This window comes from Carcharodon carcharias, chromosome 2, assembly GCF_017639515.1.
Source record: "Carcharodon carcharias isolate sCarCar2 chromosome 2, sCarCar2.pri, whole genome shotgun sequence".
In the NCBI taxonomy this organism is placed as follows: Eukaryota; Metazoa; Chordata; class Chondrichthyes; order Lamniformes; family Lamnidae; genus Carcharodon; species Carcharodon carcharias.
In genome coordinates, this window is record NC_054468.1 from 236,295,066 (window position 1) to 236,558,176 (window position 263,111).

General features: G+C 41.5%; 2 protein-coding genes across 2 annotated transcripts in view; one reads left to right on the forward strand and one right to left on the reverse strand.

The window, feature by feature from the left end:
- ptk2ba (protein tyrosine kinase 2 beta, a) overlaps window positions 1–29,043 on the reverse strand; it is a 225,795-nt gene extending 196,752 nt beyond the window's left edge. Inside the window, exon 1 of the mRNA XM_041174678.1 lies at window positions 28,942–29,043. The gene's annotated coding sequence lies outside the window, so the exon portion shown is untranslated. The remainder of the gene's footprint in view (window positions 1–28,941) is intronic.
- A 61,225-nt stretch (window positions 29,044–90,268) lies between these two features.
- Window positions 90,269–242,419, forward strand: LOC121289337 (zinc-binding protein A33-like). Its single transcript, XM_041208696.1, has 6 exons — window positions 90,269–90,705; window positions 225,562–225,657; window positions 231,233–231,466; window positions 234,925–234,947; window positions 237,930–238,045; window positions 240,573–242,419. The coding sequence occupies exons 1-6, from the start codon at window positions 90,280–90,282 to the stop codon at window positions 241,118–241,120; spliced, it is 1,443 nt and encodes a 480-aa protein (XP_041064630.1). The 5' UTR covers window positions 90,269–90,279; the 3' UTR covers window positions 241,121–242,419.
- The last annotated feature ends 20,692 nt before the right edge of the window (window positions 242,420–263,111 follow it).

A 263,111-nucleotide genomic window follows, 5' to 3' on the forward strand; every position in this document is an offset into this window, starting at 1 on the left:
GTTACAGATCACCAGGCCCGACACTGTAGCATTAGTTCACTGCTATAACAGAGCGTGACATCTAGTAACAGATGTTCGGATGAAAGGTCACCAAATGGGCATTAGCTCTGTTTCCCAGTCCACAGACACTGCCGGGCATGTTGAGGATTTCCAGCACTTTCAGATTTCCAGCATCTGCAGTATTTTATTTTGATATTAATGATGTCAGCAGTAATAAGGGATTTCTAGCTATATCGGTAATACAGTAGAGATATTTCGATATAGCTACATTACAAAATACACCAAAGATATTTCATGTGTCTGCTTTTTCCCCCAACTTCCTGTTCTTCATTTCTGTTCTCAGCAATTCCAGTGAGCGGCCCACAGTCAGTCTTGTGTTTACAAACACTGCTTCACACACACACACACACACACACACACACACACTCTCTTAAAGTCGTCACCTTTGTAAAATAAATATTTTGCAAACATTTTTTTCATTTAATGTGTTTGTTCCAGAGTGTGGTTGACACTGATTAGGCCTCATTAAGTTCCCATGCCTGGCGTTCCTGCTGACTTGGTTCAAAGTGGAGAGACCCTTTGGACTGGACGAAGGCATTTCCCTCTCAGGGTGAGGATATTTCAGAAGACAAGTCATTCCTGGGCTCAGTCACAAGGCTGGAACTACCCATTCCAGAGGCTGAATGTTAGCGGCTCTCACACTGCCCGCCAGTGGCTGGAGCAGAAGTGGTGGGACAAGGACCAGTAAGATAGGGGAGAGCTACCTTGGGATGGCTCACTGAGACAGTTTCACTGCTGGAGGGGCTTCCGCAGAGGTGGGCAGCCAATTGGAACTCTTTATGCCCCAAATTGGGGTCATTAAGTGAGGCAGCAGTCATTTTCCTGAGGGCAGAGCATCTCACCCACACGTGAGGAGGATGCCAACTTCGAGGAGGCAGCCTCCTTCTAGCAGCCCTTGAGAGCCATTGGCATGGAGGGTAAGAGGGGCATAGGGTTGGGTGGGGAGGCATGAGTTGGCATGGAGGTGATATGAGAAGGTGGGTGGGAGAAGTGAAGGGATGTGATTGCTTAGAGCTCAAGATCTTCCAAAACAGCTGGGACGAAGTCCCAGGATACCAGCATGCCTTGGCACTCGCTCACCTACCATCTGCTTCCGGACTGGGTGGACCTGACACTATCGCTCTCCCACCTCGCCAGAGCAAACATGGAGTCTAATGACGCCCTATAAACTGAGGCAGGTTGGTTGAGTCAGGAAATTTCCAGCCCAGGGAAGCTTCAAAGAGATATGGACAGGTTAAGTGTCCACAGGCAGATGGAGTATAAGGTGGGGAAGTGTGAAGTGATTCACTTTGGCCGTAAGAATAGAAAACAGAATATTTGTTAAAAAGGCGTGAAGCGTAAATGTTGATGTTCAGAGAGACTTAGATGTGGTTGTACAAGGAACACAGAAAGTTAGCATGTAGGTGCAACAAGCAATTAGGGAGGCAGATGGTATGTTGGCCTTTATTACAAGGGGATGGGGGTACAAGAATAAAGAAGTCTTGCTATGATTGTACAGGATTTTGGTGAGACAACATCTGGAATACTGTGTGCAGTTCTAGTCTCCACGTTTAAGAAAGGATATTGGGGGCGGTACAGTGAAGGTTCACTAGATTGGTCCCATGGATGAGGGGGTTGTCCTATGATGAGAGGCTGAGTAAATTGAGATTATATTCTCTGGAGTTCAGAAGAGTGAGAGGCGATCTTGTTGAAACATGCAAGATTCTGAAGGGGCTTGATAGGGCAAACGAGGTTATTTCTCCTGGTCGGGGAATCTAAAACACAGGGGGCACAGTCTCAGGATAAGGGGCCGATCATTTAGGACTGAGATGAGGAGAAATTGCTTCACTCAAAGGGTTGTGAATCTTTGGAATTCTCTACCCCAGATGCTCCATCGTTGACTATATTTAAGGCTGGGATAGACAGGTTTTTGATCTTTCAGGAAATTAAGGGCTGTGGGGAGTGGAGAGGGGTCAGGGGGTGGGGGGATGGTGTGTATGAGGATCAGCCTTGATCACATTGAATTGTGGAGAGGGTTGAGGGATCACATGGTCTCCTCCTTCTCCTATTTTTGATGTTCCTACATTGTTCAGAACAATGGAATCTTCCATGACATCACAGAATGCCACAACTTGGAACCAGCTCACCAAGTCTGACCTCATCACTTTCTCCACACAAGACCCCTAAGTTAATCCCATTCTCCTGCTCACTCCTCGTAGCATTTAATGATCCAGAATATAGAGTATCAACGAAGCACACAATAATATGCAAATTGATCACAACTTGCAGCAAGGACGAGGTTCCCTATGAAACACAGGTTTATCCACAAGCTGCTGAAAATATTTGCTGTTCTGCCAATAGCTTTGAAAAAGCAACATCACACATTTAACATCCTTGTGATTCTCAGGAACTCGCAATATTTGCACATTAATTGGCCATTGAACGCCCATGGGAATTTAGATCAGCACAAGTAACCTTTCAACATGCTCATCACGAATGACAGAAAAATCAACCTCTTTTGCCCAAAGCGTAAATAATTCTAAAGGTGAAGACAAGATCATAAGACCATAAAACATAGGAGCAGAAATTAGGCCATTCGGCCCATCGAGTCTGCTCCGCCATTCAATCACGGCTGATAAGTTTCTCAACCCCATTCTCCCGCCTTCTCCCCGTAACCTTTGATCCTCTTACCAATCAAGAACCTAACTAAAATAAAAACAAAAAACTGCGGATGCTGGAAATCCAAAACAAAAACAAAAATACCTGGAAAAACTCAGCAGGTCTGGCAGCATCTACGGAGAGGAACACAGTTAACGTTTCGGGTCCATATGACTCTTCAACAGAACTAAGTAAAAATAGAAGAGAGGTGAAATATAAGCTGGTTTAAGGGGAGGGTGGGACAAGTAGAGTTGGTTAGAGGGCCAGTGATAGGTGGAGATAACCAAAAGATGTCACAGACAAAAGGACAAAGAGGTGTTGAAGGTGGTGATATTATCTAAGGAATGTGCTAATTAAGGGTAGAAAGCAGGACAAGCAAGGTGCAGATAGCCCTAGTGGGGGTGGGGTGGGGTGAAGGAATCTAAAAAGGCTAAAAGGTAGAGATAAAACAATGGATGGAAATACATTAAAAAATAATGGAAATAGGTGGGAAAAGAAAAATCTATATAAATTATTGGAAAAAAAGGGGGGATCGGAAAGGGGGTGGGGATGGAGGAGAGACATCATGATCTAAAATTGTTGAACTCAATATTCAGTCCGGAAGGCTGTAAAGTGCCTAGTTGGAAGATGAGGTGCGGTTCCTCCAGTTTGCGTTGAGCTTCACTGGAACAATGCAGCAGGCCAAGGATGGACATGTGGGCAAGAGAGCAGGGTGGTGTGTTAAAATGGCAAGCGACAGGGAGGTTTGGGTCATTCTTGCGGACAGACCGAAGATGTTCTACAAAGCGGCCACCCAGTCTGCGTTTGTTCTCTCCAATGTAGAGGAAACCGCATTGGGAGCAACGAATGCAGTAGACTAAATTGAGGGAAGTGCAAGTGAAATGCTGCTTCACTTGAAAGGAATGTTTGGGCCCTTGAATGGTGAGGAGGGGGGAAGTAAAAGGGCAGGTGTTACACCTTCTGCAGTTGCATGGGAAGGTGCCGTGGGAGGGTTTGAGGTGTAGGGGGTGATGGAGGAATGGACCAGGGTGTCCAGGAGGGAACGATCCCTGTGGAATTCTGCCAGGGGGAGTGAAAGGAAGATTGTTTGGTGGTGGCATCATGCTGGAGTTGGTGGAAATGGCGGAGGATGATCCTTTGAATGCGGAGGCTGGTGGGGTGATAAGTGAGGACAAGGGGGACCCTATCATGTTTCTGGGAAGGAGAGGAAGGTGTGAAGGTGGATGCGCGGGAGATGGGCTGGATACGGTTGAGGGCCCTGTCAACGATCTTTTAGCCTTTTTCGATTCCTTCACCCCACCCCACCCCCACTAGGGCAATCTGTACCTTGCTTGTCCTGCTTTCTACCCTTAATTAGCACATTCCTTAGATAATATCACCACCTTCAACACCTCTTTGTCCTTTTGTCTGTGACATCTTTTGGTTATCTCCACCTATCACTGGCCCTCTATCCAGCTGTACCTGTCCCACCCCACCGCCCCACAACCCCACTCCTTAAACCAGATTATATTTCACCCCTCTTCTATTCTATTAATTCTGTAGAAGGGTCATTCGGACTCGAAACGTTAACTGTGTTCCTCTCTGCAGATGCTGCCAGACCTGCTGAGTTTTTGCAAGAACCTATCTATCTTGGTCTTAAATACACTCAATGACCTGGCCTCCATAGCCTTCTGTGGCAATGAATTCCATAGATTCACCACTCTCTGGCTAAAGAAGTTTCTCCTCATCTCTGTTCTGTGCCCTCGGGTCCTAGCCTCTCCTACTAATGGAAACATCTTCCCCACGTCCACTCTATCCAGGCCTTTCAATATTCTGTAAGTTTCAATCAGATCCCCCCCTCATCCTTCTAAACTCCATCGAGTATAGACCCAGAGTCCTCAAATGTTCCTCAAATGTTAAGCCTTTCATTCCTGGGATTGTTCTTGTGAACCTCCTCTGGACCCTCTCCAGGGCCAGAACATACTTCCTGAGATACGGGGCCCAAAATTGCTCACAATATTCTAAATGTGGTCTGACCAGAGCCTTATAAAGCCTCAGCAGCACATCCCTGCTTTTATATTCTAGTCCTCTCGAAATAAATGCCGACATTGCATTTGCCTTCCTAACTACCGACTCAACCTGCAAGTTAACCTTAAGAGAATCCTGGACTAGGACTCCCAAGACCATTTGCACTCCAGATTTCTGAATTCTCTCCCCATTTAGAAAATAGTCTATACCTCTATTCTTCCTACCAAAGTGCATGACCTCACACTTCTCCACATTGTATTGCATCTGCCACTCCTTTGCCCATTCTCCTAACCTGTCTAAATCCATCTGCAGCTTCCCCGCCTCCTCAATACTACCTGTCCCTCCACCTATCTTTGTATCATCTGCAAACTTAGCCAGGATGCCCTCAGTTCCTTCATCTAGATCATTAATGTATAAAGTGAAAAGTTGTGGTCCCAACACTGACCCCTGCGGAACTCCACTAGTCACCGGCCGCCATCCTGAGAAGGACCCCCTTATCCCCACTCTCTGCCTCCTGCCAGACAGCCAATCTTCTATCCATGCTAGTACCTTGCCTCTAACACCATGGGCTCTTATCTCACTGAGCAGCCTCCTGTGCGGCACCTTGTCAAAGGCCTTCTGGAAGTCCAAGTAGATAACATCCATTGGCTCTCCTTTGTCTAACCTACTCATTACCTCCTCAAAGAATTCTAACAGATTTGTCAGGCATGACCTCCCCTTGATGAAACCATGCTGACTTTGCCCTATTTTACCATTCACTTCCAAGTATTCTGAAATCCCATCCTTAATAATGGACTCTAAAATCTTACCAACGACCGAGGTCAGGCTAATCGGCCTATAATTTCCTGTCTTTTGCCTCACTCCCTTCTTAAACAGGGGGGTTACATTAGCGATTTTCCAGTCCTCTGGGACCCTCCCTGACTCCAGTGATTCCTGAAAGATCACCACTAACGCATCCACTATCTCTTCAGCTATCTCCTTCAGAACTCTGGGTGTAATCCATCTGGTCCAGGTGATTTATCCACCTTCAGACCTTTCAGTTTTCCTAGCACCTTCTCCTTGGTAATGGCCACCATACTCACCTCTGCCCCCGACTCTCTTGAACTTTGGGGATGTTACTCGTGTCTTCCACTGTGAAGATTGACGCAAAGTATCTATTCAGTTCCTCCGCCATTTCTTTGTTCCCCACTACTCCTTCTCCAGCGTCATTTTCCAGTGGCCCAATGTCCACTTTTGCCTCTCTCTTACCCTTTATATAACTAAAAAAAAAACTCTTGCAATCTTCTTTTATATTACTGGCTAGTTTACCCTCATATTTAATCTTCTCCCTCCTTCTTTCTTTTTTAATTGTCCTCTGTTGGTCTTTGTAGGCTTCCCAATCCGTTGGTTTCCCACTGCTCTTCGCCACATTGTATGCTTTCTCTTTAGCTTTTATGCTGTTCCTAACTTCCCTTGTCAGCCATGGTTGCCTCGTCCTCCCTTTAGTATGCTTCTTCTTCCTAGGGATGAATTTTTGCTGTGTCTCCCAAATTACTCCCAGAAACTCCTGCCATTGCTGTTCCACTGTCTTTCCTGCTAGGCTCATCTCCCTGTCAATTCTGGCCAGCTCCTCCCTCATGCCTCTGTAGTTATCTTTATTCAACTGTAATACCATTACATCTGGTTCCAGCTTTTTCCTCTCAAATTGCAGGGTAAATTCTATCATATTATGGTCACTTCCTCCTAAGGGTTCCTTCACCTTAAGCTCCCTTATCAAATCTGCCTCATTACACATCACTAAATCTAGAATTGCCTGTTCCCTAGTGGCTCCACCACAAGCTGCTCCAAAAAGCCATCTCGTAGACATTCCACAAATTCCTTTTCTTGGGATCCACTACCAACCTGATCTTCCCAGTCTACCTGCATACTGAAATCCCCCACGATCACTGTAACCTTGTCTTTCTTACACGCTTTTTCTATCTCCTGGTGTCTCTCGTGCCCCACATCCTGACCACTGTTCGGAGGCCTGTACATAACTCCCATTATGGTTTTTTTACCTTTGCGGTTCCTCAACTCTACCCACACAAATTCTACATCATCTGACTCTACGTTGTTTCTTGCTATCAATTTAATTTCATTTCTTACTAACAAAGCAACCCCACCCCCTCTGCCAACCTGCCTATCTTTTCGATAGGATGTATATCCTTGGATCTTTAGCTCCCAGTTCTGATCCCCTTGCAGCCATGTCTCTGTGATGCCCACCACATCATACCTGCCAATTTCAGTCTGCGCCACAAACTCATTTACCTTATTTTGTAAACTGCGTGCATTCAGATACAACAGTCCTGTATTTCCCATCCCCTTTCTCATTGTTGTCCCTTTATCTGATGCGTAAGTCTCATTCCTTCAGGTTGTGAATTGTTTTTGGAGATTAAAGTCAATTTTACATTGTCTACATTTTCTTCTGTCTCTCTTTTTTTCTCTCTCTCTTTAATCCAATGCTGCTTTCACTTTATTTCTCCTTCTGTACCTGATTTAACATTGAATTCACCCATTCAAATTCACCCTCCTTCTCACTCCTCATTTATTTCCCAATCCTTTAATCTCATTGGTTAAGGAAGTATACTGTTTGTTTGGTTATTCATGGAGGTCCCAGATGTCCTGCTGCCCTTGTTGCACTGTGATCCACTCACACTTCCAGACACTGTAAGCAAGGAATTTAAAAACCTAAACATGCAGTAAGTCTAACAGGGCACACGACCAGATGCCTTGTTCTAGAAAAACCCCATCCTTATTTTTCATAAGGATGAAAAATAATCCTCATTTATTTTTCACTTCACAGAATTATAGAATTGTTGCAATGCTGTAGGAAGCCATTGGGCCCATCATTCCTGTCCCGGTTCTCCGAATGAACAATTCACCGAGTGCTATTCCCTCACTTTCTTCCCATAACTTGGTACATCTCTCCTTTTCAGATAATAATAATATTCGCAAACTTAACAAATTCCCTTTGAAAAGATTTTGTAAATTCTGTCAGTTTGCATCAGACAATTCCCCACACAAACTGTGATAAAGATGTTTAACATTCATTTGCCATTGATCCATTTAATTTAATCACAGTTGTTGGGTTCCTCTAACACCAAAACGAAACCCAACGCTGTACATATTTAAAAATGTTATTCTTATTGCTTTTTTTTAAATTTATAAACTAGACTTCCTCTCCAGAACAAATGAGTTCTTTTCTCAGTTTCTGGAATGTCACATCTCATTATGTCCAGGGAGCTACAGAGAGAGCAATTTCAAAGGGAGCTACAGGGAGGCCATTTTCTTTAGATAAGCCAATCTTGTTAGCGAAGTCAGTAGATTGACTGAGACAATGTCTTCCCAAACGCCAGACCATCAACATAAATGGCACCCCTTTCAACCCATAATGACTGTGACATTAGCAGTCCTGAAAACAAAGCTGATCCCAGACGCTAGATAGACATCCTTTGTAGAAGTTGTTGTTGAGAAGGAAGGTCACATGACCCAAGACTCTGGCCCTTTAAACAGAATACTCTTACTGGACTGCACACCCAGTTTGCTTTTTCCCATCCAACTGGCAAGTCACAAAGAAGCTGGCTCTGTCTAGACAAGACAACTGGCCCATGTAACCAGACGGTGGTGGAAGGTTTCATACCTTCGTCAACAGAACTGACGCAATCTCTACGCACCTACTTTATCTTGCAACATTGACACTGCCTGAAAAGTGAATCTTACAACACCAGTCTCTAGCCAGCCAAACTCAAAACTCCTGTGTGAAAGAATTCCTCACTGGACTCTGACTCTGGGACTCTGGAACTCTTGTGAATCAATAATCAGTTTCTCTGTGGCCCTTGTACTGCAAACCTCCTTTTCTCTATCCCTCCCTTCACTGTGTGAATGCAGGGCGGGACCCTACAGCTACCAGCTTGCGGATTTTGAACGTGAGATAAACTAACCTTCTGAGTTAATCCTAACTTGAGTTTTTTGTGGATTATTAGTGATTGGATCATGCAAAAACTGAGGGTTTGGGGAAAACTCGCCACCGCTTATTCTTTAAAAGAATCTAATTGAAAACAGTAAGATAAAAGCAAAAAACTGCAGATGCCGGAAATCCAAAACAAAAACAGAATTACCTGGAAAAACTCAGCAGGTCTGGCAGCATCTGCGGAGAGGAACACAGTTAATGTTTCGAGTCCGAGTGACCCTTCAACAGAGTCATACGGACTCGAAATGTTGACTGTGCTCCCTTCCGAAGATGCTGCCAGACCTGCTGAGTTTTTCCAGGTATTCTTGTTTTAATTGAAAACAACTTCTGTTTACAGACAGGGAATAAAAGGAAAACAGCGCTGTTTGAACTGTCCCCCTCCCGTCTGTAACACAGTATATAAGGGGTTAATACCAGCTGCATTGACAGGAATCAATGCTGCAAGGGATTGTCAGCTGTCGCTGAAGAGGTTACTGGATGAAAGCTACATAATTAAAACACAATTGGACTGTGTGATCGACTGAAATCTGTGTAAGACCAACTGATTAACAAATTGAGCAGATAGTTATCTAAATTCTGCCGTGTGCTGCTATTGTTTAATTAGCTTGCACCTTTTCAAAGTCTTTTAGGAAACATATTAACAAGAGGGGCCATTCAGCCCTTCGGGGTTAATCCACCATTCAGCGAGATCATGGCTGAGCTGCAGCCAAACTTTGATCCATCCCATGACACCCTGACCTATGAAAATCTTATTGATTCTCGCCTGGAAAAATTTCCCTGTCAAAGGAAATCGCTTCCCTGTAACTGCAAATAACAGATGGAGTACTTCAGAGAGAAGCTGAGCAATATTTGAATCGATCTACACGGCCTGTCTCAGGTTCTCCGAGTCTGAAACTCCCAAAGTGCTGGTTGGCCACATTTCCCCCTGTAGCTGCTTAGAAGATGGAAACAGCAACTCAGGGTTAATTAAATAGTTTAATATCGCACTGACAATTTATTCTTTTTGTACAGGAGGAGTTAGCAGGGTCTGGTATGGTTGATAAGTTGTAACTAGTAGAGTGCCGGAGGGAGCTCAAGTATTTACGATGTATGTTAATGACTTGGGTGAAGGGACAGACTGTATTGTAGCCAAATTTGCTGACGTTACAAAGTTAGGTAGATCATCAGGTTGTGAGGAGGATACAAAGAGTCTGCAAAGGGACATACGTTAAGAGAAAGGGCAAAAATTTATCAGATGAAGTATAAAGTGGGAAAATGTGAACTTGTTCACTTTGGCAGGACGAATAGAAAAGCAGCAAATTATTTAAATGGGGAGAGATTGTAGAACTCTTGAGGTACAGAGGGATCTGGGTGTCCTGGTACATGAATCACAAACAGTTGGTATGCAGGTGCAGCAAGTGATTAGGAAGGCAAATGGAATGTTAGTCTTTATTGCAAAACAAATGCAGTATAAAAATAGGGAAGTTTTACTACAACTGCACAGAGCATTGGTGAGACCACATCTGTGTACAGTTTGGACGTCTTACTTAAGAAAAGGTGCACTTGCATTGGAAGCAGTTCAGAGAAGGTTCACTTGGCTGATTCTTGGAATGAAGGGGCTATCTCATGAGGGAAGGTTGAACATGCATGGGCCTAATGGAGTTTAGGAGAATGAGAGGTGATTTCTTTTTCATTCATTCGTGGGATGTGGGTGTCGTGGGCTGGGCCAGCATTTATTGCCCATCCCTAGTTGCCCTTGGGAAGGTGGTGGCGAGCTGCATTCTTGAACCGCTGCAGTCCATGTGGTGTAGGTACACCCACCGTGCTGTTAGGGAGGGAGTTCTGTGATTCTGAGTTCCAGGATTTTGACCCGGCGACAGTGAAGGAACGGCGATATATATTTCCAAGCCAGTATGATGAGTGCCTTGGAGGGGAACTTATGAACATACGAACATATAACAAGGCGCAGGGGTAGGCCATTCAGCCCCTCGATCCTGCTCCGCCATTTAATAAGTTCATGGCTGATCTGACAGGAACCTGGGCCACAATTTTCCTGTCAGTGAATTGGGGGCGGGGCCCACTTGCCGACGGGAAAATGGTGCGGGATGAGGTCGGGAGGAACCTCCAACGTCATCCCGGTCTATTTAAATTTTTAGGGAGGTGGGTGGACAGCGAAATCAGCTGTTTGCCCGCCGACCTGTCAATGGCCAATTGAGGCCACTGACACGATCATTAAAAGTTCATTGAAAGACCTGCCTGTCCAACCTTAAGGCTGGTGGGTAGGTCAGGAGCCCCAGCGAGTAGTCAAGGAGCCCCAGTGGGTAGTCAAGGAGCCCCAGTGGGTAGGCCAGGAGCCCCAGTGTGTAGGCCAGGAGCCCCAGCGAGTAGGTCAGGAGCCCCAGTGGGTAGGCCAGGAGCTCCAGTGGGTAGGCCAGGAGCCCCAGTGAGTAGGCCAGGAGCCCCAGTGTGTAGGCCAGGAGCCCCAGCGAGTAGTCAAGGAGCCCCAGTGGGTAGGCCAGGAGCCCCAGTGGGTAGGCCAGGAGCCCCAGTGTGTAGGCCAGGAGCCCCAGTGTGTAGGTCAGGAGCCCCAGTGGGTAGGCCAGGAGCTCCAGTGGGTAGGCCAGGAGCCCCAGTGGGTAGGCCAGGAGCTCCAGTGGGTAGGCCAGGAGCTCCAGTGGGTAGGCCAGGAGCCCCAGTGGGTAGGCCAGGAGCCCCAGTGAGTAGGCCAGGAGCCCCAGTGGGTAGGCCAGGAGCCCCAGTGTGTAGGCCAGGAGCCCCAGTGTGTAGGTCAGGAGCCCCAGTGGGTAGGCCAGGAGCTCCAGTGGGTAGGCCAGGAGCCCCAGTGGGTAGGCCAGGAGCTCCAGTGGGTAGGCCAGGAGCCCCAGTGAGTAGGCCAGGAGCTCCAGTGGGTAGGCCAGGAGCCCCAGTGGGTAGGCCAGGAGCCCCAGCAGGTAGGCCAGGAGCCCCAGTGGGCAGGTCAGGAGCTCCAGCAGGTAGGCCAGGAGCCCCAGTGGGTAGGCCAGGAGCTCCAGCAGGTAGGCCAGGAGCCCCAGCAGGTAGGCCAGGAGCCCCAGTGTGTAGGCCAGGAGCCCCAGTGGGTAGGCCAGGAGCTCCAGCGAGTAGGCCAGGAGCTCCAGTGGGTAGGCCAGGAGCCCCAGTGGGTAGGCCAGGAGCCCCAGTAGGTAGGCCAGAAGCCCCAGTGAGTAAGCCAGGAGCCCCAGTGGGTAGGCCAGGAGCCCCAGTAGGTAGGCCAGAAGCCCCAGTGAGTAGGCCAGGAGCCCCAGTGGGTAGGCCAGGAGCCCCAGTGGGTAGGCCAGGAGCCCCAGTGGGTAGGCCAGGAGCTCCAGTGGGTAGGCCAGGAGCCCCAGTGGGTAGGCCAGGAGCCCCAGCAGGTAGGCCAGGAGCCCCAGCAGGTAGGCCAGGAGCCCCAGTGGGCAGGTCAGGAGCTCCAGCAGGTAGGCCAGGAGCCCCAGTGGGTAGGCCAGGAGCTCCAGCAGGTAGGCCAGGAGCCCCAGCAGGTAGGCCAGGAGCCCCAGTGTGTAGGCCAGGAGCCCCAGTGGGTAGGCCAGGAACTCCAGTGTGTAGGCCAGGAGCCCCAGTGGGTAGGCCAGGAGCCCCAGTGGGTAGGCCAGGAGCCCCAGTGAGTAGGCCAGGAGCTCCAGTGTGTAGGCCAGGAGCCCCAGTGGGTAGGCCAGGAGCCCCAGTGGGTAGGCCAGGAGCTCCAGTGGGTAGGCCAGGAGCTCCAGTGGGTAGGCCAGGAGCCCCAGTGAGTAGGCCAGGAGCTCCAGTGTGTAGGCCAGGAGCCCCAGTGGGTAGGCCAGGAGCCCCAGTGGGTAGGCCAGGAGCTCCAGTGGGTAGGCCAGGAGCTCCAGTGGGTAGGCCAGGAGCCCCAGCATGTGGGCCAGGAGCTCCAGCAGGTAGGCCAGGAGCCCCAGTATGTAGGCCAGGAGCCCCAGCATGTGGGCCAGGAGCTCCAGCAGGTAGGCCAGGAGCCCCAGTATGTAGGCCAGGAGCCCCAGCATGTGGGCCAGGAGCTCCAGCAGGTAGGCCAGGAGCCCCAGTATGTAGGCCAGGAGCCCCAGTGGGTAGGCCAGGAGCTCCAGTATGTAGGCCAGGAGCCCCAGTGGGTAGGCCAGGAGCTCCAGCGAGTAGGCCAGGAGCCCCAGCATGTGGGCCAGGAGCTCCAGCAGGTAGGCCAGGAGCCCCAGTATGTAGGCCAGGAGCCCCAGTGGGTAGGCCAGGAGCTCCAGCGAGTAGGCCAGGAGCCCCAGTGGGTAGGCCAGGAGCCCCAGTGGGTAGGCCAGGAGCTCCAGTGGGTAGGCCAGGAGCCCCAGTGGGTAGGCCAGGAGCCCCAGTAGGTAGGCCAGAAGCCCCAGTGAGTAAGCCAGGAGCCCCAGTGGGTAGGCCAGGAGCCCCAGTAGGTAGGCCAGAAGCCCCAGTGAGTAGGCCAGGAGCCCCAGTGGGTAGGCCAGGAGCCCCAGTGGGTAGGCCAGGAGCCCCAGTGGGTAGGCCAGGAGCTCCAGTGGGTAGGCCAGGAGCTCCAGTGGGTAGGCCAGGAGCCCCAGTGGGTATGCCAGGAGCCCCAGTGGGTAGGCCAGGAGCCCCAGTGGGCAGGTCAGGAGCTCCAGCGAGTAGGCCAGGAGCTCCAGTGGGTAGGCCAGGAGCTCCAGTGAGTAGGCCAGGAGCCCCAGCATGTGGGCCAGGAGCTCCAGCGAGTAGGCCAGGAGCCCCAGTGAGTAGGCCAGGAGCCCCAGCATGTGGGCCAGGAGCTCCAGCAGGTAGGCCAGGAGCCCCAGTGTGTAGGCCAGGAGCCCCAGTGGGTAGGCCAGGAGCTCCAGCGAGTAGGCCAGGAGCCCCAGTGGGTAGGCCAGGAGCCCCAGTAGGTAGGCCAGAAGCCCCAGTGAGTAAGCCAGGAGCCCCAGTGGGTAGGCCAGGAGCCCCAGTAGGTAGGCCAGAAGCCCCAGTGAGTAAGCCAGGAGCCCCAGTGGGTAGGCCAGGAGCCCCAGTGGGTAGGCCAGGAGCCCCAGTGAGTAGGCCAGGAGCCCCAGTGGGTAGGCCAGGAGCTCCAGTGGGTAGGCCAGGAGCTCCAGTGGGTAGGCCAGGAGCCCCAGTGAGTAGGCCAGGAGCCCCAGTGGGTATGCCAGGAGCCCCAGTGGGTATGCCAGGAGCCCCAGTGGGTAGGCCAGGAGCCCCAGTGGGTAGGCCAGGAGCCCCAGTCGGTAGGCCAGGAGCTCCAGCGAGTAGGCCAGGAGCTCCAGCGAGTAGGCCAGGAGCCCCAGTGGGCAGGCCAGGAGCCCCAGTGAGTAGGCCAGGAGCCCCAGTGAGTAAGCCAGGAGCTCCAGTGAGTAGGCCAGGAGCCCCAGTGGGCAGGCCAGGAGCCCCAGTGAGTAGGCCAGGAGCCCCAGTGGGTAGGCCAGGAGCTCCAGTGAGTAGGCCAGGAGCCCCAGTGAGTAGGCCAGGAGCCCCAGTGGGTAGGCCAGGAGCTCCAGCGAGTAGGCCAGGAGCTCCAGTGGGTAGGCCAGGAGCTCCAGTGGGTAGGCCAGGAGCCCCAGTGGGCAGGCCAGGAGCCCCAGTGGGTAGGCCAGGAGCCCCAGTGGGTAGGCCAGGAGCCCCAGTGAGTAGGCCAGGAGCTCCAGTGGGTAGGCCAGGAGCTCCAGTGGGTAGGCCAGGAGCCCCAGTGTGTAGGCCAGGAGCCCCAGTGGGTAGGCCAGGAGCCCCAGTGGGTAGGCCAGGAGCCCCAGTGAGTAGGCCAGGAGCTCCAGTGGGTAGGCCAGGAGCTCCAGTGGGTAGGCCAGGAGCCCCAGTGTGTAGGCCAGGAGCCCCAGTGGGTAGGCCAGGAGCCCCAGTGGGTAGGCCAGGAGCCCCAGTGTGTAGGCCAGGAGCCCCAGTGGGTAGGCCAGGAGCCCCAGTGGGTAGGCCAGGAGCCCCAGTGAGTAGGCCAGGAGCTCCAGTGGGTAGGCCAGGAGCTCCAGTGGGTAGGCCAGGAGCCCCAGTGTGTAGGCCAGGAGCCCCAGTGGGTAGGCCAGGAGCCCCAGTGGGTAGGCCAGGAGCCCCAGTGGGTAGGCCAGGAGCCCCAGTGGGCTTCTGATAATACAAGAAACCTCATCCACTGGCGGGATGAGGTTTCATCTCAGTTTTTAAAAAGTTTATTAAAGCTTCACTCATATTTATTGACATGTCCCATCTCGTGTGACAGTGTCACATGACGGGGAACGTGTTAATAATGTTTCTCTTTCTCTATTTTTAAAGTTTTTTAAACGGTGAGTGCTCTACCTGAGACAGCACTTAGTCCCAGGGAGCAGTGCGCACTTTGACAGATGGGGAATCTCTCCCACCAGCCCACACCCCACCCCCCCATCCCGCACAGGGAGCACAAAACGTTTCCCATTGGGCAGCCTGCTGGGGGGGGCCTTCATTGGCCCACCCACTCAAAATGGCAGCCGGCCCCGTTTCGGTGGTGGAGTTCAGTTGCCTGCCCATCGAGGTCAAAATTCTGGCCCTGAAATCTGCGTCCCACCTACTGCCGATAACCTTTCACCCCCTTACTTACCAAGAATCTATCCACCTTTGTCTTAAAAATATTCAAAGACTCTGCTTCCACCGCCTTTTCAAGAAGAGAGTTCCAAAGACTCACGACCCTCAGAGAAAAAATTTTGCCTCATTTCTGTTTCAAATGGGTGACCTCTTATTTTTAAATAGTGACCCCCAGTTCTAGATTCTCCCACAAGAGGAAACATCCTCTCCACATTCATCCTGTCAAGACCCCTCAGGATCTTATATGTTTTAATCAAGTCGCCTCTTACTCTTCTAAACTCCAGAGGATACAGGCCTAGTCTGTCCAACCTTTCCTCATAATCCAACCCACCCATTCCTGGTTTTAGTCTGGTAAACCTTCTCTGAACTTCTTCCAATGAATTTACTTCCTTCGTTAAATAAGATGACAAATACTGTGCACAATACTCCAGATGTGGTCTCAGTAGCACCCTGTACAACTGAAGCATAACCTCCCTACTTTTGTATTCAATTCCCCTCACAATAAATGATAACATTCCAATAACTTTCTTAATTACTTACTGTACCTGCATACCAGCCTTTTATGATTCATGCATTAAGACACTCAGATCCCTCTGCATCTCAGAGCTCTGTAATCTCTCACCATTTAGATAATATGCTCCTCTTTTATTCTTCCTGCCAAAATGGACAATTTCACATTTTCCCACATTATACTCCATTTGCCAGATCTTTGCCCACTCATTTACACTATCTATATCTGTTTATAGCCTCCTCATGTCCTCTTCACAACTTAGCTTCCTACCTATTCTGTGTGTCATCAGCAAATTTGGCAACCATCCCATCCAACCCTTCATCCAAGTCATTTGTATAAATTGTAAACGGTTGAGGTCCCAGCACTGACCCCTGTGGCACACCATTTGTCACATCCTGCCAACCTGAAGACGACCCATTTATGCCAACTCTCTGCTTCCTGTTAGCTAGCCAATCCTCTATCTATGCCAATATGTTACCCCCTATGCCATGAGCTTTTATTTTATGCAAGAACCTTTGATGTGGCACCTTATCAAATGCCTTCTGGAAATCTAAGTACAGAACATTCACTGATTCCCCTTTATCCAGTAACACACGTCACTTCCTCTAAGAACTCCAATAAGTTGGTTAAACACGATTTCCCTTCCACAAAACCAAGATGACTCTGCCTGATGACAGTGAGTTTATCCAAGTTCCCTGCTCTAACTTATTTAATAACATCTTCTAACATTTTCCCCACGACATATGTTAAGCTAACTGGTCTGTAGTTTCCTTCGTTCTGTTTCTCTCCCTTTTTAAATAAAGGAGTTACATTTGCTATCTTCCAATCTAATGGGACCTTCCCCAAATCTAGAGAGTTTGGCAAAATTAAAACCAATGCATCAACTATCTCACTAGACACTTATTTTAAGACTCTAGGAATGAAATCCATCAGGACCCAGGCACTTGTCAGCCCACCATTCCAACAATTTACCCAGTACCTCTTCTCTGATTACTGTAATTTTTCTGACTTCCTTCCCCACTTCCATTTTCTGGTTTATGGCTGCTTCTGGAATGTTGCTTGTATCTTCTGTAGTGAAAACTGATGCAAAATACCTGTTCAATTCACCTGCCATCTCCAAGTTTTCCATTATCAATTCTCCAGAATTACTTTCTATAGGACCAATGTTCACTTTGTTAACTCTCTTCTTTTTCAAACATTTACAAGAACTCTTATTATCTGTTTTTATTAGTCTTTTAGTCATTCTTTGCTGTTTCTTATATGTTTTCCAACTTTCTAGCCTCCTATCTATCTTAACACAATTATATGCTTTTTCTTTGAGTTTTATACTATCTTTAATCTTTCTAGCTAACCGTGGATGGTGTGTCTGTCCCTTGGACTTTTTCTTACTCATTGGACTGTATCTATTCTGTGTATTCTGAAATATCCCCTTAAATATTAGTCACTGCATCTCTATTGATTATCCCTTCACCTAATTTGTGAATTCACTTTAGCCAGCTTAGCTTTCATACCCTCATAATTGCCCTTATTTAAGTTTTAAAACATAGTCTTGGACCCACTCCTCTCTCCCTCAAACTGAATGTAAAATTCAATCATATTATGATCACTGCTACCTAGGGGCATCTTCACTATGAGATCATTAATTACTCCCATCCCATGGCACAATACTGGGTCTAGTATAGCCTGCTCTTTGGTTGGTTCCAGAATATGCTGTTCTAAGAAACTATCCCAAAAACATTCTATGTACTCCTCAGCTGTCTTTGCCCATCTGACTTTTCCAGTCTATATGAAAAGTAAAATGTCCCATGATTATCACCGTGCCTTTCTGACAAGCCCCAATTATTTTTTCCTTTGTTTTCCACCCGACCATGTGGTTACTGTTAGGGGGTCTGTACACAACTCCCACAGGTGACTTCTTGCCTTTACCATTTCTCATCTCTACCCAAACCATTTCCACTTCCTGTTTTTCTGAACTTAGATCACCCCTCTCTATTCTGCTAATACCATCATTAACTAACAGAGCCATCCCTCTAGTTTTTCCTTGCTTCCTGTCCTTCCTGAATATCCTGTACCCTTCAATATTCAGGTCCCAATCCATGTCCTCCTGCAGCCCTGTCTCCGTAATGGCTGTCAAATCGTAATTATTTATTTCCATGTGCACTCTCAGTTCAACTGATTTGTTTTGAACGCTACGTGTATTCAGATACAGATCTTTTAGTTTTATCCTTTTATAACCTCTAGTTTCATCTATTGATTTACTGTTAGATTTGTACTCTCTATCCCTTCCTGTCGCGGTCTGTTTTTCATTTCCCATAATACCTTTCTCTTTTGTCTTGTCTCTGCTGTTTGATTTATCACATCTTCCCAAATTTGATCCCATGCCCCTACTATTTAGTTTAAAACCATCTTCCAGGTGGTGGTGTTCCCATTTATCTGCTGCCCTTGTCCTTCTAGATGGTAGTGGTCGTGGGTTTGGAAGGTGCTGCCTAAGGAGACTTGGTGAGTTCCTGCAGTGCATCTTGTAGCTGGTGGACATTTTTTATTGAAACATAGGGGGCTTCTCAGGGTAGATGCTGTGAGGGCGTCTCCTGTTGTGGGGGAATCTAGAACTTGGGGGCACAGTTTCAAAATAATGTGTCTCCCAATTAAGATGGAGATGAGGAGGAATTTCTTCTCTGAGAGGGTCATTAGTGTTTGGAATTCTCTTCCCCAGAATGCAGTGGAGGCTGGGTCATTGAATATATTCACAGTTGAGTTAGACAGATTTTTGATCGACAAGGGAGTCAAGGGTTATGGGGGAGGGGGGCAGGAATAAAAGTGGAGTAAAGACCACCATCGGATCATGAAGTTTTCGAATGGCAGAGCAGGCTCAATGGGCTGAATGGCCTATTTCCATTTTTATGATCTACTGTGAGCACAGTACACCAATTATTTGTTTATTCGTCTACTGTTCAACAAATTAATTTTTCAGCAAAGCCTAAATCCAGGATGAGTGTAATGTTATCCCTTCAACCCTCAAAGATCTTAAGAAGATAGGAGATTGAACCAGTAGCTAAAAGGTTTTGTTTATTATCCTGGATATTTCAGCCGGTGAATGAGGTTATGAAAGTCAGACTATTGAGTGCTCATTGAGGACAGCCAGGCCTAAAATATCGCCAAAATAACAAGACCAAAAAATGTAAACCTAATCACTCTCTTTGTGAACCTTTCTCCGAACCTCTCAACAGCTCTCCCTTGTTTGATTTTTCTAGATTGATGTCATCTCACTGGCCATTAAAAACAACCTATCTGTTGATTTTAACACTTTCCCTTCTACTGCCACCCCAACAGAAACATTTACAATCTGCCTAGTTAGCTACACTAGTTACCTGTCATTAACAACTTGAAGACGTCAGCGCTGGTGAAAATGATCTCCGATATTCTGAAGGCTCCTTTCACGCCTAACCCAGCATTACCAGTAACAAGCCGCTGAATCAACATCGCATCTTGTCCATTCTTTACCTTCGCACAATGGGCTGTGTACAGGACTTGTGACAATGCTCTAACTGTGGCCTAACTGGAGGCTCGTACAAATTCAGCATCCCCTCCTTCCTTTGTTGTTTAAGTGATTATTCCAATGGCCTCCTGGCCAGACTCCCACCTCGCAGCCTTCTTAAACTACAGCTCATCCAAAATCCTGCTGCCCACATTTTAGCTTGTACCACATCCCATTCACTTATCACCCCCTGTACTCTCTAACCTACACCAGTTCCCCACGGTCCACCACTGCTCCAGTTTTAAAATGTACATCCTTGTTTTCAAATCCCTCTATAGCCTTGTTGTTCCATATCTCTGTAACCATCTCCAGTCCTACAATCCTAGGAGGTCTCTGCACTCCTCTAAGCCTGATCTCTTGTGCCTCCCCGAGTTTATTCACTCCACCATTGGCGGCTGTGCCTTCAGCTGCCTGGGCCCTAAGCTCTGGAATTCTCCCACCCCCCAAACCTCTCCACCTCTCCCCTCCTTTAAGATGTTCCTTAAAGTCTAACTCTTTGACCAGGTTTTAGTCACCTGCCCTAATATCAGCTTCTTTTGTTCAGCGTCAATTTTGGTCAGATTTACTCCCCTGTGAAATCTCTTGGGGTGTTTATTATATTAGAAGTTGCTATGTAAATGAAAGTTGTTGTTGCAGTCTAAGCCTCTGTATACAAAACCTTTTTGTGGTTTTATCTTCGTGCCCTGACGTTTTTAATTATCTGCTTATTTGTGCAACAAGTTCCTATTCTTCTCAAATCCATTTTAAATCTTATCATTTGTAGGACATGATTTTCTCCATGGCAACACCTCGGCCAATCAAGGTTGACTTCCCAACCAATCAGCACCCTTTTCTCCTGTAGTATTAATTGTTATGATCGTTTTGAAATTTGGCATTCTTGTGTTTGTCCTGATGAGTACAAGGTGAAAAGCTTCAGCAACATGTCTCTCTTTTCAGTAACATCCAAGGAACATTTGAATGTGAAGGACACCTGTGCATGGCTCAGCGTGAGGTGTGTTGAGTCGTGGGCCAAGGCTGGAATGAAAAATTCACAGCTATCTGGGTGAGGAGTGGAAATGAGTTGGAGCATTAGTCAACTCAGACTCCTCATCTACCGGATGCAGGGTTCCAGGGAGATGGAGTATCAACCCAGCCTCTGATTCATTGCTTGCTTGGTGTAGCTCAAGTGTCAGCTGATATGACTGCTTCATCTCATCAAAAACCACAACTGGATAATTTTTTTTTAAAATCGTTGAAATGTGGACATCTCTGACAAGACTGACATATCAGTGACAATTCAATGGCTGGTTCGGCCACTTCAGAGTCAACCTTGTTGGTGTGGGACTAGAGTGCCATATAGGCCCAGATTGGCTAAGGACAGCAGATTTCCTTCCCTACAGGATGTTAGTGAACCAGGTGCACTTTTTACAACAAAATAACTTCACAGTCATTTTTACAAGGGACAGCATTTTAAAACTGAATTCAGATTCTCAAACTGCCCTTCTTGGGATTTGTACTCATGGTATGTGGATCACTAGCCCAGACCCCTGGATTACGACTCCAGTACCAAAGCTAATACACTTCCCCTTGCTTGTCAGAATAGGGTAATCAATCAGAACTAGAATTCAGATTTGAAGCCAACATATCAATTTACACAGCAGCTTGGATCGGAAACATGAAATTGCAAAATTGAGGAACTTTAATTGAAATTACCAACAGAAAGAGCACAAGGCTTTCTTTTCTTACCACAAGTCTGCAATACAGTCACTTCCCACCCTGTAGCTGTGATACATTCTGGACTCGGAGACTTGACTGTGTATGATTCTTTGGCAGCAATAAGCCCAAGCTTGCTAAAGGAGCTAACAGCAAGCCATGTACTGGCATGTCTGCCAGTCCCTCGCTCTCACACTCAAGGAGTTTTTTCTTTCAACTGTTGTTATTGCTGAGAATTGCACTGTGTTTAAATGGAACTAGCTTCATCTATTATACAACAGTGATTAGCATAACCTCAACAAAAATATCCAATTTTCATGAACTAAGCACTGCTATTTAAAGAGGAGCTTCCATTTTTATAACATCATTCACAACTACAGGATACTGCAAAACTTTTCATAGGCAATTAATCAACTTCTTCATGGGCAGTCACGTAGGAATGCACAACAGCCAACTTGTGCACAGCAAGATTCCACAAACAAGTGTGAGATAAATAGTCATAGAATCTATTATAGTGATGTTGGTAAGGGGATAGGCATTGGTCAGGGCACTTGGGAGAACTCCCTTACTCTTCTTGTAAAAGTGTCACTAGAGAATTTACATTTAGAGGGCAGATAAGGCCTTTGTTTAATCTCACAACCATTTCACCTTATTGTTGGAAGGGAGTGGGATTGAAGCTCACCTACCATCAGACTCAGAGACAAGAGAGCTACCCACTGAATCAATCTTGGGATTCAATCCAAGAATTCCAATTCTTTTCTATAGCATCTCAATAAAACAGAAACAGGACAAATCAGGCCATCAAAACCTCTTCCCTTCACAATCCCTGAAAATCTGCTTCAAGATGGATTCTGAGGGAAAATCCTGTACAAATATCCAACAGACAAAACTCATCAAGCACAATTTCACAATAACTCCTGATATTTGTATGTCCTTGGTCAAAGTCACAGGTTTGGAAGGTGCTGTCAAAGGAGCCTTGGTGAATTTCTGCAGTGCATCTTGTAGATGGTTCACACAGTGCGTTGGTGGTGGAGGGAGTGCATGTTGAAGGTGGTAGATGTAGTGCCAATCAAGCGGGTTGCTTTATCAGATTACTTTTTAGTCTTTTTTAAATTATTCATTCATTCACTGGATGTGGACATCGCTGGCTGGGCCAGCATTTATTGCCCATCCCTAATTGCCCTTGAGAAGGTGGTGGTGAGCTGCCTTCTTGAACCGCTGCAGTCCATGTGGTGTAGGTACACTCACAGTGCTGATAGGGAGGGAGTTCCAGGATTTTGACTCAGCGACAGTGAAGGAACGGCGATATATTTCCAAGTCAGGATGGTGAGTGACTTGGAGGGGAACTTCCAGGTGGTGGTGTTCCCACGTATCTGCTGCCTTCTAGATGGTAGTGGTCGTGGGTTTGGAAGGTGCTGTCTATGGAGCCTTGGTGAGTTGCTGCAGTGCATCTTATAGATGGTACACACTGCTGCTACTGTGTGTCGGTGGTGGAGGGAGTGAATGTTTGTGGATGTGGTGCCAGTCAAGCGGGCTGCTTTGTCCTGGATGGTGTTGAGCTTCTCAAGCATTGTTGGAGCTGCATTCATTCAGTTCTGAGAAAGGGTCCATACCCGAAATGCTAATCCATCCATTCTCTCCACAGATACACACTGACCTGCTGTACCTCTCTGTTTTAGTTTTGTACAGGAACATTACTCCTATTATTCACACTTTTGATGGAAGTTTCCATATAAACACTCTGAACAACAGAAGTAAACCTAGGGAAACTCCATATTAAGATCCATCTTCACACTTTGGTATTTAACACTGACCAGATTCCCTCCACAGGCACACCTCTGGCTTTGCCAGGAGCTCACTGTCTGCCCTTAGTATCTGAAACCTGGAATTTCCTCTTCTATAAACTCAATTTCCAACCAGATTATTTTTATCCTTCTCATTTTGCAGTGGGTTCATCAATGCAGCAGTGTTGTTTTTTGCTGGGAGTCTCTTCCTTGTCCCTGACGTTGTCACATTTCTCGTTTCAGGTGGAAACCAAAGTTTCCTTCCATTTCATAGATTTGCATGCTGCTCAAAAGCCACATCCTACCTCACATTCAGCACGCAGCACTATTGAAGCGAACCATTTACCAGCTGCATTCTATTCTAGTCAAAATATCTAAACCATTACTTTCAAACCCAGTTCTTTTTCCAGATGAGATGTTAAACCAAGGCTCAGTCTGGCTCTCAGGTCAATGTGAACGACCCCAATTCAAAGAATGGCAGAGAAGCTCTCCCAGTGCGCTCAACAATATTTATTCCTCAAGCAACACCACTAAAACAGATATAACATATTTTATTTTTCATTTTTGTTTTGGATTTGCAGCATCCGCAGTTTTTTGCTTTTATCCACTGAAACAGATCATTAGGTTATTTATCATGTTGCTGTTTGTGGGAGCTTGCTGGGCACAGATCGGCTGCTACAAAGTTGAGAGAAGGTAACGTGAGGTGTGATTAGAGAAAGGCAACAGTGTGAAAAAGTGACATTTGCATTACAGAGAATTAGAGCGAGTTTCATCAGTGGCTCAGTGAGTGGATGGACATTGTGTGATGCTCAGGCATATACCCCAGCATCAACCACTAGCCTCTCGGTGTTAATCTGCTCTCCACTGGGGTCCACAGAAACAAGGAGGATCCTACAATTGGCCAGGTTTTCTCACCTCAAAGAACAAAAGAACAAAGAAAAGTACAGCACAGGAACAGGCCCTTCAGTCCTCCAAGCCTGCGCCGGTCATATTGCCTGTCAAACTAAAACATTTTGCACTTGTGACTAGAAGGTCTATGTTTGCGATTAGTGGAGTTGACAGATCATAGACCAGGCTCACTGCTCCTCAGCATTCACTCACACACACTGGTATAACCTTTCCACACTCGATCTAGGCTGTTAAGCTTAACATAACCACATGGCCTAGCTATCAAAGGGCAGTTATCAGCCATGAGGTGAATCCCAGCATCAGTCATTACCCCTAAGAGAGGGAGAGAGAAGATAGGGAGGAAGGGATTAAATACAGCTCCTAACTGCTCATACACTGTAGCACAATCACAGTCCTTAAATTTGAGGACATAAGATAGCTGATGTTTCTATGCAGTACAGAGGGAGTGCTGCACTGTTGGAGGTCCCATCTTTTGGATGAAACATTCTGCTGAGGTCTCGTCTATGTTGCTGTGGACAGAAGAGATGCCATGGCACTTGAAGAAGAGGAGCTAGGAACACTCAATATGTTCTGGCCAACATTTATCACTTAACAAGCATCACCACAATAGAATTTCTGGTCCTTTACATCATTCCTGCTTGTGGGACAGTGCGATGTATAAATTAGCAACTCTGCTTCCTGCATTAAACCATGACTACACTTCAAATGGGAATTCATTTGGTTATGAATCACGTTAAAACTTCCTGAGGATGTAAAAGGTGCTAAAGAAATGCAGTTTCTCTCCTTAGGGATGATTGTGATGATTGTGATCCCATCAAGCATCATTTTCTACATCCAGGACATCATCGGAACTTTGAGATAACGGATCGGGATCTTATTATACAGGAAATCGCAGAGGTGGCTGCACTAAAATACATTCAATGATCTACTTCAGCTACCCAGATTTTTCCTTCCTCAAAATTAATACTTTGTAGGAAATTAATTATCACTTAAGATCGGGAGGAGGTCATTCAGTCCTTTGAGTCTGTTCTGCCATTTTATTATGTCATGGAATGCCTATATCTCATAGAAACATAGAAACTAGGAGCAGGAGTAGGCCATTCGGCCCTTCGAGCCTGCTCCGCCATTCATTATGATCATGGCTGATCATCCAACTCAATAACCTGCTCCCGCTTTCTCCCCATACCCTTTGACCCCTTTCGCCCCAAGAGCTATATCTAACTCCTTCTTCAAAACATACAATGTTTTGGCCTCAACTACTTTCTGTGGTAGTGAATTCCACAGACTCACCACTCTCTGGGTGAAGAAATTTCTCCTCATCTCAGTCCTAAATGGTCTACCCCATATCCTCAGACTGTGACCCCTGGTTCTGGACTCCCCCACCATCGGGAACATCCTTCCTGCATCTACCCTGTCCAGTCCTGTTAGAATTTTATAGATTTCTATGAGATCCCCCCTCATTCTTCTGAACTCCAGCGAATATAATCCTAACCGACTCAATCTCTCCTCATATGTCAGTCCCGCCAACCCAGGAATCAGTCTGGTAAACCTTCGCTGCCCTCCCTCTATAGCAAGTACATCCTTCCTCAGATAAGGAGACCAAAACTGCACACAATATTCCAGGTGTGGTCTCACCAAGACCCTGTATAATTGCAGCAAGACATCCCTGTTCCTGTACTCGAATCCTCTCGCTATGAAGGCTAACATACCATTTGCCTTCTTTACCGCCTGCTGCACCTGCATGCTTACCTTCAGCGACTGATGTACAAGGACACCCAGGTCTCGTTGCACATTCCCCTCTCAATTTATAGCCATTCAGATAATAATCTGCCTTCCTGCATCCTTCATAGAACTCCCCTCCTGACTCTCCAAAGCCTGTCCACCATCTACAAGACACAAGTCAGGAGTGTGATGGAATACTCCCCATTTGTCTGGATGAGGAACAACACTCAAGAAGCTCGACACCAACCAGGACAAAGCAGCCCCGTTAGATTGGCATCACATCCACAAACATTCACTCCCTCCACCACCGACACACAGTAGCAGCAGTGTGTACCATCTCCAAGATGCACTGTAGGAATTCACCAAGGCTCCGTAGGCAGCACCTTCCAAACCCACGACCACTACCATCTAGAAGGACAAGGGCAGCAGACACATGGGAACACCACCACCTGGAAGTTCCCCTCCAAGTCACTCACCATCCTGACTTGGAAATATATCGCCGTTCCTTCACTGTCACCGGGTCAAAATCCTGGAACTATCTTCCTAACAGCACTCTGAGTGTACCTACACCACGTGGACTGCAGCGGCTCAAGAAGGCAGCTCACCCCCACCTTCTCAAGGGCAATTAGGGATGGGCAATAAATGTTGGCCCAGCCAGCGTAGCCCACATCCTGTGAAATGAAGAAAAAAAAACTGATCCCTTGAATTTCGAAATTTAGGGTGAATACAAACCTGGTTATTCCTAAGTTACACCCAGAAGTAAGTATAGTTACTATATGGACAATATTTTATAGCGAAATGCAGCATTCAGCCAGTGAGACACCTTAGCTGTAGTGACTGTCGACATGCATAGGCAAACAAATCACATACCCTCACCATTACATTTAATCTTTCCCTTCCAGAACTGACAATCGAGGTCACCAGCCTTAGTCAGAATCAATTACTTTGCAACACATTGACAACTACTTATATTAAAGAGAACTTTTAACATAGTTAAACCTCCCAAGATGCTTCATAGGAGCATAATCAAACAAAATTTGACACCATATTTGGAGATATCGGAGACAGGTGACAAAAAGCTCAGTCAAAGGGATAGGTTTTAAGAAGCATCGTAAAAGGTGGGGAGTAGGATGGAGAGGTTTAGGGGGGTGAGAATTCCAGGGCTTAGGGCCCAAGAGGCTGAAGGCATGGCCACCAAGGTGGAGCAACAGAAACTGAGGATGCTCAAGAGGCCTGGATTAGAGGGACACAGAGATCTAAGAGGGTTATGGGGACTAATGGAAGTTACAGAGATAGGGAGGGTTGTGAGGCCGGAGAAAATTATAGAGATAGGGAAGAGGGTTGGATAGAGAGCATTGTAGGTCTGGAGGAGATTACAGAGATGGGGGTATTGTTTGGCTGGAGGCGGTTACAGGATAGAGAGGGGCAATTTAATTTGTGATCAACAGTTACATCACTTGAAAAATGTCTTCTTAATAAATGTGCAACTTACTCCTATTCATCACAATCTCTCCATCGATACAAATTAAGCACCTTGGCATTTTCAATAGATTTTCGTGTACATTTTTGATCAGTTTCTCCGATTCCTTAACACTGTTTCTAAACTGGGATTGGTTTACAAACTGCCAAAGTGCAAAAACAACACAGTCTTGGGGTTGGGGGGGGAGGTGGGGGTGGGGAGTGGGGGGATGGCTGACAGGAACAGATAGCAACCTTCTGTCTGGAACGACAGTGTGACTGAGCGTGACACACTAACAGTAACATCTACCCAAACTACGCTGGGTCATCAGGAATCTTTCAAAAAATTCCAATTTCTTTTCAACAGACTACAGCTCATAGATGCCAACTCTCAAAAGTAACAATGCTGTCAAGCTGCACATACCAAACACAGCCTTTGGTTAAAAAAAAGCCACAAGTTTTCTTTTTGTAAACAAGCCCGATCTCTAACAAAGCTTTGAGCATTAAAATGGATCTCTCTTTTTTTCTTTGCAGTGTTTGACCGAGAGCCTAACTTAGGATAAGTGCCTGCTCATTTCATTTATACCTTCCTAAACCTGGAGATAACACATGCAGGGCCTATCGGTCGCTCGCACGCAGGGCCAGTACATCCAACACACACAGGGCCAGTGCAGCATACCCAACACACACAGGGCCAGTATACTCAACACACACAGGGCCAGTGCAGCATACCCAACACACACAGGGCCAGTATACTCAACACACACAGGGCCAGTGCAATATTCCCAACACACACAGGGCCAGTGTACCCAACACACACAGGGCCAGTGCAGTATACCCAACACACACAGGGCCAGTATACTCAACACAAACAGGGCCAGTGCAATATTCCCAACACACACAGGGCCAGTATACTGAACACACACAGAGCCAGTGCAATATTCCCAACACACACAGGGCCAATGAAGTATACCCCACACACACAGGGCCAATACATCCAACACACAGAGGGCCAGTGTACCCAACACACACAGGGCCAGTGCAGTATACCCAACACACACAGGGCCAATACATCCAACACACAGAGGGCCAGTGTACCCCAACACACACAGGGCCAGTGCAGTATACCCAACACACACAGGGCCAGTATACTGAACACACACAGAGCCAGTGCAATATTCCCAACACACACAGGGCCAGTGAAGTATACCCAACACACACAGGGCCAATACGTCCAACACACAGAGGGCCAGTGTACCCAACACACAGGGCCAGTGTAGTATACCCAACACACACAGGGCCAGTATACTGAACACACACAGAGCCAGTGCAGTATTCCCAACACACACAGGGCCAGTGAAGTATACCCAACACACACAGGGCCAATACGTCCAACACACAGAGGGCCAGTGTACCCAACACACACAGGGCCAGTGTAGTATACCCAACACACACAGGGCCAGCATACTGAACACACACAGAGCCAGTGCAGTATTCCCAACACACACAGGGCCAGTGAAGTATTCCCCACACACACAGGGCCAATACATCCAACACACAGAGGGCCAGTGTACCCAACACACACAGGACCAGTGCAGGATACCCAACACACACAGAGCCAGTATACTCAACACACACAGAGCCAATATACTCAACACACACAGGGCCAGTGCAGAATACCCAACACACACAGGGCCAGTGCAGTATACCCAACACACACAGGGCCAGTATACTCAACACACACACAGCCAATATACTCAACACACACAGAGCCAATATACTCAACACACACAGGGCCAGTGAAGTATACCCAACACACACAGTGCCAATACATCCAACACACAGAGGGCCAGTGCAGTAAATCCAACACACACACAGCCAGTATACTCAACACACACAGAGCCAATATACTCAACACACACAGGGCCAGTGCAGTATACCCAACACACACAGAGCCAGTATACTCAACACACACCTACTTCCTGATTCAGAGGCTGGGTTGGTTATTCGGGTATTGGGCAGCTGTTGAGGGAGTGAGCTCCTTTCTTTAGCATTCGAATATTAATACCATTTCACCACAAACTGTGGCCCTCCTAGTTTACCATTGTGCTAGAATTTTACTCACCGAGAGTCAAGATGCTCCCTTGTCATAAACTCAAAGTCGCAGGTGAAGACTGTCACTGAGGAACTCTTCACAGAATTAACAAAAAAATGCTGTCTATCACAGAAAGCCACGCCTTCAAGAATTTGCAGTTATTTCCTGGTGCTTTGAGACTCACTTACCTTAAAGTTCAGAAAAGAAGCACAGTTTCTGAAGGCATGTATCCCAGCCAGGACCTCCTGCGTATACGGTGTGCAGCACAATCAGAACTTGGAGCCTTCATTTTCAGGGTGAACAACGCCCTAAAGTCATTGTGCAGTTAACGTGGGTGAATAAGTATTCTGAGATTTTGTGGAATTCACTGCCCAGGGATATGTCTTTTAAGTTTACGCTGATAAGAAAGTCATGTTGAAACTTTAACCTGAAGCCAATAGTTTGGAGGAAGTGGCAGCAGAATGGTACAGAAATCATTCAGGACAGTTTGTAACAACACAGGATCAGAGAGCGAGCAAAACTTACAGTGGGAACTGTTAAATCCTGCTCCTGAGTGGTGTGTCAGTTCTTTATATCAGGGGAATTTGGTCCATACAACATTCTTGGTGAATCTTGATAACTTTCCTATAGAGCAGAAATGTGAACGTGCATTTTCTCTGGTTTTTATTATTCATTCTTGGAGTGTCTGACATTTCTTGCCCTTCTACACTTACCTTAAAAAGGTAACAGCTTGCCATTTTCAGAGGAAATTTAGAGTTAACCACATTGTTACTGGCCTGGAGTGACACACAAGCCAATGGTTATGGATATCGGATTCGGACCATCCGATAGTTTCATGGTCACTTTCCCCAATGACAGATTTTAATTTGTAGATTTTTAAAATTGAATTCAAATGCTCAATCTGTCATTGCTGAAACTTAAGGCTGAATTTAATATGCTTCCCTGAGGTGAATCTGGAGTTGGGTGGGTGGTGGGGGGGGTGGTGGGGCAGTGGGGGTGGGTGGGGGTGATATTTAATCAGGCAGGATGGTGCCAGGTGAGGACCCTGCCTCTACCTTCCCACCTCAGCCCCTATTAAATGTGGGGGGGGGGGTGGAAAAGCTCGCGGATGGCCTTTTAGTCCCCCCCCCACCCAACCCTGCCAATTGAGGCCCTGAAGTGGAGGACAATTAATGACCTGCGTTCACCTTGTCAGGTAAGAGTCAAGTCAATGCCATGTTGGAGGTTGGCTATAGACCCCCTTGCAGCAGGTATCAGAGCTCTGGAGTAACCTCCCTGCTGAGCCGGCAAATGGGTGCCCCAGGGCCTGTATACATAGTTGGTAACATAATGGACAGCAAAGACAATTCAGTTCTGGTGCCAATTGTAATGTATTCTTCAATACTGCACCTAAGAAGCTTCAAAATCATTCATTTTAAGTTGACTTGTCAAATGGCACTGCACTCCACAACTTGCAGCCAGATGTCCTGTTATTAGCCGAACTGTTTTTGAAGTACTTCTGGAAGATATTCCTATTGTACTGACATGACATTTTATAGTTACCTTGCCCATAATGAAGGTGAGAGTGCTGTAGGGGAGGGACTTCCAGGATTTTGACCCAGCGACAGTGAAGGAACAGTGATATGTCTCCAAGTCAGGATGGTGAGTTACTTGGAGTGGAACTACTAGGTGGTGGTGTTCCCATCTACCTGCTGTCCTTGTCCTTCTAGATAGTAGTGGCTGCAGGTTTGGGAAATGTTGCTGAAGCATATACCTCCCCTCCCTTTGCCTCACCAGGGGCACCCATTCAGGCCCGAAACTCTGGAATTCTCTCTCTAAATGTTTCCACCTCCTTCTCTCCTTTTTTAAGACTCTCCTTAAACTTGCCCCTGAATAAAATGTTAGTAACTCCGCTTTACAGAATCACAGAATCACAGTGCAGAAGAGGCCCTTCGGCCCATCGAGTCTGCACCGACATGTGAGAAACACCTGACCTACCTACCTAATCCCATTTACCAGCACTTGGCCCATAGCCTTGAATGTTATGAAGTGCCAAGGGCTCATCCAGGTACTTTTTAAAGGATGTGAGGCAACCCGTCTCCACCACCCTCCCAGGCAATGCATTCCAGAACGTCACCACCCTCTGGGTAAAAACGTTTTTCCTCACATCCCCCTAAACCTCCTGCCCCTCACCTTGAACTTATGTCCCCTTGTGACTGACCCTTCAACTAACGGGAACAGCTGCTCCCTATCCACCCTGTCCATGCCCCTCAAACTTGTACACCTCGATCAGGTCACCCCTCAGTCTTCTCTGCTCCATCGAAAACAACCCAAGTCTATCCAAACCTCTCTTCATAACTTAAATGTTTCACCCCAGGCAACATCCTGGTGAATCTCCTCTGCACCCCCTCCAGTGCAATCACATCCTTCCTATAATGTGGCGACCAGAACTGCACACAGTACTCCAGCTGTGGCCTCACCAAGGTTCTATACAACTCCAACATGACCTCCCTACTTTTGTAATCTATGCCTAAATTGATAAAGGCAAGTGTTCCATATGCCTTTTTCACCACCCCACTAACATGCCCCTCCGCCTTCAGAGATCTATGGACACACACGCCAAGGTCCATTTGTTCCTCAGAACTTCCTAGTGCCATGACATTCATTGAATACTTCCTTGTCAAATTATTCCTTCCAAAGTGTATCACCTCACACTTTTCAGGGTTAAATTCCATCTGCCACTTATCTGCCTATTTGACCATCCCGTCTATATCTTCCTGTAGCCCAAGACACTCAACCTCACTGTTAACCACCCGACTAATCTTTGTGCCATCCGCAAACTTACTAATCCTACCCCCCACATAGTCATCTATGTCGTTTATATAAATGACGAATTATAGGGCACCCAGCACAGATCCCTGTGGTACATCACTGGACACTGGCTTCCAGTCACTAAAGCATCCTTCTGTCATCACTCTCTGTCTCCTACAACTAAGCCAAATTTGAATCCACCTTATCAAATTACCCTTTATCCCATGTGCCTTTGCCTTCTTTATAAGTCTCCCATGTGGGATCTTGTCAAAGGCTTTGCTGAAATCCATATAAACTACATCAACTGCACTACCCTCATCTACACACCTGGTCACCCCCTCAAAACATTCAGTCAAATTTGTTAGGCATGACCTCCCTCTGACAAAGCCATGCTGACTATTCCTGATCAAACCTCTCCTTCAGAATTTTCTCCAATAGTTTCCCTACCACTGACGTGAGACTCACTGGCCTGTAGTTCCCTGGCTTATCTCTACAACCCTTCTTAAATAGCAGAACCACATTAGCTGTTCTCCAGTCCTCTGGCACCTTCCCCGTGGCCAGAGAGGAATTAAAAATTTGGGTCAGAGCCCCTGCGATCTCCTCCCTTGCCTCCCTCAGCAGTCTGGGACACAAAGCATCTGGACCTGGTGATTTGTCTACTTTTAAGCCTGCCAACACCTCCAATACCTTGTCACTCCCTATATCAATTTGCTTAAGAACCTCGCAGTCTCTCTACCCAAGTTCAATACCTTCATCCTCATTCTCTTAGCTGAAGATAGATTCAATACTCTAGCGATGTCCTCTGGCTCCACCCATAGATTGCTCCCTTGGTCCCTTATGGGCCCTACTCTTTCCTTGGTTATCCTCTTCCCATTGATATACTTATAGAATATCTTGGGATATTCCCTACTTTTACCAGCCAGCGCTTTCTCATATCCCCTCTTTGCTCTCCTAATTGCTTTGTTAAGCTCCACCCTGCACTGTCTGTACTCCACTAATGCCTCTGCTGATTTGCTTCACTTGTACCTGCTAAAAGCCTGTCTTTTCCTTCTCATCGTAACCTGAATATCTCTGGTCACCCATGGTTCCCTGGGCTTGTTACTCCTTCCTATCACCCCAGAGGGAACATGTTGAGCCTGTACCCTCCCCATTTCCTTTTTGAATGCCCCCCACTGCTCCTCTGTAGATTTCCCCACAAGTAACTGTTCCCAGTCTACCTTGGCCAGATCCTGCCTTATTTTACTAAAATCCACTCTCCCCCAATCCAAAACTTTTTTTGCAACTTGTCTATTTCTTTGTCCATAACAAACTTAAACTGTACCATGTTGTGGTTGCTATCACTTAAATGCTCCCCCACCACCACCTCAGCCACCTGTCTGGCTTCATTCCCCAGAATTAGGTCCAGCATTGCACCGTCCCTTGTTGGACCCTCTACATATTGACCTAAAAAGTTCTCCTGTACACATTTCAAAAAATCCACTCCATCCAAGCCCTTAACACTATGTTTATCCCAATTAATGTTGGGAAAGTTGAAATCACCTAATATAATTACCCTATTGTTATTGTTTTTACACACCTCCCTGAATTGTGCACATATTTGCTCCTTAATTTCCCGCTGACTATCTGGGGGTCTATAATAAACACCTAACAATGTGGCTGCCCCTTTTTTATTCCTAAGCTCTACCCACAAAGCTTCATTCGATGCCCCCTCCAAGATATCTCTCCTTCCTGCAGTAACTGACTCCTTAACTAATAATGCAGTACCTCCTCCTCTCTTAACCCCTCTCCTGTCTCGCCTGAAGATCCTATTTCCTGGAATGTTGAGCTGCCAAACCTGCCCCTCCCTCAACCACGTCTCAGTGATGACTACTATATCACAATTCCACGTGTCAATCCTCATCCTTAACTCATCCGTTTTACCTGTAATACTTCTGGTACTAAAGTAGAGGCCATCCAGCCTTGCCTTACTCCCTTGAAACTTAATGCAGCTGTACTCCCTCTGACTTGATTGTTTCTCTATCTTATGATGTGTTCCTATTCTGTTAACATTCTGTGTCCCCTCCCCCTGCCGAATTAGTTTAAACTCCTCCCAACAGCACTAGCAAACCTGCCCACAAGGATGTTAGTCCCTCTCTGGTTCAGATGTCGACTGTCCCGCTTGTACAGGCCCCACCTTCCCCAGAAACGGTCCCAGTGATCCAGGAATCTAAAACTCTCCCTCCTGCACCAACTCTTAAGCCACGTATTCATCTGCGCTATTCTCCTATTTCTATGCTCGCTAGCACATAGCACTGGGAGTAATCCGGAGATTACAACCTGAGAGGTCCTGCTTTTTAGTCTACTGCCTAACTCCCTGAATTCTTGATGCAAGACCTCATCCCTCTTTCTACCTAAATCATTGGTACCAACATGTACCATGACCTCTGCCTTATCACCTCCCCCTTCAGGATGCCCTGCAGCTGTTCAGTGATATCCCAGACCCTGGCACCAGGGAGTCAACATACCATCCTGGAGTCACATTGATGGCCACAGTAACGCCTATCTGTTCCTCTGACTATGGAATCCCCTATTACACTTGCTCTTCCTCCCCTCCTGTCCAGACAGGCTGCTTGTGGTGCCAGAAGCTTGGCTCTGTCTGCGCTCCCTGGAGGAACCAGCACCCTCATCAGCCTCCAAAATGGAATACTGATTTGCAAGCGGGACCCCAGGGGACTCCTAAACTACCTGCCTGTTTGTCTTGGACTGCCTGGTGGTCACCCATTCCCTCCCTTCCTCAAGTCCCTTCAGCTGCAGTGTGACCACCTCTCTAAACGTGCTATCCACGATGCTCTCAGACTGGCGGATGCTCCACAGTGTCCCCAGCCGCCGTTCCAGCTCTGAAACCCGAGCTTCCAGGAGCTGCAGCTGGACACACTTCCTGCACACATGCTGGTCCCAGGCACTGGAAACATTCCTGGCTTCCCACATGGAGCACGAGGAGCACACCACGGCTTTGAGCTCTCCTGCCATGACTTATCCCTTTAAATTAAACCTTTTAAATCAATTACTCTGGGGCCCTTCTTTCCTGATCCTCGTTACCACAGAATATACAAACTATTAACCACAAAAAGACCTTAAACTATAAACGATTAAAGTAGTAAATACTTACCCGACCTGACCCACTACTTACCAGTCATTCCTTTCCCTTGTGGCCTTCATGCCTCTTGACTTGGTATTGTGACAGTGTCTGGTTAGGATCTTTCCCTTTGTTAAAGATGCTGTATACAGTTATCACTGGTTCACTAGAAGACCTTGGTGAATGCCATTTTGAACACTGTGTCTGATTTTGGTTCCCTCGCATAGAAAATGATGTAAAGACTTTGAAAGAGGACCACAAATTTGATCCCCAGCTTAAAAGGCTGATAGGATTTGAAGTATCATCATCAATGGACTCAGGGTGTGTTTAACCAAGACTACAAGGCCTCCAGTAACTTCCAAACATTTATTAATTATATAAAACTATGTACAGGGATAGATAAGCATGAGGCTCCTTCCAGAATCATCTCTTTATCCCTCTCTAAGTCCAGTGACATGTGATCTGACATCACTGATAATGTATATTATCAATTAGCATAATAGCTATTAACCCTTTATACTATAGGATTAACACATTGTTTCTATTTAATCTGTAGATTCTAGGGAATCTAGGAATTAATGAAGAGATGGGACAGAGTTTGTACTGACAGATTATCACAATGAGATACATTAGGGAGGACTTGGGATCATAGATGGAAATTACACAAAGGCAGAACCAGGTGAGATGTTGAGTGTTTCCTTGTTTCCCCCCACCTCCTCTAGAACAAGTTGCTTCCTTATGATCAACGTTTGATTCACTACATTCCTTCAATGGAGAACTGGGCCATTAGCTAACTAGGGTGGTGACTGTTTTACCCTAAAGGTAGGTGGAATACAACCCTCTTCAATGTGGCTCATGGTTTTAATCACTTAAGGAGGATGGAATTATCCAGATAGCTTCCCCCCGAAATTGGCCTATTTTTTTAATGGGTTTATATTTAGCCTCTCCCAGGAGATTATGTGGCTGATGGAGGGTGGGGTTGTTGTGAATCATGATGCTTGTTGGAGATGGTCATTGCCTGGCACTTGTGTGGTGCAAATTCTATTTGACACATATTGATCCAAATCTCCTGGGTGTCATTGTCTCCATCATTTTTGTTTTTCTATAAAAATTCTTTGTACATATACTGCTTAAAAAAGAAAAGGAAAAGAAAGGTCTCTGTCCCTTGACCTACTTGTGATTGAATCTTTCCTTTCCCATCAACTGAAAAAATATAGGCTGGGATCAGGAAAACCAGGATTTGATGTGAAGATTCTATGACACCTCATTAACACTGATGACATATTTAAGAACCCACACACTCTGTGCCCAGTATTCCAGCCTCTAATCTCTAACTGACCAAATAACATTCCCCACAGCACACCTCATCCTAACCCTTTTATTGAAATCTCCTCATCCCTGTCATCTCCTACAATGTCCCACAAAGATTCCTCCAGCTTTGACCCTTTACGTATCCCGCCCTCCCACTGTGGGCTGTGCTTCAAGCTGCCTGTGCCCAAAGCTCTGGAATGGCTTTGCTGTGAACCTCTCCCATTCCTACTTGCCCTTACATTGATCCTTAAAAACGACCTCTTAAGTCAAACTTCTCTTCACCGTTCGGATTGCAGTTTCTTTGGCTCAGTACCAATTACACTCATTGGAAGTGTCTTGACAGATATTTCCATGTTGATGGTGCTATATAAATGCAATTTGTTCTTGTTTTTAGTGTTCTCACAATGTTTGAGAGAGTGCAGTCATTGCCAGGTGGAGCTACACAGCAGTACCTGCATCACTGTGGCTGCGTATGTGTGTGGATTTTGTTCATACAAATGGGCTGGGACCTCAGTATAAATCCCAGATTATTGTGGGACGGGCTCTATATACATATGGGGTAGAGTCAGTTTTGAATGTTGGAGTCCAGTTTTGGGTTGATGTCCACACCAGATTATTGTAAAACCACTTCAGCCTCTTCTTGAGCTCCCCACAGTTACAGACTTCAGCCAATTCAATTCACTCTACATGATACCAAAGAACGGCTGAAGGCACTGGATACTGCAAAGGCTATGGGCCCTGACAATATTCCGGCAATAGTCCTGAAGACTTGTGCTCCAGAACTTGCCGCGCCCCTAGCCAAGCTGTTCCAGTACAGCTACAACACTGGTATCTACCCAGCTATGTGGAAAATTGCCCAGGTATGTCCTGTACACAAAAAGCAGGACAAATCCAACCCAGCCCAATTACCCTCCCCCAGATTTCTGGCGTATTTGAAGACTGGTGGGGGATGGGGGGGTGGGGGGGGGTGGGCAGTGTGGGTGTGGGGTGCTTGTAAAATAAAGCAGGCAGCCTTTCCTGCTCCATCTCCCCACCTCCAAAACCCCCACCCGACCTCACTCCCATATTACAGTGGACAGGGAAGGCATCCGGCAGCCACCTGCCCTTAGACCTATTGCGGCCCATAAGTGACCAATTAACGGTCACTTAAAAGTCTCATTTCACCTCCACCAGAATCTTACATGTGACGGGGGGAGGTGGAGCAAGCAAGGAGCCAAAAGCTTTCACTGGGTGGGCTCTGTGGGCAGGAAGGTGGGTGGGGTACCTCTTTGGGGGATTCCCTTTGCTCATCAGAGGCACTACACACCCACCCACCCACCCCACACAGGATCAAACACCCCCTTTAACCCTTCCCCTGCCCCCACAGCCTTTCTAACATAGCCCCCCCTATCCCACACACCACTCTGAAACAATTAATCTGCTCCCAGTATAACATCACTGTGGGACAGCTGGATTTCGGGTGGACAGGCTGACAATGGACTTTTCAGTTGGTTGGTGAAGAGAAATACAGCCCCCGTAAAATGCAGCCCCATCAGTCTACTCTTGATCATCAGCAAAGTGATGAAAGGTGTTGTTGACAGTGCTATCAAGCCGCATTTCCTTAGCAGTAACCTGCTCACTGATGCCCAGTTTGGGTCCCCCAGGGCCACTCAGCTCCTGACCTCATTACAGCCTTGGTTCGAACATGGACTAAAGAGCTGAGCTCCCGAGGTGAGGGGAGAGTGACTGCTCTTGACATCAAGGCAGCATTTGACCGAGTGTGGCATCAAGGAGCCCTAGCAAAACTGGGGTCAAAGGGAATCAGGGGGAAAACTCTTCACTGCTTGGAGTCATTCGTAGCACAAAGGAAGATGATTGTGGTTGTTGGAGGTCAGATATCTCAGTTCCAGGATATCACTGCAGGAGTTCCTCAGGGTAGTGTCCTCGGCCCAACCATCTTCAGCTGCTTCATCAATGACCTTCCTTCCATCATAAGGTCAGAAGTGGGGATGTTCGCTGATGGTTGCACAATGTTCAGAACCATTCATGACTCCTCAGATACTGAAGCAGTCCATGTCCAAATGCAGCAAGACCTGGACAATATGCAGGCTTGGGCTGACAAGTGGCAACTAGCATTCGCACCACACAAGTGCCAGGCAACGACCATCTCCAAGAAGAGAGAATCCAGCCATCTCCCCTTGATGTTCAATGGCATTACCATCGCTGAATCCCCCATGATCAACATCCTGGGGGGTTATCATTGACCAGAAATATTGACAAGGCATAAGTCAGGAGTGTGATGGAATACTCTCCACTTGCCTGGATGAGTGCAGCTCCAACAACACCCAAGAAGCTTGTAACCATCCTGACTTGGAAATGTATGGAGGGATTTGAAGGAATGGCGATATAGTTCCAAGCCAGGGTGGTGAGTGACTTGGATGGGAGCCTGCAGGTAGTGGTGTCCCCATGCATCTGCTGCCCTGGTCTTCAAGGTAATGGACGTCATGGGTTTGGAAATTGTTGTTGAAGGAGCCTTGGTGAGTGCCTGCAGTGCATCTTATAGATGGTACACACACTGCTGCTACTCTGCGATGGTGGTGGAGGGAGTGAATGTTCATGGATGAGGTGCCAATCAAGCGAGGCTGTTTAATCCTAGGCAGTGCTGAGCAGCGAGACCTATATGTGCACAAATCTTTGAAGGAATCAGGACCATAAGACTGTTAAAAAGATAAACAGAATTCTGGCCTTTATAAATTGGAGACCTGCCCCACATCGGGGGCGAGATTTCCCACCTCAGCTGAAGCTGGGAGCATCCGGTCCCAGTGAAATTCAATGGACTTCTGGCTGGGCCACCAAATCTGCCAAGGTGGGGGTCCTGGAAAATCCCAGCCCCGGAGCAACTCTTCCTGTTTCAGTATCATGGCCAAAGCGAAATGTAGAAGTTTGTATCAAGATGGCACCAAAATGAGCTGTTTGGGTGCAGCTGGTACAGAATTAGGGAAGTAAAATGTCCTTAGATTTAGGACACCCACAGCCCTCTGGGCTAGAGAATTCCAAAGATTCACAACCCTCTGAGTGAAGAAATGTTCCGTTTTTTAGTCCTAAATAGCCTTCTCTGAGAGGAATGTATCTCAGGCGGTGATGATACAAAGCTAGGCGGGAGTGTACACTGTGAGTAGGACACAACAAGACTGCAAAGAGATATAGACAGTGTTACAGATCAGAGAGAGATCATCAAACTGCACTGATTTCCTCTTACCACCTCTCTGCAGGCAGGATGTGTTTTGAAGTTGATTTTTCAAAAGGATAGGTGCTGGCCACTTGGTTTCTCCAGCCGCTTGGTTTTTGTGACCCAACCTTCCTAATAATCCACAACAAACACCAGTTAGGATTAACTCAGAAGGTTTGTTCATTTTACACATTCAAAACCCGGAGAAAGGAATGTTTGCCACTTCCCACTCCACACACACACACACACACAGACACACACACACACACACACAGTAAAGCAGTGCGGTGGGGATGGAAAAGGGAGTTTTTCAATACAAGGACCACAGAAAAATGAATTGATTGATGTGAGTTCCAGCTCCAGAGTCAGAATCCAATGAGGAAGCTTTTTGCGTAGACGTTCGAGTTCAGCTGGTGGCTTGTAGGAGTCACTTTGTAGTTGCTGGTGATCCTACCAGATGAAGTAGGTAGGCAGAGATTGAATCAGTTCTGCAGGCGATGATTTGGAATCTTCCAGCAGAGCCAGGCTAGATGGGTAAGTTGTTGTTGAGACTGATTCTCAGCTCACCAGTCCAATGTTCAAACAGCAGACTGAATGTGAGGCCCCATGCTGCAATGTTAAAACTGTCCAAAAGGCCAGAGGCTTGGGTCATGTGACATGGCCTATTAATGGTTAATTGCAATTTAACAATCAGTTTCTGTGCTTCTGGCCAGAATTCTATTGTTCCCCATTAAGAGAGAGATGAGGTGGTTAATAGCATTTCTTCCATTATAATGAGTTTTGATCTCCCTCGTTGTGCAGGATCCCAGAATCACAGTGCAGAAGAGGCCCTTCGGCCCATCGAGTCTGTACCAACACGTGAGAAACACCTGACCTACCTACCCAATCCCATTTACCAGCACTTGGCCCATAGCCTTGAATGTTATGATGTGCCAAGTGCTCATCCAGGTACTTTTTAAAGGATGTGAGGCAACCCACCTCCACCACTCTCCCAGGGAGCGCATTCCAGACCCTCACCACCCTCTGGGTAAAAAGGTTTTTCCTCACATCCCCCCTAAACCTCCTGCCCCTCACCTTGAACTTATGTCCCCTTGTGACTGACCCTTCAACTAAGGGGAACAGCTGCTCCCTATCCACCCTGTCCATGCCCCTCATAATCTTGTACACCTCGATCAGGTCACCCCTCAGTCTTCTCTGCTCCAACTAAAAGAACCCAAGTCTATCCAACTTTTCTTCATAACTTAAATGTTTCATCCCAGGCAACATCCTGGTGAATCTCCTCTGCACCCCCTCCAGTGCAATCACATCCTTCCTATAATGTGGCGACCAGAACTGCACACAGTACTCCAGCTGTGACCTCACCAAGGTTCTATACAACTCCAACATGACCTCCCTGCTTTTATAATCCCTTTGTTCCTCAGAACTTCCTAGTGCCATGCCGTTCATTGAATACTTCCTTGTCAAATTATTCCTTCCAAAGTGTATCACCTCACACTTTTCAGGGTTAAATTCCATCTGCCACTTATCTGCCCATTTGACCATCCCGTCTATATCTTCCTGTAGCCCAAGACACTCAACCTCACTGTTAACCACCTGGCCAATCTTTGTGTCATCCGCAAACTTACTAATCCTACCCCCCACATAGTCATCTATGTCGTTTATATAAATGACAAATAATAGGGGACTGAGCACAGATCCCTGTGGTACGCCACTGGACACTGGATTCCAGTCACTAAAGCATCCTTCTGTCATCACCCTCTGTCTCCTACAGCTAAGCCAATTTTGAATCCACCTTATCAAATTACCCTGTATCCCACGTGCCTATCAGATTGGCCAGCAGCTCCATCAGTCCTGGCAGAGCCAAGAGCCTGTTAGTGGCCACTGCTGGGACTGCAGCATGGAGGAAGAAGGCCCACAGAGTCAGTAAGCATGGGGTCTTGGGCAGGGAGGGTCTCGGCTGGTCAGGGATGGCTGTGTGAGGGATGCTGGAGGTCGGGTTTAAGGCTGTGCCGGGAGGGGTGTGTGGGGGGGAGGGTAAGGAAGAGGGGGTTCAATCTTTGGGGGCTGCCCAGATCTGCAAAGGGCAGTCCCGAAGATTGAAATCGCCCTATCCCTTCCCGCCCTTTGAAGGTTGCATCTAATAAAATCGGGCTGTCTGCTCCCACCCGGCTGCCAACGCCAAACGTTTTATGGCGAGGGCAGTGTATTGCCAGGGTCAATTGGCTTGAGAAGAAGTCTAATTGACCCTTGATTGCCTATTTGAATGTGGCAGGCAGGCTGCCAATTTCAGCACCTGCCCACCTTGTATTAAGACGGTGAGCTTAGGTGTGGGTGGGAAATTGGTGGGGTGTCTTGGTATGTAAAATGTAGCCATCTATGTAAACACTCACTGATCTCATGATCACTCTAAGGGTCTTCTGTGACACTGTGAACAATGTTACAATTATGAGATTTATAAGATTATATTGAGGGACTACCTTTAATTTAAGGTAAAACAAAGGTGGTCAAGTGACCTGGTCTAAGGTCTGCCTGACAGGAAGTCTGGTGGTTTGACTGTTAAAGATGAAAGGGGACCCAGATTGTTTTACTGGGAAAAAGGTGCAGGGTGTTTACACTTGGAGACAATGACAGCAATCTGTGTGCTAACACTGGATAGACTGTGTGGCACCAAAGTTCTAGAAAAGTTTGAGAATGCTGGGTTGTAAACAGCTGTGCTTTAAATTGTCCATTTATTTCCAAGATAAAAGAGAGTTGGTGTGTCAAGGATGGCATTTCTACCTGGATACAAGGCCCCTGTGATTTATGCTGCCATGGAGTTGGGCTTTGCGAGGGGAAGGGCCTAAGATACCCATGAAAACTCACAAACAAGATTAGTCTGCCAGGGTACAAGAGAGGAAGAAGAGTTCTAGGAAGCAACACCCGATGATTCACCACAGGGGGGAGCTCACTCTTGGATTGAAAAGGCTGAATTCATGAGGAGTTAAAATGAAGCTGGAAGATTCACCTGGTTTGCGTGAGAGCGTGAATCTCCAGGGGGATTCCTCACTGAGAAAGATGGCTCTGAGATTAAAAGTTCCCATTCTCTCTCCTCTGATGAGTTCGCTGTGACATTTGTGAAGACTCTTCTCATGTTCTTCTTGTTGGACAGTTTGAAAGGAGAGTTTTCATCCTGCAAATGAAATTCCTCCAGGGCAGTTATAGATTCTGCAATTCCAATCACTGGGTGATGGGATGTGAGCTCCTTTAGATCCTCCTATTCCCTCTCACTCTCCACATAGTGAAGGAATACCAACACCTCACTTACACTCAGGGGCTGACTGAATTTGATTGGAGACACATGTGGAGAGTTTACAGGTCTAGTCTGAGCCTTCACATTAAACAATGGACACTGGTTTCTCACTGTCACAGAGTTGACTGCACACGCATTGGTAATACCAATCTTTTTTTCTTTTAAGTTTCTCCTGACATCTTAAATTGGAAAGGGAACACACCTTTAGGGCAGTGACATCGATAGGACAATGACATCTATAGGGCAGTGACATCTATAGGACAATGACATCTATATGGCAGTAATACCTATAGGGCAGTGACATCTATAGGACAATGACCTCCTCTAGAGGATCCCAGCATCACCGATGCCAGTTTTCAGCCAATTCGATTCACTCCACATGATATCAAGAAATGGCTGAAGGCACTGGATACTGCAAAGGCTATGGGCCCTGACAATATTCCGGCAACTGTACTGAAGACTTGTGCTCCAGAACTTGCCACACCCCTAGCCAAGCTGTTCCAGTACAACTACAACACTAGCATCTACCTGGCTATGTGGAAAATTGCCCAGGTATGTCCTGTGCACAAAAAGCAGGACAAGTGCTACCTCACCAATAACAGCCCCATCAGTCTACTCTCAATCATCAGTAAAGTGATGGAAGGGGACATCATCTGTACTATCAAGTGACACTTGCTTAATTACGACCTGCTCACTGATGCTCAGTTTGGGTTTCGCCAGGGCCTGTCAGCTCCTGACCTTATTACAGCCTTCATTCAAACGTGGACAAAAGAGCTGAACTCCCAAGGTGAGGTGAGAGTGACTATCCTCGACATCAAGGCAACATTTGACCGAGTGTGGCATCAAGGAGCCCTAGCAAAAAAGAGGGTCAGTGGGAATCAGGGGGAAAACTCTTCACTGCTTGGAGTCATACCTATCAGAAAGAAAGATGGTTGTGGTTGTTGGAGGTCAGTCACCTCAGCTCCAGGACATCACTGCAGGAGTTCCTCAGGGTAGTGTCCTCGGCTCAACCATCTTCAGCTGCTTCATCAATGACCTTCCTTACATCATAAGGAAAGAAGTAGTGATGTTCGCTGATGATTGCACAATGTTCAGCACCATTCGCGACTCCTCAGATACTGAAGCAGTCCATGTCCTAATGCAGCAAGACCTGGACAATATCCAGTCTTGGGCTGACAAGTGGCAAGTAACATTTGCACCAAACAAGTGTCAGGCAACGACCATCTCCAACAAGAGATTGAGTTTCAGTGGTTGAATCCTCCATTATCAACATCCTGGGGGTTACCATTAACCAGAAACTGAACTGGACTAACCATATAAATACAGTGATTACAAGAGTAGATCAGGGGATAGGAATCCTGCAATGTGTAACTCACCTCCTGACTCCCCAAAGCCTATCCATCATCTACAAGGCACGAGTCAGGAGTGTGATGGAATACTCTCCACTTGCCTGGATGAGTGCAGCTACAACAGCACTCAAGAAGCTAGACACCATCCAGGACAAAGCAGCCCGCTTGATTGGTACCCCATCCACAAACATTCATTCCCTCCACCACCAACACACAGTAGCAGCAGTGTGTACCATCTACAAGAAGCACTGCAGGAACTCATCAAGGCTCCTTCGACAGCACCTTCCAAACCCACGACCACTACCATCTAGAAGGACAAGGACAGCAGATAGATGGGAACACCACCAGCTGGAAGTTCCCCTCCAAGTCACTCACCATCCTGACTTGGAAATATATCGCCGTTCCTTCACTGTTGCTGGGTCAAAATCTTGGAACTCCCTCCCTAACAGCACTGTGGGTGTACCTACACCACATGGACTGCAGCGGTTCAAGAAGGCAGCTCACCACCACCTTCTCAAGGGCAACAAGGGATGAGCAATAAATGCTGGCCCAGCCAGCGACATCCACATACTATGAATGAATCACAGAATCAGCATCACAGAGTCACAGTGCAGAAGAGGCCTTTTAGCCCATTGAGTCTGCACCAACATGTGAGAAACACCTGACCTACCTACCTAATCCCATTTACCAGCACTTGGCCCATAGCCTTGAATGTTATGATGTGCCAAGTGCTCATCCAGGTACTTTTTAAAGGATGTGAGGCAACCCACCTTCACCACCCTCCCAAGCAGCACATTCCAGACCCTCACCACCCTCTGGGTAAAAAGGTTTTTCCTCACATCCCCTCCTAAACCTCCTGCCCCTCACCTTGAACTTATGTCCCCTTGTGACTGACCCTTCAACTAAGGGGTACAGCTGCTCCCTATCCACAATGTCCATGCCCCTCATAATCTTGTACACCTCCATCAGGTCGGCCCTCAGTCTTCTATGCTCCAACGAAAACAACCCAAGTCTATCCAACCTCTCTTCATAACTTAAATGTTTCATCCCAGGCAACATCCTGGTGAATCTCCTCTGCACCCCCTCCAGTGCAATCACATCCTTCCTATAATGTGGCGACCAGAACTGCACACAGTACTCCAGCTGTGACCTCACCAAGGTTCTATACAACTCCAACATGACCTCCCTACTTTTGTAATCTATGCCTCGATTGATAAAGGCAAGTGTCCCATATGCCTTTTACACCACTCCACTAACATGCCCCTCTGCCTTCAGAGATCTATGGACACACAGGCCAAGGTCCCTTAGTTCCTCAGAACTTCCTAGTGTCATGCCGTTCATTGAATACTTCCTTGTCAAATTACTCCTTCCAAAGTGTATCAACTCACACTTTTCAGCGTTAAATTCCATCTGCCACTTACCTGCCCATGAGTGGAAAAAAAATCTGTAGGGCAGTGATACCTATCAGGCAATGACCCTGTGAGACAATAACACCTCCAGGACACCTACAATAACACCTCTAGGACAATGAAGCAAGATACCTACAGGACAATGGCACCTAAAGGACAGTGCACCAATAGGGCAATGACCCCTGTGGGAAAATGAAAACCTATCGGACTGCACATCTATAGGACAATGACACCTATAGGGCAATGACAATTATATAATAATGACACCTATAGGAACAACAAAACCTTTAGGGCAATGACCCTTATAGAATAATGACACCTATAGTGCAATGACATATACAGGCAATGACTCCTGTAGGACAATGACACCTATAGGTAAATGACACCAAAGGACAATGACACCTATAGGACAGTGCACATACAGGACAATGACGCCGAAAGGACAATTACACCTATAGGACAATGGCATCTATAGGCCAATGACCTGCAGGACAAAGGCTTCTATAGGACAATGACACCCATAGGACAATGACACCTATAGGAAAAAAACATCTATCGGACAGTGACACCTATAGGACAATGACACCTATAGGACAAAGGCATCTATAGGACAATGACACCTATAGGACAATGGCATCTATAGGACAATGACACCTATAGGACAATGACACCTATAAGACAATGACACCTATAGGACAATTATATCTATAGGACAATGACACCTATAGGACAATGATGCCTATAGGACAATGGCAGTTACAGGACAATGATACCTTTCACTGGAAAGACACAGAAATTGTATTTGCAAGGATCAGGTTACTATCAAAGGAGTAATTGGCAGAAGTCTAACATTCAGGAGAATTAAGATGTTACCAAGGAGACAGATAAATGTGGATTGATCTGTGTAGCATGTACAAACAAGAAGTCAGTGATTAATTCACACTAACAACATGCAGCAAGAAACCCACATGCAGTCAAGATAAATGCAGCACTGTAATTCAGCTAGACAAGACACAGGAAGATCAGAAAAGCCTATTCTTTGAGTTAATCAATGTTTGTCTTAAGGACTTCCTAATCTTAACCAGAAATTCAGCATTTCTCAGTTTAAACCTGGCCTACACTCTCCATAAACCCTATCATAATTTAATGTAAGGCTGTTTATTTTTTATATTTATTCATTCTCAGGATGTGGGCTTCGCTGGCTAGGCCAGCATTTATTGCCCATCCCTAATTGCCCCTTGAGAAGGTGGTGCTGAGCTGCCTTCTTGAACCGCTGCAGTCCATGTGGTGTAGGTACACCCACAGTGCTGTTAGGGAGGGAGTTCCAGGATTTTGACCCAGCGACAGTGAAGGAACGGTGACATATTTCCAAGTCAGGATGGTGAGTGACTTGGAGGGGAACTTCCAGGTGGTGGTGTTGCCATGTGTCTGCTGCCCTTGTCCTTCTAGATGTTCTGGGGTTCAGCACCCCCCATACCATTCACTGGTGTCATTTTTGGCTGACTAGGCAGCGCTCAAACCTCCGAGTCAGAATGCTGAGGGGTCAGGTCCAACGACTTGAGCAATATTTTTTTTTATTCATTGGGATGTGGGCACCTCGGGCAACGCCAGCATTTATTGCCCATCTCTAACTGCCCTTTCTCAGAGGGTATTTAAGAGTCAACCACATTGCTGTGGGTCTGGAGTCACATGTAGGCCAGACCAGGTAAAGATGGCAGATTTCCTTCCCTAAAGGGCACTAGTGAACCAGGTGGGTTTCTACGACAATTGACAATGGTCAGGTGGCCACCATCAGATTTTTAATTCCAGCTTTTTTATTTAAAGCTGACTGTGCACTCCAACTGAGGGATGTGTCCTTGTGGCAAGCTGTTAAAGGAAGGCCCTTTCAGGGGCTTACGAAAGATCCCTTGCCACCATTTTGAAGAAGCACAGGGCAGTCCTCCCCAGTGCCCAGGGGCCAATATTTACCCCTCAGCCAACGCACTGAAGCAGATCAAATGCTCCCGTTGCTGTGCGTGAGAGCTTGCATGTGCACAACTTGGCTGCTGCAATTCCTACAAAAGCGACTGCACTTCAAAAGTACTTAAATAGGTTCCAAAATACTTTGGATCGAAGTTCAAGAATTTGATCAGTTTTGGTTGTTAATTCTGCATTGAGCTAACTGTTCTGGTTCATCAGTAATTCCTTTTCTTGTTCCAGGCATTTCTCATGATATTTATTAAATGCTTCTGAACCTGAAGTTCACCAAGTTCTAACTTTTCATTAGCAATGTGAAAGCTGGTTCTCTACGTTGAACAGATTTCCTTAGCAGAGCCCAAATCCCCTGTGCTATCCTTCAAACTCACCTCTTTTTTAATTTTACTTCTGCTCGTTGTTTCTGAGACACTTCATGCTTGTTTGTGAGACTGTTGGATCCTGTACCCTGGTTTGATGGGACTGAAGTATCCGGGTTTGCACACTTGTTTTGGGGTGGCTGAGTTGGTAAAATAGACAGAGAAGGTCAGGAGATCATTCTTAGAAGAAACACATTTTGTTTATTTACAAAAATAACTCAGCAGTTACACTTGTGTGCTTACAATTCAAAACTCTATCTTTACACTTCAGACTCTAACCTAAGACTACTGACGACAGAGATAGCCTGCGCTACTCTGCTATTAGGTACCAAGATCATCTGATTTTACATTACAGCATTCATCTTAAAGGTATATTACACATCAGATTACTACATCCCTTCCCCTTTACTCAGAAATACATTTTACAATTTTTCTCAAAATATCAAACTTTTCACACAGATAAGTAATTTATAAAGTCAGTCTTTCTGGGGGTTTCTCTGTGCGTGTAGAATGTCTCAGCTCTACAGCTTCTGATATTTTATCCGGAACCTCCTTCACTGGAGTTGTCTGAGAATCAGGCTCTTCGTCAGGTACATGTAAATCTGTTTCCTCAACTCTTCCAGGTACAGCCAGTCCCTTTGGCCCCTCAACTTTACTCAGTTGAGTTCTTTCAACAGGAGACGAACGCTGGTAGAATCATTTCTGGGTATTTGTTTCTCCTCCTATATGATCCACATGTCTCCATATCTCTCTATCTTACACTTTCAAGTGATAGGAAAGAGGTCCAGTTACTGCACTTATTTCACCAAACAGCCATGTTGATACTTCTCTAAGATTCTTCGCATATATCTTCTCTCTAACATCAAACATCCTGTCATGACTATGCCAGTCATGTCCAGTTTTCTGACTTCCCTGATTCCTTTACACCTTCCCCCCCAACCCCCCCATGTTTGGCATAATTAGTCTCAGTCTCGATTGGAGACAGCGTATCCGCAACAATTCTGCAGGTGTGACACCTGTTGTCGTATGAGGGGTGGTTCTATAATGGAAAAGAAAACATGCTAATTCAGTCATTATAGAATCTCCAGACAATTTCTTCATACCAGATTTGAATGTCTGAACTGCTCTCTTGACCAGTCCATTTGAAGAAGGTGTCGTGAAGTTTTCAAATGAGTAATACCGTTGGGGCTGATAAATCAGTGAAATTCAGCGCTTGTGAACACTAGTCCATTGTCTGATATGACCACTTCTGGTGGTCCGCTGATTGCGAAACTTTGATGTAGCTTGTCAGTTGTAGCAGAAGATGTCGGCGACCTCACTTCATATATATCCATCCATTTCGAGCATTGATGATAAGTTGAAACATTGTTCCCATAAAAGGTCCCACACAGTCGATGTGCACTCGCACCCATGGCCCTCCTGGCCACTCCCAGGGGTGTAACAGAGCTGTTGAAGGTAATATTTGCATTTGATGACACTGTATACAACTTCTCACTGAGTTCCCTATTTCTTCATCCATCTCAGGCCACCTGCTACCACCTTCATTCGGGACATTCCGGGATGTGCTCTGTGAAGTTCCTGTGAAGGTAACAAAGGCTTTAATCCTTTTGGAAGAACAATCACTCCTGCTCCCCACAATAAGATACCTTCCTGACTGGTTATTTCGTATCTTCTGTGGAAATATGGTTTCACTGTCGGATTCTTGTTCTTGTGACCAACCGTGAAGAACTTGTTCACACACTTTGGATAAGACCAGGTCTCAACTTGCCCAATCTTTAATCTGTCCAGCACATATCGGTGATGAATCCAAGAAGTTCAATAATAAAATGAATTCATGAGGAATTGGAACATCCTCATCTTTTACTTGCATGGACAAATGACTGAGTGCATCAGCGTTTGCAATTTGACTTCTGGGTCTATAAATGAAAGATCAATGCCCACCTTTGTATTCTCGCTGAGGTGGTGGGCGGTATTGCCTTGTCCTCGCTGAACAAGCCCAGCAATGGCTTGTGGTCCGATATGTTTAGTAATACGATGGCCGTGTATATGCTGGTGAAATTTCTTAACATCAAAGATGATTGACAGTCCCTCTTCTCCTATCGGTGAGTAGCCCTTTTCCGTTGTATTGAGTGGTCTTGGATCATATCCTACAGACTGTTCTGACCCATTGTCCATTCAATGGGTAAGTACTGCTCCCACTCCACAGGGAGATGTGTCACATGTCAACACCAACTCTTTCTTGGGTCAAAGTGTACTAGAAGGGTAGATGATTGCAACAACTGTTTCACTTTTGTAAAAGCTTCTTCCTTTGGTGTCTGCCAAGACCATTGTTGGTTTTTCTTGAGCTTTTATTTTTTCACAGGATGTAGGCTCCACTGGCTGGGCCAGCATTGGACATTTTAAAATTTATTCCAAGTGTGTACCATCTACAGGATGCACTGCAGCAACTCACCAAAAATCCTTCGACAGCACCTTCCAAACCCACGACCACTACCAACTAGAAGGACAAGGGCAGCAGACAGATGGGAACACCACCACCTAGAACTTCCCCTCCAAGTCACTCACCATCCTGACTTGGAAATATATCAGTTGTTCGTTCACTGTCACTGGGTAAAAATCCTGGAACTCCCTCCCTAACAGCACTGTGGGTGTACCTACACCACATGGACTGCAGCGGTTCAAGAAGGCAGCTCACCATCACCTTCTCAAGGGGCAATTAGGGATGGGCAATAAATGCTGGTCCAGCCAGCAAAGCTCACATCCCATGAATGAATAAAAAAAAGTAACACAGTGGTGCCAATTCTATTGAAAACGTAGGAAGAAGTGTCCATAGTAAGTGATCATCCCCAAGAATGATTTGAGTTTGGATGTATTTTTTGCTGCTGATGCCTTTCTAATGGCTTTCATTTTACCTCAGCCATTTGTAGGCCTTGGGAATCTACCCTGTGACCCTAGGTAGGTTACCTCTTTCTCTTTGAATGTGCACTTTTCTTTTTTTAAACGCACACCCGCCTGCAAAAAATGTCTTAAAACTTCTTCCACGTTTACCAAATGCTCCTTTTCAGTGAGTCCTGTCATCAGAATGTCATCTAAATAAACTACAACATGGGGCAGCCCCTGTAATAAACTTTTTATTGTTTTTGGAATATGGCACAAGATGAAGATGCGCTAAAAGGTAATGGGTGGACTGATACAAGCCTTTGTGTGTATTAATGGTGACAAACTTTTCTAATTCCAATCGTTGATAAGTATTGCTCATATCAAGCTTCATGTAGACGGTTCCACTAGCATAAAAGTCTTCAATTTTTGGTATGGGGTGTCTGTCCAATTTAGTCGCTTTGATGACTATTGATTTGTAGACTCCACAAATTGAACGCTTCAGTCAGCTTTGAGAACAGGTACAATTGGTGCTGCCCAATCTGAAAACTGCACAGGTTGTAACGCTCCCAGTTTCTCTAATCTGTCCAGTTTAGCATCTACCTTTTCCTGCATTGCATAAGATACTGGTCTTACCTTCATGAATTTGGGTGCTGCCTCTGTATCTACATGAATTTTTGCTGGCAGCCCCTCAATCTTCCTAAGTTCATCCTTGAAAACTAAGGCATATTTTTGTTGTAGCTCTGATAGTCCGTTAGTTCTCAGTTGGAAGGTTTCAGTCCACTGCAGTTTAATTTCTTTCAGCCAGTTTTGTCCAAGGTCCTTTGCCTGCTACCCCCATCAAGGGTAATCTCACTGTTTGGCCTCTGTAGTGTGCTGTGACTTTACATATGCCCTTGACTTGTATGTCTTCTCCTGTGTAAGTTTTCAATTTGGCATCTGTTTCTTCCAAATTCAGTTTACACTCCCCATGATTCAGGTATTTAAAAGTGTGCTCACCTCTCACCGTAGCTCCTGTATCCACCTCCATTCTTATAGGCCTCTCATTCACTCTCATGGTTACATAGGTAGGTTCTGTTCTTTCCACCTTTAAATTATACAGTGAATAGATATCCAAATCTATTACTTCAGGTTTTTCAATGCTGTAGATCTCCTTGGGTTTCTGCTTTTGTTTGAAAGTCTGCCTGATTCTATCTTTACAATGTCTCATGAAGTGTCCATTTTGATAACAGAAAAAACATTCGATTTTTTAAAACTGTGATTCATTACAAGGTTGTCTGCTTCTACTTCTGTTGTCATTATTCCATGTTTTTACTGCTAACTTACCTCCTTTAATTTGTCTGCTAGTGGTGGTTGTTTCCCACATCTGAGTAAAGCTTTGCACTTTCACGTGCTCTTTTTACCTGAGGCTCCCTGCCCAACGTGGAGGATGGTACCATTTTGCACTCCCTGTATGGTTTTCGAGTCTCACACTTCACCTCCCATTGCCAGAGCGATTTCCAATGCCTTCTGAAAATTCAAATTTGTTTCTGAATCGCATTTTCATTTATACCGCACCCCAAATGATCTCTAAGTATTTCCTTGATGGATGTACCAAACTCGCAATGTTCAGTTAATTGTTTCAGACTTGCCACATAACAAGCAACTGTCTCCCCCGCGGCTCTATTCCTTCAGTTAAATTTGAACCGTTGCATCGTCACCGACGGCTTGGACTGGTAATGATTCTTTACCAGGTTCACTAAGTCAACAAAACTTCTTGAATCTGGGGCACTGGGGGCTAACAAATTTCAAATTAATCCGTATGTCTCACTCCCACACATGGATAAGAGGATCGCACACTTCATCTCCTCCCCGACAATGTCATTCATCTGGAAGAGGCGTTTATCACAGGGAGACCAACTGTCCAAGGCAGGATTGAAAGGTTCTAACTCTTCCGAATTGCAGCAGCCTCTCAGGGAATTGTTTCGATGATCAGGATGGAAATTTTTCTTTACTTACAAGTAACGTGTGAGCTACGGCTCGATTTCGGTTCTCTTGGTTTCCTTCGTTCTTTCCTGCTTTCTCTCGTCGTTTCGTGTCTTTTCCTTGCTTTTTACTCTCGTCGTCGGTTTGTTGGATCCTGCAACCTGGTTTGTTGGAAATTAAGGATCCAGGGCCTGACACGTACGCACATAAAATGACGTGCGATGGCATTGGGTGTGGGTCGCGATGTCACCGGGCGCCATCGTGATGTTTCGGAAGGCGGGTGGGCTATGAGTACAGAGGTGCGCCCGCCATTAATTAACAGTTTAGGCCCTTGAGGCAGCGACTGATTTCCATTTTGTGTAGCCCGTGTGATTTTCAGGGGATTGCATGGTCAGGCGGGTAGACCATGTTTTCAAAAAGCTCATCCACAGGCGGGAGAAGGGGGTGACTGGGCTCACTAATACAAGTTGTTAGAACTTTCGATTATCACTTACTGCTGCTGGCTTGTGTGAACAGGACACCTTCACTTTGCTTCAGAGCTGCTTTGACATGCTGCACTCTCCATAATCTGGCACTGGAAAGGGGGGATGCAGTGGAGGAAGAGGATGTTGATGCAGCTGTTCTGGCAGCAGACGATGAGTCCAGTCGTGAGTCTGAGGACGAGCGGGCTCAGGAGAACACTGAGAGGATAGACGCTGACCTGGGCAACTTCCAGGGAGGCAGGGAGACCTGGGAGGCTTTTATCCAACGCTCCTTCAGCTAGCCCACCAAAGATGAACCTACAACACACGCCAGGACTGTAGGCTCCGCACTTGATATCCGACAGGAACATTTACTTGGTGAACAACATGCACCTTGTGCCATTTTAGTAAAGCTCAATGACAAACAAGTCACACATAACATCATGGGTTAACCTGCACCTGCAGAACTAATGAAGCACCCAGAGGCTTGTTGAGAACAAACACATTTACTGCTTTGGAGTCTGACATACATAAATCAAAGTAAAAGTAAAGGTGTTCAACATCACACCAACTTATAAAGAACTTAAAAGTGATGCAAAGGAAAAACACCAGGTGATAAGGCCGTTTTGTGCCAAAGGTGATTTACGTTTTGCGGGGGCTATGTCTAGGTGTGCCCCCCTCGCTGGCACTGGTATTGGAGCCAGCTGCTGACTCTCCTGTCCTATTGGCCTCAATGACCTTGGCGAGCATCCTCTGGCCAGTGGAACCTGTGCTGGCCCCGCCTGGGAGGGAGCGGCCAATGGCATGGTTGGCATCTCCAGTTGTCGCAGCCTCATTGGGTGCCACGGTCACTGGCAGAGGAGCGGAGGAGCTGCTGCCCTCATCCAGAGCGCCCTGACAGGAGCCCACAGAGACGACAGGTGGCTTTGGACCTCCCTGCTCACCACTGATGGCTGGTGGCCTATCATGAATACAGGTGCCCAATCCATCTCCCACACTGACAGTGACCACCTGAGGGCTTGCTGGTTTGAGCACATCCCCAGGAAGCCCTGAGTGATATCCTGGAGGAGCCTCTCCATAAGAGTCGCCACTCTCTCCATGGAGGAGGCAGTGCACTCGGCCAGGAGGGTCATTGCATTGCCGATGCTCCGCATGGACTCCTCCACAACGTGGACCATGGCAGGCATTCGCTTGTGTATCTCCATCAGATCCTCCCGCACACCTTGCTGGACTTCCAGCATCTGCTACCTCAGGGACGACTCCAGAAGCCCATTATCAGCCACCGGCTGAGCAGTTGCCCGGTCCCCAGTTGTCCTCTGACTGCCGGCGCCCTGGGCACACTCTGTCTCCGCCTGCACCTCAAGCGAGCGTGAAGTGCCCTCACCGCTGTGCACCGTGACACTAGCCGACAGTCTTATCCCCACCGAGACACTGGTTGAGAGGGTTTGATGCTGGTGTGTTTAGATCATCCGTGTCCTCAGAGGTGAGTGGTGGTCCTTCAGGCTCCTGACCCTGATGGGCTTCTGGTGACCCTGAAAGGAAGAACAAGGACGTGTGATTCGTTGAAGTCATTACACTGTTACTGTGCATGCCTGGCCCCCGGACCAGGGTGCCTTTCCATTATCAATGGGGATTCCATGTTCGAGGCTCACATCAGTATACAGACAACAGTGGAATGGTTGCTATGACAGACATTCTGACCTCAGTGCACTGCACCCTTACCTCCCAGCGGGACCCCAACCCCACACAGCTGGTTGACCTGGGTGCATGGCGCCTCTCCAGTACCAGGGCCTCCTGCACGTATCTGGTCAACATTAGAAGGTGGGGCCGCTCTCCACCAGTCCGCAGCCTCTCTGCGCTATTGTGGGCTGTCTGCTCCCGAAAGGACAGAGGAGCATAGATTATTCCGCCCTGTACCTGCAGCCCCATTGCAGCCTGACTAACCCCCACCTGAGGAACACTCACAGGGCTCAGCCCATTCGTGACCCTGGAGACACAGGACACTCAGTCCGAGCAGCCAGGGCTCACCCCCCTCGCCCAGATGCTGCCTCATTGACATTTGCCCCTCACACTCTAAGAACTCTGAGGTCCAGGGTGGAGGGGGCACCTAACTGCTGTGCTAAGTGGACCCGAGCTAACTCGGTACTCACCCTTCCCGATCACAGGAGCTCAGTAAACCGCTTACGGCACTGCAACCATGTGCGTCTCACCACATCAACCACATCATAGGAGCTGACCTGTGATGCCACCTCCTCCCAGCAGGGGGTGCCTCTTCCTCCCGTCCCTTGGGACAAGGATGTCCCAGCGTGTTGCCAACTCCTCCAGGAGGGCAGGAAGGCACTCGTCTGAAAACCTCAGGGTCGCCTGCCCCTCCACCTGCCCCTCCACCTGCTCCCCCCACCTGCCCCTCCCACCTGCCCCTCCACCTGCCCCCCCACCTGCCCCTCCACCTGCCCCTCCACCTGCCCCCCCACCTGCCCCTCCACCTGCCCCCCCACCTGCCCCTCCACCTGCCCCTCCACCTGCCCCTCCACCTGCCCCCCGACCTGCCCCCCCCCCCCGACCTGCCCTCCCACCTGCCCCTCCACCTGCCCCTCCACCTGCCCCTCCACCTGCCCCTCCACCTGCTCCCCCCACCTGCCCCTCCCACCTGCCCCTCCACCTGCCCCTCCACCTGCCCCTCCACCTGCCCCTCCACCTGCTCCCCCCACCTGCCCCTCCCACCTGCCCCTCCACCTGCCCCCCCACCTGCCCCTCCACCTGCCCCTCCACCTGCCCCCCCACCTGCCCCTCCACCTGCCCCCCCACCTGCCCCTCCACCTGCCCCTCCACCTGCCCCTCCACCTGCCCCCCGACCTGCCCCCCCCCGACCTGCCCTCCCACCTGCCCCCCCAACCTGCCCTCCCACCTGCCCCCCCCGACCTGCCCTCCCACCTGCCCCCCCCGACCTGCCCTCCCACCTGCCCCCCCCAACCTGCCCTCCCACCTGCCCCCCCCGACCTGCCCTCCCACCTGCCCCCCCGACCTGCCCCCCCCAACCTGCCCCCTCCCAACCTGCCCCCCCCGACCTGCCCTCCCATCTGCCCCCCCCGACCTGCCCCCCCCAACCTGCCCCCCCCGACCTGCCCCCCCTAACCTACACCCCCCCCGACCTGCCCCCCCAACCTGCCCCCCCTAACCTACACCCCCCCCGATCTGCCACCCACCAACCTGCCCCCCCGCCCTCCCACCTGCCCCCCCGACCTGCACCCCCCACCTGCCCTTCCCACCTGCCCCCCGACCTGCCCCTCCCCCCGACCTGCCCCTCCTGACCTGCCCCCCCCAACCTGCCCTCCTGACCTGCCCCCCCCAACCTGCCCTCCTGACCTGCCCCCCCCGACCTGCCCTCCTGACTTGGCCCCCCCGACCTGCCCCCCGACCTGCCCCTCCCCCCGACCTGCCCCCCGACCTGCCCCTCCCCCCGACCTGCCCCTCCGGCCTGCCCTGTTCTACAACAATGTTCTGCATCCTTGCTGATCCACAAAGTTAAGGGGGGCCTTAGCGCGACTGCCTGCGCCATTTTTGAATAGGTCACCGGGTCACCATTGGACCCAGCGGACATCGGCCTCCAGCGTCCCCCCGCCCCTTCTCGCTGATCTCCGGAGACGTGCATTACGCTGGGTGGGCCTTAATTAGCCCACCCGTGTAAAATGGCAGCGCGGACCCGATCGCAGGCAGCGGCTGGGTTCCTGACCACCCCCCTCTGAGCCTGCCCTATGCAGGAAGATTCTGGCCCAGGTTGTACACTTGCTTTGGGGTGGCCAAGTTGGTACCAAAGGCAGAGAAGATTAGGAGATCGTTCTTGGAAGAAACACATTTTGTTTATTTACAGAAGGAACTCAGCAGCTGCACTTGTCCACTTACAACTCAAAACTCTGTCTTTACACTTCAGACTCTAACTCAAGACCACTGACTACAGAGGTAGCCTGCACTACTCTGCTATTGGACACCACAGTCATCTTCTCTTTCTCTTTGATATGTTACAAAAGTGGGAGAGAACTCATTTCCTGACTGTTGAAGTTCTCTACTTTTTTTGCTCCTGTACACATTAATTCTTAATCTCTCCCTTTCCCTTCTACAGCCTTTCACTGTGCAGTTTGATATCTGTACACTTCTTCATCACTTTTTCCACGTGCTGATCCTTTTTACACATGGTATTAACAGACTTGCTCTTCATCTCTTCATTAACATCTTTGGTAATGTGATGTTTTTCCAAGTTTGTTTCCAAATGTCCAACTGTTTTCTTCAGCTCTGCAGCCTCTTTCTTGTAGTTTTCAGCTTCCTCCTGGAATATTGAACATCTGCCGACTGGTTCCTCAGTTCGTTCAGAGTGATATGAAATTCACTTTGCTTCTCTTCGTAATTATCCGGAGGAACAAACCTTGACCTGAGGGATCCTTGTAGCATGAGAAGGTCCTTCAACAGGCTTTCATTTTCTTTGCAAAGTTCAATTTCTTCATCTTGAGTTTGCTTGTAATTCGGCAGAGTCCTGTTCACTTTGTTCTGCTGTTCCTCCATTCTGCTGTTCAAGACCGTTTCCATTTCTCTATTCTACTGAGGGGTTATGTCCTCCTTTTACATTTGATCTTGAAAGATCATTTGCTGTTCATTCATCTGTTTATTTTCCTGTTGATCAGTTGCCAACTCATGCTGTACTTCAGTACATTGCTTTGTTGCCACTGATAGTTCCAATGCAGCTCTTTCTGAAGTAGCCTTCAACGTTTTTTTAACTCCTCATGTCTTTCTCAGGGCACGTATTAATTATTCAAAGAGCCTTTCAAAACAGCAAATTCTTTGAGTGCATTTTCTGCCTGCTGTTGTTTCTGGCTGTACTTCTGGTTGAGTTTTCCCAACTCCCTCTTCGATTTGCCAGCAATAGAATTCAGAGTTATCGTTTCCTCTTGTGCATTTTTGGAGATAAGTATTGATTCTTCACACGTTTCGGTCTTTTGCTTATTGCATTCTTCACAACTTTCAACCATTTTGTTTCTTTCAAAGCCTCCTTGTACCGATGTGACACCTCAGAAATTTGTTCAGATCTTGAACAGTTTGGTTTATTAAAGATTTTAGTTTATCATGTATTTTCAAAGGTACATACTCAGCTAATGAAACTTATGCTTCAAGTCTTCTGAATCAGCTTTGATATGAACATTTTACTGTTGAATAGCTTCATTTTCTTTTAGCAGGTTTTGTTGCTTTTGGGTTACATCAGATAGCATTCCTTCATTCACAGCCAGCTGCCCACTCAGTACTGCCACCTGCTGCTGCAGTTTGGGTATTGTGTCAGCATTTTCAGAAGGCTCTATGTTTAAAACTTCTGGCTGCATTTCAGCTTCTTCTTTCCTCTGCACTAAACGTTTCAGCCTGTGCACTTCATTGTGCTGATATGGTCTGTGACCACCTTGTGTTTTGCTTGGGTATTGTCTCCCTCACCCTGGGGTTCCTTGCAGTTTTGGTGCTTTACTGGGGGTGTTCTATACCTTTCTTAAGGTTTATGCTGTCTAAAACCTGGAGTTTAAAACATTTGTCAAAGGCTTTTAGTGAAAGGCTTTTCAGTCAAAGCTGGCTGAGGATTCATCAATGTGCTATTCCATTGGTAATTTCACCAAATAAGTATAAAAACGTAATAACTTGGACTTCTTCTGATTAACTGCTTAGTCCTGATGTACTCTGGTAACTTGAAAATGTTCTTCTCCACAACGCCCAATTTTGCACCTGGTTTGGCCCTTGCATCGGACCAAATTGATCAGGCAGTGTCGATTTATTGTCCATGGCTGTTTTTTTCAGAACAGGAGAGTGCAGCTTAAAGTACTGTTCCACTTTTAAACATGGCGCTGCACCATCCATTTCTCCAAGAGCAATGCCCAACTTTGGCTGAGATTTTAAAACTTCATTATTTTCCAATGAAGGGAGCTTAGCTGCTCTGGGAGGTATGATGCTGACTCTGAACCCAGGCTGGTCATGGTGATTAATGTGACGAACTGCTCTGACTGATTCAGCCTCAGCGCTGAATTTTTGCTGATCCTAGTTAGGCTCTTTGACTCTGTAATCAATGGGGATTCACAATGGGCCTCCATATACTCGGGTGAAGCCCTTTAGCTTCACAGTGGATTTTTCTTTTACCCGTCAGACTCCACGTCCACAATGGAGCCTCTTCTAAGCGACCTCCAGCTGTGTCTTTGGTTCAGGTGCATGTCAGTCAGGTAAGGATGCTGTTCCTTTAGCTTTTTTCAGATTCTAGGTCCTCCACTAGCTTCTCCGGTTCTGGGTTCATTCATTAGCTGTCACCATGTTGTAAGGGTTTGTTTGGTGTTGCACTAAGAGATCTGGAGGTTTATGTGATTCAACATTAAGTGCTTATTAACAACCCATAACTATATACATATCTCCAAGGTACAGCCCTGACTAGGTACTATCCTCATGTTGGCCTCTGCTGGACTCTAACTGTACTCAGTCCAATAGCATGTGGCTCTCTACATCAAAATGTGGCCAATGCTGTTCTCCAGTTGTACATTAACCCTTGCCATGCCAAACATCCTTATATTACAGGACAAAGGATAGAGGGATAGACACACTGAGGGTCACAGGATGGAGGGATAGACACACTGAGGGACACAGGATAGAGGGATAGACATACTGAGAGACACAGGATGGAGGGATAGGCACACTGAGGGACACAAGATGGAGGGATAGACACACTGAGGGACACAGGATGGAGGGATAGGCATACTGAGGGACACAGGATGGAGGGATAGACACACTGAGGGACACAGGATGGAGGGATAGACACATTGAGGGACACAGGATGGAGGGATAGACATACTGAGGGACATGGTGGAGAGGGAAAGACACATTGAGGGACACAGGATGGAGGGATAGACATACTGAGGGACATGGTGGAGAGGGAAGGACACACTGAGGAACGAAGGATGGAGGGATAGACTCACTGAGGGACAAGGTGGAGAGGGAAAGACACACTGAGGGACACAGGATGGAGGGAAAGACACACTGAGGGACACAGGATGGAGGGAAAGACACACTGAGGGACACAGGATGGAGGGATAGACACACTGAGGGACGCAGGATGGAGGGATAGACACACTGAGGGACACAGGATGGAGGGATAGACATACTGAGGGACAAGGTGGAGAGGGAAAGACACACTGAGGGACACAGGATGGAGGGATAGACACACTGAGGGACACAGGATGGAGGGATAGACATACTGAGGGACAAGGTGGAGAGGGAAAGACACACTGAGGGACACAGGATGGAGGGAAAGACACACTGAGGGACACAGGATGGAGGGATAGACATACTGAGGGACATGGTGGAGAGGGAAAGACACTGAGGGACACAGGATGGAGGGAAAGACTCACTGAGGGACACGGGAAAGAGGGATAGACACACTGAGGGACGCAGGATGGAGGGATAGACACACTGAAGATGCCAGACTGAACATATAAATGTGTGAATTAGGAGCAGGAGGAGGCCACTCGGCCCCTCAAACCTACTCTGCCATTCAATAAGATCATGGCTGATCTGACTGTAACCTCAATTCTACATTCCCGCCTACCCCTGATAACCTTTCACCCCCTAGTTTATCAAGAATCTATCCAGCTCTGGCTTAAAAATATTCAAAGACTCTGCTTCCACCGCCTTTTGAGGAAGAGAGTTCCAAAGATTTACTGGAAAAGATTCTCCTCATTTCTGTCCTAAATAATTGGCCCCTTATTTTTAAACAGTGACCCCTGGTTCTAGATTCACTCACAAGAGGAAACATCCTCTCCATAGCCCCCCTGTCAAGACCCCTCAGGATCTTATGAACAGGATATTGAGGTTGGCGAGCGGAGGGGGTGGGAGGGGCGGGGCCCGCTTGCCGCTGTGTAAAATGTTGCGGGATGTCATTGGATGGAATTCCTGACCTCACCGCGCGTCATTTCCATTTTCAGGTCGGTGGGGGCGCAGCCCAATCAGCTCTGCTCCTGCTGACCTGTCAACGGCCGATTGAGGCCTTAAAAATACAAACTAATTCAACTAGTTAGTGGACCCGCCCATCCAACCTCAGTGTTGGTGAGCAGGCTGGGAGCCTTGGCGGGTATTAGAAAAAGCACAAATCCTCATCCAGGAGCGGGATGGGGTTACATGAGGGTTTTTAAAAATTTAATAAAAGTTTAATTAAAAGTGATGGACATGTCCCAACTGATGTGACAGTGTCACATGGGGGGACATGTCAGGGAAATTTTATTTCTCTAAATTTACCATTTTTAAATTTGACGCCCATCTCCCTGAGGCAGCACTTAGCCTCAGAGAGATGAGTGCGCTCTTTCACGCGCATGCTGCCTTAATTGGCTGCCCACATAAAATGGCGGCACACCCCCGATCGGGGGCGCCAATCAGAGGTGTGCCCACACACGCCCGCTCCTGAACTTCCCCGTCAACAGGGGGAAAATTCTGCCCTATATGTTTCAATCAAGTCGCCTCTAACTCTTCTAAACTCCAGTGGATACAAGCCTAGTCTGTCCAACCTTTCGTCATAACACAACCCACCCATTCCAGGTATTATAATAAAAGCAAAATACTGCGGAGGCTGGAAATCTGAAACAAAAGCAGAAACAGCTGGAAAAACTCAGCAGGTCTGACAGCGTCTGCAGAGAGGAACACAGTTAACGTTTCAAGTCCGTATGACCCTGTATCATGATGAAGGATCATGAAACCCCATTAACTAGCTCCACCCAGACAGAATAAACCCCAGACACTACCCACACCCAGACAGAATAAACCCCAGACACTACCCACACCCAGACAGAATAAACCCCATTAACTAACCCCACCCAGACAGAATAAACCCCAGACACTACCCACACCCAGACAGAATAAACAGTGTTTGTTTGTCCCTACAACCACACTGTCCCTCCCCCACTTCTCTCCCTCAACCCAAACCACCCCCCCCCCACCTTAAACCAGCTTATATTTCACCCCTCTCCTAATATTCACTCAGTTCTGTCGAAGGGTCATGAAAACTCGAAACGTCAACTCTTTTCTTCTCCGCCGATTCTGCCAGACCTGCTGAGGTAATTCTGTTTTTGTTTTGGATTTCCAGCATCCGCAGTTTTTTGTTTTTATCTAATGGCCTGTTGATGCCATTTAAAAAGTGTTTAACATCATTAAAGGACCTGCCCGTCTAACATTAGGGTTTGTCGGGCAGGCCAAGAGCCCTGACGGGCTTCAGAAAAAGCATCAACCTCATCCACGGGCGGGATGAGATTTCATGAGGGTTTTAAAATATTTATTGGAAGTGTCACTGAAAGTGATGTGCATGTCCCAGCTCATGTGACAGTGTCGTATGAGGGGACACGTTTGGGAAATTTTATGCTTGTCTTTTCAACAATTTTTAATTTGGTGCCGATCTCCCTGAGGCAGCACTGAGCCTCAGGGAGAGCAGTGGGAGCTCTTTCGCACGCATGAGTGCACTCTCGGCTGGGGGAATCCCACCCCCACCCCCCTCCCTGCCCACACAGAGTGGGCATAGCTCTTCTTGGCAGACGTCACTCTGGGCAGGCCTTAATTGCCCACCCATGTAAAATGGCAGCGCCACGCCGATTGGGGGTGCCGATCAGAGGCATGCCTGCCTGCGCCCGCTCCTGTACCTCTGCCCCCCAACAGGGGGCAGCTTCTTCCCTATGATAAAGGAGAACAGGTCACCAACCTGCCTCCAATGGGAAAGTGATTTGCATTTGGGTGCGCCCTTGATTGGCTTGGAGACAGTTCCTTGTCCAATTAAGGGTGGTGGCTTGTGGGTTCTTGAAGCTAGAGGGCCAATCGGAGGCCTTCTGCTTCAGAGGAGCTGCTGACTGCAGTAAAAGAGGACGTGTCAATATGCAAATGCTCTCTCAGGCATTTCTTAAAAACTTGAAATAAAAAATGGGTAAAACGGCTGGGCCACCACTTTTGGGTGGAGAGTTGGAGCACTCTGCAGGGCAACCTTTGGTTGTGCCCCCACCCAGGCTGGCAGGGAGGGCTTCTTGTCAATGGGTGCCCACCTTCAGGCAGTTAATCTGCCCCCTAAAGCAGTGAGGAAACTGGAGACCAACTGGAAAACCCCACTCAGCTTCCAGAACTTACTTTACTAAGGTTCCTGATCAGCCGAAATGGCTACCCACCTCATGGGTCAGGAAGCCTTGTGAGCTGGTCGGCCATGTAATTTGAGGCTTTGCGCATCTCTGTCCCTGGCCTTTGATAATTCAGTCGGTACATCAGATGGAAACTGCAGCCAATGTGCTGACCAGACACTAGAACCACAATCAGATTCTTAGGATTTGCAGTTCAGCCTAAGGGAGGAGGGTTGTCTCAGGTTTGGTTATTTTCTGGTAAAATTTGGTATTTCAACCTCATTGATTAAATGGCCTAGGTTTTCACTCCTGAGGAGGGTCGTGGTGTAAATCAGCAAGTCTGGAAATTTCCCAGCTTTCTGCATCCACCTCAGGCGAAACTCCCCCAAACGGCAGGATCTTCGATCTGGAGGGAGGGGCTGGGTGGGTGGGTGGTGGGGTGCAGGGGAAAGCTGCAGGATAGAGTCAGGCCCACCATCCCCAGATGCTAGTCAGAGGTGACCACAGGGGCTGTCAAGTGGTTAAAAGACCCGCGTCAGTTGTCTGGAATTGTTTTGCCAAATCTTTGGCCCTCCAGCCCTCACAGTCTATCACCTCCCACCATATCCCCATGCAACTTCCATGTCCACATGCCAACTTAATGACAACCCCTTGTGCCCTTCAGCCACCCCTGTGGCCCATATTTGTCCCCATTCCAACTTAATGCCAACTCAAGCCAACCCACCCACTACCCTTGACCCTTACACCCTCCATGCCAACTCACCCAGTATCCACCATGGGCAGACCTCAGGAGCCAAATTGAGAGAGAATAAGATAAAGATCCAAATGTCTATTACAGCCTTTACTGTTTAAAGAAAAAACACTCCCATTCATGAAAGCCCTTACAAATCTTTTAAATCTTCTCAAGTACTTAATTCCTTACAAAACAAATAAAATTATGTTCATAACCCCACATCCAAGACAGCAAATCTTTCAATAATCTCTTTTACCTGTTGGACTGTTCTCTTAGGACCCTCCTGCTGAGATAATTATAGCTTTTGGAAAGTAACCAAGTATTCATAATGATGTAATGGTAGCTCTTTGGCAAATGTCAAGTATCAGCTATTATAACTGCTAGAGTAGTTTTGTTTTCCAACTCTCACTGACACAGGCAGCTTGGTTCTTTTATTTGCTAAAAGAGAGATTGGAAATTTAAATTACTTCATAGCACAACAGTTTTACATCCACCACATTCAAAAGCATTCATGTCCACTCTAAAAAATGTGTGACGCCCACAGCACTGAGTTCAAATGGTCTTGCTGATTTTGGGTTTCCCTCAGGTGTCGGTCACACCCAGTCCCCTCTGCCTTTACTGGCAAAAATGGGATCAGTCAGGAATGTGGGCGGGACTTCCACATCCAGTTTTAAAGGTCCCTGCAATCTCCATAACCCTGTGAAAATCCAGGCCAATGAGTTTTACTCAGGTACACCTCTCAGCCCTGGTGCTAAATTCACTGGGGTAAGTGAACCTTTGTCCTTTAAGAACCAGAGTACACTTTTGTCGATCAAACCATAAGACCAAAAGACCATAAGACATAGGAGTAGAAATTAGGCCATTCGGCCCATCGAGTCTGCTCCGCCATTCAATCATGGCTGATAAGTTTCTCAACCCCATTCTCCTGCCTTCTCCCCGTAACCTTTGGTCCCCTTACCAATCAAGAACCTATCTATCTCGGTCTTAAATACACTCAATGACCTGGCCTCCACAGCCTTCTGTGGCAATGAATTCCATAGATTCACCACTCTCTGGCTAAAGAAGTTTTCCTCATCTCTTGTTCTAAAAGGTCTTCCCTTTACTCTGAGGCTGTGCCCTCAGGTCCTAGTCTCTCCTACTAATGGAAACATCTTCTCCACATCTACTCTATCCAGGCCTTTCAGTATTCTGTAAGTTTCAATCAGATCCCCCCTCATCCTTCTAAACTCCATCGAGTATAGACCCAGAGTCCTCAAACGTTCCTCATATGTTAATCCTTTAATTCCTGGGATCATTCTCGTGAATCTCCTCTGGACCCTCTCCAGGGCCAGAACATCCTTCCTGAGATACGGGGCCCAAAATTGCTCACAATATTCTAAAAGTGGTCTGGCCAGAGCCTTATAAAGCCTCAGCAGCACATCCCTGCTTTTATATTCTAGTCCTCTCGAAATAAATGTCAACATTGCATTTGCCTTCCTAACTACTGACTGCAAGTTAACCTTAAGAGAATCCTGGACTAGGACTCCCAAGACCCTTTGCACACCAGAATTCTGAATTCTCTCCCCATTTAGAAAATATTCTATGCCTCTATTCTTCCTACCAAAGTGCATGACCTCACACTTCCCCACGTTGTATTCCATCTGCCATTTCTTTGCCCATTCTCCTAACCTGTCCAAATCCTTCTGCAGTCTCCCCACCTCCTCAAAAGTACCTGTCCCTCCACCTATCTTTGTATCATCTGCAAACTTAGCCAGGATGCCCTCAGTTCCTTCATCTAGATCATTAATGTATAAAGTGAAAAGTTGTGGTCCCAACACTGACCCCTGCGGAACTCCACTAGTCACCGGCCGCCATCCTGAGAAGGACCCCCTTATCCCCACTCTCTGCCTCCTGCCAGACAGCCAATCTTCTATCCATACTAGTACCTTGCCTCTAACACCATGGGCTCTTATCTTACTGAGAAGTCTCCTGTGCGGCACCTTGTCAAAGGCCTTCTGGAAGTCCAAGCAGATAACATCCATTGGCTCTCCTTTGTCTAACCTACTCATTACATCCTCAAAGAATTCTAACAGATTTGTCAGGCATGAACTCCCCTTGATGAAACCATGCTGACTTTGCCCTATTTTACCATGCACTTCCAAGTATTCTGAAATTTCATCCTTAATAGGCACAGCCATAGGGCAGAACTTTGCCCTTGATGGGCGGGCGGGACCCACCGACTCGGTGGTGGGTGGGCAGCTGATCGCTGCCGCCGAAACGGGCCCCGCCGCCATTTTAAGTGGGTGGGCCAATTAAGGCCTGCCCAGCGTGTCACCCGGTGGGAAGCGCTATGCTCTCCCTGTGCAGGCGGGGGGGTGGGTGGGGTGGGGTTTCCCCAACTGTCAGAGTGTTCCCTCCCACACGTGCGCACAAAAGAGCGCACATCTCCCCGAGGCTAAGGGCTGCCTCAGGGAGATCACTGAAAGGCTGGCAAATATAAAAAAAAGAACAATAAAAAATCCATTAACAGGTCCCTGTTGTGTGAAAATGTCACACGTGATGGGACATGTTAATGAAATGAACGGAAACTTTGTTAAACGTTTTTAAAACCGCGATCGAACCTCGTCCCGCCGCTGGATGAGGTTTGTAAAAAAATCTCCTACTCGCCGGCTTGTTGGGTCCGTGCGCTGAGCCGAAGTTTACACGGGCCCCTCAAAATCCAGGACAATTGTCAAGTTAAGGGCCTTAACGAGGCCTTTGATTAATGGCGGGCGAGAGTCGCACTGCTGAACCCACCCACTGGTTGAAATATCGCGATGCCTCGCGCTGACATCGGGACGCTCACGCCACATTTTAAGCTCTGGTGTGCAGACTCTGCCACCCACGCATCAACCAGAAGATTCTGCCCACAGTCCCGGTACCGCCACACGCTGCCCTCAAGGAGGAAGGCACCACCGTTCACCTCCTTCTCGGTGCACCTTTGCAAAGGAAGTATGGAAAGAAATGGGGTGATTTTTGTTGAGGTTAATCCCGAGCAGCTCCATGACACACGACTCTGTGTCCTACAGGCTGTTCCGCACCAAGGCAAATATCAACTGATGCTGGAGGACTATCAACTCGGTAGAGGTTGCTGTTTGGTCTGTCCGAAACTTCCAGCGCAAAGAGTTGTCTCCGACTGGGTGTTGCAGACTGGCACATTCCAAGGTCCAGGACCACGTGCTGAGAGACACACTAAAGCACTTGGACAGCCTCCACAGAGGCCCAATAGGAAAAGGCCACAGTGTAAGGGCCTCCTGACATAATACACCAAGGGGCTGGAAACCAAGTAAAACCCCTTGGGCTGCATGCACTATAGACTGTTTGACATGGAATGTAAATGTATATTGTAAATGTAGCTGCAAGTGTTAGTGAAGCATCTCAGAATTCCACATACTAAATTAACAGAAAGTGAATGGTAATGAGCTTTTATGTAATGTCAAATTTGAACAATTATGTAATTTACTTTTACAAATCTAATGTTGTTTAGCCCACAGTGACTGACATCATTTACACCAGCCGAGTGCTGCTTTTACTGGAAGCAAGAAAGGGGAGGAGGAGAGAACAAGGCTGATAGGAATTGGCTACACTCTCCTCCCAGCTATGAGATCAGTCAAACATCAGGAGTTTGATGAAGAGCTGAGGCAGCACTACAGGGAGATCTTTGCCTTTTAAGAAGCTGATTAATGATGTTTTATAATCGGGTATGAATCAGCATTATCAAGTGATTTCCCATAAGGCTTTAACACAGATTGTTTATTCTAAGTGAATTAAATAAGAGTCAGTTGTGAGAGTGAGACAAGGATGCAGTGAATTTATACAGGTTAAAGTGAGGTTAAAACGAGGTTACAGGTTAAAGTGAATGCAGACTGAGTGCGTGCTGTTGTTAGGAAGAAAGTCTAAATTTTTACTTTGCACAAACCTAATTTAGTTTGAGCTCTTCAGGGAGTTGAGTGGCAGAAGGGAGAGGGGTATTTGGTTGCTTTTGCTTAAACTTTTTCAGACTCCTGGAATTGAGTCTTGCTCTGCTACAGAAGGAGCTGGTTAATTAGTCAGTATCTGGTAAGCGATTAAGGTTTATTCTATCCCCAAGGCACAAAATAGTATATTTTGAGTGAGGATGAGCGGGAGAGGATAAAGGGGCCAATCGAGAGGCTTACCCGCAGTGAGACCAGCGGCTGAGTGATGTCATGAATCACAATGTGACGGGAGTGCAGGGAAAGAAGCTGGTTGGTGAGTAGGATTGGTGAGTATTTCTAGTCTTTAAAGGTCTTTAGTTTGGGTTTAGATCCCTAGTCTTTTTTTCCTTTCTTATTGTTAAAAAATAACCAGTGTAAAAAATAATTAATTACAATAAAGTGTAAAGAGTGGGGATACTAGAGTAATCAATCAATACATTAAATAAAATACGATAGTGATGGCAGGACAGGTGATGTGTTGCTGCTGCAGCATGTGGGAAATGCTGGACATCAAAGTGATCCAGAGTGAACACATCTGTAGTAAGTGTTTGCAGCTGGAGGAGCTTTGGATCCAAGTTGAGGAGCTGGAGTCAGAGCTGCAGACATTGTGTCACATCAGGGAGGGGGAAAGTTACCTGGTGTATGGCACAGCCGATGGTGAATGCTGAGTTGTTCAAATTCCAGAGGGAAATTTGAGACAACTGCCACTACTTGTTTTGCAATTTGTATAAATTTCGAGATGTGTACCTTGAATCCAGTAGTAATAAGACCACTAAGACTTATAGGTTTTTACGAAACTAGATTAAACATTCATTAATAAGAGAAATGATTTTAAGCACAAACATATGTCTACAAATTAATAATATAATCAGTTCTAAGTCCCCTGTTTAATCTGATCCCAGTTACCTTTTTGTGAGGCATTATGGCCCGTAACTTCTGCTCTCCCCAGCATTGGATTTGGGGGGGGGGTACCCAAAAGATGCGCTGGGGAATCCCTCTGGCAAGTTCCCAGGTAAGACTTTGCACAGCAATTGCCCAGAAGTGCAAACTTCCTCTGGACAATTGCCCTGCACTGGGAGCTTACAGAAAATGTGATTTAAATCCCAAACTTCGGGTGGTCCCGCCAGGGTTAGACCGATAACTACCCAGAAAATCTTAGAAAAATTAAAACCTCTTCTAACTTCTGGGTAACTATTGTAAAGGCCCAGACTGACACCAACAGGACATCCCCCCCTCCCAACCACACCCCGACAGGAGCCTCCCCCCTCCCATGCCCCCCATGACGCCCTCCTGACCTCAGACCCCACCCCTAGCCCCCCTGAATGTCCCAACCCACCCTCCCCTGCAACCCTTCCCCGGAATGTGTGAACACCCCACCCCCATGAATGTCCGGACTGCTGCACCCCCCACAATGTCCGACCACACCACGCCCCACTGAGCAGCCCCACCCCGATGTCCGACCACACCACCGCCTCCAGAGCAGCCCCCCCTTCCGAGCAGCCCCCACTTCTGAGCAGCACCCCCACACCAAGCAGCCCCCCTGAACGGCCCCCCACCCTGAGCAGCCCCCCCCGAGCACCACCTCCCCCCACCCCCCCGCGACGTCTGAACCCACCATCCCCACCCTCCAAATCCTTTTCACATACATTAGGCACTTACCTTGTCCCTGGGCCTGTGAATTGCAACGTGACCTGTAACCTGACCTGCTTTTCGGTGTCACCTGGGTCTCTCTCGGACTGAGGTGGAAGGTCGGTCAAGATAGGCGAGGAAGAGATTTGGTGTAGGTAAGTGGGCACCGAGTGACAATCTGATGCTGGTTGTTGCTCCCAGGAAGCTACAGCCCATAGATTTTAAAAGATTCAGGCAAATAAACCTGAAACCCTGAACAACCCAATTCAAAGTGAGTTTCCTTAACTACATTCTGTTGTAGGCAGCAGCTTGAGGCTTAGATGCTAAAGGCCTTGCACACTTGTTAGGTCTTAAAATGCCAGCCTTTACACACCACCCGTCTCCTTCCTTCATATTTCCCGCTTTAAATCAAATTCCCATTGTTTCACTATGTCTTTCGACTTGACCTTCCTGATAATAAAAATCTCTCACTACGAAGTATTTTCTTTTTCTTTGGGAAAAATAAACACGCTTTCTCTGAACTTCGCCTTGCTGGGTGACTCATTTCGCCACCGATGCGCGGTGACATCAAGCGGAACTCCTGATGTCACCCCGCCCCATTTAAATTTCCAATTGAGGCCATCGACCAAGTCATTTAACTCATTAATAGACGGTTGGCGGGGAGGCTGGGGGCACTGGCGGGAACTAGAAAAAGCATCAAAATCTTATCCACGGGCAGGATGAGGTCTCAAGTAGGTTTTAAAAAATGTAATTAAAGTGTATGTAAAAGTTATGGACATGTCCCAACTCAGGTGACACATGAGGGGACATGTCTGTTTTTAAGATTTTAACAGTAGAAGCAATCTCCCTGAGGCAGCACTTAGCTTCAGGGAGATGAGGTCTTTTCCGTGCCCATGAGTGACCGAGCTCACTCCCGGCTGGGGGAATCCTTCCCGTCCGCACAGGGAGCACATGGCGCTTCCATGTGGACATCACACTGGGTGGGCCTTAATTGGCTCGTCCATGCGAAATTGGGCCACGCCCCCAATCAGGGGCACCAATCAGAGGTGCACCTCCAGGTGCCTGGCCTTCAACTCCCCATCCGACTGGGGGGGGCGGGGGGGGGGGTGATAATTCTGCCCTTTGATGAAGTCTAGTGCAGGTCTCCGTTTAAACACACAAAGAAAATCATCCTCAAACTCCAGAAATCACCAACGCGCCGGAATCAGATGGATTCGGGCTTTGCTGTACCTAATCTCTGGATGCAAAAGCGGGGAAATGTTGTGAGATGCTGCTTGTGGGGTGGCGGGGGGGGGAGGAAGTCGTGGAGTGCTTGGCAGCTGCAGAGAAAGGGAGTGAGTTACAGGGATTGTGAGCTAAAGAGCTGCGCAGGGAGGGCGCTGCGGGGAGGGGGGGGTGTTGTGGGGGGGTGTGTGCTGTGGGGGGGTGTGCTGTGGGCGGGTGTGTGCTGTGGGGGGGTGTGTGCTGTGGGGGTGTGTGTGCTGTGGGGGGGTGTGCTGTGGGGGAGTGTGTGCTGTGTGGGGAGTGTGTGCTGTGGGGGGGTGTGTGCTGTGGGGGGGTGTGTGCTGTGGGGGTGTGTGTGCTGTGGGGGGGTGTGTGCTGTGTGGGTGTGTGTGCTGTTGGGGGGGTGTGTGCTGTGTGGGTGTGTGTGCTGTTGGGGGGGTGTGTGCTGTGGGGGGGTGTGTGCTGTGGGGGGGTGTGTGCTGTGGGGGTGTGTGCTGTTGGGGGGGTGTGCTGTGGGGGGGTGTGTGCTGTGGGGGGGTGTGTGCTGTGGGGGGTGAGTGCTGTGGGGGGGTGTGTGCTGTGGGGGTGTGTGCTGTTGGGGGGGTGTGCTGTGGGGGGGTGTGTGCTGTGGGGGGGTGTGTGCTGTGGGGGTGTGTGCTGTGGGGGGGGGTGTGCTGTGGGGGGGGTGTGCTGTGGGGGGGTGTGTGCTGTGGGGGGGTGTGTGCTGTGGGGGGGGTGTGTGCTGTGGGGGTGTGTGCTGTGGGGGGGGTGTGTGCTGTGGGGGGTGTGTGCTGTGGGGGGGGTGTGTGCTGTGGGGGTGTGTGCTGTGGGGGGGGTGTGTGCTGTGGGGTGTGTGCTGTGGGGGGGTGTGTGCTGTGGGGGTGTGTGCTGTGGGGGGGTGTGTGCTGTGGGGGGGGTGTGTGCTGTGGGGGGGGTGTGTGCTGTGGGGGATGTGCTGTGGGGGGTGTGCGCTGTGGGGGGGGTGTGCTGCGGGGGGTGTGTGCTGTGGGGGGGTGGGTGCTGTGGGGGAGTGTGTGCTGTGGGGGGTGTGTGCTGTGGGGGGGATGTGCTGTGGGGGGGGTGTGTGCTGTGGGGGGTGTGTGCTGTGGGGGGTGTGTGTGCTGTGGGGTGTGAGCTGTGGGGGGGTGTGTGCTGTGGGGGGGTGTGTGCTGTGGGGGGGGTGTGTGCTGTGGGGGGTGTGTGCTGTGGGGGGTGTGTGCTGTGGGGGGGGGCGTGTGTGCTGTGGGGGGTGTGTGCTGTGGGGGGGTGTTTGCTGTGGGGGGTGTGTGCTGTGGGGGGTGTGTGCTGTGGGGGGGGCGTGTGTGCTGTGGGGGGGCGTGTGTGCTGTGGGGGGGGCGTGTGTGCTGTGGGGGGGTGTGTGCTGTGGGGGGTGTGTGCTGTGGGGGGGTGTGTGCTGTGGGGGGATGTATGCTGTGGGCGGTGTGTGCTGTGTGGGTGTGTGTGCTGTGGGGGGTGTGTGCTGTGGGGGGGTGTGTGCTGTGGGGGTGTGTGCTGTGGGGGGGTGTGTGCTGTGGGGGCGGTGTGTGCTGTGTGGGTGTGTGTGCTGTGGGGGGTGTGTGCTGTGGGGGGGTGTGTGCTGTGGGGGTGTGTGCTGTTGGGGTGGTGGGTTGTGGGGGGGGTGTGTTGTGGGGGGGTGTGTGCTGTGGGGGGGTGTGTGCTGTGGGGGTGTGTGCGCTGTGGGGGGGGGTGTGCTGTGGGGGGGGGGGTGTGTGCTGTGGGAGGTGTGTGCTGTGGGGGGGGTGTGCTGTGAGTTTGTGTGCTGTGGGGGGGTGTGTGCTGTGGGGGGGTGTGTGCTGTGGGGGGGCGTGTGTGCTGTGGGGGGGGTGGGCTGTAGGGGGTGTGTGCTGTGGGGGGGTGTGTGCTGTGGGGGGGGTGGGCTGTAGGGGGTGTGTGCTGTGGGGGTGGGTGTGTGCTGTGGGGGTGTGTGCTGTGGGGGGTTGTGTGCTTTGGGGGGGGTGGGCTGTAGGGGGTGTGTGCTGTGGGGGGGTGTGTGCTGTGGGGGGGGTGGGCTGTAGGGGGTGTGTGCTGTGGGGGTGGGTGTGTGCTGTGGGGGTGTGTGCTGTGGGGGGGCGTGTGTGCTGTGGGGGGGGTGGGCTGTAAGGGGTGTGTGCTGTGGGGGGCGTGCGCTGTGGGGGGGTGTGTGCTGTGGTGGGGTGTGCTGTGGGGGGTTGTGTGCTTTGGGGTGTGGTGTGCTGTGGGGGGTGTGTGCTGTGGGGGGTGAGTGCTGTGGGGGGGATGTGCTGTGGGGTGGGTGTGCTGCGGGTGGGGTGTGCTGTGGGGGGGTGTGCTGTGGGGGGTGTGTGCTGTGGGGGGTGTGTGCTGTGGGGGACTGTGTGCTGTGGGGGGGTGTGTGCTGTGGGGTGTGTGCGTGCTGTGGGGTGTGTGTGCTGTGGGGGGGTGTGTGCTGTGGGGGGGGTGTTTGCTGTGGGGTGGTGTTTGCTGTGGGGGGGTGTGTGCTGTGGGGGGGTGTGCTGTGGGGGGGTCTGTGCTGTGGGGGTGTGTGTGCTGTGGGGGGGTGTGTGCTGTGGGGGGGGGTGTGCTGTGGGGGGGTCTGTGCTGTGGGGGTGTGTGTGCTATGGGGGGGGGTGTGCTGTGGGGGGGTGTGTGCTGTGGGAGGTGTGTGCTGTGGGGGGTGTGTGCTGTGGGGGGGTGTGTGCTGTGGGGGGTGTGTGCTGTGGGGTGTGTGCTGCGGGTGGGGTGTGTGCTGTGGGGGGTGTGTGCTGCGTGTGGGGTGTGCTGTGGGGGGGTGTGTGCTGTGGGGGGGTTGTGTGCTGTGGGGGGGGTGTGTGCTGTGGGGGTGTGTGTGCTGTGGGGGGGTGTGTGCTGTGGGGGGGTGTGTGCTGTGGGGGGGTGTGCGAGCTGTGGGGGGGTGTGTGCTGTGGGGGGGTGTGCGAGCTGTGGGGGGGTGTGTGCTGTAGGGGGTGTGTGCTGTGGGGGGGGTGTGCTGTGGGGGGGTGTGTGCTGTGGGGGGTGTGTGCTGTGGGGGTGTGTGCTCTAGAGGGGTGTGCGCTGTGGGGTGTGTGCGTGCTGTGGGGGGGTGTGTGTGCTTTGGGGGGGTGTGTGCTTTGGCGGGGTGTGTGCTGTGGGGGGGTGTGTGCTGTGGGGGGGGTGTGTGCTGTGGGGGGGTGGGTGCTTTGGGTGGGGTGTGTGCTGTTGGGGGGTGTGCGAGCTGTGGGGGGGTGTGTGCTGTGTGGGGTGTGTGCTGTGGGGTGTGTGTTTGCTGTGGGGGGGGGTGTGTGCTGCGGGGGGGTGTGTGCTGTGGGTGGGTGTGTGCTGTGGGGGTGTGTGCTGTGGGGGGGTGTGTGCTGTGGGGGGGTGTGTGCTGTGGGTGGGTGTGTGCTGTGGGGGGGTGTGTGCTGTGGGGGGTGTGTGTGCTGTGGGGGTGTGTGCTGTGGGGGGGTGTGTGCTGTGGGGGGGGGTGTGTGCTGCGGGGGGGTGTGTGCTGTGGGGGGGGGTGTGTGCTGTGGGTGGGTGTGTGCTGTGGGGGGGGGTGTGTGCTGTGGGGGGGGGGTGTGCTGTGGGGGGGGGTGTGTGCTGTGGGTGGGGTGTGCTGTGGGGTTGTGTGCTGTGGGGGGGTGTTAGCTGTGGGGGTGTGCGCTGTGGGGGGTGTGTGTGCTGTGGGGGGGGTGTGTGCTGTGGGGGGGATGTGCTGTGGGGGGGTGTGTGTGCTGTGGGGGGGGTGTGTGCTGTGGGGGGTGTGTGCTGTGGGGGGGGTGTGTGCTGTGGGGGGGGTTGTGCTGTGGGGGGGTGTGTGTGCTGTGGGGGGGGTGTGTGCTGTGGGGGGTGTGTGTGCTGTGGGGGGGATGTGCTGTGGGGGGGTGTGTGTGCTGTGGGGGGGGTGTGTGCTGTGGGGGGTGTGTGTGCTGTGGGGGGGTGTGTGCTGTGGGGGGGTGTGTGTGCTGTGGGGGGGGTGTGTGCTGTGGGGGGTGTGTGTGCTGTGGGGGGGGTGTGTGCTGTGGGGGGGGTTTTGTGCTGTGGGGGTGTGTGCGCTGTGGGGGGGGTGTGTGCTGTGGGGGGGGTTTTGTGCTGTGGGGGTGTGTGCGCTGTGGGGGGGTGTGTGCTGTTGGGGGGGTTTTGTGCTGTGGGGGTGTGTGCGCTGTGGGGGGGGTGTGTGCTGTGGGGGGTGTGTGTGCTGTGGGGGGGGTGTGTGCTGTGGGGGGTGTGTGCTGTGGGGGGGTGTGTGCTGTTGGGGGGGTTTTGTGCTGTGGGTGTGTGCTGTGGGGGGGTGTGTGCTGTTGGGGGGGTTTTGTGCTGTGGGTGTGTGTGTGCTGTGGGGGGGTGTGTGCTGTGGGGGTGTGTGCGTTGTGGGGGGGTGTGTGCTGTTGGGGGGGTGTGTGCTGTGGGGGGTGTGTGCTGTAGGGGGGGTGTGTGCTGTGGGGGGTGCGTGCTGCGGGTGGGGTGTGTGCTGTGGAGTGGTGTGTGCTGTGGGGGGTGTGCTGTGGGGGGTGTGCTGCGGGTGGGGTGTGTGCTGTGGGGGGGTGTGCTGTGGGGGGTGTGCTGTGGGGGGTGTGTGCTGTGGGGGGTGTGTGCTGTGGGGGGTGTGCTGTGGGGGGTGTGTGCTGTGGTGGGGGTTTGTGCTGTGGGGGGGGTGTGCTGTGGGGGGGGGTGTGTGCTGTGGGGGGGTGTGTGCTGTGGGGGGTGTGTGCTGTGGGGGCTGTGTGCTGTGGGGGGGGTTTGCTGTGGGGGGTGTGTGCTGTGGGGGTTTGGGTGCTGCGGGTGGGGTGTGTGTGCTGTGGGGGTGTGTGCGCTGTGGGTGGTGTGTGCTGTGGGGGGGTGTGTGCTGTGGGGGGGTGTGTGCTGTGGGGGGGTGTGTGCTGTGGGGGGGTGTGTGCTGTGGGGGGGTGTGTGCTGTGAGCGTGGTGAGTGCTGTGGGGGTGTGTGTGCTGTGGGGGGTGTGCGTGCTGTGGGGGGGTGTGTGCTGTGGGGGGGTGTGTGCTGTGGGGGGGTGTGTGCTGTGGGTGGGTGTGTGCTGTGGGGGGTGTGTGCTGTGGGGGGGGTGTGTGCTGTGGGGGGTGTGTGCTGTGTGGGGGGGTGTGTGCTGTGGGGGGGTGTGCTGTTGGGGGGGGGGTGTGTGCTGTGGGGGTTGTGCTGTGGGTGGGGGTTTGTGCTGTGGGGGTGTGTGTGCTGTGGGGGCTGTGCTGTAGGGGGGTGTGTGCTGTGGGGGGAGTGCTGTAGGGGGGTGTGCTGTGGGGGGGTGTGTGCTGTGGGGGTGTGTGCTGTGGGGGGGTGTGTGCTGTGGGGGTGTGTGCTGTGGGGTGGGTGTGTGCTGTGGGGTGTGTGTGCTGTGGGGGGGTGTGTGCTGTGGGGGGGGGTATGTGCTGTGGGGTGGGGTGTGCGTGCTGTGGGGGGGTGTGTGTTGTGGGGGTGTGTGTGCTGTGGGGGGGGGTGCGCTGTGGGGTGGGTGTGTGCTGTGGGGGTGTGTGTGCTGTGGGGGTGTGTGTGCTGTGGGGGGGGTGCGCTGTGGGGGTGTGTGCTGTGGGGGGGTGTGCGCTGTGGGGTGGGGTGTGCGCTGTGGGTGGGGTGTGCGCTGTGGGTGGGGTGTGCGCTGTGGGGGGATGTGTGCTGTGGGGGGGGTGTGTGCTGTGGGGGTGTGTGCGCTGTGGGGGTGTGTGCGCTGTGGGGGTGTGTGCTGTGGGGGGTGTGCGCTGTGGGGGTGTGTGCGCTGTGGGGGTGTGTGTGCTGTTGGGGGGGTGTGCGCTGTGTGGGGTTGTGTGCTGTGGGGTGGGTGTGCGCTGTGTGGGGGTGTGTGTGCTGTGGGGGTGTGTGCGCTGTGGGGGTGTGTGTGCTGTTGGGGGGGTGTGCGCTGTGTGGGGTTGTGTGCTGTGGGGTGGGTGTGCGCTGTGTGGGGGTGTGTGTGCTGTGGGGGTGTGTGCGCTGTGGGGGTGTGTGTGCTGTTGGGGTGTGTGCTGTGGGAGGGTGTGTGCTGTGGGGGGTGTGCGCTGTGGGGGTGTGTGCGCTGTGGGGGTGTGTGTGCTGTTGGGGGGGTGTGCTGTGGGGGGTGTGTGTGCTGTGGGGGGGTGTGCGCTGTGTGGGGTTGTGTGCTGTGGGGTGGGTGTGCGCTGTGTGGGGGTGTGTGCTGTGGGGTGGGTGTGCACTGTGTGGGGGTGTGTGTGCTGTAGGGGGGTGTGTGCTGTGGGGGGGTGTGTGCTGTGGGGGGGCTGTGTGCTGTGGGGGGTGTGTGTGCTGTGGGGTGTGTGTGTGCTGTGGGGGGGGGTGCGCTGTGGGGGGGTGTGTGTGCTGTGGGGGTTGTGTGCTGTGGGGGGGGGTGTGTGCTGTGGGGGGGTGTGTGCTGCGGGGGGGGCGTGCTGTGGGGGTGTGTGTGCTGTGGGGGGGTGTGTGCTGCGGGGGGGGCGTGCTGTGGGGGTGTGTGTGCTGTGGGGGGGTGTGCGCTGTGGGGGTGTGTGTGCTGTTGGGGGGGTGTGCGCTGTGTGGGGTTGTGTGCTGCGGGGGGGGCGTGCTGTGGGGGTGTGTGTGCTGTGGGGGGGTGTGTGCTGTGTGGGGGTGTGTGTGCTGTAGGGGGGGTGTGTGTGCTGTGTGGGGGTGTGTGCTGTGGGGTGGGTGTGCACTGTGTGGGGGTGTGTGTGCTGTGGGGGGGTGTGTGCTGTGTGGGGGTGTGTGTGCTGTAGGGGGGGTGTGTGTGCTGTGGGGGGTGTGTGTGCTGTAGGGGTGTGTGTGCTGTGGGGGGTGTGTGTGCTGTGGGGGGGTGTGTGCTGTGGGGGGGGTGTGTGCTGTGGGGTGGGTGTGCTGTGGGGGGGTGTGTGCTATGGGGGGGTGTGTGCTGTGGGGGGGTGTGTGCTGTGGGGGGTGTGTGCTGTGGGGTGGGTGTGCTGTGGGGGGGTGTGTGCTGTGGGGGGTGTGTGCTGTGGGGTGGGTGTGCTGTGGGGGGGTGTGTGCTATGGGGGGGTGTGTGCTGTGGGGGTGTGTGTGCTGTGGGGGTGTGTGTGCTGCGGGTGGTGTGTTTGCTGTGGGGGGTGTGTGTGCTGTGGGGGGGTGTGTGCTGTGGGGGGGTGTGTGCTGTGGGGGGTGTGTGTGCTATGGGGGGGTGTGTGCTGTGGGGGGGTGTGCGAGCTGTGGGGGGGGTGTGTGCTTTGGGGGGGTGTGTGCTGTGGGGGGGTGTGTGCTGTGGGGGGGGTGTGTGCTGTGGGGGGGTGTGTGCTGTGGGGGGGGTGTGTGCTGTGGGGGTGTGTGCTGTGGGGGGTGTGTGCGCTGTGGGGGTGTGTGTGCTGTGGGGGTGTGTGTGCTGTGGGGGGGGTGCGCTGTGGGGGTGTGTGCGCTGTGGGGGTGTGTGCGCTGTGGGGGTGTGTGTGCTGTGGGGGGTGTGTGTGCTGTGGGGGGGGTGCGCTGTGGGGGTGTGTGCGCTGTGGGGGGGGTGCGCTGTGGGGGGGTTGTGTGCTGTGGGAGGGTATGTGCTGTGGGGGGTGAGTGCTGTGGGGGGGGGTGTGCTGCGGGGGGTGTGTGCTGTGGGGGGGGTGTGTGCTGTGGGGGGTGTGTGCTATGGGGGGTGGTGTGCTGTGGGGGGTGTGTGTGCTGTGGGGGTGTGCTGTGGGGGTGTGTGTGCTGTGGGGGGTGTGTGCGCTGTGGGGGGGTGTGTGCTGTGGGGGTGTGTGTGCTGTGGGGGGGTGTGTGCTGTGGGGGGGTGTGTGCTGTGGGGGGTGTGTGCTGTGGGGGGGGTGTGTGCTGTGGGGGGTGTGTGCTGTGTGGGGGGGTGTGTGCTGTGGGGGGGTGTGCTGTTGGGGGGGGGGTGTGTGCTGTGGGGGTTGTGCTGTGGGTGGGGGTTTGTGCTGTGGGGGTGTGTGTGCTGTGGGGGGGTATGTGCTGTGGGGGTGTGTGTGCTGTGGGGGCTGTGCTGTAGGGGGGTGTGCTGTGGGGGGTGTGTGCTGTGGGGGGAGTGCTGTAGGGGGGTGTGCTGTGGGGGGGTGTGTGCTGTGGGGGTGTGTGCTGTGGGGGGGTGTGTGCTGTGGGGGTGTGTGCTGTGGGGGGGGTGTGTGCTGTGGGGTGGGGTGTGCGCTGTGGGTGGGGTGTGCGCTGTGGGGGGATGTGTGTTGTGGGGGTGTGTGTGCTGTGGGGGGGGTGCGCTGTGGGGTGGGTGTGTGCTGTGGGGGTGTGTGTGCTGTGGGGGTGTGTGTGCTGTGGGGGGGGTGCGCTGTGGGGGTGTGTGCTGTGGGGGGGTGTGCGCTGTGGGGTGGGGTGTGCGCTGTGGGTGGGGTGTGCGCTGTGGGTGGGGTGTGCGCTGTGGGGGGATGTGTGCTGTGGGAGGGTGTGTGCTGTGGGGGGTGTGCGCTGTGTGGGGTTGTGTGCTGTGGGGGGTGTGCGCTGTGTGGGGGTGTGTGTGCTGTGGGGGTGTGTGCGCTGTGGGGGTGTGTGTGCTGTTGGGGTGTGTGCTGTGGGAGGGTGTGTGCTGTGGGAGGGTGTGTGCTGTGGGGGGTGTGCGCTGTGGGGGTGTGTGCGCTGTGGGGGTGTGTGTGCTGTTGGGGGGGTGTGCTGTGGGGGGTGTGTGTGCTGTGGGGGGGTGTGCGCTGTGTGGGGTTGTGTGCTGTGGGGTGGGTGTGCGCTGTGTGGGGTTGTGTGCTGTGGGGTGGGTGTGCGCTGTGTGGGGGTGTGTGTGCTGTAGGGGGGTGTGTGCTGTGGGGGGGTGTGTGCTGTGGGGGGGCTGTGTGCTGTGGGGGGTGTGTGTGCTGTGGGGTGTGTGTGTGCTGTGGGGGGGGGTGCGCTGTGGGGGGGTGTGTGTGCTGTGGGGGGGTGTGTGCTGTGGGGGGGGGTGTGTGCTGTGGGGGGGTGTGTGCTGCGGGGGGGGCGTGCTGTGGGGGTGTGTGTGCTGTGGGGGGGTGTGTGCTGTGGGGGTGTGTGTGCTGTTGGGGGGGTGTGCGCTGTGTGGGGTTGTGTGCTGCGGGGGGGGCGTGCTGTGGGGGTGTGTGTGCTGTGGGGGGGTGTGTGCTGTGTGGGGGTGTGTGTGCTGTAGGGGGGGTGTGTGTGCTGTGTGGGGGTGTGTGCTGTGGGGTGGGTGTGCACTGTGTGGGGGTGTGTGTGCTGTGGGGGGGTGTGTGCTGTGTGGGGGTGTGTGTGCTGTAGGGGGGGTGTGTGTGCTGTGGGGGGGGTGTGTGCTGTAGGGGGGTTGTGTGTGCTGTGGGGGGTGTGTGTGCTGTGGGGGGGTGTGTGCTGTGGGGGGTGTGTGCTGTGGGGTGGGTGTGCTGTGGGGGGGTGTGTGCTATGGGGGGGTGTGTGCTGTGGGGGGGTGTGTGCTGTGGGGGGTGTGTGCTGTGGGGTGGGTGTGCTGTGGGGGGGTGTGTGCTATGGGGGGGTGTGTGCTGTGGGGGTGTGTGCTGTGGGGTGGGTGTGCTGTGGGGGGGTGTGTGCTGTGGGGGGGGTGTGTGCTGTGGGGGTGTGTGTGCTGCGGGTGGTGTGTTTGCTGTGGGGGGTGTGTGTGCTGTGGGGGGGTGTGTGCTGTGGGGGGGTGTGTGCTGTGGGGGGTGTGTGTGCTATGGGGGGGTGTGTGCTGTGGGGGGGTGTGCGAGCTGTGGGGGGGGTGTGTGCTTTGGGGGGGTGTGTGCTGTGGGGGGGTGTGTGCTGTGGGGGGGGTGTGTGCTGTGGGGGGGTGTGCTGTGGGGGTGTGTGCTGTGGGGGGTGTGTGCGCTGTGGGGGTGTGTGTGCTGTGGGGGTGTGTGTGCTGTGGGGGGGGTGCGCTGTGGGGGTGTGTGCGCTGTGGGGATGTGTGTGCTGTGGGGGGTGTGTGTGCTGTGGGGGGGGTGCGCTGTGGGGGTGTGTGCGCTGTGGGGGGGGTGCGCTGTGGGGGGGTTGTGTGCTGTGGGAGGGTATGTGCTGTGGGGGTGTGTGTGCTGTGGGGGGGGTGCGCTGTGGGGGTGTGTGTGCTGTGGGGGGGGTGCGCTGTGGGGGTGTGTGCGCTGTGGGGGTGTGTGTGCTGTGGGGGGTGTGTGTGCTGTGGGGGGGGTGCGCTGTGGGGGTGTGTGCGCTGTGGGTGGGGTGCGCTGTGGGGGGGTTGTGTGCTGTGGGAGGGTATGTGCTGTGGGGGGTGAGTGCTGTGGGGGGGGGTGTGCTGCGGGGGGTGTGTGCTGTGGGGGGGGTGTGTGCTGTGGGGGGTGTGTGCTATGGGGGGTGGTGTGCTGTGGGGGGTGTGTGTGCTGTGGGGGTGTGCTGTGGGGGTGTGTGTGCTGTGGGGGGTGTGTGCGCTGTGGGGGTGTGTGTGCTGTGGGGGTGTGTGTGCTGTGGGGGGGGTGCGCTGTGGGGGTGTGTGCGCTGTGGGGGGGGTGCGCTGTGGGGGTGTGTGCGCTGTGGGGGTGTGTGTGCTGTGGGGGGGGGGTGTGCTGTGGGGGGGTGTGTGCTGTGGGGGGGGTGTGTGCTGTGGGGGGGGTGTGTGCTGTGGGGGTGTGTGCTGTGGGGGGGGGTGTGTGCTGTGGGGGGGGGTGTGCTGTGGGGGGGTGTGTGCTGTGGGGGGTGTGTGCTGTGGGGGTGTGTGCTCTGGGGGTGTGTGCTGTGGGGGGGGGGTGTGTGCTGTGGGTGGGGTGTGTGCTGTGGGGGGGGGTGTGTGCTGTGGGGGGTGTGTGTGCTGTGGGGGGGTGTGTGCTGTGGGGGGTGTGTGCTGTGGGGGGGTGTGTGCTGTGGGGGGTGTGTGCTATGGGGTTGGGGTGTGTGCTGTGTGGGGTGTGTGCTGTGGGGGGTGTGTGTGCTGTGGGGGGGGGTGTGCTGTGGGGGGGTGTGTGTGCTGTGGGGGTGTGTGTGCTGTGGGGGGGGGTGTGTGCTGTGGGGGGTGTGTGTGCTGTGGGGGGGGGTGTGCTGTGGGGGGGTGTGTGTGCTGTGGGGGTGTGTGTGCTGTGGGGGGGGGTGTGTGCTGTGGGGGGTGTGTGTGCTGTGGGGGGGGGTGTGCTGTGGGGGGGTGTGTGCTGTGGGGGGGTGTGTGCTGTGGGGGGGTGTGCTGTGGGGGGGGGTGTGCTGTGGGGGGGTGTGTGCTGTGGGGGGGGGTGTGTGCTGTGGGGGAGTGTGTGCTGTGGGGGTGGGTGTGCTGTGTGGGGGGTGTGTGCTGTGGGGGGGTGTGCTGTGGGGGGGTGTGTGCTGTGGGGGTGTGTGTGCTGTGGGGGGGTGTGTGCTGTGGGGGGGTGTGCGTTGTGGGGGTGTGTGCTGTGGGGGGGTGTGTGCTGTGGGGGGGTGTGTGCTGTGGGGGTGTGTGTGCTGTGGGGGTGTGTGTGCTGTGGGGGGGTGTGTGTGCTGTGGGGGGGTGTGTGCTGTGGGGGTGTGTGTGCTGTGGGGGTGTGTGCTGTGGGGGTTGTGTGCTGTGGTGGGGGGTGTGCTGTGGGGGGGGGTGTGCTGTGGGGGGGTGTGTGCTGTGGGGGTGTGTGTGCTGTGGGGGGGTGTGTGCTGTGGGGGTGTGTGTGCTGTGTGGGGGTGTGCTGTGGGGGGGTGTGCTGTGGGGGGTGTGTGTGCTGTGTGGGGGTGTGCGCTGTGGGGGTGTGTGCTGTGGGGGGGTGTGTGCTGTGGGGGGGGGTGTGCTGTGGGGGCGTTCTGCGCTGTGGGGGGGTGAGTGCTGTGGGGTGGGTGTGCTGCGGGTGGGGTGTGTGCTGTGGGGGGGTGAGTGCTGTGGGGGGTGTGTGCTGTGGGGGGTGTGTGCTGTGGGAGGGTGTGCGTGCTGTGGGGGGTGTGTGCTGTGGGGGGTGTGTGCTGTGGGGGTGTGTGCTGTGGGGGGGGTTTGTGCTGTGGGGGGGTGTGCGTGCTGTGGGGGATGTGTGCAGTGGGGGGGGTGTGCTGTGGGGGGTGTGTGCTGTGGGGGGGTGTGTGCTGTGGGGGGTGTGTGCTGTGGGGGTGGGGTGTGCTGTGGGGGGGTGTGTGTGCTGTGGGGGGGTGTGTGCTGTGGGGGTTGTGAGCTGTGGCGGGGGTGTGTGTGCTGTGGGGGGGTGTGTGCTGTGGGGGGGGTGTGTGCTGTGGGGGGTGTGTGCTGTGGGGGGGTGTGTGTGCTGTGGGGGGTGTGTGCTGTGGGGGGTGTGTGTGCTGTGGTGGGCGGTGTGCTGTGGGGGGGGGTGTGCTGTGGGGGGTGTGCTCTGGGGGTGTGTGCTGTGGGTGGGGTGTGTGCTGTGGGGGGGTGTGAGCTGTGGGGGGGTATGTGCTGTGGGGGGTGTGTGCTGTGGGGGGGTGTGTGCTGTGGGGGGTGAGTGCTCTGCGGGGGTGTGCTCTGGGGGTGTGTGCTGTGGGGGGGGGGGTGTGTGCTGTGGGTGGGGTGTGTGCTGTGGGGGTGTGTGCTGTGGCGGGGTGTGAGCTGTGGGGGGGTGTGTGCTGTGGGGGGTGTGTGCTGTGGGGGGGTGTGTGCTGTGGGGGGGTGTGTGCTGTGGGGGGTGTGTGCTGTGGGGGTGTGTGTGCTGTGGGGGGGGGTGTGCTATGGGGTTGGGGTGTGTGCTGTGGGGGTGTGTGCGCTGTGTGGGGGTGTGTGCTGTGGGGGGGGGGGTGTGCGCTGTGTGGGGTTGTGTGCTGTGGGGGGGTGTGTGCTGTGGGGGTGTGTGCTGTGTGGGGGTGTGTGTGCTGTGTGGGGGTGTGCTGTGGGGGTGTGTGCTGTGGGGGTGTGTGCTGTGGGGGGTGTGTGCTGTGGGGGGGGGTGTGTGCTGTGTGGGGTGTGTGCTGTGGGGGTGTGTGATGTGGGGGGGTGTGTGCTGTGGGGGTGTGTGCTGTGGGGGGGGGTGTGTGCTGTGTGGGGTGTGTGCTGTGGGGGTGTGTGATGGGGGGGGGTGTGTGCTGTGTGGGGTGTGTGCTGTGGGGTGTGTGATGTGGGGGGGTGTGCTGTGGGGGGGTGTGTGCTGTGGGGGCGTTCTGCGCTGTGCGGGATGTGTGCTGTGGGGGGGGTGTGTGCTGTGGGGGGTGTGTGTGCTGTGGGGGCGTTCTGCGCTGTGGGGGGGGGTGTGCTGTGGGGGGGGTGTGTGATGTGGGGGGGTGTATGCTGTGGGGTGGGTGTGCTGTGGGGGGGTGTGTGCTGTGGGGGGTGTGTGTGTTGTGGGGGGTGTGTGCTGTGTGGGGGTGTGTGCTGTGGGGGGGTGTGTGCTGTGAGGGGGTGCGTGCTGTGGGGGTGTGTGCTGTGGCGGCGGTGTGCTGAGGGGTGTGTGTGCTGTGGGGGGTGTGTGCTGTGGGGGGGGTGTGCGCTGTGGTGGGTGTGTGCTGTGGGGGGTGTGTGCTGTGGGGGGGTGTGTGCTGTGGGGGGGTGTGTGCTGTGGGGGGTGCGTGCTGTGGGGGGTGTGTGCTGTGGGGGGTGTGTGCTGTGGGGGGGTGTGCTATGGGGGTTGTGTGCTGTGGGGGGGTGTGTGCTGTGGGGGGGTGTGTGCTGTGGGGGGGTGTGCTGTGGGGGGGTGTGTGCTGTGAGGGGGGTGTGCGTTGTGGGGGTGTGTGCTGTGGGGGGTGTGCTGTGGGGGGGGTGTGCTGTGGGGGGTGTGTGCTGTGGGGGGGGTGTGCTGTGGGGGGGTGTGCTGTGGGGGGTGTGCTGTGGGGGGTGTGTGCTGTGGGGGGGGTGTGTGCTGTGGGGGGTGTGTGCTGTGGGGGGGGTGTGTGCTGTGGGGGGGGTGTGCTGTGGGGGGTGTGTGCTGTGGGGGGTGTGTGCTGTGGGGTGTTGTGCGCTGTGGGGGGGTGTGTGCTGTGGGGGGGTGTGTGCTGTGGGGGGTGTGTGCTGTGGGGGGTGTGTGCTGTGGGGGGGTGTGCTCTGGGGGTGTGTGCTGTGGGGGGTGGGGTGTGTGCTGTGGGTGGGGTGTGTGCTGTGGGGGGGGGTGTGCTGTGGGGGTGTGTGCTGTAGGGGGGTGTGCGTTGTGGGGGTGTGTGCTGTGGGGGGTGCGTGCTGTGGGGGGTGTGTGCTGTGGGGGGTGTGTGCTGTGGGGGGGGGGGTGTGCTGTGGGGGGTGTGTGCTGTGGGGGTGTGTGTGCTGTGGGGGGTGTGTGCTGTGGGGGTGTGTGCTGTGGGGGTGTGTGCTGTGGGGGGGGGGTGTGTGCTGTGGGTGGGGTGTGTGCTGTGGGGGGGTGTGTGCTGTGGGGTGTGTGCTGTGGGGGGTGTGTGCTGTGGGGGTGTGTGCTGTGGGGGTTGTGTGCTGTGGGGGGGGTGTGCTGTGGGGGGGTGTGTGCTGTGGGGGGGTGTGTGCTGTGGGGGGGGTGTGCTGTGGGGTGGGGTGTGCGCTGTGGGGGGGGTGTGTGCTGTGGGGGGTGTGTGTGCTGTGGGGGGGGGTGTGCTGTGGGGGGGCTGTGCTGTGGGGGCGTTCTGCACTGTGGGGGGGGTGTGCTGTGGGGGCGTTCTGCACTGTGTGGGGGTGTGTGCGCTGTGCGGGGTGTGTGCTGTGGGGGGTGTGTGCTGTGGGGGGGGTGTGCTGTGCGGGGTGTGTGCTGTGGGGGGTGTGTGCTGTGGGGGGTGTGTGCTGTGGGGGGGGTGTGTGCTGTGGGGGGGGTGTGTGCTGTGGGGGTGTGTGCTGTGGCGTGGGGGGTGTGTGCTGTGGGGGGGGTGTGCTGTGGGGGGGGTGTGCTGTGGGGGGGGTGTGTGCTGTGGGGGTGTGTGCTGTGGCGTGGGGGGTGTGTGCTGTGGGGGGGGTGTGCTGTGGGGGGGGTGTGTGCTGTGGGGGTGTGTGCTGTGGGGGGGGTGTGCTGTGGGGGGGGTGTGTGCTGTGGGGGTGTGTGCTGTGGCGTGGGGGGTGTGTGCTGTGGCGTGGGGGGTGTGTGCTGTGGGGGTGTGTGCTGTGGGGGGGTGTGCTGTGGGGGGGGTGTGTGCTGTGGGGGGGGTGTGCTGTGGGGGGGGGTGTGCTGTGGGGGGGGTGTGTGCTGTGGGGGGGGGGTGCGCTGTGGGTGGGGTGTGTGCTGTGGGGAGGTGTGCGTTGTGGGGGTGTGTGCTGTGGGGGGTGAGTGCTGCGGGGGGGGTGTGCTGTGGGGGGGTGTGCTGTGGGGGGTGTGTGTGCTGTGGGGGTGTGTGTGCTGTGGGGGGGGTGTGTGCTGTGGGGGGTGTGTGTGCTGTGGGGGTGTGTGCTGTGGGGGTGTGTGCTGTGGGGGGTGTGTGCTGTGGGGGGTGTGTGCTGTGGGGGGTGTGTGCTGTGGGGGGGTGTGTGCTGTGTGGGGGTGTGTGCTGTGGGGGTGTGTGCTGTGGGGGGTGTGCGCTGTGGGGGGTGTGCGCTGTGGGGGGTGTGTGCTGTGGGGGGGTGTGCGCTGTGGGTGGGGGTGTGTGCTGTGGGGGGGGTGTGTGCTGTGGGGGGTGTGTGTGCTGTGGGGGTGTGTGTGCTGTGGGGGTGTGTGTGCTGTGGGGGGGCTGTGTGCTGTGGGGGGGGTGTGTGCTGTGGGGGGGGTGTGTGCTGTGGGGGTGTGTGCTGTGGGGGGTGTGTGCTGTGGGGGGGTGTGCGCTGTGGGTGGGGTGTGCGCTGTGGGGGGGTGTGTGCTGTGGGGGGGCTGTGTGCTGTTGGGGGGGGTGTGTGCTGTTGGGGGGGGTGTGTGCTGTGGGGGGGCTGTGTGCTGTTGGGGGGGGTGTGTGCTGTGGGGGGGCTGTGTGCTGTTGGGGGGGGTGTGTGCTGCAGCAATTGTGAGAAAATAGTTCATGATTCACAACCAAAAAAATCCCAGTGAGGAAGGAGGATTCTCGGACGGGGATAAACATGGTTATAACCAAGGAAGTTAAGGAGTGTTTCAAATTGAAATAAAAAACATACAATGTGGTAAGCCAGAGGATTGGGAATGTTTTAAAAACTAGCCATAGATGACCCAAAAAATAATAAAGTCGGAGCAAATAAACTTTGAGGGTAAAGTAGCAAGCAATATAAAAACAAACACTAACAGCTGCTTTAAATATATAAGGAAGAGAGGCCAAAGTGAACACAGACCACTTACAGAATGAAGCTGGGGAAATAATAATGGGGAACCCGGAAATGCCAGAGGAGTTGAATAAACACTTTGCTTCAGTCTTCCAGGTAGAAGACACTAATAACATTCCAAAAATACAAAATAATTACAGGGTAAAAGAGGGGAAGGAAATAAATACAATTAATATCACTAGAGAAAAAGTTCTAGGGAAACTAATGGGGCTAAAGGCCAATAAGTCCCCTGGACCTGATAGTTTGTATCCCAGGATATTACAGGAAGTAGCTGCAGAGGTAGTGAATACACTGGTAATAATCTTCCAAAAATCCTTAGATTCTGGAAAAATCCCAGAGGTTTGGAAAAATGTCAATGTAATATCTTTATTTAAAAAGCGAGGGCGATAAAAAACAGGTAACTATATAATATTTATTCATGGGATGTGGGCTTCGCTGGCTAGGCCATCCCTAATTGCCCCTTGAGAAGGTGTGGTGAGCTGCCTTCTTGAGCCACTGCAGTCCATGTGGTGTAGGTACACCCACAGTGCTGTTAGGAAGATAGTTCCAAGATTTTGACCCAGTGACAGTGAAGGAACGGCGATATATTTCCAAGTCAGGATGGTGAGTGACTTGGGAGGGAAGTTCCAGGTGGTGGTGTTCCCATCTATCTACTGCCATTGTCCTTCTAGATGGTAATAGTGGGTTTGGAAGGTGCTGCCTAAGGATCCTTGGTGAATTCCTGCAGTGCATCTTGTGGATGGTACACACTGCTGCTACTGTGTGTCGGTGGTGGAGGGAATGAATGTTTGTGGATGTGGTGCCAATCAAGCGGGCTGCTTTGCCCTGGATGGTGTCCAGCTTCTTGAGTGTTGTGGGAGCTGCACTCATCCAGGCAAGTGGGGAGTATTCCATCACACTCCTGACTTGTGCCTTGTAGATGGTGGACAGGCTTTGGGGAATCAGGAGATGAGTTACTCACCGCAGCCTCTGACCTGCTCTTGTAGCCACAGTATTTATATGGCTAGTCCAGTTCAGGTTCTGATCAATGGCAACCCCCAGGATGTTGATAGTGGGGGATTCAGTGATGGTAATGCCATTAAACATCAAGGGGCAATGGTTAGATTCTCTCTTGTTGGAGATGGTCATTGCCTGGCACTTGTGTGGCGTGAATGTTACTTGCCGCTTATCAGCCCAAGCCTGGATATTGTCCAGATCTTGCTGCATTTGGACATGGACTGCTTCAGTATCTGAGGAGTTGTGAATGGTGCTGAACATTGTACAATCATCAGCGAACATCCCCACTTCTGACCTTATGATGGAAGGAAGGTCATTGATGAAGCAGCTGAAGATGGTTGGGCCGAGGACACTACCCTGAGGAACTCCTGCACTGATGTCCTGGAGCTGAGATGATTGACCTCCAACATCCATAACCATCTTCCTTTGTGCTAGATATGACTCCAACCAGCGGAGAGTTTTCCCCCTGATTCCCATTGACTCCAGTTTTGCTAGGGCTCCTTGATGCCACACGCGGTCAAATGCTGCCTTGATGTCAAGGGCAGTCACTCTCACCTCACCTCGGGAGTTCAGCTTTTGTCCATGTTTGAACCAAAGCTGTAATGAGATCAGGAGCTGAGTGACCCTGGTTAGCTTAACATCCATCATTGGGAAAAAGTTAGAGTGTATTATAAAGGATGTAATAGCAGAGCATTTAGAAATACATAATCTAATCAAGCAGAGTCAGCATGGCTTCATGAAGGGGAAATCATGCCTGACAGGTTTATTAGAATTCTTTTGAGGAAGTAATAAGCAGGATAGATAAAGGGGAACCAGTAGATGTAATATATTTGGATTTCCAAAAGGTATTCGATAAGGTACCACACATAAGGCTACTTAATAAGATAAGAGCCCATGGTTTTGGGGGTAGTATATTAGCATGGTTAGAGGATTGGCTAACTAATAGAAGACAGAGAGTTGGGATAAAGGAGGCATTTTTAGGATGGTAACCTGTAACTAGTGGAGTGCCACAGGGGCCACAATTATTTACAATATATATTAATGACTTGGATGAGGGAAGTGAATGTACTATCACCAAGTTTGCAGATGACACAAAAATAGGTGGGAAGGCGAGAGGTGAGGATGTCAGAGTCTGCAGAGGGATATAGACAGGTTCAGTGAATGGGCAAAAATTTGGCCGATGGAATATAATGCGGGAAAATGTGAGGTTATGCACTTTGGTAGGAAGAATAGAGGAGCTGAATATTATTTAAATGGGAAAAGACTGCAGAAAGCTACAGCACAGAGGGATTTGGGAGTCCTTGTGTATGAATCCCAAAAAGCTAACATACAAGTTCAGCCGGTAATAGGTAAGGCAAATGGAACGTTGGCCTTTATTTCAAAGGGAATGGGGTATAAATATAGGAAAATCTTGCTAAAACTATACAAGACACTAGTTAGACCACACCTAAAATATTGTGAACAGTTTTGATCCCCTTATCTAAAGAAAGATATACTGGCATTGGAGGCAGTCCAGAGAAGGTTCACTAGGTTGATCCCAGGGATGGAGGGATTTTCTTATGAGGAGAGTTTGAGTAGGTTGGGCCTGTACTCATTGAAGCATGTAAGAATGAGAGACGGCCTTATTAAAACCTATAAGATTCTTAGGGGTCTTGACAGGGTAGATGCTGAGAGGTTGTTTCACCTTGTGAGAGAGTCTAGGACCAGAGGGCATAATCTCAGAGTAAGGGATTATCGATTTAACACAAAGGTGAGGGGGAATTTCTTTCAGAAGGTAGTGAATCTATAGAATTCTTTACTGCAGAGGGCTGTAGAAGCTGGGTCGTTAAGTATATTCAAGGCTGAGATAGACAGGTTTTTAATGAGTAAGGGAATCAAGGGTTATGGGGAAAAGGCAGGAAAGTGGATTTTAAGGATTATCAGATCAGCCATCATCTCATTGAATGGCAGAGCAGACTTGATGGACCAAATGGCCTACTTCTGCTCCTACGTCTTATAGTCTATGGAGTTGTAGGGAGGGTGAGTTGTAGGGAGGGTGAGCTGTAGGGAGGGTGGGTTGTAGGGAGGGTGAGTTGTAGGGAGGGTGGGTTGTAGGGAGGGTGGGTTGTAGGGAGGGTGAGTTGTAGGGAGGGTGAGTTGTAGGGAATGCTGACGGATCTATCTTAGAGGCAGAGCATATAATCGAGGAAGTCATGCCAGACCACTGGAAATTCAGGGCAACACACTCAGTGTTTCCCTGGGAAAGGAGGGATCAGCTGGCAGAGCTTGGCCAGATGACAGGTTTCACTTAAAGAAAGAGTGGTCAGACTTTAGGAAGCAAAGACACAAACCCTGGGGCAGGTGCAAGATACTGGCTGGCTGCTGACAGCACTGAGAGAGTCCCTAACACAAGTGAGTGGCCTGGTTGTCTGTGTGATCTATTATACCCACACAATCTCCTGCAAGCACTGCCAGAACTTGCCTAATTCCTTTGGAACCAATGCAAACAGGGTCTCTCACTGCCACCCTGTCAGGTCACCACCAAAGGGCTGATGGTACAATCTTCCTCAATGTTTTTATTTTTATGTGTCAAGTCCTTGCAATGAAAGGGGAGTCTGTCTAATACTTCCAGTCAAGCAGTGCCCTTTTAATTGAAAACAGGAACAGAAACTGAAGTTCTGACGTTGGAATGAATGTCTGCTGGCTGTACACAGTAAACAGGAAGTCAGTTAGTTTGAATAACATGTTCAGAGAAATGGAAGCAGGAGGGAAGATATCTTGGTTGGAGGATGAACTCTCATGTCCAATATGCCAGGATATCTTCACGAACCCTGTTTCTCCCCCATGTCAACACAACTTCTGCTGCGCTTGCCTGATGAGCTATTGGAAGAAGAAGGGAAGCTACGAGTGTCCAGTTTGTAGAGAGACTTATTCTACCAATGATTTAAAATGGAATCGTACATTGGCCAACATTTCTGAGTCATTCCTCAAAGAGTTTACAAAGAAACAGGAGATGGAAAAAGCAGGCTGTCTCTGTCGTCAACACAACGAGGTGCTGAAACTCTTCTGTCAGGAGGACCAGGAGGTGATGTGTGTTGTTTGTCTACACTCAAGGAGGCATGAAAGCCATAAATGTCACCCTTTGGAGGAAGCAACTAAAGAATCCAAGGTATGGTGAGAATAAGATTCAGTAAAGGAGAGGGCAGTTTGTTGTCCAAGTAACTGAGAGCAGTGATTATAGATGGAGAACACTAGACACACAGTATACCCACACAACAGAGTGGAGAGTGTCAGTGTTAACTACACACAGTGAAATGTCATAACTATTGGCAAAGTGTTAGTCAGGCAGGCTATTGGAAAGCTATTTTTCCTTTTTTGTTAAGATCGAAACAGTAAACAATACCAGAATCCGTTGTGGTATAGTATTACAAAGAACAGTTCCCAGAGGAGTATTACATGGATATTAGATAGAATTTACAGTACAGAAACAGGTCAATCAGCCCAACGGGTCTGTCTGGATGTTTATGCTCCACTTGAACTTCTGCCTATTGTAGTGCATGTGCTCCCAATATTACCTCACGGCACCAAAAATTAACCATTAACTTTATGTTTCTAAAGTTCAACTTTTCGTGTATTTATGTGGGGTTTTTAGCCAATGGGTTTCTGTAAGAACATAACATTATAAAAAATAGGAGCAGGAGTTGCCAGTCCAGTCATTCAGTAAGATCATGGCTGATCTGATCACAGCTTTAACTCCACTCTCTTACCCGCCCCCATAACACCAGATTCCCTCATAGCTCAAAAATCTGTCTAACTCAGCCTTGAATATTTTCAATGACCCAGCCTGCACTGCTCGCTGGAGAATTGAAGTCCCCTGAGAGAAGAGATCCCTCCTCATCTCCATCTTCATTGGGGAGACACCTTGGCCGGGATTTTCCATTCCCACTGCCCAAAGTCCATGGATTTTTGGCTGCTCTCCAAATTTTCCAGTCCCGCCCCACGACCAGAAAATGCCGAGACCAGAAAATCCCAGCCCTTATTCTGAACCTGTGCACCTCCCCGCTGCCGCAATCCCCCCACCTGCCCGCCCCCCCCACCCGTTGTGGGAAATCCAGTGGGAAATGTTGCTTTCAGTTAGTTTTTTTGCCAGTCTGCAGCAGTGTGAGGGCACAGTGATGATAACCAATAACTATCCTACACCATTAACTGGCTACCACTGGCTACCAGGTAGCACTCAAGCACGTGAGGGAATTAGTTTCCAGAGGGCCAGTGTGTTTACTCCTCCTCCTCCTCCTCCTCCTCCTACCACAAGGGAAATTTAAAAAATTACCTGGAAGGCTTCTTCAGTTTCCCAATCCTCATTTCAATGTCCTTCATGTGCTTTATTAACCACTCTCTCACCCTGTCCTGCCACCCTCAATGACACATGCGCATATACCCCCAGGTCCCTCTGCTCCTGCATCCCCTTTCAAATTGTACCCTTTATTTTATAACGTCTGTTTGTGTTCTTGCTACCAAAATGAATCACTTTGTCTGTATTAAACTTCACCTGCTACCCGTCTGCCCATTCCACCAGCCTGTCTATGTCTGTTGGACATAGTTACACTATCCTCCTCACAGTTCACAAGTTCTGGGTCACCTCAAATCTTACAATTGTGTAATCAGTTTTCTGGCGCTCACTTGGCTCCAGACCATTCTCTTTTTCCTAATGTGATTGTAAAAGATTTTTGCGTGGATTTTGATATTTCTTGTAAGTTTCTTTTCAGACCCCCTTTTTGCGAATCTTACTGTCTGTTTTTTGTATTTTCTCAATTGCCAGGATTTGTGCCATTTTTTTGCCTTTTTGAATCTTTTCGTTTTACGTCGTCTCTTACCTGTTTATTATCCATTCTTTTTGGAAAACTGGTTCTGTATCACATTAAATAATTTTTGAACACTTCCCACTGATCTTGGCACTCATCCAGGCAACTGGAGAGTATTCCACCACACTCCTGACTTGTGCCTTGTCGATGGTGGCTTACTCGTGAGTTACCCGTCACAGGATTCCTAGCCTCTGACCTGCTCTAGAATCTAAGAAACTGTTTCATGTTTCTCCCTTGAATTTGATCATATTATGATTACTATTTTATAAATATTTCATGCACCATAATGCCGTTAACTAAATCTGGATTACTATTCATTTCACTGAATCTAATACAGCCTTCCTGCTTATGGTTTCATTTTTTTATTTATTGGATGCGGGTGTTGCCCACCTTTATTGAATGTCCTCTGAGCAGGGGCAGTTAAGAGTCTGGAGTCACAAGTAGGCCAGATCAGGTAAGGACAGCAAATTTCCTTCCCTAAAGGGCAGTAGATTTTACAAAAATCAACAATGGTCTCATGGTCAACATCATACTTTGAATTCCAGATTTTTATTGAACACAAATTCCACCATTTGCCATGGCGGCATGCAAACCTGGGCCTCCAGAGCTTTACCCTGGGTCTCCGGATTACAAGCCCAGCAACAGTACCATTACCAATAAGAGTACGACTACCAATAACAGTGCCACTACCAATAACAGTACCACTACCAATAACAGTACCACTACAAATAACAGTACCACTACCAATAACAATATCACTACCAATAACAATACCACTACAAATAACAATACCACTACCAATAACAATATCAGTACCAATAAAAATACCACTACCAATAGAAATACCACTACCAATAACAAAATCACTACCAAGAACAATATCACAACGATGAACAATACCACTACCAATAACAATAACACTATCAATAACAATATCACAACCAATAACAATACCACTACCAATATAACAGTACTACTACCAATAATAATATCACTGCCAATAACAGTACCACTACCAATAACAATGCCACTGCCAATAACAAAACCACTACCAATAACAGTACCACTACAAATAACAAAACCGATATCAATAACAGTGCCACTATCAATAACAATACCACTAGCAATAATACACGACCAATAACAATATCACAACCAATAACAATACCCCTTCCAATAACAATACCACTACCAATAACAATACCACTACCAATAACCATACCACTACGGGTAACAATAGCACTTGCAGTAATACACTACCAATAACAATACCACTATCAATAACAGTATCACTGCCAATAACAGTACCACTACCAATCACAAAACCATTACCAATGACAGTACCAATACCAATAGCAATGTCATTACCAATAACAGTACCACTACAAATAACAATATCACTACCAATAACCATACCACTACCAATAACAATACCACTACCAATAACAGTACCACTACCAGTAACAATATCACTACCAATAACAATACAAAAACCAACAACAATATCACTTCCAATAACAATACCGCTACCAATAACAGTACAAATGCCAATAACAATATCGCTACCAATAACAATTCCCCTACCAATAACAGTACCACTATCAATAACAATTCCAATACCAATAACAATACCACTAACAATAACATTACCACCACCAATAACAATGCCACTACCAATAACAGTACCACTACCAAACACAATACCACTACCAATAACAATATCACCACCAAAAACAGTACCACTACAAATAACAATATCGCTACCAATAACAATACCACTACCAATAACAATACCACTACGAATAACAATACCACTATGAATAACAATACCACTACCAATAACAGTAACAATACCAATAACAGTACCACAACCAATAACAATACCGCTACCAATAACAATACCACTACCAATAGAAATACCACTGCCAATTACAGTACCACTATCAATAACAATGCCACTACCAATAACAGTACCACTATCAATAACAATACCACTACCAATAACAGTACCACTATCAATAATACACTACCAATAACAATATCACCACCAAAAACAGTACCACTACCAATAACAATATCACTACAAATAACAGTACCACAACCAATAACAATACCGTTACCAATAACAATACCACTACCAATAACAGTACCACTACCAATTACACTACCACTATCAATAACAATGCCACTACCAATAACAGTACCACTACCAATAACAATACCACTACCGGTAACAATAACACTAGCAATAATAGACTAACAATAACAATACCACAATCAATAACAATATCACAACCAATAAAAGTACCACAACCAATAACAATAGCACTACCAATAACAATACGACTACCAATAAAGGTACCACTAACAATAAAAATACCACTACCAATTACAGTACCACTATCAATGACAATACCACTACCAATAACAATACCACTACCAATAACAATACAGCTATCAATAAAAATACCACCAGCAATAATACACTACCAATAACAATATCGCAACCAATAACAATATCACAACCAATAACAATACCACTACCAATAACAATACCACTACCAATAACAGTACCACTACCAATTAAAATACCACTACCAATAACAATACCACTACCAATAACCATACCACTACGGGTAACAATAGCACTTGCAGTAATAAACTACCAATATCAATACCACTATCAATAACAGTATCACTGCCAATAACAGTACCACTACCAACAACAGTACCACTACAAATAACAGTACCACTACCAATAACAATACCACTATCAATAACAATACAACTACAAATAACAATAACACTACCAATAACAATACCACTACCAATAACAATACGACTACCAATAACAGTACCACTACCAATAACAATACAACTACAAATAACAATACCACTACCAATAACAATATCACTACCAATAAAAATACCACTACCAATAGAAACACCACTACCAATAGAAACACCACTACCAATAACAAAATCACTACCAAGAAAAATATCACAACTAGTAACAATACTACTACCAATAACAATAACACTATCAATAACAATATCACAACCAATATCAATACCACTACCAATATAAAAGGATTACTACCAATCATAATTGAACTACCAATAACAATATCACTACCAATAACAGTACCAATACCAATAACAATACCACTACCAATAACAATGCCACTACCAATAACAGTACCACTACCAATAACAGTACCACTAGCAATAACAATAACACTACCAATAACAGTACCACTACCAATAACAATATCACTACCAATAACAATACCACTACCAATAACAAAATCAGAACCAACAACAATACCACTACCAATAAAGATAAAACTACCAATAAAAATATCAGTACCAATAACAGTACCACTTCCAATAACAATACCACTACCAATAACAATGCCACTACCAATAACAGTACCACTACCAATAACAATACAAAAACCAACAACAATATCACTTCCAATAACAATACCACTACCAATAACAATACCACAACCAATAACAATATCACTACCAATAACAATACCACTACCAATAACAGTACCAATACCAATTAAAATACCACTACCAATAACAATACCACTACCAATAACCATGCCACTACGGGTAACAATACCACTTGCAGTAATACACTACCAATAACAATACGACTATCAATAACAATATCACTACCAATAACAGTACCACTACCAATAACAACACCACTACCAATAACAGTACAACTGCCAATAACAATATAGCTACTAATAACAATACCCCTACCAATAAAAGTACCACTATCAATAACAATTCCAATACCAATAACAATGCCACTACCAATAACATTACCACCACCAATAACAATGCCACTACCAATAACAGTACCACTGCCAAACACAATACCACTACCAATAACAATATCACCACCAGAAACAGTACCACTACCAATAACAATATCACTACCAATAACAATACCACTACCAATAACAATACCACTACCAATAAAAATACCGCTACCAATTACAGTACCACTACCAAACACAATACCACTACCAATAACAATATCACCACCAAAAACAGTACCACTACAAATAACAATATCGCTACCAATAACAATACCACTACCAATAACAATACCGCTACGAATAACAATACCACTATGAATAACAATACCACTACCAATAACAGTAACAATACAAATAACAGTACCACAACCAATAACAATACCGCTACCAATAACAATACCACTACCAATAGAAATACCACTGCCAATTACAGTACCACTATCAATAACAATGCCACTACCAATAACAGTACCACTATTAATAACAATACCACTACCAATAACAGTACCACTATCAATAATACACTACCAATAACAATATCACCACCAAAAACAGTACCACTACCAATAACAATATCACTACAAATAACAGTACCACAACCAATAACAATACCGTTACCAATAACAATACCACTACCAATAACACTACCACTACCAATAAAAATACCACTACCAATTACAGTACCACTATCAATAACAATGCCACTACCAATAACAGTACCACTACCAATAACAATACCACTACCGGTAACAATAACACTAGCAATAATAGACTAACAATAACAATACCACAATCAATAACAATATCACAACCAATAAAAGTACCACAACCAATAACAATAGCACTACCAATAACAATACGACTACCAATAAAGGTACCACTAACAATAAAAGTACCACTACCAATTACAGTACCACTATCAATGACAATACCACTACCAATAACAATACCACTACCAATAACAATACAGCTATCAATAAAAATACCACCAGCAATAATACACTACCAATAACAATATCGCAACCAATAACAATATCACAACCAATAACAATACCACTACCAATAACAGTACCACTATCAATAACAATTCCAATACCAATAACAATACCACTAACAATAACCATGCCACTACGGGTAACAATACCACTTGCAGTAATACACTACCAATAACAATACGACTATCAATAACAATATCACTACCAATAACAGTACCACTACCAATAACAACACCACTACCAATAACAATACAAAAACCAACAACAATATCACTTCCAATAACAATACCACTACCAATAACAATACCACAACCAATAACAATATCACTACCAATAACAATACCACTACCAATAACAGTACCAATACCAATTAAAATACCACTACCAATAACAATACCACTACCAATAACCATGCCACTACGGGTAACAATACCACTTGCAGTAATACACTACCAATAACAATACGACTATCAATAACAATATCACTACCAATAACAGTACCACTACCAATAACAACACCACTACCAATAACAGTACAACTGCCAATAACAATATAGCTACTAATAACAATACCCCTACCAATAAAAGTACCACTATCAATAACAATTCCAATACCAATAACAATGCCACTACCAATAACATTACCACCACCAATAACAATGCCACTACCAATAACAGTACCACTGCCAAACACAATACCACTATCAATAACAATATCACCACCAGAAACAGTACCACTACCAATAACAATATCACTACCAATAACAATACCACTACCAATAACAATACCACTACCAATAACAATACCACTACCAATAACAGTAACACTACCAATAAAAATACCGCTACCAATTACAGTACCACTACCAAACACAATACCACTACCAATAACAATATCACCACCAAAAACAGTACCACTACAAATAACAATATCGCTACCAATAACAATACCACTACCAATAACAATACCGCTACGAATAACAATACCACTATGAATAACAATACCACTACCAATAACAGTAACAATACAAATAACAGTACCACAACCAATAACAATACCGCTACCAATAACAATACCACTACCAATAGAAATACCACTGCCAATTACAGTACCACTATCAATAACAATGCCACTACCAATAACAGTACCACTATCAATAACAATACCACTACCAATAACAGTACCACTATCAATAATACACTACCAATAACAATATCACCACCAAAAACAGTACCACTACCAATAACAATATCACTACAAATAACAGTACCACAACCAATAACAATACCGTTACCAATAACAATACCACTACCAATAACACTACCACTACCAATAAAAATACCACTACCAATTACAGTACCACTATCAATAACAATGCCACTACCAATAACAGTACCACTACCAATAACAATACCACTACCGGTAACAATAACACTATCAATAATAGACTAACAATAACAATACCACAATCAATAACAATATCACAACCAATAAAAGTACCACAACCAATAACAATAGCACTACCAATAACAATACGACTACCAATAAAGGTACCACTAACAATAAAAGTACCACTACCAATTACAGTACCACTATCAATGACAATACCACTACCAATAACAATACCACTACCAATAACAATACAGCTATCAATAAAAATACCACCAGCAATAATACACTACCAATAACAATATCGCAACCAATAACAATATCACAACCAATAACAATACCACTACCAATAACAATACCACTACCAATATCAGTACCACTACCAATTAAAATACTACTACCAATAACAATACCACTACCAATAACCAGACCACTACGGGTAACAATAGCACTTGCAGTAATAAACTACCAATATCAATACCACTATCAATAACAGTATCACTGCCAATAACAGTACAACTACCAACAACAGTACCACTACAAATAACAGTACCACTACCAATAACAATACCACTATCAATAACAATACAACTACAAATAACAATAACACTACCAATAACAATACCACTACCAATAACAATACCACTACCAATAACAATACCACTACGAATAACAATACCACTACCAATAACAGTAACAATACCAATAACAGTAACACTACCAATAAAAATACCGCTACCAATTACAGTACCACTATCAATAACAATGCCACTACCAATAACAATATCACCACCAAAAACAGTACCACTACCAATAAAAATATCACTACCAATAACAGTACCACAACCAATAACAATACCGCTACCAATAACAATACCACTACCAATAACAGTACCACTACCAATAAAAATACCACTACCAATTACAGTACCACTATCAATAACAATGCCACTACCAATAACAGTACCATTACCAATAACAGTACCACTACCAATAACAATACCGCTATCAATAACAATACCACTAGCAATAATACACGACCAATAACAATATCACAACCAATAACAATACCCCTTCCAATAACAATACCACTACCAATAACAGTACCACTACCAATTAAAATACCACTACCAATAACAATACCACTACCAATAACCATACCACTACGGGTAACAATAGCACTTGCAGTAATACACTACCAATAACAATACCACTATCAATAACAGTATCACTGCCAATAACAGTACCACTACCAATCACAAAACCACTACCAATGACAGTACCAATACCAATAGCAATGTCATTACCAATAACAGTACCACTACAAATAACAATATCACTACCAATAACCATACCACTACCAATAACAATACCACTACCAATAACAGTACCACTACCAATAACAATACAAAAACCAACAACAATATCACTTCCAATAACAATACCGCTACCAATAACAATACCACTACCAATAACACTACCACTACCAATAAAAATACCACTACCAATTACAGTACCACTATCAATAACAATGCCACTACCAATAACAGTACCACTACCAATAACAATACCACTACCGGTAACAATAACACTAGCAATAATAGACTAACAATAACAATACCACAATCAATAACAATATCACAACCAATAAAAGTACCACAACCAATAACAATAGCACTACCAATAACAATACGACTACCAATAAAGGTACCACTAACAATAAAAGTACCACTACCAATTACAGTTCCACTATCAATGACAATACCACTACCAATAACAATACCACTACCAATAACAATACAGCTATCAATAAAAATACCACCAGCAATAATACACTACCAATAACAATATCGCAACCAATAACAATATCACAACCAATAACAATACCACTACCAATAACAGTACCACTATCAATAACAATTCCAATACCAATAACAATACCACTAACAATAACCATGCCACTACGGGTAACAATACCACTTACAGTAATACACTACCAATAACAATACGACTATCAATAACAATATCACTACCAATAACAGTACCACTACCAATAACAATACCACTATCAATAACAGTATCACTGCCAATAACAGTACCACTACCAATCACAAAACCATTACCAATGACAGTACCAATACCAATAGCAATGTCATTACCAATAACAGTACCACTACAAATAACAATATCACTACCAATAACCATACCACTACCAATAAAAATACCACTACCAATAACAGTACCACTACCAGTAACAATATCACTACCAATAACAATACAAAAACCAACAACAATATCACTTCCAATAACAATACCGCTACCAATAACAGTACAAATGCCAATAACAATATCGCTACCAATAACAATTCCCCTACCAATAACAGTACCACTATCAATAACAATTCCAATACCAATAACAATACCACTAACAATAACATTACCACCACCAATAACAATGCCACTACCAATAACAGTACCACTACCAAACACAATACCACTACCAATAACAATATCACCACCAAAAACTGTACCACTACAAATAACAATATCGCTACCAATAACAATACCACTACCAATAACAATACCACTACGAATAACAATACCACTATGAATAACAATACCACTACCAATAACAGTAACAATACCAATAACAGTACCACAACCAATAACAATACCGCTACCAATAACAATACCACTACCAATAGAAATACCACTGCCAATTACAGTACCACTATCAATAACAATGCCACTACCAATAACAGTACCACTATCAATAACAATACCACTACCAATAACAGTACCACTATCAATAATACACTACCAATAACAATATCACCACCAAAAACAGTACCACTACCAATAACAATATCACTACAAATAACAGTACCACAACCAATAACAATACCGTTACCAATAACAATACCACTACCAATAACAGTACCACTACCAATTACACTACCACTATCAATAACAATGCCACTACCAATAACAGTACCACTACCAATAACAATACCACTACCGGTAACAATAACACTAGCAATAATAGACTAACAATAACAATACCACAATCAATAACAATATCACAACCAATAAAAGTACCACAACCAATAACAATAGCACTACCAATAACAATACGACTACCAATAAAGGTACCACTAACAATAAAAATACCACTACCAATTACAGTACCACTATCAATGACAATACCACTACCAATAACAATACCACTACCAATAACAATACAGCTATCAATAAAAATACCACCAGCAATAATACACTACCAATAACAATATCGCAACCAATAACAATATCACAACCAATAACAATACCACTACCAATAACAATACCACTACCAATAACAGTACCACTACCAATTAAAATACCACTACCAATAACAATACCACTACCAATAACCATACCACTACGGGTAACAATAGCACTTGCAGTAATAAACTACCAATATCAATACCACTATCAATAACAGTATCACTGCCAATAACAGTACCACTACCAACAACAGTACCACTACAAATAACAGTACCACTACCAATAACAATACCACTATCAATAACAATACAACTACAAATAACAATAACACTACCAATAACAATACCACTACCAATAACAATACCACTACCAATAACAGTACCACTACCAATAACAATACAACTACAAATAACAATACCACTACCAATAACAATATCACTACCAATAAAAATACCACTACCAATAGAAACACCACTACCAATAGAAACACCACTACCAATAACAAAATCACTACCAAGAAAAATATCACAACTAGTAACAATACTACTACCAATAACAATAACACTATCAATAACAATATCACAACCAATATCAATACCACTACCAATATAAAAGGATTACTACCAATCATAATTGAACTACCAATAACAATATCACTACCAATAACAGTACCAATACCAATAACAATACCACTACCAATAACAATGCCACTACCAATAACAGTACCACTACCAATAACAGTACCACTAGCAATAACAATAACACTACCAATAACAGTACCACTACCAATAACAATATCACTACCAATAACAATACCACTACCAATAACAAAATCAGAACCAACAACAATACCACTACCAATAAAGATAAAACTACCAATAAAAATATCAGTACCAATAACAGTACCACTTCCAATAACAATACCACTACCAATAACAATGCCACTACCAATAACAGTACCACTACCAATAACAATACAAAAACCAACAACAATATCACTTCCAATAACAATACCACTACCAATAACAATACCACAACCAATAACAATATCACTACCAATAACAATACCACTACCAATAACAGTACCAATACCAATTAAAATACCACTACCAATAACAATACCACTACCAATAACCATGCCACTACGGGTAACAATACCACTTGCAGTAATACACTACCAATAACAATACGACTATCAATAACAATATCACTACCAATAACAGTACCACTACCAATAACAACACCACTACCAATAACAGTACAACTGCCAATAACAATATAGCTACTAATAACAATACCCCTACCAATAAAAGTACCACTATCAATAACAATTCCAATACCAATAACAATGCCACTACCAATAACAGTACCACTGCCAAACACAATACCACTACCAATAACAATATCACCACCAGAAACAGTACCACTACCAATAACAATATCACTACCAATAACAATACCACTACCAATAACAATACCACTACCAATAACAATACCACTACCAATAACAGTAACACTACCAATAAAAATACCGCTACCAATTACAGTACCACTACCAAACACAATACCACTACCAATAACAATATCACCACCAAAAACAGTACCACTACAAATAACAATATCGCTACCAATAACAATACCACTACCAATAACAATACCGCTACGAATAACAATACCACTATGAATAACAATACCACTACCAATAACAGTAACAATACAAATAACAGTACCACAACCAATAACAATACCGCTACCAATAACAATACCACTACCAATAGAAATACCACTGCCAATTACAGTACCATTATCAATAACAATGCCACTACCATAACAGTACCACTATCAATAATACACTACCAATAACAATATCACCACCAAAAACAGTACCACTACCAATAACAATATCACTACAAATAACAGTACCACAACCAATAACAATACCGTTACCAATAACAATACCACTACCAATAACACTACCACTACCAATAAAAATACCACTACCAATTACAGTACCACTATCAATAACAATGCCACTACCAATAACAGTACCACTACCAATAACAATACCACTACCGGTAACAATAACACTAGCAATAATAGACTAACAATAACAATACCACAATCAATAACAATATCACAACCAATAAAAGTACCACAACCAATAACAATAGCACTACCAATAACAATACGACTACCAATAAAGGTACCACTAACAATAAAAGTACCACTACCAATTACAGTACCACTATCAATGACAATACCACTACCAATAACAATACCACTACCAATAACAATACAGCTATCAATAAAAATACCACCAGCAATAATACACTACCAATAACAATATCACAACCAATAACAATATCACAACCAATAACAATATCGCAACCAATAACAATATCACAACCAATAACAATACCACTACCAATAACAGTACCACTATCAATAACAATTCCAATACCAATAACAATACCACTAACAATAACCATGCCACTACGGGTAACAATACCACTTGCAGTAATACACTACCAATAACAATACGACTATCAATAACAATATCACTACCAATAACAGTACCACTACCAATAACAACACCACTACCAATAACAATACAAAAACCAACAACAATATCACTTCCAATAACAATACCACTACCAATAACAATACCACAACCAATAACAATATCACTACCAATAACAATACCACTACCAATAACAGTACCAATACCAATTAAAATACCACTACCAATAACAATACCACTACCAATAACCATGCCACTACGGGTAACAATACCACTTGCAGTAATACACTACCAATAACAATACGACTATCAATAACAATATCACTACCAATAACAGTACCACTACCAATAACAACACCACTACCAATAACAGTACAACTGCCAATAACAATATAGCTACTAATAACAATACCCCTACCAATAAAAGTACCACTATCAATAACAATTCCAATACCAATAACAATGCCACTACCAATAACATTACCACCACCAATAACAATGCCACTACCAATAACAGTACCACTGCCAAACACAATACCACTACCAATAACAATATCACCACCAGAAACAGTACCACTACCAATAACAATATCACTACCAATAACAATACCACTACCAATAACAATACCACTACCAATAACAGTAACACTACCAATAAAAATACCGCTACCAATTACAGTACCACTACTAAACACAATACCACTACCAATAACAATATCACCACCAAAAACAGTACCACTACAAATAACAATATCGCTACCAATAACAATACCACTACCAATAACAATACCGCTACGAATAACAATACCACTATGAATAACAATACCACTACCAATAACAGTAACAATACCAATAACAGTACCACAACCAATAACAATACCGCTACCAATAACAATACCACTACCAATAGAAATACCACTGCCAATTACAGTACCACTATCAATAACAATGCCACTACCAATAACAGTACCACTATCAATAACAATACCACTACCAATAACAGTACCACTATCAATAATACACTACCAATAACAATATCACCACCAAAAACAGTACCACTACCAATAACAATATCACTACAAATAACAGTACCACAACCAATAACAATACCGTTACCAATAACAATACCACTACCAATAACACTACCACTACCAATAAAAATACCACTACCAATTACAGTACCACTATCAATAACAATGCCACTACCAATAACAGTACCACTACCAATAACAATACCACTACCGGTAACAATAACACTAGCAATAATAGACTAACAATAACAATACCACAATCAATAACAATATCACAACCAATAAAAGTACCACAACCAATAACAATAGCACTACCAATAACAATACGACTACCAATAAAGGTACCACTAACAATAAAAGTACCACTACCAATTACAGTACCACTATCAATGACAATACCACTACCAATAACAATACCACTACCAATAACAATACAACTATCAATAAAAATACCACCAGCAATAATACACTACCAATAACAATATCGCAACCAATAACAATATCACAACCAATAACAATACCACTACCAATAACAATACCACTACCAATAACAGTACCACTACCAATTAAAATACTACTACCAATAACAATACCACTACGGGTAACAATAGCACTTGCAGTAATAAACTACCAATATCAATACCACTATCAATAACAGTATCACTGCCAATAACAGTACAACTACCAACAACAGTACCACTACAAATAACAGTACCACTACCAATAACAATACCACTATCAATAACAATACAACTACAAATAACAATAACACTACCAATAACAATACCACTACCAATAACAATACCACTACCAATAACAATACCACTACCAATAACAATACCACTACGAATAACAATACCACTACCAATAACAGTAACAATACCAATAACAGTAACACTACCAATAAAAATACCGCTACCAATTACAGTACCACTATCAATAACAATGCCACTACCAATAACAATATCACCACCAAAAACAGTACCACTACCAATAAAAATATCACTACCAATAACAGTACCACAACCAATAACAATACCGCTACCAATAACAATACCACTACCAATAACAGTACCACTACCAATAAAAATACCACTACCAATTACAGTACCACTATCAATAACAATGCCACTACCAATAACAGTACCATTACCAATAACAGTACCACTACCAATAACAATACCGCTATCAATAACAATACCACTAGCAATAATACACGACCAATAACAATATCACAACCAATAACAATACCCCTTCCAATAACAATACCACTACCAATAACAGTACCACTACCAATTAAAATACCACTACCAATAACAATACCACTACCAATAACCATACCACTACGGGTAACAATAGCACTTGCAGTAATACACTACCAATAACAATACCACTATCAATAACAGTATCACTGCCAATAACAGTACCACTACCAATCACAAAACCACTACCAATGACAGTACCAATACCAATAGCAATGTCATTACCAATAACAGTACCACTACAAATAACAATATCACTACCAATAACCATACCACTACCAATAACAATACCACTACCAATAACAGTACCACTACCAATAACAATACAAAAACCAACAACAATATCACTTCCAATAACAATACCGCTACCAATAACAGTACAAATGCCAATAACAATATCGCTACCAATAACAATACCCCTACCAATAACAGTACCACTATCAATAACAATTCCAATACCAATAACAATACCACTAACAATAACATTACCACCACCAATAACAATGCCACTACCAATAACAGTACCACCACCAAACACAATACCACTACCAATAACAATATCACCACCAAAAACAGTACCACTACAAATAACAATATCGCTACCAATAACAATACCACTACCAATAACAATACCGCTACGAATAACAATACCACTATGAATAACAATACCACTACCAATAACAATACGACTACCAATAAAGGTACCACTAACAATAAAAGTACCACTACCAATTACAGTACCACTATCAATGACAATACCACTACCAATAACAATACCACTACCAATAACAATACAGCTATCAATAAAAATACCACCAGCAATAATACACTACCAGTAACAATATCGCAACCAATAACAATATCACAACCAATAACAATACCACTACCAATAACAATACCACTACCAATAACAGTACCACTACCAATTGAAATACTACTACCAATAACAATACCACTACCAATAACCATACCACTACGGGTAACAATAGCACTTGCAGTAATAAACTATCAATATCAATACCAGTATCAATAACAGTATCACTGCCAATAACAGTACAACTACCAACAACAGTATCACTACAAATAACAGTACCACTACCAATAACAATACCACTATCAATAACAATACAACTACAAATAACAATAACACTACCAATAACAATACCACTACCAATAACAATACCACTACCAATAAAAATACCACTACGAATAACAATACCACTACCAATAACAGTAACAATACCAATAACAATAACACTACCAATAAAAATACCGCTACCAATTACAGTACCACTATCAATAACAATGCCACTACCAATAACAATATCACCACCAAAAACAGTACCACTACCAATAAAAATATCACTACCAATAACAGTACCACAACCAATAACAATACCGCTACCAATAACAATACCACTACCAATAACAGTACCACTACCAATAAAAATACCACTACCAATTACAGTACCACTATCAATAACAATGCCACTACCAATAACAGTACCATTACCAATAACAGTACCACTACCAATAACAATACCGCTATCAATAACAATACCACTAGCAATAATACACGACCAATAACAATATCACAACCAATAACAATACCCCTTCCAATAACAATACCACTACCAATAACAGTACCACTACCAATTAAAATACCACTACCAATAACAATACCACTACCAATAACCATACCACTACGGGTAACAATAGCACTTGCAGTAATACACTACCAATAACAATACCACTATCAATAACAGTATCACTGCCAATAACAGTACCACTAACAATAACAGTACCACTACCAATAACATAACACTACCAATAGCAATGTCATTACCAATAACAGTACCACTACAAATAACAATATCACTACCAATAACCATACCACTACCAATAACAATACCACTACCAATAACAGTACCACTACCAATAACAATACAAAAACCAACAACAATATCACTTCCAATAACAATACCGCTACCAATAACAGTACAAATGCCAATAACAATATCGCTACCAATAACAATACCCCTACCAATAACAGTACCACTATCAATAACAATTCCAATACCAATAACAATACCACTAACAATAACATTACCACCACCAATAACAATGCCACTACCAATAACAGTACCACCACCAAACACAATACCACTACCAATAACAATATCACCACCAAAAACAGTACCACTACAAATAACAATATCGCTACCAATAACAATACCACTACCAATAACAATACCGCTACGAATAACAATACCACTATGAATAACAATACCACTACCAATAACAATACGACTACCAATAAAGGTACCACTAACAATAAAAGTACCACTACCAATTACAGTACCACTATCAATGACAATACCACTACCAATAACAATACCACTACCAATAACAATACAGCTATCAATAAAAATACCACCAGCAATAATACACTACCAGTAACAATATCGCAACCAATAACAATATCACAACCAATAACAATACCACTACCAATAACAATACCACTACCAATAACTGTACCACTACCAATTGAAATACTACTACCAATAACAATACCACTACCAATAACCATACCACTACGGGTAACAATAGCACTTGCAGTAATAAACTATCAATATCAATACCACTATCAATAACAGTATCACTGCCAATAACAGTACAACTACCAACAACAGTATCACTACAAATAACAGTACCACTACCAATAACAATACCACTATCAATAACAATACAACTACAAATAACAATAACACTACCAATAACAATACCACTACCAATAACAATACCACTACCAATAAAAATACCACTACGAATAACAATACCACTACCAATAACAGTAACAATACCAATAACAATAACACTACCAATAAAAATACCGCTACCAATTACAGTACCACTATCAATAACAATGCCACTACCAATAACAATATCACCACCAAAAACAGTACCACTACCAATAAAAATATCACTACCAATAACAGTACCACAACCAATAACAATACCGCTACCAATAACAATACCACTACCAATAACAGTACCACTACCAATAAAAATACCACTACCAATTACAGTACCACTATCAATAACAATGCCACTACCAATAACAGTACCATTACCAATAACAGTACCACTACCAATAACAATACCGCTATCAATAACAATACCACTAGCAATAATACACGACCAATAACAATATCACAACCAATAACAATACCCCTTCCAATAACAATACCACTACCAATAACAGTACCACTACCAATTAAAATACCACTACCAATAACAATACCACTACCAATAACCATACCACTACGGGTAACAATAGCACTTGCAGTAATACACTACCAATAACAATACCACTATCAATAACAGAATCACTGCCAATAACAGTACCACTACCAATCACAAAACCACTACCAATGACAGTACCAATACCAATAGCAATGTCATTACCAATAACAGTACCACTACAAATAACAATATCACTACCAATAACCATACCACTACCAATAACAATACCACTACCAATAACAGTACCACTACCAATAACAATACAAAAACCAACAACAATATCACTTCCAATAACAATACCGCTACCAATAACCATACCACTACGGGTAACAATAGCACTTGCAGTAATACACTACCAATAACAATACCACTATCAATAACAGTATCACTGCCAATAACAGTACCACTACCAATCACAAAACCACTACCAATGACAGTACCAATACCAATAGCAATGTCATTACCAATAACAGTACCACTACAAATAACAATATCACTACCAATAACCATACCACTACCAATAACAATACCACTACCAATAACAGTACCACTACCAATAACAATACAAAAACCAACAACAATATCACTTCCAATAACAATACCGCTACCAATAACAGTACAAATGCCAATAACAATATCGCTACCAATAACAATACCCCTACCAATAACAGTACCACTATCAATAACAATTCCAATACCAATAACAATACCACTAACAATAACATTACCACCACCAATAACAATGCCACTACCAATAACAGTACCACCACCAAACACAATACCACTACCAATAACAATATCACCACCAAAAACAGTACCACTACAAATAACAATATCGCTACCAATAACAATACCACTACCAATAACAATACCGCTACGAATAACAATACCACTATGAATAACAATACCACTACCAATAACAGTAAAAATACCAATAACAGTACCACAACCAATAACAATACCGCTACCAATAACAATACCACTACCAATAGAAATACCACTGCCAATTACAGTACCACTATCAATAACAATGCCACTACCAATAACAGTACCACTATCAATAACAATACCACTACCAATAACAATACCACTATCAATAATACACTACCAGTAACAATATCACCACCAAAAACAGTACCACTATAAATAACAATATCACTACAAATAACAGTACCACAACCAATAACAATACCGTTACCAATAACAATACCACTACCAATAACAGTACCACTACCAATAAAAATACCACTACCAATTACAGTACCACTATCAATAACAATGCCACTACCAATAACAGTACCACTACCAATAATAATACCACTACCGGTAACAATAATACTAGCAATAATAGACTAACAATAACAATACCACAATCAATAACAATATCACAACCAATAAAAGTACCACAACCAATAACAATAGCACTACCAATAACAATACGACTACCAATAAAGGTACCACTAACAATAAAAATACCACTACCAATTACAGTACCACTATCAATGACAATACCACTACCAATAACAATACCACTACCAATAACAATACAGCTATCAATAAAAATACCACCAGCAATAATACACTACCAATAACAATATCGCAACCAATAACAATATCACAACCAATAACAATACCACTACCAATAACAATACCACTACCAATAACAGTACCACTACCAATTAAAATACCACTACCAATAACAATACCACTACCAATAACCATACCACTACGGGTAACAATAGCACTTGCAGTAATAAACTACCAATATCAATACCACTATCAATAACAGTATCACTGCCAATAACAGTACCACTACCAACAACAGTACCACTACAAATAACAGTACCACTACCAATAACAATACCACTATCAATAACAATACAACTACAAATAACAATAACGCTACCAATAACAATACCACTACCAATAACAATACGACTACCAATAACAGTACCACTACCAATAACAATACAACTACAAATAACAATACCACTACCAATAACAATATCACTACCAATAAAAATACCACTACCAATAGAAACACCACTACCAATAGAAACACCACTACCAATAACAAAATCACTACCAAGAAAAATATCACAACTAGTAACAATACTACTACCAATAACAATAACACTATCAATAACAATATCACAACCAATATCAATACCACTACCAATATAAGAGGATTACTACCAATCATAATTGAACTACCAATAACAATATCACTACCAATAACAGTACCAATACCAATAACAATGCCACTGCCAATAACAAAACCACTACCAATAACAGTACCAATACAAATAACAAAACCAATATCAATAACAGTGCCATTAACAATAACAATACCACTACCAATAACAATGCCACTACCAATAACAGTACCACTACCAATAACAGTACCACTAGCAATAACAATAACACTACCAATAACAGTACCACTACCAATAACAATATCACTACCAATAACAATACCACTACCAATAACAAAATCAGAACCAACAACAATACCACTACCAATAAAGATAAAACTACCAATAAAAATATCAGTACCAATAACAGTACCACTTCCAATAACAATACCACTACCAATAACAATGCCACTACCAATAACAGTACCACTACCAATAACAATACAAAAACCAACAACAATATCACTTCCAATAACAATACCACTACCAATAACAATACCACAACCAATAACAATATCACTACCAATAACAATACCACTACCAATAACAGTACCAATACCAATTAAAATACCACTACCAATAACAATACCACTACCAATAACCATGCCACTACGGGTAACAATACCACTTGCAGTAATACACTACCAATAACAATACGACTATCAATAACAATATCACTACCAATAACAATACCACTACCAATAACAATACCACTACCAATAACAATACCACTACGAATAACAATACCACTACCAATAACAGTAACAATACCAATGACAGTAACACTACCAATAAAAATACCGCTACCAATTACAGTACCACTATCAATAACAATGCCACTACCAATAACAATATCACCACCAAAAACAGTATCACTACCAATAAAAATATCACTACCAATAACAGTACCACAACCAATAACAATACCGCTACCAATAACAATACCACTACCAATAACAGTACCACTACCAATAAAAATACCACTACCAATTACAGTACCACTATCAATAACAATGCCACTACCAATAACAGTACCATTACCAATAACAGTACCACTACCAATAACAATACCGCTATCAATAACAATACCACTAGCAATAATACACGACCAATAACAATATCACAACCAATAACAATACCCCTTCCAATAACAATACCACTACCAATAACAGTACCACTACCAATTAAAATACCACTACCAATAACAATACCACTACCAATAACCATACCACTACGGGTATCAATAACACTTGCAGTAATACACTACCAATAACAATACCACTATCAATAACAGTATCACTGCCAATAACAGTACCACTACCAATCACAAAACCACTACCAATGACAGTACCAATACCAATAGCAATGTCATTACCAATAACAGTACCACTACAAATAACAATATCACTACCAATAACCATACCACTACCAATAACAATACCACTACCAATAACAGTACCACTACCAATAACAATACAAAAACCAACAACAATATCACTTCCAATAACAATACCGCTACCAATAACAGTACAAATGCCAATAACAATATCGCTACCAATAACAATACCCCTACCAATAACAGTACCACTATCAATAACAATTCCAATACCAATAACAATACCACTAACAATAACATTACCACCACCAATAACAATGCCACTACCAATAACAGTACCACCACCAAACACAATACCACTACCAATAACAATATCACCACCAAAAACAGAACCACTACAAATAACAATATCGCTACCAATAACAATACCACTACCAATAACAATACCGCTACGAATAACAATACCACTATGAATAACAATACCACTACCAATAACAGTAAAAATACCAATAACAGTACCACAACCAATAACAATACCGCTACCAATAACAATACCACTACCAATAGAAATACCACTGCCAATTACAGTACCACTATCAATAACAATGCCACTACCAATAACAGTACCACTATCAATAACAATACCACTATCAATAACAATACCACTATCAATAATACACTACCAGTAACAATATCACCACCAAAAACAGTACCACTACCAATAACAATATCACTACAAATAACAGTACCACAACCAATAACAATACCGTTACCAATAACAATACCACTACCAATAACAGTACCACTACCAATAAAAATACCACTACCAATTACAGTACCACTATCAATAACAATGCCACTACCAATAACAATACCACTACCAATAACAGTACCACTACCAATAAAAATACCACTACCAATTACAGTACCACTATCAATAACAATGCCACTACCAATAACAGTACCACTACCAATAACAATACCACTACTGGTAACAATAACACTAGCAATAATAGACTAACAATAACAATACCACAATCAATAACAATATCACAACCAATAAAAGTACCACAACCAATAACAATAGCACTACCAATAACAATACCACTACCAATAAAGGTACCACTAACAATAAAAATACCACTACCAATTACAGTACCACTATCAATAACAATACCACTACCAATAACAATACCGCTACCAATAACAATACCACTACCAATAACAGTACCACTACCAATAAAAATACCACTACCAATTACAGTACCACTATCAATAACAATGCCACTACCAATAACAGTACCATTACCAATAACAGTACCACTACCAATAACAATACCGCTATCAATAACAATACCACTAGCAATAATACACGACCAATAACAATATCACAACCAATAACAATACCCCTTCCAATAACAATACCACTACCAATAACAGTACCACTACCAATTAAAATACCACTACCAATAACAATACCACTACCAATAACCATACCACTACGGGTAACAATAGCACTTGCAGTAATACACTAACAATAACAATACCACTATCAATAACAGTATCACTGCCAATAACAGTACCACTACCAATCACAAAACCACTACCAATGACAGTACCAATACCAATAGCAATGTCATTACCAATAACAGTACCACTACAAATAACAATATCACTACCAATAACCATACCACTACCAATAACAATACCACTACCAATAACAGTACCACTACCAATAACAATACAAAAACCAACAACAATATCACTTCCAATAACAATACCGCTACCAATAACCATACCACTACGGGTAACAATAGCACTTGCAGTAATACACTACCAATAACAATACCACTATCAATAACAGTATCACTGCCAATAACAGTACCACTACCAATCACAAAACCACTACCAATGACAGTACCAATACCAATAGCAATGTCATTACCAATAACAGTACCACTACAAATAACAATATCACTACCAATAACCATACCACTACCAATAACAATACCACTACCAATAACAGTACCACTACCAATAACAATACAAAAACCAACAACAATATCACTTCCAATAACAATACCGCTACCAATAACAGTACAAATGCCAATAACAATATCGCTACCAATAACAATACCCCTACCAATAACAGTACCACTATCAATAACAATTCCAATACCAATAACAATACCACTAACAATAACATTACCACCACCAATAACAATGCCACTACCAATAACAGTACCACCACCAAACACAATACCACTACCAATAACAATATCACCACCAAAAACAGTACCACTACAAATAACAATATCGCTACCAATAACAATACCACTACCAATAACAATACCGCTACGAATAACAATACCACTATGAATAACAATACCACTACCAATAACAGTAAAAATACCAATAACAGTACCACAAACAATAACAATACCGCTACCAATAACAATACCACTACCAATAGAAATACCACTGCCAATTACAGTACCACTATCTATAACAATGCCACTACCAATAACAGTACCACTATCAATAACAATACCACTACCAATAACAATACCACTATCAATAATACACTACCAGTAACAATATCACCACCAAAAACAGTACCACTATAAATAACAATATCACTACAAATAACAGTACCACAACCAATAACAATACCGTTACCAATAACAATACCACTACCAATAACAGTACCACTACCAATAAAAATACCACTACCAATTACAGTACCACTATCAATAACAATGCCACTACCAATAACAGTACCACTACCAATAATAATACCACTACCGGTAACAATAATACTAGCAATAATAGACACAATAACAATACCACAATCAATAACAATATCACAACCAATAAAAGTACCACAACCAATAACAATAGCACTACCAATAACAATACGACTACCAATAAAGGTACCACTAACAATAAAAATACCACTACCAATTACAGTACCACTATCAATGACAATACCACTACCAATAACAATACCACTACCAATAACAATACAGCTATCAATAAAAATACCACCAGCAATAATTAACTACCAATAACAATATCGCAACCAATAACAATATCACAACCAATAACAATACCACTACCAATAACAATACCACTACCAATAACAGTACCACTACCAATTAAAATACCACTACCAATAACAATACCACTACCAATAACCATACCACTACGGGTAACAATAGCACTTGCAGTAATAAACTACCAATATCAATACCACTATCAATAACAGTATCACTGCCAATAACAGTACCACTACCAACAACAGTACCACTACAAATAACAGTACCACTACCAATAACAATACCACTATCAATAACAATACAACTACAAATAACAATAACGCTACCAATAACAATACCACTACCAATAACAATACGACTACCAATAACAGTACCACTACCAATAACAATACAACTACAAATAACAATACCATTACCAATAACAATATCACTACCAATAAAAATACCACTACCAATAGAAACACCACTACCAATAGAAACACCACTACCAATAACAAAATCACTACCAAGAAAAATATCACAACTAGTAACAATACTACTACCAATAACAATAACACTATCAATAACAATATCACAACCAATATCAATACCACTACCAATATAAGAGGATTACTACCAATCATAATTGAACTACCAATAACAATATCACTACCAATAACAGTACCAATACCAATAACAATGCCACTGCCAATAACAAAACCACTACCAATAACAGTACCAATACAAATAACAAAACCAATATCAATAACAGTGCCATTAACAATAACAATACCACTACCAATAACAATGCCACTACCAATAACAGTACCACTACCAATAACAGTACCACTAGCAATAACAATAACACTACCAATAACAGTACCACTACCAATAACAATATCACTACCAATAACAATACCACTACCAATAACAAAATCAGAACCAACAACAATACCACTACCAATAAAGATAAAACTACCAATAAAAATATCAGTACCAATAACAGTACCACTTCCAATAACAATACCACTACCAATAACAATGCCACTACCAATAACAGTACCACTACCAATAACAATACAAAAACCAACAACAATACCACTACCAATAACAATACCACAACCAATAACAATATCACTACCAATAACAATACCACTACCAATAACAGTACCAATACCAATTAAAATACCACTACCAATAACAATACCACTACCAATAACCATGCCACTACGGGTAACAATACCACTTGCAGTAATACACTACCAATAACAATACGACTATCAATAACAATATCACTACCAATAACAATACCACTACCAATAACAATACCACTACCAATAACAATACCACTACGAATAACAATACCACTACCAATAACAGTAACAATACCAATGACAGTAACACTACCAATAAAAATACCGCTACCAATTACAGTACCACTATCAATAACAATGCCACTACCAATAACAATATCACCACCAAAAACAGTATCACTACCAATAAAAATATCACTACCAATAACAGTACCACAACCAATAACAATACCGCTACCAATAACAATACCACTACCAATAACAGTACCACTACCAATAAAAATACCACTACCAATTACAGTACCACTATCAATAACAATGCCACTACCAATAACAGTACCATTACCAATAACAGTACCACTACCAATAACAATACCGCTATCAATAACAATACCACTAGCAATAATACACGACCAATAACAATATCACAACCAATAACAATACCCCTTCCAATAACAATACCACTACCAATAACAGTACCACTACCAATTAAAATACCACTACCAATAACAATACCACTACCAATAACCATACCACTACGGGTAACAATAACACTTGCAGTAATACACTACCAATAACAATACCACTATCAATAACAGTATCACTGCCAATAACAGTACCACTACCAATCACAAAACCACTACCAATGACAGTACCAATACCAATAGCAATGTCATTACCAATAACAGTACCACTACAAATAACAATATCACTACCAATAACCATACCACTACCAATAACAATACCACTACCAATAACAGTACCACTACCAATTACAATACAAAAACCAACAACAATATCACTTCCAATAACAATACCGCTACCAATAACAGTACAAATGCCAATAACAATATCGCTACCAATAACAATACCCCTACCAATAACAGTACCACTATCAATAACAATTCCAATACCAATAACAATACCACTAACAAAAACATTACCACCACCAATAACAATGCCACTACCAATAACAGTACCACCACCAAACACAATACCACTACCAATAACAATATCACCACCAAAAACAGTACCACTACAAATAACAATATCGCTACCAATAACAATACCACTACCAATAAAAATACCGCTACGAATAACAATACCACTATGAATAACAATACCACTACCAATAACAGTAAAAATACCAATAACAGTACCACAACCAATAACAATACCGCTACCAATAACAATACCACTACCAATAGAAATACCACTGCCAATTACAGTACCACTATCAATAACAATGCCACTACCAATAACAGTACCACTATCAATAACAATACCACTACCAATAACAATACCACTATCAATAATACACTACCAGTAACAATATCACCACCAAAAACAGTACCACTACCAATAACAATATCACTACAAATAACAGTACCACAACCAATAACAATACCGTTACCAATAACAATACCACTACCAATAACAGTACCACTACCAATAAAAATACCACTACCAATTACAGTACCACTATCAATAACAATGCCACTACCAATAACAATTCCACTACCAATAACAATACCACTACTGGTAACAATAACACTAGCAATAATAGACTAACAATAACAATACCACAATCAATAACAATATCACAACCAATAAAAGTACCACAACCAATAACAATAGCACTACCAATAACAATACCACTACCAATAAAGGTACCACTAACAATAAAAATACCACTACCAATTACAGTACCACTATCAATAACAATACCACTACCAATAACAATACCACTACCAATAACAATACAGCTATCAATAAAAATACCACCAGCAATAATACACTACCAATAACAATACCACTACCAATAACAATACCACTACCAATAACAGTACCAATACCAATTAAAATACCACTACCAATAACAATACCACTACCAATAACCATGCCACTACAGGTAACAATACCACTTGCAGTAATACACTACCAATAACAATACCACTATCAATAACAATATCACTGCCAATAACAGTACCACTACCAATAACAACACCACTACCAATAACAGTACAACTGCCAATAACAATATAGCTACTAATAACAATACCCCTACCAATAACAGTACCACTATCAATAACAATTCCAATACCAATAACAATGCCACTACCAATAACATTACCACCACCAATAACAATGCCACTACCAATAACAGTACACACTACCAAACACAATACCGCTACCAATAACAATATCACCACCAAAAACAGTACCACTACCAATAACAATATCACTACCAATAACAATACCACTACCAATAACAATACCACTACCAATAACAGTAACAATACCAATAACAGTACCACTACCAATAAAAATACCACTACCAATTACAGTACCACTATCAATAACAATGCCACTTCCAATAATACACTACCAATAACAATATCACCACCAAAAACAGTACCACAACCAATAACAATACCGCTACCAATAACAATACCACTACCAATAACAGGACCACTACCAATAAAAATACCACTACCAATTACAGTACCACTATCAATAACAATGCCACTACCAATAACAGTACCACTACCAATAACAGTACCACTACCAATAACAATACCGCTATCAATTACAATACCACTAGCAATAATACACTACCAATAACAATATCACAACCAATAACAATACCCCTACCAATAACAATACCAATACCAATAACAGTACAACTACCAATTAAAATACCACTACCAATAACAATACCACTACCAATAACCATACCACTACGGGTAACAATAGCACTTGCAATAATACACTACCAATAACAATACCACTATCAATAACAATATCACTGCCAATAACAGTACCACTACCAATAACAACACCACTACCAATAACAGTACAACTGCCAATAACAATATAGCTACTAATAACAATACCCCTACCAATAACAGTACCACTATCAATAACAATTCCAATACCAATAACAATGCCACTACCAATAACATTACCACCACCAATAACAATGCCACTACCAATAACAGTACACACTACCAAACACAATACCGCTACCAATAACAATATCACCACCAAAAACAGTACCACTACCAATAACAATATCACTACCAATAAAAATACCACTACCAATTACAGTACCACTATCAATAACAATGCCACTACCAATAACAGTACCACTACCAATAACAGTACCACTACCAATAACAATACCGCTATCAATTACAATACCACTAGCAATAATACACTACCAATAACAATATCACAACCAATAACAATACCCCTACCAATAACAATACCACTACCAATAACAGTACCACTACCAATTAAAATACCACTACCAATAACAATACCACTACCAATAACCATACCACTACGGGTAACAATAACACTTGCAGTAATACACTACCAATAACAATACCACTATCAATAACAGTATCACTGCCAATAACAGTACCACTACCAATCACAAAACCACTACCAATGACAGTACCAATACCAATAGCAATGTCATTACCAATAACAGTACCACTACAAATAACAATATCACTACCAATAACCATACCACTACCAATAACAATACCACTACCAATAACAGTACCACTACCAATAACAATACAAAAGCCAACAACAATATCACTTCCAATAACAATACCGCTACCAATAACAGTACAAATGCCAATAACAATATCGCTACCAATAACAATACCCCTACCAATAACAGTACCACTATCAATAACAATTCCAATACCAATAACAATACCACTAACAATAACATTACCACCACCAATAACAATGCCACTACCAATAACAGTACCACCACCAAACACAATACCACTACCAATAACAATATCACCACCAAAAACAGTACCACTACAAATAACAATATCGCTACCAATAACAATACCACTACCAATAACAATACCGCTACGAATAACAATACCACTATGAATAACAATACCACTACCAATAACAGTAAAAATACCAATAACAGTACCACAACCAATAACAATACCGCTACCAATAACAATACCACTACCAATAGAAATACCACTGCCAATTACAGTACCACTATCAATAACAATGCCACTACCAATAACAGTACCACTATCAATAACAATACCACTACCAATAACAATACCACTATCAATAATACACTACCAGTAACAATATCACCACCAAAAACAGTACCACTACCAATAACAATATCACTACAAATAACAGTACCACAACCAATAACAATACCGTTACCAATAACAATACCACTACCAATAACAGTACCACTACCAATAAAAATACCACTACCAATTACAGTACCACTATCAATAACAATGCCACTACCAATAACAGTACCACTACCAATAACAATACCACTACTGGTAACAATAACACTAGCAATAATAGACTAACAATAACAATACCACAATCAATAACAATATCACAACCAATAAAAGTACCACAACCAATAACAATAGCACTACCAATAACAATACCACTACCAATAAAGGTACCACTAACAATAAAAATACCACTACCAATTACAGTACCACTATCAATAACAATACCACTACCAATAACAATACCACTACCAATAACAATACAGCTATCAATAAAAATACCACCAGCAATAATACACTACCAATAACAATATCACAACCAATAACAATACCACTACCAATAACAATACCACTACCAATAACAGTACCAATACCAATTAAAATACCACTACCAATAACAGTACCACTACCAATAACAATATCACTACCAATAACAATACCACTACCAATAACAATACCACTACGAATAACAATACCACTACCAATAACAGTAACAATACCAATAACAGTACCACTACCAATAAAAATACCACTACCAATTACAGTACCACTATCAATAACAATGCCACTTCCAATAATACGCTACCAATAACAATATCACCACCAAAAACAGTACCACAACAAATAACAATACCGCTACCAATAACAATATCACTACCAATAACAATACCACTACCAATAACAGTACCAATACCAATTAAAATACCACTACCAATAACAATACCACTACCAATAACCATGCCACTACGGGTAACAATACCACTTGCAGTAATACACTACCAATAACAATACGACTATCAATAACAATATCACTACCAATAACAATACCACTACCAATAACAATACCACTACCAATAACAATACCACTACGAATAACAAATACCACTACCAATATCAGTAACAATACCAATGACAGTAACACTACCAATAAAAATACCGCTACCAATTACAGTACCACTATCAATAACAATGCCACTACCAATAACAATATCACCACCAAAAACAGTACCACTACCAATAAAAATATCACTACCAATAACAGTACCACAACCAATAACAATACCGCTACCAATAACAATACCACTACCAATAACAGTACCACTACCAATAAAAATACCACTACCAATTACAGTACCACTATCAATAACAATGCCACTACCAATAACAGTACCACTACCAATAACAGTACCACTACCAATAACAATACCGCTATCAATTACAATACCACTAGCAATAATACACTACCAATAACAATATCACAACCAATAACAATACCCCTACCAATAACAATACCACTACCAATAACAGTACCACTACCAATTAAAATACCACTACCAATAACAATACCACTACCAATAACCATACCACTACGGGTAACAATAACACTTGCAGTAATACACTACCAATAACAATACCACTATCAATAACAGTATCACTGCCAATAACAGTACCACTACCAATCACAAAACCACTACCAATGACAGTACCAATACCAATAGCAATGTCATTACCAATAACAGTACCACTACAAATAACAATATCACTACCAATAACCATACCACTACCAATAACAATACCACTACCAATAACAGTACCACTACCAATAACAATACAAAAACCAACAACAATATCACTTCCAATAACAATACCGCTACCAATAACAGTAAAAATGCCAATAACAATATCGCTACCAATAACAATACCCCTACCAATAACAGTACCACTATCAATAACAATTCCAATACCAATAACAATACCACTAACAATAACATTACCACCACCAATAACAATGCCACTACCAATAACAGTACCACCACCAAACACAATACCACTACCAATAACAATATCACCACCAAAAACAGTACCACTACAAATAACAATATCGCTACCAATAACAATACCACTACCAATAACAATACCGCTACGAATAACAATACCACTATGAATAACAATACCACTACCAATAACAGTAAAAATACCAATAACAGTACCACAACCAATAACAATACCGCTACCAATAACAATACCACTACCAATAGAAATACCACTGCCAATTACAGTACCACTATCAATAACAATGCCACTACCAATAACAGTACCACTATCAATAACAATACCACTACCAATAACAATACCACTATCAATAATACACTACCAGTAACAATATCACCACCAAAAACAGTACCACTACCAATAACAATATCACTACAAATAACAGTACCACAACCAATAACAATACCGTTACCAATAACAATACCACTACCAATAACAGTACCACTACCAATTAAAATACCACTACCAATTACAGTACCACTATCAATAACAATGCCACTACCAATAACAATTCCACTACCAATAACAATACCACTACTGGTAACAATAACACTAGCAATAATAGACTAACAATAACAATACCACAATCAATAACAATATCACAACCAATAAAAGTACCACAACCAATAACAATAGCACTACCAATAACAATACCACTACCAATAAAGGTACCACTAACAATAAAAATACCACTACCAATTACAGTACCACTATCAATAACAATACCACTACCAATAACAATACCACTACCAATAACAATACAGCTATCAATAAAAATACCACCAGCAATAATACACTACCAATAACAATATCACAACCAATAACAATACCACTACCAATAACAATACCACTACCAATAACAGTACCAATACCAATTAAAATACCACTACCAATAACAATACCACTACCAATAACCATGCCACTACAGGTAACAATACCACTTGCAGTAATACACTACCAATAACAATACCACTATCAATAACAATATCACTGCCAATAACAGTACCACTACCAATAACAACACCACTACCAATAACAGTACAACTGCCAATAACAATATAGCTACTAATAACAATACCCCTACCAATAACAGTACCACTATCAATAACAATTCCAATACCAATAACAATGCCACTACCAATAACATTACCACCACCAATAACAATGCCACTACCAATAACAGTACACACTACCAAACACAATACCGCTACCAATAACAATATCACCACCAGAAACAGTACCACTACCAATAACAATATCACTACCAATAACAATACCACTACCAATAACAATACCACTACCAATAACAATACCACTACCAATAACAGTAACAATACCAATAACAGTACCACTACCAATAAAAATACCACTACCAATTACAGTACCACTATCAATAACAATGCCACTTCCAATAATACACTACCAATAACAATATCACCACCAAAAACAGTACCACAACCAATAACAATACCGCTACCAATAACAATACCACTACCAATAACAGGACCACTACCAATAAAAATACCACTACCAATTACAGTACCACTATCAATAACAATGCCACTACCAATAACAGTACCACTACCAATAACAGTACCACTACCAATAACAATACCGCTATCAATTACAATACCACTAGCAATAATACACTACCAATAACAATATCACAACCAATAACAATACCCCTACCAATAACAATACCAATACCAATATCAGTACAAATACCAATTAAAATACCACTACCAATAACAATACCACTACCAATAACCATACCACTACGGGTAACAATAGCACTTGCAGTAATACACTACCAATAACAATACCACTATCAATAACAATATCACTGCCAATAACAGTACCACTACCAATAACAACACCACTACCAATAACAGTACAACTGCCAATAACAATATAGCTACTAATAACAATACCCCTACCAATAACAGTACCACTATCAATAACAATTCCAATACCAATAACAATGCCACTACCAATAACATTACCACCACCAATAACAATGCCACTACCAATAACAGTACACACTACCAAACACAATACCGCTACCAATAACAATATCACCACCAAAAACAGTACCACTACCAATAACAATATCACTACCAATAAAAATACCACTACCAATTACAGTACCACTATCAATAACAATGCCACTACCAATAACAGTACCACTACCAATAACAGTACCACTACCAATAACAATACCGCTATCAATTACAATACCACTAGCAATAATACACTACCAATAACAATACCACTACCAATAACAGTACCACTACCAATTAAAATACCACTACCAATAACAATACCACTACCAATAACCATACCACTACGGGTAACAATAACACTTGCAGTAATACACTACCAATAACAATACCACTATCAATAACAGTATCACTGCCAATAACAGTACCACTACCAATCACAAAACCACTACCAATGACAGTACCAATACCAATAGCAATGTCATTACCAATAACAGTACCACTACAAATAACAATATCACTACCAATAACCATACCACTACCAATAACAATACCACTACCAATAACAGTACCACTACCAATAACAATACAAAAACCAACAACAATATCACTTCCAATAACAATACCGCTACCAATAACAGTACAAATGCCAATAACAATATCGCTACCAATAACAATACCCCTACCAATAACAGTACCACTATCAATAACAATTCCAATACCAATAACAATACCACTAACAATAACATTACCACCACCAATAACAATGCCACTACCAATAACAGTACCACCACCAAACACAATACCACTACCAATAACAATATCACCACCAAAAACAGTACCACTACAAATAACAATATCGCTACCAATAACAATACCACTACCAATAACAATACCGCTACGAATAACAATACCACTATGAATAACAATACCACTACCAATAACAGTAAAAATACCAATAACAGTACCACAACCAATAACAATACCGCTACCAATAACAATACCACTACCAATAGAAATACCACTGCCAATTACAGTACCACTATCAATAACAATGCCACTACCAATAACAGTACCACTATCAATAACAATACCACTACCAATAACAATACCACTATCAATAATACACTACCAGTAACAATATCACCACCAAAAACAGTACCACTACCAATAACAATATCACTACAAATAACAGTACCCCAACCAATAACAATACCATTACCAATAACAATACCACTACCAATAACAGTACCACTACCAATAAAAATACCACTACCAATTACAGTACCACTATCAATAACAATGCCACTACCAATAACAGTACCACTACCAATAACAATACCACTACTGGTAACAATAACACTAGCAATAATAGACTAACAATAACAATACCACAATCAATAACAATATCACAACCAATAAAAGTACCACAACCAATAACAATAACACTACCAATAACAATACCACTACCAATAAAGGTACCACTAACAATAAAAATACCACTACCAATTACAGTACCACTATCAATAACAATACCACTACCAATAACAATACCACTACCAATAACAATACAGCTATCAATAAAAATACCACCAGCAATAATACACTACCAATAACAATATCACAACCAATAACAATACCACTACCAATAACAATACCACTACCAATAACAGTACCAATACCAATTAAAATACCACTACCAATAACAGTACCACTACCAATAACAATATCACTACCAATAACAATACCACTACCAATAACAATACCACTACGAATAACAATACCACTACCAATAACAGTAACAATACCAATAACAGTACCACTACCAATAAAAATACCACTACCAATTACAGTACCACTATCAATAACAATGCCACTTCCAATAATACACTACCAATAACAATATCACCACCAAAAACAGTACCACAACAAATAACAATACCGCTACCAATAACAATATCACTACCAATAACAATACCACTACCAATAACAGTACCAATACCAATTAAAATACCACTACCAATAACAATACCACTACCAATAACCATGCCACTACGGGTAACAATACCACTTGCAGTAATACACTACCAATAACAATACGACTATCAATAACAATATCACTACCAATAACAATACCACTACCAATAACAATACCACTACCAATAACAATACCACTACGAATAACAATACCACTACCAATAACAGTAACAATACCAATGACAGTAACACTACCGATAAAAATACCGCTACCAATTACAGTACCACTATCAATAACAATGCCACTACCAATAACAATATCACCACCAAAAACAGTACCACTACCAATAAAAATATCACTACCAATAACAGTACCACAACCAATAACAATACCGCTACCAATAACAATACCACTACCAATAACAGTACCACTACCAATAAAAATACCACTACCAATTACAGTACCACTATCAATAACAATGCCACTACCAATAACAGTACCATTACCAATAACAGTACCACTACCAATAACAATACCGCTATCAATAACAATACCACTAGCAATAATACACGACCAATAACAATATCACAACCAATAACAATACCCCTTCCAATAACAATACCACTACCAATAACAGTACCACTACCAATTAAAATACCACTACCAATAACAATACCACTACCAATAACCATACCACTACGGGTAACAATAACACTTGCAGTAATACACTACCAATAACAATACCACTATCAATAACAGTATCACTGCCAATAACAGTACCACTACCAATCACAAAACCACTACCAATGACAGTACCAATACCAATAGCAATGTCATTACCAATAACAGTACCACTACAAATAACAATATCACTACCAATAACCATACCATTACCAATAACAATACCACTACCAATAACAGTACCACTACCAATAACAATACAAAAACCAACAACAATATCACTTCCAATAACAATACCGCTACCAATAACAGTACAAATGCCAATAACAATATCGCTACCAATAACAATACCCCTACCAATAACAGTACCACTATCAATAACAATTCCAATACCAATAACAATACCACTAACAATAACATTACCACCACCAATAACAATGCCACTACCAATAACAGTACCACCACCAAACACAATACCACTACCAATAACAATATCACCACCAAAAACAGTACCACTACAAATAACAATATCGCTACCAATAACAATACCACTACCAATAACAATACCGCTACGAATAACAATACCACTATGAATAACAATACCACTACCAATAACAGTAAAAATACCAATAACAGTACCACAACCAATAACAATACCGCTACCAATAACAATACCACTACCAATAGAAATACCACTGCCAATTACAGTACCACTATCAATAACAATGCCACTACCAATAACAGTACCACTATCAATAACAATACCACTACCAATAACAATACCACTATCAATAATACACTACCAGTAACAATATCACCACCAAAAACAGTACCACTACCAATAACAATATCACTACAAATAACAGTACCACAACCAATAACAATACCGTTACCAATAACAATACCACTACCAATAACAGTACCACTACCAATAAAAATACCACTACCAATTACAGTACCACTATCAATAACAATGGCACTACCAATAACAGTACCACTACCAATAACAATACCACTACTGGTAACAATAACACTAGCAATAATAGACTAACAATAACAATACCACAATCAATAACAATATCACAACCAATAAAAGTACCACAACCAATAACAATAGCACTACCAATAACAATACCACTACCAATAAAGGTACCACTAACAATAAAAATACCACTACCAATTACAGTACCACTATCAATAACAATACCACTACCAATAACAATACCACTACCAATAACAATACAGCTATCAATAAAAATACCACCAGCAATAATACACTACCAATAACAATATCACAACCAATAACAATACCACTACCAATAACAATACCACTACCAATAACAGTACCAATACCAATTAAAATACCACTACCAATAACAATACCACTACCAATAACCATGCCACTACAGGTAACAATACCACTTACAGTAATACACTACCAATAACAATACCACTATCAATAACAATATCACTGCCAATAACAGTACCACTACCAATAACAACACCACTACCAATAACAGTACAACTGCCAATAACAATATAGCTACTAATAACAATACCCCTACCAATAACAGTACCACTATCAATAACAATTCCAATACCAATAACAATGCCACTACCAATAACATTACCACCACCAATAACAATGCCACTACCAATAACAGTACACACTACCAAACACAATACCGCTACCAATAACAATATCACCACCAAAAACAGTACCACTACCAATAACAATATCACTACCAATAACAATACCACTACCAATAACAATACCACTACCAATAACAGTAACAATACCAATAACAGTACCACTACCAATAAAAATACCACTACCAATTACAGTACCACTATCAATAACAATGCCACTTCCAATAATACACTACCAATAACAATATCACCACCAAAAACAGTACCACAACCAATAACAATACCGCTACCAATAACAATACCACTACCAATAACAGGACCACTACCAATAAAAATACCACTACCAATTACAGTACCACTATCAATAACAATGCCACTACCAATAACAGTACCACTACCAATAACAGTACCACTACCAATAACAGTACCACTACCAATAACAATACCGCTATCAATAACAATACCACTAGCAATAATACACTACCAATAACAATATCACAACCAATAACAATACCCCTACCAATAACAATACCACTACCAATAACAGTACCACTACCAATTAAAATACCACTACCAATAACAATACCACTACCAATAATCATACCACTACGGGTAACAATAGCACTTGCAGTAATACACTACCAATAACAATACCACTATCAATAACAGTATCACTGCCAATAACAGTACCACTACCAATAACAATACCACTACCAATAACCATACCACTACCAATAACAATACCACTACCAATAGCAATGTCATTACCAATAACAGTACCACTACAAATAACAATATCACTACCAATAACAATACCACTACCAATAAAAGTACAACTACCAATAACAGTACCGCTACCAATAACAGTACCACTACCAATAACAATGCCATTACCAATAACAATACCACTATCAATAACAATTTAACTACCAATAAAAATACCACTACCAATCACAGTACCACTACCAATAATAATAACACTACCAATAACAATACCACTATCAATAACAATTTAACTACCAATAAGAATACCACTACCAATAAAAGTACCACTACCGATAATAATACCAGGACCAATAACAATATCACAAACAATTACAATACCACTACCAATAAAGATACCACTAAAAATAAAAATATCAGTAGCAATAACAGTACCACTTCCAATAACAATACCACTACCAATAACAATACCACAACCAATAACAGTACCACTACCAATAACAATACAACTAACAACAACAATATCACTTCCAATACCAATACCGCTACCAATAACAGTACAACTGCCAATAACAATATCGCTACCAATAATGATACCAATACAAATAACAGTACCACTACCAATAACAATATCACTACCAATAACAATACCACTACAAATAACAGTACCACTACCCATAACAATATCACTACCCATAACAATACCACTACCAATAACAATACCACTACCAATAAAAATACCATTACCAATAGAAATATCACTACCAATAACAAAATCACTACCAAGAACAATATCACAACCATGAACAATACCACTACCAATATAACAGTACTACTACCAATAATAATATCACTACCAATAACAGTACCACTACCAATAACAATGCCACTGCCAATAACAAAACCACTACCAATAACAGTACCACTACAAATAACAAAACCAATATCAATAACAGTGCCACTATCATTAACAATAGCACTACCAATAACAATGCCACTACCAATAACAGTACCACTACCAAAAACAGTACCACTAGCAATAACAATAACACTACCAATAACAGTACCACTACCAATAACAATATCACAACCTATAACAATACCGCTACCAATGAAGATAACACTACCAATAAAAATATCAGTACCAATAACAGTACCACTTCCAATAAGAATACCACTACCAATAACAATGCCACTACCAATAACAGTACCACTACCAATAACAATATCACTACCAATAACAATACAACTACCAACAACAATATCACTTCCAATAACAATACCGCTACCAATAACAATAAAACTGCCAATAACAATATCGCTACCAATAACAATACCCCTACCAATAACAGTACCACTATCAATAACAATCCAATACCAATGACAATACCACTACCAATAACATTACCACCACCAATAAGAATGCCACTACCAATAACAGTACCACTACCAAACACAATACCACTACCAATAACAATATCACCACCAATAACAATACCATTACCAACAACAATATCACTACCAATAACAATACCACTACCAATAACAATACCACTACGAATAACAATACCACTACCAGGAACAGTAACAATACCAATAACAGTTACACAACCAATAACAATACCGCTACCCATAACAATACCTCTACCAATAACAGTACCACTACCAATAAAAATACCACTACCAATTACTGTACCACTATCAATAACAATGCCACTACCAATAATACACTACAAATAACAATATCACCACCAAAAACAGTACCACTACCAATAACAATATCACTACCAATAACAGTACCACAACCAATAACAGTACCACTACAAATAACAACACCACTATCAATAACAATGCCACTACCAATTAACAGTACCACTACCAATAACAGAACTACTACCAATAACCATACAAGTACCAATAACAAAACCACGACCAATAACAGTACCGCTACCAATTACAGTACCACTACCAATAACAATACCACTACCATTAACAATACCACTACCAATAACAGTACCACTACCAATAACAATATCACTACCAATAACAATACCACTACCAATAACAATATCACAAACAATAACAAAACCACTAACAAAAAAGATACCACTACAAATAAAAATATCAGTAGCAATAACAGTACCACTTCCAATAACAATACAACTACCAACAACAATATCACTTCCAATAACAATACCGCTACCAATAACAGTACAACTGCCAAGAACAATACCGCTACCAATAACAATACCACTACAAATAACAGTATGGCTACCAATAACAATATCACTACCAATAACAATACCACTACCAATAACAGTACCACTACCAATAACAATACAACTACCAATAACAATACCACTACAAATAACAATACCACTACCAATAACAGTACGACTACTAATAACAGTACCACTACCAATAACAATACAACTACAAATAACAATACCACTACCAATAACAATACCACGACCAATAACAATATCACTACCAATAAAAATACCACTACCAATAGAAATATCACTACCAGTAACAAAATCACTACCAAGAACAATATCACAACGATGAACAATACCACTACCGATAACAATAACACTATCAATAACAATATCACAACCAATAACAATACCACTACCAATATAACAGTACTACTACCAATAGTAATATCACTACCAATAACAGTACCACTACCAATAACAATGCCACTGCCAATAACAAAACCACTACCAATAACAGTACCACTACAAATATCCAAACCCATATCAATAACAGTGCCACTATCAATAACAATACCACTACCAATAACAATGCCACTACCAATAACAGTACCACTACCAATAACAGTACCACTAGCAAAAACAATAACACTACCAATAACAGTACCACTACCAATAACAATATCACAACCAATAACAATACCACTACCAATGAAGATAACACTACCAATAAAAATATCAGTACCAATAACAGTACCACTTCCAATAACAATACCACTACCAATAACAATACCACAACCAATAACAGTACCACTACCAATAACAATACAACTACCAACAACAATATCACTTCCAATAACAATACCGCTACCAATAACAGTACAAATGCCAATAACAATATCGCTACCAATAACAGTACCACTACAAATAACAGTACCGCTACCAATAACAATATCACTACCAATAACAATACCACTACAAATAACAATACCACTACCAATCACAGTACGACTACCAATAACAGTACCACTACCAATAACAATACAACTACAAATAACAATACCACTACCAATAACAATACCACGACCAATAACAATATCACTACCAATAAAAATACCACAACCAATAGAAATATCACTACCAATAACAAAATCACTACCAAGAACAATATCACAACGATGAACAATACCACTACCAATAACAATAACACTATCAATAACAATATCACAACCAATAACAATACCACTACCAATATAACAGTACTACTACCAATAGTAATATCACTACCAATAACAGTACCACTACCAATAACAATGCCACTGCCAATAACAAAACAACTACCAATAACAGTACCACTACAAATATCCAAACCAATATCAATAACAATGCCACTACCAATAACAATACCACTACCAATAACAATGCCACTACCAATAACAGTACCACTACCAATAACAGTACCACTAGCAAAAACAATAACACTACCAATAACAGTACCACTACCAATAACAATATCACTACCAATAACAATACCACTACCAATAACAATACCACTACGAATAACAATACCACTACCAATAACAGTAACAATACCAATAACAGTACCACTACCAATAAAAATACCACTACCAATTACAGTACCACTATCAATAACAATGCCACTTCCAATAATACACTACCAATAACAATATCACCACCAAAAACAGTACCACAACCAATAACAATACCGCTACCAATAACAATATCACTACCAATAACAATACCACTACCAATAACAGTACCAATACCAATTAAAATACCACTACCAATAACAATACCACTACCAATAACCATGCCACTACGGGTAACAATACCACTTGCAGTAATACACTACCAATAACAATACGACTATCAATAACAATATCACTACCAATAACAATACCACTACCAATAACAATACCACTACCAATAACAATACCACTACGAATAACAATACCACTACCAATAACAGTAACAATACCAATGACAGTAACACTACCAATAAAAATACCGCTACCAATTACAGTACCACTATCAATAACAATGCCACTACCAATAACAATATCACCACCAAAAACAGTACCACTACCAATAAAAATATCACTACCAATAACAGTACCACAACCAATAACAATACCGCTACCAATAACAATACCACTACCAATAACAGTACCACTACCAATAAAAATACCACTACCAATTACAGTACCACTATCAATAACAATGCCACTACCAATAACAGTACCATTACCAATAACAGTACCACTACCAATAACAATACCGCTATCAATAACAATACCACTAGCAATAATACACGACCAATAACAATATCACAACCAATAACAATACCCCTTCCAATAACAATACCACTACCAATAACAGTACCACTACCAATTAAAATACCACTGCCAATAACAATACCACTACCAATAACCATACCACTACGGGTAACAATAACACTTGCAGTAATACACTACCAATAACAATACCACTATCAATAACAGTATCACTGCCAATAACAGTACCACTACCAATCACAAAACCACTACCAATGACAGTACCAATACCAATAGCAATGTCATTACCAATAACAGTACCACTACAAATAACAATATCACTACCAATAACCATACCACTACCAATAACAATACCACTACCAATAACAGTACCACTACCAATAACAATACAAAAACCAACAACAATATCACTTCCAATAACAATACCGCTACCAATAACAGTACAAATGCCAATATCAATATCGCTACCAATAACAATACCCCTACCAATAACAGTACCACTATCAATAACAATTCCAATACCAATAACAATACCACTAACAATAACATTACCACCACCAATAACAATGCCACTACCAATAACAGTACCACCACCAAACACAATACCACTACCAATAACAATATCACCACCAAAAGCAGTACCACTACAAATAACAATATCGCTACCAATAACAATACCACTACCAATAACAATACCGCTACGAATAACAATACCACTATGAATAACAATACCACTACCAATAACAGTAAAAATACCAATAACAGTACCACAACCAATAACAATACCGCTACCAATAACAATACCACTACCAATAGAAATACCACTGCCAATTACAGTACCACTATCAATAACAATGCCACTACCAATAACAGTACCACTATCAATAACAATACCACTACCAATAGCAATACCACTATCAATAATACACTACCAGTAACAATATCACCACCAAAAACAGTACCACTACCAATAACAATATCACTACAAATAACAGTACCGCAACCAATAACAATACCGTTACCAATAACAATACCACTACCAATAACAGTACCACTACCAATAAAAATACCACTACCAATTACAGTACCACTATCAATAACAATGCCACTACCAATAACAGTACCACTACCAATAACAATACCACTACTGGTAACAATAACACTAGCAATAATAGACTAACAATAACAATACCACAATCAATAACAATATCACAACCAATAAAAGTACCACAACCAATAACAATAGCACTACCAATAACAATACCACTACCAATAAAGGTACCACTAACAATAAAAATACCACTACCAATTACAGTACCACTATCAATAACAATACCACTACCAATAACAATACCACTACCAATAACAATACAGCTATCAATAAAAATACCACCAGCAATAATACACTACCAATAACAATATCACAACCAATAACAATACCACTACCAATAACAATACCACTACCAATAACAGTACCAATACCAATTAAAATACCACTACCAATAACAATACCACTACCAATAACCATGCCACTACAGGTAACAATACCACTTGCAGTAATACACTACCAATAACAATACCACTATCAATAACAATATCACTGCCAATAACAGTACCACTACCAATAACAACACCACTACCAATAACAGTACAACTGCCAATAACAATATAGCTACTAATAACAATACCCCTACCAATAACAGTACCACTATCAATAACAATTCCAATACCAATAACAATGCCACTACCAATAACATTACCACCACCAATAACAATGCCACTACCAATAACAGTACACACTACCAAACACAATACCGCTACCAATAACAATATCACCACCAAAAACAGTACCACTACCAATAACAATATCACTACCAATAACAATACCACTACCAATAACAATACCACTACCAATAACAATACCACTACCAATAACAGTAACAATACCAATAACAGTACCACTACCAATAAAAATACCACTACCAATTACAGTACCACTATCAATAACAATGCCACTTCCAATAATACACTACCAATAACAATATCACCACCAAAAACAGTACCACAACCAATAACAATACCGCTACCAATAACAATACCACTACCAATAACAGGACCACTACCAATAAAAATACCACTACCAATTACAGTACCACTATCAATAACAATGCCACTACCAATAACAGTACCACTACCAATAACAGTACCACTACCAATAACAATACCGCTATCAATAACAATACCACTAGCAATAATACACTACCAATAACAATATCACAACCAATAACAATACCCCTACCAATAACAATACCACTACCAATAACAGTACCACTACCAATTAAAATACCACTACCAATAACAATACCACTACCAATAACCATACCACTACGGGTAACAATAGCACTTGCAGTAATACACTACCAATAACAATACCACTATCAATAACAGTATCACTGCCAATAACAGTACCACTACCAATCACAAAACCACTACCAATGACAGTACCAATACCAATAGCAATGTCATTACCAATAACAGTACCACTACAATTAACAATATCACTACCAATAACCATACCACTACCAATAACAATACCACTACCAATAACAGTACCACTACCAATAACAATACAAAAACCAACAACAATATCACTTCCAATAACAATACCGCTACCAATAACAGTACAAATGCCAATATCAATATCGCTACCAATAACAATACCCTTACCAATAACAGTACCACTATCAATAACAATTCCAATACCAATAACAATACCACTAACAATAACAATACCACTACCAATAACAGTAACAATACCAATAACAGTACCACTACCAATAAAAATACCACTACCAATTACAGTACCACTATCAATAACAATGCCACTTCCAATAATACACTACCAATAACAATATCACCACCAAAAACAGTACCACAACCAATAACAATACCGCTACCAATAACAATACCACTACCAATAACAGGACCACTACCAATAAAAATACCACTACCAATTACAGTACCACTATCAATAACAATGCCACTACCAATAACAGTACCACTACCAATAACAGTACCACTACCAATAACAGTACCACTACCAATAACAATACCACTATCAATAACAATACCACTAGCAATAATACACTACCAATAACAATATCACAACCAATAACAATACCCCTACCAATAACAATACCACTACCAATAACAGTACCACTACCAATTAAAATACCACTACCAATAACAATACCACTACCAATAATCATACCACTACGGGTAACAATAGCACTTGCAGTAATACACTACCAATAACAATACCACTATCAATAACAGTATCACTGCCAATAACAGTACCACTACCAATAACAATACCACTACCAATAACCATACCACTACCAATAACAATACCACTACCAATAGCAATGTCATTACCAATAACAGTACCACTACAAATAACAATATCACTACCAATAACAATACCACTACCAATAAAAGTACAACTACCAATAACAGTACCGCTACCAATAACAGTACCACTACCAATAACAATGCCATTACCAATAACAATACCACTATCAATAACAATTTAACTACCAATAAAAATACCACTACCAATCACAGTACCACTACCAATAATAATAACACTACCAATAACAATACCACTATCAATAACAATTTAACTACCAATAAGAATACCACTACCAATAAAAGTACCACTACCGATAATAATACCAGGACCAATAACAATATCACAAACAATTACAATACCACTACCAATAAAGATACCACTAAAAATAAAAATATCAGTAGCAATAACAGTACCACTTCCAATAACAATACCACTACCAATAACAATACCACAACCAATAACAGTACCACTACCAATAACAATACAACTAACAACAACAATATCACTTCCAATACCAATACCGCTACCAATAACAGTACAACTGCCAATAACAATATCGCTACCAATAATGATACCAATACAAATAACAGTACCACTACCAATAACAATACAACTAACAACAACAATATCACTTCCAATACCAATACCGCTACCAATAACAGTACAACTGCCAATAACAATATCGCTACCAATAATGATACCAATACAAATAACAGTACCACTACCAATAACAATATCACTACCAATAACAATACCACTACAAATAACAGTACCACTACCCATAACAATATCACTACCCATAACAATACCACTACCAATAACAATACCACTACCAATAAAAATACCATTACCAATAGAAATATCACTACCAATAACAAAATCACTACCAAGAACAATATCACAACCATGAACAATACCACTACCAATATAACAGTACTACTACCAATAATAATATCACTACCAATAACAGTACCACTACCAATAACAATGCCACTGCCAATAACAAAACCACTACCAATAACAGTACCACTACAAATAACAAAACCAATATCAATAACAGTGCCACTATCATTAACAATAGCACTACCAATAACAATGCCACTACCAATAACAGTACCACTACCAAAAACAGTACCACTAGCAATAACAATAACACTACCAATAACAGTACCACTACCAATAACAATATCACAACCTATAACAATACCGCTACCAATGAAGATAACACTACCAATAAAAATATCAGTACCAATAACAGTACCACTTCCAATAAGAATACCACTACCAATAACAATGCCACTACCAATAACAGTACCACTACCAATAACAATATCACTACCAATAACAATACAACTACCAACAACAATATCACTTCCAATAACAATACCGCTACCAATAACAATAAAACTGCCAATAACAATATCGCTACCAATAACAATACCCCTACCAATAACAGTACCACTATCAATAACAATCCAATACCAATGACAATACCACTACCAATAACATTACCACCACCAATAAGAATGCCACTACCAATAACAGTACCACTACCAAACACAATACCACTACCAATAACAATATCACCACCAATAACAATACCATTACCAACAACAATATCACTACCAATAACAATACCACTACCAATAACAATACCACTACGAATAACAATACCACTACCAGGAACAGTAACAATACCAATAACAGTTACACAACCAATAACAATACCGCTACCCATAACAATACCTCTACCAATAACAGTACCACTACCAATAAAAATACCACTACCAATTACTGTACCACTATCAATAACAATGCCACTACCAATAATACACTACAAATAACAATATCACCACCAAAAACAGTACCACTACCAATAACAATATCACTACCAATAACAGTACCACAACCAATAACAGTACCACTACAAATAACAACACCACTATCAATAACAATGCCACTACCAATTAACAGTACCACTACCAATAACAGAACTACTACCAATAACCATACAAGTACCAATAACAAAACCACGACCAATAACAGTACCGCTACCAATTACAGTACCACTACCAATAACAATACCACTACCATTAACAATACCACTACCAATAACAGTACCACTACCAATAACAATATCACTACCAATAACAATACCACTACCAATAACAATATCACAAACAATAACAAAACCACTAACAAAAAAGATACCACTACAAATAAAAATATCAGTAGCAATAACAGTACCACTTCCAATAACAATACAACTACCAACAACAATATCACTTCCAATAACAATACCGCTACCAATAACAGTACAACTGCCAAGAACAATACCGCTACCAATAACAATACCACTACAAATAACAGTACGGCTACCAATAACAATATCACTACCAATAACAATACCACTACCAATAACAGTACCACTACCAATAACAATACAACTACCAATAACAATACCACTACAAATAACAATACCACTACCAATAACAGTACGACTACTAATAACAGTACCACTACCAATAACAATACAACTACAAATAACAATACCACTACCAATAACAATACCACGACCAATAACAATATCACTACCAATAAAAATACCACTACCAATAGAAATATCACTACCAGTAACAAAATCACTACCAAGAACAATATCACAACGATGAACAATACCACTACCGATAACAATAACACTATCAATAACAATATCACAACCAATAACAATACCACTACCAATATAACAGTACTACTACCAATAGTAATATCACTACCAATAACAGTACCACTACCAATAACAATGCCACTGCCAATAACAAAACCACTACCAATAACAGTACCACTACAAATATCCAAACCCATATCAATAACAGTGCCACTATCAATAACAATACCACTACCAATAACAATGCCACTACCAATAACAGTACCACTACCAATAACAGTACCACTAGCAAAAACAATAACACTACCAATAACAGTACCACTACCAATAACAATATCACAACCAATAACAATACCACTACCAATGAAGATAACACTACCAATAAAAATATCAGTACCAATAACAGTACCACTTCCAATAACAATACCACTACCAATAACAATACCACAACCAATAACAGTACCACTACCAATAACAATACAACTACCAACAACAATATCACTTCCAATAACAATACCGCTACCAATAACAGTACAAATGCCAATAACAATATCGCTACCAATAACAATACCACTACAAATAACAGTACCGCTACCAATAACAATATCACTACCAATAACAATACCACTACAAATAACAATACCACTACCAATCACAGTACGACTACCAATAACAGTACCACTACCAATAACAATACAACTACAAATAACAATACCACTACCAATAACAATACCACGACCAATAACAATATCACTACTAATAAAAATACCACAACCAATAGAAATATCACTACCAATAACAAAATCACTACCAAGAACAATATCACAACGATGAACAATACCACTACCAATAACAATAACACTATCAATAACAATATCACAACCAATAACAATACCACTACCAATATAACAGTACTACTACCAATAGTAATATCACTACCAATAACAGTACCACTACCAATAACAATGCCACTGCCAATAACAAAACCACTACCAATAACAGTACCACTACAAATATCCAAACCAATATCAATAACAATGCCACTACCAATAACAATACCACTACCAATAACAATGCCACTACCAATAACAGTACCACTACCAATAACAGTACCACTAGCAAAAACAATAACACTACCAATAACAGTACCACTACCAATAACAATATCACAACCAATAACAATACCACTACCAATGAAGATAACACTACCAATAAAAATATCAGTACCAATAACAGTACCACTTCCAATAACAATACCACTACCAATAACAATACCACAACCAATAACAGTACCACTACCAATAACAATACAACTACCAACAACAATATCACTTCCAATAACAATACCGCTACCAATAACAGTACAAATGCCAATAACAATATCGCTACCAATAACAATACCACTACAAATAACAGTACCGCTACCAATAACAATATCACTACCAATAACAATACCAGTACAAATAACAATACCACTACCAATCACAGTACGACTACCAATAACAGTACCACTACCAATAACAATACAACTACAAATAACAATACCACTACCAATAACAATACCACGACCAATAACAATATCACTACTAATAAAAATACCACAACCAATAGAAATATCACTACCAATAACAAAATCACTACCAAGAACAATATCACAACGATGAACAATACCACTACCAATAACAATAACACTATCAATAACAATATCACAACCAATAACAATACCACTACCAATATAACAGTACTACTACCAATAGTAATATCACTACCAATAACAGTACCACTACCAATAACAATGCCACTGCCAATAACAAAACCACTACCAATAACAGTACCACTACAAATATCCAAACCAATATCAATAACAATGCCACTACCAATAACAATACCACTACCAATAACAATGCCACTACCAATAACAGTACCACTACCAATAACAGTACCACTAGCAAAAACAATAACACTACCAATAACAGTACCACTACCAATAACAATATCACACCCAATAACAATACCACTACCAATGAAGATAACACTACCAATAAAAATATCAGTACCAATAACAGTACCACTTCCAATAACAATACCACTACCAATAACAATACCACAACCAATAACAGTACCACTACCAATAACAATACAACTACCAACAACAATATCACTTCCAATAACAATACCGCTACCAATAACAGTACAAATGCCAATAACAATATCGCTACCAATAACAATACCACTACAAATAACAGTACCGCTACCAATAACAATATCACTACCAATAACAATACCACTACAAATAACAATACGACTACTAATAACAATACCACGACCAATAACAATATCACTACCAATAAAAATACCACAACCAATAGAAATATCACTACCAATAACAAAATCACTACCAAGAACAATATCACAACGATGAACAATACCACTACCAATAACAATAACACTATCAATACCAATATCACAACCAATAACAATACCACTACCAATGAAGATAACACTACCAATAAAAATATCAGTACCAATAACAGTACCACTTCCAATAAGAATACCACTACCAATAACAATGCCACTACCAATAACAGTACCACTACCAATAACAATATCACTACCAATAACAATACAACTACCAACAACGATATCACTTCCAGTAACAATACCACTGCCAATAACAATACAACTACAAATAACAGTACCACTACCCATAACAATACGACTACCAGTTACAATATCACTACCAAAAAGAGTACCATACCAATAACAATACCACTACCAATACAAATACCACTACCAATGACAGTACCACTACCAATAGCAATATCATTACCAATAACAGTACAACTACCAAAAACAATATCACTAGCAATAACTATACCACTGCAAATTACAATACCACTACCAATAAAAGTACAACTAACAATAACAGTACCACTACCAATAGCAATATCACTACCAATATCATTAAAACTACCAATAAAACTACCACTACCATAACAATAACACTACCAATAACAGTACCACAACCAAAAACAGTACCACTAACAATAACAATACCACTACCAATACCAATACCACTACCAATGTCAGTACCAATACCAATAGCAATATCATTACCAATAACAGTAACACTGCCAATAACAATATCACGACCATTAAAAATACCATTACCAGTAATAATACCACTACCAATAACAGTACGACTACCAATATCATTACAAATATCAATAATAGTACTCCTACCAGTAACAATACCGCTATCAATAACAATACCACTACCAATAACAATATCAATACCAATAACACTACCAGTACCAATAACAATATCAATACCAATAAGAGTGCCACTACCAATAACAATACAACAACCAAAAAAAGTACCACTACCAATAAAAATACCACTACCAATAACAGTGCCACTCTCAATAACAATACCACTACCAATAAAAATACCACTACCAATAAGCATACCACTACCAATAACAATACCACTATGAATGACAATACCACTACCAATAACAGTACCACTACCAATAACAATATCATTACCAATAACAGTTCCACTCCCAATAAAAATACCACTCCCAATAACAATACCACTACCAATAACAATACCACTATCAATTACAGTGCAACTATCAATACCACTACTGATAACAATAACACTACCAATAACAATACCACTACCAATACAATACCACTATCAATAACAATACCACTACCAATAACAATATCAATACCAATAACAGTGCCACTACCAATAATAATGCCACTACCAATAACAATACCACTACCATAACAGTATCACTAACAATAACAATACAACTACCAATAACAGTGCCACTATCAATAACAATACCACTACCAATAACAGTACAACTACCAATAACTGTACCACTACCAATAACAATACCACTACCAACAACAATACCACTACCAATAACAATACCGCTACCCATAACAATACCACTACCAATAACAGTACCACTACCAATAACAATATCACTACCAATAAAAATACCACTACCAATAACAGAACCACTACCAATAACAATACCACTACCAATCACAATACCACTACCAATAACAGTGCCACTAGCAATAACTGTACCACTACCAATAACAATACCAGTACCAATAACAATATCAATACCAATAAGAGTGCTGCTACCAATAACTAAACCAGTACCAATAACAATACCACTACCAATAACAATACCATTACCAAAACAATACACCTACCAATAATAGTACGACTACGAATAACAGTACGACTAACAATAACAGTACCGCTACCAATAACAGTATGACTACCAATAATAATACCACTGCCAATAACAACACCACTATCAACAACAATACCACTACCAATTACAGTACCACCACGAATAACAATACCACTACCAATAATAGTACCAATACAAATAACAATACCACTACCAATAACAGAACCATTACCAATAATAATAAAACTAAGAATAACAATACCACTACTAATAACAGTACCATTACCAATTACAATACCACTACCAATAACATTATCAATTCCAATATCAATACCACTAACAATAACAATACCACTACCCTCAACAGTACCAATACCAATAACAATTCCACTACCAATAACAGTATCACTACCAATAACAATACCGCTGCCAATAACAGTACCACTACCAATAACCGTACCACTACAAATAACAGTACCACTACCAATAACACTACCACTACCAATAACAATACCGCTGCCAATAACAGTACCACTACCAATAACCGTACCACTACAAATAACAGTACCACTACCAATAACACTACCACTACCAATAACAATACCACTACTAATAACAGTACCACTACCAACAACAATACCACGACCAATAGCAATTCCACTAACAATTACAGTACCACCACGAATAACAAAACCACTACCAATAACAGTACCGCTACTCATAACAATACCACTAACAATAACAGTATCACTACCAATAAGAATACCATTACCAATAACTGTACGACTACCAATAACAGTACCACTACCAATAACATAACACTACCAATAACAATACCATTATCAATCACAATACCACTACCAATAACAATACCACTACCAAGAACAGTACCACTACCAGTATCAATAGCACTACCAATAACAGTACCACTACCAATAACAGTACCACTGCCAGCAACAGTGCCCCTACCAATAACAATACCACATCTAATAATAGTACCAATACCAATCATAATACCACTACCAATAACAATACCACTGCCAATAACAATACCACTTCCAATAACAGTGACACTAGCAATAACAGTACCACTACCAATAACAATACCACTACCAATAACAGTACCACTACCAGTAACAATACCACTACCAATGACAATATCAATTCCAATAACAGTCCCACTACCAATAATAATACCATTATCAATAACAATACCACTACTAATAACAGTACCACTACCAATAACAATACCACTACCAATAACAATACCACTACGGGTAACAATAGCACTTGCAGTAATACACTACCAATAACAATACCACTATCAATAACAGTATCACTGCCAATAACAGTACCACTAACAATAACAGTACCACTACCAATAACATAACACTACCAATAACAATACCACTACCAATGACAGTACCACTACCAATAGCAATGTCATTACCAATAACAGTACCACTACAAATAACAATATCACTACCAATAACCATACCACTACCAATAACAGTACCACTACTAATAACAGTACCACTACCAATAACAATACCACTACCAAAACAATACAACTACCAATAATAGTACGACTACCCATAACAATACCACTACCAATAACAGTATCACTAACAATAACAATATGACTACCAATAACAATACCACTACCAATAACAGAACCACTACCAATAACAATACCAGTACCAATCACAATGACACTACCAATAAAAATACCAATACCAATAACAGCACCACTACCAATACCAATACAACTATCAATAACAGAACCAATAACAATAACAATACCACTACAAATTACATTACCACCACTAATAACAATACCTCTAATAGTAACAGTGGCAGTTCCAATAACAGTACCACTACCAACAACAGTACCACTACCAATAACAGTGGCACTAGCAATAACAATACCACTACCAATAACAATATCAATACCAATAAGAGTGCTACTACCAATAAATATACCAGTACCAATAACAATACCACTACCAATGACAGAACCATTACCAATAATAATACAACTAAGAATAACAATACCACTACTAATAACAGTAACATTACCAATTACAATACCACTACCAATAACATTATCACTACCAATATCAATACTACAAACAATAACAATACCACTACCAACAACAGTACCAATACCAATAACAATTCCACTACCAATAACAGTATCACTACCAATAACAATACCGCTGCCAATAACAGTACCACTACCAATAACCGTACCATTACAAATAACAGTAGCACTACCTATAACACTAACACTACCAATAACAATACCACTACCAATAACAGTACCAACACCAACAACAATACCACGACCAATAACAATTCCACTACCAATTACAGTACCACCACGAATAACAAAACCACTACCAATAACAGTACCGCTACTCATAACAATACCACTAAAATAACAGTACCACTACCAATAACATAACACTACCAATATCAATACCATTATCAATAACAATACCACTACCAATAACAATACCACTACCAAGAACAGAACCACTACCAGTATCAATAGCACTACCAATAACAGTACCACTGCCAATAACAGTACCACTACCAATAACAATACCACTACCAATGACAGTACCACTACCAATAGCAATGTCATTACCAATAACAGTACCACTACAAATAACAATATCACAACCAATAACCATATCACTACCAATAACAGTACCACTACTAATAACAGTACCACTACCAATAACAATACCACTGCCAAAACAATACAACTACCAATAATAGTACGACTACCCATAACAATACCACTACCAATAACAGTATCACTACCAATAACAGTATGACTACCAATAACAATACCACTACCAATAACAGAACCAATACCAATAACAATACCAGTACCAATCACAATGGCACTACCAATAACAATACCAATACCAATAACAGCACCACTACCAATACCAATACCACTATCAATAACAGAACCACTACCAATAACAATACCACTACAAATTACATTACCACCACTAATAACAATACCTCTAATAGTAACAGTGGCAGTTCCAATAACAGTACCACTACCAACAACAGTACCACTACCAACAACAGTACCACTACCAATAACAGTGGCACTAGCAATAACTGTACCACTACCAATAACAATACCACTACCAATAACAATATCAATACCAATAAGAGTGCTACTACAAATAAATATACCAGTACCAATAACAATACCACTACTAATAACAGTACCATTACCAATTACAATACCACTACCAATAACATTATCACTACCAATATCAATACCACAAACAATAACAATACCACTACCAACAACAGTACCAATACCAATAACAATTCCACTACCAATAACAATACCGCTGCCAATAACAGTACCACTACCAATAACCGTACCATTACAAATAACAGTACCACTACCTATAACACTACCACTACCAATAACAATACCACTACCAATAACAGTACAACTACCAACAACAATACCACGACCAATAACAATTCCACTACCAATTACAGTACCACCACGAATAACAAAACCACTACCAATAACAGTACCGCTACTCATAACAATACCACTAACAATAACAGTACCACTACCAATAACATAACACTACCAATATCAATACCATTATCAATAACAATACCACTACCAATAACAATACCACTACCAACAACAATACCACTACCAATAACAATACCGCTACCCATAACAATACCACTACCAATAACAGTACCACTACCAATAACAATATCACTACCAATAAAAATACCACTACCGATAACAGAACCACTACCAATAACAATACCACTACCAATCACAATACCACTACCAATAACAGTGCCACTAGCAATAACTGTACCACTACCAATAACAATACCAGTACCAATAACAATATCAATACCAATAAGAGTGCTGCTACCAATAACTAAACCAGTACCAATAACAATACCACTACCAATAACAATACCATTACCAAAACAATACACCTACCAATAATAGTACGACTACGAATAACAGTACGACTAACAATAACAGTACCGCTACCAATAACAGTATGACTACCAATAATAATACCACTGCCAATAACAACACCACTATCAACAACAATACCACTACCAATTACAGTACCACCACGAATAACAATACCACTACCAATAATAGTACCAATACAAATAACAATACCACTACCAATAACAGAACCATTACCAATAATAATAAAACTAAGAATAACAATACCACTACTAATAACAGTACCATTACCAATTACAATACCACTACCAATAACATTATCAATTCCAATATCAATACCACTAACAATAACAATACCACTACCCTCAACAGTACCAATACCAATAACAATTCCACTACCAATAACAGTATCACTACCAATAACAATACCGCTGCCAATAACAGTACCACTACCAATAACCGTACCACTACAAATAACAGTACCACTACCAATAACACTACCACTACCAATAACAATACCACTACTAATAACAGTACCACTACCAACAACAATACCACGACCAATAGCAATTCCACTAACAATTACAGTACCACCACGAATAACAAAACCACTACCAATAACAGTACCGCTACTCATAACAATACCACTAACAATAACAGTATCACTACCAATAAGAATACCATTACCAATAACTGTACGACTACCAATAACAGTACCACTACCAATAACATAACACTACCAATAACAGTACCATTATCAATCACAGTACCACTACCAATAACAATACCACTACCAAGAACAGTACCACTACCAGTATCAATAGCACTACCAATAACAGTACCACTACCAATAACAGTACCACTGCCAGCAACAGTGCCCCTACCAATAACAATACCACATCTAATAATAGTACCAATACCAATCATAATACCACTACCAATAACAATACCACTGCCAATAACAATACCACTTCCAATAACAGTGACACTAGCAATAACAGTACCACTACCAATAACAATACCACTACCAATAACAGTACCACTACCAATAACAATACCACTACCAATGACAATATCAATTCCAATAACAGTCCCACTACCAATAATAATACCATTATCAGTAACAATACCACTACTAATAACAGTACCACTACCAATAACAATACCACTACCAATAACAATACCACTACGGGTAACAATAGCACTTGCAGTAATACACTACCAATAACAATACCACTATCAATAACAGTATCACTGCCAATAACAGTACCACTAACAATAACAGTACCACTACCAATAACATAACACTACCAATAACAATACCACTACCAATGACAGTACCACTACCAATAGCAATGTCATTACCAATAACAGTACCACTACAAATAACAATATCACTACCAATAACCATACCACTACCAATAACAGTACCACTACTAATAACAGTACCACTACCAATAACAATACCACTACCAAAACAATACAACTACCAATAATAGTACGACTACCCATAACAATACCACTACCAATAACAGTATCACTAACAATAACAATATGACTACCAATAACAATACCACTACCAATAACAGAACCACTACCAATAACAATACCAGTACCAATCACAATGACACTACCAATAAAAATACCAATACCAATAACAGCACCACTACCAATACCAATACAACTATCAATAACAGAACCAATAACAATAACAATACCACTACAAATTACATTACCACCACTAATAACAATACCTCTAATAGTAACAGTGGCAGTTCCAATAACAGTACCACTACCAACAACAGTACCACTACCAATAACAGTGGCACTAGCAATAACAATACCACTACCAATAACAATATCAATACCAATAAGAGTGCTACTACCAATAAATATACCAGTACCAATAACAATACCACTACCAATAACAGAACCATTACCAATAATAATACAACTAAGAATAACAATACCACTACTAATAACAGTAACATTACCAATTACAATACCACTACCAATAACATTATCACTACCAATATCAATACTACAAACAATAACAATACCACTACCAACAACAGTACCAATACCAATAACAATTCCACTACCAATAACAGTATCACTACCAATAACAATACCGCTGCCAATAACAGTACCACTACCAATAACCGTACCATTACAAATAACAGTAGCACTACCTATAACACTAACACTACCAATAACAATACCACTACCAATAACAGTACCAACACCAACAACAATACCACGACCAATAACAATTCCACTACCAATTACAGTACCACCACGAATAACAAAACCACTACCAATAACAGTACCGCTACTCATAACAATACCACTAAAATAACAGTACCACTACCAATAACATAACACTACCAATATCAATACCATTATCAATAACAATACCACTACCAATAACAATACCACTACCAAGAACAGTACCACTACCAGTATCAATAGCACTACCAATAACAGTACCACTGCCAATAACAGTACCACTACCAATAACAATACCACTACCAATGACAGTACCACTACCAATAGCAATGTCATTACCAATAACAGTACCACTACAAATAACAATATCACAACCAATAACCATATCACTACCAATAACAGTACCACTACTAATAACAGTACCACTACCAATAACAATACCACTGCCAAAACAATACAACTACCAATAATAGTACGACTACCCATAACAATACCACTACCAATAACAGTATCACTACCAATAACAATATGACTACCAATAACAATACCACTACCAATAACAGAACCAATACCAATAACAATACCAGTACCAATCACAATGGCACTACCAATAACAATACCAATACCAATAACAGCACCACTACCAATACCAATACCACTATCAATAACAGAACCACTACCAATAACAATACCACTACAAATTACATTACCACCACTAATAACAATACCTCTAATAGTAACAGTGGCAGTTCCAATAACAGTACCACTACCAACAACAGTACCACTACCAACAACAGTACCACTACCAATAACAGTGGCACTAGCAATAACTGTACCACTACCAATAACAATACCACTACCAATAACAATATCAATACCAATAAGAGTGCTACTACAAATAAATATACCAGTACCAATAACAATACCACTACTAATAACAGTACCATTACCAATTACAATACCACTACCAATAACATTATCACTACCAATATCAATACCACAAACAATAACAATACCACTACCAACAACAGTACCAATACCAATAACAATTCCACTACCAATAACAATACCGCTGCCAATAACAGTACCACTACCAATAACCGTACCATTACAAATAACAGTACCACTACCTATAACACTACCACTACCAATAACAATACCACTACCAATAACAGTACAACTACCAACAACAATACCACGACCAATAACAATTCCACTACCAATTACAGTACCACCACGAATAACAAAACCACTACCAATAACAGTACCACTACCAATAACATAACACTACCAATATCAATACCATTATCTATAACAATACCACTACCAATAACAATACCACTACCAATAACAGTACCACTGCCAACAACAGCGCCCCTACCAATAACAATACCACTGCCAATAACAATACCACTACCAACAACAGTACCACTACCAATAACAATTCCACTACGATAACAGTACCACTAACAATAACAATACCACTACCAATAACAGTGCCACTGGCAATAACAATACCACTACCAATAACAATACCACTATCAACAACAGTACCACTACAAATAGCAATACCATTACCAATAACTGTACCACTACCAGTAACAAAAACCACTACCAATGACAATACCACTTCCAATAACAGTAACACTACCAATAACAGTGCCACTATCAATAACAATATCTCTACCAATAACAATATCACTACCTTTAACAATACCACTACCAATAACTGAACCAATACCAATAGCAATACCACTTCCAATAACAGTGACACTAGCAATAACAGTACCACTACCAATAACAATACCACTACCAATATCAATACCACTACCAATAACAGTACCAATACCAATAACAATACCACGACCAATAACAATACTACTACCAGTAACAGTACCACTACCAATAACATTGCCACTACTAATAAGAGTACCACTACCAATAACAATACCACTACCAATATCTGTACCAATACCAATAACAAAGCACTACCAATAACAGTGCCACTGCCAATAACAATACCACTACCAGTAACCATACCACTACCAATAACAATACCACTACCAATAACAGTGCCACTACCAATAACAGTACCACTACCAATAACAATTCCACTACCAATAACAATACCACTACCAATAACAGTACCACTAACAACAACAGTACCACTACCAACAACAGTTCCACTACCAATAACAATACCACTACCAATAACTGTACCACTACTAATAATGGTCCAATTACCAATAACAATACCACTACCAATAACAATACCAAAGTCAATAACAGTACCACTACCAATAACATTACCACTACCAATAACAATGCTACTACCAAAAACAAAATCAATACCAATTAAAGTGCCACTACCAATTACAATACCACGACCAATAACAATACCACTATCAATAACAATACCAGCACAAATAACAGTACCACCACGAATAACAATACCACTACCAATAACAGTACCACTAACAAAAACAATACCACTACCAATAACAGAACCACTACAAATAACAATACCACGACCAATTACAATACCACTACCAATAACAGAGCCACTACCAATAACAATACAACTACCAATAACAGAGCCACTACCAATAACAATACCACTACCAATAACAATACCACTACCGGTAACAATACCACTACCAATAACAATACCACTACCGGTAACAATACCACTAACAATAACAGTGCCAGTTCCAATAACAGTACCACTGCCAACAACAGTACCACTGCCAACAACAGTGCCACAACCAATAACAATAACACTACCAATAACAGTACCACTAGCAATAACAATACCACTACCCATCACAATACCACTACCAATAACTGTACCACTATTAATAATAGTCCCACTTCCAATAACAGTACCACTACCAATAACAATACCTTTATCATTTACAATAGCACTACCAATAACAGTACCACTACCAATAACAGTACCACTCCCAATAACAATACCAGTACCAATAACATTGCCACTACCAATATCTGTACCAATACCAATAACAAAGCACTACCAATAACAGTGCCCCTGCCAATAACAATACCACTACCAGTAACCATACCACTAACAATAACAATACCACTGCCAATAACAGTGCCACTACGAATAACAGTACCACTACCAATAACAATACCACTACCAGTAACAATACCACTACAAATAACATTGCCACTACCAATAACAGTACCACTACCAATGACAATAACACAACAAATAACAGTACCAGTACCAATAACAATACCACTAACAATAACAGTGCCAGTTCAAATAACAGTACCACTACCAATAACATAACACTACCAATAGCAATACCACTACCAATAACAGTACCACTACCAATAACAATACCACTACCAATAACAGTACCACTACCAATAACAATACCAGTACCAACAACAATACTACTACCAATAACAGTACCACTACCAATAACATTGCCACGACCAATAACAATACCACTACCAGTAACCATACCACTACCAATAGTAATACCACTACCAATAACAGTACCACTACCAATTGCAATACCACGACCAATAACAATACCACTATCAATAACAATACCAGTATATATAACAGTACCACCACGAAACCAATACCACTACCAATAACAGTACCGCTACCGATAACAATACCAATAGCAATAACAGTACCACTACCAATAACAATACCACTACCAATGACAATACCACTACCAATAACAATACCACTACCGGTAACAATACCACTAACAATAACAGTGCCAGTTCCATTAACAGTATCACTGCCAACAACAGTACCACTGCCAACAACAGTGCCACAACCAATAACAATACCAATACCAATAACAGTACCACTAGCAATAACAATAACACTACCCATCACAATAACAATACCAATAACTGTACCACTACTAATAATAGTCCCACTACCAATAACAATACCTCTACCAATAACAATACCTTTATCAATAACAATACCACAACCAATAACAGTACCACTACCAATAACCGTACCACTACCAATAACAATAGCACTACCAATAACAGTACCACTACCAATAACAGTACCACACTCAATAACAATACCAGTACCAATTACAATACCACTACCAATAACAGAACCACTACCAATAACAGTACAACTACCAATAACAATACCACTACCAATAACATTGCCACTACCAATGATAGTACCACTACCAATAACAAAACCACTACCAATATCTGTACCAATACCAATAACAAAGCACTACCAATAACTGTGCCACTGCCAATAACAATACCACTACCAATAACCATACCACTACCAATAACAATACCACTACCAATAACAGTGCCACTACCAAAAGCAGTACCAATACCAATAACAAATACCACTACCAATAACAATACCACTACCAATAACATTGCCACTACCAATAACAGTATCACAACCAATGACAATAACACAACAAATAACAGTACCAGCACCAATAACAATACCACTACCAATAACAATACCAAAGTCAATAACAGTATCACTACCAATAATATTACCACTACCAATTACAGTGCCACTACCAATAATAATACAACTACCAATAACAATACCACTACCAATAACAAAAACCACTACCAATGACAATACCACTTCCAATAACAGTAACACTACCTATTACAGTGCCACTATCAATAACAATATCTGTACCAATAACAATACCACTACCTTTAACAATACCACTACCAATAACTGAACCAATACCAATAGCAATATCACTTCCAATAACAGTGACACTAGCAATAACAGTACCACTACCAATAACAATACCACTACCAAAAACAATACCACTACCAATAACATTGCCACTACTAATAATAGTACCACTACCAATAACAATACCACTACCAATATCTGTACAAATACCAATAACAAAGCACTACCAATAACAGTCCCACTACCAATAATAATACCACTACCAATAACAATACCACTACCAATAACAATTCCACTACCAATAACAATACCACTACCAATAACAGTGCCACTACCAATAACAGTGCCACTACCAATAACAGTACCACTACCAATAACAATTCCACTACCAATAACAATACCACTACCAATAACATTACCACTAACAGTAACAGTGCCAGTTCAAATAACAGTACCACTAACAACAACAGTACCACTACCAACAACAGTTCCACTACCAATAACAATACCACTACCAATAACTGTACCACTACTAATGATGGTCCCACTACCAATAACAATAGCACTACCAATAACAATACCAGAGTCAATAACAGTACCACTACCAATAACACTACCACTACCAATAACAATGCTACTACCAATAACAAAACCACAACCAATAACAATACCACTACTAATAACAGTATCACTAACAATAACAATACGACTACCAATAACATTGCCACTATCAATAACATTACCACTACCAATAGCAATACCACTACCAATAACAGTACCACTACCAATTACAATACCATGACCAATAAGAATACCACTATCAAGAACAATACCAGTACAAATAGCAGTACCACCACGAATAACAATACCACTACCAATAACAGTACCACTAACAATAACAATACCACTACCAATAACAATACCACTACCAATAACAGTACCACTACCAAAAACAATTCCACTACCAATAACAATACCACTACCAATAACATTACCACTACCAATAACAATTCCACTACCAATAACAGTACCACTACCAATAACAATTCCACTACCAATAACAATACCACTACCAATAACAGTTCCACTACCAATAACAATACCACTACCAATAACTGTACCACTACTGATAATGGTCCAATTACCAATAACAATACCACTACCAATAACAATACCAAAGTCAATAACAGTACCACTACCAATAACATTACCACTACCAATAACAATGCTACTACCAAAAACAATATCAATACCAATTAAAGTGCCACTACCAATTACAATACCACGACCAATAGCAATACCACTATCAATAACAATACCAGCACAAATAACAGTACCACCACGAATAACAATACCACTACCAATAACAGTACCACTAACAAAAACAATACCACTACCAATAACAGAACCACTACAAATAACAATACCACTGCCAATAACAATACCACTGCCAATAACAATACCACTACCAATAACAATACCACTACCAATAACAGAGCCACTACCAATAACAATACCACTACCAATAACAATACCACTACCGGTAACAATACCACTAACAATAACAGTGCCAGTTCCAATAACAGTACCACTGCCAACAACAGTACCACTGCCAACAACAGTGCCACAACCAATAACAATAACACTACCAATAACAGTACCACTAGCAATAACAATACCACTACCCATCACAATACCACTACCAATAACTGTACCACTGTTAATAATAGTCCCACTTCCAATAACAGTACCACTACCAATAACAATACCTTTATCATTTACAATAGCACTACCAATAACAGTACCACTACCAATAACAGTACCACTCCCAATAACAATACCAGTACCAATAACATTGCCACTACCAATAATAGTACCACTACCAATAACAATACCACTACCAATATCTGTACCAATACCAATAACAAAGCACTACCAATAACAGTGCCCCTGCCAATAACAATACCACTACCAGTAACCATACCACTAACAATAACAATACCACTACCAATAACAGTGCCACTACGAATAACAGTACCACTACCAATAACAATACCACTACCAGTAACAATACCACTACAAATAACATTGCCACTACCAATAACAGTACCACTACCAATGACAATAACACAACAAATAACAGTACCACTACCAATAACAATACCACTAACAAAAACAGTGCCAGTTCAAATAACAGTACCACTACCAATAACATAACACTACCAATAACAATACCACTATCAATAACAATACCACTACCAATAACAATACCACTACCAATAACAGTACCAGTACCAGTATTCAATACCACTACCAATAGCAGTACCACTACCAATAACAGTACCACTGCCAACAACAGTGCCCCTACCAATAACAATACCACATCTAATAATAGTACCATTACCAATCATAATACCACTACCAATAACAATACCACTGCCAATAACAATACCACTACCAACAACAGTACCAATACAAATAACAATTCACCTACGATTACAGTACTACTACAAATAACAATACCACTACCAATAACAGTGCCACTGGCAATAACAATACCACTACCAATAACAATACCACTATCAAAAACAGCACCACTACAAATAGCAATACCATTACCAATAACTATAAAACTACCAATAACAAAAACCACTACCATTGACAATACCACTTCCAATAACAGTAACACTACCAATAACAGTGCCACTATAAATAACAATATCTCTACCAATAACAATACCATTACCTTTAACAATACCCTAACCAATAATTGTACCAGTACCAATAGCAATACTACTACCAATAACAGTGACACTAGCAATAACAGTACCACTACCAATAACAATACCACTACCAATAACAATACCACTACCAATAACATTGCCACTACTAATAATAGTACCACTACCAATAACAATACCACTACCAATATCTGTACCAATACCAATAACAAAGTACTACCAATAACAGTGCCACTGCCAATAACAATACCACTACCAGTAACCATACCACTACCAATAACAATACCACTACCAATAACAGTGACACTACCAATAACAGTACCACTACCAATAACAATACCACTACCAGTAACAATACCACTACAAATAACATTGCCACTGCCAATAACAGTACCACTACCAATGACAATAACACAACAAATAACAGTACCAGTACCAATAACAATACCATTACCCATAACTGTATGACTACCAATAACAGTACCACTACCAATAACATAACACTACCAATAACAATACCACTACCAATAACACTACCACTACCAAGAACAGTACCAGTACCAGTATTCAATACCACTACCAATAACAGTACCACTACCAATAACAGTACCACTGCCAACAACAGTGCCCCTACCAATAACAATACCACATCTAATAATAGTACCATTACCAATCATAATACCACTACCAATAACAATACCACTGCCAATAACAATACCACTACCAACAACAGTACCAATACAAATAACAATTCACCTACGATTACAGTACTACTACAAATGACAATACCACTACCAACAACAGTGCCACTGGCAATAACAGTACCACTACCAATAACAATACCACTATCAACAACAGCACCACTACAAATAGCAATACCATTACCAATAACTATAAAACTACCAATAACAAAAACCACTACCATTGACAATACCACTTCCAATAACAGTAACACTACCAATAACAGTGCCACTATAAATAACAATATCTCTACCAATAACAATACCATTACCAATAACAATACCCTAAGCAATAATTGTACCAGTACCAATGGCAATACCACTACCAATAACAGTGACACTAGCAATAACAGTACCACTACCAATAACAATACCACTACCAATAACAGTACCACTACCAATAACAATACCAGTACCAACAACAATACTACTACCAATAACAGTACCACTACCAATAACATTGCCACGACCAATAATAGTACCACTACCAATAACAATACCACTACCAATATCTGTACCAATACCAATAACAAAGCACTACCAAAAACAGTGCCACTGCCAATAACAATACCACTACCAATAACAATACCACTATCAACAACAGCACCACTACAAATAGCAATACCATTACCAATAACTATAAAACTACCAATAACAAAAACCACTACCATTGACAATACCACTTCCAATAACAGTAACGCTACCAATAACAGTGCCACTATAAATAACAATATCTCTACCAATAACAATACCATTACCTTTAACAATACCCTAACCAATAATTGTTCCAGTACCAATAGCAATACCACTACCAATAACAGTACCACTACCAATAACAATACCACTACCAATAACAGTACCACTACCAATAACAATACCAGTACCAACAACAATACTACTACCAATAACAGTACCACTACCAATAACATTGCCACGACCAATAACAATACCACTACCAGTAACCATACCACTACCAATATCAATACCACTACCAATAACAGTATCACTAACAATAACAATACGACTACCAATACCAGTGCCACTATCAATAACATTACCACTACCAATAGTAATACCACTACCAATAACAGTACCACTACCAATTGCAATACCACGACCAATAACAATACCACTATCAATAACAATACCAGTATATATAACAGTACCACCACGAAACCAATACCACTACCAATAACAGTACCGCTACCGATAACAATACCAATAGCAATAACAGTACCACTACCAATAACAATACCACTACCAATAACAATACCACTACCAATAACAATACCACTACCGGTAACAATACCACTAACAATAACAGTGCCAGTTCCATTAACAGTATCACTGCCAACAACAGTACCACTGCCAACAACAGTGCCACAACCAATAACAATACCAATACCAATAACAGTACCACTAGCAATAACAATAACACTACCCATCACAATAACAATACCAATAACCGTACCACTACTAATAATAGTCCCACTACCAATAACAATACCTCTACCAATAACAATACCTTTATCAATAACAATACCACAACCAATAACAGTACCACTACCAATAACCGTACCACTGACAATAACAATAGCACTACCAATAACAGTACCACTACCAATAACAGTACCACACTCAATAACAATACCAGTACCAATTACAATACCACTACCAATAACAGAACCACTACCAATAACAGTACAACTACCAATAACAATACCACTACCAATAACAGTGCCACTACCAATAACAGTACCAATACCAATAACAATACCACTACCAATAACAATATCACTACCAATAACATTGCCACTACCAATAACAGTATCACAACCAATGACAATAACACAACAAATAACAGTACCAGCACCAATAACAATACCACTACCAATAACAATACCAAAGTCAATAACAGTATCACTACCAATAATATTACCACTACCAATTACAGTGCCACTACCAATAATAATACAACTACCAATAACAATACCACTACCAATAACAAAAACCACTACCAATGACAATACCACTTCCAATAACAGTAACACTACCAATAACAGTGCCACTATCAATAACAATATCACTGCCAATAACAATACCATTTCAAATGTCAATACCACTACCAATAACAGCAACTGAAACAGTACGACTACCAATAACAATATCGCTACCAATAACAATACCACTACCAATAACTGTACCACTACCAATAGCAATACCATAACCAAAACAATACCACTACCAATAATAGTACGAGTACGAATAACAGTACCACTAAAAATAAAAGTACCACTACCAATAACATTTCCACTACCAATAACAGTACCACTACCAATAGCAATACCATAACCAAAACAATACCACTAATAAAAAAGTATGACTACGAATAACAGTACGACTACCAATAACAGTACCCCTTCCAATAACAGTACCACTACCAATAACAGTACCAATTATAATACCACTACCAGTAACAATACCTCTATCAACAACAATACCAATACCAATAACAGTAACAATACCACTATCAACAACAATACCAATACCAATAACAGTACCACCACGAATAACAATACCACAATCAATAAGAGTACCGCTACCCATAACAAGAACACTACCAATAACAATACCAATGCCAATAACATTCCCACTACCAATAATAATAAAACTACCAATAACAATACCACTACTAATAACAGAACCAATACCAATAACAATTCAACTACCAATAACAATACCACTACCAATATCAGTACCACTTCCAATAACAATACCACTACCAATAACAGTACCACTACCAATAACAATACCGCTGTCAATAACAGTACCATTACCAACTACAATAACACTACCAATAACATTACCACTATCAATCACTATACCAATACCAGTAACAATACAACTACCAATAACAGTACCACTACCAATATCAGTACCACTACCAATAACAATACAACCACCAATAACAGTACCAATACCAATAACAATTCCACTACCAATAACAGTACCACTACCAACAACAGTACCGCTACCAATAACAGTGCCACTATCAATAACAACATCACTACCAATAACAATACCATTTCAAATGTCAATACCACTACCAATAACAGCAACTGAAACAGTACGACTACCAATAACAATATCACTACCAATAACAATACCACTACCAATAACTGTACCACTACCAATAGCAATACCATAACCAAAACAATACCACTACCAATAATAGTACGAGTACGAATAACAGTACCACTACCAATAAAAGTACCACTACCAATAACAATTCCACTACCAATAACAGTACCACTACCAATAGCAATACCATAACCAAAACAATACCACTAATAAAAAAAGTATGACTACGAATAACAGTACGACTACCAATAACAGTACCCCTTCCAATAACAGTACCACAACCAATAACAGTACCAATTATAATACCACTACCAGTAACAATACCTCTATCAACACCAATACCAATAACAGTAACAATACCACTATCAACAACAATACCAATACCAATATCAGTACCACCACGAATAACAATACCACAATCAATAAGAGTACCGCTACCCATAACAAGAACACTACCAATAACAATACCAATGCCAATAACATTCCCACTACCAATAATAATAACACTACCAATAACAATACCACTACTAATAACAGAACCAATACCAATAACAATACAACTACCAATAATAAAACCACTACCAATAACAGTACGACTACCTATAACAATACAACTACCAATAACAGTACCAATACCAATATCAGTACCACTACCAATTCAGTACCACTAACTAGAAAAGTACCACTACCAATAACAATACAACTACCAATAACAGTCACATTACCAATAACAGTACCACTACCAATAACAATACCACTACCAATAACAGAACCACTGCCAATATCAATACCACTACTAATAACAAAACTACTACCAATAACAGTACCACTAACAATAAGAATACCACTATCAATAACAGTGCCAATATCAATAACAATAACTCTACGAATAACAGTACAACTACCAATACAAATACCACTATCAATAACAGTGCCACTACCAATAACAGTACCACTATCAATACAATACCACTACCAATAACAATACCACTATCAATATCAATACTACTACCAATAACGATAGCAAATCCAATAACAATACCACTACCAATAACAGCAACTGAAACAATACGACTACCAATGACAATATCACTACCAGTAACAGTACCACTACCAATAACAATACCACTACCAATAAAGGTACCACTACCAATAACAATTCCACTAACAATAGCAGTACCACTACCAATAACAATACCACTACAATTAACATTACCACTACCAATAACAATATCACTAACAATAACAGTGCCAGTGCCAATAAAAGTACCACTACTAACAACAGTACCACTGCCAACAACAGTGCCACTACCAATAACAATAACACTACCAATAACAGTACCACTAGCAATAACAATACCACTACCCATCACAATACCACTACCAATATCTGTACCACTACTAATAATATTCCCACTATCAATAACAATACAACTACCAATTGCAATTCCACCATCAAAAACAATACCACTACCAATAACATTACCAGTGCCAATAACAATACCACTACCAATAACAAAACCAATACCAATAACAATACCACCATCAATAAGAGTAACACTACCAATAACAATACCACTACCAATAACAGTACCACTACCAAAAACAGTACCACTAGCAATAACAATAACACTACCAATAACAGTACCACTACCAATAACAATACAACTACCAATAACAGTACCAATACCAATAACAATTCCACTACCAATAACAGTACCACTACCAACAACAGTACCGCTACCAATAACAGTGCCACTATCAATAACAATATCACCACCAATAACAATACCATTTCAAATGTCAATACCACTACCAATAACAGCAACGGAAACAGTACGACTACCAATAACAATATCACTACCAATAACAATACCACTACCAATAACTGTACCACTACCAATAGCAATACCATAACCAAAACAATACCACTACCAATAATAGTACGAGTACGAATAACAGTACCACTACCAATAAAAGTACCACTACCAATAACAATTCCACTACCAATAACAGTACCACTACCAATAGCAATACCATAACCAAAACAATACCACTAATAAAAAAAGTACAACTACGAATAACAGTACGAGTACCAATAACAGTACCCCTTCCAATAACAGTACCACTACCAATAGCAGTACCAATTATAATACCACTACCAGTAACAATACCTCTATCAACAACAATACCAATACCAATAACAGTAACAATACCACTATCAACAACAATACCAATACCAATAACAGTACCACCACGAATAACAATACCACAATCAATAAGAGTACCGCTACCCATAACAAGAACACTACCAATAACAATACCAATGCCAATAACATTCCCACTACCAATAATAATAACACTACCAATAGCAATACCACTACTAATAACAGAACCAATACCAATAACAATACAACTACCAATAACAATACCACTACCAATATCAGTACCACTTCCAATAACAATACCACTACCAATAACAGTACCACTACCAATAACAATACCGCTGTCAATAACAGTACCATTACCAACTACAATAACACTACCAATAACATTAACACTACCAATCACTATACCAATACCAGTAACAATACAACTACCAATAACAGTACCACTACCAATATCATTACCACTACCAATAACAATACAACTACCAATAACAGTACCAATACCAATAACAATTCCACTACCAATAACAGTACCACTACCAACAACAGTACCGCTACCAATAACAGTGCCACTATCAATAACAACATCACTACCAATAACAATACCATTTCAAATGTCAATACCACTACCAATAACAGCAACTGAAACAGTACGACTACCAATAACAATATCACTACCAATAACAATACCACTACCAATAACTGTACCACTACCAATAGCAATACCATAACCAAAACAATACCACTACCAATAATAGTACGAGTACGAATAACAGTACCACTACCAATAAAAGTACCACTACCAATAACAATTCCACTACCAATAACAGTACCACTACCAATAGCAATACCATAACCAAAACAATACCACTAATAAAAAAAGTACGACTACGAATAACAGTACGAGTACCAATAACAGTACCCCTTCCAATAACAGTACCACTACCAATAACAGTTCCAATTATAATACCACTACCAGTAACAATACCTCTATCAACACCAATACCAATACCAATAACAGTAACAATACCACTATCAACAACAATACCAATACCAATAACAGTACCACCACGAATAAAAATACCACAATCAATAAGAGTACCGCTACCCATAACAAGAACACTACCAATAACAATACCAATGCCAATAACATTCCCACTACCAATAATAATAACACTACCAATAACAATACCACTACTAATAACAGAACCAATACCAATAACAATACAACTACCAATAACAATACCAATACCAATATCAGTACCACTTCCAATAACAATACCACTACCAATAACAGTACTACTAGCAATAACAATACCGCTGCCAATAACAGTACCATTACCAACTACAATAACACTACCAATAACATTACCACTACCAATCACTATACCAATACCAGTAACAATACAACTACCAATAACAGTACCACTACCAATATCAGTACCACTACCAATAACAATACCACGACCAATAACAGTACCACTACCAATAACAATACCGCTGCCAATAACAGTAGCATTACCAATAACAGTACCACTATCAATAACAATACCACTACCATTAAGAGTAAAGCTACCAATAACAGTACCACAAACAATAACAATACAACGACCAATAACAATAACACTACCAAGAACAGTAGCACTACCAGTAACAATACCACTACCAATACCAATACCATTACCAATAACAATACCACCACCAAAAACAATACCACTACTAAAAACAGTACCACTACCAATAACAATACAGCTACCAATAAAAGTACCACTAACAATAACAGTACCACTACCAATAACAATACCACTACCAATAACAGTACCACTACCAATAACAGTACCACTACCAATAACAATACCACTACTAACAACAATACCACGACCAATATCAATACCACTACCAATAACAGTACCACTACCAATAACAATACCACTACCAATAAAAATAGAGCTACTAATAACAGTACCATTACTAATTACAATACCAATACCATTACCAATAACAATACGACTACCAATAACAATACCACTACCAATGAAAGTACCAGTACCAATAACAATACCACCACCAAAAACAATACCACTACTAACAACAGTACCACTACCAATAACAATACCACTTCCAATAACAGTGCCACTATCAATAACAATACCACTTCCAACTACAGTAACACTACCTATAACAATACCACTACCAATAACAGTACCATTACCAATAACAATACCACTACCAATATCAATACCACTACCAATAACAGAACCACTACCAATAATAATACCACTACCAATAACAATGCCACTACCAATAACAATACCACTACCAATAACAATACCACTACCAATATCAGTACCACTTCCAATAACAATACCACTACCAATAACAGTACCACTACCAATAACAATACCGCTGCCAATAACAGTACCATTACCAACTACAATAACACTACCAATAACATTACCACTACCAATCACTACACCAATACCAGTAACAATACAACTACCAATAACAGTACCACTACCAATATCAGTACCACTACCAATAACAATACCACGACCAATAACAGTACCACTACCAATAACAATACCGCTGCCAATAACAGTAGCATTACCAATAACAGTACCACTATCAATAACAATACCACTACCATTAAGAGTAAAGCTACCAATAACAGTACCACAAACAATAACAATACAACTACCAATAACAATAACACTACCAAGAACAGTAGCACTACCAGTAACAATACCACTACCAACACCAATACCATTACCAATATCAATACCACTACCAATAACAGAACCACTACCAACAATAATACCACTACCAATAACAATGCCACTAACAATAACAATACCACTACCAATAACAGTAAAAGTACCAATAACATTAACTCTACCAATAACAGTACCATTTCTAATAACAGTACCACTAACAATAACAATACCTCTACCAACAAGAGTACCGCTACCAATAACAGGAAAACTACCTATAACAAGAAAACTACCAATAACAATACCACTACCAATAACAGTAGCACTAACAATAAAGAATCCAATACCAATAACAATACCACTACCAATATCAGTACCACTACCAAAAACAATACGACTACCAAGAACAGTAGCACTACCAGTAACAATACCACTACCAATAACTGTACCATTACCAAAACAATACCACTATCAATAACAATACCAATACCAATAACAATACCACTACCAATAACAGTACCATTACCAATTACAATACCACTACCAATAACAATACCACTACCAATAACAATACCACTACCAATAACAGTACCACCACCAATAACAATACCACTACTAACAACAGTACCACTACCAATAGCAATACCACTACCAATAAGAGTACCACTACCAATAACCAGACCGCTACCAATAACAGTACCACTACCAATAACAGTACCACTACCAATAACAATACCACTACTAACAACAGTACCACAACCAATAACAATACCACTGCCAATAACAGTACCACTACCAATAACAGTACGACTACCTATAACAATACAACTACCAATAACAGTACCAATACCAATATCAGTACCACTACCAATTCAGTACCACTAACTAGAAAAGTACCACTACCAATAACAATACAACTACCAATAACAGTCACACTACCAATAACAGTACCACTACCAATAACAATACCACTACCAATAACAGAACCACTGCCAATATCAATACCACTACTAATAACAAAACTACTACCAATAACAGTACCACTAACAATAAGAATACCACTATCAATAACAGTGCCACTATCAATAACAATAACTCTACGAATAACAGTACAACTACCAATACAAATACCACTATCAATAACAGTGCCACTACCAATAACAGTACCACTATCAATACAATACCACTACCAATAACAATACCACTATCAATATCAATACTACTACCAATAACGATAGCAAATCCAATAACAATACCACTACCAATAACAGCAACTGAAACAATACGACTACCAATGACAATATCACTACCAATAACAGTACCACTACCAATAAAGGTACCACTACCAATAACAATTCCACTAACAATAGCAGTACCACTACCAATGACAATACCACTACAATTAACATTACCACTACCAATAACAATATCACTAACAATAACAGTGCCAGTGCCAATAAAAGTACCACTACCAACAACAGTACCACTGCCAACAACAGTGCCACTACCAATAACAACAACACTACCAATGACAGTACCACTAGCAATAACAATACCACTACCCATCACAATACCACTACCAATATCTGTACCACTACTAATAATATTCCCACTACCAATAACAATACAACTACCAATTGCAATTCCACCATCAAAAACAGTACCACTACCAATAACATTACCAGTGCCAATAACAATACCACTACCAATAACAAAACCAATACCAATAACAATACCACCGTCAAGAAGAGTAACACTACCAATAACAATACCACTACCAATAAAAATACCACTAAAAATAACAATACCACTACCAATAACAAAACCGCTACCAATAACAATCCCACTATCAATAACAGTACGACTACCAATAACAATACCACTACCAATAACAATACCACTACTAATAACAGTACCATTAACAATTACAATGCCACTACCAATAACATTACCACTACCAATCACAATTCAACTACCAATAACAATACCACTACCAATAACAGTACCACTACCAATAACAATACCACTACCAATAACAGTGCCACTATCAATACCAATACCACTACCAATAATAGTACCACTACCCATAACAATACCACTACCAATAACAGTACCAGTACCAATAACAATACCACTACCAATTACAATACCACTGCCAATAACAGAACCACTACCAATAACAATACCACTATCAATAACAGTACCTCTACACATAACAATACCACTACCAATAACAGTACCACTACCAATAACAATATCACTACCAATCACAATGCCACTACCAATAACAGCACCACTACCAATACCAATACCACTATCAATAACAGTACCACTACCAATAGCAATACAACTACCAAGAACAGTACCAATACCAATAACAATTCCACTACCAATAACAGTACCACTACCAATAAAAGCACCACTCCCAATACCAATACCACTATCAATAACAGTACCACTACCAATCACAATGCAGCTACCAATAACAAAACTACTACCAATACCAATACCACTATCAATAACAATGCCACTACCAATAACAATACAACTACCAATAACAGTACCAATACCAATAACAATTCCACTACCAATAACAGTACCACTACCAACAACAGTACCGCTACCAATAACAGTGCCACTATCAATAACAATATCACCACCAATAACAATACCATTTCAAATGTCAATACCACTACCAATAACAGCAACGGAAACAGTACGACTACCAATAACAATATCGCTACCAATAACAATACCACTACCAATAACTGTACCACTACCAATAGCAATACCATAACCAAAACAATACCACTACCAATAATAGTACGAGTACGAATAACAGTACCACTACCAATAAAAGTACCACTACCAATAACAATTCCACTACCAATAACAGTACCACTACCAATAGCAATACCATAACCAAAACAATACCACTAATAAAAAACGTACAACTACGAATAACAGTACGAGTACCAATAACAGTACCCCTTCCAATAACAGTACCACTACCAATAACAGTACCAATTATAATACCACTACCAGTAACAATACCTCTATCAACAACAATACCAATACCAATAACAGTAACAATACCACTATCAACAACAATACCAATATCAATAACAGTACCACCACGAATAACAATACCACAATCAATAAGAGTACCGCTACCCATAACAAGAACACTACCAATAACAATACCAATGCCAATAACATTCCCACTACCAATAATAATAACACTACCAATAACAATACTACTACTAATAACAGAACCAATACCAATAACAATACAACTACCAATAACAATACCACTACCAATATCAGTACCACTTCCAATAACAATACCACTACCAATAACATTACCACTACCAATAACAATACCGCTGCCAATAACAGTACCATTACCAACTACAATAACACTACCAATAACATTACCACTACCAATCACTATACCAATACCAGTAACAATACAACTACCAATAACAGTACCACTACCAATATCAGTACCACTACCAATAACAATACCACGACCAATAACAGTACCACTACCAATAACAATACCGCTGCCAATAACAGTAGCATTACCAATAACAGTACCACTATCAATAACAATACCACTACCATTAAGAGTAAAGCTACCAATAACAGTACCACAAACAATATCAATACAACTACCAATAACAATAACACTACCAAGAACAGTAGCACTACCAGTAACAATACCACTACCAATACCAATACCATTACCAATAACAATACCACTACCAATAACAATACCACTACCAATAACAGTACAACTACCAATAACAATACCACCACCAAAAACAATACCACTACTAAAAACAGTACCACTACCAATAACAATACAGCTACCAATAAAAGTACCACTAACAATAACAGTACCACTACCAATAACAATACCACTACCAATAACAGTACCACTACCAATAACAATACCACTACTAACAACAATACCACTACCAATATCAATACCACTACCAATAACAGTACCACTACCAATAACAATACCACTACCAATAAAAATAGAACTACTAATAACAGTACCATTACTAATTACAATACCAATACCATTACCAATAACAATACCACTACCAATAACAATACCACTACCAATGAAAGTACCAGTACCAATAACAATACCACCACCAAAAACAATACCACTACTAACAACAGTACCACTACCAATAACAATACCACTTCCAATAACAGTGCCACTATCAATAACAATACCACTTCCAATTACAGTAACACTACCTATAACAATACCACTACCAATAACAGTACCACTACCAATAACAATACCACTACCAATATCAATACCACTACCAATAACAGAACCACTACCAACAATAATACCACTACCAATAACAATGCCACTAACAATAACAATACCACTACCAATAACAGTAAAAGTACCAATAACAATAACTCTACCAATAACAGTACCATTTCTAATAACAGTACCACTAACAATAACAATACCTCTACCAACAAGAGTACCGCTACCAATAACAGGACAACTACCTATAACAAGAAAACTACCAATAACAATACCACTACCAATAACAGTAGCACTAACAATAAAGAATCCAATACCAATAACAATACCACTACCAATATCAGTACCACTACCAAAAACAATACGACTACCAAGAACAGTAGCACTACCAGTAACAATACCACTACCAATAACTGTACCATTACCAAAACAATACCACTATCAATAACAATACCAATACCAATAACAATACCACTACCAATAACAGTACCATTACCAATTACAATACCACTACCAATAACAATACCACTACCAATAACAATACCACTACCAATAACAGTACCACCACCAATAACAATACCACTACTAACAACAGTACCACTACCAATAGCAATACCACTACCAATAAGAGTACCACTACCAATAACCAGACCGCTACCAATAACAGTACCACTACCAATAACAGTACCACTACCAATAACAATACCACTACTAAAAACAGTACCACAACCAATAACAATACCACTGCCAATAACAGTACCGCTACCAATAACAGTACCACTACCAATAACAGTGCTGCTACCAATAACAGTGCCACTACCAATAACAATACCACTAGCAATAACAGTACTACTACCATCAACAGTACCACTACCAGTAACATTGCCACTACCAATAACTCTTCCACTACCAATAGCAATACCACTACCAATAACAGTACCACTGCCAATAACAGTACCACTACCAATAGCAATACCACTACCAATAACAATACTGCTACCTATAACAGTACCACTACCAATAACATTGCCACTACCAATAACAGTACCAATACCAATAACAATACCACTACAAATTACATTACCACCACTAATAACAATATCACTAATAATAACAGTTGCAGTTCCAATAACAGTACCACTGCCAACAACAGTGCCACTACCAATAAAAATACCACTACCAATTACAGTACCACTAGCAATAGCAATACCACTAACCATAACAATACAACTACCAATAACTGTAACAATTCTAATAATAGTCCCACTACTAAGAACATTACTACTACCAATAACAATACAACTACCAATAACAAAACCGCTATCAATAACAATCCCACTATCAATAACAGTACGACTACCAATAACAATACCACTACCAATAACAATACCACTACTAATAACAGTACCATTAACAATTACAATGCCACTACCAATAACATTACCACTACCAATCACAATTCAACTACCAATAACAATACCACTACCAATAACAGTACCACTACCAATAACAATACCACTACCGATAACAGTGCCACTATCAATACCAATACCACTACCAATAATAGTACCACTACCCATAACAATACCACTACCAATAACAGTACCAGTACCAATAACAATACCACTACCAATTACAATACCACTGCCAATAACAGAACCACTACCAATAACAATACCACTATCAATAACAGTACCGCTACACATAACAATACCACTACCAATAACAGTACCACTACCAATAACAATATCACTACCAATCACAATGCCACTACCAATAACAGCACCACTACCAATACCAATACCACTATCAATAACAGTACCACTACCAATAGCAATACAACTACCAAGAACAGTACCAATACCAATAACAATTCCACTACCAATAACAGTACCACTACCAATAAAAGCACCACTCCCAATACCAATACCACTATCAATAACAGTACCACTACCAATCACAATGCAGCTACCAATAACAAAACTACTACCAATACCAATACCACTATCAATAACAATGCCACTACCAATAACAATACAACTACCAATAACAGTACCAATACCAATAACAATTCCACTACCAATAACTGTACCACTACCAACAACAGTACCGCTACCTATAACAGGACCACTACCTATAACAAGAAAACTACCAATAACAATACCACTACCAATAACAGTAGCACTAACAATAAAGAATCCAATACCAATAACAATACCACTACCAATATCAGTACCACTACCAAAAACAATACGACTACCAAGAACAGTAGCACTACCAGTAACAATACCACTACCAATAACTGTACCATTACCAAAACAATACCACTATCAATAACAATACCAATACCAATAACAATACCACTACCAATAACAGTACCATTACCAATTACAATACCACTACCAATAACAATACCACTACCAATAACAGTACCACCACCAATAACAATACCACTACTAACAACAGTACCACTACCAATAGCAATACCACTACCAATAAGAGTACCACTACCAATAACCAGACCACTACCAATAACAGTACCACTACCAATAACAATACCACTACTAACAACAGTACCACAACCAATAACAATACCACTGCCAATAACAGTAACACTACCAATAACAATACCGCTACCAATAACAGTACCACTACCAATAACAATACCACTACCAATAACAGTACCACTACCAATAACAATACCACTTTCAATTACAGTGCCACTACCAATAACAATACCAATACCAATAACAATACCACTACCAATGACAGTACCACTACCAATGTCAGTACCACTACGAATAACAGTACCACTTCCAATAACAATACCACTACCAATAACTGTACCACTACCAATAGCAATACCACTACCAATAACAGTACCACTACCAATAACAGTGCCACTAGCAATAACAAAACCACTACCAATAACAATACCGCTACCAATAACAGTACCACTACCAATAACAGTGCTGCTACCAATAACAGTGCCACTACCAATAACAATACCACTAGCAATAACAATACTACTACCATCAACAGTACCACTACCAGTAACATTGCCACTACCAATAACTCTTCCACTACCAATAGCAATACCACTACCAATAACTGTACCACTGCCAATAACAGTACCACTACCAATAGCAATACCACTACCAATAACAATACTGCTACCTATAACAGTACCACTACCAATAACATTGCCACTACCAATAACAGTACCAATACCAATAACAATACCACTACAAATTACATTACCACCACTAATAACAATATCACTAATAATAACAGTTGCAGTTCCAATAACAGTACCACTGCCAACAACAGTGCCACTACCAATAAAAATACCACTACCAATTACAGTACCACTAGCAATAGCAATACCACTAACCATAACAATACAACTACCAATAACTGTAACAATTCTAATAATAGTCCCACTACTAAGAACATTACTACTACCAATAACAATACAACTACCAATAACAAAACCGCTATCAATAACAATCCCACTATCAATAACAGTACGACTACCAATAACAATACCACTACCAATAACAATACCACTACTAATAACAGTACCATTAACAATTACAATGCCACTACCAATAACATTACCACTACCAATCACAATTCAACTACCAATAACAATACCACTACCAATAACAGTACCACTACCAATAACAATACCACTACCGATAACAGTGCCACTATCAATACCAATACCACTACCAATAATAGTACCACTACCCATAACAATACCACTACCAATAACAGTACCAGTACCAATAACAATACCACTACCAATTACAATACCACTGCCAATAACAGAACCACTACCAATAACAATACCACTATCAATAACAGTACCGCTACACATAACAATACCACTACCAATAACAGTACCACTACCAATAACAATATCACTACCAATCACAATGCCACTACCAATAACAGTACCACTACCAATACCAATACCACTATCAATAACAGTACCACTACCAATAGCAATACAACTACCAAGAACAGTACCAATACCAATAACAATTCCACTACCAATAACAGTACCACTACCAATAAAAGCACCACTCCCAATACCAATACCACTATCAATAACAGTACCACTACCAATCACAATGCAGCTACCAATAACAAAACTACTACCAATACCAATACCACTATCAATAACAATGCCACTACCAATAACAATACAACTACCAATAACAGTACCAATACCAATAACAATTCCACTACCAATAACAGTACCACTACCAACAACAGTACCGCTACCAATAACAGTGCCACTATCAATAACAATATCACCACCAATAACAATACCATTTCAAATGTCAATACCACTACCAATAACAGCAACGGAAACAGTACGACTACCAATAACAATATCGCTACCAATAACAATACCACTACCAATAACTGTACCACTACCAATAGCAATACCATAACCAAAACAATACCACTACCAATAATAGTACGAGTACGAATAACAGTACCACTACCAATAAAAGTACCACTACCAATAACAATTCCACTACCAATAACAGTACCACTACCAATAGCAATACCATAACCAAAACAATACCACTAATAAAAAACGTACAACTACGAATAACAGTACGAGTACCAATAACAGTACCCCTTCCAATAACAGTACCACTACCAATAACAGTACCAATTATAATACCACTACCAGTAACAATACCTCTATCAACAACAATACCAATACCAATAACAGTAACAATACCACTATCAACAACAATACCAATATCAATAACAGTACCACCACGAATAACAATACCACAATCAATAAGAGTACCGCTACCCATAACAAGAACACTACCAATAACAATACCAATGCCAATAACATTCCCACTACCAATAATAATAACACTACCAATAACAATACTACTACTAATAACAGAACCAATACCAATAACAATACAACTACCAATAACAATACCACTACCAATATCAGTACCACTTCCAATAACAATACCACTACCAATAACATTACCACTACCAATAACAATACCGCTGCCAATAACAGTACCATTACCAACTACAATAACACTACCAATAACATTACCACTACCAATCACTATACCAATACCAGTAACAATACAACTACCAATAACAGTACCACTACCAATATCAGTACCACTACCAATAACAATACCACGACCAATAACAGTACCACTACCAATAACAATACCGCTGCCAATAACAGTAGCATTACCAATAACAGTACCACTATCAATAACAATACCACTACCATTAAGAGTAAAGCTACCAATAACAGTACCACAAACAATATCAATACAACTACCAATAACAATAACACTACCAAGAACAGTAGCACTACCAGTAACAATACCACTACCAATACCAATACCATTACCAATAACAATACCACTACCAATAACAATACCACTACCAATAACAGTACAACTACCAATAACAATACCACCACCAAAAACAATACCACTACTAAAAACAGTACCACTACCAATAACAATACAGCTACCAATAAAAGTACCACTAACAATAACAGTACCACTACCAATAACAATACCACTACCAATAACAGTACCACTACCAATAACAATACCACTACTAACAACAATACCACTACCAATATCAATACCACTACCAATAACAGTACCACTACCAATAACAATACCACTACCAATAAAAATAGAACTACTAATAACAGTACCATTACTAATTACAATACCAATACCATTACCAATAACAATACCACTACCAATAACAATACCACTACCAATGAAAGTACCAGTACCAATAACAATACCACCACCAAAAACAATACCACTACTAACAACAGTACCACTACCAATAACAATACCACTTCCAATAACAGTGCCACTATCAATAACAATACCACTTCCAATTACAGTAACACTACCTATAACAATACCACTACCAATAACAGTACCACTACCAATAACAATACCACTACCAATATCAATACCACTACCAATAACAGAACCACTACCAACAATAATACCACTACCAATAACAATGCCACTAACAATAACAATACCACTACCAATAACAGTAAAAGTACCAATAACAATAACTCTACCAATAACAGTACCATTTCTAATAACAGTACCACTAACAATAACAATACCTCTACCAACAAGAGTACCGCTACCAATAACAGGACAACTACCTATAACAAGAAAACTACCAATAACAATACCACTACCAATAACAGTAGCACTAACAATAAAGAATCCAATACCAATAACAATACCACTACCAATATCAGTACCACTACCAAAAACAATACGACTACCAAGAACAGTAGCACTACCAGTAACAATACCACTACCAATAACTGTACCATTACCAAAACAATACCACTATCAATAACAATACCAATACCAATAACAATACCACTACCAATAACAGTACCATTACCAATTACAATACCACTACCAATAACAATACCACTACCAATAACAATACCACTACCAATAACAGTACCACCACCAATAACAATACCACTACTAACAACAGTACCACTACCAATAGCAATACCACTACCAATAAGAGTACCACTACCAATAACCAGACCGCTACCAATAACAGTACCACTACCAATAACAGTACCACTACCAATAACAATACCACTACTAACAACAGTACCACAACCAATAACAATACCACTGCCAATAACAGTACCACTACCAATAACAGTACGACTACCTATAACAATACAACTACCAATAACAGTACCAATACCAATATCAGTACCACTACCAATTCAGTACCACTAACTAGAAAAGTACCACTACCAATAACAATACAACTACCAATAACAGTCACACTACCAATAACAGTACCACTACCAATAACAATACCACTACCAATAACAGAACCACTGCCAATATCAATACCACTACTAATAACAAAACTACTACCAATAACAGTACCACTAACAATAAGAATACCACTATCAATAACAGTGCCACTATCAATAACAATAACTCTACGAATAACAGTACAACTACCAATACAAATACCACTATCAATAACAGTGCCACTACCAATAACAGTACCACTATCAATACAGTACCACTACCAATAACAATACCACTATCAATATCAATACTACTACCAATAACGATAGCAAATCCAATAACAATACCACTACCAATAACAGCAACTGAAACAATACGACTACCAATGACAATATCACTACCAATAACAGTACCACTACCAATAAAGGTACCACTACCAATAACAATTCCACTAACAATAGCAGTACCACTACCAATGACAATACCACTGCAATTAACATTACCACTACCAATAACAATATCACTAACAATAACAGTGCCAGTGCCAATAAAAGTACCACTACCAACAACAGTACCACTGCCAACAACAGTGCCACTACCAATAACAACAACACTACCAATGACAGTACCACTAGCAATAACAATACCACTACCCATCACAATACCACTACCAATATCTGTACCACTACTAATAATATTCCCACTACCAATAACAATACAACTACCAATTGCAATTCCACCATCAAAAACAGTACCACTACCAATAACATTACCAGTGCCAATAACAATACCACTACCAATAACAAAACCAATACCAATAACAATACCACCGTCAATAAGAGTAACACTACCAATAACAATACCACTACCAATAAAAATACCACTAAAAATAATACCACTACCAATAACAAAACCACTACCAATAACAATCCCACTATCAATAACAGTACGACTACCAATAACAATACCACTACCAATAACAATACCACTACTAATAACAGTACCATTAACAATTACAATGCCACTACCAATAACATTACCACTACCAATCACAATTCAACTACCAATAACAATACCACTACCAATAACAGTACCACTACCAATAACAATACCACTACCAATAACAGTGCCACTATCAATACCAATACCACTACCAATAATAGTACCACTACCCATAACAATACCACTACCAATAACAGTACCAGTACCAATAACAATACCACTACCAATTACAATACCACTGCCAATAACAGAACCACTACCAATAACAATACCACTATCAATAACAGTACCGCTACACATAACAATACCACTACCAATAACAGTACCACTACCAATAACAATATCACTACCAATCACAATGCCACTACCAATAACAGCACCACTACCAATACCAATACCACTATCAATAACAGTACCACTACCAATAGCAATACAACTACCAAGAACAGTACCAATACCAATAACAATTCCACTACCAATAACAGTACCACTACCAATAAAAGCACCACTCCCAATACCAATACCACTATCAATAACAGTACCACTACCAATCACAATGCAGCTACCAATAACAAAACTACTACCAATACCAATACCACTATCAATAACAGTACCACTACCAATAACAATACAACTACCAATAACAGTACCAATACCAATAACAATTCCACTACCAATAACAGTACCACTACCAACAACAGTACCGCTACCAATAACAGTGCCACTATCAATAACAATATCACCACCAATAACAATACCATTTCAAATGTCAATACCACTACCAATAACAGCAACTGAAACAGTACGACTACCAATAACAATATCACTACCAATAACAATACCACTACCAATAACTGTACCACTACCAATAGCAATACCATAACCAAAACAATACCACTACCAATAATAGTACGAGTACGAATAACAGTACCACTACCAATAAAAGTACCACTACCAATAACAATTCCACTACCAATAACAGTACCACTACCAATAGCAATACCATAACCAAAACAATACCACTAATAAAAAAAGTACAACTACGAATAACAGTACGAGTACCAATAACAGTACCCCTTCCAATAACAGTACCACAACCAATAACAGTACCTATTATAATACCACTACCAGTAACAATACCTCTATCAACAACAATACCAATACCAATAACAGTAACAATACCACTATCAACAACAATACCAATACCAATAACAGTACCACCACGAATAACAATACCACAATCAATAAGAGTACCGCTACCCATAACAAGAACACTACCAATAACAATACCAATGCCAATAACATTCCCACTACCAATAATAATAACACTACCAATAACAATACCACTACTAATAACAGAACCAATACCAATAACAATACAACTACCAATAACAATACCACTACCAATATCAGTACCACTTCCAATAACAATACCACTACCAATAACAGTACCACTACCAATAACAATACCGCTGCCAATAACAGTACCATTACCAACTACAATAACACTACCAATAACATTACCACTACCAATCACTATACCAATACCAGTAACAATACAACTACCAATAACAGTACCACTACCAATATCAGTACCACTACCAATAACAATACCACGACCAATAACAGTACCACTACCAATAACAATACCGCTGCCAATAACAGTAGCATTACCAATAACAGTACCACTATCAATAACAATACCACTACCATTAAGAGTAAAGCTACCAATAACAGTACCGCAAACAATAACAATACAACTACCAATAACAATAACACTACCAAGAACAGTAGCACTACCAGTAACAATACCACTTCCAATAACTGTGCCACTATCAATAACAATACCACTTCCAATTACAGTACCGCTACACATAACAATACCACTACCAATAACAGTACCACTACCAATAACAATACCACTACCAATATTAATACCACTACCAATAACAGAACCACTACCAATAATAATACCACTACCAATAACAATGCCACTACCAATAACAATACCACTACCAATAACAGTAAAAGTACCAATAACAATAACTCTACCAATAACAGTACCATTTCTAATAACAGTACCACTAACAATAACAATACCTCTACCAACAAGAGTACCGCTACCAATAACAGGACACTACCTATAACAAGAAAACTACCAATAACAATACCACTACCAATAACAGTAGCACTAACAATAAAGAATCCAATACCAATAACAATACCACTACCAATATCAGTACCACTACCAAAAACAATACGACTACCAAGAACAGTAGCACTACCAGTAACAATACCACTACCAATAACTGTACCATTACCAAAACAATACCACTATCAATAACAATACCAATACCAATAACAATACCACTACCAATAACAGTACCATTACCAATTACAATACCACCACCAATAACAATACCACTACTAACAACAGTACCACTACCAATAGCAATACCACTACCAATAAGAGTACCACTACCAATAACTAGACTGCTACCAATAACAGTACCACTACCAATAACAGTACCACTACCAATAACAATACCACTACTAACAACAGTACCACAACCAATAACAATACCACTGCCAATAACAGTACCACTACCAATAACAGTACGACTACCTATAACAATACAACTACCAATAACAGTACCAATACCAATATCAGTACCACTACCAATTCAGTACCACTAACTAGAAAAGTACCACTACTAATAACAATACAACTACCAATAACAGTCACACTACCAATAACAGTACCACTACCAATAACAATACCACTACCAATAACAGAACCACTGCCAATATCAATACCACTACTAATAACAAAAATACTACCAATAACAGTACCACTAACAATAAGAATACCACTATCAATAACAGTGCCACTATCAATAATAATAACTCTACGAATAACAGTACAACTACCAATACAAATACCACTATCAATAACAGTGCCACTATCAATAACAATACCACTACCAATAACAGTACCACTACCAATAACAATACCACTATCAATACAATACCACTACCAATAACAATACCACTATCAATATCAATACTACTACCAATAACGATAGCAAATCCAATAACAATACCACTACCAATAACAGCAACTGAAACAATACGACTACCAATGACAATATCACTACCAATAACAGTACCACTACCAATAACAATACCACTACCAATAAAGGTACCACTACCAATAACAATATCAATACCAATAACAGTGCCACTATCAATAACAATACCACTTCCAATTACAGAACCGCTACACATAACAATACCACTACCAATAACAGTACCACTACCAATAACAATAACACTACCAATATCAATACCACTACCAATAACAGAACCACTACCAATAATAATACCACTACCAATAACAATACCACTACCAATAACAGTACCACTACCAATAACAATACCACTTCCAATTACAGTACCGCTACACATAACAATACCACTACCAATAACAGTACCACTACCAATAACAATACCACTACCAATATCAATACCACTACCAATAACAGAACCACTACCAATAATAATATCACTACCAATAACAATGCCACTACCAATAACAATACCACTACCAATAACAGTAAAAGTACCAATAACAATAACTCTACCAATAACAGTACCATTTCTAATAACAGTACCTCTAACAATAACAATACCTCTACCAACAAGAGTACCGCTACCAATAACAGGACCACTACCTATAACAAGAAAACTACCAATAACAATACCACTACCAATAACAGTAGCACTAACAATAAAGAATCCAATACCAATAACAATACCACTACCAATATCAGTACCACTACCAAAAACAATACGACTACCAAGAACAGTAGCACTACCAGTAACATTACCACTACCAATAACTGTACCATTACCAAAACAATACCACTATCAATAACAATACCACTACCAATAACAATATCAATACCAATAGCAGTGCCACTATCAATAACAATACCACTTCCAATTACAGTACCGCTACACATAACAATACCACTACCAATAACAGTACCACTACCAATAACAATACCACTACCAATATCAATACCACTACCAATAACAGAACCACTACCAATAATAATACCACTATCAATAACAATACCACTACCAATAACAGTACCACTACCAATAACAATACCACTATCAATACAATACCACTACCAATAACAATACCACTATCAATATCAATACTACTACCAATAACGATAGCAAATCCAATAACAATACCACTACCAATAACAGCAACTGAAACAATACGACTACCAATGACAATATCACTACCAATAACAGTACCACTACCAATAACAATACCACTACCAATAAAGGTACCACTACCAATAACAATATCAATACCAATAACAGTGCCACTATCAATAACAATACCACTTCCAATTACAGAACCGCTACACATAACAATACCACTACCAATAACAGTACCACTACCAATAACAATAACACTACCAATATCAATACCACTACCAATAACAGAACCACTACCAATAATAATACCACTACCAATAACAATACCACTACCAATAACAGTACCACTACCAATAACAATACCACTTCCAATAACAGTGCCACTATCAATAACAATACCACTTCCAATTACAGTACCGCTACACATAACAATACCACTACCAATAACAGTACCACTACCAATAACATTACCACTACCAATATCAATACCACTACCAATAACAGAACCACTACCAATAATAATACCACTACCTATAACAATACCACTACCAATAACAGTACCACGACCAATAACAATACCACTTCCAATAACAGTGCCACTATCAATAACAATACCACTTCCAATTACAGTACCGCTACACATAACAATACCACTACCAATAACAGTACCACTACCAATAACAATACCACTACCAATATCAATACCACTACCAATAACAGAACCACTACCAATAATAATATCACTACCAATAACAATGCCACTACCAATAACAATACCACTACCAATAACAGTAAAAGTACCAATAACAATAACTCTACCAATAACAGTACCATTTCTAATAACAGTACCTCTAACAATAACAATACCTCTACCAACAAGAGTACCGCTACCAATAACAGGACCACTACCTATAACAAGAAAACTACCAATAACAATACCACTACCAATAACAGTAGCACTAACAATAAAGAATCCAATACCAATAACAATACCACTACCAATATCAGTACCACTACCAAAAACAATACGACTACCAAGAACAGTAGCACTACCAGTAACATTACCACTACCAATAACTGTACCATTACCAAAACAATACCACTATCAATAACAATACCACTACCAATAACAATATCAATACCAATAGCAGTGCCACTATCAATAACAATACCACTTCCAATTACAGTACCGCTACACATAACAATACCACTACCAATAACAGTACCACTACCAATAACAATACCACTACCAATATCAATACCACTACCAATAACAGAACCACTACCAATAATAATACCACTACCAATAACAATACCACTACCAATAACAGTGCCACTATCAATAACAATACCACTTCCAATTACAGTACCGCTACACATAACAATACCACTACCAATAACAGTAGCACTAACAATAAAGAATCCAATACCAATAACAATACCACTACCAATATCAGTACCACTACCATAAACAATACGACTACCAAGAACAGTAGCACTACCAGTAACAATACCACTACCAATAACTGTACCATTACCAAAACAATACCACTATCAATAACAATACCAATACCAATGACAATACCACTACAATTAACATTACCACTACCAATAACAATATCACTAACAATAACAGTGCCAGTGCCAATAAAAGTACCACTACCAACAACAGTACCACTGCCAACAACAGTGCCACTACCAATAACAATAACACTACCAATAACAGTACCACTAGCAATAACAATACCACTACCCATCACAATACCACTACCAATATCTGTACCACTACTAATAATATTCCCACTACCAATAACAATACAACTACCAATTGCAATTCCACCATCAAAAACAGTACCACTACCAATAACATTACCAGTGCCAATAACAATACCTCTACCAATAACAAAACCAATACCAATAACAATACCACTACCAATAAAAATATCAATACCAATAACAGTGCCAAAACCAATAACAATAACACTACCAATAACAATACCACTACCAATAACAGTACCACTACCAATGGCAATACCATTACCAAAACAATACCACTACCAATAATAGTACGAACACGAATAACAGTACGACTACCAATAACAGTAGCCTTACCACTAACAGAACCACTACCAATTATAATACCACTAACAGTAACAATACCACTATCAACAACAATACAACTACCAATAACAGTACCAACACGAATAACAATACCACTATCAATAACAGTACCGCTACCCATAACAATACCACTACCAATAACAGTACCAGTACTAATAACTATACCAGTACCAATTACAATACCACTACCAATAACAATACCACCACTAATAACAGAACCACTACCAATAACAATACAACTACCAATAACAATACCACTACTAATAACAATAACATTACCAATTACAATACCACTACCAATAACATTACCACTACCAATCACAATATCACTACCAATAACAATAACACTACCAACAACAGTAACAATAACAATAACAATTCCACTACCAATAAAAGTACCACTACCAATAACAATACCGCTGCCGATAACAGTACCACTCCCAATAACAGTCCCACTTCTAATAAGAGTACCTTTACCAATAACAATACCACTACCAGTAAGAGTACCGCGACCAATAACAGGACCACTACCTCTAACAATACAACTACCAATAACAATACCACTACCAATAACAGTAGCACTACAAATAATAATAACACTACCATTAACAATACCACTACCAATAACAGTACCACTACCAATACCAATACCACTACTAACAACAGTACCACTACCAATAGCAATACCACTACCAATAAGAGTACCACTACCAATAACCAGACCGCTACCAATAACAGTACCACTACCAATAACAGTACCACTACCAATAACAATACCACTACTAACAGCAGTACCACAACCAATAACAATACCACTGCCAATAACAGTACCACTACCAATAACAGTACGACTACCTATAACAATACAACTACCAATAACAGTACCAATACCAATATCAGTACCACTACCAATTCAGTACCACTAACTAGAAAAGTACCACTACCAATAACAATACAACTACCAATAACAGTCACACTACCAATAACAGTACCACTACCAATAACAATACCACTACCAATAACAGAACCACTGCCAATATCAATACCACTACTAATAACAAAACTACTACCAATAACAGTACCACTAACAATAAGAATACCACTATCAATAACAGTGCCACTATCAATAACAATAACTCTACGAATAACAGTACAACTACCAATACAAATACCACTATCAATAACAGTGCCACTATCAATAACAATACCACTACCAATAACAGTACCACTATCAATACAATACCACTACCAATAACAATACCACTATCAATATCCATACTACTACCAATAACGATAGCAAATTCAATAACAATACCACTACCAATAACAGCAACTGAATCAATACGACTACCAATGACAATATCACTACCAATAACAGTACCACTACCAATAACAATACCACTACCAATAAAGGTACCACTACCAATAACAATTCCACTAACAATAACAGTACCACTACCAAAGACAATACCACTACAATTAACATTACCACTACCAATAACAATGTCACTAACAATAACAGTGCCAGTGCCAATAAAAGTACCACTACCAACAACAGTACCACTGCCAACAACAGTGCCACTACCAATAACAATAACACTACCAATAACAGTACCACTAGCAATAACAATACCACTACCCATCACAATACCACTACCAATATCTGTACCACTACTAATAATATTCCCACTACCAATAACAATACAACTTCCAATTGCAATTCCACCATCAAAAACAGTACCACTACCAATAACATTACCAGTGCCAATAACAATACCTCTACCAATAACAAAACCAATACCAATAACAATACCACCGTCAATAAGAGTAACACTACCAATAACAATACCACTACCAATAAAAATATCAATACCAATAACAGTGCCAAAACCAATAACAATAACACTACCAATAACAATACCACTACCAATAACAGTACCACTACCAATGGCAATACCATTACCAAAACAATACCACTACCAATAATAGTACGAACACGAATAACAGTACGACTACCAATAACAGTAGCCTTACCACTAACAGAACCACTACCAATTATAATACCACTAACAGTAACAATACCACTATCAACAACAATACAACTACCAATAACAGTACCAACACGAATAACAATACCACTATCAATAACAGTACCGCTACCCATAACAATACCACTACCAATAACAGTACCAGTACTAATAACTATACCAGTACCAATTACAATACCACTACCAATAACAATACCACTACTAATAACAGAACCACTACCAATAACAATACAACTACCAATAACAATACCACTACTAATAACAATAACATTACCAATTACAATACCACTACCAATAACATTACCACTACCAATCACAATAACACTACCAATAACAATAACACTACCAACAACCGTAACAATAACAATAACAATTCCACTACCAATAAAAGTACCACTACCAATAACAATACCGCTGCCGATAACAGTACCACTCCCAATAACAGTCCCACTTCTAATAACAGTACCACTACCAATAACAATACCACTACCAGTAAGAGTACCGCGACCAATAACAGGACCACTACCTCTAACAATACAACTACCAATTACAATACCACTACCAATAACAGTAGCACTACAAATAATAATAACACTACCATTAACAATACCACTACCAATAACAGTACCACTACCAATACCAATACCACTACCAATAACAGTACAACTACCAATAACAATACCACTTCCAATAACAGTTCCACTAACATAAAACAATATCATGACCAATAACAATACCACTACCAATCACAATACCACTTCCAATAACAGAACCACTACCAATAACAATACCACTTCCAATGACAGTGCCACTACCAATAACAATACCACAACCAATAACAATACCACTACCAATAACCTTACCACTACAATTAACAATACCACTACCAATAAGAGTACCGCGACCAATAACAGGACCACTACCTATAACAATACAACTACCAATAACAATACCACTACCAATAACAGCAGCACTAACAATAAAGATACCAATACCAATAACAATACGACTACCAATATCAGTACCACTACGAATAACAATATGACTACCAAGAACAGTAGCACTACCAAAAACAATACCACTACCAATAACAGTACCACTACCAATAACAATACCACGACCAATTACAATTCCACTACTAACAACAGTACCACTACCAATAACAATAACACTACCTATAACAGTACCACTACCAATAACAATAGCACTACCAATAACAGTCCCACTACAAAAAATAATATCACTACCATTAACAATACCACTACCAATAACAGTAACACTACCAATAACAATACCTCTACTAATAACAGTACCACTACCAATAACAATATCACTACTAACAACAGTATCACTACCAATAGCAATACCACTACCAATAAAAGTACCACTACCAATAACAAGACCGCTACCAATAACAGAACCACTACCAATAACAGTACCACTACCAATAACAATACCACTACCAATAACAGTACCACTACCAATAACAATACCTCTACCAATAACAGTACAACTACCAATAACAATACCACTACCAATCACAATACCACTTCCAATAACAGAACCACTACCAATAACAATACCACTACCAATAACAATGCCACTACCAATAACAAAACCACTACCAATAACAGTACCACTACCAATATCAGGACCACTACCAATAACAGCAACTGAAACAGTACGACTACCAATAACAATATCATTACCAATAACAAAACCACTACCAATAACAATACCATGACCAATAACAATTCCACTACCAATAACAGTACCACTTTCAATAACAATACCACTACCAATAAGAGTACCACTACCAATAACAAAACATCTAACAATAACAATACCACTACCAATAACAGTAGCACTAACAATAACGATACCAATACCAATGACAATACCACTACCATTTACAGTACCACTACCAATAACAATACCACTACCAATAACAGTACCACTACCAATATCAGTACCACTACCAATAACAATACGACTACCAAGAACAGTAGCACTACCAGTAACAATACCACTATCAACAACAGTACCATTACCAATAACAGTACCACTACCAATATCAGTACCACTACCTATAACAATACCACACAAATAACAGTCCCACTACCAATAATAATTCCACTACCAATAACAATACCACTGCCAATAACAGTGCCACTATCAATAACAATACCACTACCAATAACAGTACCGCTACCAATAACAGTGCCACTATCAATAACAATACCACTATCAATAACAATACCACTACCAATAACAGTACCGCTACCAATAACAATACCACTAACAATAACAATAACACTACCAATAACTGTACCACTACCAATACCAGTACCACTACCTATGACAATGCCACTACCAATAACGGTCCCTCTACAAATAATAATACCACTACTAATAACAATACCACTGCCTATAACAGTGCCACTATCCATAACAATACCACTGCCAATAACAATACCACTACTAATAACAGTGCCATTATCAATTACAATACCACTACCAATAACAATACCACTTCCAATAACAGTACCGCACCTCTTAACAATACCACTACCAATAACAGTGCCACCACCAATAACAGTACCACAACCAATAACAGTGCCACTAACAATAAGAGTACCGCTACCAATAACAGTACCACCAGCAATAACAATACCACTACCCATCACAATACCACTACCAATAACAGTACCACTACTAATAATAGTCCCACTACCAATAACAATACCACTACCAATTGCAATTCCACCATCAATAACAGTACCACTACCAATAACAGTACCACTACCAATACCAATACCACTACCAATAACAGTACAACTACCAATAACAATACCACTTCCAATAACAGTTCCACTAACATAAAACAATATCATGACCAATAACAATACCACTACCAATCACAATACCACTTCCAATAACAGAACCACTACCAATAACAATACCACTTCCAATGACAGTGCCACTACCAATAACAATACCACAACCAATAACAATACCACTACCAATAACCTTACCACTACAATTAACAATACCACTACCAATAAGAGTACCGCGACCAATAACAGGACCACTACCTATAACAATACAACTACCAATAACAATACCACTACCAATAACAGCAGCACTAACAATAAAGATACCAATACCAATAACAATACGACTACCAATATCAGTACCACTACGAATAACAATATGACTACCAAGAACAGTAGCACTACCAATAACAATACCACTACCAATAACAGTACCACTACCAATAACAATACCACGACCAATTACAATTCCACTACTAACAACAGTACCACTACCAATAACAATAACACTACCTATAACAGTACCACTACCAATAACAATAGCACTACCAATAACAGTCCCACTACAAAAAATAATATCACTACCATTAACAATACCACTACCAATAACAGTAACACTACCAATAACAATACCTCTACTAATAACAGTACCACTACCAATAACAATATCACTACTAACAACAGTATCACTACCAATAGCAATACCACTACCAATAAAAGTACCACTACCAATAACAAGACCGCTACCAATAACAGAACCACTACCAATAACAGTACCACTACCAATAACAATACCACTACCAATAACAGTACCACTACCAATAACAATACCTCTACCAATAACAGTACAACTACCAATAACAATACCACTACCAATCACAATACCACTTCCAATAACAGAACCACTACCAATAACAATACCACTACCAATAACAATGCCACTACCAATAACAAAACCACTACCAATAACAGTACCACTACCAATATCAGGACCACTACCAATAACAGCAACTGAAACAGTACGACTACCAATAACAATATCATTACCAATAACAAAACCACTACCAATAACAATACCATGACCAATAACAATTCCACTACCAATAACAGTACCACTTTCAATAACAATACCACTACCAATAAGAGTACCACTACCAATAACAAAACATCTAACAATAACAATACCACTACCAATAACAGTAGCACTAACAATAACGATACCAATACCAATGACAATACCACTACCATTTACAGTACCACTACCAATAACAATACCACTACCAATAACAGTACCACTACCAATATCAGTACCACTACCAATAACAATACGACTACCAAGAACAGTAGCACTACCAGTAACAATACCACTATCAACAACAGTACCATTACCAATAACAGTACCACTACCAATATCAGTACCACTACCTATAACAATACCACACAAATAACAGTCCCACTACCAATAACAATACCACTACCAATAACAATACCACTGCCAATAACAGTGCCACTATCAATAACAATACCACTACCAATAACAGTACCGCTACCAATAACAGTGCCACTATCAATAACAATACCACTATCAATAACAATACCACTACCAATAACAGTACCGCTACCAATAACAATACCACTAACAATAACAATAACACTACCAATAACTGTACCACTACCAATACCAGTACCACTACCTATGACAATGCCACTACCAATAACGGTCCCTCTACAAATAATAATACCACTACTAATAACAATACCACTGCCTATAACAGTGCCACTATCCATAACAATACCACTGCCAATAACAATACCACTACTAATAACAGTGCCATTATCAATTACAATACCACTACCAATAACAATACCACTTCCAATAACAGTACCGCACCTCTTAACAATACCACTACCAATAACAGTGCCACCACCAATAACAGTACCACAACCAATAACAGTGCCACTAACAATAAGAGTACCGCTACCAATAACAGTACCACCAGCAATAACAATACCACTACCCATCACAATACCACTACCAATAACAGTACCACTACTAATAATAGTCCCACTACCAATAACAATACCACTACCAATTGCAATTCCACCATCAATAACAGTACCACTACCAATAACATTACCACTGCCAATAACAATAGCACTACCAATAACAAAACCACAACCAATGACAATACCACTACCAATAACAGTACCACTAGCAATAAAACTACCACTACCAATAACAACACCACTACCAATAACAATATCAATACCAATAACAGTGCCACTACCAATAACAATACCACTACCAATGACAATACTACTATCAATTACAGTGCCACTATCAATAACAACACCACTACCAATAACAGTACCACTACCAATAACAGTAATGCTACCAATAACAGTACCACTACCAATAACAGTACCGCTACCAATAACAGTGCCACTATCAATAACAATACCACTATCAATAACAATACCACTACCAATAACAGTACCGCTACCAATAACAATACCACTAACAATAACAATAACACTACCAATAACCGTACCACTACCAATACCAGTACCACTACCTATGACAATGCCACTACCAATAACAGTCCCTCTACAAATAATAATATCACTACTAATAACAATACCACTGCCTATAACAATACCACTACTAATAACAGTGCCATTATCAATTACAATACCACTACCAATAACAATACCACTACCAATAACAGTACCACTACCAATAACAATACCACTACCAATAATAGTACCACTACCAACCACAGTACCCATGCCAACATCAGTGCCACTATCAATAACAATACCACTACCAATAACAGTTCCACTAGCAATAACAATACCACTACCCATCACAATACCACTTCCAATAACTGTACCACTACTAATAATAGTCCCACTACCAATACCAATACCACTACCAATTGCAATACCACCATCAATAACAGTATCACTACCAATAACATTACCACTGCCAATAATAATACCACTGCCAATAACAATATCACTACCAATAACAGTACCACTACAAATAACAATACCAGCACCAATAACAATAACACTACTAAAAACAGTACCACTACCAATAACAATACCACTACTAATATCAGTAACGCTACCAATAACAGTACCACTAAATATAACAGTACCACTAACAATAACAATACCGCTACCAATAACACTACCACTACCAATAACAATATCACTACCAATAACAATACCACTACCAATAACAGTAACACTACCAATAACAATACCACCACCAATAACAATACCACTACTAAAAACAGTACCAAAACCAATAACAATACCACTACCAATAACAGTACCACTACCAATAACAATACCACTACCAATAACAGTACCACTACCAATAACAGCACCACTACCAATAACAATACCACTACCAATAACAGTACCAGTACCAATAACAGTACCACTACCTATAACAGTACCACTACCAATAACAATACCAATGCCAATAACATTCCCACTACCAATAATAATACCACGACCAATAACAATACCACTGCCAATAACAGTACCAATATCAATAACAATACCACTACCAATAACAGTACCACAACCAATAACTATACCAATACCAATAACAATACCACTACCAATAACAATACCACCACCAATAACAGTACCAATACCAATAACAGTACCACTACCAATAGCAATAGCACTACCAATCACAATACCACTGCCAATAACAGAACCGCTACCGATAACAAAACCACTACCAATGACAGTACCACTATCAATAACAATACCACTTCCAATAACAATACCACTACCACTAACAGCAACCGAAACAGTATGACTACCAATAACAATATCACTACCAATAACAATACCACTACCAATAACAGTACCACAACCAATAACAATACTACTACAATTAATATTACCACTACCAATACCAATACCACTAACAATAACAGTGCCAGTTCCAATATAAGTACCACTACCAACAACAGTACTACTGCCAACAACAGTGCCACTACCAATAACAATACCACTAACCATCACAATACCACTACCAATAACAGTACCACTACTAATAATAGTCCCTCTACCGATAACAATACAACTACCAATTGCAATACCACCATCAATAACAGTATCACTACCAATAACATTACCATTGCCACTAACAATACCACTACCAATAACAAAACCATTACCAATAACAATACCACCGTCAATAAGAGTACCACTACCAATAACATTACCACTACCAATAAAAATACCACTAGCAATAACAATACCACTACCAATAACAATATCAATACCAATAACAGTGCCACTACCAATAACAATACCAATACCAATAACAATACCACTACAAATAGCAATACCATTACCAAAACAATACCACTACCAATAATAGTACGACTACGAATAACAGTACGTCTACCAATAACAGTACCCCTACCAATAACAGTACCACTACCAATTATAATACCACTGTCAGTAACAATACCACTATCAACAACAATACCACTACCAATAACAGTACCACCACGAATAACAATACCACTATCAATAACAGTACCGCTACCCATAACAATACCACTACCAATAACAGTACCAATACCAATATCTATGCAAGTACCAATTACAATACCACTATCAATAACAATACCACTACTAATAACAGAACCACTACCAATAACAATACAACTACCAATAACAATAGCACTACTAATAACAGTACCATTACCAATTACCATATCACTACCAATAACATTACCACTACCAATCACAATACCACTACCAATAACAATACCACTACCAACAAAAATACCAATACCAATTCCACTACCAATAACAGTACCGCTACCAATAACAATACCACTGCCAATAACAGTACCACCTCCAACAACAGTACCACTACTGATAACAATATCACTACCAATAACAATACCACTGCCAATAAGATTATCGCTACCAATAACAGGACCACTACCTATAACAATACAACTACCAATAACAATACCACTACCAATAACAGTAGCACTAACAATAACAGTACCATTACCAATAACAATACCACTACCAATAACAGTAGCACTACAAATAATAATAACACTACCATTAACAATACCACTACCAATAACAGTACCACTACCAATACCAATACCACTACCAATAACAGTACAACTACCAATAACAATACCACTTCCAATAACAGTGCCACTAACATAAAACAATATCATGACCAATAACAATACCACTAACAATCACAATACCACTTCCAATAACAGAACCACTACCAATAACAATACCACTACCAATGACAGTGCCACTACCAATAACAATACCACAACCAATAACAGTACCACAACCAATAACTATACCAATACCAATAACAATACCACTACCAATAACAATACCACTACCAATAACAGTACCACTACAATTAACAATACCACTACCAATAAGAGTACCGCGACCAATAACAGGACTACTATCTATAACAATACAACTACCAATAACAATACCACTACCAATAACAGCAGCGCTAACAATAACGATACCAATACCAATAACAATACGACTACCAATATCAGTACCACTACGAATAACAATATGACTACCAAGAACAGTAGCACTACCAGTAACAATACCACTACCAATAACAGTACCATTACCAATAACAATACCACTATCAATAACAATACCACTATCAATAACAATACCACTACCAAAAACAATACCACTACCAATAACAGTACCACTACCAATAACAATACCACGACCAATTACAATACCACTACTAACAACAGTACCACTACCAATAACAATAACACTACCTATAACAATACCACTACCAATAAGAGTCCCACTACAAAAAATAATATCACTACCATTAACAATACCACTACCAATAACAGTAACACTACCAATAACAATACCTCTACTAATAACAGTACCACTACCAATAACAATATCACTACTAACAACAGTATCACTACCAATAGCAATACCACTACCAATAAAAGTACCACTACCAATAACAAGACCGCTACCAATAACAGAACCACTACCAATAACAGTACCATTACCAATAACAATACCACTACCTATAACAGTACCACTACCAATAACAATACCACTACCAATAACAGTACCACTACCAATAACAATACCTCTACCAATAACAGTACATCTACCAATAACAATACCACTATCAATCACAATACCACATCCAATAACAGAACCACTACCAATAACAATACCACTACCAATAACAATGCCACTACCAATAGCAAAACCACTACCAATAACAGTACCACTACCAATATCAGGACCACTACCAATAACAGCAACTGAAACAGTACGACTACCAATAACAATATCATTACCAATAACAAAACCACTACCAATAACAATACCATGACCAATAACAATATCAATACCAATAACAGTGCCACTACCAATAACAATACCACTACCAATGACAATACTACTATCAATTACAGTGCCACTATCAATAACAACACCACTACCAATAACAGTACCACTACCAATAACAGTAATGCTACCAATAACAGTACCACTACCAATAAGAGTACCGCTACCAATAACAATACCACTACCAATAACAGTACCACTACCAATATCAGTACCACTAACAATAGCGATACGACTACCAAGAACAGTAGCACTACCAGTAACATTACCACTACCAATAACAGTACCATTATCAATAACAATACCACTATCAGTAACAATACCACTACCAATAACAGTACCACTACTAATAATAGTCCCACTACCAATAACAATACCACTACCAATTGCAATTCCACCATCAATAACAGTACCACTACCAATAACATTACTACTGCCAATAACAATAGCACTACCAATAACAAAACCACAACCAATGACAATACCACTACCAATAACAGTACCACTAGCAATAAAATTACCACTACCAATAACAATACCACTACCAATAACAATATCAATACCAATAACAGTGCCACTACCAATAACAATACCACTACCAATGACAATACTACTATCAATTACAGTGCCACTATCAATAACAACACCACTATCAATAACAGTACCACTACCAATAACAGTAATGCTACCAATAACAGTACCACTACCAATAACAGTACCGCTACCAATAACAGTGCCACTATCAATAACAATACCACTATCAATAACAATACCACTACCAATAACAGTACCGCTACCAATAACAATACCACTAACAATAACAATAACACTACCAATAACTGTACCACTACCAATACCAGTACCACTACCTATGACAATGCCACTACCAATAACAGTCCCTCTACAAATAATAATACCACTACTAATAACAATACCACTGCCTATAACAATACCACTACTAATAACAGTGCCATTATCAATTACAATACCACTACCAATAACAATACCACTACCAATAACAGTACCACTACCAATAACAATACCACTACCAATAACAGTACCACTACCAATAACAATACCACTACCAATAATAGTAGCACTACCAACCACAGTACCCATGCCAACATCAGTGCCACTATCAATAACAATACCACTACCAATAACAGTTCCACTAGCAATAACAATACCACTACCCATCACAATACCACTTCCAATAACTGTACCACTACTAATAATAGTCCCACTACCAATACCAATACCACTACCAATTGCAATACCACCATCAATAACAGTATCACTACCAATAACATTACCACTGCCAATAATAATACCACTGCCAATAACAATGTCACTACCAATAACAGTACCACTACAAATAACAATACCAGCACCAATAACAATAACACTACTAAAAACAGTACCACTACCAATAACAATACCACTACTAATATCAGTAACGCTACCAATAACAGTACCACTAAATATAACAGTACCACTACAAATAACAATATCAGCACCAATAACAATAACACTACTAAAAACAGTACCACTACCAATAACAATACCACTACTAATATCAGTAACGCTACCAATAACAGTACCACTAAATATAACAGTACCACTACCAATAACAATACCGCTACCAATAATACTACCACTACCAATAACAATATCACTACCAATAACAATACCACTACCAATAACAGTACCACTACCAATAACAATACCACCACCAATAACAATACCACTACTAAAAACAGTACCAAAACCAATAACAATACCACTACCAATAACAGTACCACTACCAATAACAGTACCACTACCAATAACAATACCACTGCCAATAAGAGTAACGCTACCAATAACAGTACCACTACCAATAACAATACAACTACCAATAACAATACCACTACCAATAACAGTACCACTAATAATAACGATACCAATACCAATAACAATACCACTAACAATATCAGTACCACTACAAATAACAATACAACTACCAAGATCAGTAACACTGCCAGTAACAATACCATTAACAATAACAGTACCATTTCTAATAACAATACCACTACCAATTACGATACCACTAACAATTACAGTACCACTACCAATAACAATACCACTACCAATTACTTTGCCACTACCAATATCATTACCACTACCCCTAACAATACAACTACCAAGAAAAGTAACACTCCCAATAACAATACCACTACCTATAACAGTACCACTACCAATAACAATACCGCTACCAATAACAGTACCACTACCAATAACAGTACCACTACCAATAACAATACCACTTCCAATAACAATACAACTACCAATAACAGTACCACTACTAATAACAATACCACTACCAAAAACAATACCATTACCAGTAACAATACCACTACCAATAACAGTACCACCACGAATAACAATACCACTATAAATAAAAGTACCGCTACCCATAATAATACCAATACCAATAACGGTACCAGTACCAGTAACAATACCAGTACCAATAACAATACCACTGCTAATAACAGAACCACTACCAATAACAATACAACTATCAATAACAATACCACTACTAATAATAGTACCATTACCAATTACAATACCACTACCAATAACATTACCACTACCAATAACAATACCACTACCAATAACAATACCACTACCAACAACAGTACCAATACCAATAACAATTCCACTGCCAATAACAGTACCACTACCAATAACAATACCGCTGCCAATAACAGTACCACTACCAATAATGTACCACTACCAATAACAGTACCAAAAACAATAACACTACCAGTACCAATAACAATACCACTACCAATAACAGTACCACTACCAATAACAATACCAGTACCAATAATAATACCACTACCAATAACAGTACCACTACCAATAACAATACCAGTACCAATAACAGTACCACTACCAATAACAATACCAGTACCAATAACAGAACCACTACCAATAACAGTACCACTACCAATAACAATACAACTGCCAATAACAATACCACTACTAATAATAGATCCATTACCAATTACAATACCACAACCAATAACATTACCACTACCAATAACAATACCACTATCAATAACAATACCACTACCAACAAGAGTACCAATACCATTAACAATTTCACTGCCAATAACAGTACCAATACCAATAACAATACTGCTGCCAATAACAGTACCACTACCAATAACTGTATCACTACCAATAACAGTACCACTAACAATAACACTACCAGTACCAATAACAATACCACTAACAATAACAGCAACACTACCAAGAACAATACCACGACCAATAACAATACCACTACCAATAACAGTACCACCACGAATAACAATACCACTACCAATAACAGTAACACTACCAATAACAGTAACACTACCAATAACAATACCACTACCAATAACAGTAGCACTACCAATAACAATATAACTACCAATAACAATACCACTACCAATAACAGTACCACTAACAATAACGATACCAATACCATTAACAATACCACTACCGATATCAGTACCACTAACAATAACAATACAACTACCAAGAACAGTAACACTACCAGTAACAATACCATTACCAATAACAGTACCATTACTAATAACAATACCACTACCAATTACAATACCATTACCAATTGCAGTACCACTCCCAATAACAATACCACTACCAATAAAAATACCAATACTAATAATAGTACCATTCCCAATTACAATACCACAACCAATAACATTACCACTACCAATAACAATACCACTATCAATAACAATACCACTACCAACAACAGTATCAATACCAATAACAATACTGCTGCCAATAACAGTACCACTACCAATAACTGTACCAGTACCAATAACAATACCACTACCAATAACAGTACCAGTCCCAATAACAATACCACAACCAATACCAGTACCAATAACAGTACCACTACCAATAACAATACCGGTACCAATAACAATACCACTACCAATAACAATACCACTACCAATTACTGTACCACTACCAATAACAATACCAGTACCAATAACAATATCACTACCAATAACAATACCAGTACCAATAACAGTACCACTACCAATAACAATACCAGTACCAAAAACAGTACCACTAACAATAACAATACCAGTACCAATAACAATACCAGTACCAATAACAATACCAGCACCAATAACAGTACCACTACCAATTACAATACCAGTACCAATAACAGTACCACTACCAATAACAATACCACTACCAATAACAGTACCTGTACCAATAACAGTACCACTACCAATAACAATACCAGTACCAATAACAGTACCACTACCAATAAGAATACCAGTACCAATAACAGTACCACTACCAATAACAGTACCATTACTAATAACAATACCACTACCAATTACAATACCATTACCAATTGCAGTACCACTCCCAATAACAATACCACTACCAATAAAAATACCAATACTAATAATAGTACCATTCCCAATTACAATACCACAACCAATAACATTACCACTACCAATAACAATACCACTATCAATAACAATACCACTACCAACAACAGTATCAATACCAATAACAATACTGCTGCCAATAACAGTACCACTACCAATAACTGTACCAGTACCAATAACAATACCACTACCAATAACAGTACCAGTCCCAATAACAATACCACAACCAATAACAGTACCACTACCAATAACAATACCAGTACCAATAACAGTACCACTACCAATAAGAATACCAGTACCAATAACAGTACCGGTACCAATAACAGCACCAGTACCAATAACAATACCAGTACCAATAACAGTACCACTACCAATAACAATACCGGTACCAATAACAATACCACTACCAATAACAATACCAGTACCAATTACAGTACCACTACCAATAACAATACCAGTACCAATAACAATATCACTACCAATAACAATACCAGTACCAATAACAGTACCACTACCAATAACAATACCAGTACCAAAAACAGTACCACTAACAATAACAATACCAGTACCAATAACAATACCAGTACCAATAACAATACCAGCACCAATAACAGTACCACTACCAATTACAATACCAGTACCAATAACAGTACCACTACCAATAACAATACCACTACCAATAACAGTACCTGTACCAATAGCAGTACCACTACCAATAACAATACCAGTACCAATAACAGTACCACTACCAATAAGAATACCAGTACCAATAACAGTACCACTACCAATAGCAGTACCATTACTAATAACAATACCACTACCAATTACAATACCATTACCAATTGCAGTACCACTCCCAATAACAATACCACTACCAATAAAAATACCAATACTAATAATAGTACCATTCCCAATTACAATACCACAACCAATAACATTACCACTACCAATAACAATACCACTATCAATAACAATACAACTACCAACAACAGTATCAATACCAATAACAATACTGCTGCCAATAACAGTACCACTACCAATAACTGTACCAGTACCAATAACAATACCACTACCAATAACAGTACCAGTCCCAATAACAATACCACAACCAATAACAGTACCACTACCAATAACAATACCAGTACCAATAACAGTACCACTACCAATAAGAATACCAGTACCAATAACAGTACCGGTACCAATAACAGCACCAGTACCAATAACAATACCAGTACCAATAACAGTACCACTACCAATAACAATACCGGTACCAATAACAATACCACTACCAATAACAATACCAGTACCAATTACAGTACCACTACCAATAACAATACCAGTACCAATAACACTATCACTACCAATAACAATACAAGTACCAATAACAGTACCACTACCAATAACAATACCAGTACCAAAAACAGTACCACTAACAATAACAATACCAGTACCAATAACAATACCAGTACCAATAACAATACCAGCACCAATAACAGTACCACTACCAATTACAATACCAGTACCAATAACAGTACCACTACCAATAACAATACCACTACCAATAACAGTACCTGTACCAATAACAGTACCACTACCAATAACAATACCAGTACCAATAACAGTACCACTACCAATAAGAATACCAGTACCAATAACAGTACCACTACCAATAACAGTACCACTACCAATAACAATACCAGTACCAATAACAGTACCACTACCAATAACAGTACCACTACCAATAACAATACCAGTACCAATAACAATACCACTACCAATAACAAGACCAGTAACAATAACAGTACCACTACCAATAACAATACCAGTACCAATAACAGTACTACTACCAATAACAATACCAGTACCAATAACAGTACCAGTACCAATAACAGTACCACTACCAATAACAATACAACAGCATATAACAATACCACTACTAATAATAGATCCATTACCAATTACAATACCACAACCAATAACATTACCACTACCAATAACAATACCACCACAAATAACAATACCTCTACCAATAACAGTACCGCTGCTCTTAACAATACCACTACCAATAACAGTACCACTACCAATAACAATACAACTACCAATAACAATACCACTACCAATAACAGTACCACTAACAATAACGATACCAATACCATTAACAATACCACTACCGATATCAGTACCACTACCAATAACAATACAACTACCATGAACAGTAACACTACCAGTAACAATACCATTACCAATAACAGTACCATTACTAATAACAATACCACTACCAATTACAATACCACTACCAATTACAGTACCACTACCAATAACAATACCACTACCAATAACAATACCACTACTAATAATAGTACCATTACCAATTACAATACCACTACCAATAACATTACCACTACCAATAACTATACCATTATCAATAACAATACCACTACCAACAACAGTACAACTACCAATAACAATACTGCTGCCAATAACGTTACCACTACCAATAACAGTACCAGTCCCAGTAACAATACCACTACCAATAACAGTACCACTACCAATAACAGTACCAGTACCAATAACAGTACCACTACCAATAACAGTACCAGACCCACTAACAATACCAGTACCAATAACAATACCAGTACCAATAACAATACCACTACCAATAATAATACCAGTACCAATAACAGTACCACTACCAATAACAATACCAATACCAATAACAATACCACTAACAATAACAATACCATTACCACTACCAATAACAATACCGCTGCCAATAACAGTACCACTACCAATAACTGTACCACTACCAATAACAGTACCACTAATAATAACACTACCAGTACCAATAACAATACCACTACCAATAACAGCACCACTACCAATAACAATACCATGACCAATAACAATACCAGTACCAATAACAGTACCAGTACCAATAACAGTATCACTACCAATAACAATGCAACTACATATAACAATACCACTACTAATAATAGATCCATTACCAATTACAATACCACAACCAATAACATTACCACTACCAATAACAATACCACCACAAATAACAATACCACTACCAATAACAGTACCGTTGCTCTTAACAATACCACTACCAATAACAGTAACACTACCAATAACAGTACCACTACCAATAACAATACCACTACCAATAACAGTACCACTACCAATAACAATACAACTACAAATAACAATACCACTACCAATAACAGTACCACTAACAATAACGATACCAATACCATTAACAATACCACTACCGATATCAGTACCACTACCAATAACAATACAACTACCAAGAACAGTAACACTACCAGTAACAATACCATTACCAATAACAGTACCATTACTAATAACAATACCACTACCAATTACAATACCACTACCAATTACAGTACCACTACCAATAACAATACCACTACCAATAACAATACCACTACTAATAATAGTACCATTACCAATTACAATACCACTACCAATAACATTACCACTACCAATAACAATACCATTATCAATAACAATACCACTACCAACAACAGTATAACTACCAATAACAATACTGCTGCCAATAACAGTACCACTACCAATAACTGTACCAGTACCAATAACAATACCACTACCAATAACAGTACCAGTCCCAGTAACAATACCACTACCAATAACAGTACCAGTACCAATAACAATACCAGTACCAATAACAGTACCACTACCAATATCAATACCAGTACCAATAACAATACCACTACCAATAACAATACCACTACCAATAACAGTACCAGTACCAATAACAATACCAGTACCAATAACAGTACCACTACCAATAACAATACCAGTACCAATAACAATACCACTACCAATAATAATACCAGTACCAATAACAGTACCACTACCAATAACAATACCAATACCAATAACAGTACCACTAACAATAACAATACCAGTACCACTACCAATAACAATACCGCTGCCAATAACAGTACCACTACCAATAACTGTACCATTACCAATAACAGTACCACTAATAATAACAGCACCACTACCAATAACAATACCACGACCAATAACAATACCAGTACCAATAACAGTACCAGTACCAATAACAGTACCACTACCAATAACAATACAACTACATATAACAATACCACTACTAATAATAGATCCATTACCAATTACAATACCACAACCAATAACATTAACACTACCAATAACAATACCACCACAAGTAACAATACCTCTACCAATAACAGTACCGCTGCTCTTAACAATACCACTACCAATAACTGTATCACTACCAATAACAGTACCACTAACAATAACACTACCAGTACCAATAACAATACCACTAACAATAACAGCACCACTACCAAGAACAATACCACGACCAATAACAATACCACTACCAATAACAGTACCACCACGAATAACAATACCACTACCAATAACAGTAACACTACCAATAACAGTAACACTACCAATAACAATACCACTACCAATAACAGTAACACTACCAATAACAATATAACTACCAATAACAATACCACTACCAATAACAGTACCACTAACAATAACGATACCAATACCATTAACAATACCACTACCGATATCAGTACCACTAACAATAACAATACAACTACCAAGAACAGTAACACTACCAGTAACAATACCATTACCAATAACAGTACCATTACTAATAACAATACCACTACCAATTACAATACCATTACCAATTGCAGTACCACTCCCAATAACAATACCACTACCAATAAAAATACCAATACTAATAATAGTACCATTCCCAATTACAATACCACAACCAATAACATTACCACTATCAATAACAATACCACTATCAATAACAATACCACTACCAACAACAGTATCAATACCAATAACAATACTGCTGCCAATAACAGTACCACTACCAATAACTGTACCAGTACCAATAACAATACCACTACCAATAACAGTACCAGTCCCAATAACAATACCACAACCAATAACAGTACCACTACCAATAACAATACCAGTACCAATAACAGTACCACTACCAATAAGAATACCAGTACCAATAACAGTACCGGTACCAATAACAGCACCAGTACCAATAACAATACCAGTACCAATAACAGTACCACTACCAATAACAATACCGGTACCAATAACAATACCACTACCAATAACAATACCAGTACCAATTACAGTACCACTACCAATAACAATACCAGTACCAATAACAATATCACTACCAATAACAATACCAGTACCAATAACAGTACCACTACCAATAACAATACCAGTACCAAAAACAGTACCACTAACAATAACAATACCAGTACCAATAACAATACCAGTACCAATAACAATACCAGCACCAATAACAGTACCACTACCAATTACAATACCAGTACCAATAACAGTACCACTACCAATAACAATACCACTACCAATAACAGTACCTGTACCAATAACAGTACCACTACCAATAACAATACCAGTACCAATAACAGTACCACTACCAATAAGAATACCAGTACCAATAACAGTACCACTACCAATAACAGTACCATTACTAATAACAATACCACTACCAATTACAATACCATTACCAATTGCAGTACCACTCCCAATAACAATACCACTACCAATAAAAATACCAATACTAATAATAGTACCATTCCCAATTACAATACCACAACCAATAACATTACCACTACCAATAACAATACCACTATCAATAACAATACCACTACCAACAACAGTATCAATACCAATAACAATACTGCTGCCAATAACAGTACCACTACCAATAACTGTACCAGTACCAATAACAATACCACTACCAATAACAGTACCAGTCCCAATAACAATACCACAACCAATAACAGTACCACTACCAATAACAATACCAGTACCAATAACAGTACCACTACCAATAAGAATACCAGTACCAATAACAGTACCGGTACCAATAACAGCACCAGTACCAATAACAATACCAGTACCAATAACAGTACCACTACCAATAACAATACCGGTACCAATAACAATACCACTACCAATAACAATACCAGTACCAATTACAGTACCACTACCAATAACAATACCAGTACCAATAACAATATCACTACCAATAACAATACCAGTACCAATAACAGTACCACTACCAATAACAATACCAGTACCAAAAACAGTACCACTAACAATAACAATACCAGTACCAATAACAATACCAGTACCAATAACAATACCAGCACCAATAACAGTACCACTACCAATTACAATACCAGTACCAATAACAGTACCACTACCAATAACAATACCACTACCAATAACAGTACCTGTACCAATAACAGTACCACTACCAATAACAATACCAGTACCAATAACAGTACCACTACCAATAAGAATACCAGTACCAATAACAGTACCACTACCAATAACAGTACCACTACCAATAACAATACCAGTACCAATAACAGTACCACTACCAATAACAGTACCACTACCAATAACAATACCAGTACCAATAACAATACCACTACCAATAACAAGACCAGTAACAATAACAGTACCACTACCAATAACAATACCAGTACCAATAACAGTACTACTACCAATAACAATACCAGTACCAATAACAGTACCAGTACCAATAACAGTACCACTACCAATAACAATACAACTGCATATAACAATACCACTACTAATAATAGATCCATTACCAATTACAATACCACAACCAATAACATTACCACTACCAATAACAATACCACCACAAATAACAATACGTCTACCAATAACAGTACCGCTGCTCTTAACAATACCACTACCAATAACAGTACCACTACCAATAACAATACAACTACCAATAACAATACCACTACCAATAACAGTACCACTAACAATAACGATACCAATACCATTAACAATACCACTACCGATATCAGTACCACTACCAATAACAATACAACTACCATGAACAGTAACACTACCAGTAACAATACCATTACCAATAACAGTACCATTACTAATAACAATACCACTACCAATTACAATACCACTACCAATTACAGTACCACTACCAATAACAATACCACTACCAATAACAATACCACTACTAATAATCGTACCATTACCAATTACAATACCACTACCAATAACATTACCACTACCAATAACTATACCATTATCAATAACAATACCACTACCAACAACAGTACAACTACCAATAACAATACTGCTGCCAATAACGTTACCACTACCAATAACAGTACCAGTCCCAGTAACAATACCACTACCAATAACAGTACCACTACCAATAACAGTACCAGTACCAATAACAGTACCACTACCAATAACAGTACCAGACCCACTAACAATACCAGTACCAATAACAGTACCAGTGCCAATAACAATACCAGTACCAATAACAGTACCACTACCAATAACAATACCAGTACCAATAACAATACCACTACCAATAATAATACCAGTACCAATAACTGTACCACTACCAATAACAATACCAATACCAATAACAATACCACTAACAATAACAATACCATTACCACTACCAATAACAATAACGCTGCCAATAACAGTACCACTACCAATAACTGTACCACTACCAATAACAGTACCACTAATAATAACACTACCAGTACCAATAACAATACCACTACCAATAACAGCACCACTACCAATAACAATACCATGTCCAATAACAATACCAGTACCAATAACAGTACCAGTACCAATAACAGTATCACTACCAATAACAATGCAACTACATATAACAATACCACTACTAATAATAGATCCATTACCAATTACAATACCACAACCAATAACATTACCACTACCAATAACAATACCACCACAAATAACAATACCACTACCAATAACAGTACCGTTGCTCTTAACAATACCACTACCAATAACAGTAACACTACCAATAACAGTACCACTACCAATAACAATACCACTACCAATAACAGTACCACTACCAATAACAATACAACTACAAATAACAATACCACTACCAATAACAGTACCACTAACAATAACGATACCAATACCATTAACAATACCACTACCGATATCAGTACCACTACCAATAACAATACAACTACCAAGAACAGTAACACTACCAGTAACAATACCATTACCAATAACAGTACCATTACTAATAACAATACCACTACCAATTACAATACCACTACCAATTACAGTACCACTACCAATAACAATACCACTACCAATAACAATACCACTACTAATAATAGTACCATTACCAATTACAATACCACTACCAATAACATTACCACTACCAATAACAATACCATTATCAATAACAATACCACTACCAACAACAGTATAACTACCAATAACAATACTGCTGCCAATAACAGTACCACTACCAATAACTGTACCAGTACCAATAACAATACCACTACCAATAACAGTACCAGTCCCAGTAACAATACCACTACCAATAACAGTACCAGTACCAATAACAATACCAGTACCAATAACAGTACCACTACCAATATCAATACCAGTACCAATAACAATACCACTACCAATAACAATACCACTACCAATAACAGTACCAGTACCAATAACAATACCAGTACCAATAACAGTACCACTACCAATAACAATACCAGTACCAATAACAATACCACTACCAATAATAATACCAGTACCAATAACAGTACCACTACCAATAACAATACCAATACCAATAACAGTACCACTAACAATAACAATACCAGTACCACTACCAATAACAATACCGCTGCCAATAACAGTACCACTACCAATAACTGTACCATTACCAATAACAGTACCACTAATAATAACACTACCAGTACCAATAACAATACCACTACCCATAACAGCACCACTACCAATAACAATACCACGACCAATAACAATACCAGTACCAATAACAGTACCAGTACCAATAACAGTACCACTACCAATAACAATACAACTACATATAACAATACCACTACTAATAATAGATCCATTACCAATTACAATACCACAACCAATAACATTACCACTACCAATAACAATACCACCACAAGTAACAATACCTCTACCAATAACAGTACCGCTGCTCTTAACAATACCACTACCAATAACAGTAACACTACCAATAACAGTACCACTATCTATAACAATACAACTACCAATAACAGTACCACTACCAATAACAATACAACTACCAATAACAATACCACTACCAATAACAGTACCACTAACAATAACAATACCAATACCATTAACAATACCACTACCGATATCAGTACCACTACCAATAACAATACAACTACCAAGAACAGTAACACTACCAGTAACAATACCATTACCAATAACAGTACCATTACTAATAACAATACCACTACCAATTACAATACCACTACCAATTACAGTACCTCTACCAATAACAATACCACTACCAATAACTTTGCCACTACCAATATCATTACCACTACCCCTAACAATACAACTACCAAGAACAGTAACACTCCCAATAACAATACCACTACCAATAACAGTACCACTACCAATAACAATACCGCTACCAATAACAGTACCACTACCAATAACAGTACCACTACCAATAACTGTACCAGTACCGATAACAATACCACTACCAATAACAATACAACTACCAATAACAGTACCACTATCAATAACAATACCACTACCAAAAACAATACTATTACCAGTAGCAATACCACTACCAATAACAGTACCACCATGAATAACAGTACCACTATCAATAACAGTACCGCTACCCATAACAATACCACTACCAATAACGGTACCAGTACCAGTAACAATACCAGTACCAATAACAATACCACTGCTAATAACAGAACCACTACCAATAGCAATACAACTACCAATAACAATACCACTACTAATAATAGTACCATTACCATTTACAATACCACTACCAATAACATTACCACTACCAATATCAATACCACTACCAATAACAATACCACTACCAACAACAGTACCAATACCAATAACAATTCCATTGCCAATAACAGTACCACTACCAATAACTGTACCACTACCAATAACAGTACCACTAACAATAACACAACCAGTACCAATAACAATACCACTACCAATAACAGCACCACTACCAATAACAATACCACGACCAATAACAATACCACTACCAATAACAGTACCACCACGAATAATAATACCACTACCAATAACTGTACCGCTACTCTTAACAATACCACTACCAATAACAGTACCACTACCAATAACAATACAACTACCAATAACAATACCACTACCAATAACAGTACCACTAACCATAACGATACCAATACCATTAACAATACCACTACCGATATCAGTACCACTACCAATAACAATACAACTACCAAGAACAGTAACACTACCAGTAACAATACCATTACCAATAACAGTACCATTACAAATAACTATACCACTACCAATTACAATACCACTACCAATTACAGTACCACTACCAATAACAATACCACTACCAATAACTTTGCCACTACCAATATCATTACCACTACCCCTAACAATACAACTACCAAGAACAGTAACACTCCCAATAACAATACCACTACCAATAACAGTACCACTACCAATAACAATACCGCTACCAATAACAGTACCACTACCAATAACAGAACCACTACCAATAACTGTACCAGTACCAATAACAATACCACTACCAAAAACAATACTATTACCAGTAGCAATACCACTACCAATAACAGTACCACCATGAATAACAATACCACTATCAATAACAGTACCGCTACCCATAGCAATACCACTACCAATAACGGTACCAGTACCAGTAACAATACCAGTACCAATAACAATACCACTGCTAATAACAGAACCACTACCAATAGCAATACCACTACTAATAATAGTACCATTACCAATTACAATACCACTACCAATAACATTACCACTACCAATATCAATACCACTACCAATAACAATACCACTACCAACAACAGTACCAATACCAATAACAATTCCACTGCCAATAACAGTACCACTACCAATAACTGTACCACTACCAATAACAGTACCACTAACAATAACACAACCAGTACCAATAACAATACCACTACCAATAACAGCACCACTACCAATAACAATACCATGACCAATAACAATACCACTACCAATAACAGTACCACCACGAATAATAATACCACTACCAATAACTGTACCGCTACTCTTAACAATACCACTACCAATAACAGTACCACTACCAGTAACAGTACCACTACCAATAAGAGTACCGCTACCAATAACAGTACCACTACCAATAACAATACAACTACCAATAACAATACCACTACCAATAACTGTACCACTAACAATAACGATACCATTACCAATAACAATACCACTACTAATATCAGTACCACTACCGATAACAATACAACTACCAAGAACAGTAACACTACCAGTAACAATACCATTACCAATAACAGTACCATTACTAATAACAGTACCACTACCAATTACAATACCACTACCAATTACAGTACCACTACCAATAACAATACCACTACCAATAACAGTACCACTACCAATAACAATACAACTACCAAGAACAGTAACACTACCAGTAACAATACCATTACCAATAACAGTACCATTACTAATAACAATACCACTACCAATTACAATACCACTACCAATTACAGTACCACTACCAATAACAATACCACTACCAATAACAATACCACTACTAATAATCGTACCATTACCAATTACAATACCACTACCAATAACATTACCACTACCAATAACTATACCATTATCAATAACAATACCACTACCAACAACAGTACAACTACCAATAACAATACTGCTGCCAATAACGTTACCACTACCAATAACAGTACCAGTCCCAGTAACAATACCACTACCAATAACAGTACCACTACCAATAACAGTACCAGTACCAATAACAGTACCACTACCAATAACAGTACCAGACCCACTAACAATACCAGTACCAATAACAGTACCAGTGCCAATAACAATACCAGTACCAATAACAGTACCACTACCAATAACAATACCAGTACCAATAACAATACCACTACCAATAATAATACCAGTACCAATAACTGTACCACTACCAATAACAATACCAATACCAATAACAATACCACTAACAATAACAATACCATTACCACTACCAATAACAATACCGCTGCCAATAACAGTACCACTACCAATAACTGTACCACTACCAATAACAGTACCACTAATAATAACACTACCAGTACCAATAACAATACCACTACCAATAACAGCACCACTACCAATAACAATACCATGACCAATAACAATACCAGTACCAATAACAGTACCAGTACCAATAACAGTATCACTACCAATAACAATGCAACTACATATAACAATACCACTACTAATAATAGATCCATTACCAATTACAATACCACAACCAATAACATTACCACTACCAATAACAATACCACCACAAATAACAATACCACTACCAATAACAGTACCGTTGCTCTTAACAATACCACTACCAATAACAGTAACACTACCAATAACAGTACCACTACCAATAACAATACCACTACCAATAACAGTACCACTACCAATAACAATACAACTACAAATAACAATACCACTACCAATAACAGTACCACTAACAATAACGATACCAATACCATTAACAATACCACTACCGATATCAGTACCACTACCAATAACAATACAACTACCAAGAACAGTAACACTACCAGTAACAATACCATTACCAATAACAGTACCATTACTAATAACAATACCACTACCAATTACAATACCACTACCAATTACAGTACCACTACCAATAACAATACCACTACCAATAACAATACCACTACTAATAATAGTACCATTACCAATTACAATACCACTACCAATAACATTACCACTACCAATAACAATACCATTATCAATAACAATACCACTACCAACAACAGTATAACTACCAATAACAATACTGCTGCCAATAACAGTACCACTACCAATAACTGTACCAGTACCAATAACAATACCACTACCAATAACAGTACCAGTCCCAGTAACAATACCACTACCAATAACAGTACCAGTACCAATAACAATACCAGTACCAATAACAGTACCACTACCAATATCAATACCAGTACCAATAACAATACCACTACCAATAACAATACCACTACCAATAACAGTACCAGTACCAATAACAATACCAGTACCAATAACAGTACCACTACCAATAACAATACCAGTACCAATAACAATACCACTACCAATAATAATACCAGTACCAATAACAGTACCACTACCAATAACAATACCAATACCAATAACAGTACCACTAACAATAACAATACCAGTACCACTACCAATAACAATACCGCTGCCAATAACAGTACCACTACCAATATCTGTACCATTACCAATAACAGTACCACTAATAATAACACTACCAGTACCAATAACAATACCACTACCCATAACAGCACCACTACCAATAACAATACCACGACCAATAACAATACCAGTACCAATAACAGTACCAGTACCAATAACAGTACCACTACCAATAACAATACAACTACATATAACAATACCACTACTAATAATAGATCCATTACCAATTACAATACCACAACCAATAACATTACCACTACCAATAACAATACCACCACAAGTAACAATACCTCTACCAATAACAGTACCGCTGCTCTTAACAATACCACTACCAATAACAGTAACACTACCAATAACAGTACCACTATCTATAACAATACCACTACCAATAACAGTACCACTACCAATAACAATACAACTACCAATAACAATACCACTACCAATAACAGTACCACTAACAATAACAATACCAATACCATTAACAATACCACTACCGATATCAGTACCACTACCAATAACAATACAACTACCAAGAACAGTAACACTACCAGTAACAATACCATTACCAATAACAGTACCATTACTAATAACAATACCACTACCAATTACAATACCACTACCAATTACAGTACCTCTACCAATAACAATACCACTACCAATAACTTTGCCACTACCAATATCATTACCACTACCCCTAACAATACAACTACCAAGAACAGTAACACTCCCAATAACAATACCACTACCAATAACAGTACCACTACCAATAACAATACCGCTACCAATAACAGTACCACTACCAATAACAGTACCACTACCAATAACAATACAACTACCAAGAACAGTAACACTACCAGTAACAATACCATTACCAATAACAGTACCATTACTAATAACAATACCACTACCAATTACAATACCACTACCAATTACAGTACCACTACCAATAACAATACCACTACCAATAACAATACCACTACTAATAATCGTACCATTACCAATTACAATACCACTACCAATAACATTACCACTACCAATAACTATACCATTATCAATAACAATACCACTACCAACAACAGTACAACTACCAATAACAATACTGCTGCCAATAACGTTACCACTACCAATAACAGTACCAGTCCCAGTAACAATACCACTACCAATAACAGTACCACTACCAATAACAGTACCAGTACCAATAACAGTACCACTACCAATAACAGTACCAGACCCACTAACAATACCAGTACCAATAACAGTACCAGTGCCAATAACAATACCAGTACCAATAACAGTACCACTACCAATAACAATACCAGTACCAATAACAATACCACTACCAATAATAATACCAGTACCAATAACTGTACCACTACCAATAACAATACCAATACCAATAACAATACCACTAACAATAACAATACCATTACCACTACCAATAACAATACCGCTGCCAATAACAGTACCACTACCAATAACTGTACCACTACCAATAACAGTACCACTAATAATAACACTACCAGTACCAATAACAATACCACTACCAATAACAGCACCACTACCAATAACAATACCATGACCAATAACAATACCAGTACCAATAACAGTACCAGTACCAATAACAGTATCACTACCAATAACAATGCAACTACATATAACAATACCACTACTAATAATAGATCCATTACCAATTACAATACCACAACCAATAACATTACCACTACCAATAACAATACCACCACAAATAACAATACCACTACCAATAACAGTACCGTTGCTCTTAACAATACCACTACCAATAACAGTAACACTACCAATAACAGTACCACTACCAATAACAGTACCACTACCAATAACAATACAACTACAAATAACAATACCACTACCAATAACAGTACCACTAACAATAACGATACCAATACCATTAACAATACCACTACCGATATCAGTACCACTACCAATAACAATACAACTACCAAGAACAGTAACACTACCAGTAACAATACCATTACCAATAACAGTACCATTACTAATAACAATACCACTACCAATTACAATACCACTACCAATTACAGTACCACTACCAATAACAATACCACTACCAATAACAATACCACTACTAATAATAGTACCATTACCAATTACAATACCACTACCAATAACATTACCACTACCAATAACAATACCATTATCAATAACAATACCACTACCAACAACAGTATAACTACCAATAACAATACTGCTGCCAATAACAGTACCACTACCAATAACTGTACCAGTACCAATAACAATACCACTACCAATAACAGTACCAGTCCCAGTAACAATACCACTACCAATAACAGTACCAGTACCAATAACAATACCAGTACCAATAACAGTACCACTACCAATATCAATACCAGTACCAATAACAATACCACTACCAATAACAATACCACTACCAATAACAGTACCAGTACCAATAACAATACCAGTACCAATAACAGTACCACTACCAATAACAATACCAGTACCAATAACAATACCACTACCAATAATAATACCAGTACCAATAACAGTACCACTACCAATAACAATACCAATACCAATAACAGTACCACTAACAATAACAATACCAGTACCACTACCAATAACAATACCGCTGCCAATAACAGTACCACTACCAATATCTGTACCATTACCAATAACAGTACCACTAATAATAACACTACCAGTACCAATAACAATACCACTACCCATAACAGCACCACTACCAATAACAATACCACGACCAATAACAATACCAGTACCAATAACAGTACCAGTACCAATAACAGTACCACTACCAATAACAATACAACTACATATAACAATACCACTACTAATAATAGATCCATTACCAATTACAATACCACAACCAATAACATTACCACTACCAATAACAATACCACCACAAGTAACAATACCTCTACCAATAACAGTACCGCTGCTCTTAACAATACCACTACCAATAACAGTAACACTACCAATAACAGTACCACTATCTATAACAATACCACTACCAATAACAGTACCACTACCAATAACAATACAACTACCAATAACAATACCACTACCAATAACAGTACCACTAACAATAACAATACCAATACCATTAACAATACCACTACCGATATCAGTACCACTACCAATAACAATACAACTACCAAGAACAGTAACACTACCAGTAACAATACCATTACCAATAACAGTACCATTACTAATAACAATACCACTACCAATTACAATACCACTACCAATTACAGTACCTCTACCAATAACAATACCACTACCAATAACTTTGCCACTACCAATATCATTACCACTACCCCTAACAATACAACTACCAAGAACAGTAACACTCCCAATAACAATACCACTACCAATAACAGTACCACTACCAATAACAATACCGCTACCAATAACAGTACCACTACCAATAACAGTACCACTACCAATAACTGTACCAGTACCGATAACAATACCACTACCAATAACAATACAACTACCAATAACAGTACCACTATCAATAACAATACCACTACCAAAAACAATACTATTACCAGTAGCAATACCACTACCAATAACAGTACCTCCATGAATAACAGTACCACTATCAATAACAGTACCGCTACCCATAACAATACCACTACCAATAACGGTACCAGTACCAGTAACAATACCAGTACCAATAACAATACCACTGCTAATAACAGAACCACTACCAATAGCAATACAACTACCAATAACAATACCACTACTAATAATAGTACCATTACCATTTACAATACCACTACCAATAACATTACCACTACCAATATCAATACCACTACCAATAACAATACCACTACCAACAACAGTACCAATACCAATAACAATTCCACTGCCAATAACAGTACCACTACCAATAACTGTACCACTACCAATAACAGTACCACTAACAATAACACAACCAGTACCAATAACAATACCACTACCAATAACAGCACCACTACCAATAACAATACCACGACCAATAACAATACCACTACCAATAACAGTACCACCACGAATAATAATACCACTACCAATAACTGTACCGCTACTCTTAACAATACCACTACCAATAACAGTACCACTACCAATAACAATACAACTACCAATAACAATACCACTACCAATAACAGTACCACTAACAATAACGATACCAATACCATTAACAATACCACTACCGATATCAGTACCACTACCAATAACAATACAACTACCAAGAACAGTAACACTACCAGTAACAATACCATTACCAATAACAGTACCATTACTAATAACTATACCACTACCAATTACAATACCACTACCAATTACAGTACCACTACCAATATCAATACCACTACCAATAACTTTGCCACTACCAATATCATTACCACTACCCCTAACAATACAACTACCAAGAACAGTAACACTCCCAATAACAATACCACTACCAATAACAGTACCACTACCAATAACAATACCGCTACCAATAACAGTACCACTACCAATAACAGAACCACTACCAATAACTGTACCAGTACCAATAACAATACCACTACCAAAAACAATACTATTACCAGTAGCAATTCCACTACCAATAACAGTACCACCATGAATAACAATACCACTATCAATAACAGTACCGCTACCCATAGCAATACCACTACCAATAACGGTACCAGTACCAGTAACAATACCAGTACCAATAACAATACCACTGCTAATAACAGAACCACTACCAATAGCAATACCACTACTAATAATAGTACCATTACCAATTACAATACCACTACCAATAACATTACCACTACCAATATCAATACCACTACCAATAACAATACCACTACCAACAACTGTACCAATACCAATAACAATTCCACTGCCAATAACAGTACCACTACCAATAACTGTACCACTACCAATAACAGTACCACTAACAATAACACAACCAGTACCAATAACAATACCACTACCAATAACAGCACCACTACCAATAACAATACCATGACCAATAACAATACCACTACCAATAACAGTACCACCACGAATAATAATACCACTACCAATAACTGTACCGCTACTCTTAACAATACCACTACCAATAACAGTACCACTACCAGTAACAGTACCACTACCAATAAGAGTACCGCTACCAATAACAGTACCACTACCAATAACAATACAACTACCAATAACAATACCACTACCAATAACTGTACCACTAACAATAACGATACCATTACCAATAACAATACCACTACTAATATCAGTACCACTACCAATAACAATACAACTACGAAGAACAGTAACACTACCAGTAACAATACCATTACCAATAACAGTACCATTACTAATAACAGTACCACTACCAATTACAATACCACTACCAATTACAGTACCACTACCAATAACAATACCACTACCAATAACAGTACCACTACCAATAACAGTACTACTACCAATAACATTGCCACTACCAATATCAGTACCACTACCCCTAACAATACAACTACCAAGAACAGTAACACTACCAATAACAATACCACTACCAATAACAGTACCACTACCAATAACAATACCGCTACCAATAACTGTACCACTACCAATAACAATACCACTACCAATAACAGTACCACTACCAATAACTGTACCACTACCAATAAGAATACCACTACCAATAACAATACAACTACCAATAACAGTACCACTACCAATAACAATACCACTACCAAAAACAATACCATTACCAGTAACAATTCCACTACCAATAACAGTACCACTACCAATAACAATACCACTACCAATAACAGTACGGCTACCAATCGCAATGCCACTACCAACTGCAGTACCACTACCACTAACAATACCACTACCAATAACAATACCACTACCAATAACAGTACCACTACCAATAACAGTGATGTATCAATAACAATACCACTACCAATAACAATAGCACTACCAATAACAATACCACTACCAATAACGGTACCCCTACCAATTACTGTACCAATACCAATTACAATACCACTACCAATAACAGTACCACTACCAATAACAATACCTCTACGATTAACAGTACCACTACCAATAACAATACCACTACCAATAACAATACCACTTCCAATAACAGGATCACTACCAATAACAATTCCACTACCAATAACTATACCACTTCCAATTACAGTACCACTACCAATAACGATACCACTACCAATAACAATACCACCACCAATAACATTACCACTACCATTAACAATACCACTACCAATAACAATACCACTACCAATAACAATACCACTATTAATTACAGTACCACTACCAATAACAATACCACTACCAATAACAGTACCACTACTAATAACAATACCACTACCAATAACAATACCACTGCCAATAACAGTACCACTACCAATATCAATACCACTACCAATAACAGTACCACTACTAATAACAATACCACTACTAATAACAGTACCACTACCAATAACAATACCACTGCCAATAACGGTACCACTTCCAATAACAGTACCGCTACCAATAACAATTCCACTACCCATAGCAGTACCACTACCAGTAACTGTACCACTACCGGAAACAATACCACTACCAATAAACAGTACCAGTACCAATAACAATACCACTACCAATAACAATACCAGTACCAGTAACAATACCACCACCAATAACAGTACCACTACCAATAACAGTACCAGTACCAATAACAATACCACTACCAATAACAATACCAGTACCAGTAACAATACCACCACCAATAACAGTACCACTACCAATAACAATACCATTCCCAGAAACAATACCACTACCAATAGCAGTACCAGTACCAATAACAATAACACTACCAATAACAGTACCAGTCCCAGTAACAATACCACTACCAATAACAGTACCACTACCAATAACAATACCACTACCAATAACAGTACGGCTACCAATCGCAATGCCACTACCAACTGCAGTACCACTACCACTAACAATACCACTACCAATAACAATACCACTACCAATAACAGTACCACTACCAATAACAGTGATGTATCAATAACAATACCACTACCAATAACAATAGCACTACCAATGACAATACCACTCCCAATAACTGTACCACTATCAATAGCCATACCACTACCAATAACAATACCACTACCAATAACAATACCACTACCAATAACAGTACCCCTACCAATTACTGTACCGCTACCAATTACAATACCACTACCAATAACAATAGCACTACCAATGACAATATTACTCCCAATAACTGTACCACTATCAATAGCCATACCACTACCAATAACAATACCACTACCAATAACAATACCACTACCAATAACAGTACCCCTACCAATTACTGTACCACTACCAATTACAATACCACTACCAATAACAGTACCACTACCAATAACAATACCATTCCCAGAAACAATACCACTACCAATAGCAGTACCAGTACCAATAACAATACCACTACCAATAACAGTACCAGTCCCAGTAACAATACCGCTACCAATAACAGTACCAGTACCAATGACAATACCAGTACCAATAACAATACCTGTACCAATAACAGTACCACTACCAATAACAATACCAGTACCAATAACAGTCCACTACCAATAACAGTACCACTACCAATAACAATACCAGTACCAATAACAGTACCAGTACCAATAACAGTACCACTACCAATAACAATACCAGTACCAATAACAGTACCGCTACCAATAACAATACCAGTACCAATAACAGTACCAGTACCAATAACAGTACCACTACCAATAACAAAAGCAGTACCAATAACAGTAGCACTACCAATAACAATACCAGTACCAATAACAGTACCAGTACCAATAACAGTACCACTACCAATTACAATACCACTACCAATAACAATACCACTACCCATAACAGTACCACTACGCCACTGTCTCCCCTGGAGAATCGTTGCTGAAAACTATTCTGGACAACACTTAAGAAATTCAGTACCTTTCTGAATTATACTTGTCTGCTCATCCCAATCTACATGAAAGTTAAAAGCCTGCATTGAAATCACTCTGCCTTTTCTATGTGCATGTCTAATCTCAGCATTTATACAGCCCAACCATTTCACAGCTTCTACCAGATAGGCCTGAACACAACTCCCACTACAGTCTTAAATCCTTCCCTCTTTCTCAATTCTACTTATGAAGTCTCCACTGCCTGCTTACCCCTCATCATATCCTTTCTTATCTTTGCAGTTATTTCTTCCTTAATTGTTAAGGTTAAAGCTTCTCCTCTACCATTTTCTTTGTCTTTCCTGTAGATTTTATAACCTGGTCTGTTTAAGACCTGCTTAGTTTTTCCATGTAATTCTGTTTTTGTTTTGGATTTCCAGCATCCGCAGTTTTTTGTTTTTATATCTATTTAATTCCCACCCCTTTCTGTCTTACAGCCACGTCTCAGTAATAGCTACCATGTCAGACTCTACAAGTTGAGTTTGCAGCTGCAATACTTTCAATTTGTTCCTCGTATTCCGATTATGTTATCAGGCTCTGTTTTACATACATGAATTTGGACCTTGGCAGATTTGGATTTATTTATCTGCCCACAAACATCTGTTAAGAACAGAAATTGTTGAATTGTAAGCTTCTCGGTGGGTAGATAATCCCAGATTTATTTGCCCACCTGTCCGATTTACATCCCGCTTTTTGGATCTAAATCCCTCCTTACGTTTTTATCTCCTTTATGCGAATGGATGTTGTCTGAAGCTACAACTTATCTTACAAACACATGGGAACATTAGTGTTCATGTCACAGGCTTACAATTAAGACCATTCCTATGTTATTAGCCTTTTGGGGAGTGGGTCAGCATTTTTGAATCTGCTGGTCAACTTCGGTTAATTTTTTAATGTTGGTACTTTATTAAATAGAAGCTCAAATCCAACGTTAGCCATTGCTTCTTAAGCAGTGGTCCTTCGGGGTATACATCAGGAAAACCTGTGACTTTGTGAACCCTCTCATTTTAAATGCAATCTATTGCAAGAGCAGAGATATGGTTGGTGAACATATTATGAATATTCTTGCTAATATCAGCAACAATAATTTGAAGCTTTTTATATCCTTTTGACACCATGAAAGGAAAGTCATGAGGCATCAAAACCTTATTATAGTTTGCAGCTGCATCCTGCACTGATATAAAAATATTAACTACATGCCTAGCTCTCGCTAATCTCTATTGCACACATAAGCCCCTGATGTCTTGAGTGTCATCCAAGTCCCCAACACCAATGAGTCATTATTATGCCAATGGACTCTAAATAATTTCTTCCACTTGTTCTATGTTATGAAATGTTAATAAACTGAAGTTTTCAACAATTATTCTTTTCAGGAAGAGCTGAAGATCTTGATGAAGTCCCTAAAATCTAAGTTGGAGAAATTCAGTGATGTTAGAAATGAATATCAGCTAAAGTTAAAGCATATTAAAGTAAGTTTGGATTAATTGCTGCTCGCAGTCAGTGTCTGGAACAAACCTATTTTCGAAATAAATGCAAAACGTATTTTTTTTTCCCATTCGGAATTAGAATTCCAAACCTGTGGCCTGTAAGAGAATCCGAATCTCAGTCTTCAGTAAACCTTTTTTAATTCATTCATGAGATGTGCACATCGCTGACTAGGCCAGCATTTATTGCCCATCCATTATTAAGGGCACTTTCATTTTTAAGAGCCAACCACATTGCTGTGGGTCTGGAGTCACATGTAGGCCAGACCAGGTAAGGATGGCAGATTTCCTTCCCTAAAGGACATTAGTGAACCTGATGGGTTTTTACAACAATCGACGCTGGTTTTCTGGTCACCATCAGACTTTTAATTGATTCAAATTTCACCATCTGCTGTGGTGGGAATTTGAACCCAGGTCCCCAGAGCATTAACAAAAATAGCTGGAAAAACTCAGCAGGTCTGACAGCATCTGCGGAGAGGAAGACAGAATTAACATTTCGAGTTTGTATGGCTCTTCATCAGAACTTAGTCACACGGACTCGAAATGTTAACTGTCTTCCTCCCCGCAGATGCTGCCAGACCTGCTGAGTTTTTCCAGCTACTCTTGTTTTTATTTCAGATTTCCAGCACCTGCAGTATTTTGCTTTTATCCCCAGAGCATTACCGCGGGTCTCTGGAATACCAGTCCAGTGACAACGCCAGGAATCCACCGCCTCCCCCCTAGGAATTTGCAGCTTTGCTGTTTTAGGGGACCCACTCTTCATTCATTCACAAAGTTCTCTCCACGTTCTTGTTCGATGAACAGTTCAAAAGTAACATGCAAACAAAAGAGTTACAGAACAGGTGTAGAATTTTCCCCTCGGCGGGAGTGGGTGGGGGTGGTCAGGAAGCCGCCCGCCGCCCACCATCGCCTCCGTGCCGTGATTTCACGGCCGCGATTAAGGCTCGTCCTGCGTGGATGGCGAGCGGCAGCGCTGAGAGTAACCTGTGCGGGCGGGGGGGTGGGGGGGTGGTGGGGGGGAAGGAGGGAGAGTGGGTCTGTGGCGCAGTTCACACTCGGGCACGAAAGAGAGCTTCAATCTCCCTCAGGCACGGAGACTGACGCTCGTTTTAAAATAAATTAATGCAGACGGTGAAAAAAAATTATAAATTTTAAAAAAAAACATGGCCCCTCATGTGACCCTGTCACACGAACTGGAATGTGTTTTTAATTCAAAAATAAAGTTTTCAGTTAATGTTTATTGGCTTTAGGAAACCTCAGCCCGCTCGTGGATGAGGCTCTCTAGAAAAATGTAGAGGCCACTTGGCCTTTTCGCCTGCCCACCAACCTGGACAGGCAGCGTAAATTCGATTTTAGTGATCTTGTTAATGGCCTTAACAGGCCTTTCAATTATCGGCGGGAGCGCAGCCGACTCCAGTGCGTGCCCGCCGAACGAAATATCGCGTGAGTGTGTGATTATGTCGGGACGCACACCCGATATCATCGCGCGTTGTATTACCCTCAGGCATATTGGGCACACGCCCTCACACCAAACGTAAAATTCTGCCCCTTGAGTAAGATACGTGTGTATGAATTATGGCTGTCACAAATAAATATTTTATTAACGGAAGGAAAAAGTAATTGAAACCTTAAATAAATAATACATCCGACAGAGCAAATGCATCATTCCAAAGGCCATTTACGGAACAATCATTGTCCTAATGCATTTCTTTAATCAGTTAATAAAATAGTAGGTTAAAAAATTAATATTTAAGCCAGGAACAGAGATAAATAATTATATGAGAACAAGTATAAAGAAAGGATTTTTAGTTTTTTTAACCCTTCGAATCAAAGGCATCTGATGCTGGACTGACACACTCCATAAGACCTCATTTTCCAAAGAGAAATTCTCCCTTTAATACGCTGAGCACATGACACTCCAGCCTACCCAGCCCTAGAAAAGGCAAACCACAAAACAAAACCTTTCAGTTCATTTTGGCACCATTCAAATTAGGAAAAAGATAAAGTAATGTAAGATAAAGTAATGTAAGCTGCTCTCTACTGAGGGGTCGGGTGGCTATTGTCTTTGTGTCAGAGTGAAGGAGACCCCACAATGTCCTTTCTCCATTCTCAGCAAACAAGAGAGTAAATAGTAAGGCGGTACAGCCTCGAGCACCTGGACCAAGACCTCTCCAAATGTAACTCACCAAAGGCCATAAATCTAAACATACCAGCCAGTTGTTTTTCGAGACATCTTGAGACATCAAAGACTCCTGTAATATTCTCTCAGTGATTGAATATCTCCAATCCTCATTACAGTATTTAACTGTCCATCTGTATCCAGGTCACAGCACTCATTTATGATAATCTTGGTCAGAGTTTGGAAGGGACTGTCAGTAAAGGTAAAACTGAGTGAAGCCTCAGCAAAGACATTGAGAGGCTGCAAAGGGAGGGAGTTTAGGTTAACTCCAAATGGATGAAATAAGATGGGTTGAATGGAGCCTCATTGTCCAGAATCACCTTGTGCTCTTACTTCAGGGTTCATTTTCAATATCCGTGAAAAGGATACAGAAACAGTAACCATCTTTACCCCGTTAGCGCAAATCCCTGTTTGATGAATTTAAGTAACTTCCTTACAAATCTCTTTGGAGTTTTTGAATGGAAGCTTCTTCCCCGGAATGCTGTTTTATTGGTAATGCTGGGCTCAGTGCACGAGATGGTGTAGAAACAGAACGTTGACAGGTCAATTTACAGCTTTCCAGACTCAACATTGAGTTCAACACTTTCAGATTATAACCACTGCTCTCAATGTTTCACTCAGCAGCGGTTTGTAATGGTTCTGCCATTTCCCATTTCTGCCTCCTCTAGACACATCTTTTCTTTCTTTTCCTGTTCCTTACCATTTCATTTTTCCTTACACCATCATCCCTTTTGCATTTCATCTCTCTTGGCTGCCACTCTATGACACGCCTTCCCTTCTGTTCCTTTTACCATTGCCCCTTTCCCTCACCCAGTACTTGCTTAAAACCTGTTACATCTCTCACCTTTTCTCAGTTCCTAGAATGGTTACTTGCCTATTCTATAGATTGGCCAAGTCCTCAGTGAGATATTGGGAGGAATTTAATGTAAGGACATGGGGATCCCACCCACCGAGAGCTGCTGAGAGCCCCACCTCATCCTTTTTCAGGAAGGCCTACAGTATTGTTGCCAACCAGACACTTAACTGGCCAGAGTGGGGCCGTCCACAGGGTCAAGGACCAAGAACTACCAGCCAATCAAAGGCTGGCAGCTGTGCATTGCATGTCAGTGCCACCAGGAGAGCAGTGGTTGCTGCTGGTAGTGCACCGCCCAGAGCCCAAGATCACTGAGGGACCCAGGTCACAGATGAATGGTGGCAGGAGGGGGATCAGAGAGTGGGGGTTGTGGGTGGGGAGCTAAGCGCTTTTGAACAAGGGGCTCCCCCCCCTCCCCCCCTCCAGAAACCCGCTCAAGCCAATTATTTTTCATTCTTCTAATTTTCCTTTGAAATTCTCTCTTTACTCTTCTTATTGGAGAAACGTTGCTGGAGATTAAATAGCATGTCTAATCTTCGGTTGAGTTTTTTAATATTTGTGAGTGCATTTGTACTCCAGCTGATGTCAGTGGCAAACAACATCCCCTCCCCCACCCCTGCCACCAAGCTGTAGTTATACTGTAGCCTGAATGCGCTGCCTCTGGCCCCACAAGTTTTCCCAAACTCTCTGATCCTCTGACTCCAGCCTCTTGTGCACCCCCCCACCCACCACCCCCCCAACCCCCACCACTGCCGACTTGGCCTCGGCCCCAGGCTCTGCAATTCCCTGGCTTATACTTTGCTCTCCTCTTTTCAGATCCTCGTTGAAGTCTTAAGCTTTTATGGTCACTCCTGCTAGTGTCTCCTTGGCAAATTGGGATGATTTTCTACATTAATTTCTAATACACAGTTATCGTTCTTGTATCCAATGTCAGGATGTGGCCTGAAAAGGAAGGACTTAAAATAAAAGCAAAATACTGCAGTTGTTGGAAATCTGAAATAGAAACAGAAAAACGCTAGAAAAACTCAGCAGCCTCTGTGGAGAGAGAAACAGAGTTAACGTTTCGAGTCCGTGTGACTCTTCTTCAGAGCTCTGAATGTTAACTCTGTTTCTCTCTCCACAGATGCGGCTGAGTTTTTCCAGCTTTTTCTGTTTTTATCGTCTTACATTTCTGTAACATTTTTCATGATGTCAGGACACCCCAAAGTGCTTTACAGCCAATGAAATATTTCTGAACTGTAGTCACTGTTATTGGAAACGCAACAGCTAAGTTGCGCACAGCAAGATCACTCAGTGCGATAAATAACCTGATTATCCGTTTGGGTGATGTTGTTTGAAGCATAAATATCAGACACACATTCTGGGGAGGACTCCCCTGCACTTGCCTGGTAGTGGCCGTGGGATCTTTTACATTACCTGAGAGGGCAGTCAGGGCGTCGCTTTAACATTTTATAGAAAGGATGGCACTTCTGACAGTGCAGCACTGTGTCAGTACAGCAGCGGGAGCGTCAGCTTGGATTTTATGCTCAAGTCCCTGGAGAGGGACTTAAATGCACAAACCTTGGCCCCAAAGGTCGGGGTGCCAAACACTGTATCACTGCTGGAAGTAAAATGATGAAAATGGAGTCTCGCTACACTTCACTTTGGAGTTAGTTTCACTTTTAAACCTGATTAACACTCCCAGTTTAGATTCGACACAAAGTGATTGCAACTTGATAAGGATGGCAGACCCATCGGAATGTGAATGGATTGGGAGGATTTGAGCATCCTCTGAAGCTGAGTAAAAGCAGATGGAGCTTGTTGGGTCTTTTAAACCCCTTAAGAATTAAGCTTAATAAACGAACCACATCTGCTGATGCAAGCAAAATGAAGTGAAATAATCTCTCTCATCTTGAAGTTTGTTTGTACTAACAGAGCCTTCCGCCAATCCCGTGCATCTGCACCATGGATCTGGGTCAATCCAGATCCCAAATGTACAACATAGCATCTCTGATTTCTACTAAATTACAATTACAATGCTTATCAGTGGCCCCGATCCTCTCCAGTGGTCAGATCTGGATTACAATGCACTGATACTGAGGAGAAAGGACAATGTATCTCTATTCCCTTCTCAGGAGCAATAGACTGTCCATCTGGACCCCTTGTTCCCCTGCGACTCCGCCTCCTACAACCCACTACCCATGACCCTCAGGCTAGGCTTGTTTGGATTTGAGAGCTGAAAACTAGTTATTGTTGTGTGTCTTTCCTTGGCCCATGTTTTCTGTCTGACTCATGCACTCAGCTGCAACAGATCCAGACCTTGGCAAAAACAGCCTGTAATTTGCCAGTGATAAGTCTCGTACAAATATAGCACTCCCACTACTGTCACATCCTCTTATTATAATAATCCCCCAAAAATAAGACCCATTCCATTGGCCCCCAATTTCTAAAACATCTCACACTGGAACAAGCGTTCGTTCCACCCAGGATGCAAGGACCAGATATAAATGCAAATACTTTCCACTCAAATAGTTTCTTGTTTCCAACAGAGCCAAGCTTTGGGAACTGAGAAACAAATCAAACAGGAATTTCAGAAGCTTCACTCTTTTCTTCACAATGAAGAGAAGACGCTGATGAAAAATCTCCGGAAGGAGGAAGAACGTCATGTTCAGTTAATGAGGCAAAAAATGAAGGAAGTCTCTGAGGGAATGTCCTCGCTAAATGCTACCATTCAGTGTATTGAGAGTGAGCTCAGCCAACAGGACTCAGCACTCTTTTTACTGGTGAGTAAGAGCAGGTATTGCAGGAGCTCAGAATGGAATGTGAACAGAGGGTTAGAGGAGCTGACTGGAAAATGAACAAGTTAATTGATGCAACAAAGGGTTGATTTTAGATTTTATCACACGTTCCAGAAATAGTTCAAAGTGTTCTGCATGCAATGCATAATTTCAAAGTGTGGATGATACTTATGCTGGCATGTCATTTCACACAGAGATTCCACAAATAACTCTGAGATAAATAGCTGATTGGTCCATTTATGGAGGTGGTGGTTGAGGGAGGAATGTTGACTAAGACACCAGAGAACTTTGTGTTCTACACTGTGTAGTATCAGCCTTGGCTCAGTGGTAATGATTTCACATACATCACTCAGTGACCTCTGTATATACCGAGGGAGTGGAGAGGTACCACCTATCAGATGAGACACCAACGTGAGACCCTGTTTTCCCTGTTTTCACAAGGAGTGTGTGAATGATAACAAGTCACTATTTGAAGAAGAACAGAGGAGCTTTCCAAGTGTCCTGGCTAATATTTGTTCCCAACCAACACCATCTGCTTATGATACCTTGTGTACAAATAAGCTTTTCAGTTTCCTGACATTCCTAAAGTATCTCATAGCCTGTGAGTTGTTGGAGACATGAACGATGCTATACAAATGCAACTTCTCTCTTTAATTAATTAATTAATTACTAATACCGCGTTGGACAGTTTCAGCTCAGAGGGCTGGATTTCACAGTGGGGTGGATTGCGTACCTCCCCTCACCCCCACAACCCCACCAGAAGGAGAGTCGTCCAGACGCCGACGCACACAAAAGAAGCCCCTGCACCACAGCCACAGCTCACGGCCGGCTGGGCGAAACAAGGCGATAGTGGGACTTGCGCCCCTCGGTGGGATGAGGTCCTGTCCTCTGGAGCTGCGGGCCAATCTGATCCCTTCCAGCTGCTCAGTAGCGCTGGTGAGACTGCAAACAGGCCCAGGAAGAGAAGAAGGTGGAGGCTGGGGCCAGATAAGTTGGGTGTTTCTGAGCAGGGAGGGATCAGGCCGCCTAGGGAGGGGGTGGGGAGGGTTTTGGAGGCCAGGTGGGAGGGAACAAGGAAGGGGGTAAAATTTAGGCAGGGGGCTACCAGCAAAGAGCACCGGACACCCCCCCAAAGGATTTACCCAACCCCCCCCACCCCCAACCCTCCCTTCCAGCCTTTTAAAGACTTTTTAAAAAAATAAACAACCTCCCTATTCCTGTCTGCCTGGCCACATCAACCATAGCAGGGAGTGGGTTGCGTATCCTCCGGGTCAATTGGCTTGGTACAAGGGTCGATTGACCCTTATTTAAATATGGCGGGCGGGCTGCCACTTTCAGTGCCTGTCCACCCAATGGTTTATGGTGGAACACTCGGGGTGGGCAGGGAGTTGGCAGGCTTGGTGCCCCTTATATCGCCAAAAACACATGAGGGGGTGTAGGTGGTGGGGGAGGGGGGGTGGGTGGAAATCCAGCTCAATATACCAGAGAAAGACCTATTACTGTCCCAGCTTGACAGTTCCATTGTCAATAGCACCATGGAATTTCTAGAGTACAGCACAGCGAAGACATCAACCTCCGCTAATGTAACACTCCCCCAGTGCCACCCAGGAGTGTCGGCCTGATGATTTGCTCAATTGACGATTTGGGACCTGAGCCCAGAGTGTGTTCTCAGTGACTAACTCCTGTGAAATGGGTGACTATCTAGTTTATGAGCAGGAATTAAAGTTACACCAATCAAATGACCAAATTTTTGGTCTCCTTACCTAAGGAGGGATATATTTGCCATAGAGGGAGTGCAATGTAGGTTCACCAGGCTGATCCCTGGGCTGCTTAATGAGGAGAGACTGAGGAGACTGAGTCTGTATTCTCCACAGTTTCAAAGAATGAGAGGTGATCTCATTGAAACCTACAAAATTCTTACAGGGCTCGACAGGGCTGATATGGATAGGATGTTTCTCTGGGCTGGGGAGGGGTCTAGAGCCAGGAGACAGTCTCAGAATAAGGGGCAGATCATTTGGGACTGAGATGAGGAGGAATGTCTTCACTCAGAGGGTGGTGAATCTTTGGAATTCTCTACCCCAGAGGACTGAGGAAGCTCATTCATTGAGCTTGTTCAAGATAGAAATCAATAGATTTCTGGAGACTAATGACATCAAGGGATATGGGGATAGTGCGGGAATTGATGTCGAGGTGGATGATCAACCACGATCTAACTGAATGACAGAGCAGGCTCGATGGGCTGTGTGGCCTACTCCTGTTCCCATGTTCCTATATTCCACTGGACATAGTGGCTCCTGTACTTCTGGCATCATATGGATGTTATCTGTGGAAAGTAACTGGGCAGGGTGAGTAGTTATGGATCCCAGTGTTGTATTGATAGTCTGGTGTTTGCTTTGACTTACCCTTGGGCAGGGGCAAGTTGGGAGGCCACTGAAATTTTACTGGTGGTTATTTGATGCCCTCCAGTGGATGAGAGAGCATAGCAGAGAAAACTGTGCACAGCCCATGGAGGAAGCGATCTGATCGTGGCAAATGATCATGGCTCATTCCACCATCTCCTGCAATCTTACCCTAAAAATGTTTTTTTAAAAACCTGTGACGTTTTCCACTAATGCCTGGTGCAGGAATCTGAGATATTTGTTTCAACATTACCAACTGCAGGACTCAACCCGAATAATAGTTTTCCACAGATAACATTTCAGAGCACCCAGTTATCATTATAACACCAGTGGAGCTAAAATTAATCAGCTGTATCCAATATTAATTCCTATCATTTTCAATCATCCTCCTGATCTTCAGTTTCAGTATTTGCATATCCATTTTGGTATTGGTTAATTTGAATATCATTGAAAGCACAGCCATTATTATTATTAGAGACGGTACAGAGGAGATTTACCAGGGTGTTGCCTGGGCTGGAAAATTGCAGCTATGAGGGGGGATTGGATGGGCTGGGGCTGTTCTCCTTGGAACAGAGGAGGCTGAAGGGATGGGAAGGGTCTATTTACTTCCGCAGAGAGGTCAGTGACTAGGGGACATAGATTTAAAGTGACCGGTGGAAGGATTAGAGGGGAGATGAGGAAATCCTTTTCACCCAGAGGGTTTTGAGGTCTGGAACTCACTGCCTGAAAGGGTAGTAGAGGCAAGAACTCTCAACTCATTTAAAAGGTGTCTGGATTTGCACCTGAAGTGCTGTAACAGGCAGGGCTGTGGACCAAATGCTGGAAAGCAGGGTTAGGCTGAGTGGCTCGTTTTTCAGCCAGCGCAGACATGATGGGCTGAGTGGCCTCTTTCTGTGCTGTAAACTTGCTAATGAGAGTATATTGCTCAACCAACCATTTTATAGAGATCTGATTGGCTTATCGTGTGCTCCTTTATATTGGGTATTGGATGCACTCTCTGTTGCTAGTTAGTCAGAATTGTGTTCTTTCTTTCTTTTCTTTCAGAATCTTCCGGCAACTAGGAAAAGGTATGAACAACACATGACCGTTCCTTGCTCTCTGAACAATTCTTAATTTCTTACTGTTCTCCTTCCCTGTATCACTCCATGTTATTTAGTGAGAGGTCAGGTAGGTGAACACCACACTCCTGGGCTCTTTGCTAATGGACACAAGACCAGCTGACCACTTCCGGACTGAATATTGAGTTCAACAATTTTAGATCATGAGCTCTCTCCTCCATCCCCACCCCCTGTCTGATTCACCCCCCCGCCTTCTTTTTTTTGCAATAATTTATATAGATTTATTATTTCCCACCTACTTCCATTATTTTTAAAAGTATTTCCATCCATTGTTTTATCTCTACCTTTTAGCCTATTTCGATTCCTTCGCTCCACCCCAACCCCACTAGGGCTTTCTGTAACTTGCTCGTCCTGCTTTCTACCCTTAATTAGCACATTCCTATAGATAATATCACCACCTTCAACACCTCTTTGTCCTTTTGTCTGTGACATCTTTTGGTTATTTCCACCTATCACTGGCCCTCTATCCAGCTCTACTTGTCCCACCCCCCCTTAAACCAGTTTATATTTCACCCCTCTTCTATTTTTACCTAGTTCTGTTGAAGAGTCATTCGGACTCGAAACGTTAACTGCGTCCCTCTCCGCAGATGCTGCCAGACCTGCTGAGTTTTTCCAGGTATTTTTGTTTTTCTTCCAGCGGACCACTCTTGTCTGAATTTCTGGTAAGTCTCCAGGTGGATAAAGCTAATAGCGTATGTGTAGAATCGTTAGTTTAATGTTGTCTAAACCTGTGAGATTAGCATGTGATGGTAGCATTTTCATCACTGAGCCAAGAGGTTGTGAGTTCAAGTCCTACTCCAAAGAATTGCCCACATAATCCAGGCTGACACTCGACTTCTGTACTGAGGGAGTGCAGCATCTTCAGAGATGCCATCTTTTAGATGAGCTGTTAAACTGAGGCCATGTCTGCCCTCTGAGATGGGCATGAAAGGTCCCATAGCCAACAAGAGTAGGGTGCTCTTCCCAAGAGTCCTGACCAATATTTATCCCTCAACCAAGATTATTGAAAGAGATTATCTGGCCATTATCTCATCGTTATTTCTGGCAAGTTTCTGTCAAAAGGAAGACTCGAGGCCGAATTTTGCCCCCGTTGGGCAGGCTGGGCGGGTTCAGCGGGGACAGGCGGCATCGGGGAAGCTGACCACTGCCCGCGAGTGGGGCCGGGGACTGCAGTTTCGCCCTGGTGGGCCAGTTAAGGCCCTCCCAGTGTGAGCCGCGTGCTGCAATGCCCAGCGCTGCCTCTGGGGGTGGGTGGGAGGTGGGCGAGCAGGGAGAACGGGGAACTTTGCCCATGCACGTGGGTGCACACTGGAAAAGCTCCCTGAGGCACAGCGCTGCCTCAGGGAGATGGAGGGCCCTGAAAACCAAACATAAAGAATTTTTAACTGCTAAAAAAATTTCCCTCTTGTGACTCTGTCACATGGAGCAGGGACATATTATGAATGAGATGTAAAAATTTTTATTTTATATTTATTTGCTGTTGGAAACCTCATCCCGCCCGTGGATGAGGTTTCCTAAAACGTGCAAAGGCCACTTGGCCTATTCACCTGCCCCTCCAGCTGTGAAGTCGGATGGGCAGCAAAAAATTGAAGTTAATTAATACTTTAATAGCCTTAACAGGCCTGCTAATCGTTGGCGGGCATGCTGCCAATTCCTGTGCCCACTCACCGGTCAAACTATTGCATGACTGTACGTTGATTTAGAACGCTTGCCCGAAGTCATCCCGCGTCACTTCATGCTCAAGCGGGTCAGGCGCGTGAAAATTCTGCCCTTGAATTTATATAGAGCCTTTCATCACCACAGTAAATCCCAAAGTACTTTAAAGCGAATGAAGTACTTTACACATGTAGTCACCATTGTAATGTAGGATGTGCACTAACTGGCTGCTGCATTTCCCACATTACATTTAGGGGAAATGTTGGCATAGTGGTCATGTCACTGGACTAGTAATCCCAGGCTAATACTCTGGCAGCTTTAATTCAATGAATAAATCTGGAATGAGAATGGAACTAGTGAGAACTGGCTAGACCACCATATATTGCCCATCCCTAATTGCCCTTGAGAAGGTGGTGGTGAGCTGCCTTCTTGAACCACTGCAGTCCATGTGGTGTAGGTACATCCCCTGTGCTGTTAGGAAGCCTTTCCCCCAAACCTCTCTGGAATGGCAAACAGTCAGTTTCAGCCCTCTGACACATCTATAACCAGACCCTACCTGAAATAGCCCCCTCCTTGCCAATTTCCTTATTTGATGTGAAAGCTCCTTCCTAACAGAGATCAGGAACTACATAGGATTACTTAGTATATATAACACAGAAACAGGCCATTCGGCCCAAGCAGTTCATGCTGGTGTTTATGCTCCACTCAAGCCTCCTCCCATCATTTCAAAGCGGGAGGTGGGATTAAGCACAATGGCTCTTTAAAAAGAGCCAGCACAGGCTCAATGGGCCGAATGACCTCCTTCTGTGCTGTGAGATTCTATGGTTATAATGTGTCTCAGCAATGTTCCTCTCCGGAATAGAGCCAAGGGTCTGGTAAATTGGGAAGCTCTGAGACCATGGAAAGTGTATGAACACAAATCGTTCTTTTCTCTTTTAAGTTGTAGTGCTCTTATCAAAAGACAGCCAGCCAGCACTCAGCTGGAGGACATCATAAAGGAATGAGTGAGTTTCTAATATCATATGCAATCAATGATGTTGGCAGTAGGATCAGAGTTTTGGATGTGCAAATAATATTTAAGGAGGGTTCAGATGATAAGCAATCTTTTTCCATTGGTCCTATTCATAACTTACTTGCTGCAGCCTCACTGAGGTTAGCTTTGGTTAGGGAGTTCCTGACTTAACGCCCGATAGTCACCTTGTAAGGTCCACTCGCCACTTCACACAACCCAGACCCAAAGGCACATGTTTAGCATCTCCAACATTCTCATTACAGAGCTAACTGCGCTCCTCAAGATCCTGAGGCTGTCTCTGCTGTGATTAATGTGGGTCACTATGTGGGATCTTTACAGTACAAAGTCTGGAAGAAGATGTTGAACATTATCAATACAGGTGTGTATTATAGGAACATAGGACTTAGGAGCAGGTGTAGTCCATTCAGCCCCTTTGAGCCTGCTCTGCCATTCAATAAGATCATGGCTGGTCTGGTTCTGATCTCAGCTCCACTTTCCTGTCTGCACCCCAATCCCCATAACCCTTGACTCCCTTGTCTATGAAAAACCTGTCCCTGTCTTAAATAAACTCAATGACCCAGCCTCCATTGCTTTCTGAGGAAAAGAGTTCCACAGACTGACAACCCTCTGAGAGAAAAAATATCTCCTCATCTCAGTCTTAAAAGGGGCGATCTCTTATTATTAAACTGTGTCCTCTGGGTCTAGTCTCTCCCACAAGAGGAAATATCCTCCCAGTATCCACCCAATCAACTCCCCTCAGGATCTTATATGTTTCAATAAGATCACCTCTCATTCTCCTCAATTCCAATGGATACAGGCCTAACTTGTTTAGCCTTTCTTTATAAGATAAGCCTTTCATCCCAGGAATGAGTCGAGTGATCCTTTTCTGAGCTGCTTCTAATACAATTATATCTTTTTCCAAATAAGGAGACCAAGACTGCACACAGTACACAATATGTGGTCTTACTAAGGCTCTGTACACCTGCAATAAAACTTCCCTACTTGGCAACAATCAACAACATCCCATTTGCCTTTCTAATCATTTGCCCAACCTGCATACTAATCTTATATAATTCATATACCAGGACACCCAGATCCCTCTGTACCACTGAATTCTTCAATCTCTCTCCATTTAAATAATTTGCTGCTTTTTTATTTTTCCTGCCAAATTGGACAAGTTCACATTTTCACACATTATTCTCCATCTGACAAAATTTTTGCCCATTCACCTAACCTGTCACTATCCCTTTGCAGACTCTCTACCTCCTCTTGACAATTTACTTTCCGACCTATCTTGGTGTCATCAGCAAATTTAGCTACCATACATTTGGTCCCTTTGTCCAAATCATTGATGTAAATTGTAAATAGTTGAGGCCCCAGCACAGATCCCTGTGGCAGTCCACTAGTTACAGTTTACCAAACTGAAAAAGACACATTTATCCCTAATCTCTGCTTCCTGTTAGCTAAACAACCCTTTATCCATGCTAATATGTTACCCCCTATACTATGGGTTGTTATCTTGTGTAGGACTTTGATGTGGCACCTTATCAAATGCCTTTTGGAAATCCAAGTACACCACATCTACAGATTCCCTTTTATCCACGTTGCTCATTACTTCCTCAAAGAACTCCAATAAATTATTGGAGATAAATCATATTGGAGATATATTATTATTCAGCAGTAATATGAGCCAGGTGTGTTATTATATAATGAAGAGTTTTACTCCAATAATAAATTATTCTGTAAAACATATGCATGAATGTTGTAACTTGATAGGCACAAAATTCAACTGCAGAATGTTCTCTTACAAATATCACAACACTCCAGCTGTGATTGATTATTGTATAATGGACAAAAAATCTATAATGGTTACTTTCACCTTCATCTCTAGGCAATAAACTGGGAGATTTAATCTGGCTAGCTGAAAAACTCACCATAGATTTGCCTGGCCTCTGTATCAAGCTGAACCAGATTGTTTGCAATCTTACCTTTTTGGTTTATTTGGCCCTCAGCTGATCTCTTGACTCCTTATGCTCTCCAATACCAAGACCACATATTTCTGCCTTTGTAATATCGCCCAACTCCTCCCCTGACTCAGCCAATCCGCTGCTGAATTCCAAAGCCGGGCTTTAGTTACCTCCGGGCTTGATGATTCCAATGCTCTCTTCATCAGCCTCCCACATTCTATCTTCCATACCCAGCTCATCCTGCATTCTGCTGTCCGTACCCCAGCCCACCATAAATCCTGTTCACCCTTCACCATTGTGCTCGCTGACCTACATTGGCTCCCGGTCAAGCAATGCTTCAGTTTTACAATTCTCATCCTTATTTTCAAATCCCTCGATGGCCTTGCCCCCTGTAAGCTCCTCCAGCCACAGCACCCTCCGAGATCCCTGCACTCGACTAGTTCTGGCCTCTTGAGCGTCCCCAGTTTTGATCACTCCACCATTGGCAGCCATGCCTTTAGCTGCTGAGGACCTAAACTTTGGAATTTCTTCCCTAAACCTCCCTCTCCTCCTTTGAGACGACTCCTTAAAACTTATCTCTCTGACAAATATTTGGCTAAATGTGCTAACATTTGGTTCTTCGGCTCAGTGTCAGCTTAGTCTGATTACACTCTCCTGTGAAGCACCTTGAAATCCTTTATTATGGTAAGGGTGCTAAATAAATTCAATTGTTATTGGTATCAGAAGAAATGATCACGAGACAGGTTCTATCAAACAGATAATTTGTTTCTCCAGATCACTGTCCAGACAGTGAGAATGACCAGCTCATCACCTGCACTCTGAGTGTATGCAGATGCTATCAGACACATACATGTACATGTGACCCGCGCAGTACTCTTAGCTTACATGTTTGGCACGTTGAACAGTTCGTATCTAACTAGTTGTTTCTTGTCTCTTCAGCCTCTGTGACCCTGGATCCAAACACAGCAGCTCCTTGGCTCTCTCTGTCCGATGACTTGACCGTGATGGGATATAGCCCAATCAAGCAGCAACTGCCAGACAACCCAGAGAGATTTGACTCCTGTGTTTCTGTGCTAGGATTAGAGGGATTCACTTCAGGAAGGCATCACTGGGATGTGGATGTGAGGGGACAGAGCAGCTGGTGCTTAGGGGTAGCGAGGGAATCCATTAGGAGGAAAGGAATCATCAAAGTGGATCCAGAGAATGGTTTCTGGGCCATTGGGCTGATGGATAGCAATGAATGCTACGCATGTACTTCACCTTGGCGCACGGAACTCTCTATTAATCCCACAATCATCCGAGTTTACCTGGATTACAAAGCCGGAAAGGTCTCCTTCTATAGTCTTGAAAACATGACCCTACTTTATACCTTCACAGACTCATTTACCGAGAAGCTTTATCCCTACTTCTGTCCGTACCTAGTCCTAGATGCTAAAAATGTTTCAGTAATGAAAATCTATCCTCAGAAGGTGGTTTTACAGGATTAATACCATTAAACAGGACACAATGAAAGGCACTATCGAAAGAGATTCCGCTCGCAGTACTTGTTGGTATTCCATGTGCCGACAGGTCCATACATTCATTTAAAGTCTCCCTTTGTCTTGGGAATGATGATGATCTGAAATGTATTCTTCCTGATTATCAAATCAGTAACCAATGTAAGTACTTTCTCCCAATTCACCTAATCGGAACCCTTCAAAATTTAACCTTCGTTGTTCTAAAGAAAAAACCCATTTTCTCTAATCTCTTCTCATAATTAAAAGCTCTCACACTGCAATCACCTTCTCCAATGTCCTTTCCTAAAGTTAGACACCCAGAACTGGACACAATATTCAAACTGTGGTCTAACCCATGACTTGTATGACCTCTTTGAGTTTGCACTCTATGTCCTTATTTATATCATGTTTGAGTGAAGTATTCTAGACAGGGTTGTAATATCTTCCTGTCTTCAGAGGTCATTTGACAGGAATCAATATTAGCTAATGTGAGACATCTGCTGGCAAAATGAGGTAATGTAATTGGTTATATCAGAAGAACAGGAGGAGGCCATTCAGCCCCTCCGGATTTTCAACAATTCAGTTCATGGCTGATCTGTAACTCAACTCCATTTACCCAACCCCCCTAGATGTTCTTGATAACCCTACCCAACAAAAAATCTATTGATTTCAGTCTTGACAAGCCTTCCAATCTGAACTGTTTCCTGAGATAAAAGCAAACTCCTGGGGATGCTAGAAATCTGAAACAAAAACAGAAAATGCTGGAAAAACTCAGCAGGCCTAGCAGCATCTATGGTATGGAGAGAAAAACAATCCTCATGACCCTTCTTCAGAGCTCTGCTTTTGAACGGTTTCCTATATTGTTTCATTTGTCAGTTCTTGCTCTCAGGTTTTCTGCTCCCATTCCGAAGATGATGAGTCATCTTTAAACAGAGATTCCGATTCCCCTACATTGCCCTGTGTTAGTCTCAGCAGGGAATTGTTGTCAGGGCTGTATGACATGAAGCTATTACTGTATATAATATTATTGGAAAAGATTTTTCTTTTAAAATAGTGGTTTAGTCTGTGGGTATGTCTTAATTAGATTAAAGCCAGTTAGTCTGGGTGTTTTGATGGGTACTAGTTTTGATATGTAAGAGAGGAAGCATGCATTTGCATTTTTTGAATAGAGCATCCAAAAAATGGGGTGAAAAATTTACCTTTCTAGCAGCTACCAAGCAATATGTTTATATTACTAATAAAACTGATACTGTGAAATGGGTTTTATTGTTAGAGAGGTTTAGTTCAGAGGTTGTTGATACAATGAGAATTAATATTCAATGGGGTTGATAGGTATAACTTCAGTAGTTTTCGGGTGTGCAGAGCAGAAACAATTTGAGATCAAAAGGCAGCTATAAGCCTCCAAATGGCTCCACAGGAACCAAAGTGAAAGGAACCTCATTTTGAATTTGTAAGATGCAAATGCTTTGCGTGGTGTTTGGTTAAGTCTATGGGCTGCTGTTGCCTTAATGGAGATTAGTTTGGGAATTTGTTAAAAGTTATTACAGTAGTAATTTGAAGCCATGTTTTATATATATATGTATATAATATATATATCATTTAGTTTAATTGTAAAGCCTTGAGAACTGGTGGTCTGATTCCTGAATTTAGAGTCACCTCTCAAACATAACACTTAAAATTATAGGTTATGACGACTGTTTAAAGTTTCCCTCTGGGATTTCTAAATAACTCCGCTTTACCAACTGCATCAGTCATAACACTGGATGACTATGTCGGAGGCACCAGAACCAAGCCCAAGTTTGTGGTTTTTCAGCCTGCGTTTACTGATCAGAAATGGGAGTTATTGTGATCTCCCTGTCAGAGAGGACAACTACAAATCCCAAAGAATTAAAAATTTGTCCAAAAAACATTCTCTTGGCACTTTCCCTACTCCTCCCCCCATCAGCTCCATTCCAGTTATGCTCCCTCTCCTCTCCCCTCATCAACGCCCCACCCCCTAGCCAGCCCAGGATCAGCACTGGAAAACCACAATCCTGTGTCGCCCATCGACAGCACAACCTCAGGAACTTCCGAATCGGTTCAGAGCCCAAGTTCAAATGGATACAAATGAGGCAGAGGCTCCACACACAAACAAAGTGACTCTCTAATACATTCCACCCAATACACTCAAATCAAATGTCACACTCACTGGGCCTGCAGGGAAACCAACAGCGTATTATTGACTTCTACAAATAATTTACACAGCACTGTATAATTTTAATTTGAAGCTGTGTGACTGAGTAAGATGGCAATTCATTCCGTGGTAATATGAGAGAAAGCAATTGCTTTATCGGTGTGAAAATGTCAGTACTGGTTAGTCAAGTGTTGAGTGGCTGTCAATTTGATGAAATGAAAGAAGAAACAAGTTAAGTGACAGTGGACACTGCCTGCACTTTGTAAAGGCTTCTGTTTCAAAATTGATTCAAAGTAACTGGAAAGCTGTTCAATAACAATAACGACACCGGGTCTTATGGAATGTATCTATTGTAGGAAATGTCCCAAGGAGCTTCACAGAGACAAGGACGGACAACAAAACAAGGATTTTTTATTCACTCATGGGACGTTAGCTTCGCTGGCTGGGCCAGCATTTATTGCCCATCCCTAACTGCCCCTTGAGAAGGTGGTGGTGAGCTGTCTTCTTGAGCCGCTGCAGTCCATGTGGTGTAGGTACACCCACAGTGCTGTTAGGGAGGGAGTTCCAGGATTTTGAGCCAGAGACAGTGAAGGATATATTTCCAAGTCAGGATGGTGAGTGACTTGGAGGGGAACTTCCAGGTGGTGGTGTTCCCATCTATCTGCTGCCCTTGTCCTTCTAGATGGTAGTGGTCGTGGGTTTGGAAGGTGCTGTCTAAGGAGCCTTGGTGAATTCCTGCAGTGCATCTTGTAGATGGTACACACTGCTGCTACTGTGCGTCGGTGGTGGAGGGAGTGAATGTTTGTGGATGTGGTGCCAATCAAGCGGGGTTGCTTTGCCCTGGACAGTGTCGAACGTCTTGAGTGTTGTGGGAGCTGCACTCATCCAGGCCATTGGAGAGTATTCCATCACACTCTTGACCTGATGGTGGACAGGCTGCAAGGTGGTCAGTAGATATGGGAATGGAGAATGGGCCAGAGAGGAAGGGAATCAGTGGCTGCTAGATTTAAGAAGGTTTTCAAAGCAGAAGTGAGGAGACTTTAAGCAACTTAGGGAGTGGGTTGCAGACATTATAATGTTGGATAATTGTTTTCAGTATAGGGTAATAGGAGGAAAGCATCAAAGGCCAGAGGCAGCAGTGGGGAGGAGGGGTTAGAATTCTGGATGAGTACAGACAAATAGGGCTAATGGGCTGAGACCATGTCAGAGTTTGAAGTTGAGGACAAGGTTATTAAATGGAATTTAATTAATTTAATCCAAAGTGTTAATCTGCAGTGGTTTCCTTGTGGCATTCCCCCAATCTGTGTGAATTTGTAAACCCAGTATAGAATTCCAATGTATTCAATCCCTTTCCAGTCCCACCAACTGTGTGGCATTCTAATGGACCTAATTTTTGTTCCCATCTGTTCCTATTGTATGGAATTCCAATGGCCACAACTCTTGGTCCAATTTCCTGAGTGCTGAAATAGTGAACATCCCTGTAAGTGATCCAGCCACACTCTCTGTTAGCCACTCCAGTCTTGTCCCAACTATGCTGGAATTAGAGCAGCTCTGAAGGGATCTTGAAGTCTAATGTTATGATTATGATGGACTTTGTGTTTGGCTCTTTTGTTCCTCTGTTAAAGAAATCGCTTCCTTTTACGATAAAGGTCTTGATTTGGACTGAGAGTCCAGCTCTGTCTGAGAGATCTGGAGGGGCTCAGTGACTAGCTCTCCTGTCTCTGAGACAGAAGGGTCTGGGTCCCCCAGGAGAACACCCAGTCACTGGGGCAGGCAAGCTAGCACGTTATCAATGCCAGTCCCCAGCCTGGGTAAATGGGGAGGGTTAGTGGCAGGAAGGGCATCTGGCCATAAAACCTATCCAACAAATCCAAAAAAATGATGTTGACATGAAGGATGATCAACTGTGGCAACCCTGCATAACATAGGCAAAGCTGAAAGTGGAAGGAGAGTCCAATTGTGTGATATCATCGATTGAGTTATGATACTGAAGGATTAATGCTGTCTCCTTAAACTCCAATTGGATGGAGAAGGTCCACAGGGAATCTGATGGGATATATGGGAAGTATGAGAAGATATGCTGGAGGATAGTGGATCACTGGAGAAAGTCCCTGGGAAGATGTTTCCTTGAGGCACAGTGGAGAGGTGTTCGATATTTACTGTTCTCTGATGAAATCTGAAACACACTCTTTTGCAACATGTCTATGATTTTGTTAGAAATATTAATCAAAGCTAGAAAAAAAGCTCAGCCACCACCTCTCCACAGCTAAACTTGTGTAGAATGTTCCATCCTGTGTTATGGGTGCAACAGGTGACAAATGTATGGTTCCTACCACTAGTATCACATCTTCATTGTTAGAAATCATCAAATTATATAAAGTTTGCTAATAATGCTATTTTAAATAAATATTGATTTTATTTCAATTTACATGAATGTTAATAGAATGCATTCTATCTGTGACTGGCCTTTTCATCATTCTGCATACATACACACACAGTACATAGAATTTACACAATACATACACACCATTGTGGTGCAGTGGGTAGTGACAATACCTTGGAGCCAGAAGCTTTGGGTTTGACTCCCACTCCAAGACTTGGTGGCTAAATAGGTTGAGTGTCAACCTGTAAATCCTTCCAAAGCCCAGTGGTAAGAGTGGGAGAGGCTCCTGGTCAGCCGTGTGATGGAAAGAAAATTGGAGCCTCCACCATCACTGTCCACACTCGGTCAAATGCTGCCTTGATGTTCAAGGCCATCACTTTCACTTCACCAAGTCAGGAGTGTGATGGAATACTCTTCACTCGCCTGGATGAGTGCAGCTCCATCAATGCTCAAGAAGCTTGATACCATCCAGGACAAAGCAGCCCACTTGATTGGCACCCCATCCACAACCTCCAACATCCACTCCCTCCATCACAGTAACAGCAGTGTGTGTACCATCTACAAGATGCACTGCAACAACTCACAAAGTCTCCTTTGACAGCACCTTCCAAACCCATGACCTCTGCCACCAAGAAGGACAAGGGCAGCAGATACATATGAACACCACCACCTGCAAGTTCCCTTTCCTCGCCATCCTGGACTACAACATGCACGTACAAGTGTATTTTGTTTAATTCTTTCATGAGTTTTGGGCATTGCTGGCTGGGCCAGCATTTATTCCCCATCCCTAATTGCCCTTGAGAAGGTGGTGGTGAGCTGCCTTTTTGAACCACTGCAGCCCATGGGGTGTAGGTACACCCACAGTGCTGTTAGGATGGGAGTTCCAGGATTTTGACCCAGTGACAGTGAAAGAACGACAATATATTTCCAAGTCAGGATGGCGAGGAAAGGGAACTTGCAGGTGGTGGTGTTCATATGTATCTGCTGCCCTTGTCCTTCTTGGTGGCAGAGGTCATGGGTTTGGAAGGTGCTGTCAAAGGAGACTTTGTGAGTTGTTGCAGTGCATCTTGTAGATGGTACACACACTGCTGTTACTGTGATAGAGGGAGTGGATGTTGGAGGTTGTGGATGGGGTGCCAATCAAGTGGGCTGCTTTGTCCTGGATGGTATCAAGCTTCTTGAGCATTGATGGAGCTGCACTCATCCAGGCGAGTGAAGAGTATTCCATCACACTCCTGACTTGGTGAAGTGAAAGTGATGGCCTTGAACATCAAGGCAGCATTTGACCGAGTGTGGCATCAAGAAGCCCTAGCAAAGCTGGAGTCAGCAGGAATCGGGGAGGAGGGGGGAACTCCCAGGTTGGAGTCATACCTACACAAAGGAAGATGACTGTGGTTATTGGAGGTGCCTAGTAATGTTGATCAAGATTTTGGAGTCAGACAGTGAGTTACTCGCCGGAAAATTCCTAGTATCTGAGCTGCTCTTGTAGCCACAGTATTTATATGGCTAGTCTGGTTCAGTTTCTGGTCAATGGTCACCCCCAGGATGTTGACAATGGGGGAATTCAGTGATGGTAATGCCATTGAATGTCAAGGGGGCGATGGTTAGATTCTCTTTTGTTGGAGATATTCATTGTCTGCCAATGTTACTTGCCACTTGTCAGCCCAAGCCTGAATATTGTCCAGGTCTTGCTGCATTTGGACATGGACTGCTTCAGTATCTGAGGAGTCACGAATGATGATGAACATTGTGTAATCATCAGCGAACATCCCCACTTCTGGCCTTATGATGGAAGGAAGGTCATTGATGAAGCAGCTGAAGGTGGCTGGGCCGAGGACACTACCCTGAGGAACTCCTGCAGTGATGTCCTGGAGCTGAGATAACTGAAATCCGAAAACCACAGCCACCTTCCTTTGTGCTAGGTATGACTCCAACCAGAGGAGAGTTTTCCCCTTTATCCACAATCACCCTAAATCCCAATCCCCCTCAACCCCCCCGTCCCACTCAATCCCCCAAACCCCCTCATCCCCCCCATCCCCCTCAATCCCCCAAACCCCCTCATCCCCCCCATCCCCCTCAATCCCCCAAACCCCCTCATCCCCAATCCATTTCATTCTTGGTCTCTTTCTCTGCCCCTCAATCTTGGAGAGCAGGTGCAGACATGATGGGCCAAATGGCCTCCTTATTAGCCTTTTGTTCTTCCTCTCATACTCCATCCTTCCTCACCCATCCTTCTGCAGTGGAGGTGGTTCAGCCGTGGGGTGTGATGATTTGGTGAGCTGGAGTATTGCCAGCGATGCTGCTATCTATACCATTGATTGAGGAATGTTGAGGCTGCCTGTGATTCCCAGTGTTGTTTGTGGACATGATGATTCACCCTTCTTCAGGCCTTTGTCACCTCCAGACAAGCTGCTGTACTGTTTCCCCACTACTTTATCCAAAACTCTGATGCCCAAATTCTGTGCTGCACTAATGCCCACTCACCCATTACACAACCTTCACTCTCCTGCAATGATGCCCAGTGCCTCAAAGGATTACATTGAAAATCCTTGTTCTGTGTAGTTAAATCTACAACTTCACCTCTACAACCTCTTCCGTTACCCCACTAAAATACACTTCATTCTTCTGACTAAACTTCTCTACACACTGACTTCAATCCTCATCTTTATAAAACCCCCAAAACCTTTTCTGAATAAACTGCTCCTAATCTCTCCTTCTCTCACTTGGGTTTCCTTAATGAAACTTTATTAAAGTGGTTTGGGATCTGATAGTTCCAGGGTTGAGTCATTGTATGTAAGGATTAATGTTATTGTAAGCGATATCTTTAACAACAATTAAACTGGACATGATAAGGTGCCTGTAGACTCGGTGAGGACTAATTGGTTCTCACTAGTCCAGGATCCTCCTGGAATTACAAAAAATAACCTTTGGCTTCTTTTCACCACTACCAATGATCCCTTTAAGTGCCACCCCTTCCCCCATGCCCTCCACCCTCACCTCCAACAAGTGCAAGGAGCTCATAGATTTCTTCGTCCTTAATATTGAGATTTCCAGTACCTCATCTTAAAGTCTCAAGGCTGAGCAGTAGATGTGAATCATCAGCAATGATGCAAGGATTGAGACCATCCAGTCAGCTTCCTCCGCCAATTCCTTCCCTTCCCCCAGCTCATTGAGCCAAACTGTACACAGGTCCCAGTCTAGAACTTGCATCTTTCCCTTAGTCAGCTGTCTAGGCCCTAAGATCTTAATTTCCCTCCCCCAAAATCTCTGTCTCTCCTCATTTAAGGCCCTCTTTGATCAGACTTTTTTAATTACCTGTCCTAATTTCACCTTCTTTGATTCAATGTCAAATTTTGCCTTTTATGTAGCTATTAAAAGCCTTCAGCCATTTTACGATGTTACAGCTGCTTTATCAGAACAAGTTATCTTTGTTAATCAGGATATACACCATTCAAATTAGAGGGGCTTTGGTTACTGACTGTATACAATTTATTACAAAAGATTTCTTGTGTTTTTACTTTACTCATTGCCCAGGAGTGAGTCCGCAGCTGTCCAAAGATTTAATCAATGCTGGTTAAATGTCTGATTGCTGCAATTTACTGCAAAGCCCTAATCTGTATTCAGCCTGTTGTGTCAGACAGATGTCTGCATGTACCAGTCGCAGTCAGGCAGTCAGCAGCATCACACACCCTCATAAACTGCATCTCAAGCCAAATGCAAATCAGGACACACACACATACTCACACACACTCATGCACACATACATTCACACATGCACACACAATATCTCATACACACGCACTCAAACATACTCTCTCACACACATACTCACTCACAAATACACACATATTTTCACACACCCAGACACATACACACACACACACTCTCACACACACACTCACACACTCACACTAGATGCACACACTTTCACACACACAGACACACTCTCATATACACACACAAACACACTCACACACACATGCACGCACACATACACAAACACTGTCACACACTCTTACACACACATGCTCTCACAAACACACTCATATACAGACACACACACACACACATACTCTAATACACACACACACACTCATTCACACTCAAACTCACACACACATACTCACACAAACTCACACACACACACACGCATACAGACACACTCACACATAAACTCACACACACATACTCACACAAACTCACACACACACACACGCATACAGACACACTCACACATAAACTCACACACACATACTCACACAAACTCACACACACATACTCTCATACACACACACATACACACAGACACACACACATACAAACACACACACATACACACACCCAGACACATACTCACAAACACACACACACTCACACACATAGACAGACACATACATTTGTATACACACGTACACATACACACATGCACACTTGTACACACACACACACACACACACACACGGACACAGGGCGGAATCATTCCAGATTTGCACTAAGTGTGGGAGCAGGTAAGAAAAGAACCTTTTACCCACCGGCTGCAATGGCAGCTTTTCAAGCTGTATCATCCCGATCCTGGCTCATTAATAATGCATTCCTGGGAAACACACCGTTTCGCTGGCAGGTGGCCTCCGATGTCGTCCCCCCCCACCGACGCCATCACCTCGCCACTTCCTTACACCTTATTTAAAGTGCAGCCATGTGCCCTGCACTCTCAGCGCTTCCAGCCCAGGACCAGCTGCACAAAACACATGATCTCAAAAGTCAAAAAGACTGAGGCATCCCTGGGGCAACCTCTGGACACTGTGGAGGTCACCGTGATGTCCTCTACCCCCTGCTCTGGCCGCAGGAGGCCCATCAGTCTCACCACTCCGGCCTGGTAGGCGATGGCAGAGGTGGTCAGTGCCAACGCTGCACACAAGAAGTACAGAAAGAGGATGAATGATCTCATCTATTCCACCAGGGTAAGGCAACCATCTCATCGCTCTAAACTCACACACTCACAAGCCCATCACACATTCACTGGCATCTCACTCACTGCCAGCTCAAGGGTCATCACCACTCACTCTCTCACACACACCCTCACATCTCCATCTGGCCTCATCTCCTCTGGAGGCTGCCTCCTCAGCCCTCACTATCTTGAGGCCACTTGTACAGATCAACATGTGCCCCCCACACACACCCTGGGATACCCTCCTCCTCCAGTACAGCCCTCGCCCTGCAGCCTCTTCCCTTACCTGGGGCCACTTCTCCCCCTTCCTCAAGCTCTAGCCCTGCAGCTATTGGAAAGTCCCCCACGTACGGCTGGTCTGGTAGGTAGAGACCTGCCTGTGAGCCCCCCCTAACAGTGATGTGGTGCTGTCTGTGAAGCCTGGTGCTGTTGACTGTGAGTACTGTCCGAAGCAAGGTAGGCAAACAAACCTTGAAGTCCCGAGTGAAGTGCAGCTCACCAGGTACACGTCGCTAATGTACAGTTGTGAAACACATGATTTGTTTTTACTCATTCACAGGATGTGGGCTTCGCTGGCTGGGCCAGCATTTATTGCCCATCCCTAGTTGGCCTTGAGAAGGTGGTGGTGAGCTGCCTTCTTGAACTGCTGCAGTCCACGTGGTGTAGGTACACCTACAGTGCTGTTAGGGAGGATGTTGAATCAGCGACTGTGAAGGAATGGCCGATATATTTCCGAGTCAGGATGGTGAGTGACTTAGAGAGTAAATTCCAGGTGGAGGTGTTCCCATCTACCTGCTGCTCCTGTCCTTCTAGATGGTAGTGGTTGTGGGTTTGGAAGGTGCTGCCTAAGGAGCCTTGGTGAATTCCTGCTGGGTATCAGATAATCCAGTGAGCTGGGATGAGTCTGGTGAGCTGGAACTTCTCTAGGTGCAGCGGTGGGAAATGCGGTCCTGCCATTAACAGGCAGAGATGATGATTGCAAACTGGTTTCAGAAAATCATGAAACTGATTTCTGACCATCCCGCCGTATTGTCCGCTCACACCGGCCATCATGGCCAACGCCAGGGGGCACCAAAAATTCCATCCACAGACACAAAAACACACACACACACAAACACACACATTCACACACATTCACACACACACACAAACACACACATTCATACACTCATTCACAGACACACACACAGGGAGAAACAGGCAATCAAGCACAGAAATACACACACACACACACACAGACACACAGAAATATAGACAATCATAGACAGAAATACATAGAATCACACACACACACACACACACACACACACACACACACAGAAATATAGACAATCATGCACAGAAATACATAGACACACAAAAACACACACACAAATAAAAATATAGAGAATCATGCACAGAAATACATAGACACACGCACACACACAGAACTATAGACAATCACGCACAGAAATACATAGACACACACACAAACATACACACACACAGAAATATACACAATCATACACAGAAATACAGAGACACACACACACAGAAATATAGACAATCATGCACAGAAATACATTGACAAACACACACACACACACACAAACACACACACAGAAATATAGACAATCATACACAGAAATACATAGACACACACAAACACACACACACACAGAAATATAGACAATCTTACAAAGAAATACAAAGACACACACACACAGAAATAAAGACAATTATACACAGAAATACATAGACATACACACACACAGAAATATAGACAATCATGCATAGAAATACATAGACATACACACACACACAGAAATATAGACAATCATACACAGAAATACATAGATATACACACACACACAGAGAAATATAGACAATCATGCACAGAAATACATAGACACACACACACAGAGAAATATAGACAATCGTACACAGAAATACATAGACACACACACATACACACACACAGAGAAATATAGACAATCATACACAGAATTACATAGATATACATACACACAAACACACACACACAAGGAAATATAGACAATCATGCACAGAAATACATAGACATACACACACACACACACAGAAATATAGACAATCATTCACAGAAATACATAGACACACACACACACAAACAGAAATATAGACAATCATGCACAAAAATACATAGACATACACACACACACACACACACACAGAAATATAGACAATCATACACAGAAATACATAGACCCACACAAACACACACACACACACACACACAGCAATATAGACAATCATACACAGTAATACATAGACACACACACACACAGAAATATAGACAATCATACACAGAAATACATAGACATACACACACACACACACACACACACACAGAAATATAGAAAATCATGCACAGATATAAATAGACACACACCCACACAAACAAACACAGAAATATAGACAATGATGCACAGAAATACAAAGAGACACACACACAAACACACATACAGAAACAAAGGCAATCATGCACAGATATACATAGACACACACACACATACACACACTCACACAGAAATATAGACAATGATGCACAAAAATACAAAGAGACACACACACAAACACACATACAGAAACAAAGACAATCATGCACAGATATACATAGACACACACACACACACACATACACACACAGAGAAACATAGACAATCATGCACAGAAATACATAGACATACACACAGACATACACACAGAGAAAAATAGACAATCATGCACAGAAATACATAGACATACACACACACAGAAATATAGACAATCATGCATAGAAATACATAGACATACACACACACACACACAGAAATATAGACAATCATACACAGAAATACATAGACACACACACACACACACACACAGAAATATATACAATCGTACACAGAAATACATAGACACATACACACACATACACACACAGAGAAACATAGACAATTATGCACAGACATACATAGACACACACACACACACACACACACAGAAATATAGACAATAATGCACAGAAATATATACACACACAGAGAAATGTACACAATCATGAACAGAAGTACATAGGCACTTACACACACACACACATACACACACACACAGAAAAAAACACATTCATTCATGGAAATACAAAGATACACACACACACAGAAATATAGACAATCATGCACAGAAATACATAGACACACAAACACACAGAAAATAATACACAACCATGCACAGAAATACACAGACACACACATACTCACACACACACCAAACACACACACACACACACACAAATATACACAATCACGCACAGAAATACATAGAATCAAACACACACACACAGACGCAGAGAAATATATACACAATCATACACAGAAATATATAGACACGCACACACAGAAATATAGACAATCACGCACAGAAATACATAGACATAGACACACACACACACACACACACAGAGAAATATAGACAATCATGCACAAAAATACATAGACATATACACACACACACACCCAGAAACATAGACAATCATACACAGAAATACATAGACACACACAAACACACACACACACACACACACACACACACACACACACACACACAGCAATATAGACAATCATACACAGTAATGCATAGACACACACACACACACCAAGAGAAATATAGACAATCATGCACAGAAATACATAGAAACACACACACAAACACACAGAAATATAGACAATCATGCACAGAAGTACATACACACACACAGACAAACAGAAATATAGACAATCATGCACAGAAGTACATAGACACACACACTCACACACACACAGAGAAATATAGTCAATAATGCACAGAAATACATAGACACAGACACACACACACACACACACAGAAACACACAGAGAAACATAGTCAATCATGCACAGAAATACATAGACACACACACACACACACACACAGAAACATAGTCAATCATGCACAGAAATACATAGACACAGACACACACACACACACACAGACACACACAGAGAAATATAGACAATCATGCACAGAAGTACATAGACGCACACACACACAGAAATATAGACAATCATGCACGGAAATACGTAGACACACACACACACAGAAATATAGACAATCAATCACAGAAGTACACAAACACACACACACACACACACACACAGAAATATAGACAATCATGCACAGAAATACATAGACACACACACACAGAAATATAGACAATTAGGCACAGATATATATAGACACTCACATACACACACACAGAAATATAGACAACCATGCACAGAAGTACATAGACACACACACACACACACACACACACACAGACACACACAGAGAAATATAGACAATCATGCACAGAGGTACATAGACACAAAAACACACACACACACCCAGAGAAATATAGACAATCATGCACTGAAATACATAGACACACACACACACACACAAACAGAGAAATATAGACAATCATGCACAGAAATACATAGACACACACACACACACAGAAATATAGACTATCATGCACAGAAATACATAGACACACACACACAGAAATATAGACAATCATGCACAGAAGGACATAGACACACACACACGCACACAGAAATATAAACAATCATGCACAGAAATACATAGACACACACACACACACACACACACACACACACAGTCACACACAGGAATATATACAATCATGCACAGAAATACATAGACACACACACACACAGAAACATAGTCAATCATGCAGAGAAATACATAGACACACACACACATACACAGAAATATAGACAATCATGCACAGAAATACATAGACACACACACACACAGAAATATAGACAATCATGCACAGAAATACACAGACACACACACACACACACAGAAATATAGACAATCAATCACAGAAGTACATAGACACACACACACACACACAAACAGAAATATAGACAATCATGCACGGATGTACATAGACACACACACACACACACACACACACACACAAATATACACAACCACACACAATATTTCATAGAATCAAACACACACACACAGACGCACAGAAATATGTACACAATCATACACAGAAATATATAGACACACACACACAGAAATATAGACAATCACGCACAGAAATACATAGACACACACACAAACAAACACACGCACAGAAATATACACAATCATACACAGGAATACAGGGACACACACACACACACACACACACACACACACACACACAGAAATATACACAATCATGCACAGAAATACATAGGTAAATACACACACACACACACACACACAAACACAAACACAGAAATACAGACAATCATACACAGAAATACATAGACACACACAAACACACATACACACACACACACACACAGAAATATAGAAAATCATGCACAGATATAAATAGACACACACCCACACAAACAAACACAGAAATATAGACAATGATGCACAGAAATACAAAGAGACACACACACAAACACACATACAGAAACAAAGACAATCGTGCACAGATATACATAGACACACACACACATACACACACTCACACAGAAATATAGACAATGATGCACAAAAATACAAAGAGACACACACACAAACACACATACAAAAACAAAGACAATCATGCACAGATATACATAGACACACACACACACACACACATACACACACAGAGAAACATAGACAATCATGCACAGAAATACATAGACATACACACAGACATACACACAGAGAAAAATAGACAATCATGCACAGAAATACATAGACATACACACACACAGAAATATAGACAATCATGCATAGAAATACATAGACATACACACACACACACACACACAGAAATATAGACAATCATACACAGAAATACATAGACACACACACACACACACACAGAAATATATACAATCGTACACAGAAATACATAGACACATACACACACATACACACACAGAGAAACATAGACAATCATGCACAGAAATACATAGACACACACACACACACACACAGAAATATAGACAATAATGCACAGAAATATATACACACACAGAGAAATGTACACAATCATGAACAGAAGTACATAGGCACTTACACACACACACACATACACACACACACAGAAAAAAACACATTCATTCATGGAAATACAAAGATACACACACACACAGAAATATAGACAATCATGCACAGAAATACATAGACACACAAACACACAGAAAATAATACACAACCATGCACAGAAATACACAGACACACACACACTCACACACACACCAAACACACACACACACACACAAATATACACAATCACGCACAGAAATACATAGAATCAAACACACACACACAGACGCAGAGAAATATATACACAATCATACACAGAAATATATAGACACGCACACACAGAAATATAGACAATCACGCACAGAAATACATAGACATACACACACACACACACACACACACACCCAGAAACATAGACAATCATACACAGAAATACATAGACACACACAAACACACACACACACACACACACACACACACACACACACAGCAATATAGACAATCATACACAGTAATGCATAGACACACACACACACACACCAAGAGAAATATAGACAATCATGCACAGAAATACATAGAAACACACACACAAACACACAGAAATATAGACAATCATGCAAAGAAGTACACAGACACACACACACAAAGAAAAATATAGACAATCATGCACAGAAGTACATAGACACACACACTCACACACACACAGAGAAATATAGTCAATAATGCACAGAAATACATAGACACAGACACACACACACACACACACAGAAACACACAGAGAAACATAGTCAATCATGCACAGAAATACATAGACACACACACACACACACACAGAAACATAGTCAATCATGCACAGAAATACATAGACACAGACACACACACACACACACACACACACAGACACACACAGAGAAATATAGACAATCATGCACATAAGTACATAGACGCACACACACACAGAAATATAGACAATCATGCACGGAAATACGTAGACACACACACACACACACAGAAATATAGACAATCAATCACAGAAGTACACAAACACACACACACACACACACACAGAAATATAGACAATCATGCACAGAAATACATAGACACACACACACAGAAATATAGACAATTAGGCACAGATATATATAGACACTCACATACACACACACAGAAATATAGACAACCATGCACAGAAGTACATAGACACACACACACACACACACACACACACACACAGACACACACAGAGAAATATAGACAATCATGCACAGAAATACATAGACACACACACACAAAGAAACATAGTCAATCATGCACAGAAATACATAGACACACACACAGAAATATAGACAATCATGCACAGAAATACATACACACACACAGACAAACAGAAATATAGACAATCATGCACAGAGGTACATAGACACAAAAACACACACACACACCCAGAGAAATATAGACAATCATGCACAGAAATACATAGACACACACACAGAGAAATATACACAATTATGCATAGACATACATAGACAATGACACACACACATACAGACACACACACAGAGAAATACAGACAATAATGCACAGAAATACATAGACACACACACATACTCACACACACAGCAATATAGACAACCATGCATAGAAGTACATAGACAGACACACACAAACACACACACACCCAGAGAAATATAGTCAATCATGCACAGAAATACATAGACACACACACACAAACACACAGAAATATAGACAATCATGCAAAGAAGTACACAGACACACACACACACACACACAAAGAAAAATATAGACAATCATGCACAGAAGTACATAGACACACACATTCACACACACACAGAGAAATATAGTCAATAATGCACAGAAATACATAGACACAGACACACACACACACACACAGACACACACAGAGAAATATAGACAATCATGCACAGAAATACATAGACACACACACAAACAGAAACATAGTCAATCATGCACAGAAATACATAGACACACAGAGAAATATAGACAATCATGCACAGAAATACATACACACACAGACAAACAGAAATATAGACAATCATGCACAGAGGTACATAGACACAAAAACACACACACACACCCAGAGAAATATAGACAATCATGCACTGAAATACATAGACACACACACACACACACAAACAGAGAAATATAGACAATCATGCACAGAAATACATAGACACACACACACACAGAAATATAGACTATCATGCACAGAAATACATAGACACACACACACAGAAATATAGACAATCATGCACAGAAGGACATAGACACACACACACGCACACAGAAATATAAACAATCATGCACAGAAATACATAGACACACACACACACACACACACACACACAATCACACACAGGAATATATACAATCATGCACAGAAATACATAGACACACACACACACAGAAACATAGTCAATCATGCAGAGAAATACATAGACACACACACACATACACAGAAATATAGACAATCATGCACAGAAATACATAGACACACACACACAGAAATATAGACAATCATGCACAGAAATACACAGACACACATACACACACACACAAATATAGACAATCAATCACAGAAGTACATAGACACACACACACACACACAAACAGAAATATAGACAATCATGCACGGATGTACATAGACACACACACACACACACACACACACACACACACACACACAAATATACACAACCACACACAGTATTTCATAGAATCAAACACACACACACAGACGCACAGAAATATGTACACAATCATACACAGAAATATATAGACACACACACACAGAAATATAGACAATCACGCACAGAAATACATAGACACGCACACAAACAAACACACGCACAGAAATATACACAGTCATACACAGGAATACAGGGACACACACACACAGATATATAGACAATTATGCACAGAAATACATAGACACACACACACACACACACACACACACACACACACACAGAAATATACACAATCATGCACAGAAATACATAGGTAAATACACACACACACACACACACACAAACACAAACACAGAAATACAGACAATCATACACAGAAATACATAGACACACACAAACACACACACACACACACACACACACACACACACACACACAGAGAAATATAGACAATCTTACAAAGAAATACATAGACACACACACGCACAGAAATACAGACAATCATGCATAGAAATACATAGACATACGCACACACACACACACACACAGAAATATAGACAATCATTCACAGAAATACATAGATATACAGACACACACACACACACAGAAATATAGACAATCAAACACAGGAATACAAAGACACACACACACAAACACACACAAGGAAATATAGACGATATAGAGCCACACACACACAGAAACAGAGAAATATAGACAATCTTGCACAGAAATACATAGACACACACACACAGACACACACAGAGAAATATAGACAATCATGCACAGAAATACATAGACACACACACACACACACAGAAATATACACAAAAAAGCACAGAAATATATAGACACACACACACACACACAGAAATATAAACATTCACAGAAATAGATACACACACACACACAAACAGAGAAATATACACAATCATTCACAGAAATACATACACACACACACACACACAAACATAGAAATATACACAATCATGCACAGAAATACATAGACACACAAACATTCACACACACAGAAAAATATACACAATAATGCACAGAAATGCATAGACACACACACACACACACACACACACACACACACAGAAAAATAGACAATCATGCACAGAAATACATAGACACACACAGACACACACACAGACACACAGAAATATACACAATAATGCACAGAAATGCATAGACATACACACACAGAAATATAGACAATCACGCACGGAAATACATAGACACAGACACACACACACACAAACACACACACACACACACAGAAACATAGTCAATCATGCAGAGAAATACATAGACACATACACACATACACAGAAATATAGACAATCATGCACAGAAATACACAGACACACACACACACACACACAGAAATATAGACAATCAATCACAGAAGTACATAGACACACACACTCACACACCAACAGAAATATAGACAATCATGCACAGAAATACATACACACACACAGACAAACAGAAATATAGACAATCATGCACAGAAATACATAGACACACACACAGAGAAATATACACAATTATGCTTAGATATACATAGACAAGCACACAAACACATACAGACACACACACAGAGAAATACAGACAATAATGCACAGAAATACCTAGACACACACACATACTCACACATACAGAAATATAGACAAAAATGCATAGAAGTACATAGACACACACACACACACACACACACACACCCAGAGAAATATAGACAATCATGCACAGAAATACATAGACACACACACAAACACACAGAAATATAGACAATCATGCAAAGAAGTACATAGACACACATACACACACACAAACAAAAATATAGACAATCAAGCACAGAAGTACATAGACACACACACTCACACACATACAGAGAAATATAGTCAATGATGCACAGAAATACATAGACACAGACACACACACACACACAGACACACACAGAGAAATATACACAATCATGCACAGAAATACATAGAAAAACACACACACACACACACACAGCAATATAGACAATCATGCACAGAAATAATACACACACACACACACACACACACAAACAGTGAAATATACACAATCATTCACAGAGATACATACACACACACACACAAACATAGAAATATACACAATCATGCACAGAAATACATAGACACACAAACATTCACACACACAGAAAAATAGACAATCATGCACAGAAATACATAGACACACACACACACACAGACACACAGAAATATACACAATAATGCACAGAAATGCATAGACACACACACACAGAAATATAGACAATCACGCACAGAAATACATAGACACACACACACACACACACACTCAGAGATATATAGACGATCATGCACAGAAATACATAGACGCACACACACACACACACACACACAGAAATATAGACAATCAAGCACAGAAGTACATAGATGCACACACACACAGGACTATAGACAATGATGCAAAGAAATACATAGACACACACACACACAGAAATGTACACAAACATGCACAGAAATACATAGACACACATACACACACACACACACACATACAGAAACAAAGACAATCATGCACAGATATAAATAGACTTTCACACACACAAACACACACAGAAATATAGACAATCATGCACAGATATACATAGACACACACACACACACACAGAAATATAGACAATCTTGCACAGAAATACATATACACACACACACACAGACACAGACACACACAGAGAAATATAGACAATCATGCACAAAAATACATAGACACACATACACACACACACACACAGAAACATAGTCACTCATGCACAGAAATACATAGACACACACACACATACACAGAAATATAGACAATCATGCACAGAAATACATACACACACACAAACAGAAATATAGACAATCATGCACAGAAATACATAGACACACACACACACACACACACACACATAGAAATATAGACAATCATTCACAGTTATACATAGACACACACACACACACACACACACACACAGACACACAGACATATAGACAATCATGCACAGAAATACATAGACACACACACACACGCACACAGACATATAGACAATCATGCACAGAAATGCATAGCCACCCATACAATCACACAGAAATATAGACAATAATGCAAAGAAGTACATAGACACACACACACACACACAAACACAGAAATATAGACAATCATGCGCAGGGGTAAATAGACACACACACTCACACAAACAGAGAAATACATAGACACACACACACATACACAGAAATATAGACAATCATGCACAGAAATACATACATACACACAAACAGAAATATAGACAATCATGCACAAAAATACATAGACACACACACACACACAGAAATATAGACAATCTTGCACAGAAATACATAGACACACACACTCACACACACACAGAGAAATATAGTCAATCATGCACAGAAATACATAGACACACACACACACAGAAATATCCACAAATATGCACAGAAATACATAGACACACATACACACACACACACACACACACACAAATACAGAAACAAAGACAATCATGCACAGATATAAATAGACTTTCACACACAAAAACACACACAGAAATATAGACAATCATGCACAGATATACATAGACACACACACACACACAT

Excerpts from the sequence above, each read along its gene's own strand:
- LOC121289337 (XM_041208696.1), top strand. The coding sequence starts at position 90,280 with ATGTTCAGAGAAATGGAAGCAGGAGGGAAGATATCTTGGTTGGAGGAT. Across the intron at positions 225,658-231,232 it reads TAAAGTTAAAGCATATTAAA|AGCCAAGCTTTGGGAACTGA; the intron begins GTAAGTTTGGAT and ends TGTTTCCAACAG. Across the intron at positions 238,046-240,572 it reads GTTGAACATTATCAATACAG|CCTCTGTGACCCTGGATCCA; the intron begins GTGTGTATTATA and ends TTGTCTCTTCAG.